At 42.4% G+C, this 256068-nt stretch overlaps 1 protein-coding gene and 1 pseudogene across 2 annotated transcripts; one reads left to right on the top strand and one right to left on the bottom strand.

Annotated features, from left to right (window-relative positions):
* Positions 1-21427: 21427 nt before the first annotated feature.
* Positions 21428-21520, bottom strand: LOC142751340 (U6 spliceosomal RNA; annotated as a pseudogene).
* A 43175-nt stretch (positions 21521-64695) lies between these two features.
* IGF1R (insulin like growth factor 1 receptor) lies at positions 64696-247779 on the top strand. Of its 2 annotated transcripts, none has more exons than XM_075858234.1 (21): positions 64696-65507; positions 90149-90700; positions 192349-192652; positions 194886-195028; positions 198039-198183; positions 204796-205010; positions 206906-207032; positions 207345-207583; positions 207995-208162; positions 209229-209436; positions 214312-214598; positions 215491-215627; positions 216055-216217; positions 217094-217199; positions 218825-218895; positions 220949-221178; positions 221927-222037; positions 231976-232135; positions 234535-234664; positions 234787-234921; positions 246530-247779. In XM_075858234.1, the coding sequence occupies exons 1-21, from the start codon at positions 65393-65395 to the stop codon at positions 246894-246896; spliced, it is 4113 nt and encodes a 1370-aa protein (XP_075714349.1). In that variant the 5' UTR covers positions 64696-65392; the 3' UTR covers positions 246897-247779. The 2 variants fall into 2 exon arrangements, with proteins under 2 accessions (XP_075714349.1, XP_075714348.1); XM_075858233.1 differs by having other exon boundaries at positions 194883-195028.
* Positions 247780-256068: the final 8289 nt, after the last annotated feature.

The following is a 256068-nucleotide window of genomic DNA, read 5'->3' as shown; positions in this document are numbered from 1 at the left end:
CACGTTTTTAACCCATATTTAACCCGTATTTACGGACCCGTGCCCGTAAATACGGGTCCGTTGTCATCCGCATTCCATCTGTATTTGCGGACCCGTGAAAAAAGGGGGGCTGGAAATGATGTCACAATCATGTCCAAACCCCTTAAAAGGGTCACATGATCGCTCAGATGCCATTTTCTCTGCTTCTCTTTATTAAAAAATTTAAATCCCCTGACGTCGCCTAGCAAAGCTCCCGTAATTACGGGTGCACACACGTAGCCATCCTTAATTACGGGAGCCCCATAAACTTCTATGGGCCTGCCCATGCCGTAATTACGGCCTGAAATAGGACATGTTCTATATTTTTCACACGGCCCGGGCACCTTCCCATACGTAAACGGGAAGGTACCTGTGGCAAATAGAATTACGGGCCGTAATTACGGGCGTTTTTACGGTCGTGTGCATGGGGCCTCAGAGGCTGAAAGCAATTATCTCTGAACTAAACAGCCTGGACTTTAGGGAGGATTTACACGAGCGTGTAACACGTTCGTGCAACGTGCGTGATTTTCACACGCGTCGCACGGACCTATGTTAGCCTATGGGGCCGTGCAGACAGTCCGTGATTTTCACGCAGCGTGTGTCCGCTGCATGAAACGCACGACATGTCCTATATTTCTGCGCTGTTCGCGCATCACGCACCCATTGAAGTCAATGGGTGCGTGAAACTCACACGCACCACACAGAAGCACTTCGTGGGACGCGCGTGATTCGCACAACAGCAGTAAAAAGTATGATAGAAAACAGAAAAGCACCACGTGCTTTTCTGTTTAGAAACATACAGAGTGTCATAATGATGGCGGCTGCGTGAAAATCACGCAGCCGCGCATCATATGGTGATGACACACGGCGTTGTTTAGTGCCTTTTGCGCGTGCAAAACGCAGCATTTTTTGCGCGAGCAAAACACACACGCTCGTGTAAATCCTCCCTTAGACTGATTCATTTATCAGTCTTTCCTTTATAAGTTTACTTCTTTTTGGATCTATTCCTGGATTTGGCACTAAAAACTGACACAAAAATGCATGTGTGATTCCCAGCTTTAGGCCGGGATCACGCATACAGTTTTGATGCAGTTCTTGGTGCAGTTTTTGGCTCTGTTTTTTTTAAGCTAAAGCCAGTGGTGGATCCAAAAGGAAGAAAAAGTTTAAAGAAAACACTGGTGCATCTCGTCTCTTGTGTCCATTCTAGTGTTTAGCTCAATAACCTGAACCAAAAACTGCCACAAGTACTGCATCAAAACTGTTTGTGTGATCCTATCCTTACGCCAGGCTCACACATATATTTTTAATGCCGTTTTTGTGACAGATTTTGGCTCAATGTTTTTAGCAAAAAAAAAAAACAAGTGGACCCAAAAGAAAAAATATATATACATCAGTCTTTACGGGATGTCTGTTCACAATCCCGATACTTCGGTAACGTTTCTATGGTACTTACGGCAGAGCAAGCGTAATCTCGCGAGATCTCGCTGTAAATGACAGGTTACAGCGATATTACACTTTGCTCTGCTGTAAGTACCACAGAAATGTTAAGTGATGAGTTCAAAATCTTTAGCTCAATATCCAATTTCAAAATTAATAATTCCAAATCAGAACTCTTGAATATAAATATCAATACGGAAAACTGGAATTCCTTATTAAAATTATCTCCCTTTAAAAACAACTCTGCCAGTATCAAATATCTGGGTATACAGATAAACCCAAATTTTTCAAAACTTTATGAACTAAACTTCAAACCATTATTGGAAAAAATAGAGAAAGACCTTAATTCTTGGAATTCGATACAAACATCGTGGTTTGGAAGATCTAATATTATTAAAATGATAATTCTGCCAAGAGTTTTATACCTCCTCCAAACACTCCCGATTAACTTGCCACAATTCTTTTTCACTACGCTCAAGAAATTAACATCTAAATTTATCTGGCAAACTAAAGGACATAGGGTAAAGCATTACCTTTAACGCGTTCCAAGAAATCGGGAGGCATAGGGCTACCAGATTTTGAGAAATATAATGATTCTGTTCATTTAAACAGAATACTTGAATGTTATGTATATCCCGGCCGGAAATTATGGTCAGACATTGAAATGGCCATGCTAGACAAAAACTTGGAAAACTACATCTGGACCACCCCATATAATAAATTCCAATACAAATCAGTTGTAAATACCATGACTAATAACACGTTAAGAATTTGGCATAAACTCAATAAAAAATACAATCTCATACCAAAGATCTGCGAGGCCACACCCTTTTCATTCCTCATACCGAATAGATGCAGATCTCTAAAACAAAGACAAACCAGAGATAAAGGCTTAGCGAAACTACCAGTTAGACATCTCATTGCAAACAATAATATCATTTCAGATCTGAAGTCGATACCTAACCTGGAAGGCCTAAATTTAACCCCACAAGAAACGGAGATCATACTGGGATCCATCAAACCTTTCCTCCCGGACATTACTGACTTAAATCAGAGGAATTTAATTAATCTTATAAAATCCCAAAACAGACCAGTCAAAGGCCAAATAGCGAAACTATATAAATTTCTTATAGCACCACAGGCGCTCCCATCATACTTATTGAAGTGGGAAAATGACTTGAACACCTCTTTCACGTCGGAACAATCTAAATTGATTCTTAAGAACTCCCACTCGGTCTCAGTTTCTACAAGAATCCAGGAACTCAATTATAAAATCATAACAAGATGGTATAAAACCCCGGACATACTAAATAAAATAGACCAGAATCATTCACCTATATGTTGGAGATGCAATAAAGAACAAGGTACAATGTTACATATATGGTTTAAATGCTGTGATATCTCCCACTTTTGGCAATCGATTGAAGCGATCTTAAACAAATATATTGGAAAAACTATCACTCTTACACCAGAACTGGTATTACTCAATCTAGATACTACTCATCAATATAGTAACTCAAATTCCACTCTACCACACCTTTTGAACGCAGCAAAAACTCTAATAGCGAGACATTGGAAAGACACAAATCCTCCTACAATTTTAGAATGGTTAAAAGAGATCAATCTCATCCAATCATATGAAAGAAATAAATGGTCTAGGAACTTACAATATGATAAATATATGAGCATCTGGAATGACTGGTCTACATTTTATGGCTCAAAAGACATAGAATCACACTTACCACAAACATAACGAATTAACACCATGTCATAAGAAACCATAGTTCACACATCGGGCCAACAAGCAGATACCTTCTAGAGATCCTGTGCAAATATAGCTCTATATATGTGTTTTTCAATTCAAATAAATATGCTAATTAGACAGTTACTGATTAGTTGTATTAGTCAGCTAGTTCCCCCAAGGGGAATATGTTGAACATGACTTGTTATTGTGTTACTATCCCACCCATCCCTGTTTTTTTTTTTCCTGTATCCCATCCCCCCCCCCCCCTAGAATACTTTAATACAAAAAAATAAAAAAATAAAGAATTTACAAAAAATGTGCTGCATAAAATCCACAGTGTTCATGCCTAGTGTGCTCCTACCCTAAGGCCGGATTTACACGAGCGTGTGCTTTTTGCGTGCGCAAAAACGTGGCGTTTTGCACATGCAAAAGGTCCATAACAGCTCCGTGTGGCAGCAGCGTATGATGCGCGGATGCTGCGTGATTTTCGCGCAACCGCCATCATTATGACACTCTGTTTGTATGCTTGTAGCACGTGGTGCTTTTCTGTTTTCATTCATAGTTTATACGGCTGCGGAAGTGCTGGGCGGGATTTTCACGCACCCATTGACTTCAATGGGTGCGTGATGCGCGAACAATGCACAAATATCGGACATGTTGTGAGTTTTACGCAGCTGACACACGCTGCATGAAAATCACTGACAGTCTGCACGGCCCCATAGACTAACATAGGTCCGTGCGAGGCGCGTGAAAATCACTGACAGTCTGCACGGCCCCATAGAGTAACATAGGTCCGTGCGAGGCGCGTGAAAATCACGCACGTTGCACGGACGTATTACACGTTCGTCTGAATAAGCCCTTACAATAAGGCCCAGTTCACAGAGTTTTTGGGCCTTAATATTGACTCGGACACTGCGTCAGAATCAGCACCAAACAACTTCCAAAACCGCCTCCCATTGATTTAATCTGAAATCAATGGGAGTAAGTCGTGGAAAAAAGAAAAAGCAGCACGTCCTTTCTTGCCGCGGTTCCGCCTCTGACCTCCCATCGAAATCAATGGGAGGCAGAAAATGCATTTTTCGCTGCGTTTTCTGTCTGCTGTCCTCAATCGCCGCGGGCAAAAAACGCGGCAAGATAGTGTGGGCAGGTCAAAATCTGCCTCAAAATTCGGTGCGCGGTTCCAGGCGGTCGCCGGTGCCCATTTGCGCGGGAGTTTGCGGGTGCGCGCGATCGGTCGCACGGGCGGCGGTGTTTGACGGCCCCCATGCTACCCAGGGCCGTATTAGGGGTACTGATGTGAGAGGCCCGGCCAAACCTAATTGAAAGGGGGGCCCGCAGCTCATGACATTCTTTTGGTGAAAAAAACGGGCCCCATTGCAGGGGCCTGTTTTTTTTCTACCAAAGGCAAGTCGCGGCAGTTTGCCGGGCCCCCCTTTCAATTAGGTTTGGCCGGGCCTCTCACATCAGTACCCCTAATACCCCCCCTTATGGCGGCCCTGGGTACCATGATATAGTGCTGGATGGAGTACCGTTAACAGGCGCTGCCACAGTAGGGGGGCCCAGAAAATTTAGCTGTAGGGGGCCCTGAAATTCCTGCTCCTCTGTACAACACCAACTTGGTCTAAAGTAAAAACACGCCCACTTGGGCATTAAGAAACTAATTAGCATAAAGCTAAAATAGCTCCTAACGTGGTAAAAATAGATTGTTTTTCTAAGTAAAAAGCACTGCTGTCACCTACATTACAGCGCCAATCTCATTATGTAAGAGATAGGGCACTTATAATGTGGTGACAGAGCCTCTTTAAACCTTTTCTTCCTTTTTGATCCACTTCTGGAAAAACAGAGCCAAAAACTGCACCAAGAACTACATCAAAACTGTATGCGTGATCCTGGCCTAAGGATGGGAATCACACATGACATTTGTTTGGTAGCTTTTTGAGCAAAGCACAAGAGTGGATCTAAAACAAAATATACAAAGGAAAAGACTGATATGACTCTCTTTTATATCCACACCTGTGTTTAGCTAAAAAAAACAAAAACTGCTACAAAAACAGCAAGCTAGCCTATCAATGTTTGATTGGCATAAACTGTATATTTCTAAAATGAAAATCACGAGGAAAATATTGCTTTTAGTCACTTTTTGCATAAACATAAAAAGATTAAAAAAAGAGCAAGAAATGTATTTTAAAAATATTATCCACTTCGCAACCTAAACAGGGTTGCTTCCCTATTGTGTGAAAAAAATAAATTTTCAATACTGTATCTCTTACTGTATCTCTACCGCACTATATTTGCCTAGCCCTGACCTAGGAATTGACACCTCCCTAAAGGTGGAAATGTAATTTGCATCTTTACAGATGCCTTAAAATATTCTACCTTAATTAAACACAACAAAAAGATCTTCCCAAAAACATTCAATGTAAACAGCAAAGTTAGTAAACAAAAGATGAAGTCCTAAAACTGCAATGGACTAATCAAGTGCAGAGCTGGGTGCATGGACCCTGTATGGCAGAACACGGTAGAAGAGTAGAAGAGGATCGGGAAGAGTAGAAGAGGACCCAAGAAGAGAGCAGAGTTTAGTGTGTGGAATGCGGTGAGACAAGATGTGTGGTGTGGAGTGCAGAGCGTGAACAGAGGAGACCGGCGTTGCAAAGAACTTCTTAGAGAAGCAGGGAATACAGCCGAGTACAGTGCAAGGACAGAGCCGGTTCCAAGCATCTGTGGAGAGATCTGGTCAGTAGCAGCGAGCATCTGGTGTGTACCGATGGCATGCTTAATTGGAATATCAGAGGGATTGATAAGCAAATTCATAAGAACCTTAAAACCGTCAGGATTAACCTGGTTTATCTACTGTTCATGACCCACCAATTTAGCAACATTTTTGAGGGACTACTCATGTAAATTTTTTTAACATTAAGCCAAGCCTCTAACCCCGCCTAATCCCTAACCAAACACACCCAGTTCCCTTTGTGCGCCCACAGGGCCGCCATCAGGAATTTCAGGGCCCCCTACAGCTAAATTTTCTGGGCCCCCCTACCGTGGCACCGCCTGTTAACAGTACTCCGTCCAGCACTATATCATGGTACCCAGGGCCGCCATGAGGGGGGGTATTATGGGTACTGATGTGAGAGGCCCGGCCAAACCTAATTGAAAGGGGGGCCCGGCAACTGCCGCGACTTGCCTTTGGTAGAAAAAAAACAGGCCCCTGCAATGGGGCCCGTTTTTTTCACCAAAAGAATGTCGTGAGCTGCGGGCCCCCCTTTCAATTAGGTTTGGCCGGGCCTCTCACATCAGTACCCATAATACCCCCCCTGATGGCGGCCCTGGGTAGCATGGGGGTCGTCATGGGGGCCGTCAAACACTGCCGCCCGTGCGACCGATCGCGCGCACCCGCAAACTCCCGCGCATGCGCACCCGCGACCGCCTGGAACCGCGCACCGAATTTTGAGGCAGATTTTGACCTGCCCACACTATCTTGCCGCGTTTTTTGCTGCGTTTTTTGCCCGCGGCGATTGAGGACAGCAGACAAAAAACGCAGGGAAAAATGCATTTTCTGCCTCCCATTGATTTCGATGGCAGGTCAGAGGCAGAACCGCGGCAAGAAAGGACGTGCTGCTTTTTCTTTTTTCCGCGACTGGCTCCCATTGATTTCAGACTAAATCAATGGGAGGCGGTTTTGGAAGTTTTTTGGTGCTGATTCTGACGCAGTGTCCGAGTCAATATCAAGGCCCAAAAACTCTGTGAACTGGGCCTTATTGTTAGGGCTTATTCAGACGAACGTGTAATACATCCGTGCAACGCGCGTGATTTTCACGTGGCTCGCACGGACCTATGTTACTCTATGGGGCCGTTCAGACGGTCAGTGATTTTCATGCAGCGTGTGTCCGTGTGTCCGCTGCGTAAAACTCACGACATGTCCGATATTTGTGCATTGTTCGCGCATCACGCACCCATTGAAGTCAATGGGTGCGTGAAAATCACGCCCAGCACTTCCGCAGCAGTATAAACTATGAATGAAAACAGAAAAGCACCACGTGCTACAAACATACAAACAGAGTGTCATAATGATGGCGGCTGCGCGAAAATCACGCAGCCGCGCATCATACGCTGCTGACACACGGAGCGGTTATGACCTTTTGCATGCACAAAACGCCACGTTTTGGCGCACACAAAAAGCACACGCTTGTGTGAATCCGGCCTTAGGGTAGGAACACACTAGGCATTAACGCTGCAGTTTTTATGCAACACGTTTTATTGTGGAAAATCCACAGCGTATCACAGTCGCAGCAGAGTGGGTGAGGTTTAAACAAATCTCATTCACACGCTGCAAAAAAAATGGACCTGCAGTGTGACTTTTTAAGCCGCAGCATGTCAATGTATTCTGTGGAATCGCTGCTCCTCTGTTGCGGAAATGCTGCGTTTCTGCCGCAAAAATCACAAATGAGAAAAAATAAAAAAGGCACTTTTTTAAATTTATACAAATTTTAGACTTTCCCCGGCCATAGTCCTGGTGACGCGATCCTCTATTCTTAGCGCAGCCCCGCCTCCTGTCATGACGTTTCATCCCATGTGACTGCTGCAGGTCACATGGTCTACAGCGTCGTCCCAGGAGGCGGGGCTACGTTCAGAAGAGAGAGATGCGTCACCTAAACTACGGCCGGGGCAATTCGAAACTTTTATTTCCCTGCACGATTCCCTGCAGGATTCCCGCAGCGGACACGCCTCACGAAACCTGCGCCACTATTTGGTGCGGTTTTGCTGGCGGAATTCCCTGCGGCTACCGGGGCGGATAAGCTGTGTAGTTTTACTCAGCATATCCGCCTAGTGTGTCCCTTATGATGTCGCTCCTGGAGCTGCTGCCGGTCTCTAAATAGGCAGTTGGTCCAGTGGAATTTGGAATTATTTTTTTTTGTGAACCAGCTTAAAAAAATACAAAACTTTTGTGTTAGGGCCTGTTCACATCACCGTTCGCTTCTGTTCCGTCTGAGGTTTCCGTCGGGTGAACCCCGCAACGGAAAGTGAAAGCTTCCGTTTCCGTCACCATTAGCGCAGTCGACTACGCTATTGATTCTGTCCGAAAACCTGCAGGAACGGTGACGAACGGAAACCATTAGCGATGTTTCCGTCACCATTGAGATCAATGGTGACTGAAACGGAAGCTGTGCTGTCACTTTCACTTTCCGTTGCGGGGTTCATCCGACAGAAACCTCAGACGGAACCCCGGAGCGGAAGCGAACAGTGATGTGAACAGGCCCTAACACAAAAGTTTTGTGTTTTTTTAAGCTGGTTCACAAAAAAAAATAATTCCAAATTCTACTGGACCAACTGCCTATTTAGAGACCGGCAGCAGCTCCAGGAGCGACATCATAAGGGACACACTAGGCGGATATGCTGAGTAAAACTACACAGCTTATCCGCCCCGGTAGCCGCAGGGAATTCCGCCAGCAAAACCGCACCAAATAGTGGCGCAGGTTTCGTGAGGCGTGTCCGCTGCGGGAATACTGCAGGGAAAAAAAAGTATAGACTTGCCCCGGCCGTAGTTTAGATGACGCATCTCTCTCTTCTGAACGTAGCCCCGCCTCCTGGGATGACGCTGTAGACCATGTGACCGCTGCAGCAGTCACATGGGATGAAACGTCATGACAGGAGGCGGGGCTGCGCTAAGAATAGAGGATCGCGTCACCAGGACTACGGCCGGGGCAAGTCTAAACTTTTTTATAAATGTAAAAAAGTACCTTTTTTTTTTCTCATGTGTGATTTTTGCGGCAGAACCGCAGCATTTCCGCAACAGAGGAGCGGCGATTCCACAGAATAAATTGACATGCTGCGGCTTAAAAAGCCAAAAGCCACACTGCAGGTCCATTTTTTTTGCAGCGTGTGAATGAGATTTGTTTAAACCTCATCCACTCGGCTGCGACTGTAATACTCTGCGGATTTTCCACAATAAAATGTGTTGCATAAAATCCGCAGTGTTCATGCCTAGTGTGTTCCTACCCTAAGGCCGGATTTACACGAGCGTGTGCTTTTTGTGTGCGCAAAAACGTGGCGTTTTGTGCATGCAAAAGGTCATAACCGCTCCGTGTGTCAGCAGCGTATGATGCGTGGCTGCGTGATTTTCGCGCAGCCGCCATCATTATGACACTGTTTGTATGTTTGTAGCACGTGGTGCTTTTCTGTTTTCATTCATAGTTTATACTGCTGTGGAAGTGCTGGGCGTGATTTTCACGCACCCATTGACTTCAATGGGTGCGTGATGCGCGAACAATGCACAAATATCGGACATGTCGTGAGTTTTACGCAGCGGACACACGGACACACGCTGCATGAAAATCACTGACCGTCTGCACGACCCCATAGAGTAACACAGGTCCGTGCGAGGCGCGTGAAAATCACGCGCGTTGCACGGATGTATTACACGTTCGTCTGAATAAGACTTAACAATAAGGCCCAGTTCACAGAGTTTTTGGGCCTTGATATTGACTCGGACACTGCGTCAGAATCAGCACCAAAAAACTTCCAAAACTGCCTCCCATTGATTTAATCTGAAATCAATGGGAGCCAGTCGCGGAAAAAAGAAAAAACAGCACGTCCTTTCTTGCCGCGGTTCCGCCTCTGACCTCCCATCGAAATCAATGGGAGGCAGAAAATGCATTTTTTGCTGCGTTTGTCTGCTGTCCTCTATCGCAGCGGGCAAAAAACGCAGCAAAAAACGCGGCAAGATAGTGTGGGCAGGTCAAAATCTGCCTCAAAATTCTTTAAGGAATTTTGAGGCAGATTTTTTCGGCCTGCAAAATACTCTGTGTGAACATACAGGGCCATACATAAACAGCACTTTGACACACTTTACTCACCGTGTCAGAAGAGCTGCTCCCACTCCAGTCCTCTTCAGGCGATGTCTTCGGTCCAGATGTCATCCTTCACCTTCACCTCCAGGCTCCAGAAAATGGCGGGAATCGTATAACTGCTGCCGCGCAACAACTAGACTCCTCCCCCTCTCCTTACGCAGCCACGCTCTGGAGAAGGAGGAGGAGGCGGAGTCGGACAAGGAGGCGGAGTTGGATGAGGAGGCGGAGTCGGACGAGGAGGACGAATCAGAGGCGGGCCAGCAGATAAGTAGACTGCGCCGCTGTCCAGTGTGGCTGTGCTGTCCGGTCCTTCCCCCTGGATCTTGTGTTGCGGGCGCACCGCCTCCCTCTCGGCGGCGCGCCTGGACGCGCGCGCTTGCGGTCGTTCGCGCGCTCGCTCGTACGCGCGCAAGCGGGCGGTGTTTCGCGGCGGTGATAAGAGGGGGGCCCGCAGCTCACGGCGGTGTTAAACGAGAGGGGGGCCCGCAGCTCACGACATTGTTTTGGTGAAAAAAACAGGCCCCATTGCAGGGGCCTGTTTTTTTCTACCAAAGGCAAGTCGCGGCAGTTGCCGGGCCCCCCTTTCAATTAAGTTTGGCCGGGCCCCCTACACTACTACCCCTAATACCCCCCTGATGGCGGCCCTGTGCGCCCATGCAGTAGTATGCTCCCATAGTGCCTTCACACTGTATAATGCCCCCATAGTGCCCTCACAAAGTATAATGCTCTCATAATGCTTCCCTACACAGTTTAATGCCCTCATAGTGCCCCTCACACAGTATAATGCCCCAATAGTGCTCCCCCACAGTATAATGCCACCATAGACACAGATACAAAGTATTATGACCCCATATTGCCTTCCGACACACGCAGTATCATAGTATCAGTGTCTCTTCACATTATCATGCCACCATAGTGCCTCCCCACACACAGTATAATGCTTCCATAGTGTCTCTCTACAGTACACCGTGTTCCAAATTATTATGCACATTGAATTTAAGTGTCATAAACATTTAATTATTAGTTTTTCAATTAAACTCATGGATAGTATTGTGTCTTAGGGCTCTTTGGATCATTGTAATCAATCTCAGACACCTGTGATAATTAGTTTGCCAGGTGTGCCAAATCAAAGGAAAACTACTTAAGAAGGACGTTCGACATTATTAAGCAGGCCACAGGTTTCAAGCAAAATGGGAAAGAAAAAGGATCTCTCTGCTGCTGAAAAGCGTGAAATAGTTCAAATCCTTGGACAAGGTATGAAAACATTGGATATTTCAAGAAAACTTAGGCGTGATCATCGTACTGTGAAAAGATTTGTGGCTGATTCAGAGCACAGACGGGTTTGTTTAGATAAAGGCATAATGAGGAAGGTTTCTGCCAGACAAATTAATAAGATTAGGAGAGCAGCTGCTAAAACAGGTATTTGAAGCCGCTGGTGCCTCTGGACTCCCGCGAACCTTAAGGTGTAGGATCCTCCAGAGGTTTGCAATTGTGCATAAAGCTATTATTCGGCCACCCCTAAACAATGCTCACAAGCAGAAACGGTTGCAGTGGGCTCAGAAATACATGAAGACTAATTTTGAAACTGTGTTGTTTACTGATGAGTGCCGTGCAACCCTGGATGGTCCAGATGGATGGAGTAGTGGATGGTTGGTGAATGGCCACCATGTCCCAACAAGGCTGCGACGTCAGCAAGGAGGTGGCGGAATCATGTTTTGGGCTGGAATCATGGGGAGAGAGCTGGTGGGCCCCTTTAGGGTCCCTGACAGGGTAAAAATGACCTCTGCAAAGTACGTAGAGTTTATGACTGACCACTTTCTTCCATGGTACAAAAAGTAGAACCGTGCCTTCCGTAGCAAAATCATCTTCATGCATGACAATGCATCATCTCATGCTGAAAAGAATACCTCTGTGTCATTGGCTGCTATGGGCATAAAAGGAGAGAAACCCATGGTGTGGCCCCCATGTTCCCCTGACCTCAACCCTATCGAGAACCTTTGGAGCATCCTCAAGCAAAATATCTATGAGGGTGGGAGGCAGTTCACATCAAAACAGAAGCTCTGGGAGGCTATTCTGACATCCTGCAAAGAGATTCAAGCAGAAACTGTCCAAATACTCTCAAATTCAATGGATGCAAGAATTGTGAAGGTGATATCAAAGAAGGGGTCCTATGTTAACATGTAACTTGGCCTGCTAAGTTTTTTTTGATTGAAAGAGCTTTTGATTTCTGTAAATATGACCTCCTGATGCTGCAAATTCAACAAATTACCATTTTAGTTCTCTTTACAACCTTTAAAATGTTTTGATCTCTGTTGTGCATAATAATTTGAAACAGTGCATTTTGAGTTTTTTACTTCTAAAAAAAAATCTGTTATCATTAGGAGATTTGTTCAATAAAATTTGCATTATACTCCAACGGTTGATGGCTTGAAGATTATACTGACTGTCATTTGCATCGACTATTTAGGAAAATCAGCGAAAAATAACATTTGCATAATAATTTGGAACGCGGTGTATAATGCCCCCAAAGTTCCCCACACACATTTTATTGCCCCACACAGAGAATGCCCCACACACAGTATAATGTGCTCATAATGCTCCACATACACACACAGTATAATGCCCCTATAGTATCTACTAATAAAAAAAGTACTTAGCCCCGCACCCACAACGAACGGAGGAGATTACTCTGCTGGGCTCCTCTGGTCTGTGCTGTGCACGCAGACAGGCGCGATGACATTACTGTAATGCACATGCTTGTGCCAAGCCGCTCATGGCAGGCATCACAGTGTGAATCGTGAAGCAGGGAGCTAACTAATCCCTGCTTCACCATTGGATTCAACTGTATCTGCGTTCTGAGGATGCAGTTAAAAGCGGGACAGGCTGCCGGTCGCCCAAGTCAGTATGACACCGCCAGGAATCCGGGATGGTTGGGAGCCATGATTGTGGGCCCTCCATGTGACACTGAATCCTGCCTCTATGAGCAATCATACTATCCCCTAGAAACAATGCTTCTATAGGAGAATACCTTCGTAATACAGAAAGCTGTGGAATATGCCACAATAAAATCTGTATAAGATTGGAGGTACACAGATGTACAGGGTGGGCCATTTATATGGATACACCTAAATAAAATGGGAATGGTTGGTGATATTAACTTCGTGTTTGTGGCACATTAGTATATGGGATGGGGGAAACTTTTCAAGCTGGGTGTTGACCATGGCGGCCATTTTGAAGTCGGCCATTTTGTATCCAACTTTCGTTTTTTCAATGGGAAGAGGGTCATGTGACACATCAAACTTATCGAGAATTTCACAAGAAAAACAATGGTGTGCTTGGTTTTAACGTTACTTTATTCTTTCATGAGTTATTTACAAGCTTCTCTTTGTTTACAGCCATTGACATGTCACAGAGGTTAACACGTGAGGAGCGGATAGAAATTGTGTTGAAGTCTGGTGAACGCAATACCCGGGTCATTGCAGCAGATTTCAATGCAAGACACCCTACGAGACCACCGATATCCCATGCTACTGTTTGCAAACTGCTTGCCAAGTTTCGTGAACCTGGTTCAGTGTTGGATTTGCCCAAATGTGGACGCATGAAAACTGTCACTAATGAAGAAACATCAGTGGCTGTCCTAGCTTCATTCAGCAAGAGCCCACAGCGTAGCACTCGCCGCATGTCACTGGAGAGTGGCATCAGTCGAACATCCCTTCGGCGGATATTAGCTACTCACAAATGGCACCCTTACAAACTCCAGCTGCTGCAGCATCTCAACGAGGATGACCCAGATCGGCGCACTGAATTTGCAGAATGGGCAAAACAAAAATTGGAACAGGACCCTCAGTTTACACAGAACATTTTGTTCAGTAATGAGGCAAACTTTTATGTGAATGGTGAAGTTAACAAACAAAACCACCGCTATTGGTCTGACACTAACCCACATTGGATAGATCCCTACAAGACTGTTGGAACACAAAAATTTATGGTATATGGGGTATATGGGGTACAAAGATAGTGGGGCCATTCTTCATCAATGGAAACCTCAAGGCCACGGGATATCTGAAATTGCTACATGATGATGTGTTTCCCTCTTTATGCACTGAAGCTGGCATGTTCCCTGAGTTTTTCCAGCAAGATGGTGCACCACCACATTATGGGTGTCAGGTCCGAGTATTCCTAGATGAACAGTTTCCTGGAAAGTGGATTGGTCGTCATGGGCCAGTTGAATGGCCCCCTAGGTCTCCCGATCTGACCCCCTTAGACTTTTATCTTTGGGGTCATCTGAAGGCAATTGTCTATGCTGTGAAGATACGAGATGTGCAGCAACTGAAACTACGGATACTGGAAGCCTGTGCTAGCATTTCTTCTGCGGTGTTGCTATCAGTGTGTGAAGAGTGGGAGAAGAGGGTTGCATTGACAATCCAACACAATGGGCAGCACTTTGAACACATTTTGTAAGTGGTCAGAAACTTGTAAATAACTCATGAAAGAATAAAGTAACGTTAAAACCAAGCACACCATTGTTTTTCTTGTGAAATTCTCGATAAGTTTGATGTGTCACATGACCCTCTTCCCATTGAAAAAACTAAAGTTGGATACAAAATGGCCGACTTCAAAATGGCCGCCATGGTCAACACCCATTTTGAAAAGTTCCCCCCTCCCATATACTAATGTGCCACAAACAGGAAGTTAATATCACCAACCATTCCCATTTTATTTAGGTGTATCCATATAAATGGCCCACCCTGTACAATATATCCTGTTAAATCACTAAATTATCTGGGAGGTAAAATCTTACATATTGTTTGTGTAATTTACATGTCTCAAACAGTTTCACACAGTTCAGCTTTAATGCAGTTTCTGAATAAAAAGATTCACCCCCATGTAGATAGCATCCCCACTTGTAGATAGCATCCCCCTTGTAGATAGCACTCCCCTGTAGACAGCGCCACTGTAACTCCCTGTATGAGCGGAATCCCCCTGGCTAGACATATATGGACAGAGCGGAATCCACTGCCGTCAGCAGCGCTCTGGCCGGGGATTCCGCTCCAGGAGTAACCCCTTGACGTCACTGTCCATATATGGATAGTGACACGAGGGGCTTCTCCATGAGCGGAATCCCCGGCCAGAGCGTGGTCTGGCCGCTGGGGATTCTGCTCCTACAGGGAGCTACAGTGGCGCTATCTACGGGGGGGGGGTGCTATCTACAGGCAGGGGGTGCTATCTACTGGGGGGGTTGGTGTTATCTACAGGGGGTCAGAGGGAGCCTCTGGCTGGGGACTCCATAGTTGAAAGCCCTAACTTCACTGTCCATATATGGACAGTGCTGTCAGGGGATTCCCCAGGCTCAGCGCTCAAAGTATTGATACAATGAAAAACGGCTCCAAAAATGGTCCAAGAAGTGACATGCACTTCTTTTTATGGGACGTTTTTTACACTCAGTTTTTCCAAACGGTCGCGTAAAAAACGTCCCATCGTAACGAAACGCTGTTTTTCCATTCAAATGGTCAGATGTTTTTCAGCCGTTTTTCAAGCCCGAAAAACGGCTGAAAATAAGCTGTGTGAACGTACTCTCAGACCTGTCATTTGCTGACTGTATATACAATGTTTATCAAAGGAGGAGCTTCACTTTAAGATAACTATTAACACTGTCTTCTGTATGAAAATCTGGAATGCCTTTCAGAGACACAATATGCAGTTCATAAATACTCCTGTCTGTGTACAGACGCCTGCAATTGGGTTAAGGCGGCTTTGTTTCCCTTCTAGAAAAGCAGGGGTTAAACAGAGGTTAAACATGTTCAAATCAATAACACGCCATTAAGTGGCTCTGCGGTGTGTGAACTGGTTTGTGTGTGCAAGAGTAAACACACCTTTCGTTTTGTCTGAATAAGGATGTTGAGCGAATCCATAAATGGTTGTGTTTGTATGACCGCACTGTCTGGGAAGGGAGATGAATGAATATAGTAATTATATCTGCAGATTACTGCTAGGGTGTGTGCATATTTAAATGTGAGGAAGGCGCCAGCGCGAGTGGCACAATGAGATGCCACCTTCGATGCATACAATTACAGCTGAAAAGCTGTATGAGTAAGAAGCAGAGTGGTTAAACTATCTGTTTGTGAGCTCTCGGATTTGGGTGGTGGCAGTGAGCGAAGGGAGTGCCCAGAATTACCTGCCAAGGGGGCGACCTCCATCCAGCCAAATCAGAGGAAAACAATTTTTGTTTGGGTGAGACTTCTGACTGGGAACCTAAGAACGTGGAGAATAAAATCCCTGAGGTGTTGGGGTGGGGGGGGGGGGGTTATAATGGAAATTATATTTGAAAAAATTAACCCTTTATCAGAATATGTTGTATTATTGAGTGTTATATGGAAGACGGACCTATTGGTTTCTCTTAACTATAACTCTCATTATTCCCCACCAGTATGAGCTATGTTGCTGCAGCTAAGACCACTAGCATGCATATAAGTCCAAGCCCCCTATCCAACTGCTTAAAGAGGCTCTGTCACCAGATTATAAATGCCCTATCTCCTACATAATCTGATCGGCGCTGTAATGTAGATAACAGTGGTTTTTATTTTGAAAAACAATAATTTTTGAGCAAGTTATGAGCAATTTTAGATTTATGCTAGTTTCTTAATGACCAACTGGGCGTGTTTTTACTTTTTACCTACTGGGCGTTGTACAGAGGAGTGTATGACGCTGACCAATCAGTGACTAATCAGCGTCATACACTTCTCATTGTTCCAGCCCATTGTTACAGTGTGATTGTGCAGTGAAAGAAGCTGGGCAGGAACAATGAGAAGTGTATGACGCTGATTGGTGATTGGTCAAATCCGCCACGTCTGAAAGTGCCCTTATGCGGTTATACATCTGCCACTTACAGAATAAATTGGCAGAATTGCCAATAAAGACTATAAGAAAGCTGCGTGAATGTAAATGCTGTAATGGCAGTTAGATTATTTTTGACCCAGCTTTCCTATAAAATGATATAACTAAAGCTAAAAAGAATATGACAGAAAAGGGCAATTTAAATAATCAGATTTAAACCAGCCCCATCCACTTTTACTGTATCCATAACTGGAATAAAACCATCTATTTTTTTATATGGTTAATTTTTGCTACTGCAACGGAAGACGTAATGATTTAGTAATGTGCAAATGACATTCATTCTACTCGTGTTATTATAACCCAGTTATTAGTACTCAATAAGGAGTCAACGAACGATAAGAGATAAGAAAAGCACACAGCACAGAGTTTACAGAGTGCTGGAACTGAACCAACCTACTTGTCAATTCAGATTCAACACCTCACACAAACACACATGCTTCTGCATTTAATGGCTTACCGTAAGTTTACAACAAAAACGATTTGGCAGTCAAACAGGGAACTTTAACCCTTAGCTCGTATTGTGTCTTCTGCTAAGAAAATGGGCCCAGAGGTATTAATGACCTGGCTTGCTTCACAAATTCAATTATTACTCCACTTCGTAAAGACCACTGCAATTTTTTGTCAAAATTTATGTAATGCTCAGTCATATGACATTGATTTAAGCACCATGCGCATAATATTGTCACATTGTGGGTATTTTAAATTTAAAGGGGTTTTCCAGCTAGTAAAAATTGATGGCCTATCCTCAGGATAGGCCATCAATAGCTGATGGGTGGGGGCCGGTACCCCGGCCGATCAGCTGTTTTGAAGGGGGTGCAGCGCTCGTGCGAGCAGTGCTTCCCCTTTATTTCTACTTACTCACTGTGAATCGTCGACACACATGTAGCAGCGATTCATAGGTATTGCAGCCTTCTTCTCCAATTCACCTCAAGGGAAGAAGGCTGCAATACCTGTGAATTGCCACTAAATGCGTTTTAAAGACATGACATTTACAGAGTATATAGAAAGTATATACATTGTATTCCGTGTGCCCCTTAGTGTTAGAATAGGCAGGCAGGAATAGTAGGTTATAAAGCGCGATCATAAATTGTTAGTTAATTAAGGCAGACATTAACTATTTAGTGTAATTTATTAAATTACACTAAATCTGGCACTTTTTTGATCAATTGTTTCATTGTAATATAAAATACGTGTTGCATATGTAGTAAAAATATATATATTTTGAAAGTGTGATTTATTGCGAAAAAAAACCCTCCTAAACAAATGGTTAAGTTATCCGAAGTAGTTCAGAAGTTATGACAGTTTAAAAGAATCTATGCCAAAACTTTAAATTTAGGCCTGGTCATTGAGGCATCAATGACCATTGGTCCTGGAAGGGTTAAGGAAGCATCGCCTCATTTGGTCTCGGACTCATGTTTTTCACTGCTCATTTTCATGTACATATTAATCCACAACTTGTATATAGGAAATCAATTTCAGAAGGGAAAATAACTTCTTACCATATTTCTTATTTGTGCATTGGGTGCCTTGAATGTTGGTAGATGTCAGGTGGGAAGCAGGTAATTTATCAAGATCTGAGCAGAGGAGCTGTAAATGTGAAGTTAAAACAGCTTTTAGGGTGGAACAACAATGAGTTCATCTTATATTTAGATATATTCTTTATATAATTTTTCGTATCTAACAATGCAAATAGCTGTAACAATTAGTTATTAACATTGAGTTATGTGCCCAAAGGCTAATATTTGACCAATGCCAATGTTGTAAACATGGGTACAACAAGCCAGTGCACTATATTTATTTCAAGGCAGTTGTCCTGGGTAAAGCGGAGTTTGTTATGTTCTTTCCATGTGAATTATTCATTATGGGGGTCCGTTCTGGTAATACATTTTTTGTTATTTAAAGAGAAATACTGGGAGAGACCAGTGCAGCCTGCAAGTGGCAGGGGAAAAACTGTCCCACTACTGCATCACACTCAATGTATAAGTTGCAGAAGGTGCAGTATGCATTTTAAGGTGCCACTAGACAGACACACCGCCACCTATACACCCCTTATATTGGATGCCATCGTGTGTAGAACACATTTCCTGAAAACCTAAATTCATGGGAAGAAATAATCCAACATATTTATTAAAATCTACTAGATGTCCGTAACAAAACAATAAGCTGAAGTTATCGCAAATCTACAAGAAAATAAGTATTACTGAAATATACATATACTGTTTTCTAGGCTGTATATGTAAAGGTGACTGATAGCAAAGCGGTGCTATCTCTATCATGTCTGTAGTAAAACCGCTTGTAAAATGTGGTGGAATTAAACATTCACTTTATAAAACACTTCTGTATATTAATCATTTCCCTTTCTGTTTATCAGGTTCTGGTAACACAAGTTTTTCAGCTCATTTTAAAGAGGCTCTGTCACCAGATTTTGCAACCCCTATCTGCTATTGCAGCAGATAGGCGCTGCAATGTAGATTACAGTAACGTTTTTATTTTTAAAAAACGAGCATTTTTGGCCAAGTTATGACCATTTTTGTAGTTATGCAAATGAGGCTTGCAAAAGTCCAAGTGGGTGTGTTTAAAAGTAAAAGTCCAAGTGGGCGTGTATTATGTGCGTACATCGGGGCGTTTTTAATACTTTTACTAGCTGGGCGCTCTTATGAGAAGTATCATCCACTTCTCTTCAGAATGCCCAGGTTCTGGCAGTGCAGACACAGCGTGTTCTCGAGAGATCACGCTGTGTCGTCACTCACAGGTCCTGCATCGTGTCGGACGAGCGAGGACACATCGGCACCAGAGGCTACAGTTGATTCTGCAGCAGCATCTGCGTTAGCAGGTAAGTCGATGTAGCTACTTACCTGCAAACGCTGATGCTGCTGCAGAATCAACTGTAGCCTCTGGTGCCGATGTGTCCTCGCTCGTCTGACACGATGCAGGACCTGTGAGTGACGTCACAGCGTGATCTCTCGAGAACACGCTGTGTCTGCACTGCCAGAAGCTGGGCGTTCTGAAGAGAAGTGGATGATACTTCTCATCAGAGCGCCCAGCTAGTAAAAGTATTAAAAACGCCCCGATGTACGCACCTAATACACGCCCACTTGGACTTTTACTTTTAAACACACCCACTTGGACTTTTGCAAGCCTCATTTGCATAACTACAAAAATGGTCATAACTTGGCCAAAAATGCTCGTTTTTTAAAAATAAAAACGTTACTGTAATCTACATTGCAGCGCCGATCTGCTGCAATAGCAGATAGGGGTTGCAAAATCTGGTGACAGAGCCTCTTTAAGTAACAGATTATTCTCTATGTAAATCTATAGAAGATGACGCTTTACAGGCACAAAATAATTTAACACCTGTGTGTAGGAAAAAGGAACATAAACTAGTTACAAGAACCGCCGAATTGACTGTATTTTCTCATTTATGGCATGGTCATGCAGATTTATTATGCATGCATATCTGATGTTAGAGGTTTTTCAAGGTGGTGATTTAATATACCTCTATTGTGATATGTACTGACATTTATTTATAGACGTACATCCGCAACGTATACTCCTTACCATGCTGCTTTTACCTAATGTAGCAAAATAATATCATATCTCACTCCATGGAAACCAACGTGGCGTTGTATATTTGGTGTTTGATATCATTTTTTTAATTTTTGTAATATATTATATATTTGTGTTTTTTTCTTTGTTGTTGCTTAAATTAATAAATAAACATATTTTTTGATACAATATACATATTCTAGTCTATATGCTCCTTTTGTTCAATTTTGGGTTATATCAGGTTTTCGCGGTGAGCCTGGACTCCAGAACCGGAATAATATAATGAAGAAAGAGAGAAAATCGAGAGCAGCAATTCCATGGCATGAATATGTAACAGCGGGTGAGTCTCCCTATCGTCATGTCGGCTACCCCTAAAGGGAAACTACGTGTCCCGTTACCAAGGTAAGGTATGTAGGTGACGAGAGGAACGTGATCCAAGGGGACCAGGTGGATATGTATCGTGCAGAAGCAGTGAGAGATTGTGCCAACAAGTTTTCTATTCTTTGAATTATAGCAATTTCCTGGAACTACTTGTCTAAAGTCGGAGGGTCTGTGAACTTCCATTTACGTGGGATAACTATTTTGGCAGCTTGAAGGAGATGCCTAATTAGGGAGCGTTTATATGTGGAGAACGGCATAGAGAACATAAATAGTTAGGGAGCGTTTATATGTGGAGAACGGTATAGAGAACATAAATAGTTAGGGAGCGTTTATATGTGGAGAACGGTATAGAGAACATAAATAGTTAGGGAGCGTTTATATGTGGAGAACGGTATAGAGAACATAAATAGTTAGGGAGCGTTTATATGTGGAGAACGGTATAGAGAACATAAATAGTAGTGTCGCCTCAGGAGAGTCAAGGATTAAGACCCCAGTGACCTCTGAGATAATTTGAATTACTGCTTTCCAAAAAGTCGGTAAGCAGGGACAACTCCACCAGATAAAAATTATGGAACGATTTACGTGTCATCCAGAGGTCATGCTAATCTTCTCTGTATCGTTCCAATTTTACTATATGTGCTGCCGAAGCGATCACCTATTGTATATTTTTTTTATATACACATGTATATCTGTATATAGACTGATTCCAAGGAAGGTTTTAATGTGTGATATCAATGTTAATCTGAAGGGTATGTTCACACGCAGTGACCATAAACGTCTGAAAATACGGAGCTGTTTTTAGGCGAAAACAGCTCCTGATTTTCAGACGTTTTTGTAGCAACTTGCGTTTTTCGTGGCGTATTTTACGGCCGTTATTGGAGCTGTTTTTTCAATGCAGTCAATGAAAAACGCCTCCAAAAACGTCTTTTTACGCGCCGTATTTTGACAGCGATGCGTAAAATTACACCTCCTGAGAACAGAACACCGTAAATCCCATTGCAAGCAATGGGCAGATGTTTGTAGACGTATTAGGGGCGTTTTTTCAGGCATAATTTGAGGTGTAAAATGCCCGAATTACGTCTGAAAACAGTGCATGTGAACATACCCTAACAGTGCGGGTATGTTCACACGGAGTGTTTTCATGGAGAAGTTCAGGGGACTTTCAGTCCCCCGTTCTCCCTATCAATGCCAGCGATCACTCATGTATCCCCTATCCTGTGGAGATCCTGTGGATAGGGGATACATGTATTTTGTAGGACACACTGTAGGTCGCATTTTTTTGGGAGGGGGGACGCTGTATGGCGTTCCCTACCGGGGGGGAATGCTGTATGGCGTTCCCTACAGGGGGGGGTGGCTGTATGGCGTTCCCTACAGGGGGGGAGCTGTATGGTGTTCCCTACAGGGGGGGCTGTATGGCGTTCCCTACAGGGGGGGAGCTGTATGGCGTTCCCTACAGGGGGGGAGCTGTATGGCGTTCCCTACAGGGGGGGAGCTGTATGGCGTTCCCTACAGGGGGGGGCTGTATGGCGTTCTCTACAGGGGGGGCTATATGGCGTTCTCTGCAGGGGGGCTGTATGGCGTTATCTACAGGGGGGCTGTATGGCGTTCTCTACAGGGGGATGTATGGCGCTATCTACAGAGGGGGGGCTGTATGGCGTTCTCTGCAGGGGGGCTGTATGGCGTTATCTACAGGGGGCTGTACGGCGTTCTCTACAGGGGGGGCTGTAAAAAAGGCACTATCTACAAGGGGCGGGGGGTTGTGTGACACCCAGGGGAGGGGGGGCCCCAGTCAAAAGTTTGCTATGGGGCCCAGTCTTTCCTAGTTACGCCCCTGCTCATGGATGGTATTGTGTCTTAGGGTATGTTCACACGCTAGCTGGCTTTTACGTCTGAAAAGACAGACTGTTTTCAGGAGAAAACAGCTGCGTCGTTTCAGACGTAAAAGCTCCTATTATGGGAGCCTATGGCTGGGTTCACACGACCTATTTTCAGACGTAAACGAGGCGTATTATGCCTTGTTTTACGTCTGAAAATAGGGCTACAATACGTCGGCAAACATCTGCCCATTCATTTGAATGGGTTTGCCGACGTACTGTGCCGACGACCTGTCATTTACGCGTCGTCGTTTGACAGCTGTCAAACGACGACGCGTAAATTGACTGCCTCGGCAAAGAAGTGCAGGACACTTCTTTGCAAAGTAATTTGAGCCGTTCTTCATTGAAGTCAATGAAGAGCAGCTCAAGATTTACGAGCGTCAAAGACATAATGCGAGGAGGAGCTTTTACGTCTGAACCGACGCAGCTGTTTTCTCCTGAAAACAGTCTGTCTTTTCAGACGTAAAAGCCTCTCATCGTGTGCACATACCCTTAGGGCTCTTTGGATCATTGTAATCAATCTCAGACACCTGTGATAATTAGTTTGCCAGGTGTGCCCAATCAAAGGAAAACTACTTAAGAAGGACGTTCCACATTATTAAGCAGGCCACAGGTTTCAAGCAATATGGGAAAGAAAAAGGATCTCTCTGCTGCCGAAAAGCGTGAAATAGTGCAATACCTTGGACAAGGTATGAAAACATTGGATATTTCAAGAAAACTTAAGCGTGATCATCGTACTGTGAAAAGATTTGTGGCTGATTCAGAGCACAGACGGGTTCGCTCAGATAAAGGCATAATGAGGAAGGTTTCTGCCAGACAAATTAATAGGATTAGGAGAGCAGCTGCTAAAATGCCATTGCAATGCAGCAAACAGGTATTTGAAGCCGCTGGTGCCTCTGGAGTCCCGCAAACCTCAAGGTGTAGGATCCTCCAGAGGTTTGCAAGTGTGCATAAAGCTATAATTCGGCCACCCCTAAACAATGCTCACAAGCAGAAACGCTTGCAGTGGGCTCAGAAATACATGAAGACTAATTTTCAAACTGTGTTGTTTACTGATGAGCGCCGTGCAACCCTGGATGGTTCAGATGGATGGAGTAGTGGATGGTTGGTGAATGGCCACCATGTCCCAACAAGGCTGCGACGTCAGCAAGGAGGTGGTGGCAGGGCCGCCATCAGGGGGGTATTAGGGGTAGTGGTGTGAGGGGCCCGGCCAAACCTAATTGAAAGGGGGGCCCGGCAACTGCCTCGACATTCTTTTGGTAGGAAAAAACGGGCCCCTGCAATGGGGCCCGTTTTTTTCACCAAAAGAATGTCGTGAGCTGCTGCTGCTGCTGCTGCGGGCCCCCTCCCCTCGTCATGGGGGGCCGTCAAACCGTCCGCCCGCGCGCGCGCACCCGATCGCGCGCACATTGAAACTCCCGCGCGTGCGCACTCGCGAGCGCGCATCCACGAACGGCCGCACTGGAGACCGCCCGCGCGCGCACCCGCGATCGACCGCGCGCGCACCCGCGAACGAAGCGCGCGCACCCGCGAACGAAGCGCGCGCAGCCGCGGACACACATGGACAAAACTTACCTGGAGCCTGGCTGGAGGTGAAGGACTGGACGTCTGGACCGAAGACCTCCCCTGGAAGACATCGCCGGAAGAGGACTGGAGTGGGAGCAGCTCTTCTGACACAGTGAGTAAATTATCTCAAAGTGCTGATCATGTATGGCCCTGTTCACACAGTATTTTGCAGGCAAAAAAAAATCTGCCTCAAAATTCCTTAAAGAATTTTGAGTCAGATTTTGACCTGCCCACACTATCTTGCCACGTTTTTTGCTGCGTTTTTTGCCTGCGGCGATTGAGGACAGCAGACAAAAAACGCAGCGAAAAATGCATTTTCTGCCTCCCATTGATTTAGATGGGAGGCCAGAGGCGGAACCGCGGCAAGAAAGGACGTGCTGCTTTTTCTTTTTTCCGCGACTGGCTCCCATTGATTTCAGATTAAATCAATGGGAGGCGGTTTTGGAAGTTTTTTGGTGCTGATTCTGACGCAGTGTCCGAGTCAATATCAAGGCCCAAAAACTCTGTGAACTGGGCCTTATTGTTAGGGCTTATTCAGACGAACGTGTAATACGTCCGTGCAACGTGTGTGATTTTCACGCGCCTCGCACGGACCTATGTTACTCTATGGGGTCGTGCAGACTGTCAGTGATTTTCACGCAGCGTGTGTCCGTGTGTCCGCTGCGTAAAACTCACGACATGTCCTATATTTGTGCGTTGTTCGCGCATCACGCACCCATTGAAGTCAATGGGTGCGTGAAAATCACGCCCAGCACTTCCGCAGCCGTATAAACTATGAATGAAATTAGAAATGCACCACGTGCTACAAACATACAAACAGAGTGTCATCATGATGGCGGCTGCGCGAAAATCACGCAGCCACGCATCATACGCTGCTGACACACGGAGCTGTTATGGACCTTTTGCATGCGCAAAACGCCACGTTTTTTGCGCGTGCAAAAAGCACACGCTCGTGTGAATCCGGCCTTAGGGTAGGAACACACTAGGCATGAACACTGAGGATTTTATGCAACACATTTTATTGTGGATAATCCGCAGCGTATCACAGTCGCAGCAGAGTGGATGAGATATGAACAAATCTCATCCACACGCTGCAAAAATAATGGACCTGCCGTGTGGCTTTTTGGCTTTTTAAGTCGCATGTCAATGTATTCTGTGGAATCGGCGCTCCTCTGTTGCGGAAATGCTGCGGTTCTGCCGCAAAAATCACACATGAGAAGAAAAAAAAGGTACTTTTTTAAATTGATAAAGTTTAGACTTGCCCCGGCCGTAGTCCTGGTGACGCGATCCTCTATTTTTAGCGCAGCTCGGCCTCCTGTCATGACGTTTCATCCCATGTGACTGATGCAGCGGTCACATGGTCTACAGCGTCATCCCAGGAGGCGGGGCTACGTTCAGAAGAGAGAGATGCGTCGCCTAGACTACGGCCGGGGCAAGTCTAAACTTTTTTTTCCCTGCAGGATTCCCGCAGCGGACACGCCTCACCAAACCTGCGCCACTATTTGGTGCGGTTTTGCTGGCAGAATTCCCTGCGGCTACCGGGGTGGATAAGCTGTGTAGTTTTACTCAGCATATCCGCCTAGTGTGTCCCTTATGATGTCGCTCCTGGAGCTGCTGCCGCTCTCTAAATAGGCAGTTAGTTCAGTAGAATTTGGAATTATTTTTTTTTGTGAACCAGCTTAAAAAAATACAAAACTTTCTGTGTTAGGGCCTGTTCACATCACTGTTCGCTTCCGCTCCGGGGTTCCGTCTGAGGTTTCTGTCGGGTGAACCCCGCAACGGAAAGTGAAAGTGATAGCATGATAGCACAGCTTCCGTTTCCATCACCATTAGCGCAGTCGACTGCGCTATTAATTCCGTCCGAAAACCAGCCGGAATGGTGACGAACCACAGCTCCGGGGTTCCGTCTGAGGTTTCTGTTGGGTGAACCCCGCAACGGAAAGTGAAAGTGACAGCACAGCTTCCGTTTCAGTCACCATTGATCTCAATGGTGACGGAAACATCGCTAATGGTTTCCGTTCGTCACCATTCCGGCTGGTTTTCGGACGGAATTAATAGCGCAGTCGACTGCGCTAATGGTGATGGAAACGGAAGCTGTGCTATCACTTTTACTTTCCGTTGCGGGTTCACCCGACAGAAACCTCAGACGGAACCCCGGAACGGAAGCGAACGGTGATGTGAACAGGCCCTAACACAAAAGTTTTGTATTTTTTTAAGCTGGTTCACAAAAAAAAATAATTCCAAATTCTACTGAACCAACTGCCTATTTAGAGACCGGCAGCAGCTCCAGGAGCGACATCATAAGGAACACACTAGGCGGATATGCTGAGTAAAACTCCACAGCTTATCCGCCCCGGCAGCCGCAGGGAATTCCGACAGCAAAACCGCACCAAATAGTGGCGCAGGTTTGGTGAGGCGTGTCCGCTGCGGGAATCCTGCAGGGAAAAAAAAGTTTAGACTTGCCCCGGCCGTAGTTTAAGTGACGCATCTCTCTCTTCTGAACGTAGCCCCGCCTCCTGGGATGACGCTGTAGACCATGTGACCGCTGCAGCAGTCACATGGGATGAAACGTCATGACAGGAGGCGGGGCTGCGCTAAGAATAGAGGATCGCGTCACCTAAACTACGGCCGGGGTAAGTCTAAACTTTTTTATAAATTTAAAAAAGTGCCTTTTTTTTTTTTTCTCATTTGTGATTTTTGCGGCAGAACCGCAGCATTTCCGCAACAGAGGAGCGGCGATTCCACAGAATACATTGACACGCTGCGACTTAAAAAGCCAAAAAGCCACACTGCAGGTCCATTATTTTTGCAGCGTGTGGATGAGATTTGTTCATATCTGACCCACTCGGCTGCGACTGTGATACGCTGCGGATTATCCACAATAAAATGTGTTGCATAAAATCCGCAGCGTTCATGCCTAGTGTGTTCCTACCCTAAGGCCGGATTTACACAAGCGTGTGCTTTTTGCGCGCGCAAAAACGTGGCGTTTTGCGCTTGCAAAAGGTCCATAACAGCTCCGTGTGTCAGCAGCGTATGATGCGCGGCTGCGTGATTTTCGCGCAGCCGCCATCATTATGACACTGTTTGTATGTTTGTAGCATGTGGTGCTTTTCTGTTTTCATTCATAGTTTATACGGCTGCGGAAGTGCTGGGCGTGATTTTCACGCACCCATTGACTTCAATGGGTGCGTGATGCTCGAACAATGCACAAATATCGGACATGTCGTGAGTTTTACGCAGCGGACTCGCGCTGCGTGAAAATCACTGACAGTCTGCACGACACCATAGAGTAACATAGGTCCGTGCGAGGCGCGTGAAAATCACTGACAGTCTGCACGGCCCCATAGAGTAACATAGGTCCGTGCGAGGCGCGTGAAAATCACGCACGTTGCACGGATGTATTACACGTTCGTCTGAATAAGCCCTAACAATAAGGCCCAGTTCACAGAGTTTTTGGGCTTTGATATTGACTCGGACACTGCGTCAGAATCAGCACCAAACAACTTCCAAAACCGCCTCCCATTGATTTAATCTGAAATCAATGGGAGCCAGTCGCGGAAAAAAGAAAAAGCAGCACGTCCTTTCTTGCCGCGGTTCCGCCTCTGACCTCCCATCGAAATCAATGGGAGGCAGAAAATGCATTTTTTGCTGCGTTTTCTGTCTGCTGTCCTCAATCGCCGCAGGCAAAAAACGCGGCAAGATAGTGTGGGCAGGTCAAAATCTGCCTCAAAATTCGGTGCGCGGTTCCAGGCGGTCGCCGGTGCGCATGCGCGGGAGTTTGCGGGTGCGCGTGATCGGTCACACGGGCGGCGGTGTTTGACGGCCCCCATGCTACCCAGGGCCGCCATCAGGGGGGGTATTAGGGGTACTGATGTGAGAGGCCCGGCCAAACCTAATTGAAAGGGGGGCCCGCAGCTCATGACATTCTTTTGGTGAAAAAAACGGGCCCCATTGCAGGGGCCTGGTTTTTTTCTACCAAAGGCAAGTCGCGGCAGTTTGCCGGGCCCCCCTTTCAATTAGATTGACTGCCTGATTAGAACGATTAAAATTGAATTTTATTAATATATTATAAAATATGGCTCATATAGCCCAATAGTGACATATATTCAGGCTCAGGCAAGGTAGTCAGGGATAGGAGGTGGTGAGACTCTCCTCTTATAGTATACAGCCCTGACAGCAACTTGCTGAGAGAAAATAATTCCAGCCCACCGGGCTCACAACAAGTGGTCAGAGAGAAGAGTTAGTCCTGTTGACGGACTAGTCTTGGACAATTCTCCGAACCACCGCTGCATTAATTAGGACAACCCTACGCGTTTCAATGTCACTGGTAGGTGTGACACATCATCAGGGATTGTTAAAGTTGATGCCGGTTAAGCACAATTTCGTGCTAACATTTATTTCTCCCGGCTCGTGCACGACTCTAATACAAATGGCCGCATTAGTGCGGCCATTTGTATTAGAGTCGTGCACGAGCCGGGAGAAATAAATGTTAGCACGAAATTGTGCTTAACCGGCATCAACTTTAACAATCCCTGATGATGTGTCACACCTACCAGTGACATTGAAACGCGTAGGGTTGTCCTAATTAATGCAGCGGTGGTTCGGAGAATTGTCCAAGACTAGTCCGTCAACAGGACTAACTCTTCTCTCTGACCACTTGTTGTGAGCCCGGTGGGCTGGAATTATTTTCTCTCAGCAAGTTGCTGTCAGGGCTGTATACTATAAGAGGAGAGTCTCACCACCTCCTATCCCTGACTACCTTGCCTGAGCCTGAATATATGTCACTATTGGGCTATATGAGCCATATTTTATAATATATTAATAAAATTCAATTTTAATCGTTCTAATCAGGCAGTCAATCTATCTATTCAGTGAACGACATTTACATTACCATTAAGTGGATTCATTACCCCTTTCAATTAGGTTTGGCCGGGCCTCTCACATCAGTACCCCTAATACCCCCCCTGATGGCGGCCCTGGGTACCATGATATAGTACTGGACGGAGTACCGTTAACAGGCGGTGCCACGGTAGGGGGGCCCAGAAAATGTAGCTGTAGGGGGCCCTGAAATTCCTGATGGCGGCCCTGGGTGGTGGAGTCATGTTTTGGGCTGGAATCATGGGGAGAGAGTTGGTAGGCCCCTTTAGGGTCCCTGACGGTGTGAAAATGACCTCTGCAAAGTACGTAGAGTTTATGACTGACCACTTTCTTCCGTGGTACAAAAAGAAGAACCGTGCCTTCCATAGCAAAATTATCTTCATGCATGACAATGCACCATCTCATACTGCAAAGAATACCTCTGTGTCATTGGCTGCTATGGGCATAAAAGGAGAGAAACTCATGGTGTGGCCCCCATGTTCTTCTGACCTCAACCCTATCGAGAACCTTTGGAGCATCCTCAAGCAAAATATCTATGAGGGTGGGAGGCAGTTCACATCAAAACAGGAGCTCTGGGAGGCTATTCTGACATCCTGCAAAAGATATTCAAGCAGAAACTGTCCAAATACTCACAAATTCAATGGATGCAAGAATTGTGATGGTGATATCAAAGAAGGGGTCCTATGTTAACATGTAACTTGGCCTGTTAAATTTTTTTTGATTGAAAGAGCTTTTGATTCCTGTAAATATGACCTCCTGATGCTGCAAATTCAACAAATTACCATTTTAGTTCTCTTTACAACCTTTAAAATGTTTTGATCTCTGTTGTGCATAATAATTTGAAGCATTTTGAGTTTTTTACTTCTAAAAAAAAATCTGTTATCATTAAGAGATTTGTTCAGTGAAATTTGCATTATACTCCAAAGGTTGATGGCTTGAAGATTATACTGACTGTCATTTGCATCGACTATTTAGGAAAATCAGCGAAAAATAATATTTGCATAATAATTTGGAACGCGGTGTAAAGACAGGATGTCATTTCACTTGCACTGTGCACTCAGCGCAATGGACGAGTTCTTAGGGTATGATCACATTCTGTGTTTTCAGCCTTTTTTCGGGGCATAAACACCTCGAAAAACGCCTGAGAAAACGGAAGCTGAAAGCCTCCGAACATCTGCCCATTGATTTCAATGGGAAAAAACGGTGTTTCATTCAGACGGGGCCTATTCTTACGTGGCTGTTTTAAAAAACGGCACGTAAAAAAAATCGCCCCGTAAAAAGAAGTGCATGTCACTTCTTAAGCTGTTATTGGAGCTGTTTTTCATTGAGTCAATAGAAAAACAGCTCCAAAAACGGCTCAAAAAACGCATCAATAAACGTTTGATGCTTTAAAAACGTCTGAAAACGTCTTGAAAACAGCTCCGTATTTTACAGTAATTTTTACTTTAGCGTGTGAACATACCCTAAGGACGCGCTCACACACCGCCCACACACACAGCTCCATTTTGTCTTCAGCATCCCTGGAGTGGAAGACGGAATTGCCCGTAGCCATTTAAAGTTCCATATAATGTACTGGGAAACTGAAAAAAAATTCTTTGTGGGCTGAAATTGGAACAAACTGAGATTCCATTGTTTTTTGGTTTTAGTTTTACGGCTTTCACCGTGGGGTAAAAATGACAACTTAACTTTATTCTGCGGCTCAATATGATTACGTGATACCAAATTCATATAGGTTTTTTTATATTTTGCTATTTTTAAAAAACAACAACTTTTTGTAAAAAAATAATTGTTTTGTTTCACTACATTCTGAGAGTCACAACTATTTTTCCATGGATTGAGCAGTGTGAGGGCTTATTTCTTGTGGGACGAGCTGTAGTTTTTATTGTTACCATTTTTTGGTACTTTTGACTTTTTGATCAATTTTATTAAATTTTTTATTTTTTTTAAAAAGCTCTCAGAAGCACGGCTTAACAGAGCAGACAGAAGGCAGTCCTGGGGGTATTCATTAGACCCCTGGGCTGACATGGCAACCATTGGCACCCCACGATCGTGTTGTGGGGGCGCAGATGAGATGTCTGAGGTCTAAGGGCCCCCCCTTTCAAGGCCTCAGATACTGCAGTCGCAATTGACCACAGCATTTGAGGTTTTTTTATTGATTTTCAAATACAATGCATATCTGTCATAAAAAAGGAAAGTGCAGTGACTCTTTAAGCCTCCCATCAGTTGAAAAAGGAAAATAAATCCAAGAACAAACAATAGTGTTTTTTGTGATGTATAATGTGCTGGACTTCTTGTGAAGGAGTGACTAATGACCTTCGCTTTGCGGTTTCCACCTGCCTATCTGTCCTTTGTGCAGCTGTGTCTTTAAAGGTCATATACAAACAGTGGAAACGGCACAAATGCCAAATACATCGTATGATTTTCTTTATGAAATTTACTGGTACTCAATGTTTTACATAAATTCCACATCCAGCATGCTGCCAACATTATTTTTTTTTTTGCTGAAAGTGAATAATCTGAATCTATATATTTACTGCAGATGAACACCTAAAAATAAATTACATACAGACATACACTACCGTTCAAAAGTTTGGGGTCACCCAGACAATTTTGTGTTTTCCATGAAAACTCACACTTATATTTATCAAATGAGTTGCAAAATGACTAGAAAATATAGTCAAGACATTGACAAGGTTAGAAATAATGATTTTTATTTGAAATAATAATTTTTCACATGATCTTTAAATCACATAGCTTCAACAAACTAGAATTGAAAAAAATGCAGGTAGTAGAACACACTATTTGCAAAAAACGCCACTTTAAATTCCATAAAAAAGGCATGTACCATTTTACGAAAAAACTTTTTTTTTAGATGCGTTTTTTGGAACAAAAAACGCCACACAAATAGAGTGTGTGAAGTCATAAGCATATCAAGTGTAAGGCTATGTTCACACATGCACGTTTGGGCTATACATCTGTAAATGCTCTCGATATATATACCATGAACGTGTCGGTGGGTATAATGGGCCCGATATTCTGCATGCAAAAAGAGTGTTCTTTTGGCATACGTTCAGGCGGTATGTGTCGGCAGACCTTTTATTAACTGTATATAAAAGATTTTAATAGAAGGGGATCCTGCTAAAAAAAACAACTATTTTACAAGAGTCAGTGGCAGACAAAATGCAATTGCATGGGCATACAGTTGGATACATTGGGGCTATACGTACACAGGTATATACACCAGGAGTAAATCATGGTATATATGCCAAATGTAAACAATAAATGAGGTCTGAACAGAGTCTTACTATGCCACATGCCGTGACGTAATACATTTAGCAACATCTCACCTTGGCATACTGCTGAAGGCGTAATAAAATATCACTAACCCAGAACTAGTTTACAGATGGACACTTTCTAGGTATAACATTAGATTTGCTGACATTACACTGAGCTGTGTATATGTTCACCTATGTAAATCACTCTCACTAAAGCTAACAATCTAATTTCCACATACCACACACCTCCCTATAAGATTTAATTTTTTTTCTATGTTCTCATATAACCAACTGCCAAAGCACCTCCATGAAGTTGTCTCTATCCTTCATATTTGCAATGAACATACACAAATCAAAATAGTTCAGGTACTGCTGGTACAGTGAAGCTGGTCATACACATTAAAGGGTGAACCTGCCAATTTTAGGAATATTGGTTGCCCTTGTAATGTGTATGAGGGCAGTTTGCCAGTAACATGCTGTCTGCCGACTGAGCAAAGAAGGATCGGGCATGTTGAATTTCAGCGTGCCCAATTCTCTGTTCCCTTGAGAGGTAAAGCTGCTGCCAAGCACCTCTGGCCGCGGCTTATTCCACTCTTCCCATTTAAATAAACTTATACTCTTGGCTGAGTCTGCATGTTTATGATGGGGTCAGTAGAGATAGCTGTTGGATGAACGAGTATATAATGTGTATGACCAGCCAGGCAGACAACAGTAAATCCAATTACACTGTTTAACTGTGCCTGCTCATACATTCCTTTTGTTACTGTGTAAGTAAACCTATGCAAATGTCAACACTGAGCATATGTTTATATAGTGTTTTCTCCTAAATACATAAGAGCTCATTCAGACAAACTATTTTCATGTCTGGCTGCTGTCCTCACTTAAAGGGGTTGTCCACCTTCTGACAACTGATGACCTATCCACCGGATAGGTCATCAGAATGTCATCGGTGCGGGTCCGACACCCGGACCCCGCACCGATAAGCCACTCTGGTGGCCTGCAGGCACTGGATGTTGTGGCACATAATGCTATGTACGGAGCCCGTAAGCAGTTGGCTCTGTACATAGCATAGCGGCCGTGCTGCAGAACTGCAGGTCTGCTCCTATTCACTTGAACAGTACTGCAGCTTGGCCGCTATTCAGTGACCGAAGCCAACCGCTTCCGGCTTGTACATCTGGTACACGGAGGCACTGGACCAGCTGATCCGTGCGGGGCTCGGGTGTCGGACCCTCGCAGATCACGTACTGATGACCTATCCGGTGGATAGGTCATCAGTTGTGAGAAGCTGGAAAACCCCTTTAACACTGACCCATTATAGTTCATGGGCCAATTCAGACAGAATTTTTTTTTCACTAGCCGTCCGTCAGTGATGAAAAAAATGCTCTATCTATGTCCGTTTTTCACGCAGGAATGGCCCATAGAAGTCAATAGGTCAGCGTGAAAAACGGACGCCACACGGATGCCAGCTGTTCATTCTATTTTTCATGGATGGATGCCTTGAGACACTTGAGAAGTGAAATCAGGAAGGAGAGCCAGAGCAGTGTGGTCCTGAATATAAGACGTGATCAGAAGTCAAAAATACAAATGACAAAAATCTCACAATGCTATAAGCGATAGAAAATGGCATTTATGCTGTTATGTGACCATCCTGGGGATGTTTTCAGTGGGTTGGGACAATTGAATAACAATTGAATAACAGATGGCACACTGATGCCATACGGTCAGAAAAATATGACAAACTGAAGGCAATCGTAGAAAAAAATTATGCAAACTGATGCAAAGTCGTCCATATTTCACGGACTGAGCCCTGAATGAAAGATCTACAAAGAACTCACTTTAAAGGGTAGTTCACGCTGCTGTTTTTTAGCTGAATTTGACCTGAAACCCGCGTCGGATTTAGCACAAAGAAATGCCCCAAATCACCCCTATTGGTTTCAATTGGAGGCAGAGGTGGGGTTTTTTCGCTGAAGGAATTTTGAGGCAGGTTTCTTCTACCTCTCAAAAAACGCTGTGTGAACTTACCATTAAAGGGTAACTAAACGTTCAACAAAGTTTTTTCCGGAAAGCCAATGTATCGGAGTACAGGCTCATAGACTTTCTATTAATGCCTGTACGCCGCTACATTGATTTCCGTAAAAAGCCGAACAGACACAAAGCGGCTGAGCGCTCACACGAGCACTTCTGCTGCTTCGTTTTAGCGATTGGGGGGGTCTCAGTGCTCGGACCCTCACCAAACAAAACTTCTGACATGTCACTATGACATGTCAGAAGTTTGTTGAACGTTCAGTTATCCTTTAAGGAATTGTCCTTTACTTATTTTCCAGACAATATCTGACCAATTTAACGGCCGTGATCGGAGATAATACTGATCCCAACCTTTTAACCACAAAGCGACCGTGGCATCTAAGAAAGAGGGGGGTAATGGAGTAATGTAAAAATACATATAATTGGTATCGCCGTGTCGGCTAAAGTCTGAACTACTACAGTTTAATATTGTTTATCCTGCACAATGAACACAGTAAAGAATCAATAATTTGATCACCTACCTCACCTCTGCAAAAAAACGTAATAAAAAGTGATAAAAAACTGAGTATAAAAAGGTACCTTTAAGAAAGAAAACCTACAGCTCTCCCCACATAAAACAAGCCCTCACACAGCTCCATCGTCTATCATCAGAAAAAAAAGCATGCTTGAGAATGGGGGCAGTCCACCGAAATGTCGCTTTTGATGAGTCTTACGTTTGTTCCCCTGCAGGAATGTCTCTCCATGTGAATTATGGACTATATTTGACAATAGGCAATACACACTGCTGAGACTATCTATTACACTAAATGGTGAATATTATATGCCATGCTATTTCTGTACTGACAAATTTTGAACTGAATTAGATAAAAAGTTTTTTACCTGCAAAAAATTGTGCATCTCGTTTATTCTATGATTGGTACCGAGGGAGGAGAGAACTCACTTGCACGTTTTATTACGGGAGTGGCGCCTACAAATCTTCCTGGTTTTGTATTACTGTTGGCTATGTCTCAGAATATGGCAACACAAAACTATTTTTTTTTAACAAATGGTTTTTATTTTGTAAGAGTGGAAAGACAAACAAAACGGTATAAATTTGGTATTGCCGTAATCATATCGACCCGCAGAAATAGTTAACATGTCGTTTTTACTGCACGGTGAATGCCAAAAAACAAAACCCAAAAAACAATTGAGGAATTGCTGTTTTTTCCATTCTACCCTTTAAAGATTTTGTTGTCAGTTTTTCAGTACATTATATGGCACAATAAATAGTGCCAATACAAACTGCAACTTGTTCCACAAAAAAGAAGCCCTCATACAGCTATGTTGACGGAAAAATAAAAATGTTATGGCTCCTGGAATGCAAAAAGAAAAAAACTAAAATGAAAAAACTAAAAATGGCTGCAGGGGGAACAGGTTAAAACTCCATTCTCTTACATTGTACTGTTGCTTGTTTTGAAGTTTTGTTTTGGATTTTTGATATCACACATTAAGGCCTCATTCACACGGCAGGGTTTCCCGGCCGGGTGCCGGCCGTTCATAAATCGGCCGGCACCCGGCTGCATTAGGAATGATAGACCCCTAATGGGGCTATTCACACGACCGATTTTTTGCCGGCCGGGAAATCCGGCCGTCAAAAAATAGGACATGCTCTATCTTTGCCCGGGCACCCGGCCGCCCGGCTCCCATAGAAGTCTATGGGGCCGGGTATTACACGGCCATCACCGGAATGTGTTCCGAGTGATGGCCGGGTTTCCCGGCGCTTGCGCTCTATCTCCTCCTCCTCACAGCGCAGAGTGCATGTGAGGAGGAGGAGTTGATGCCATTCTGACGAATGGCATCGCTGTACACTGTGTTGCAGGGCCGGGGTGTACAGCAGGTGGAGGGAGCGCTGCGCTGGCTCCCTTCCCCTGCTTGTTAAAAGCACCCTGGCTCGGCGACACCTTCGATGGCGCCGCTAGTAGCAGCAGCTACTGCTGCTGCGGCTGCTACTACTGTAGCGACGCCACTATAGCAGAGCGGGGAGGTATCTCCCCGCTCTGCTATGTGCTAGCCGCACTTTAGCTCCTTGAAGGAGCGGAATCCCCGTGTTTTCGGGGATTCCGCTCCTGGACAGAGCGCTTGATGTCTCTGTCCATATCTGGGCAGTGACATCAGGGGAAACTCCTGAAGCGGAATCCCCGAACACATGGGGATTCCCCTTCAGGAGCTGCCGCTGATGTCACTGTCCGGATCTGCCCGGCCCGGCACGGATGCATAACTTTATGCAAACCGGCCGGGCAAAATGGCCGATTTTACCGGCCGACACTCGGGCTCGGGAACGACCCGGTCGTGTGAATCCCGCCTAAAAGCTCCCTTGGAATCAGTCTATATACAGATATACATGTGTATGTAAAAAATATACTATAGATAAAGATAGATAGATAGATAGATAGATAGATATGAGATAGATATGAGATAGATAGATAGAAAGATAGAGTGGCGTAACTACCGCGGTAGCAGCCGTAGTGGCTGCTACAGGGCCCGCGGCTTGAGGGTGCCGATGCCGCTAGCCGACACGCCCCCCATATGTCCGGTGGCGCCGCTAGCTGCCGTTATGGCTGCTACATCTCTAGCGACGATACTACGGGGCCCATGCCGCTGAGCCTCTAACATTTATTGGTCAGGTGACACGGGCTCCCTCATGCCGGGGGGCGTTGCTATCACCGGAAGGGGCCGCGGTGCTAGCGACAGCCACCCCCTCTTGCAGTAATTGTACCTGCGTCTGTAACACGCAGGTACAAATACATGCATTAGCACTGAATGGCCGGGCATGTACAATGACGCTGATTGGCAGGGCAAAATGACTTGCATCGCCAATCAGCGCCTTTCAACAACGCTAGCGGCGCGATGACTTCATCGCTCCGCTTCCTGCTTGAAAGGCGTTGATTGATGGGGCAAGTCAGAAGAGAGCAGGTCTGCATTGCCACCGGATGGCGCGGGAACGGGATCATGTGAGTATGTAAAGTTTTCTGGTTTTTTTCTAATAAAACTGAGTGGCATTATCTACAGGGGGTTCTATATGTGTGGATGTGTGCCACTGGGGGGTCTATATATGGGGATGTGGGGCACTATCTACAAGGGGGGTCTATAAAATGGGGCACTATATACAGGGGGGTCTATATGTGGGGATGTGAGCCGCTATATACAGGGGGGTCTATATGTGGGGATGTGGGCCACTATATACAGGGGGGTCTATATGTGGGGATGTGGGGCACGATCTACAGGGGGGTCTATATGTGGGAATGTGGGGCACTATATACAGGGGGTATATATGTGGGGATGTGGGCCACTATATACAGGGGGGTCTATATGTGGGGCATGATCTACAGGGGGAGTATATATGTGGGGATGTGGGGCACTATCTACAGGGGGGTGTATATGTGGGGCACTATATACAAGGGGAGCTATATGTGGGACACTATATACATGGGTGGGCTATATTTAGCTGCACTATCCATAGGGGTGGGAAATATGTGGGACACTATATACAGGGGTGGGTTACCTTTGGGGCACTATCTACAGAGGGCTGTATGGGGTCACTATCTACAGGGGGCTATGGGGCACTATCTACAGGGGGCATGGTGTGTGTGTGTGTGTGTGTGTGCGTGCGTGCGTGCGTGCGTGCGTGTGTGTGTGTGTGTGTGTGTGTAACACAGTGTAGGGTACTATTATAATCAGGGGCACAGTGTATGGCGCTATTATAGTTAGTGGTGCAGTGTATGGCGCTTTATTATATTTAGAGGTGTTGAGAATTTAAACTTCGTTTATAGGTGCAGAAATGTTTTAAAAGTGAGAAGTGAAGACATCTGAGTGGAAAACTGCAGAAATGGGTCGTGGCCGGAAGAACTCCATCATAGAGGTCTGGACCGGAGGGAGAAGAAAAGAACTAGAATCTGAGACATCACCGGTGAGTCACTTAATGTAAATGTTTATTCTGCCTCTAATCAGTAATGTAGTCACTGTTTGATCGGCAGTGAAATGATGGGTGGCATGATTTTTTTTTGTGAAACAGCATCTCCCAGCATATCCTTACCATTGCTCGGGCCATGCTGGGAGCTGTAGTTTTATGCCATACAAACCTATATGGCAGGGGTTGCACTAAATTGAGCTGTATTTATTCTGGTATTGTATATATGTACTGAGCTTTGTTCTGGGGCTGTATTGAAGTACTGAGCTTTGTTCTGGGGATGTATATATGTACTGAGCTTTGTTCTGGTGCTGTATTTATCTACTGAGCTTGGTTCTAGGGATGTATATATGTACTGAGCTTTGTTCTGGTGCTGTATTTATGTACTGAGCTTGTTCTGGGCTGTATTTATGTACTGATCTTTCTTCTGGTATTGTATATACGTACTGAGCTTGGTTCTTGTGCTGTATTTATGTACTGATGTTGGTTCTGGTATTGTTTATATGTACTGAGCTTGGTTCTGGGGATGTATATATGTATGTATGAGCTTGGTGCTAGTGCTGTATTTATGTACTGAGCTTGGTTGTGGTACTGTATATATGTACTGAGCTCGGTTCTGGTGCTGTATTGATGTACTGAGCTTTGTTCTGGTGCTGTATATATGTACTGAGCTTGGTTCTGGTGCTGTATTTATATACGGAGCTCGGTTCTGGTGCTCTATATATGTTTTGAGCTTGGTTCTGGAGCCGTATATATCAGAGCTTGGTTCTGGAGATGTAATTGTATAGAATATATTTCTAATAACAAAATTGCAGGGTAGATGGAATTGTTCTCAAGTCATTGTATATTTCATGGGAACCTGTTTGATAGTTTTAACCCCTTGAACTGCCACCATGCTGTAACACATGACCTGAAATTTATGTTTTTTTCAGATGCAGCAAAATCTTTAAAATACACTTTTAAAATGGCGCACACTATGCTAATGCTAATTACTCATTAAAGGGTCATGGGGCGGTACCGCTATCCTGAAGAGTCACATAGTCCTGCCTCCAAACCCAACTTTCTATGTTTGATTGACATCACCCTGGCTGATACAACTTTCTCGGATGTGCCATTGCCTTGTGGCCCTATGCACAAGGGGGGGCTGTGTGGCACTAAACACAAGGGGGAGCGGTGTGGCACTATATACAAGGGGCTGTGTGGCACTACTAAGGGGGGGGTTGTGTGGCACTATCTACCAGGGGAGCTGTATGGCACTATTTACAAGGGGGAGGGCTGTGGCTCTATCTACAGGGGGCTGTGTGTGGCGCAATCTACAAGGGTCTGTGTGTGGCACTATCTACTAAGGGGGGCTGTGCGGCACTATCTACTAAGGGGGCTGTGTGCCACTATATACAAGGGAGGGGGGCTGTGTGGCACTATATACAGTGGGAGCTGTATAGCGCTATATACAGGGGGGGCTTTATGACGATAGCTACAGGGGGGCTGTATGGGGCCAAGTCTTTCCTAGTTACGCCCCTGGATAGATAGATAGATAGATAGATAGATAGATAGATAGATAGATAGATAGATAGATAGATAGATAGATAGATAGATAGATATTGTAAATTACGATGGCCATAGACTTTCTATTTGCATGGATAAATTGTCTGATATTGTTTGTAAGTTTTAACAATAACCAAGTGTCCCATACACAAAATGACTGTAAATATATTTTTGAACACGTGAAGATTGGATCGACTGTCAGTATGCTCTTTTCTTTTTCTTTTTTTTCAATGATTACACCGATAGAGAGATTAAGTTGGCAGACAGCCACCAATGCTTGCCCTCCTGACCTGTAAATGAATAGCCCCTCCTGGTTTCATATTTCTTGTAGAGGTGATGTGGGTGCTGTACGTGTATTTATATCAGAGTGGTATGGCATAACAGTAACATTGATAGCACATAAAAAAATCAGTCATGAAGTGCATCAGTCTACTACGCAGTTCAGTCATTCATCTGACATCTATGTGAAATGAACAGAAGAACAATCAAGGGGCAATAAATGGCAAATGGGCATCAAGGGGGCACTGAACAGAAGGACACTAAAGGGGCAAAGGACACTAAAGTGGCAAATGAGCACCAGGGTGGCACTGAATCCTCTGCCAATTTGCCATTATTGCCCTAATTAGATCCACATTAGTGTCCCCATTCAACCAACACTGCCCACTGGTGCTGTTGGAGCTGCCCTAGAGAAAAATGTTTCCTGGGTGTCCCCACCACCCTAGGAAATGCATAGGAAGATAGTCTGCGCGGTGTCTCCTTCCTGTCTTACATCCTGAATGACGTCATCATGCCTGTCTCGTCATTCATGACGCAGGAAAGGAAGAGTAAACGTTAGCCGTGGGGCGGGGCAGCCAGTATTGAGGTCTGTGCAGATAGTGAGTGGCACCTGACCCGCTGGTGCCCCGAGCAGTGGTCACAGCGCAGGGCAGGCACACCCGCTGGCGCCACCCTAACAGTGTGGCGGCTAGCGCCTTGTGCGACCGCACCGGTTGACAGTAGCTAAGGCCGGATATGAAAAGAAGTTATAACCCAGCGTGCGCTAAATCTAAATTACTAGAGAAGAGTCCGGAAATGAATTCAACCGCTTACTGCACATTCTCAGTGCTCAGATGAAACCGAGGACCGTACACCTGGAGTCCTCTCATCTCACGACTCTTCTCTGGTAATATACATACAACGCATGCATTGGATTATAACCTAAAATGCTGAAACAGACAGTTTTGAGAGGGTCATGTTTAGGATGCTAAACCCAGCAGTATAACAACATGGTGGTGGATTAGTGTGCTAAAACGCTAGTGAAAGGTTCACTGTAAGTAAAATATTACTTATCTACCTATTACTCATCTACATATGAAACAGTCAGTGATAAGGCATTGATAGAAATGATGGGACAAACCATTTGACATTGTGGCTGCAGGAGACATAACTACTAGTCACAATGACGTTATTTACCATCAAAAGTTATTCATGTGGCTCTAAACAGGGGTCTCAAGCACACGGCCCCTGAGGCTGTCATCTGCGGCCCGCGGGACACAGATACGCTAGTACAGGCTCTGCTCCGGGACTCTGTGGAATTCCCTGACATCGCTGTCCATATATGGACAGTGTTGTCAGGGTCTTCCCCAGAGCGGAGTTCCGGGCAGAGCACTAGTACAGGCTCTGCTCAAGGACTCTGTGGAATTCCCTGACATTGCTGTCCATATATGGACAGTGTTGTCAGGGTCTTCACCAGAGCCGAGTCCCGGGCAGAGCGCTTGTACAGGCTCTGCTCCGGGACTCTGTGGAATTCCCTGACATCGCTGTCTATATATGGACAATGCTGTCAGAGTCTTCCCCAGAATGGAGTCACGGGCAGAGCGCTAGTATAGGCTCTGCTCTGGGACTCTGTGGAATTCCCTGATATCTCTGTCCATATATGGACAGTGTTGTTAGGGTCTTCCCCAGAGCTGAGTCCCAAGCAGAGCGCTAGTATAGGCTCTGCTCCGGGACTCTGTGGAATCCCCTGACATCGCTGTCCGCATATGGACAGCGATGTCTAGGGCTTCCCCAGAGCTAGACAGTGATGTCAGGAGCACAGCTGGAGTCCCAGGCATAGTGCTAGAAGCGGCTCTGCTCCGGAACTCCAGCTCTGGGCAAACCCCTGACATCACTGTCCATATATGGCACTGTGGCAGCATCTACAGAGGGCACTGTGGCAGCATCTACAGAGGGCACTGTGGCATTATCTATGGGTGGGTGTGTGGCAGTATCTACAGAGGACACTGTGGCATTATCTACCGAGGGCACTGTGGCATTATCTACCGAGGGCACTGTGGCATTATCTACAGAGGGCACTGTGCACAGCATCTGAGTGGTTTTGGAGAGAGAGAGGGAGCTCCCTCTCATCCCACAGAGATCACCGAGTGTCTGTGTCTCTGATGGCAGCTGGGGGCCTAATAAAGGCCCCCAGGTCTGCCTGTAGTGAATGCCTGCTAGTGAAGGCCTCTGGCATGACCTAGCAGATGCCTGTCCGTTTTACACAGACAGGCAAAATACACTGCAATACAGAAGTATTGCAGTGTATTATAAATGTGATCGGATAATCGCATAGTAAAGTCCCTCAGTGGGACTAGTAAAAAAGTTAAAAAAAAGTTTCATAAAAAGTGAAAAAAATATGAAAAAACCACTTTTCCCCCTTACAAACTGCTCAATTATTAACAAACAAAATAAAGTAAAAAAGTGACACATATTTCATATTGCCGCGTCCGTAACGACCCCAACTATAAACTTATTACATCATTTAACCCACACGGTGAACGTCGTAAAAAATTAAATAAAAAAACAATCCAAAAATTGCTGTTTTCTTTGAATCTAGCCTTAAAAATTATTTTTATAAAAAGTGATCAAAAAGTCGCATCTACTCCAAAATGGTACCAACTACAAGTCATCCCGCAAAAAAAAAGCTCTCCTATAATTCCATCGGCGAAAAAAATAAAAACATTATGGCTCTTCAAATATGGAGGCCTGATGAAGATGCCGCTGCGGCATTGAAACGCGTAGCCTCATTATATCAATAAATTTAATTTTATTATCCATTCCTTCTTACATACTTATCATTACTCATGTATTGATTTGTCAACTGAAGTGCAGCAGCGCCCGTGGAGACTCCCTTTTCTTGCAAACCCAGCATATCATATTGACCCTGGCTTTACTGACTACTCTCCTGCTCTGCGTTTGGTACCTCGTACACTCCTGGTTTGACTCGGCTCGTTCACTACTCTTGTTGCTCACTGTCTTGCCGTGGGCAACTGCCCCATTTCCCTTCACTTCTGTGTACCCTTGTCTGTTTGTCTGTCATGCACTTATTGAGCGTAGGGACCGTCGCCCAGTTGTACGCCGTCGCCTAGGACGGGCCGTTGCAAGTAGGCAGGGACTGAGTGGCGGGTAGATTAGAGCTCACCTGTCTGTCTCCCTACCCCATCATTACATAATCACAGGCCCATATACCTTTTCTTCCCTGGTCCCTGACACAACTATGGACCCCCTTGAGACCCTGGCTCAGCAAATGCAGGGCCTCTCCCTACAGGTCCAAGCCCTGGCTCAGAGGGACAACCAGCATTATGCTACCCTGGTAGTGCCCCCCACCTCACCTCTTGAACCCCACCTCAAGTTGCCTGACCGGTTCTCAGGGGACCGGAAGACTTTTTTCTCCTTTCGGGAGAGTTGTAGGCTCTATTTCCGTCTAAGGCCCCACTCCTCAGGTTCTGAGAGCCAGCGAGTGGGTATAATTATGTCCCGGCTCCAGGACGGGCCCCAAGAATGGGCCTTCTCCTTGGCTCCTGATGCCCCTGAACTTTCCTCTGTTGATCTTTTTTTTTCTGCTCTCGGGCTCATATATGACGAGACTGACAAGACTGCCTTTGCCGAGAGTCAGCTGGTGTCCTTACGTCAGGGTAAGAGACCCGTTGAGGAGTACTGTTTTGACTTTAGGAAGTGGTGTGTAGCTTTTCGGTAGAATGACCCTGCCTTGAGGTGCCAGTTTAGATTGGGTCTGTCGAACGCCCTGAAAGACCTATTAGTTAGCTATCCCTCTTCTGACTCTCCAGATCAGGTTATGTCTTTAGCGGTACGTCTTGACCGACGTCTCAGCGAACGACGACTTGAACGTTTTTGTGCCTTCTACTCTGGCTCCCCCATGATGGCTCCCGAGGTTCTGTTGCTTCGTTCTTCCACGGAAAACTCGGATGAACTAATGCAACTCGGGGCCTCCGTGTTTCCACAACAACTTAGAGAGCTCCGCAGAAAGAATGGTCTCTGCTTCTACTTTGGGGATGACAAGCATCAAGTGAAGAACTGTCCTAGGCGTAAGAATAAGCAGCCGGACAACTTCCGCGCCTAAGTGACCATCGGGGACGTCGCTTGGGCGCACAGGTATTTCCCGTAAATATGAAACCTAATAAGATCTTGCTTCCCTTTCAGCTCTCTTTTGAGGGTAGGTCTGCCTCCGGCAGTGCCTTCGTGGATTCAGGGTCTTCTGCTAATATTATGTCTGTGGAATTTGCTATGTCTCTAGCTATGCCATTGATTGATTTGCCTAAACCTGTCCCGGTAGTGGGTATCGACTCGACTCCACTTGCTAATGGTTATTTTACGCAGCATACCCGTTTTTGAACTCGGTTGCTCCATGCATTTGGAGCAGTGCTCTGTACTAGTGATGCAGGGATTATCGTCCGATTTTGCTTTAGGCCTTCCCTGGTTGCAGATGCATAATCCCACGTTTAACTGGAATACTGGGGATCTTACCAAATGGGGTAATGAATGCATGACGTCATGTTTTTCTGTTAATTTTATTTCTCTCCCTGAGGAGGTGAACACTCTACCTGAGTTTATTCAGGACTTCACTGATGTTTTTTCTAAAAAGGCCTCCGAAGTGTTACCTCCTCATAGAGAATACGATTGCGCAATTGATTTGGTACCAGGAGCTAAGCTCCCTAAGGGTAGGATATTTAATCTCTCTTGTCCCGAACGTGAAGCCATGAGAGAGTATATCCAGGAATGCCTGGAAAGGGTTACATTCACCCCTCTACTTCTCCGGTAGGTGCTGGCTTCTTCTTCGTAGGGAAGAAGAATGGTGGTCTTAGGCTGTGCATCGATTACCGAAACTTGAATAAGGTCACTGTAAGGAACCAGTATCCCCTTCCTTTGATTCCTGATCTCTTCAATCAGGTTCAGGGGGCCCAATGGTTCTCTAAGTTTGATCTACGGGGGGCTTATAACCTTATTCGCATCAAAGAGGGGGATGAGTGGAAGACTGCGTTTAACACGCCCGAAGGTCATTTCGAATACCTCGTCATGCCCTCTGGGTTGTGTAATGCTCCCGCGGTCTTCCAGAATTTGATAAATGAGATTTTAAGAGACTACCTGGGGGTATTTCTTGTAGTGTACCTTGATGACATACTTGTGTTTTCCAAGGACTGGTCCTCCCACATTGAGCATGTCAGGAAGGTGCTCCAGGCCCTTCGGGAAAACAAACTGTTTGCTAAAACCGAAAAATGTGTGTTTGGGGTGCATGAAATACCATTTTTGGGTCAAATCCTCACTCCTCATGAAATCCGCATGGACCCTGCCAAGGTTCAGGCTGTGGCTGAATGGGTCCAACTTGCCTCCCTGAAGGCGTTACAGTGCTTCCTGGGGTTTGCTAATTATTACAGGAGATTTATTGCTAACTTCTCGGTCATCGCTAAGCCTCTTACGGATCTTACTCGCAAAGGTGTTGATCTCCTCCACTGGCCTCCGGAGGCGGTCCAGGCTTTTGAGGTCCTTAAGAAGTGCTTTATCTCGGCCCCAGTGCTGATTCAGCCTAACCAAATGGAGCCATTCATCGTGGAGGTTGACGCCTCCGAGGTGGGAGTGGGTGCTGTTTTGTCCCAGGGTACCAGGTCCCTCACCCATCTTTGTCCCTGTGCCTACTTCTCCAGGAAGTTCTCGCCCACTGAGAGTAACTATGACATTGGCAACCGCGAACTCTTAGCCATTAAATGGGAATTTGAAGAGTGGCGCCACTTCCTGGAGGGGGCTAGGCACCAGGTAACGGTCCTTACCGACCACAAGAATCTGTTTTTCCTAGAATCTGCCCGGAGGCTAAACCCGAGACAAGCTCGATGGGCGTTGTTTTTTACTAGATTCAACTCTTTGGTCACCTATAGGGCTGGTTCTAAAAATATTAAAGCTGATGCACTATCGCATTGCTTCATGGCCAGCCCTCCTTCGGAGGAAGATCCTGCTTGTGTTTTGCCCCCAGGTATAATCATTTCCTCTGTTGATTCTGACTTAGTCTCCGAAATTGTGGCTGATCAAGGTTCAGCTCCCAGGAACCTTCCTGAGAACAAGCTGTTTGTTCCCCTGCAATTCCGGCTACGGGTACTCAGGGAAAATCATGACTCTGCACTATCTGGTCATCCAGGCATCCTGGGTACCAAGCACCTCATTGCCAGAAACTATTGGTGGCCTCGGTTGCCTAAAGACGTTAAGGCCTACGTCGCCGCTTGTGAAATTTGTGCTAGGTCCAAGACTCCCAGGTCCCAACCAGCGGGCTTACTATGTTCTTTGCCCATTCCCCAGAGACCTTGGACCCATATCTCCATGGATTTCATCACCGATCTGCCTCCATCTCAAGGCAAGTCCGTGGTGTGGGTTGTAGTAGACCGCTTCAGTAAGATGTGCCACTTTGTGCCCCTCAAGAAACTACCCAATGCTAAGACGTTAGCTACCTTGTTTGTCAAACACATCCTGCGTCTCCATGGGGTTCCTGTCAATATTGTTTCTGACAGAGGGGTACAATTAGTTTAATTGTTTTGGAGAGCTTTCTGTAAAAATTTGGAGATTGATCTGTCCTTCTCCTCGGCCTTCCATCCTGAAACTAATGGCCAAACCGAGAGGACTAATCCGTCTCTAGAACAATATTTAAGGTGTTTTATCTCTGACTGTCAATATGATTGGGTCTCCTTCATTTCCCTCGCCAAATTTTCCCTTAATAACCGGGTCAGTAACTCGTCAGGGGTCTCCCCCTTTTTCTGTAATTTTGGGTTTAATCCACGGTTCTCTTCCGTTTGACCTGGTGGTTCCAACAATCCCGAGGTAGATGTCGTTCATCGGGAACTGTGCACAGTCTGGGCCCAGGTTCAGAAGAATCTAGAGGCGTCCCAGAGCATACAAAAGACTCAGGCAGATAAAAGACGTTCTGCTAACCCCTTGTTTGTGGTCGGGGATCTGGTGTGGCTGTCTTCTAAAAATTTGCGCCTTAAAGTCCCGTCCAAAAAATTTGCTCCCCGGTATATAGGGCCATACAAGGTCATTGAAGTCCTTAACCCTGTCTCCTTCCGACTGGAGTTACCCCCGTCTTTTCGAATACACTACGTGTTTCATGCCTCCCTCCTGAAACGCTGCTCCCCATCCTTGGCTCCCTCGAGGAAACCTCCTGTCCCTGTTCTCAGGGGTAGAATTCGAGGTGGCCAAGATTGTGGACAGCAGGATGGTCCAAGGCTCCCTCCAGTACCTGGTTCATTGGAGAGGATACGGGCCTGAGGAGAGGACTTGGGTACCCGCCCGGGATGTTCACGCTGGGGTATTGCTCAGGAGGTTCCATCTACGGTTCCCCAATAAGCCAGGTGTAAAGGATCTGCCAGACACAGCTTCTGTGTCGACGCCCGTGGTTACTCAGTCTGCACCTGCTCCTAAGTCTGATAGAGTGACTCGATCATCTACCACTCGGGCTGGGAGGCTGAGAAGTGGGAGAGCCAATCACAGCCTGGCCAGACGGAGCTAGCTCCCGCCCTGTCTATTTATACCATCGTTTCCTGCTTCTCCTTTGCCTGTGATTCTGCTGGTTTCCTGGCTCTGCTGCTGCTGCTTGTACTATTTGTCCTTTGCTTCATACTGACCCTGGCTTTACTGACTACTCTCTTGCTCTGCGTTTGGTACCTCGTACACTCCTGGTTTGACTCAGCTCGTTCACTACCCTTGTTGCCCACGGTGTTGCCGTGGGCATCTGCCCCTTTTCCCTTAGCTTCTTTATACCCTTGTCTGTCTGTCTGTCATGCACATAGTGAGAGTAGGGACCGTCGCCCAGTTGTATGCCGTCGCCTAGGATGGGCCGTTGCAAGTAAGCAGGGACTGAGTGACGGGTAGATTAGGGCTCACCTGTCTGTCTCCCTACACCGTCATTACACCAGGTCCACCTAGAAAGGGTCCAGTGGCCCCTCATAAAAGGGGGGGTACTGTAAAGGATATGCCAGACACAGCTTCTGTGTCGACGCCCATGGTTAATCAGTCTGCACCTGCTCCTAAGTCTGATAGAGTGACTCGATCTGCTACCACTCAGGCTGGAAGGCTGAGGAGTGGGAGAGCCTATCACAGCCTGGCCAGACGGAGCTAGCTCCCTCCCTCTGTCTATTTATACCTTCATTTCCTGCTCCTCCTTTGCCTGTGATTCTGCTTGTTTCCTGGCTCTGCTGCTGCTGCTTGTACTACTGTCCTCTGCTTCATATTGACCCTGGCTTTACTGACTACTCTCCTGCTCTGCGTTTGGTACCTCGTACACTCCTGGTTTGACTCAGCTCGTTCACTACTCTTGTTGCTCACGGGGTTGCCGTGGGAAACTGCCCCATTTCCCTTAGCTTCTGTGTACCCTTGTCTGTTTGTCTGTCGTGCACATATTGAGCGTAGGGACCGTCGCCCAGTTGTACGCCGTCGCCTAGGACGGGCCATGCAAGTAGGCAGGGACTGAGTGGCGGGTAGATCAGGGCTCACCTGTCTGTCTCCCTGCCCCGTCATTACAAAAGGTGTTTCAATTAAGAAAATTTGATTGGCAGTGTGGGTTTCACAGGTATGCATATTAAATAAAGGCACACAAAGCCTGTTTACTGACAAATATGTTCTTCTAAAGAAAGATTGGTTAGTGTGAACCATGCCTCGAGGCAAACAACTTTCAGAAGACCTAAGAAGACGTGTTATAGAGACGCATGAAGCTGGAAGAGCTACAAAAGCATTGCTAGGCGTACATTGGGCATATATTATCCACGGTTAGACAAAATGTCTAAAAATGAAGAAAATTCTGGACTCTTGTTACTCCCCCTAGGAGAGGAGATCCTGTTAAGATCACTCCAAGAGAAAAACGGGAAATCCTAAACAAAGTGAGAAAAAAAGACATTGCTATAATTGAAGAAACAATTAATTCAATGGTGTATCAAAATATTTTACAGGAGAATGTAAGGGCATCAGTCCATGATCACAAGCTGAAGAGGCGTTGGGTGATGCAAAAAGGAAATTACCCAAATCACAGAAGTAAATCAGCTAAAAAATGCTGGAAAAATAAGATTTATGTTTTGGAATAGCCAAGTCCTGACCTTAACCCTATCGAGATGCTGTGGCATGACCTGAAGAGCACTTTGCACGCAAGACATATTGATAAACTGAAACACGTTTGCCGGGATGAACGGTCCAAAATTCCTCTTCAACGTTGTGTAAATCTTATTTGAACCTACAGAAAATGTTTGGTAGTAATCAATGCAGAAATTCAGGTGAGTTCACTTACCTTTTCTTACAACTGTATGTGATTATATGTACAGGGTGATTCAAAAAGGATAGTGCGAAATTATTCATAACCGAGAGAACATAACACAAATTTATTAACATGAAAAGGCACACTATCTATCCAAGTTTTACACTACAAATGTTCAAAGTGATTTCCGGGTGTAATGTCCATGGCTGCGGGCAGTCAGCTACAATCCTCCCCTGACAGCCGCAGCCACGAGTCGGCAAGCGCTGGCCCCAGCCTCCTCCTCAGGAGATGCCAGCGCTCGCTTCCACTCACCTCAGCTGGATCCCGTAGGTTGCGCACCAGACTTTTGATTAACTTTGACCCGTGAGTATCCTGGACTATAAGAGGGGTCCAGCCCCCTGCTTCTATGCCTGAGCGTTGTTGATGTTTCCTAAGTTTCTATGTGATAGCCTCCTAGTGTGTTTCCTGTTCCTGCTTTCCATACTATCCTGGTCGAGCACTGTGCTGTGCCAAAGTCGTGTTGTGCTGTATCCACGTCTGACCTGCTTCACCTCGCCTGATGTCTACCTGCTGCCTAGTCCCAGCCGAACCTGCCTTGCTGCTGTCCGAGCTGCCACAGGTACCTATACGAACTATAGACATTTACCTGCGCCCTGTTGGCCAGCTGCCTTACCGCCAAGGCAGTACGGCCCAGTTGATCCACAGACCCTTTGTGACACCGGGTGACACGGCAGATGTCTAGGCGGTAGTCCAGTTTTGTGCAGATGCGTTCCAGCATATCCGCGGATATGGACTCCACTGTTTCAGTGATGCGTTGTTTCAGATCGTTCAGATCCCGAGGCTGAGGAGCAGATACACTGAGTCCTTGATGTAGCCCCACAGAAAGAAGTTGCAGGGTGTTAGATCTGGCGATCGTTGAGGCCAGCACAACATTGGTGAATCTTTGTTTCTGGTTCGACCGATCCAACGTTCCAGTAGAGTTTTATTCAGGTATGGGCGAACATCCAAATGGAAATGTGGAGGCGCACCATCCTGCTGATAGGGGAAGATCTGCCAAATGTAGTCTATCTGTCGCATAAGCCATTACTTTAACATGTCCAGGTAGGAGTGGCCAGTGACAGTATCCTCTGCAAAAAAGAAGGGACCATAGACTTTGCACCTGCTCATTGCACAAAACACGTTTACTTTGGATGAGTCCCTCATGTGCTTGATAAGGGCACATGGTGTTTCTGAGCCCCACATTCTAACGTTGTGGCGATTGACCTTCCCACTGAGGTGACAGGTAGAATTATCGCTGAACACCAGCCTGTCATCAAATTCATCCTCTTCCAATCAGCCCTGCAAGTCAATGCAAAAGTCACAGCGTTTCAGTTTGTCGTTTGGTTTCAGTTCCTGAAGAAGATGTAATCTGTATGGCATACAATGCAGACGTTTTCGTAAGATACGCCATACCGTGGTTTGTGGCACCTGTAGTTCCATGCCAGTCAGCCTGATCGAGTTTCTAGGACTACATTCGTACACGGTTCGAATCCTGTTCAGTCTCTTCCGAAGTCTTTGCGGGGCCCGGACTTTTCCCATCACAAACACCCAGTGCTTTCAAATTGCTTCACCCAACGCGAAATGCAGTTTCTATGCGGAGAACATTTACCAATTTTTTTCTGAAAGTTTTGATGTACTGTCACAACAGACCCCGTTCTTGCAAATTCCAACACGCAAAAAGCTTTTTCTTGCTTTGATGTCGTCATCTTATGTCACACTAAGTACATTTCAAATTTGGTGTGACCTACTAGTATCGATGCTGTGTTGAAGGCAAATGGTGGTCACACCAAATATTGATTTTATTTAGATTTCTCTTCTGTTCAATCACTTTATATTTTGTTAATTGATTAAAAAAAACTACCAACACTTCTACTTTTGAAAGCATTTTTACTTTGCAGCATTTTTCCTCAACCGCCTAAAACTTTTGCACAGTACTGTATTTATATATATATATATATATATATATATATATATATATATATATATATATATATTAACACAGTTTCAGTACAGATCTATTGTCCATTTCCCAGAGCATAGCCTTGGCAGCCAGGAAACCTTCCTTGTTTACAATTAATGACTGAAAATATTGTTCCTGTTATGTTACCTTTTAATTTCATGACAAAATAGCTTTACAATCCATAAATATGTCCATTAGGTCAAAAGAGAGCAAAGTACTAAATGTATTGATATATATACGAGATCATTCTGTGAAGACTACAAAATTACAAACATGGAACAATCTCATCATACACAAGGAACAATGTAGTAACATTAGCATACATGACATGGTTCATATTCCCTGTATTTTTAACTTGTTTCTTCCAAGCTGCTTATAAGAAACACATTTTAAAAATGATTACATTTATTAAAAAAAAATTATATATGAGGAATTTATTCTGAATTTTCTGTACAGTTACATTTCTAAGACTTACTGGGAACCTCACTGGTAAAGGGGTTGTCTCATTACAGACAACCCCTTCAACACGGAAGCCGCTTTGGTGATCAGCAGATCACCGAGGGTCTGGATTAAAAGCCCCACAGCAAACAGTTATTTTTGCCAGGGGAAGTTTCCCTCACCTGATCATTTCCCCTACAGTGTGAAAATTAAATAGATATAACACACAGATGCCCTGAGTCTCCCCGAGCAAGAGCTACTGCTTGTTAGCACCCCTCCATTCTGGCTAATAAAGAGGAGCATCCCCCTCTATGATCTCCTTATGCCCTAACAGGGCAGACACAAGGATTTTTCTGATGGGACTACCCCACTTAACATTTTCACTTAATATTATGATAAATGTAGAAGCTGGCTGGATGTATGGGGGTCTAGAAATTAGTGAATCTGTGAAAACTCGATTTGATGAGGAATTTCAATGATGGGTGACTTTCCTATTACGGAGCAAAATTACCAAATATGGAAAAATAAAGGCTGAAACAGGGATCTGAATTAAAGTATTTAACCCCCATTATTTTATATTTTCACAGATTCATTTATCTATAAATGTTGATCAGAAATTATTTTTTCCCATTGGATTAGTCAGCTAAAATCAAATACTGGGACGCAATATGGCTAGAATGTGAAATTATACAGTTCAGAATGGATGTAGCTGATATTATAATGCTAAAATTTTATATAATCATGAGAAAGAATCAAACTGAAAGCGGTAAAAAATGGCTATAAAGAATGGATATATTTGAGATTATAATATATGGGGATTAGCGTTAGAGTTAAGAAATAGAATATTAGGATTGGATTTAGAAACATCATAAAGTTCAGTCAAATAATGTGGCTCGAATATTGAATTAGAATGCTGTGTAATGTATATGACAGATGTATAACAGGTAGAGATTACACCGTTAGGATATGTTCATGCATCTCAGATTTGCCATGGGCAAATGTGACGTGGACTTTTTAAAGAATCTGCAACAGAAATCCGAGGCTGAAACTCATATTTATGCTGCTGATGTGCCAAAGGTACCGCACATGGATTATTCTTATTTTAATATAGTGCAGCTAAACCGCGGCTTTTCCGTCTTCCGCGACATGTTTATTATTCCACTCGGATTTCTTCTGCTGCATGTGAATGGAGTTACAAAAAAACAACTCACTTACATTGCATGCAGAGTGTTAGCAAATTTGGTGAGGATTTAGATGCGGAATCCGCTCGTTATAGTCTCATTATAGTTTATTAAACATGTGGAAATAGCTTTGGGCAAGGATGCAAGAATTATGTGGACGCACATAGTCGAAAGAATAAAGACAATACAATATTTAGTCCAGAAGTAGTAACAATTACTAAGCCAATACTGTATGTGGCAGGAATTAGAAATGTATTAGAAGTAGGACATGGATAAGAAATGTTTATTTAAGAGGCAGGAATGTGTAATGTTAAGTGCTTACTATTCCTAGCAATGACCATAATAATGCTCATGCCAGATATAGCTGGAATCTAGATGTTCAGACGGCATGCACTAGAAATTATTGGAATGTTAAGCAAGAATCCAGAAATAATGATAATGTTCCTGATGAATGCTAGGAATCGAGAAGGGGGCTGTTAGGATGTGATTGAAATGATCATTTGTCATACTAGAGGCTGAACGAATAAAAAAAATATTCCCACAAAATGCACTAGCAAATATGTCCTGTAATAAGCGGGTATTTTGTACAGACTGCATTCAGAAAGGATATTTAAAGTAACATAATTCTTAAGTTTTTCTTTTTAGACCATTTTAAGAGATTAGCACTATTAGAAGTAGGATTATAATTATTACAATTATAGATTAGGATTATTACTAGAATAAATATTGTAAACCCATTATGAATTAGGACTATGATTATTAAAACTAGTGTGGATTATTATGTATTAGAATTATGATTATGACCATTATGGATTGGGACGATTATTATTAAGACTATAATGGATTATGACAATTATATTTTTATGTTGACTAATATTATAAGGACTATTGTGGGTGAGGATTATTTTGTTTAATGAACATAGTATATTATATTATGGAGCGGTAGGTACAATAACTTTTGAGGCTTTGATGTTCACATGTAGGTTTTCCGTTATTCTCTTCCTTCATAGAAACAAAATAATGAGAAAAACAGAAGCGCGGATCCGTCGCATGATGGACTGCAACGGCACCTGACGGAACCCATTGAATTCAATTTCGCTAGACAAAATAGCACTGCATTCTGCGCCATTTTACCCGGCAAAAACAACACAGTCTGCGACGGACGCTCCTAACGGACCCTCTGATGTGGCCAGAGTCTAAGGCTATTATTATAACTATTTGGAATACTATTATTATTATAATTAGAAATAGTATTATTATATTTAAGAACTAATATTGGTACAGTATTACTATTATTAATATATATTAGGACTATTATTATAGGAACGTTTATGAATCAAGATTATTTAGATTACTAGGTTTGCTATGGATTGGGACCATCATTACAATGTTGTAAAGAAAGTGAGGCATCATTATTAGGAGAACTATAGACAAAGGTTATTTTTACTAATATTTTAGAGCTGTGGTGGAGGTTTTTTGAAGATTATGAATACTATTGCAAAGGGCTATTAACATAATATGTATCTGAATTATTAATATTACAGGGGATTTTATGGGCTACTATTATTAGCATTATTAAGGATAAGGACAATAATTATTACTATTAAAACTACTGCATATTAGGACTTTTCCGGCTTACAACTAATATAAGATAGTCTATTACAGATGAAGATTATTCATATTACTAGAGCTATGGATTGCGATTATTGATATTATTAGGGTTATTAAGGATTATTATTATTATTACTACTATTAAGACTATTGTATATAAGGTCTATTATAGATTACAACTAATATAAAATGCTCTATTACAGTTCAGGATTATTAATGCTACTTTTATTATTATGACTATTAAGAATGTGGACTATTATAAATAGGACTATTTATTATAGGATTCACTATGGATTAGGATTATTATTAGAACTATTAAATTGGACAAAAACTATTATTATTAACAGGACTGTTATTACTATCAGTACTTATAATTCGTTATGACTATTATTAGATCCTATAATGTAAAAAGGTGCTTAGAATAAATCCATTTACATATTATTCTGTGTTTTTTTGCACAGGTAATGATAACACTATGTAACCAGGGTACCCTGCTAGTGCTGCACAGAGCACGGATGATAGGGATAGTAGTAAACAGCAGTAGTAGGGTGGTAGTACAGAAGTTGTAGTAAAGTCATTAAGTATTACAGCAGCAGAAGTGGTATTAGTGCAGTAGTAGCAGAAATAGTAGTAATAAAGACAGTAATGAGTCCACAACAGCACTATTAGAAATAGTAGTACAAATTTGTGCAGCAGCAGAGGTAGTAGCAGCAGGACAGTAACGGCTGGTCAACATGTAACGGATTTGCTGCATATTTTCCGTCTGGAATTGCACACTGAAAATACGCAGCGGAATACCGTAGCAGCAAAGTAGGTATGATCTAACAAATGTCATCCACACACTGCTAAAAAATTCAGTCCAGAAATTCACCTGCGGTGCGTAATTCTAGTTCCGCAGCATGTCAATTATTGCTGCAGAAAGTGGACTGATTCCCTTTGTTTTTCTGATGTACTGCATAATTTACTGTGGAAATACTGCAGAATTTCTTACAGGGGGTGGAAATGACATCACAGGAAGAGGAAATATCACCATCACACAGCCGTTTAAAAAACCGCACCAAAAATCTGCACTATTTTCTGCTGTATAAAACGCATGAAATGTGGATTTTCCGAAGTGGATTGTCTGCTAGTTGATGCGGAAATGCTGCGGAAATTTTCTGCACCAAATCTCTGTGGACAAGCCATAAAACAGCTGTAGTAGTAAAGACAGTAAGCAGTAGTAGCAATAGTAACGGTATGTAGTAAAGTGGTAACAGCAGTAGTGGCTGTTGTAGAAGTATTATGTACAGTAGCGGTATTATGTACAGTAGACCATCGGCTGTAGTAGTAAGAATAGTGTGGCGGTAGTAGTGAATGAGTAGTGGCAGTATGTATAGTAGAAAAGCAGCTGTAGTAGTAGTAGTAGTAATAGGGATAGTGTAGTGGCAGTATGTATAGCAGTGCAGCTGCTGCAGTAGTAATAGGCAAATTGTAGTTGTAGTAGTACAACAGAAGCGGCAGTGTGTTTAATAGAGAAGGAGTAATAGGGATAGTGTAGTGGTAGTAGTACAGCAGTATCAACAGTATGTATAGTAGAGAAGCAATTGTAGTAGTAATAGTGTAGTAGCACAACAGTAGCAGCAGTATGCATAATAGTGTAGCTGCTGTAGTAGTAATAATAGTGTAATGGTAGTAGTACAGCACTATATATAGTAGTAAAGCTGCTAAAGTAGTAAATGGGGTAGAGGTAGTAGTACAACACTATATAAAGTAAAGGAGCAGCTGCTGAAGTAGTAGTAGTAATAGTGTAGTGGTAGTAGTAAAGCAGTACTGGCAGTATATGTAGTAGTAATGCAGCTGCTGTAGTAATAGTAATAGTGTAATAATAATTATAGTAGTATGTATAGTAGAATAGCTTCTGTAGTAGTGATACGATAGTGAAGTAGTATGTATTGGAGTAGATTGTAAAGTAGAGAAGCATTAATAATAGTAGTATACTGCAGTAGTAATATAATATAGTAGTAGTATGCATAGTAGAGCAGCAGTAGTAGTAGTAATCATAGTAGTATAGAATCTAAGTATGCATACTAGTTCAGTAGTAGTAATAGAATAGCATAGTAGTGGTAATAATTATAGTAGTATGTACAGTAGTAGTATACATAGTAGAACAGTAATAAAAGAGTAAATTAGTAATAGTATAGTGTAGTAGTATGAACAGTAAAGAAACAGTAATAGTGTAGTGTTGCAGTAGTAATAATCATAATAGTAGTACAGTATAGTAGTAGTATGCATAGTAGAACGGATGTAATATTTTTGTATATTAGTAGTAGTAATAAAATAATAATGGTATACTAGTAATATAGTAATAGTATCATAGTATAGCAGTAGCAGTAATAAATGGGTAGTTTAGTAATACTATAGTGCAATAGCAAAGTAGTAGTATGAATAGTAGAGCAGCAGTAATAGTGTGGTGTAGTATTAGAAATAATAATAGTAGTATAGTAGTAGTATGCATACTAGAGCAGTCCAAAAAGTATTTATAGTAGTAATATATAGTAGTAGGATGCATAGTAGACTAGCAGTAGTAGTATTAATATAGTAGTAGTGATAATAATAGTCTAGTGTAGTAGTATAGTAATATTCATAGTAGGGAAGCAGTAGGAATAGTATAGTCGTAGTATGCATAGTAGAGCAGTAGTAGTATAGTGTAGTTATAATATGTGTAGTAGTATAGTATTTATATGCATAGCAGATCAGCAGATCCACCCCTCCTTGCATCTTTCTAGCCACGCCTCCTGCGGAATAATTAGTGAAACGTGCGTCAAGGCGCAGTACTCTTGCAGAAACCACTGAGATATACTGACTAAGTAAGTTGCACACTAACTAACTCCTGTTCATAGCTGAAAAGCATTGACTTTTGTACTTCACCTATGTATGATGCTTTATTTTTTGATCTCCAATAATCTATACTAATAGTTCAAATACTTATAGTTCGTTTTTGGAAACAATGTTTTTCACGTTCCTATAACATACCTAGTCTCATTGACTTTTTTTAAACAGACCATTGGTATTTTTCCTCATCATTACAATATTTGATACATGCATTTTTTTCTTTTCCCTTTTCTTGGGTTTTGACATCTCTTGATATCTATTTTTGCATCAACTAGGATCAATCTGCTATGCTCGAGTTTTGTTTTATTTACTCCTACTTACTAACTGCAGTAGTGTACTTTGCTCATTGTTGACATCCTTTTTGATACATTCCTTTTACATTTATGTATATATTTGACATTTATATTGCTGTTTTAATAAATTGATATAAAATATATTTTTTACATATGTGAACAAACTTTTTGGTCTCCTTGCTTCCATTTTGGTCTTTTTTTGGTTTGATATTTATTGGGGAGTTGAAACCAACATAACATTTTAAGCAGATCAGCAGTAGTAGTAATAGTATAGTGTAGTACTATAGTAGCAGTATGCATAATAGAGAAGTAGTATTATAGTGTAGTAGTAATATGTGCAGTAGTATAGTGTATGTGTAGTATAGTACAGCATTAGTATGCATAGTAGATCAGCAGTAGTATAGTGTATGTGTAGTAGTATAGTATTAGTAGGCATAGTAGATCAGTAGTAGTTTAGTGTATGTATGGTATAGTATAGTATTAGTATGCATAGTAGATCAGCAGTGGTATAGTGTATATGTAGTACAGCATTAGTATGCATAGCAGATTAGCAGTGGTATAGTGTATGTGTAGTATAGTATTAGTATGCATAGTAGATAAGCAGTTGCACAATGTATGTGTAGTATAGTGCAGCAATTGGAAGACATAGTAGAGCAACAGTGGTATAGTGTATGTGTAGTATAGTATTAGCATGCATAATAGAGCAGCAGTGGTATAGTGTATGGGTAGTATAATACAGCATTAGTATGCATAGCAGAGCGGCAGTGGTATTGTGTATGTGTAGTATAGTATTAGTATGCATAGTGGATTATCAGTGGTATAGTGTATGTGTAGTATAGTACAACATTAGTATGCATAGTAGAGCAGCAGTGGTATAGTGTATGTGTAGTATAGTATGCATAGATTAGCAGTGGTATAGCGTATGTGTAGTATAGTATTAATATGCATAGTAGTTTAGTAGTAGTATTGTGTATTTGTAGTATAGTATTAGTATGCATAGAAGATCAGCAGTGGTATAGTGTATGTGTAGTATAGTATAGTATTACTATGCATAGTAGCTTAGCATTAGTATTGTGTATGCATAGTATAGTATTAGTATACCTAGTGTAGCAGCAATGGTATAGTGTATGTGTAGTATAGAAAAGTATTAGTATGCATAGTAGAGCAGCAGTGGTATAGTGTATGTGTAGTATAGTATTAGTATGCACAGTAGATCAGTAGTGTCACAGTGTATGTGTAGTATAGTGCAGCATTAGTATGCATAGTAGAGCAGCAGTAGTGTAGTAGTAATATGTGCAGTAGTATAGTATAGTATTAGTATGCATAGTAGATCAGCAGTAGTATAGTGTATGTGTAGTATAGTACAGCATTAGTATGCAAAGTAATTCAGCAGTGGTATAGTGTATGTGTAGTATAGTATAGTCAAGTATTAGTATGCATAGTAGATCAGCAGTAGTATAGTGTATGTGTAGTAGTATAGTATAGTATTAGTATGCATAGTAGATCAGCAGTAGTATAGTGTATGTGTAGTAGTATAGTATAGTATAGCATTAGTATGCATAGTAGATCAGTAGTAGTATAGTGTATGTGTAGTAGAGTATTAGTATGCATAGTAGATAAGCAGTGGCACAGTGTATGTGTAGTATAGTGCAGCATTAGTATGCATAGTAGAGCAGCAGTAGTGTAGTAGTAATATGTGCAGTAGTATAGTATAGTATTAGTATGCATAGTAGAGCAGCAGTGGCATAGTGTATGAGTAGTACAGTACAGCATTAGTATGCATAGTAGATCAGCAGTAGTACTGTGTATTTGTAGTATAGTACAGCATTAATATGCATAGTAGAGCAAAAGTAGTATAGTGTATGTGTAGTATAGTATAGTCTTAGTATGCATAGTAGGTCAGCAATAGTATAGTGTAATTGTAGTATAGTATAGTATTGTATTAGTATGCATAGTAGATCAGCAGTAGTGTAGTGTAGTATAGTACAGCATTAGTATGCATAGTAGAGCAGCAGTGGTATAATGTATGTGTAGTATAGTATAGTATTAGTATGCATAGTAGATTAGCATTAGTATTTTGTATGTGTAGTATAGTATGTGTAGTATAGTATTAGTATCGATAGTAGATCAGCAGTGGTATAGTGTATGTGTAGTATAGATTAGTGTTAGTATGCATAGTAAATTAGCAGTAGTATTGTGTATGTGTAGTATAGTATGAGTATGGATAGTAGATCAGCAGTAGTATAGTGTATGTGTAGTAAAGTATAATATTAGTATGCATTGTAGATCAGCAGTGGTATAGTGTATGTGTAGTTTAGTATAGTACTAGTATGCACAGTAGCTCAGCAGTAGTATAGTGTAATATAGTATAGTACAGTAGAGCATTAGTATGCATAGTAGATTAGCAGTGGTATCGTGTATGTGTAGTATAGTATTAGTACGCATAGTAGATTAACAGTGGTATAGTGTATGTGTAGTATAGTATTAGTATGCATAGTAGATTAGTAGTAGTATTAGTATGCTTAGTAGAGCAGCAGTGGTATAGTGTATGTGAACTATAGAAAAGTATTACTATGCATAGTAGATCAGCATTGGTATAGTGTATGTGTAGTATAGTATTAATAGTAGATCAGCAGTAGTATAGTGTATGTGTAGTATATTATAGTATTAGTATGCATAGTAGATCAGCAGTAGTATAGTGTATGTGTAGTATAGATTAGTGTTAGTATGCATAGTAAATTAGCAGTAGTATTGTGTATGTGTAGTATAGTATGAGTATGGATAGTAGATCAGCAGTAGTATAGTGTATGTGTAGTAAAGTATAATATTAGTATGCATTGTAGATCAGCAGTGGTATAGTGTATGTGTAGTTTAGTATAGTACTAGTATGCACAGTAGCTCAGCAGTAGTATAGTGTAATATAGTATAGTACAGTAGAGCATTAGTATGCATAGTAGATTAGCAGTGGTATCGTGTATGTGTAGTATAGTATTAGTACGCATAGTAGATTAACAGTGGTATAGTGTATGTGTAGTATAGTATTAGTATGCATAGTAGATTAGTAGTAGTATTAGTATGCTTAGTAGAGCAGCAGTGGTATAGTGTATGTGAACTATAGAAAAGTATTACTATGCATAGTAGATCAGCATTGGTATAGTGTATGTGTAGTATAGTATTAATAGTAGATCAGCAGTAGTATAGTGTATGTGTAGTATATTATAGTGTTAGTATGCATAGTAGAACAGCAGTGGTATAGTGTATGTGTAGTATAGTATTAGTATGCATAGGGGAGCAGCAGTGGTGTAGTATAGTATAGTATTAGTATGCATAGTAGATCAGCAATAGTATTTTGTAGTATAGTATAAGTATGAATAGTAGCTCAGAAGTGGTATAGTTTATGTGTAGTATAGTATTAATAATAGATAAGCAGTGGTATAGTGTATGTGTAGTATAGTATTAGTATGCATAGTAGAACAGCAGTGGTATAGTGTATGTGTAGTATAGTATTAGTATGCATAGTAGAACAGCAGTGGTATCGTGTATGTGTAGTATAGTATTAGTACGCATAGTAGATTAACAGTGGTATAGTGTATGTGTAGTATAGTATTAATAATAGATAAGCAGTGGTATAGTGTATGTGTAGTATAGTATTAGTATGCATAGTAGAACAGCAGTGGTATAGTATATGTGTAGTATGGTATAGTATTAGTATGCATAGTAAATTAGCAGTGGCATAGTGTATGTGTAGTATAGTATTAGTACGCATAGTAGATTAGCAGTGGTTTAGTGTCTGTGTAGTATATAGCGTATGTGTAGTATAGAATATTATTAGTATGCATAGTAGAGCAGCAGTGGAACAGTGTATAAGTAGTATAGTATAAGTATGCATAATAGAGCAGTAGTGTTATAGTGTATGTGTAGTATAGTACAGCATTAGTATGCATAGTAGAGCGGCAGTGGTATTGTGTATGTGTAGTGTAGTATAGTATTAGTATGCATAGTGGATTATCAGTGGTATAGTGTATGTGTAATATAGTATGCATAGATTAGCAGTTATATAGTGTATGTGTAGTATAGTATTAGTATGCATAGTAGTTTAGAAGTAGTATTGTGTATGTGTAGTATATTATTAGTATGCATAGAAGATCAGCAGTGGTATAGTGTATGTGTAGTATAGTATAGAATTACTATGCATAGTAGCTTAGCATTAGTATTGTGTATTTATAGTATAGTATTAGTATACCTAGTGTAGCAGCAGTGGTATAGTGTATGTGTAGTATAGAAAAGTATTAGTATGCATAGTAGATCAGCAGTGGTATAGCGTATGTGTAGTATAGAATATTATTAGTATACATAGTAGTGGAACAGTGTATAAGTAGTATAGTATAAGTATGCATAATAGAACAGTAGTGTTATAGTGTATGTGTAGTATAGTACAAAATAGTATGCATAGTAGATCAGAAGTGGTATAGTGTATGTGTAGTATAGTATTAGCATGCATAATAGAGCAGCAGTGGTGTAGTGTATGTGTAGTATAGTACAGCATTAGTATGCATAGTAGAGCAGCAGTGGTATAGTGTATGTGTAGTATAGTATTAGTATGCATAGAAGATCGGCAGTGGTATAGTGTATGTGTAGTATCGTATAGTATTACTATGCATAGTAGATTAGCATTAGTATTGTGTATATGTAGTATAGTATGAGTATGGATAGTAGATCAGCAGCGGTATAGTGTATGTGTAGCATAGATTATTGTAAGTATGCATAGTAGATTAGCAGTAGTATTAGTATGCATAGTGGAGCAGCAGTGGTATAGTGTATGTATAGTATAAAAAAGTATTAGTATGCATAGTAGAGCAGCAGTGGTATAGTGTATGTGTAGTATAGTATAGTATTAGTATGTACAGTAGATCAGCATTGGTATATTGTATGTGTAGTATAGTGTAGTATTAATATGCATAGTAGATCAGCAGTGGTATAGTGCATGTGTAGTATGGTATAGTATTAGTATGCATAGTAGATCAGCAGTGGTATAGTGTATGTGTAGTAGTATAGTATTAGTATGCATAGAAGATCAGTAGTGGTATGGTGTATGTGTAGTATAGTATTAGTATGCATAGTAGATCAGCAGTGGTATAGTATATGTGTAGTATAGTATGGTATTAGTATGCATAGTAGATCAGCAATAGTATTGTGTAGTATAGGATAGTATAAGTATGCATAGTAGATCAGCAGTGGTATAGTGTATGTGTAGTATAGTATAATATTTGTATGCGTAGTAGATAAGCAGTGGTATAGTGTATGTGTAGTATAGTATTAGTATGCATAGTAGATCACAGTAGTATTGTGTATGTGTAGTATAGTATTAGTATGCATAGTAGATCAGCAGTAGTATAGTGTATGTATAGTGTAGTATTAGTATGCACAGTAGATCACAGTAGTATTGTGTATGTGTAGTATAGTATTAGTATGCACAGTAGATCACAGTAGTATAGTGTATGTGTAGTGTAGTATTAGTATGCACAGTAGATCACAGTAGTATTGTGTATGTGTAGCATAGTATTAGTATGCACAGTAGATCACAGTAGTATTGTGTATGTGTAGTATAGTATTAGTATGCACAGTAGATCACAGTAGTATTGTGTATGTGTAGTATAGTATTAGTATTCATAGATCACAGTAGTATTGTGTATGTGTAGTATTGGTATGCATAGTAGATCAGCAGTAGTATAGTGTATGTGTAGTATTAGTATGCACACTAGATCACAGTAGTATAGTGCATGTGTAGTATAGTATTAGTATGCATAGTAGATCACAGTAGTATTGTGTATGTGTAGTGTATATTAGTATGCACAGATCACAGTAGTATTGTGTATGTGTATTGTAGTATTAGTATGCACAGTAGATCACAGTAGTATTGTGTATGTGTAGTATTAGTATGCATAGTAGATCACAGTAGTATTGTGTATGTGTAGTATAGTATAAGTATGCATAGTAGATCACAGTAGTATTGTGTATGTGTAGTATAGTATAAGTATGCATAGTAGATCACAGTAGTATTGTGTATGTGTAGTATAGTATTAGTATGCATAGTAGATCACAGTAGAATTGTTTATGTGTAGTATAAGTATGCATAGTAGATCAGCAGTATAGTGTATGTGTAGTATAGTATTAGTATGCATAGTAGATCACAGTAGTATTGTGTATGTGTAGTATAGTATTAGTATGCATAGTAGATCACAGTAGTATTGTGTATGTGTAGTATAAGTATGCATAGTAGATCACAGTAGTATTGTGTATGTGTAGTATAGTATTAGTATGCATAGTAGATCACAGTAGTATTGTGTATGTGTAGTATAGTATTAGTATGCATAGTAGATCACAGTAGTATTGTGTATGTGTAGTATAAGTATGCATAGTAGATCACAGTAGTATTGTGTATGTGTAGTATAGTATTAGTATGCATAGTAGATCACAGTAGTATTGTGTATGTGTAGTATAGTATTAGTATGCATAGTAGATCACAGTAGTATTGTGTATGTGTAGTATAGTATTAGTATGCATAGTAGATCACAGTAGTATTGTGTATGTGTAGTATAGCATTAGTATGCATAGTAGATCACAGTAGTATTGTGTATGTGTAGTATAAGTATGCATAGTAGATTATTAGTGGTGTTGTTGTTGTTGTTATTCCTGCTGTGTCTCCAGTCCGTGTTTTGCCGTCCGCCCGTGGCTGTGTGTGTATGTGAGTGTGCGGCGCTCAGCCTGTTGTTTACAGCATTAACGTCACATAGAGGCAGAGAGAGGGATCACACAATGAGAGCGCCGCAGCCGGACACCCGCAGCACACAGAGCCCGCTCACTGACTGACCCCGCCGCACTTAACGTTTACCGCGTCTACTCTGACCTTCAGCGGCCCGGGAGTGAGAGGCCGACGGCGGCGGCGGAGGAGGGGGGAGACTCTTCCATTCATTGGTCCCGCAGCGGCCTCCTGCGGGCTGAGCTCCGGGAGTGAGTCGGGTGACATGGAGGCTGAGGACTCGGAGCTGCTAGTGCCGTACACTGCGGGTGTCTACTGCCTGTTCCTCACGTCCCAGTGGCGGCGGCGCTGACACGGAGCCCTTGCGTTATTGTATACTACACCCGGCTGTTACTATTACTACTACTACTACATCCCGGAGAGCGGGGACACCCGCGGGCGTCTGCGTCACGTGACTGCGCCCCTTCTATCACAGGGGAGGTATCTGGGGTCATAACCTCCCCCCATCTCGGGTCACGCTGCTCAGTGTTTTCCCGGGGCTGAACCAAAGAACATACCCCACAGTCTCCCGGGGGAACCGGGCAAGGTCACGGTCCACGGACTATATACACATTATATATACATATATCGGGTCAGTGTGTGTGGGCTCCGGTCGCCATCTTTATCCCGGGCACTTTGGGGCTGCTGTGGATGTGATCGGAGTGGCGCATACTACTCTTCTGTGGAGATGAAGGCCGGATCGGGCTATGGGGCTCCGGCCTGGCTTTCGGGAGCCCCCCTGTTCCTACTGCTGCTGTTGTGCCTGTGCCCGGGCCAGTGCCTGGGGCCCCTGGGTGGGAAAGGTGAGTGTCTGGTTCGGGTGTCTGCCCCTCTCCTCCCCCCGTGGGAGACTGTCTGGTCTGTGCTGATGATGTCCTCGTCATACACGTGGAGGGAGCAGGTCTCAGCGCTGCGCTCACTGCTGGGGATGCCCCATTATATCGTATGCTTTATAATGCTCAACAGGACGGGTCAGCAACCTGTGGCTTTCCAATGTTGGCAAACTACTACGCTGAGCGTGCACTTTGGTAAAGAATGCTGGGCGTTGTAGTTTCATAGCAACAGGTTGCAGACCACCTCCCTACGCCATCTGTATTCTATCACATGTGTTTTGTGACCACCTGGGCACAGAGGTTGTGTTAGGTAAAGCTGCCCAGAGATAGTCACCGAATGATCGATCACACTGGTTCCCTACCTGACCTTCCGTGGGCAGCATGTCCTCTGTGCCATCACAGGTCGCCAGGTTACCCAACACCAGGCAATTATTATCAGGGACCAGAATAATATTCCTGAACCAATCTCCGCAATTATCCTTAAAAAAAATAATCTAAATTCTCGGTGATGGGATCTGGTTGTTTTGTGCTGTAGACGCAGTGTTTATCTATAACCATCCATTGTCACGTGGTATATGGTTCCGTCTATGGGCAGTGGTGGCTCACTGGTACATTGTGTAGGGTGGCACGCTGGTACATGGCATGAATTTTTCTGGCTAGGTTTGAGACATCAGTCCATGCAAGTCACTGGTTCATCAGACTGGTACCTGTGTTTACATGTGATTCAGCCTCCACATACATGTCCTGTAGAGATGAGGGCTCCGTGTATAACAATAATGTAGATAAGGGCTTGTTTACATGTCATATGTGACCCCTTATTTACTGTTGACAAAAAAATGACAGGAAAGGACTTTTATTTTGGTCCCTAATGTGGTGTAATATATTAGTGTTCCAGCTGTTTTCTATAATAACACATGGTAAGGTGGAACCCTGCTGTGACAACCTCATACTTCTCCATAAAGGGACACCCTAAGTCTGTCTGATCTTCATTTACTGTGCTGTAGGGTTCAATCTGTTGTTCCCTGTTATCAAGCATTTCTGACCTGGTTCTATTATCTGTTTTCTTACATATGTGAGGATGATTTATAATAATAGCAGCTCCTCTTGTAATGCTGTTGTTGAAAAAATAAAATTATATATATATGCCTTTGAGGACAGGACAGGGTTAATAGATGTTTTAGAGCACATTCACACAGCTGTATTGTCAGCGTATGGTGAGCTGGACATACCCGGGGCGATTCACCTCCAATTTGACCATCATTCTGATCGCTTCTACTATTGAGGCGCTGGTTAGTCGGACGGGCAGCTACTGCCAAATCTCCACGATGATCCTATTAGTAGCTTGTTTAGTCACAAGGTTTTTCTACTTTCCTGGCGTCTGTGGGTGGACTCTCCCCTCTAGATTGTGAGCAGCCATGCTGTATCACCTGTATGCTCAGCAGCGATCCTCATTGTGTTGAGGATCTTGGCTTTTGTATAAGGGCTCGTTTCAGTGATGCGTTGTCTACACTTATGTATATAATCTGCCAAAAATGGTTCCCAGTATGTGGAAGAGCTTTTACTTGGAAAACATTACTCAACTGGGTTGCAAACCCATCTGTTATGTAAGGTTCTTGGACCACAAATATGTCCTTGTAAACATGTCCTAAGGCTAGAGCTTTAGACTCGATTCAATGGATCAGTCACATGGGCTGTGTTCATACTTGGGCTGTGTTCTGTTTGGGTTTCCGGTGTGTTTTTGACAGCAAGTATAGCGTAGTCTGCGGAGATGATCTTGAAAAATACTGTAAACCTTCCAGGACCCCATTATAACTCGCTGGGATCAGTTAAAATTCATTGTGATCCTTCTGAAAATAGAACCTAAAGGTACCTTTACACCGACAAATATCTGTCTAATTTCTATCCAATCAGCCCAATATCAATCTAAATTGAAGTGTGTAAATGGCCAATCTAATTGAAATCTACCTAAAAACTGATCTGACTTGTCGGCCAATCTCCATGGTTGTAGTGTGTTAACAGTAGTTGAGAGATCTGAAAGACAACTCTATATAAGGAATAGGACCGTTTTATTGTAGGAAGATCATAAAAGATGAGACGAGAATTGAGTTTATTTTAACTAAATATCTGTGTGTAAACGGCCAATTCAGACCAATTTCAATATCTGTAAGATCGGTCTGATTGGGGAGAAATCTATCTGTACCAGCTGGGCAATTGCAGCGTGAGTTGGGGTCCATTCATTTCAGACCAATGAAAATCTGTATGAAATCTTACTGACTTTATTCGATGATATTTAGGGCTTCTAGTCATTATTAACATCATCCACTAATAACTGGAAGTTTGGGGCAATTAAACATTTTATAGTTGTGCTTTTTGCTCTTAAAATTGTTTGGATTATGAAAATATCTTTGTGTTTGTGACAACTCGACAATTGCTTCCAAGTTGAATTCATATTGGATCATATGATTGAAATCTACCATATAGATGTATGAGTATACAGCACTGTGTAATCCAGCTGCCTACGGAGCCGTATATACACCTCACACATGGAGTGTAAGCTTCTGAGCCAAGGACATGTTATTGATCAATCTTATGTACGTGGATGTGATGGAATATCCGCTGTACTGAGGCCATTCATAGTCGCTATATTACTACTACACTCATCAAGTGCTCTGTCAACATGGAACAGAAGTCTCCACTGTATACAATGGCTGCGCTATTATTTGTCCGGGAGGCCCATACTATATACAGTAGTTTTGGATTAACTGTGACCGAGCGCCAGCTTTCTGGTTTCAGCCTTGTGTCTGGGGATTAGACTGATCTGGTTGCTTTCCCATGTTTACTCTTCGTAGACGCTTAGAAATCCTACCTGTGTGTTTACGTACAAGTGTGTGCTTGGCAGCGGAGGAGTTAAAGGTTTATTTCTGCTGGCTGTTATTTTTAGTCGTGTAGGAAATGAGGCATCTCTGCATAGATCTCCTACAGACAGGGCTTTGTTTGTGGGGTCACATAGCCTTCGTCCGTCTCCAAAATAAAAGGAATCTCAAGTCGACCTATTACTAATAATAATCATCAAAAAACTAAACATCAAAAATGTAGTTTTTGTGTTGGGGATATTGAGTCTTGTCTTTTAATATCCCATATGTCTGCTGAAAGGATTTTGCTCTGGTGCCTCCTTGGTTTGATTTATAAAGATCCTTTGTGTTTGAGACCTGATGCTTTCCTCATAGGGGGAGTGGCGTGCGACCGGTGGTCCTGGCTAATCCTGTACTACGCACTTACTACCTCCTTGTTTACAAGCTTTAACTAGTTCTACGGAGTGGGAATGCTCAGACCGAGCGCTGTTTTTCATAACTCTATGCTGGGGGTGCTCTTTTTAAGAACTTTATCTTTACTTGATGGTGTTTTTTCATAGTTTACAGACTCAACAGGTGGAGAGTCTCCAGGAAAGTCAATATTACAACGTATACATTCGAAATATTCATTATGTATACAATTACAATTAAATGATACAACTTGGCGGGTCTTGACGTAAAAATCATTTTGGAAGCCGTACTCCAAACAAGACGGGTGTCACGTTTTTACAAAAGAACAAAAACTTTTATCGTTTCAGAATTTGGAAGAAAACGAAGTGCAGAACTTAAACAATTGATAAAATAAGCTAGTAATAACAACAAAGATAATTAAAAATGGATAAAATAAGCTAATAACTATTATTAAAAATTGATAAAATAATCTAGTAACATCGATAATTAAAAATTGATAAAATAAGCTAGTAATAATAATAATACAAGCTTGTATACAAAGATGATAATAATAAAGCAAGCTAGTATATATATTTATTTTTTATATGTGGAATTATCCAGCATTTTATTTTCTTACAAGGCTTGCTCGATTATTTTATGTTCTATATCTTCCTTCAGGTTTGGTAAGGTGCTGTTTATAATTATGTATAAGAAGTCTGCTATATAAAGCGTGCCATTGAGATGACTGTGAAAACGAGGAGTGACAGTCACATAAAATAGTTTTGTATTTTTTCTTCCTCTGGCTTTGATCACAACATATAATAAACATCTCTTTACGTCATCACTTTTAATGACTCTTCACATGTTTTAGCCTGTAAACATTTTTTAAATACTTTTTAGCTCTAATGTAGGGATGGAAAATCGCCCTTTGCTGGTAAACCTCTTTACCGTGGGATGTCTTATGACAAACTTGTTGCCTTAATATACTTGTTTTTGCCCTCATTAATAAAGAGTAAAAGTATTGTGTAAAAAAATGTTTTTGCCTTTTTTAATTACTTATTTATTTTTTAAGCATTAATTTTAGTTATTCCTATCACTTTTATGTATGTTGTTATGTTTTATCCAAGAGCTCTTGCTCCAGACTTTCATGTAAGATTTGATCTCCCTTCATGAAATGTATGCAAGATCAATTGTTGGTGGCATTTTTCTTTTCTGATAAATTGTAACTTGTGTAATTTAGGAAATTACTTTTTGTAACTGAAAACGAGAAAGTTTTGTATCTGTAGTTGACTTGGTTCATCCCAGATATAGGTGATGGTTTTTGTTCTTACGTTATACATTTTCTGTTGTCTGCAACAATATCAATAATCCCTGGTTTATTAGTTACCAAATTATAAGGGGTTGTACTCCTACAGGATATTAAGCTCTTAATTTTATATTACAGTTGTATATTTTTGGCAGTTTTAGGAAATCTAGAGACTGTAAATAATGTATAAAATGTTATGATTTAAGAAAAAATTTAGTCAACTATAAAAGGGCTATAGATAATTTAGTTTTAAAAAATCAAACAAAAACAGTTTAGCTTTTTTGTTATATCATAGAACTTTGTTTTTTATATGCTTTTATTTCGTTTAAAATTGATATATATATCTATCTATCCTATATAATAAGTGAACATCTAAGCTACGTAGAGGTCCGGAACAAAGGGTCAGCAACCGTTTTTGAAGTGCAGTTTGACAGGACTGTGAAGAAGATGCTGAGAACAGTGAAATGTTTTTAGATTCACGTAGGGCAAAAATATTGTGAAATTGGCAACGACTTGCTTGTTATCTATTTTAGCGTGACAATCCCTCTGTTCTTAATCCTTATACATAATTCCTATGTCTTATTTGGTGTTGGACACAGAAATAAGTCACTTTCTCTATCGGAAAGATGTAAACAAAGCAAACATTTGAGCTTTATAGTTAGAGAATAAAATATAAAGCTGTCTGTAAATAATAGAAAGATTATTAGATTTATAATGTAAAGAACAATCCATGTTTTTCCCTTTTTAGCACATTACTGTTTTTTTGTGCTGCTCAGTTTAGTTTTACCAGATGTAGGTGTGAAGTTATTTTTACATTTTAGAAAATTTCCATCCATAGATAGCGTGTCAAGTCTGTTATCTTTGGTCATTTACATCATTCGGCTAGGGTTGTCACTCATTATAGGTAAATCTTTGTATCTACGCATATCCACTTCATACTAGAAGCCTTTCAATAAGTCGTTTTTTGTTGTACGATACGTGATGCCTGACTACTTGGGGCATCCGTTTGGTTAGGGTCTTTTTTTAACTGCTTGATGGATTTGTTCTTGCTATTTGGTTTTGCCTGTAAACAAAAAGGACTAAATCTTTTATCTGGTCCAGATTACCATAACTACTAGTAGGGGTTGAGTAGGGGGATGTTTAAAACATAGTGAGGATTATGTACAATCCTTCCTATGCCATAAAATAGTGTATTCAATGGGCACCAGTTTTTATTTACACACTTGCAGCAATTTTAAGCTATTACCAAATTCTCCAACAGTTTTTGATTTTCTAAAAGGGATTGTAGCTCCGCAACATATGTATTTTTTTAATAAAGGAGTAGTGGTATGATCGGCTAAACATTCACAGACTTGCCCTCCGTTTATGTTGTAAGACATCTATAAAATGCTGCATAGGCAAACAACACTTTTGATACATGTCCCGGCAGATAGAGGTCATGTCTGTTTTGGTGGAAAGCACATTAAAGTTTTGTTTGGGTAAACGTGTTTAAAGGAAAACTGAATTTGACCATAAACCATTTCAACTGGCCAAAAGAAGGATGTCCACAAACTAAATATTTCCAGAGATGAATGTCATCAGATGTGCTATAAAATTGCATGTTTTTTCTTTTTTCAATGTCCTCTTGCCCATTGATCAGCCAGTTGTTGCATAAACTTCAGTGTATTTTGTATATCAGTAATTTGGCAGAAAGTAAGTGGCCAATTTATGGCTGATCTTTAGGGGAAACAAAGTTTCAGCCAAAATTGCAGATTTCATATAAAATTTCTGACCAGATTGACCAGTCATTTAAGGCTTTAGGGAGGCTTCATCTGGTTATACACATAAGATAGTTGACGGCAAAAGAAAGTTCAGCCAACAGCTATCTCCCTTGACCACCCATAAACGTATTCTCTGATAAATGCGCTTGTACAATTCAATGGCGCCTAAGCGACAATTCACTACCAAAAAGGGAGCGTGAGTCCTCTGTAGTTGATACGTTTTAATTGCTAAATGAAAGATGGCGACAAATAGCAAGCTTTCGAGACTACTTATGTGTCTTCATCAGGCAAGGTTATTTTTGCGGCACGCTTCTGCATAGGAAAGCGTAGTTGATGGTTTTTCTATACAGCAAAAACAAAACATATACTTGCGTATACCAGCCTGATAAACGCCAAAAGGACGGTCTTTTTGCCTTCATCGGGTGTATGGAGCTCCTTGGATACTTTTGGTGCAGATGTTGGGAGCGTTTCCCTGTGTATAGGCCAAACGTAGAGCTTAAACGTGATGGAAACAAAGCCTACGTCCGCTTTTGTAACCATTGAATGCCGAAGTGGGAAATGGTTCGGAAGAGTCAGGTTGGAGGTGATCATTGACCTAATAGCAGATGTTAATATATTTGCTTCAGTATATTTTTTATTTTTTTATTTTTTTTCAGCCACGGCTTAACTTTATTGTGATGAAAGTCAGAAACTTTTTTTTTTTTATCCATTAATACTAATATGAAAGTTCTAGTTCTTTTAAATTTTGTAGTTATTTAATCTATGCAATCGGCTATCAATTGTGTGTGTAATAGAAGAAGGAAAAATCTCAGTATGTTCAGTTTGAAATTTGTCAATGTACCACAGGGCTGGACATATCCAGGAGTCAGGTAGCCAATTTATCTAGGAATTTGCTGCTGGAGCCTAAAGTTGAGTTCAGACGTGGCAGAATTGTAGTACATTTTTGGTGTGCATTCACAGCAACCTCCTTGGTGCAATATATTTGCCACGTCCGTACCAACCTCATCTTTTTCGGCTCTTTTCTGTTGAGGTCTATAGAATTTCTTTTTGCCTGGCTACTACAAGTGTCATGCTGGCTCCTAAACTACAGTAAATTGATGATCCACACCATGGTCTGAGTGTAACATTTTGCTCATCTCCTTTTTTTGTTCGGAGATTGTAGTCAATCTCTTCAACCACTTCCAGTGATTCAGATTGGCCTCCTGTATGTTGTTTGCATTCTTGGCATAGGCCATTACTTGGTCAGCCGGCTTTGTGTTGTACAGTTTCTGCTCCGGTCTTGGATTTTTCTCCTTTGTGACTTGAGGGCCGTGTAATGCTTTTGCAGACTGGAGTGTTTTTATCTGCAGCACATCAGTTAGAAGGTTAACCATCTTGGTTTTTATCTGTGTTTGTAGCGCCACGTGTTTTCTCAATGAGTCCACTTAAACACAGAGACTAAGAATCCCACGTGACCCTAATGTCCTGCTCGTGCCCTTGCAGTCTAGTAGAGGAAATTGCCTGGAGTAGAGCTATATTTCTGCTATAACTTCTTCTACACAATAGTAGATTCCTCCCAGACTCTGGTCTGTGCCTCAAGCCAGCTGTGCTCTGCAATGCTCCACGCTCTCCCTCGTGGAGCGCAGACTCCTCTGCAGTATTGTGTGTAGCTTTCTTTCCTTTTTTTTTTTTTTTTTCTTATGCTGTTTTCAGAGCTGCATTTAATTATTTGAGATGTTTTTGTGGATTTTACTGTATCCTGATCTGTGATTGTACTCGTGTTTGGTTAGCAAGGAATACTTTTCATAGCATGCATGATCTTCTCAAAAATGTGCCATATTTGTATTAGACTAGGGGTGTGTTGGCTTTAAAGATATAGACTTGACACTATCCAAATTGCACATCTGAAAAAACGTTTGTATTGTTGACTGATCTTTCAGCCTATCTGATCCTCTACCCCAGCGTGTAAATACGATGTGCCTCAGTTTTTCTATAAACTGCGCAGTTGAAGTCATTTTTTTTTTGGGTTGTGCCTGGTCATAGCAGGTGCCCGGCCACTTGTGCTGCTGGGTTATGCTGCATTATTGACCTCATTTCCAGTTTACTGTTGATACTACAGCTCGGATGCTGGGAGTCTCTTAGTTTCCGGAAGGTTTGCCCTGAAACGACTTCTACAGATTTTCTAAAGATATCGGGCTCGCAATAGTTTTGCAGAATTGTCTGTAGAGGAAGTCCTGCTTCTCTCACACACGCTCTTATGAGATTGGACTGATTGTGGAGACCCTGCGTGATTTACAAGGGCCACTACTTATATCTACAGTCATCTCCTTTATTTATGTTTGTGGAAAACTCACTGTATTCTATGCATCATAATTGACCTGACAAGTAGTCATTGTTGGGAATAAGATGCTACGTGTTATTGATATCTTTGTATGGTTTAAAATAAAAAAAATGTAGTTCATAAAAGTAATGCTCACATTTGCATTTTCCTATTTTAAAGATTGTTTATGGGAACTTTTTAACCTTCATAGTTTTTTTTCGTTCTTTGTTCTATTGCCGGTCTTACTCGTGTTTTTTTTTTTTCTTATTTTCTGTCTAATCTTAATTTGCAGTGTGTTTGTTTTGTCTGGAACCCAATATTTCCTGTTGCTTATATAGAGATGACCTATTTGGCAGTGCTGTACATGGATTGCCACCATTCACCTTAATCTCTACTAACCGTGCCATCTTCTTAGCGCTGCCTTCACTCTCCTTTTATGTCAAGTGCGGTTCTCACCACGTCTCCTATGAACCAGCACAATGCTCAGGGCAATATGTGAGCATTAGAAGATAAACAATAAGAAAGGATTTCTAAATGATATTCTACATATATGGGATATTAGTCCAGGGATCGACACAATCCTAAAGACTTGGGTGGCAGTAAAACTAGTCCAAATGCCAATTTGACTGATACTATGTAGTCTGCAAATGAACTAATGTCCCACTGACCTCTAAATCTTCCTGTATGTGACTATCTGAAAAAGTGCTGTTTTCTAGACTTCTTCTTTTTCATATTTATTGCCTGTTGCTTTTATAGTGCCAACATATTCCACAGTATCGTGCAAAGCTTGTCACCAGTCACATCAGTCCCTGTCCACAATGGGGCTCACAATGTAATTTCTCACTCACACTCTCTCTCTCTCGCACGCGCGCTCTCTCTCGCTATGTCTAATAGATTATAGTGTTTCGCAGAGGAGGATCTGAAGGGCCACCAGGGACTTGACCGGCGACTGTGTATAAACAAACTATACTTCCCAAAGGCACTCCCTAAACGTGGACAGTATATTCATATCTATTCCTCTAGATACATGGTAATGGGTGAAACCTTTTTTAGGATAGTGATGGGGAGCACTAATCTGTAAGAAGTCACCTCCTATAAAGACAATGTAAAATATTCTGGTCCCCTCAGGTTGATGCCACGGAGCTTGTTGCCATACTCATGAGCTGGTACAGATATAGTATTTTTAGCCACCAGTGTGATTGAGCATGAGAAGACTGGGGTTATGGGTATGATTCTGCCAAACAAAAAGTGTTTATTTTAATATTTGTGCTGGTTTAAAAGATATTCTAGAGAGACTTTCAAGAATTGGGGGTTTTAGGAATATCGTGATAATCTGCCAAGCATATGACTTCTTGAGTTCTGCCGGCCATAAATAAGTGTCGATCACATGACATCAGGTCTTCTATTATTAGTTATTGGTTGTGCTAGATGCAGGACATACAGATCTATGGTCTGCTGCAATGTTTGATCTGCCTTACCTAAAGCACGTGTGATTAATGTTAATAAAGGAATTTTGCACATTTTGTAGGTGTTGTTTTTCATTTAGTTGTGGTTTGTGGACAGCAGTGATTCTCAACTTTATTCCAATGGGGGAACACTTGAAAAATGTGTTGACGTTTTGTCGGGGGGGATGCCTGACCTGGTTTAGAATACACTGCTCTAGTGGATGTCTGTATGTTTGGTGAAAGCATATTGCGGTGTAGCAGATTGATGCCTTTTTAATAAATCTGTATTCTCGTGTACATTTCCTATTACATATGAAGTAAATAATGCATCTACTGTATGGAAGTATTTTATTTCTATTCATAATTCTATTGTCTCAAAGCTACACTGAAGTATTTAGAGGTTTGCATGGAATACATTAGACCAGATGTTTAGATTGTGACGCTTTTTCCGATTTGCTAACATTTATTATTCTACATTGTCGGATTTGACAATGACAAAGTGCTTTTCAGCAGAAAGCCATGGAGCCAAAGGGTTATTTCCTCAGCCATCCTCTTCCTCCCCCTACTCGGAAAATAATGCAAAATCCTAGAATTCTTCGCATTCCTGAAAGGCTCTGGAAGAAAGGACTGTACTGACCCCCCTTTATGATCCACCCCCCACCCTCATTCATAGACTGCTCTCTGGATTTGTTATGGCTGTGATCTGATTGGCTACTCCACTTAAAAGCTTCCATTGAAGAAGCGGAGAGAGAGAATGGGCAGAACTTCCTGTGACTTCAGTCTGAGGTCAACCTCCGCCTATAAGCTGAGTGGGGAGACCTTCTTACTGGCAATACCAGTTCTTATTTACTCCAGTTGGACTTGACTTGCTCTATACACATTCCTGTCATATGACGAATATACACAATGAGCCTGTTTATTTTTTGTGGGTTCAATCTGTGACCCAAAATAATGCATTTTACACGCAACTTCAAACGTGTTTACTAATGTGATGTTAAAAGCTTTGCACACAATAAAATTAACACGAGCCCTTTAGTCATGGGAAAATATCTGCTGGTATGTGAGGATGGCAGTTATGCCATGGGAAAAATCCTAATGATTGTAGTAAATGATTTAACCTTTGCATTGCCCTAAATAGACATTTCTCATTCAAGTGTTGCTAAATGCAGCCATAATAGTTGCGTACTGGATACATTTTTGGACAGTAAGGCCAAATCACACGGTGCGTATTCCGTTTGGGTTTTCTGCTCGTATTTTCCTTCGGCATATCGGCAGCGTAATACAGTACTCGCAAAGTAAATGAGACTTCAAGTAATCTTATCTACATGCTGCAGAACTTTTCCGCACGTAAATTGATCTGTCTTAGGTTGGGTTCCCACTAGGGATGCACGATGCATCTAAACTTCGATACTGTGCATCACCAAACGGTTCGATACCGTTATTTCATGTATTTTGATACTAAGCTGTGCGGCCGCACAGCTTAGTATAGTAACACATGAATGTATGAGAGCGGGGCTGCGGCTGTGTAATAGTCATTGCCCCGCTCCTGAGTCCTGATAAGTGCGCGGGGTCAGGATGATGCGATGCGACCAGCGCTGCACTAATGAGCGCCAGCACTGAAGACAGAACATGGCGGGTGCGCTACAAAACACCACCATGTTCTGTCTTCGGTGCCTGCGCCGCCGCTCATTAGTGCAGCGCCAGCCGCATCACCTCATGCTGAGCGTGCGCACTTATTGTTAGGAGTCGGGCAATGGCTGTATTACACAGCTGCAGCCCCGCTCTATAACGGCAGAGATCAGAGAAACCTCTCAACTCCTCCGCTATTCCCCTGAATGCTTGGATCAAAGCGGACTGCACCATTCAGGGGAAAATGAGAAGGGGGGGATGACCCTTGGATCGCGATTGAGGGACATACCATATATGGGCAGACAGCCCAGGGTCCATTGAAGGACCCCATGGCTGTCTTGCCATATTTCCAGTTGTTTGGGCATACTTAGATATGTCCTAACAACTGCCTGTGTACTATCCGTACACAGGCTAATGTACTGGCATATAGATATATGCCAGTACATTAAAGTTTAAAAATAAAGTAAAAACAAATACATACACCTTTTTTACAATAAACATTAAAATAAGTCTAATACATAACATATACACATATTCGGTATTGGCGCGGCTGTAATAACCTGCACAACAATTTTTTGCATAATTTATGATGTGCACACTGTAAAATAACCAAAAAAAAACAACCTTTGACTTCTTGTGAGACACGAGGTGTGATGAATTTAACTTCCATGTGCCTCACATCTTATATATATTTTAGAAAGTTTATTTGAAGGCCGTTTTTTTTTTTTGTTTTTTTTCCCCCCATTGGTTTAAAAATCAATGAATAGGCTCCGCCCCCTATTGATGACATGGCAGACCATAATTAGCTACAACGTACATCATTCCTCGCTGAATTGCCTAACAGCAGCACTGCGATGTTGGCCACAGCGGGTTTACACAGAGGCAGGAAAGTTGTCCTGTCTCGTATAATTGAGGGATTAAAATGCATGGAGAAGCAAAGAGTAAGTAAAAAGTTAAGACGTATCGTTGTCTTGGTGACGCGTCCCTCTTGACATCCAGTCCGACCTCCCTGGATGACGTGGCAGTCCTTGTGACCGCTGCAGCCTGTGATTGGCTGCAGCGATGAAACGTCATCCCGGGAGGCCGGACTGGAGGAAGAGGCAGGTAAGTTAACTTTTAATACTCTCTAATTTATTATGCGGGTCGTGTTCCCATATAAAGTCCTATAGACATGTTCTATCTTTTGCGGAGCCTTTCTACGGCACGGACACCTTCCTGTAAATATACAGGAAGGTGTCCATGTGCAATAGAAGTGAATGGGTCCGTAATTACGGACGAATTCTACAGTCGTTTGCATGGGGCCTTACAACACATAATTGGGTATTTTAAATAGTGAGCTTTTACTCTATACTGTAAGTCAACCTCCCGAACAACGCCGGGTATAAAAGCTAGTTAATAGTAATTAACCCCATCATGCACCTTACACATTAACCCATTATGACTGAGAAACCTGATGGGGTTGATTACTATTAATGTGAGGCACATTCAAAATTCATCACACCTCGTGCCTCACATCAGAAAATGGAAGAACTTTTTTTTTTTTTTTTATTTTTTATTATTGTTGCCAATTTGGTATCGAAATTGCAGTACTACACGAAGTATCGGTGCCAAAGTTCAAATTCTGGTATCGTGACATCCCTAGTTCCCACAGTGCAGATTTTCTTCAGATTTTGCCTGCGTTTTGTAAGCCAAAACCAGAATTGGTTCCAGGAGAGTAGACCTATAAGGCTTTTCTCAATATATTTCTTTTGTTTAGTTTCCATTCCTGGTTTTGACTTATAAAAAACTCAAGCAAAATCTGCAGCAAATCTGCACTGTGGGAACACAAACTTATACGTATTTTAAAATATGCAGTGTTTCTATTTATCCTGCGTTTCCGCTTGTGAATTGTATCTGACAAGTTTATAGAAAAACGCATAAAAACGCACCTGAAAATGCATTAAAAAAAAAAACCCACACTGTTAGGTGCAGATTTTATCTGTGGAATTACCTGCGGTTTTGGTGCAGATTTTCTGCACCAAAGTTTTAGAATACATTTCAGAACTTTATAATTTGTTGTCCGTGGACATGGTGCTTATATTTATACTTGCACATTGTAAACTCCTTTTTGCCTCAACATATTCCCCTCTTAAAAGGAAAGAAAACCAATCATTTTGCCTGTTGCACATCCCGCTGGAAGTATATAAAAGTACTTTGTGTTTCTAATAGAACTTGTTGATCCATGCAGAATGACTGCAGTGTTGATGAAGTGTCATACTTCCCTTATTTATTGCTCCAGCATTGCTGGCGAGATCTTTGGGCAGTTCTTAGTCTCGAGATGGGCAGCTGTATCGCTGACTTACTGGCCACCGTCCATCTGATACCTGCCTGTCTATGTGCGCCCTAAGAATCACTAGCGGAGTATCATCTTACAGCCTGGTATTATAGAGGGAAGGTAGACAGGTGTTTTCTGTGTAGGAGGGCTTGTAATTTCCTGTCTTCCTCTGTAGATACAGACAGCTACTAGAAGAAAACAGCTTAAATATTATTATCACAGCTGAGGAAAGGTTTATCTGTCATAATATGCCACCCACTCCAGTTGCTCCTTTTAAAGCAGTGGATGGCGGAGCATGAGAAACGGGTTGTAAGCCTTGTTTTATCCTGCTTTTGCCTGAACTCCTAGGCGGTGTAGAAATCTGAGCTCATCCATATCCCATTCTTTGTCCCTGCTGATGATACTGTGTGTATGTGTGTGTATATATATGATTCCTATATATGATTCCTACTCTGAATGGTCCGCGGTTATAAGTGGTGTACCCCAGGGTTCTGTGTTGGGACCACTATTATTCAACTTATTTATGAATGATATAGAAGATGGGATTAATAGCACTATTTCTATTTTTGCAGATGACACCAAGCTATGTAATATAGTTCAGTCTATGGAAGATGTTCGTGAATTGCAGGCAGATTTAAACAAACTAAGTGTTTGGGCGTCCACTTGGCAGATGAAGTTTAATGTAGATAAATGTAAAGTTATGCATCTGGGTACCAACAACCTGCATGCATCATATGTCCTAGGTGGAGCTACACTGGCAGATTCACTTGTTGAGAAGGATCTGGGTGTACTTGTAAATCATAAACTCAATAACAGCATGCAGTGTCAATCAGCTGCTTCAAAGGCCAGCAAGATATTGTCATGTATTAAAGAGGCATGGACTCGCGGGACAGGGATGTAATATTACCACTTTACAAAGCATTAGTGAGGCCTCATCTAGAATATGCAGTCCAGTTCTGGGCTCCAGTTCATAGAAAGGATGCCCTGGAGTTGGAAAAAATACAAAGAGCAACGAAGCTAATAAGGGGCATGGAGAATCTAAGTTATGAGGAAAGATTGAAAGAATTAAACCTATTTAGCCTTGAGAAAAGACGACTAAGGGGGGACATGATTAACTTATATAAATATATTAATGGCACATACAAAAAACATGGTGAAATCCTGTTCCTTGTAAAACCCCCTCAAAAAACAAGGGGGCACTCCCTCCGTCTGGAGAAAAAAAGGTTCAAGCTGCAGAGGCGACAAGCCTTCTTTACAGTAAGAACGGTGAATTTATGGAATAGCCTACCGCAGGAGCTGGTCACAGCAGGGACAGTAGATGGCTTTAAAAAAGGCTTAGATAATTTCCTAGAACAAAAAAATATTAGCTCCTATGTGTAGAAATTTTTCCTTCCCTTTTCCCTTCCCTTGGTTGAACTTGATGGACATGTGTCTTTTTTCAGCCGTACTAACTATGTAACTATGTAATATATATATATATATATATATATATATATATATATATATATATATATAGTGGATCGGTCTTATTTTTCGAGTTTTACGTATATTCCAGACTCATACAGAAGTTAAATATCGGAGTAAAAGCCTTGCTACAATGTAAGGTTATTAGCGATTATCATTGTTTTCTGCACTTCATATGCCCTAGATGGCTTTTATTTTTTTTAAGTTACTTGTCTTAAAGAGGCACTCCGGGTTGATATGAATATAATGGCGGCAGAAGTGTGCGCTGTATGTGCTTATAATTTATAATGTATGACCTGCAGTAACCGACCGCATTGCTTACATAGAGCTCTTAGGGGGACACACATCTCTGCAGTGCAATGGGGGACCCTTCTGATGTCGATCAGCGTGTTCCTCTGAACCACTCTGGGCATGCTCACACCACTACTTACTGTAGCTTCTCACATCCTCAATTTACTTGTACAAAGGTATAGAAAAAAAGCTACCTACCTACACGTATTATGATATAATGTGGAGAACTCCACATTTATGAGACTTTTGTAAGGGAAGATTTTAAAGTGGCACAGTTATGCGTGGCATTTGCATAACCTACCAACATATTTATAGATCTTATCACACTAGCCACAATCCTCTATAACGGGGAGCTGTACATATTGAAGTTTATCCTTAAATGTTTTCTTATCGTTTTAAACTGTAGAAAACAACATGAAATGAAATATTTCAAATAGTAGAAAGTGTGTAAAATTGGAGCATACCTATGAGGACTAATCTGTGACATTATAGCACTTTTTATACATGACATTCCCCTCCTAAGAGTATGTTCACAAAAGACAGATTTGTTGCAGAAGTATCGGAGTCCGTCCCATATGCCGTAGTTGCTGTAACAAGTCTACCATGTGTGAACATATCCTTAGATTGTTTTAGGCAGCATGGCATGTTCATCTACACCACATAATAGGCAGGGCTTGACCTCACCCAGGAGTTAAGCAGGCAATAGACATGTTTTAGCTGTTGGCCAAATGGGCGTTTTTTTGACGGCTATTGCCATGCATATTGTTTCGTAAAGAGGAGGAAGATAGATTTCTTGTATCGCTTTTCTATAGGGAAATGGGTTTGTACAGGTTACAACCTTTTATCCCTAAAGGACTAAGGAGGACTAAGGAAGCTTTCCCCATAATGTCTTTTAGAAACTTTATCATTAAAAATGTACATGTTCATATGTGTGCCCAACAATATTGCTCCTTTCTGCTGTTTGAAAAGTCGTTTCAGAGGATCGAATGGTTATTTCCATCAGGATGATCTTTGATGCCAGCAGGGAGATTGAGGCGCGTCGTTGTTGCATAACAAAATGTACCTGTATAATAGTCACCAAATGGTGCCATCATAGCTCAGAAGTAGTTATTTTACGTTCTCACCCAGCTCTGTGCCGCACTGTTGGTTTCACTTTGTTAGGATTTCCAATGTAACGGACTACAGTTTCCACGATTCCTCTCCCCTCTGACAGTTGCCTATATTAATAGATGCCTGCATGCCTCTATATTTCAAGGTGTAAGGTAGTGCTGTCTGCTCCGAAGACCGTTCTGCTTCCCAGCATGTGAAACACAATCCCCCTAAGTCAGGGAGGTAGTGAACAGTGGAGATGAGGCATGTGATGTGTGACTTCCCATACACTACAGAGAGAGGGGATATAACCAAGTGTTCAGTGTATGGGACGTCACACAAGCAGGAGATTAACACTAGGAGCATAGTTACGTGACTAGTTTACAGAGGCATTTTAGCTACAGACAGCCCATTAGTAAGTGACTAATCTTACTGCAGTTACACCATCTGCACACAATTTTTAAGAAAAACCCATTTAACAGAAAATCTGTGTGCGTAAAAGACTGACTATACCAATTTTATTATCTGGAAGATCAGTGTGATTGGTCAGAAATCTGAGTGTGTGTGTGTGTAAATCTAGCCAACCGCTGCCAAAACATTTACAAAAGCTGTCAGCCGACAGCTGTTCCTCCGAAAACACCCCCACACATGCACGCTCAGCCGAACGTGCATGTGTTTTTGATAGGAAGAGGGGAATAAGCCGTTGCAAGACACCTTTGACAGCGGCTTATCTCCTGTCAAAATATACGATTGGGTATGTTGTAATTCAACTCCAATGCCAGATGTCTGGACCCACCCCAACATACACTTAATATAGTTGGCCGGTACCACCAGTCCTTTTACACAGGTGAATTTTCTGCCAGTAACTAGCGCCGGTCGACGATATAGCAAGTTAATTGGTGCTCGTTTAGCTCCATATTCATAGATGTGACCAAATACCTTTAAAGTTCCTTTTACACAGGCTAATATGCATACCCAACTTTGAAGTATCACAAAGAGAGACTGCGCGCCGCTGCAAATTTTTTTTCTTTTAAGCCATGCCTCTAATCCCACCCAATCCGTGCCCATACAGACCAGATTCAGCCAACACAGTATCATGCTCCCATAGTGCCTCCCACACAGTATAATGCCAAATAGCTGCCCCAAGCTGTATAATGCCCCATAGATGCCCCCATACAGTATAGTGCCCACATAGATTCTCCCATGCAGTGTATTGCCCACACAGATGCCCCATATAGTATAATCCCCACACAGATGCCCCAAGTGCCAGGGTCCTTGTAGATGGTGCCCCTAGATAGTGCTACAGTGTCGATGTTGATAGAGACCCTATATAGTGCCACATCCCCCTGTAGATGGCGGTACCCCCGTATTCCTGTAGATTGCGCCATTGAGACTCCCTCTAGGAGCGGAGTCCCCAGCCAGCGCATAGGCCGGGGATTCCGCTCCTAGAGGGAAGCCCTTATATGGACAGTGACTTCAGTGGCTACGCCTTGAGCAGAATCCCAGTTGCCGACTCTGGCCGGGGATTCCGCTCCAGGAGGAGCTCCTGACGTCCATGTCCATATATATGGACAGTGACCTCAGGGGTTTCCTCTAGGAGCGGAACCCCCGGCCAGATCATCTGCAATTGGGATTCCGCTCAATCAGAAGCCACTGACGTCACTGTCTGTATATGGACAGTGACATTGAGGGATGTCCCGAGTACAGCTCTTAAAAGCGAGCGGAGGAGCTCCCTCTGCTCCTCCGCTCTTAACTAACGCTGAAGCAGGGGGCTGATTGTTCCCCATTTCAGTATTGGGTTCCACTGTATCTGCGTCCTGAGGATGCAGATACAGTTGACAGCGGGAAATACCCCCGGCTGCCCGGGGCAGCGACCGAAATCCGGGACGATTGGGAGTTATGCAATATGGGCCTTCATAACGAGTGCCGACCAACAAAACAGTTCGTTGATCGGTGCTCGTTTGCTCTTATCTCAAGGAGCAATGATTGGTTATGTACGGAGAAGAGCGATCGCTACTATGATCTTTTTCCCTATACATTTCCATTATGTCGGCTGCACGTCTCACTGTTTACACAGGGAGTTGTGCTGCTGACCGATGATATTTAGTGCTGCATAAACTATTCAATCCGCCAATGGATGAGTATTTGCTCGTTCATTGGCTGATCGTTGCTCCTTTTACACAGGGCAATGATTGGCAACGAACTCTCATATGAACGCTCGCTTTCCTGATCATTGGCCCGAGTAAAAGGGCCTTTAGTGCCAGTAGCAAATTTCTAGGTACATTGGCTACCTGGCTCCTGGGATTTGTCTAGCACTGATAAGCTGATAAAACGATTCCTGCTAAGGTGTTTTAAGTAAAGACTGGGTGGGCCAAATAATCTTATCTTCTGCTACAGGATCATCTCTATTCCTCCTTTAAGCTTTTACTGTAATTTGCTTCTTTCTTCCAAATCTCTGATATTTCAAGAATTTGTAGCTTTTTGAAAATGTCTTTGGCCGCAGAAGTCTCTGATATACGATTCAGATTAGAGTTGAATCTATTGTACCTGAATACAAAATGTTATTGTCCTCTGCGATAAAAATCACCAGAAACCAAATTAGAGAATTTAAAGCAGCTGCATTTAGAGCGAGCGGGAGAAAAAAAAATTACCTAGGGGCACAAAAAAAAGCTAGCAGTTGTGTAATCCACACTGTCTGCCGGAGTGCGAGCAATCTGGATAAAGCTGCTTTTGTAAACCATGCAGTATAAAAGTGTGTTTTTGTAGGAAGTTGGTAGGCTGCCCCGTTGTGTGTTGTGCTAATGCATTGTATTAACACATTCCCTGCCATGATGATGAAAATAACCCTTTCATAAGCCACTTTGCAGCCACTAAGGAAATATTTTGATTTAGCAAACCAGTTCGGCTACTGCCAAGCTGATTTTTAATGGAAGTGGTCCTAAGGGTTTGTCCCTTAATTCATAATCTTTTTGAAAGCACATGTAGATTGAGTTCAGTTGTTTTAGTTGCGTTATGAAACACTTCCAAAAATATGCACCTTAGGCCAGATTCAGACGAGCGTGTGCCTTTTGCGCATGCAAAAAACTCGGCGTTTTGCGTGCGCAAAAGGCACTTGACAGCTCCGTGTGCCCTGTCCATATGGATGCGCAGCTACATGCTTTTCGCGCAGCCGCCATCTTTATGGCACTCCGTTTGGATGGTTGTAAACAGAAAAGCACGTGGTGCTTTTCTGTTTACATTCATTCTTTTACGGTTATTGCGCGAATAACGCGCGTCCCACGGAAGTGCTTCCGTGGGGCATGCGTGATTTTCATGCACCCATTCCAATTTTAACAGATACTCCTGGTCTCAGCGCTGGATCCTTTCCTATTTCGTATGTTCACACACTTAACCAAAAACATCTGACAATACGGAGCTGTTTTCAAGGGAAAACGGCTCCTGATTTTCAGACGTGTTTTTAGCTGCGTTTTTTACGGCCGTTTTTGGAGTGGTTTTCTATAGAGTCTATGAAAAACGTCCCAAGAAGTGACCTGCACTTCTTCTTTTTCGCGTCCGTTTTTTTACGTGGCCGTTTTTCATAGCGGCTGCGCAAAAAAACGGCCCATCGGAACAGAATGCCGTTTTTCCTATTGAAATCCATGGACAGATGTTTGGAGGCGTTTTTGCTTCCGATTTTCCGGGCGTTTACGGACAGAAAAACGGCCGAAAATAAGCCGTGTGAACATACCCTTAGGGTATGTGCACACACACTAATTACGTCCGTAAATGACGGACGTATTTCAGCCGCAAGTACCGGACCGAACACAGTGCAGGGAGCCGGGCTCCTAGCATCATACTTATGTACGACGCTAGGAGTCCCTGCCTCGCTGCAGGACAACTGTCCCGTACTGTAATCATGATTACAGTACGGGACAGTTGTCCTGCAGCGAGGCAGGGACTCCTAGCGTCGTACATAACTATGATGCTAGGAGCCCGGCTCCCTGCACTGTGTTCGGTCCGGTACTTGCGGCCGAAATACGTCCGTCAATTACGGACGTAATTAGTGTGTGTGCACATAGCCTTAAAGTGAAAACCAGATTATAGCTGAAATGCTTTGCAAAAATACGCATGTGGTTTTTTTAAGGTTTAGTTTTCTCTGATGCGTTTTTTGTTTTTTTACAGTAAGGCTGGGTTCACATTTGTTTTAAAAAAAACAAAAAAAAAAAAAAAACTTTCTCTGTTTTGGTTAATGGATTCTTATTAAAGAGGCTCTGTCACCAGATTCTCAAATCCCTATCTCCTATTGCATGTGATCGGCCCTGCAATGTAGATAACAGTAACGTGTTTTTTTTTTAAAAAAAACTTTCATTTTTGGCCAAGTTATGAGCTATTTTATATATATATATGCAAATGAGGTTTGAAATGGACAACGGGGCGTTTTTTTTTCGTTATGTCCAACTGGGCGGTGTGTATTGTGTTTTTAACTGGGCGTGTTTACGTGTATGACGCTGACCAATCAGTGACCAGTCAGCATCATACACTCCTCTACGTTTATTTACACAGCAGCGATGTGCAGCCACGTAAACAGAGATTAAGTGTCCTGATAATGAATACACATGAAATCCAGCCTGGACGTCATGTGTATTCAGAATCCTGACACTTCTGAATCTTTTCTGTGAGATTCCAGCAAGCCACGCCTAATCTCGCGAGATTACGGAGGTAAACGAGATTTCGTTTCACTTGCTGGAAATCTCACAGAAAAGATTCAGAAGTGTCAGGATTCTGAATACACATGACGTCCAGGCTGGATTTCATGTGTATTCATTATCAGGACACTGGATTAACGTTAATCTCTGTGTATGTGGCTGCACATCGCTGCTGTGTAAATAAATGTAGATGAGTGTATGATGCTGACGGGTCACTGATTGGTCAGCGTCATACACGTAAACACGCCCAGTTAAAAACACAATACACGCTCAGTTGGACAGAACGAAAAAAAACCGCCCAGTTGTCCATTTCAAATCTCATTTGCATATATATAAAATAGCTCATAACTTGGCCAAAAATGAACGTTTTAAAAAAACAAAAACGTTCCTGTTATCTACATTGCAGCGTCGATCACATGCAATAGGAGATAGGGATTTGAGAATCTGGTGACAGAGCCTCTTTAAGAGACATGTTTGAACTCGGCCTAAATGTCCAAAGTGACACTGCACGGTCGTATGTCAAATCACGCTCCAGACTGACTTTCAAATTTGATGTAATACAAAATTGTTAATGAATTACTTAATTGAATTACTATAACAATACTACATTACTATAATAATACTACATTACTAAATTAATACTACATTGCTATAATACTACATTACTATAATAATACTACATTGCTATAAAACTACTATATTACCATAATAATACCGTTAGGTTTAAAATTACTAGAGTTTTGCAAGTTTTTATTGACCGTGACGTCAAGGGCTTCCCTGGCACAGGACCTAAAGTAGCGCTGTGCCTGGGAGTACTTGGCGAATGGAGGAGCTCCCTCTGCTCCTCCGATCTGAACTAATGCTGAAGCAGGGAGCTGACGTTTCCTTGCTTCAGCATTGGGTTCAACTGTATCTCTGTCCTGAGGACGCAGATACAGTTGAAAACGGGACATACCCCCGGCCGCCCGGCACAGTGGGAGACAGTGACTGTCCTGCTGATTCCGGAACGATGAAAGGTATGGCCCGGGGGATATGTAGCGCTATCTACAGGGGGCTGTGTGTCCATTGCTCACCTACCACCAACGGACGACGCATTCCTCCAACAGTCTGCTCTCTCTCCTGAGGGAGCTACGGTGCACCGCGGCCCACAGATCACAGCCTCAGGGCCTCATGCAGGCCGCAAGTTTGAGACCCCTGTCATATTGGAATATCAAAGTGAGAATGTGTAATGGTATAACTAGGCAGAAATGGCATTCCAATGTTTGGGATTGTCAGATAACACCGGCGTAATAGTGGCCTTCTTGTCTCTTCCACAGAAATAGGTCTTTTTACACATATGATACAGATAATTGCCCTGTGTAAAACCACAAAAGGATCAATGGTAAAGCTTGTTAAATGGGGCATGTGGATATTATGGATGGGTCCCCCTGCAGACTCAGGCTGTCCAATCATCTAAGAGAGTATGTCTATGCTAAACCTCCACTGGTGATAACTGCTGATTATCGGAGGTTCCGGGAGCCAGTCCTGCAATAATCCGCTGATCGCTGCGATGGTTTTTACTACAGCAGGGGTTGTTTTCATGAGACAATAGTTTGACTCCTTGATTATTATCTTGTATTCATAAACCATAATCATTGTCAATTGTAAATGATCCTTTGACTTACTAATACCTTTTAGGACTGCCCTTTTCTGGGTCGTAACGTAACTTTTTCCATCGATGTAGCAGTATGTGATCGTTTTTTGCTGGCCTTATTCTTCCTTGTTCTTACACCGGATAAAATACCATTATTATTTGGGTTGTTATGCGGCGTTATGTGTTTTTTTTTTTTTTTAAGTCCTACTATGTGATCTTTTGATCACTTCTGCAATGCTTTGGTATTTGTGGGGCTGCCGATGGGAAATAAAGGGAGCTCCCTTCCCTCTGTTACACTTCTTTGATGCCGTGGTCGAAATTGACCGCAGCATCTAAGGGGTTAAAAAGACGGGATCTGAGTTCTTCGACCCCCAGCTGTTGCAGCATGGTGGCAGCTGTAATGTCCATCCGGCAGCCACTGCTGATGGTGCGGGCGCAGTTAAGGCCCTTTTACCTGGGCCAATTATCGGGCAAACAAGCGTTCAAGGAACGTTCGTTCCTGATCATTGTCCTGTGTAAACAGGGCAATGATCAGCTGATGAAAGAGCAAACTCTTGTTTATCGGCTGATTTGTTTAATTTATGCAGCCGATAATAATATCCTTATTGCCAGCACATCTCCCGGTGTAAACAGGGAGACTTGTTGCCGACATCATAGAAATGTATGGGGACGAGCGATCATAGTAACGATCGCTCGTCCCCACTCTTTACTGATCACAGCTCCATGTGAAAGGAATAAACGAGCCGTCTCATTGATCGGCGCTCGTTTACATTGTCCACGTCGGGCCGTGTAAGAGGACCCTTATGCTAGCAGTGTGATCGGCAATATAGGTATGCTTAAACTTCCACGTCAACCATCTAGTGTTTGGGGAAGGGGGTCAAAACTGCTGACAGACTCCTTTTTTAATAAGCAAAAATCAGGATTAGAGTGAAAATCAAACAGACGACACATACAGCTATCCTTATTCCAATTCAGCGACTGTACAAAAACGGCACTATTTTATCATGGCCTTAAGAGGACGGTAAATAACAAATAAGCAGATTAACAGATTATGACAAATGAAGGATTTTGGTCTGGCAGAATCTTCTCTTTTGCATATGGCCAGAATACCAATGCCTATGTTACTGGAAAGGAAAGCTGGTGCTATTGCCTAGAGCAGCCAGAGTACCGCTTCCCTCCATCACATTGCAATATTATAGTTGCTTATTCTAAAGCGTGAAATGTGAGCGCCATTACATAAATTGAAAAGACAATTTTTGGAGTACATCCATTTAGATATTAGCAACGTCTCTGCACGTCTTCACTGGGTTCTTGTCCATGACTCAGTCTTATTACTGTTGCTCAAGAAGAGTCATCTGCTTTTGTTTTTAAGCATTTGTTGCTTTGTGAAATGTTAGATGCTAATCGAAATCTATAATTTGTACGATATTGAATTGTTTTTCTTCGCTCCACAGTTTGCAGTAACAGCATGGACATTCGCAATGACGTACAGGAGCTTAAGCAGTTGGAAGACTGTGTTGTGATTGAAGGCTACCTCCAGATTCTGCTCATCTCCGCGGCCAAGGCTGAGGATTTCCGAAACATGCGGTTCCCCAAGCTTACGGTCATTACAGACTATCTTTTGCTTTTCCGTGTTTCTGGCCTAGAAAGCCTGAGTGATCTCTTTCCCAATCTGACGGTCATCCGTGGTCGCAATCTTTTCTATAACTATGCCTTGGTCATTTTTGAGATGACAGACCTGAAGGAGATTGGACTGTACAGTCTGAGGAACATTACTCGTGGTGCTATACGGATTGAAAAGAACTCTGACTTGTGTTACCTTTCTACAGTGGATTGGTCGCTGGTTCTCGAAGCTGTTTACAACAACTACATTGTCGGTAATAAGCCACCAAAGGAGTGTGGTGACATGTGCCCCGGGGTCATGGAGGATCGGCCACTTTGTACGAAGACCACCATTAACAATGACTATACGCACCGCTGCTGGTCAGCAGATCATTGCCAGAAAGGTAAGAATCAGAAACTTGATCTGTCTCTCATTTACCTGATATTTAGACTTTTTTTTTTTTTACGCCCTTCCCGATTTTTTGTATACCATTGTAGAATGCCTGGGGGCATCTGTCCAGTTTTCAGTGGTTATGAAAGCTTTTGCTTGGATGGTTGTTTGCTTTCTATGATTAAAAGGAGTAAATTCCTGTGGTTTACACTATAGCATTTATCCTATTAACCTTAACCTAGTTCAACAGTTTCAGTGTCTGAAAATATAACAAAATTGGAATTTGTTGACCCATTTTAAAACACAGGCCAAGAAAATCTGTTTGTGTACAGGTCACGGAATTTCATTTTTTTTTTTTTAACATATACATTTGAGTATATTGCATATAATGGTCAACCTTCAGTTCACAATGGGTCTTCAGAAAGTGACCGTGGTACTCGTGTATTTTTGGCTAAGATTGCCCACAGTTGTTTTCTTGATGCAATAGTTGAAAGATAATAAGCCACTAAACTGTTTAATTTTGACAGATTTTATATGGCTTTGTCTGACCTGATGTTAAATTGTTCCCTTATATACTTAAACTTGTTTATTAATATTGGTATATGTGAAGAAGAGAAAAAGGTGACACTCACCCAGTAAGTCGGGTAGAAAAAAATGATTCTTTATTGTGGGTATCACTGCGGGTGAATGTAGGACTGCACACATTTATTAATACTTGTGACGTTATTTATGGGTCTCCATACTAAAATAAGGGCATGTGGCATGATTTTCTATGGGCACGCAGCATCACCTGCTTTCTGAGCCTGCACTCCGGGACCGAATTAATGCAATTGTTATAAAATCAAGCCGTCATTTCCAATCTTATTACTATGAGAGAACCCCTATGCCCATTATTACCTCATTTAAAACTTGGTGTAGGGAAAAGAATATGAATATGAACTATATCCTGGATTAGATGTGTTGACTGTTTTGCAAAGCCTCTTTTAAGCAGGCTGAAATCCGTTTGCTGTCTCTACTTTACAAGTGTCAGGTCTTGCTGCTGTGTCCTGGGGAACACTTGACCTGGGTGTAAGGAACCCTGATTGGGAAACGCTGGAAGTTTGGCCGTGTCATGTGGTCTCCTTATACATAAGAATAACTACACTTTCATCAAACTTTTGATATGTCATAGAGACATATCAAAAGTTTGGATCGGTAGGTGTCTGGGTGCGGAGACCCCCACCGTTGCTAAAATGAAGGTGCAGAAGTGCTCAGCTGAGGGCTTTGCACCTTTGTCTGTAATCGGCGCTCCTCGTCAGCCTGAAGACGGCTCACATAGAACGTTTGTGAGCAGTCTTCAGCTTGACGGGGAGCGCAGATCACAGCCGAAGGTGCGGAGCATTTCTGTACCTTCGTTTCGGCAACGATGGGGGTTTCGGCAACCAAAACCCCACCGATCCACTTTTGATATGTCTGACGTATCAAAAGTGTGATGAAAGTGAAGTCACTCTTTTAAAGGCCTGATGAACCTCTAACAACGTTGTATCGAGTTCCAGCCTCTTATACTATAGCGTTGGCAGATTCTCTTCCTATGGGCTAGTTTTGGGCAAGTGTGTTTTACTCCCCAGCAGTAAATGGAGGCACCTGGAGTTTTACCTCCATGATGATTCGGAGATGCAGATGTGGAGCTCGCTGTTCTTTTTCTGTTGGCGCTCAGTGTTTTCACAATTCTCAACTTTTTCTTCTATATCTGCTGGAATATAGAAAAAACAGATAGAATGGCAGATCAGGCGCCTCCCAGACACGGGAAGATCTCCCCGACCTGCAGCCGGTGGCTAATTAGTGCATTTTCTCTGTTCGCTGCCAGCATTTGTTGTTGATTAAATTGTGCTGTATATTAGCAATGAATGAATTTTCTCCCTCCTCTATCTCCGCTTTTAAAACAGTGTGTTCCTCTGCCAAACGTTTCTTAGAATCAAATTATTTTTTTTTTTATTGTGGCTGCAGGGAAAGATTTAATTAGTCTCTCACAAGGGGGGGCTACATCTCCGCTCCGTATCATCCTCCCTGACCTTTACTGGTCCTATTTTCTGAAAATATACCACGATTTTGGGGCAATGGATATTGTCATGTATGCTAAAATAAAAAACCTTACTGGGCATGTTTATGGTATTTATTGTTAAGGCTTATTAACGTGGGACAATAATCGGCTGAACGAGTCCCTCATTATTGGTCTGTGTAAACTGCTCAGCGATCATCTGACTCACGCTCGTTCATTGGCTGATTTCATCTTTTATGCTGCCCTGAAAATCATTGCGGTCAGCAGCACATTTCTCGGTGTAAACAGGGAATGTGCTGCCGACAATGAACGTATTAATAATCGTTCTTCCCCATACAGTAAAGCATCGGCCCATGTAATAGGGGGGCCTGTTAATGAGCGCTGCTCGATTTGGTATACAGTCAGTCGGCGCTTGTTATGGGCTGAAATCTGCCGGTATAAGCTAAGCTTTAGTCTAAAGCCTCCTTTTTAGACCAGTGCTCACCTACTCCAGCGATGTCAGTCGGGTTTATTTACTAGTGCTGTAGCGAAGTGCACTCTTTGTACTTTCTGCAATGACCAATGAACAAGGACTTGTCCGCTCTCCTGACATGTCTGTTTTTAGTAAAGGCTTTTATTAGAACTCTGTGTTGTGATGTTCCTCTGTTGTTCCTGCTGGAAACGTATGAATACATTGATAACTGGGTGTTACCGTTATCCTTGTCAATAGTGTCCCTTTTAAACGAACACTGTCCAATCAGTGCTGACCATGTAAGAATGTGTATGGACACGCCCCATTGACAGGTGGAATGATAACACCCAGTAGTCAGTGTATTCATACATTATCAATTTATTGATAATCATATATTTAAAAAAAAATTATAATTATGCCTCAAGTTTTGTTTTCATGGGGCATACAAGGATTTTACTAAAACAGGCATGTCAGTAGAGCTGGCCGGTCCTGTTTTAATGCTTTTCTTATACTGCGGTCCAGCAATCGTTGACCTTTCCAATACACACATGTATCAATTGCTTTTGCCAGAATATTTCTGCAAATCTTTTCGAAAATATAAACAATATTTATTTGAGTCCTAAAAAAAAATGCTTAGGTACCAATCATTTGATGCCAGTTCTGTCAAAAAGTGGCATACATTTACTGTAGGCCGTGCGGGCTACTCCTTAGTTCAGATTGAGAAACCTTTATGAAATCTAACTGGAGAGCCACGGGTTGGAGATCACTGGTCAAAAATGCTGGAACTTACCGCTAGCCCATGATTTTGGCCGAGAGCATGCGGTTTTGCTGCACTGTATGGAATTTAAATGCAAGTGTAAGCTTCTCTTTTTTTTTAAGATGCTGTTGCTGCCTCCCCCCTTCCCATGCTTTGGGTGTGTGCGTAGTTTTTATGTAACCTTAGGCAGCCATAATAGATTTAACCAGACATGAATGATATATTTTGTAAATACCAGTCTGTCTCTGCCGCTTGTCATTGTCTTTATCTTGTGTACGTTTTTGTGTCCTAGAACGCATTAAACTTGGCTATGCACACAAAATATTCTGACGACCGTTTTATGATGTGTATTGGGCGGTCCGCAGTCCCCTATGTCTCCTGTATGATGGAACAAGGGCTGGACAGGTTGGATTTTAACCCGTCCGATCCTTCAATTCCCCAGGAGATAAGTGCAATCTATCATTCGTATCATTTGTACGTAGCACCAGCACGCTGAACCCTTATTCAGGACATAGTTCAAAGTAGTTGCCCATGCCCTTGTTCTTGGTGATGGCATGGATTTTATTCTGTGAGCAGGCTGAGTTTGCCCTCGCTGTTGTAAAAGTGACCGCTCTTGGGAGACCCTGCTGTTGTGGGTCAAGTGTATAAGTTTTGGGAAACTTGACTCCATTCTATGACTATAATGGGAATACACCTTATGAACCACCATATCCAATGCATCCCAGTTTTATTTACCAATTTTTTTTTTGCACGAAAGGGGTTAATGGATCACCACTCTCGACCTCCTTTTGAAGTTAGGATAATATATTATTGTGCACATGCTGCAGGTACTTGAGGGTGGTTTTATCAAAAGGACTATAAAAGGGGTTGTTCTATTTTCAGCAAATTAAAGAGAACCTTTCACCTCCCCATACATGTGCAGCTGAGTGCAGCATGTAATGGGGAGGGCTGCACAAACCATGGGGCACTTTACTTTTTTTTTTCTACCTCCCTCTGTTATTTAGATATCGGTGCCGTTGTATTTGGCGCTTGATATTTAAATAACCCCCTGAACAGTCAACGGGGCGTGTACTGGCAAGGGGGTGTGTTACTATGGCTGTGACCCTGTCCAATTAGATATGGACCGTGTTACCGAGAGAGAGAGAGAGCGCGCGCACACTCTGACTCTTCAGCTTTCAAGACCAGTCTTCTGCTGAACTGGCAAGGGGGCGTGTCACTGCTACGGACAATGCAAGAGCTGGGGAGAGGAGAGCGCTCTCATCTCTTCAGCTCTTGCGAGAGATCAGTTTTGTATTGTCTGCTGATCTGTCAAGGGGGTGTGCCTCTGCTACAAACAGTGTAAGGCATCATTTACACGAGCGTAATATACACGCGTGCTTTTCACGCGTGTCGTACGCACCTATATTAGGCTATGGCGCAGTGCAGACAGTCCGTGAATTTTGCGCAGAGCGAGTGCGTTGCGTAAAACTCACGACGTGTCCTTTCTTTGTGCGCTGTTCGCGCATCACACACCCATTGAAGTCAATGGGTGCGTGAAAACCACGCATGCCGCACGGAAGCACTTCCGTGCGAACTTCGTGACTCGCGCAACAGCTGTCAAACTCTGAATGTAAACAGAAAAGCACCACGTGCTTTTCTGTTTACAAACATCCAAACGGAGTGTCATGATGGCAGCTGCGAGAAAATCACGCAGCCGCGCATCATACACTGATGACACACCCAGCTGTTAAGTGCCTTTTGCGCACGCAATACGCCGCGTTTTTTGCGTGCGCAAAACGCACATGCTCGTATAAATCAGGCCTAAGAGCTGGGGAGCGCTTACACTGTCCGTAGCAGTGAAAAGCCCCCTTTCCAGTTCCGCAGAAGACTAATCTTGAAAGCTGAAGAATGAGAGTGTGCGTGCGCACGCACACACACTCATTCCTCGCTCTTGCTGTAACACTGTCCATATCGAATTGGACCGTGTCACAGCCATAGTAACACGCCCCGTTGACTGTTCAGGGGGTTATTTAAATATCGGGCGCCAAATATAACGGCACCGATATCTAAATAACGTAGAAAAAATAAATGTAAATTCCCCCATGGTTTGTTCAGCCCTCTCCATTACATGCTGCACGTGCATGGGGAGGTAAAAGGTTCTGATGTGTTTTCTTTTTAAATTTAAGTGTTACACAATTTACAATTTACTTTCTGTATTAATTCCTGACTGTTTTCAAGATCTCTGCTTGTTTTTATTCAGTAGGAATAATGTTTACTTCGTGGATAAAATTCTGTCCATGGTCATGTGATGGACACAGTATTAGGGTATGTGCACACGGTGAGAGGCTTTTACGTCTGAAAAGACAGACTGTTTTCAGGAGAAAACAGCTGCCTCGTTTCAGTCGTAAATGCTCCTCCTCGCATTTTGCGAGGTTTCTCTGACAGCCGTAAATTTTGAGCTGCTCTTCATTGAGTTCAATGAAGAACGGCTCAAATTACGTCTGAAAGACGTGTCCTGCACTTCTTTTGACGAGGCTGTATTTTTACGCGTCGTTGTTTGACAGCTGTCAAACGACGACGCGTAAATGACAGGTCGTCTGCACAATACGCTGGCAAACCTATTCAAATGAATGGGCAGATGTTTGCCGACGTATTGTAGCCCTCTTTTCAGACGTAAAACGAGGCATAAAACGCCACGTTTACGTCTGAAAATAGGTCGTGTGAACCCAGCCTAACAGTGTCAGAGCTGTATCTTTTAACAATCCCAGAACCTAATGATCCCAGCATCTGTGTCCATCACATGATCATGGACAGAATTTTATCCACAAAGTAAACAACGAATGGTCCTACTGGATAACAACAATCAGATCTTGAAAACCATTAAGAATGAATACATAAAATATATTAGAAAATGTTATAACTTTAAAGGCTCTGGACACCTTTTGCACTCCATTTTTTTCATTATTCATATGCATCTTAAGTAACTTTCTAAATAGCGTTCATTAAAAATGTCCTACCATTTTGCATTTTGCAGCTGTAGCGTCTGTGTAACTCTTGTTAATAACTGGCTTGTTACTCAAACCAGTCAGTCCTCAGCTGCTGACGTTATCTGCTCTAAGCCTCCCTTCTCAGTGTTAGAGATAGCAGCAGGGAGTGGTAGGTCTTTGTACTCGGCAGATCAGACTCTGGAGAGGGGGGGGGGGGGGGGGGAAAGCTTACAAGTGTTCAGGGAGGGAAGATCACACAAGCTGTACTGAGTGTAGATGGGAAGGAGAGCAGATGAGGCATCACACAGGCTTGTGTAGAGCGAGAACTTTACTGATATGAGAGCTAGTGAAGACAGCAGCATCCTGGAGCCTCAGACCTCACATCCAGCATGCATACTGGGAGGCACATGGACCATGAGAAAAGTCTGAAAATAGAGCTGGTTGAAAATGGAATATCAGGGGGTCTAAAAATGAATGAAGAAAGAGAGATCGCTGCCTGAAAGTTAGTGCAACTTTTAACTCCCGGTAAGGCCCCATGCACACAACCATATTCTCATCCATCCGTAAATACTGTCTGTAAATACGGATCCGTAGTCCGCAACTACGGTCTGTAGTGCATCCGTATATACGGATCCGCAAAAGGAAGAAAGCCACATATTATGTGCAACATCTGCAAACCTGGCGTCGCCTAGCAACGCTTCCATAATTATGGCAGTTTACGGGTGCACATCCGTAACCGTGCGTAATTAAGTAAGCTCCCATAGACTACTATGGGGGTTCCGTGCCGTAATTATGAATAAGAATAGTACATGTTCTATCATTTACGGATCATTTCTACGGAATGGACACCCATCCGTAAAAAAACTGAAAGGTGTCCGTAGCCCATAGAAATGAATGGGTCGGTGATTACGGCCCGTAATTACGGATTAAAAATACTGTCGTGTGCATTGGGGCCTCACCACTAACCTATATAAAAATATATTTTTTTCCATGTTAAATGTGTCTATAGCCTTTAAATTATACAGAGCATAACATTCATTTGCAAAAACCGGACAACCCCTTTAAAACCACTTAAGCTGCAGCACGTTCCTGGCTGCTAATGTAATTTAAAATAAAGTTATGACGGCCGCTGATGTTGAAGTGCCGTATCCTGCATCGTACGTCCACTGTCTACGATTTGCTGCAGTGCCTATTTTTAGACACGAGAGTGACACTGGTTCATGGTTAAAAAATAAAAAATAAAAAAATAATCCCTTTTACTGCAGAGTTTATTGGAGCAACGCACGGACAAGCTATAGAGGCAGGAAATAAATTCCTAAAGCAAGCAGTACATGATCGGCTCATGGGCAGACACTCCGGCTAATCTCTGTGGTGGTGAAGTCAACGCATAGGAGTTGTAGTTCTCTGCACGCCAGACTGCTGCGATTCCGTGCAGGAACGTGTTATACAGTATGGTAGAAAATGACCAGTTGTAGCCATGGTTGTGTGCGAGGAGATTCATTTTGAGCTGCATTTACGTGTTTTGTTTGTTTTTTTCCCTCTAACCCTAACCATACTATTTTTTTATTTTTTACTTTCTGCAAAAACAGGATCTATTTATAATGGATAATTATCCCAGAAGCCATGTTTTTATTTATTTACAACAGAAAACTGGCAAAAAACACATTGACAAATTAGCTCCAGTGTTGGTTTTTGAAGTGTTCTATGGCTAGTCCATTGCCAATTTGATTGTTTTCTGAGGCTTTTTTCACACTACCGTTAATATACGTTTACCTCTCTCGAAAGATTAAATGGAAAGCAACGGTTCTGTTCGAATTACTGTTTATTTCAATGGTAATTCTTTTGTTTCGTTTGATTTCCGTTTGTTTCCGTTCGCTAGGTTTCCGGTTTTTTTCAATGGAAACAAAAGTTCTGCAGACTGCACTCTTTTGCTTGCCTCAAAGAAAACAGATTTTTCAGGTTTTAGACCGCTTCTGTTTGGTTGTTGTCTTCTGTTTGTGCTTTTATAGCTATGTCTTTAGATCATTGGTGGAATGGCTTTTTAATAAAAGCACTGAAGTTAGGCTTCGACAGTGGGGGAGATTTATTATTACGGTCTTGGGCCTTATTCAGACGGGCATAATATATGTCCGTCTGCTGTCCGTTAAAAAAAAACAGACCACACGGATTTATGCAATTCAATGGGGATGTTCACATGTCCGTGGTTTTTCATGCAGCGTGTCTGTTGCATGAAGCTCGCTGCATGTCCTACTTGAGTCAGTTTTTGCAGACCACGTCGCCCAGTGAATTCAATGGGTGCGTGAAAAACACTGACGACATCTATGGGCTGTCAGTGTTTTTTACGCACCAGTTGCTAAAGAAATGAGAAAAAGATCAAACCGGAACAATGATGTTACACGGAAGCACATGGATACCACACGGACCTGAAATGCATGAAATACGCTCCAGTTATTTGTGGACATGCTCGTCTGAATAAGGCCTTAAAGATGGGCAGAAAGTGTGCCAAATTTATCACCGTCGCGCACGCTCTGATTTTCGCTAATCTTTATAGACCTGTTAAACACTTCTCTTTTATACGCTGCCTCGTGGCTGGCGTACTTTAGATCCATTCTTTTGTGCCAAAAGATGGCGCACGCCGTTTTCAAATCTGGCGCATTTTATTATTCCTCTTTACCACAACTCTTTGTCTAGACCCCTCATAAAACTGTCTAGTAAGGTGCAATAAATTTCTAAAACGCATAAAGTTGGCGCAAGCGGTGTACATCACTTTTTTGGTGCAATTTGAGCACCAATTCTGGGACCCTTTTTTTTTATTTTTAGTAAATCACCCCCCAATTAAATCCCAATGCATGAGTTATTATTGACCGTTCACTTTGAGGCACATTTAACATGCTGGTTATTGATTCCGAATCATCGAACTCAAGGGTACAGCATTGCTTTTGTTATAATGAAATCAATTAGCATTTTGCATAGGGGATATTACAATTGCTATAAAAATACTGATGCGGAACACTGCCAGAGGGGGCCACGACATATCCTGCTGTATACTGTGGGATATGTCGCAGCCGTCCATGTCCCCACGTATACCTCCGACATGGCTGCGTAACATTGTGGAAGTTACTGTGCAGAACAACCAGTGTACAGTGCAACTGTTTCTTTAAGAGGGTTACCCACCTAATAAAATAAAAAGCTCTGCATTTGTATTTCTGGAGAGCACATACCTGGGTGTGGGGTGCTGTAAAGGGGGGCACTGTGCCTGCCTGCTTTCTTTAACACCTTTTGTTTGTACGTTTTATATATGTCTTCCTTTGATGTGTGCTGCAGGAAGTTAGAAGGTTTTCTATTCATCTCCGTATCCTGAAAGGCTCAGTAATCAGCCTCTGGCCCTGTAAATTCTGTCTCTTCAGGAGAGGTGGAGGGTGTGCACTTTTTTTTTTTTTTTTTAAATGACAGGAATCGAGGCGTCCACAAGTACATGGAGTTATGAGTTACTAGGATATGGCGGGTGAGGAGGGATTCATTAAATCAACTTGTGACTTCAGAGAATGTCAATTATATTTGTCATTTATTCGTCTACTGGGCTGTCAGTCTAGCAAACTGACAGCAAAACTTGTAAAATCTGACTGGTAGCAAGGTATCTTGTAGACATCGATAGAAGACAACCCAAGGACTAAGATGTCTCATTGAATGCCTGGATACTTGGGATTTGTGGTGTTTTTCCTCGTCTTAAATGGAATGTATTTTAATCTGGTATTAATTATAAACTTTTTTTATTTTATTTTTTTATGTGATTATCCAGATAAAAAATAAATAAAGCTTTGAATATTCCAGTTTTCACACTGACAGGGCAGTCACAATGGTTTGAAGCTACCTAATTTTTGTAACTTGTCAGCTTTGCTGTGTAGATGAGAATAGCATGAGCAGAGTCATCTCATTATCATTAGCGGGGGAACAAGTTAATAACCGCTCTATTGTAATGCGGGAGAGAAAGATAAGGCAGCGCTACTGCCTTCCTGTCACTCCCTGGTCTATGGAGGAGGGGCAGTACTCCACTTCCTGGAGACACTAAAGGGGGTTTTATGCTGGCCGATTATTGGGCAGACAAGTGTTCACAGAACGCTCGTTGCCGATAATTGCCCTGTGTAAACAGGGCAACGATCAGCAGATGAGCAAGCAAACGCTCGATCCACCTGCTGGTCGTATTGTTTTAAAAAAAGTGAAATATTATCATTGTTGGCAGTACATCTCCCTGTGTAAACAGGGAGACGCGCTGCCAACATGATAATGTATGGGGACGAGCGATCTGAGTAATGACCGCTCGTCCCCATGCATAGCTCCGTGTGACCGGAGCAAACGAGCGCAGATCGGCCGGTGTAAAAGGGCCTTAATACTTTGACCGTTATCTGTTTATTGATTAATTTCATCGGCCATTAAGGACACGCATCCTGCAGTGCTGTCAATACAGGAAGGACGTATATCCAATATGGCTGCCCCCAGAAAATTAAAGAAAAAAAAAAAAAAAGACAACTTTTAAAAAAAATTTAAGATTAATTACATTTCACGTTGCCTATGGAGTTTGTATAGATAAAATAAATCTCAAGTGGTCCTGCTATATCCCCTTTGAACAGGCCATCAACAGGGATCCTAGTTGAAAAATAGGTAGGCGAAGCTTAGTGGAATGTGCAGTGCCACACACGACCCATCAAATTTGTCATAATTTACGCCAGCTTCTGACGTACATTATGGCGTACAGACAGCCAGAGATGCGTATAATTTAGTGAGGCGGGTGCCTTTTTAGTAAATTATACACATTTTGCGCAAACTTTCTTCATATTGAGACTTATGAATAAATCCCCCCCTTGGTGACCACAAATTTGAACCCAGAGATGGGCAGGGTTTCTGCTCTGCAGCTGTTGCTGAATTACTCTCCCCATGAGAAGTCGTCCTCATCCACATTCTGGGTGGTGACGCAGTGTGATGTACGGGTGCACGGGCAGCTGAAATGTATGTGTGATATGGGAGTTATTACATCTATTTTAGGCCTTGTTCACATCTGCGTTGGGGTCCCGTTCTGACGTTCCGTCTGAGCTTTCCGTCAGAACGGGACCCTGAACACAGACGGAAACCGTTTCCGTCACCATTGATTTCAGTGGTGATGGTTCCGACGACCGTGGTTTCGATTTCTCTGTTGTGCACCGGACCCGTAGTTTTGCCGGAAGCAATAGTGTAGTCGACTATTCATACAATTCTCTAACGTGAGGTAAGTGGAGCACTGATCACTGCAGACATGGGGGGTATATATATATATATATATATATATATATGTGTCTGAGAAGCAGAACTTGGATGCTTAACTGTGTGAGATGTCCAACAGTTGTTCGGGCAGTTAAATCATGGTGTTTTGTTTTTTTTCTATTCATGTTGTATCATTGAATTTGGATCCCCTGACAAAGAATGGGTTAAGCGATATGTTATTGGCCCGAAATATTTGTCAGCTGAGTCACTTGGGGGGTTTGTAAAGTTCTAAAAACCCACAGGCCCCAACCCTTAGAAAGCCAGTGGGCAGTGCTTGTCATCCCAAAGGAATGTATGTGTGAACAAAGCATTGAGATTCTTTGCCCAAACAGCTCCACACTTCAGGCAGGGTGTGATACGCTGAGCAGATGGGTTCCTCCATTCCACTAAATCTCCCCACCCATTTCATCAATTCTTTTTTTTTTTTTGGGCCGGTGAAAGGTTAAATGATGTTGCGGTGCTTTTTCCTTTTCTGCTGGGGGTATCCTTTCTCCATCTAAACCACTGCTCTCGGCTTGCCTGGCATGACCTTTTTGGAATACGTTTGTAATGTTTAAAATGAATCCATCCCCCGAATGGTCAGTAATTCCATTTGCGTGGTGTCCGCATTAGTGGAGCTTCCTGTTTACTTATAGATTTGTAGGAAATGTTATCACCAGACCGAAAGCAGCGGCAGTTTCTGGAGTTAGAGAAAACTGACTGCGTGAGCAAAACAGATCACACTGCTGGAGAAATCCTGATCGATATCCATGAATAAAGGCGGAGCTTGTGTGACTCCGGGTACATGGTAGCCATAATGGCGCTGAGTCTCTTTTCCGTTTCGTATTTGTATCGGCTACTCCTAGTTAAGGCAGGGCATATTTAGGAATCCAAGCCGTGCTGACTAGATGATGGTACTTACTGGCCTCCCTATACTTCTGTATGTATAGATGTAGTTTGGGACTACAATGGCACACGCGGTTCGTGCTGGAGGTGTTTGCCGCGTTGCATCAGATGGAATTCCAAAGCCGGCCAAAATCTGCAGCATCTGCTTGGCTCCCGTAGCACAGCAAGGATTAAAATAACTTGTAAGCCAGCGGAGAAAAACTTCCCATTTGTACAGTACATCAGAGCAGAGTCTGTGCAATGCCGACATCTCTGCCATCTAAACGGTCTCTCCGAAACATACAGCAGCAGACCAAAACAAAGGCGCGGAGCGCTCCAGTAAAGCCATGTGACTTTGTTTTTTTTCCTGTTATTTTAACTTTTTATTAAATTAGTTCCTTAAGAGTTTATACAAAGAGACGACTGTAAGGCCACACGTATAGACTTAGAAAAGACAGAATTAGCCACCTATCCTATGCCAGCAAACCGTTTACAGTCTAAAAATATCGATGGTATCACATTTTGGCGAGCTTGGAAAAATGGTTGATCGCAGCATCAATTTGTCTTAAAGGATCTTTGATTCAATTTTAAGGCAACCTAAAGTTTGACTTGTTTGTTTACAGTTTAAAAGCCAATACTAAATAAAATGGTAGAGGGCTGGATTTACAACCCCTGTTGGATGACTTTTTGTGGGGCTTTTGAAAAACGTTGCATTCACATGACCGTCCACAAAGTTTCCCATAAACTAGAACAAATTTAAAGGAGAGTAAAGTAGAATTATTTATTTGGTTAAAAAAATTCATGCATTCATCTAATGGGATTTTGGCCAAAAAAACCAAAAAAAAACGTTCTATTGTAAACTGTACTGAATATATGCCCTTGCGGTCTTTATGACGTTGTCTTGTTTTAACCCCTGCCCCCTGCTTGCATTCTGGGCCCTGATGATCAAGCCATTTTTTACGTTTTTCCATCGTCACATTCCAAGACCTATAACTTTTTTTATTTTTGCGTCGACATAACTGTATAAGGTTTTGTTTTTTGCGGGACAAGTTGTATTTTTTAATAGCACCATTTTTGGGTACATATAATTTATTCATTAACTTTTATTAACTTTTTTTGGGGGGGGGGGGGGATAGAAGAAAACCTGAAATTTCGTCACTATTTTTTTGCGTCCTAAATCTACGTCGTTTGCCGCGTGGTATAAATAACACAATAACTTTATTCAACGGGTTGTTACGATTGCAAAGATACCAAATTTGTATAGATTTTGTATGTTTTACTACTTACACAGTAAGAAAATAATTTTTTTTTCAAAATTATTTGTTTTTGTGTCTTTATATTTGAAGAGCCATAACTTTTTATTGTTCCGCCGATGCAGGTGTATGATGGCTTTTTGTTTGCGGGAAGACTTGTAGTTTTTATAGGTACTATTTTGGAGTAGATGTGACTTTTTGATCACTTTTTATCACATTTTTTTTAAAGTCAGGATTAACAGAAAACAGCAATTTTTCCATAGTTTTTTTTATTTTGTTTTTTTATGGCGTTCACCGTGCGGGTTAAATAATGTAATAGCTTTATAGTCGGGGTCGTTACGGTCGCGGCGATACCAAATATGTGTAACTTTTTTTGCTTTTATTGTGTTTTTTTTTAATAGTAAAGTAGGGAAAATGTATTTTTTTTTTTTTTGTTTTTTTTTCACATTTTCTTTTATTAACTTTATTCAACTTTTTTTAAACTTTTTTACTAGTCCCACTAGGGGACTTTAATATGCGATCATCCGATCGCTTTTATAATACACTGCAATACTTGGTATTGCAGTGTATTACTGCCTGTCCGTTTAAAACGGACAGGCATCCGCTAGGACATGCCACCGGCATGAGCTAGCAGGCATTTATTACAGGCAGACCTGGGGGCCTTTATTAGGCCCCAGGTTGCCATCGGAGACCGACACTCTGCGATTTTATCGCCGGGTGTCGGTGGGAGAGAGAGGGAGCTCCCTCCCTCACTCCAAAACCACTCCGATGCGGTGCACGCTATTGAGCACCGCATCTGAGGGGTTAAACAGTCGGGATCAATACTAATATCGATCTCACACGTTCCAGCAGGGACGCCCCCAGTCCTCAGCTACCTCTGGCAGCTGAGAGCAGGGAGATTTATCGGCTCCCTGCTGTGTTTACTTTATTCTGATGCAGCGCCGTGAAAAGGCTATTGCATCGGAATAAAGCCCATTAGTGGCCGCCGTGAAAAGGCTTATCAGCGGTCATTAAGGGGTTAAGCCATCGTTAGGCCTTGTTTACACAGTGCAGATTTTGCATGCGCTCTTTAAGCCAAAACCAGAATTGAATCGAGGACAACAGGCGTATTAGGCTGAGTTCACACTGGGTGGATAAGCTGCATAAAAGCACGCAGTGTATCCGCCTTGTGAGCCGCGGGGAATGCCGGGCAAATTAACACACCAAACTGTGGTGCAGTTTTTTGCCCATAATGTCCGCTGTGCAAAACTGCAGCATTTAGCCGGCCTGCTCAGATGGCTTATTTTATCCAATGTGACCGCCGCTGCAGCCTGTGATTTGGCTACAGCGGTCACATGGGAGGCTGGCCTGGAGGAAGAAACAAAGACTTCTGGATAAGTATAAGATTTCTTTTTCTGAGTTGCGTTGTTTGTTGCGGTATCGCTGCGATTCCACCGCTATAAAAACAACAACTGCTATGCGGAATAAAACGCAGGTCAATTTCTGAGCTTTTTTTCCGCTCCGTATTTACGCAGCGTGTGGATGAGACTTGTTCTATCTCATCCACTTTGCTTCTACTGTAATTTTCTGCAACGAATTCCGTTGCGGAAAATCCGCAGTATTTACGCAATGTGTGAACTCACCCGAAGGCCTTCCTTTTATATGTTTTACTTAAAAATACATGCAAATCTGCACTTTGTGAACAGGGCCTTGATGGGGCTTTCAGAAAACCATTTGCATTTTGCAGAAACAGATGTATGGAATGGAAATTTCTGCAACAAATCACCTGTGTGCGAACTTGCCCTAGTTAGTCATCTACGCCATATACTATAAGTGGGGTCAGGTGACCGTGGCACAGAAAAAATAAACCAATGTAATTGAGGCATTTGGGCTCTTTAAAAAGGAATTGCCCAATCTAATGTCGCACGTTGCAGCCCTTGCGGCTGCTGTTTCCCAATGGCTACCGTAGACCTTTCCATTTTGTACATGGTTGTGCTATTCATATATTTGGCAAGTAGTGATGTCCATTATTTTGGCAAGTTCCGGTTCAGGACGGTGGAATGAATAGCCGAGATTTGTAAAATTTACTATTTTTATTTATTTTCATTTTTTTATTTTTATTTTTTATTATTTTTCCGTCGTCCTATATTGTGTATTGAAATCCTCCTTTGTTCCTGTGTGCAGCGGGTGAATTTTGAGGCAGAGATCAGTGTGAGCATGTTCTAGGTACAAACAAAGCCTTCCCTTTGTACGATGCCTGTGCCTGTAGATTCATTCCTTTCACTTGTGAGTCACCCAGAGGATGTTGGTTTGTTTTGAGGTTCTAACCACAGTGTACCGGCCTCATTTTCCCTAAATTCTGACTCATTTCTGTGTCATTCTATCAGTTACATGGAGCTTTGAACTATTAACCATTTGCCTCCCTTTTTACGCTTGGGTCTTCTTATGCCTGTGCTGTTGCTTATATAACAGCAACCGGAGTACCTGGAAGAAACCCACCCAAACCTGGGCAGCACATCCAAACTCCATGCAGATGTTGCCCTTGGTTGGTTTTGAATCCAGGACCCCAGCGCTGCAAGGCAACTAATCACTGAGCCACTGTGCCAGCCCATGGGTAGGGGAGTTTTTATTTATTTATTGGGTTGGGTTTTACTTATACGGGTACATTACTGCCTGCGTATGTAGAGATTTGTTGCGGATTAGCCACCGCATATCTGCAGCAAAATCCACATGTTACGGATTTCACGCCTTCCACATTGAAAAGAGTGAAATCGGCAACATACTGATTTCTGTGCGGAAAACGTTCCGCAACATTTGGATAAGACTTTTTTTTTTTTTTTTTTTTTTTTTTAATCTTCCGCTACAAATCCAAATGGAAAAGTTGCAACAAATCCACTAAGTGTGCGGGGGATGTTAAAATTTAGGTTCACCCTTGATAAAGCTGTCGGAAAATATGACCTTATTGCTTAGGTGACTGTTCCCTGCGGTCTTGGATGATTACGTGCTGCCCTCGCATCTAGGGGAGCTTCTTTCACCTCCGACCTCAACATGGGATTATACGACTGTATGTTCTTAATGCTGGGGTAACCTAAAATGAAGCTATTCTCTAGTTGTAGAGATCTGATGTCTTCATTCTCTTCCATTGTCATACTGTGCCATGGCCTTAGAAGACCACACTGTGAATGAATGTACAGTATCTGCCATGGCCTCCGGATTACATGAAATCATATCCTGTATCTTCCCATTGTCGCTTGAGTGAATGGACGTGGGATAATTACATTTGTTCTGGGAATCCAGACCTTTCTTGATGCATCTCGGCAAGCAAGGTTAATATTATCAATTTAACAACATGAATGAGACATACAATTGAGTGAGATCCAATGCTCCTGGAAGGCTGGAGACTGCAATTTCTTCCCCTGTAATTCATTCATAAAACACTTATCTGTGTACAGCTGCGCTGTGTCTAGGAGCGGAAGCATTACCAGCTATTTCTCATTACTGCGTCCCTTACCATACAGCGAGGGGTGACCGCGCTCTGTAACCCGCTCAGAAGGAGAACATATAAAAATTCTCCTCAAATTCTTATGTTTTTAGTTAATTGTTTACGTTTTCAGGATTGTTTATCAGTGATGGCAAACTTCTGGAACAATGGGGGATTTCCAACACTAGAGTCCGCCCCTATTAACATGGTGTCATATGGCCGCCGGGGGGGGGGGGGGGGGGCTATTGCAACAGAGAATTGTAACACATTTGATTATAGAAATGAGTGACTCCTAGCGTGGACTTTTCCCCTCCTTTGAGTAGGAATCTTTTGTAGATGTGACTAAAAGGGATTTTCCAGCCACAAAATCGATGGCCTCTACTCAGGATAGGCCATTAGTAGCTGATGGGTCGGCGTCCGAGTCTCGAGACCCCCGTCCATCAGCTGTTTTGAAGGGGCCACAGCGCTAGTTCGAGCGCTGCTTCCTCTTCGTTTCTTGTTGCGGACTGTGAGTCATTGACCAGCATTTAGCAGCGATTCACAGGTATTGCAGAATTTTCTTCCATTGAAGTGAATGGGAGATGGAGGCTGCAATACCTGTGATTCGCCGCTACATGTGTGTCAACGACCCCCTGTTAGCAAGAAGAAATGAAGGGGAAGCAGCATTCGTACGAGCGCTGCAGTCCCTTCACAACAGCTGATCGATGGGGGTCCCGGGTCTCGGACGCCGACCCATCAGTTATTGATGGCCTAACCAGAGTAGAGGCCATCGTTTTATTTTTGTTTGTTTTTTTTAAAGTTGCGCAGCTCCATAATTTTTAAGATCTCGGTTTGCGGTCCGTAAATGGAAAAAATATTGTTTACACCCATGCTTACATCTTAGGGGAATGCAATTGTATAGTATGGGCAGTCCTCTCAGCAGTTGCACACATTAGGCTATGTTCACATCTGTGTCAGGGCTCCATTCCGTCTGAGCTTTGCCTCAGAACGGAGCTCTGACTGACACAAACGGAAACCAAAGGTTTCCGTTTCCATCACCAATACCTACGGTATTCATCCGGTCAAAACTACGGAACCCTTGCACAACGGAGACAAGCTAAAACCACTGGCTACGGATCCATCACCATTGAAATCAATGTTGATGGAAACAGAAACCTACAGTTTCAGTTTGTGCCCTGGCGCAGATGTGAACGAAGCCTAAGGCTATGTTCACACGGAGTATTTTGGGGGAGGAATATCTGCCTCAAAGCTCCAAACGGAATTTTGAGGCAGATATTCCTCCCCCAAAATACTCCGTGTGAATAGCAATTATCGCGCCGTTTTTCGCCCGCGGCCATTGAGCGCCGCGGGCATAAAACACGCTTTCTCCTGCCTCCCATTGAAGTCAATGGGAGGTCAGAGGCGGAAGCGCCCGAAGATAGGGCATGTCGCTTCTTTTTCCCGCGAGGCAGTTTTACTGCTCGCGGGAAAAAGACGCCGACGCCTCCCATTGAAATCAATGGGAGGCGTTCTCGGGCCGTTTCTGCCGAGTTTTGCGACGCGGTTTCCGCGTCAAAAAACTCGGCAAAAGACCCCGTGTGAACATAGCCTAACACTCCTGCCTGGATAGTTTGCTACAATGTGTCAGTGTATGTGTATGTATATATATGTGTGTATATATATATATTTACTATTTCCACCATCGTTTCCTTCTTCTGAATGTTTCTCCTCTAGAGCATGTGTAACATTCCCAATTTAAAGAAATCCCCTTTTTTTTTTTTTTTTTCATCCAACTTAGGCTAGATTCAGATGGGCGTTGTGCATCTCGGACATGAAAATCGCCCATTTTTCATGTCCGAGGTGCATCCATGCTCTGCGCTGCGGGACGCGATATCACGCATCCCCTTCACACGGTGTGCGCGCAGTCCCCTATTAGATTACTTGCCTTCGTTTTGCATTTGTGTCATTTTCCAATTATAGATACAGTGACCTTTTTACATAGTGCTTCATCAATGTTTTACTTTTGTAACTTCTTTAATGAAAATTTCTAAAGAATTAATTTTAGATATGTGGTTGCTGATTTTGGGATAGTTTCTGGAACATAAACTACACCAAGTATTAATGCATATCATGCCGATGAATGACTTTCCCCCTGATTGAAGCTTTCTCCTCTTGACTCTCAGAAATGTTGGAATGTTGTAGTTATTGCCTCGTGGACCCGATCATTATTTGACCTGCTTAAAAGTTTTATGCAAATAAAGCTTAATCATTTACTAATGAAGAAAAGTTCTGCGGATATCTCATTGAGGCCCCATGCACACGACCGAAAAAACACCCGTAATTACAGCCCGTAATTACGGGCCCATAGACTTCTATTGGCCACGGGTACCTCCCTGTATGCTTACGGGAAGGTGCCCGGGCCGTTGAAAATATAGAACATGTCCTATTTCAGGCCGTAATTACGGCACGGGCAGGCCCATAGTCTATGGGACTCCCGTAATTACGTGTGGCTACGTGTGCGCACCTGTAATTACGGGAGCGTTGCTAGTTGACGTCAGGGGATTTCAATTTTAATATAAATCTGAGCGATCATGTGACCCTTTTAAGGGGTTTGGACATGATTGTGATATCACCTCCAGCCCCCCTTTTTTTACGGGTCTGTAAATACAGGTGGAATACGGATGACAACGGACCCATATTTAAGGCCAGTATTTACGGGAGGGAAAAAATACGATCGTGTGCATGGGGCCTTACTTTGTGCTTCAGTTCTTCAGTTTTCAATATTGTGGTTTGCTGTCAATGAATAGAAACTTTTTTTTATTTACATCTGGTGGCTAATAACGGACCCTGGTTATGTCTGACTGGCACAAATACATGATTGTTCTTCTCAGCGCTCTTTCGTGTGCAACTGTATGAGCAGCACATCAGGACAGGTTTTCAGCCTCTAACACACAGGCCTCATGCACACGAATGGATTTTTTTCATCCCGTAAATACTGGCGTAAATACGGGTCCTTTGTTACACGTATTTGACCCGTTTTGCACCAGTATTTATGGACCTGTGCCCGTAAATAAGAGCCGGTTGTCGCCAGTATTCCACCCGTATTTACGGACCCGTTTTCTCTGCAAAATTGCATTGCACTAATTGACAGCCCCTTCTCTCTATCAGTGGTGGATAGAGAGAAGGGGCAGCCATTTCGGGCAGAGTTTCCGCAGTGGAACGCAGCGATTGTAAGTATAAGAAGTTGATACTTCCCCCTGCAGTTGTCTTGGTGACGCGTCCCTCTTTTGACATCCAGTCCGACCTCCCTGGATGACGCGGCAGTCCATGTGACCGCTGCAGCCTGTGATTGGCTGCAGCGGTCACACGGGATGAAACGTCATCCCGGGAGGCCGGACTGGAGGAAGAAGCAGGGAAGTTAACTTTTAATACTATTCACTCCAGCGGTAGTCACTGTCACTGTCCCGGGTGCTGAAAGAATTACTGCCGATCAGTTAACTCTTTCAGCGTCCTGGACAGTGACTATCCCCTGCCCGGCCTGAAATAGGACATGTTCCATATTTTTCAACGGCCCGGGCCGTACCCGTGGCCATTAGAATTCCATGGAGCCGTAATTACGGGCGTTTTTACGTCCGTGTGCATGAGGACACAGTGCTTGATTCGCAACTTTGAACCAAAACAGTGATTCAAGCGCAACGTGTGAATATTTCCTAAAACTGGGTCTAGTATGGCTACTCTGCCACATAAGGGAATATCCGATATTATCCCTGAACTGTGATATCGCTGTCATTATCCTTGTATGTTCATGCGGTAACATCACTGTTTACTATCCCAGGTCTGTGATATTACCCGTTCTATGACATCTTTGTGTCTATTGTTTCTTTGCTATAATCGTCACCTATGTGCGGTTTCCTCACTATCTTTACAATCTTTGCAAAGATATCCCTGTTTTATTATTTCTGTAGAGCGAGATCCATGTGTTTCTTACCCCTGGGATATGCAGGTTCTGTGACGTCATTCCTGTACAGTGACATCACAATGTGTATTTTCAAGGGTGTAAGTGTATAGGTGGTGCTGAGGGAACTGGGAATTAGTGCCTGAGGTGGCCCAACTTTTCTCTGCCACATAAGAGAATACCAGTACTATAATGTAATATGGGACCCCGGGAACTTCAGGTTACACCTCTGAATCCTTTGTGGTCATGTTCTGCCTGAATTTACAAGCCTTGCCGAAAATAACCCTGTCTCTTATACTTGGATCATGTTCATCTGTTTGCTTACACTTGTGGGTCAGTACTGGAGTCCATTTGGAGGACTCCGGCATTGGTTTAGTGGTCTTTTTCTGGAAAAGCTTGTGGGTTCATCATAGAAGTCTTCACTGGACAAGTTGAATACACTAGACTGTCTAAATGCCTGAAACTGCACAACTGGTTCCTAAAGTTGTAGAAGTCCTAGTTTTTCGTAAACTTCTTCATTGATATTTGGGAGTCAGGCAAATGTTTCACCAGATCTTCCAGCCGTGATAGCCGAGATGAGGTGGACGGTGATCATTGATGATACATAAACCATGTGACCCGCTAAGTTCCTGTTAATGTCCTTCATTATTTATAAGAAACAAGATACCAGAGTTTCTTTTATGTAAAACCATCTCTGGGAACTTGTTATTCGACAAGACGTCACATTTCAGCTTTCATTTTTTTCAGCCTGAGAACGATGTTGGAAAAGGCAGACAGGAAGGTTGAAGTGGTATCCGATGTGACAGGCTCACTGGAGTTGTGCGTGGGAGAGCGGCCCGGGTGTAGAGCAGGTTTCGCACATGTAAATCACAAAAACATTGGCAAGACACATGAAAGGGGTGGGAATTAATGGGGACTGACAGCAATTATCCCATTCTCTACCTGTTGTGACACCTCAGCCTACAGCTGCTCGGTATTTTTATTTTTGGCGACTTTTTTACTTTTGCATGTCTTTCTGGTTTTCCTTTTTATTCTTTCAACCATATCTTTGGTTAGATAACAACTTCTCTTTGACCTGCACACGTAGTTTGTCCAACTACGTTGCTATTCAAGTAATGCAATTGTATATTCTGTTAGGCTTCATGCACATGACCGTGCCCGTAAATACGACCCGTAATTACGGCCACGGCCGGCTGTTTTTACGAGCCATTCTCCCATTATAAAGTATAGGAGCACGGCCCGTAAAATGTCCTATATTTTTTTTTGGGCCGGTTTCTACGGCACGGACACCCTCCTGTAGACCTACGGGAAGGTGTCAGTCGGCCATAGAAAAGAATGGGCCCGTAATTACGGGCGATTTTATGGTCGTGTGCATGGGGCCTTAGTTGTGTGTAAACGGTAAATTAAAAGTGCATGGCTTTGTATTACAGCTATGGCAGCACTTTTAGCAAGGAAATTATCAAGCCGTTGCCGATAGCAACCTGTCAGATTCCAGCTGTCATTTTTCAGATGCCCTTTTTTAAATGAAAGCTTCTCCACTTCCCGTATTTACCATTGTGTTTTGCAGTTCGTCTATAAAGATCAGGTAGATTACAAGCGGGGCTGAGTTTTTCCCCACCTGTGTCAACATCCGTATGTGTTACATGCAGATTTTGCTTTGGCTTACCACCCTTTGCATTGTTAAGGGTCAAATCCGTGGCAATAATCAGAGGCCGTTCTTCCAGGGGTTTTCCCAAACTTGGACATTTATGGCACATTCTTAGGAAATGCTGTAAATGCCTGATAGGTACGGACCCGCACCTATATCGAGAGCAGTGGTTTCCCGACCCCCGTCCTGCTGCAGTAGCCAGACTGGGATTAGTGGAGAGAGGGTCGCGCTCTCCATTCTGGTCAGTTGGGACTTCCGGTAACCTAAACCAGCGCTGCTTAGCTGTTTCCGTAGCTCCCATTAAGCAGAATGGGGAGAGCTGCGCGCACGCGCGACCTTCTCTCCACTAGTCCCTGCCTGGATACTGCGGCACCCGGTGGAACGGGGGCCTAAACATGATGGGTGTAAATTGTGCTGCACGATTTTGATGGCAACCAGCAGTTTTACCTGCAACACTGCGCAGCCATTAACAAGCAATTTAACAAGTGCGCCAAACAGCATGCCAGCGTGGTTTGTGGCCACGTCAATGCTGTTAGTGATTGCTGGCCTTTGTAGTAATAGTTGGATTATTGCCAGTACAGTCATGGTGTACATTATGTCAACTATTGATGGAAGTTTACGTAAGAAGGAAATTGACCGAGGTGGGGGTAAAGTCGGTACTTTGATGCGTGTTTGAATTGTGCTTCATTTATCTTTTCCCTTTTATTTGCAATGTTTATGTAAGAGAAAACCTAATAGTTCAGCTTGAGTTCTTCATTTACATCCTTTTTTTGGTTGCTATAGAGACGGTCTTGGAATGCTGCTAGAGCCGTGTGGGAGCTTTTCCGAATTGATTTTGCAACACTGTACAAATATTAAAGATTCGTTGCACTACCGTGTTCTGTGCGTTCTACTTTAGACCGGAGAGAATAAGTGTGATCCAACCGCAGCCAGTTGTCGGAGGACGTTTTACCTTCCATAAAGAGCAGCCGGCATCTCCCGCCTTTTTGTCTTTTTCTGGATAACCGTATTTTTGTTTTCCACGTTGACTACGTGAGGACTTGTTTACAGGACAGTGTTTGAACGTTGTATTCCTTATTTGCCAAAAATAAGGTTGGATTCCAGAAGAAGGAAAACCTGTCCTTTTTGAGTTTTCCGTCTTTCCTCTCCGATCCAGTCGTCTTTTTGGCAACAACCTATGGAAGGAAATGATGAGCTCACATTTGTTGTTTAAACAGAGCGTGTTCACACGGTGAGGATTTGCAAAACGGCGCCTGCTTAGGTTTTGTACCATGGATTTGCAACGGATACATATGGTTTCAAATGCGGATTAGCTCCATTGGGGTTTAATCCATAGCTTTTTAGGGGATCCGCTCCAAGAAAGAACATATAAGGTGTGGAACGTTTATTAATCTGTAGCGTCAATGGGGAGCAAATAACGCCATTCACATGTATTGCCGGTGGCATTTGAGTGGATTTAAGTGCGGAATCTGCACATAATTTCATCCAGAATCCTCAATATGTGAACATAGCCTCTCTACTTTCCATCTTCAGGAATGTAGTCAAATGTTGAGCCTGGGATGCAACAGATGTACATGTCTGGTACTTAAGAAGGCCATACGCTTCCAATAGTCCACCGCTATTCCTAACAAACGTTCCAAACACACGTTTGGTTCGGCTGAGCGTGCATGTGTTTTCAAAGGAGAGAGCGGAGTAAGATCTATTCACACCTATGTTCAAGGCTCTGTTGCAGATTCTGTCATGTTTGGCAGAAAAAAAATAGCTCCGCATGCAGTACTATTATTTTTTTTTATTTAAAGTCAAAATGACTGACAGATGTTGATGGAACCCATTATTGGTCAATGCAGTCTGTCATGTCACAGATTAAATTACATGTTTCTGCAGCTATGATAGAACAGTGCAGATGTGAACAGAGCCGTAAGCCGCTGCCAGAGCCCTTGGGTTTATGGCTGGTCTGCCCTGAAAACTAAGGGATCGATTATTGAAATTCAACATTCCCTGTCGTCCCCCCGATTTTCATCTATTGGAGAGCGTTGGAAGGCCCCATACCCATTAGACAAATGTTGTCCGAATACCTAATGTGTATGGGGGCCTTTATGCCGAACGTATCTTTTGTGTTTTATCCCTCGAATCCATGTTGTCTAGTACAAATCCGCTTAGGACCTATTCAAATCAGCGGTGTCTTTCTGTTTATCTGTTTTGTTCAACCTTTCAGTTAGAGGAACAGATGAACGGAAAGCCAAACGGAAACTATCGCTTTTGTTCGCATTACCATTGATTTCAATTGTATTTTTTTTCCTTTGTTTGCCTCCGTTCCGCTAGGTTTCCTTCTTTTTTTTTACAGAAACAATAGCGTAGTTGACTATATGCTTTTGTTTCCATGAAAAAAATGAAAACCTAGCGGAACGGAAGCAAACTGACAGCAACTGAAAGAAGAAAAAAAAAGTACTTTTGAAATAGGGCTGGGCAAATTTCAAAATAATCGAAAATCTAAATTTAGTGCAATTAATAGACGTCTTATTGCGAATTTTGGTTTTATAAATTGTTTTTTTTCCAGTTTTACTGTATCTGCGTCTTCAGGACGCAGATACAGTTGAATGCAATGGAAGAGCAGCGGTCCCTGCCCTACCATTCACTATGTATCACTGGACACGAGGCCGCGCAGACCAGGGAAGCAGAGGGATCTCCTACACTCGTCATTGAAACGGGGTTAGATGAGTATGTGTATATTTTTACCCACCACTATTGGGGGCAACTGTGGGGGCATTATACGGCATAGGGGCAGTTATGGGGGGCATTCTACTGTGTGGGTAGCACTATGGGGGGCATTCTACTGTGTGGGTAGCACTATGGGGGGCATTCTACTGTGTGGGTAGCACTGTGGGGGGCATTCTACTGTGTGGGTGCCACTATGGGGGCAGTATACTGTGTGGGGGTATTGTCAGGAGATATATAATCTACAGCAGGATTGGGATAAATATTAATTCAATGACGTAACTTGAAAAAAGGGGTGTGTTCATAATAAAATAATCTTAATCGAGGTTACATGTTCAATTAAACGTGATTTTGATTTGGGTCATAATTGCCCAGCCCTACTTTGAAAACAATAGTGATTGAAACGGAAGCGATAGTTTCTGTTTGGCTTTACGCTCATCTGTTCCTCTGACGGAAAAGTTAAACGGTACAAATAAATGGAAAGACAACGCTGATGTGAATGGGCCCTTCTAGCTAGTGTCCTATAGAACAGATATTTTTTAGGGTCAGTGTGGAGTAGTCCTGGATGAGGACAGTGACTTTGCCTGCCGCAAGCTTATGTAGCAGCTGGGGAGCCTTCGGTGATACTTGGAGACCTTCACAAACAGGTTTAAAAAAGTTAATCCAGTAGCGAATCCGTGCACAACGTGTGCTTTAACCCTCGCAGTAATATGAAGGACGCTCTGTTTTGGATAAAAAGTGTAATCTGTCACAGGTGACTGTTCCTTAAGGGGCTTTTACCAAATGGACCCCTCTAACACACGCGGCTATTTGCCAGATGTTCTGTTCTCTGCAGCAGTAAAATCTACCATGAAAATATTTTTGCTTTTTAGTTTGTTTGTTTTTTATTCTGTAAAGCAAAATATGTTAGCTGGATCTCCCTTTTTTTTTTTTTATTGTCTACGTTGGCTTCTGAATTTTGGAGGTGTAATCGTGTAAACACAGGAAACATTCAGGATGTTACAAAATGTTTTAACTTTTTCCTGAACATATCATTGACACCTCAGCCGTTATCCCGTGCATCTAATGTTTTTCCATGTGCGTTAGATAGGAGTCAATGTGGTCAATTCCAAGGAGACAAGGCATTTTACATGTCGACAAAAAAAATTGCATGAAATGACTACGTTTATATCAGAGATTAGCAAAGTAGATTTATTTTTAGTGGCCGGCAATAAGAATTTTCATAGAAATCAATAGAAAATAACCCAAAAGGTTAACAGTCACTGCCAAATTTCTAGGCTCGAGGGTTAGGGCCTGTTCACACACTAATCAGTGTTTCCATTCTTCTGCTCTTTTAGAGGAGCAGAACGAAAATACCGGAAGCTCCGACTCCCTTGTATGAAGGACACCATCGGCGTCCGGCGGAACCCATTAGCTTTAATGCATTCAGTCGGTTTTCCGTCACTGTATCAGTGGCTTTACAGGAAGCAATAGCGCCACAAGCTACGCTATTGTTTCCAGGTTTTGTTTTTCCCTTTGGCTGGTTCTCTGACGCAGATGTGAACAGACGCTTTCCTGTTTCCAGACCTGGTTTTTATTTAGTAAGAAGCTCCATGTTTTCTGATCTTGCCAATATAATATATTATCTTGCAGGGTTTATAACGTTAACCTGGCATCTTCATGGTCTCCTTGATCTCTTTAACCTTATGCCTTCCTGGCATATTAAATATGCCCGCCCGGCATATTAAGTGTGCCCAAGAAAATGGGTGTCTGTGTCAATAATTTTCTTGGGCACGCTTAATATGCCGGACGGGCACATTTAATATGCCAGGCAGGCATAAGGTTAAAGAGCCTTTTGTGGTCATGGAAAGTAGATGAAAAGAGAACCTCTGGAACAGCCAGTACTGGTTGTGTTCCTGTAAAGGTTAATACACCTTTCACGGTTGGGGGCACACGCTTGAAAGTTTGAAATGGTTTGTTTGTACGAGGCTTTTTTGGAAGAGTGCTCAAATACACCTTGGTTTGGTGGTGACGCTTGCCACGTATTAATTACGTTCACCCCAGTGCAAATGTGTCACTAGTGACGAACGTTTGGGCAACTGACATAACTACTGCTGAGAGAAAACCCTGGCAGTCTGTGCCAACCGTGCCTGTATTTGTATGGTAAAGAGATACAAGTGCGTGTGTTACACACAGATTTCTACTCGAAACGCGTCATCTAGCAAACAAGAGAATTATGAATGGAGTTTAGGCGGGGCTGGGCTGGGCAGGTTCTTGTGTCGGGAGACTGTGCCAGAATCACAGCTCATTAGCGATGTACTGATGGATGGATAGGGATAGTCCTAAATAAACACCTCACATGAAACCACTGAAGAAGAAATATTGTCCTGCTTTTCCCATAGCTCATTGAATACCTTTTTTATTTTATTTTTTAATGAAGGGTTTTGGCTTGACTTGTCATGTGAGCTGGGCCCACCATGCTGCCTCAGAGCGAAGTGGCTCAACCTCTTTGATGCTAAATTTCCAACACTGCACTACTTGGACTACCCTTAATTGAACATCTTTTTTTTGTCTTGACATGGGTGATAGGCTAGTTATTTGGGATTGATCCACTTCCTTTTACACAATTATTTTTCTATAAAAGTGTCAATCCCAAATAACTATCCTGTAACTCTTGTCAAGACAAAAACAATTGTCAAATAATGGTAGTCCATGGACACTTAATAAAAATTGTCTGTTTTGTATGTGGTTAGTACATTTAATTAAATATATTATATTAGTGACCTTAATAAAAATGTATTTATAGAATTTTTTTGCCCCACAGTGGGAGTAAAAATTTTTCGGCTTGTGTTCACACGATCCTATTGTCCAATAATTGTATGAATAGTTACTCCCCCTGTGTGTTATAAGTGACCAATCCTGGCCCAAAAAAAAATTTGAAGTCCTCTTAGTAACATTTCACTTTGTGCTTTCCAAAGGGCCCTTATAGGGGTTTTCCCATGAGGGACATATCCACATGATATGTCATAAATGTCAGATAGATGCGGGTCCCACCTCTGGGACCCGCACCTATCTGTATTGTGGCTGAAGCATGTGATTTCCAGCCATGAATTATGTGAGCTGCGCTGTTTCCGTAACTACTATTTAGTTCGCTGAGCTACGCGGTTTCCTTAATTCATGGTCGGAAATCACAAGATTAAGCCACAGCGCAGTAGAACAGGTTTTAGGGGCCCCGTTCTAGAGATAGGTGCGGGTCCCAGAGGTGGGACCCGCATCTATCTGACATTTTATGACACATCCTATGGATTTGATATAAATGTCTCTGATGCGAAAACCCCTTTAACCCCTTCACGACTGCCATATGGCTATATACGTTCTAACTGCTGATGCCCCGTGCAGTTAGCTCGTGTATAGACGTCGACAGCCTGGAAAGGGTTTAATGAGTGCAGTGCTGCTTCGGTGTGAGCAGCACTGCACTCCCATGTCGACCGGGGCTTTGAGAGCCCTGGAATACACCCCCCACTGTAGATAGTGCCACCCACATCCCCCTGTAGGCAGCGCAAACCCCTCTGTAGATAGCGCCACCTAAGCTCCCTCCAGCATCGGCATGCCCGGCCAGTGCTCTGGCCGAGGATTCCCCTTCTAGAGGGAGCCCCCGCCATCTTTCCATCCCCGCTGTAGATGGTGCCACCCTTCCCCCCCCTTGCAGATAGCAAATCCCCTTGCTGTAGATAGCATCATACCCCCCACTGTAGATAGCGCCACCTGAACTGACTCTAGGAACGGAAGCCCCGGTGTCAGATCGCACTGGCCGGTGATTCAGTTTCTAGACAGAGCCTCTGACGTCACTGTCCAAATGGTGGCGCTCTCTAGGGGCGGAATCCCCAGTGTCAGATCGCTCTGTGCCGGGGAATGGAATCCCTGCCAGACACTCTGACCGGGGATTCCACTACTGGAGAAGCCCCTCGTGTCACTATCCATATATGGACAGTCAGGGGCTACTCCTGGAGCGGAATCCCCGCTCTGGCAGGGGATTCCACTTTTAGACTGCCCATATATGGACAGAGACATCAGGGGCTTCCTGTAGGAGCGGAATCTTCAGCCAGAGGGATTCCGCTTCTACAGGGTGCTACAGTGTTACTATTTACAGGAAGGGGGTGCCATTTACAGGGGGGGGGGGCTATCTGCAGCAGGGATATTACTAAATACAGGGGATGTTGCTATCTACAGGGGGTGGCACTATTTACAAGGGGTGTGGTGCTATCTACTGGGGGTGGTGCTATTTACAAGGGGTGTGGTGCGATCTACAGGGGGGTGCTATATACCGGGGGTGTGGCACTATCTACATGGGTACTGTGGCATTATATTGGCACTAACTACAGGGGACACTGGCGCTATCTACATGGGTACTGTGTGTGTGTGGCACAGTGGGCATTATCTACAGGGAAAACTGTGGCACTATTTACAGTGGGCACTATCTATGTGGGCACTGGCACTATCTACAGTGGTATTGCATCACGATCTACATGGGCACTGTGGTGTTTTCAGGGGGTTTGGACTAAAACCCGAACGAATAAAATCTATTTTTTTTATTTATTTTTTAACGTCCATGAAAAACAGATTGCAAATGCCAGTTAAACACGGTCAGACGGCCGGGAAATGGATTCAAATTTTGAAACACATTGATGCAAAATGAAAAAATGACAGTTGATTCGTTGTTGACTGCCAGGTTTTTTTCACGGTCGTGTGTATATAGCCCTCTTCACTCTCCCATCACAGCGACCCAGGGTGAGAGAGAGAGAAGAGGACTAATTGTTACAGAGCTCTACAGGGTATGTGTGTGTAGATAGATCTAAAAAAAAATCACAAAGTGATTTGACCTGGACACAGGGGCATCAATGACCCTTGGTCATGAAAGGGTTAATACTGAGAAATGTTCCTGTAACGACACATGGCAGAATTTCCCCATTGTATTTGTACTGCTCCACATGTATTTTGGTAAACCGTTGTGGTGTTCACCAGTAATGAGCGAGACCTGACCAGTGGGGCAGATCGGTCATAACTGATTTTGTTTTTAGTGCATAAGACAAAAGCATTATTGTTAATGTTGGTAAAATCATTCAGACTGTCGGTGATCAACTTTTCAGGTTATTGCCAGCTATAGTTTTATATACTACATGATCCCGAGCAGCCAAGTGCTGGGCGCTCAGAAACTGACGCTCTTCTCTTGTCCGTACTTAGGAGTCCACGGTCTCGCTGCTCGATGCCGGGTCTAGGAAATAGAGGGCAAAGCTTGTCAGATGGGAGAGAATTTCCAGAGGGTGGATGGTGCTGATGGTGCAGTGAGCGGGGGGGGTTTGCTCCGCACGGGTTTTTTTCTCCTAAAGAATGTTTCCTTTTATCTGCAACCCAAACAAAGTCCTTATTTTTCTCCTTAGCAAAATGTTCAGGACTGTCAGGATTCAGTGGATTCCACGCCTAAATCATGACCTAATCCGCTCACATTCCACTGGCAGTGCATGTGAATGGTGAAAGTGTCTGTGCAGGATGAATGCGCTGCAAATGTTAAAATCTGCCGCATGTTCATTATTGCTGTTCATTCCACGCTAAAAGCCAAGGATTATCTCCATTGGATTATTGGGGCAAACCCACGTTTTTTTTAAATATAGTTACAGGAATTTCCATGTAAGGCTTTGTTCACACTTGCACTAGGTTGTTCTGTCAGGTTTTTTTTTTTTATCGAGCTTCCCAGTATTCGCGCAATCTACAATAATTCATATCCGTTTGGATCCTTTGTAAAAGATCCATCACAGCAACATGATTCGGTTATAAATGAAAGCCGCGACGGTAGTGTGAACGGAGCCTAATATATATTCATTTAGGTTCACCAAAGATAAACCTACTGTTCATTGTACATGATTTCTTGCTATTTGTGGAAATTAAATAAGGCGTTCAAGTCAAACATATAAGCAAGCATGAAAGGAGAAGATTGAATTGGTGTAATGTAAGCGCGGATGATGGAATGACATTGTACGATGTTATAGTGACGTGTATAGGCTTGTAAATCCATATTGGACGTTTCTATCCTGCTTGTCACCTTTCTTCTCATCCTGATGACAGGCCTGTGATCAAGTCAAGCATGGCGGCGCGTCGTATTTATTTGTATTCACCTTCATAGTGGCGTTTATTTTGTGTTTATTCTTTGAATATAAAGCACTCACTACTCTGTTTAGCGCCATTTATGCTCCAACAGTTCATTTGATTCCAAGTGAAAATACCAGTCAAGGCAATTCTACGCGACTCCGTGATAAGGGCAGCGGGAATAGAATGGATTTCTGTGGAGAGCCTTTCCAAGTGAACACTTTTCACACATTTTCCCGGATACTGCGCTGACCCGACAGCCAGGAGAATATCTGTCAGATTAAGGGCCTGTTCACATCGGCGTTCGGGTTCTGTTAATCGGTTTCCGTCAGAGGAACCGATGAACGGAAACGATATATTCCATTTGCATTACCATTGATTTCAGTGGTAATGTTTCAGTTACGTAGTTTACGTTTTTTTTTCACGGAAACTATAGTACTGTCGACTGCGCTGTTGTGTCAGTGGAAATAACGGAAACATACTGAAACGGACGCATTACCATTTAAAATAAATAGCAATGCGAACTGAAGTGATAGTTTCCATTAAAGGGGTTTTCCACCTTCTGAATACCGATATCCACCGGATAGGTCATCAGTACATGATCTGTGGGGGTCCGACACCCGGACCCCGCACAGATCAGATGGTCCGATGCCTCTGTGCACTGGGCTTACATGCCGGAAGCAGTCGGCTCCGGCCACGGAATATCAAGTGAATAGGAGCAGACCTGCAGGTTTCACACTTGGATTTTATATAAACGGATCGATGCAGAATGATGTCAGATTATCCTTTTTTCAGTTTCATTCAGTCTTCAATTGAAAATTGTTAGTAGGGTCCCATGACAATAAATTGATCACAGTGTGTCCCTCTGCTGGGCCCCCAGCGGTCAGCTGTAATTTATAGGGAAATCGGGTAGTAAGCGCCACCACAGGGGAAACTAAGCATTACACATATCAATGGGGACAGGTCCTCCAGAGAGTGAGACTCTTTGTAATCCCCTTCCAATCTGGCCAGGAGATCAGGATTCTGAACAGAGGATCTCCCTCTACTAACTCAGAATTCCCCAAATCAGTATATGAAAATGGGGTTTCTAAACTAGACCAAAACTTTAAGGCTCTGTTCACACTTTTAGTTTATAATAGAAACCACAACGCATTGCCAGCTTCACCATATGATGGATACCAACACAGACCACTTGCAATGAGGTATGTCAAGTTTCGTTGCCCTGTCTGTTGTCTTGATGAGAAAAATAGTGCTACGTGTAACCCTTTTCTTCCCATGAAGTCTGATGGAACAGATAACATAGCCAGGTGAACATAGCCTCAAATAAGAGTTGTTTACTTTTTCTGGTATTTTTGGCGCCAACAATGGCGTAGTCTGCAACGCTAGTCTTGCAGTCAAAAACATCTAAAACCTGACAGATCCCATTATTAGTCAGTGAGATCGGATAAGATCACTACTGAAAAAAGACCAGTCATGCCATGTGAACAGATGCACTTAGGCGTGTTTGATTCCTATAAAAATGCATAGGAACGAACCTACTCCAAAAATTAAAACTAAAACCTATTTTTTAATTTTCTGGAAAACCTAGTAATGGTATGTAAATGATCTTTTATTGATTTGACGTCAAAGGCCAAACTTAGTGAATAGTTGTGTATCCAACTTGCCATTATGCAGTTCCTAGGAGGTGCCGCTTCAAAGAAAAGTGATGTTTTCGTAAAGGGAAGGTGTCATGAATTATTTTTTTTATTTTATTATTATATTGCTTTTAATAAAATATAAACAAAAATTTTATTTTAGTGTTAACGACACATGCAGAGATGGAATACGGCACATTCAAACCCATAGAGAATGCGATCAGGAGCCGTTCCATTCACAGAAGCGTACGCCGTCTGTGTGGGAACGGCGCATGTCCCATTTTCATGTGGACCGGAAGCCGATTCCTGCTGTAAGATGACTACTTCCGGCCGTGGCTTCCAGCCATATGTTCAACAAAGCGAAGGCGCAAGGAGTGTAGACCAGCGGCGGCAGGAGCAGATCATTTATGTTTGTGTATGTGACGTATGTATTATGTTCGTGTGATACGGTCTGCTGAGCCCTGTATCTAATCCTCCTACACTGTGCAGTCGCTCAGAAAATGGCGGCACACAGTGTAGGAGGTTTGAAGATTCAAACCCCTCCTTCTCCTGGCACTAGCCAGAAGAAAGGAGGGGTGATTGTGTGGGGACACTAGAGAGTGTGTCTACCCCAAATTTGCAGCATAAATCAATGAGGTTACTTTACCACAGTGACCATGCTGCGATTTTGGGAACTGCTCCCTCTAGTGACCAGCACATGGAAATGTTATAAATTAGAATCTAATTTATAATATTTCCTGACTTGTGAAATAATTAAAACAATGTGTAATTACTCAAATACTAATTGTTTAACTGAAAATAAATAAGTCTAGCGACACATTCCCTTTAATTCTTTTTGCTCTGTCCCTACTTTTCTGTCTGGCGCTTGTTCTTGGTACATATTAAATCCCAAAGCAAACAAGAGGGGGAAAAAGACCATTGATGTCCTACAGGTAAAAGTCGTAATGCTGGCTTGTGCATAAATGAAACACCTCACTGTAGGGGGGACGTCATGGCCCTAGCATGACCTATCCCTTTAAATATATGATCACCTCGCTTGGCTGAGACTAACAGGACAGTGTTTGTTTGTTTGTTTTGTTCGTTTTTTGGCTAGGAAAGGTACAAATGATAATCTATGTCCAGAAAAAATAAATGACAGACAGAACACCTGATTATAAGAGATCAACGCATTTTACAACCTGCCGTGTGGCATCGGGTCTTTCAGTAATACTACAAAGTGTTACACAGACAATGTTATGTGACTTACACAGTGCAAAGCTCCATTCTACAGTGTCTTCTAAGCCCCCCTACAGTATTAAGGTGATACTACAAGTTGTGTCTTGTGATAACTATAGGTCGCTTGTATCTGGCATAGTCCTATGTGACTGCAGGTTTTCATGAGTTTATTTGTTATTTCACAGTCCAAGAATATTACAGTTGTTACAGTTTGATATTAATTTCATATTAATTATACTCAGATTTCTCTTAACTTTTGTCGGTGAGCTTGAACGGAAACCTCTGGTCACATCTGTATTTCTCCACTGTAATCCCCAGATTTTATATAGAGATATATATATATATATATATTTGTATTTCTTTCTGTTCTAGAAGTCTGAAGAGTGATGACAGGTTGATGTCCTAACTGTACAATTGTCTTTTTTTTTTTTTTGCTAAACTTACAACAATGTCTCTTACGTAAGTTTTCTCTTCTGGTGATCTGTTGGCTTGAATAGTTGTGTGTCTGAAGAGATAAATATATATATATATATATCTATATATCTATATATATATATCTATCTATCTATATATATATATATATATATATATATATATATATATATATCTGTGCAAACGTTTTAGGCAGTTGTGGAAAATGCTGCAACGTAAGAATGCTTTCAAAAATACACTTTTTTTTATCAATTAATATACAAAGTGAATGAACAGAAAATAAATCAAATCAAAACTTGGTATGACCACCCTTTGCCTTTAAAACCACATCAATTCTTCTAGGTACACTTAGAGAAAGTCATGGATTTTGTAGGATTATAGTCCGGTGTATGATTAACAAATTTTACCAAACAGATAATGATCATCATTTTCATATGTAGGTTGAAACAGTCATGATCTGTAACAGAAACAGCTGTGTAGGGGGCTTAACACACTGTGGGGAACAGCCAAACTCTGCTACGAAGGTGAGGTTATGGAAGACTGTTTCATGTCACAAGTCCACCGTGGCAAGTCTGAGCACTGCATCAAGACACAAGGTATACTGCATCAGCAAGGTCTCTCCCAGGCAAAGATTTCAAAGCAGACTGGGGTTTCAAGATATGTGCTGTTCAAACTCTTTTGAAGAAGCACAATAAAATGTTGAGGACCATAGACGCAGTGGTCGGCCAAGGCAACGCCGTGCAGCAGATCGAAGACACGCCATGCTTACTTTTCTTCTAAATTGGAAGATGTCCAGCAGTGCCGTCAGCTTAGAAGTGGCAGAAACCAGTGGAACCCAGGTACACCCATCCAATGTTCAGAGAAGTCTAGCCAGAACTGGTCTTCATGGAAGATTTGCAGGCAAAATGCCATACCTTAGACGCGGAAACGAGGCAAATCTACTTAACTATGCACGAAAACACAGGTACTGGGGTGCATAAAAATGGCAGCAGGTTTTCTGGACTGACTAGTCAAAATTTGTCTGTAACAAGGCAGTCTGTTTGCCGAAGGGCTGTAGAGCGGTACAATGAGCGTCTGCAGACAAAAGTTTGTGGCTGCATTTCAGAAAATGGAATTGGGGATTTGGTCAGGATTAATGATGTCATCAATGATGAGAAATACAGGCAGATTCTTATTCATCATTCAATATCATCAGGAAGGCGTCGGATTGGCTCCAAATTTATTCTGCAGCAGGACAATGACACCAAACATACAGACAATGTCATTAAGAACTATCCTCAGCGTAAAGAAGAACAAGGAGCCCTGGAAGTGATGATATGGCCCCCACAGAGTCCTGATCTCATAATTAACGAGTCTGTCTGGGATTACATGGAGACAGAAGGATTTGAGGAAGCCTACATCCTCAGAAGATCTGTGGCTAGTTCTCAAATCTGTTTGGAACAACCTCCCTGCCGAGTTTCTTCAAAAACTGTGTGCAAGTGTACCTAGAAGAATTGATGCTGTTTTGAAGGCAAAGGGTGGTCACACCAAATATTGATTTTGATTTAGATTTATCTTCTATTTATTCTCCTTGTATTTTGTTAATTGATAAAAAAAAAAACTAGCACTTCAATTTTTGAAAGCATTCTTAGGGCCAGTTCACACTGAGTTTTTAGACATGCCCTATCTTGAGGTGTTTTCCGACTCAAAAACCCCATTAAAATCAATGGGAGACTGAAATAAATGTGTTTTTTGCCGCAGATTTTTGCCGCAATTTTGGACGCGGTTTTTTTACACACTTTTTTCGGCAAAAAACGCTCATGGTTACTCCTTCTTTGTGTTGAAGAGATAGCTAAAAAAAAAAAAAAACAACGCGTGTGGTACAAAACCACTTAGAAAAACCGGAGCTGATTTTTCAAGTAGAATTTTCTGCCTGCAAAAATCTCTGTGTGAACATATTACTTTGCAGCATTTTTCCCCAACTGCCTCAGTTTGCACGGTACTGTATATAATACACACATATTGTATACTGGTCATCACTTTCTGCAGAAGCCATCTATCATTGGTCACTTTTGTTTCAAGTTCCTTCCACCCTGCCCAGCGTTCATTAACTGAAGTGGAGTGCTCCCTCTGGTTCTTCTATACAGTAGTGTCCCAGCAGCTGTAGAACCTAAAACTACAGCTGCTGCAGACCTTCTTTATGAATTGGAGTTCTATAGCCTTTATAAATGATGTGGCGCTGCAGCCTTGAGCTTTTATACAGAACTTGTCTTTTGACTGTTAATATTCTTATACTTTACAGTAATGGGTACATTTACTATATACCTGCATATATTTTGTGTGTGTAGGCAGATGCGAGAATACATATAATTTGTTGGTAACCCGGCTGCTTAAGCTTTCCGGTAAAAGAAAAGGTCATGTGTTCAGGTCAGAAGTCTCTCCAACATACAAGATTCTCAATGCTCCATTCAGATCTGAATGACTCACAACATATTACAAGCATCGGACTATATATAGATGTCCTGAGCGATGCACACACACAGGCACTGGAGTCACCAGCAGTTGTTTGCATTGTTATCAATGAAATGTTACATTTTTGAGGAAACAGATGGGGGCGGCAGGGTATCTATCTATAGCCAACGCTGAGTGAAAATGAATTATGACCGTGAAAACTCTTTGAGATGACCGCCCAAAATTACCATTAAAACGGTGCATGGGGCCTTATCATGCACACGACCGTGCTCGTAATTATGACTCGTAATTACGAGCACGGCGGGCCACGGGCAGCCGGCCGCTTTTGCGAGCCGTGCTCCCATTATAAAGTATAGGAGCACGGCCCGTAAAATGAAAAAATAGTACATGTTCTATTTTTTTTAATGGCACGGGCATCTTCCCGTGAGAAAACGGGTAGGTACCCGTGGCTAACAGAAGTCTATGCTCCCGTTATTGCGGGTCGTAATTACGACCCGCAATAACGGGTGTTTTTACGGTCGTGTGCATGAGGCCGTATTTAGCTGCGGATTTTCCCACACGGAAGATCTGCAGCAGTTCCCTTCCCATGTGAATCCAGCGCAAGGCCCTATGCACACGACCGTAAAATCGCCCGTAATTACGGGCCCATTCATTTCTTTGGCTGACGGACACCTTCCCGTATGTCTACAGGAGGGCTGTCCGTGCCATAGAAACTGGCTGGAAAAAAATAGGACGTCCTATTTTTTTAAATTTTACGGACCGTGCTCCTATACTTTATAATGGGAGCACAGGCCGTAAAAACGGCCAGCCGCGTGTGTGTGCGCACAGACGTATGTAGTGTGTGTTTAATATTGCTGGAATAATATGACGAATGTAATGTTAATTTTGGGACCATTCGTCCAGTTCTCTGCCTTATGTAATTCATATGACCATCCCCACTACTAGATATAAGTAGATACTATTTCTTTGGGGTGTCATTAGCCAGCAAAAAAATTGGTTTTATCATCTTTTCCAGTGATAAATCTAGATCTTGCGCCTTTGTACTCCTGCTGTGTCCTCGCTGGGCTTTTTTCGGCAGCGTGGAGAGACGTGTTTTGACGGCACTTGCACATTTTTGTATTATTTTGGTATTTTTTGGTAGAGGTTGCTGAGAGGTGACGGTCTCTTCCCCTTTCTTGAGGCCCTGGTTCGTTCTTAACATGCTGCTACAGGACCCTCCGGAGATCCCAGAGAGGCATGCGGCTGAGGCACAGAGTAAGGGGGGAAATTTACCTCTGTTTGTTGGAATTTGGGGGGAGGAGTGGGCAGAGGAGTACGTGGGGGGGCGTGAAAGCTTGTTTATACTGTAGAGAGGCTGCCTAGAGGGGGCAGAGGGTAGGCTATGCTTCATGTGTGTCACACCGTCACCTTCAAGCAGAGTCCTACGTGTTTCAGTAAATATTAAGACATCACAGAAATCTTAGGCTTAGTGACCGAAAGCACTTTCCAGTAAAATATCTACCTCACAAAGCTCGATGTATGGAGATGTTTCTGTCATGAAATAGGGAGGCCATAGACTGGCGGATGTTGCACCCACATTACATGAGTATGTGAACCCCTTATATGTGGGTGAGATCTTGGATATTTAGAATGGTACTTTTGCTGTGAGAAAAATAACTTTGTGTTTATTGATAAGTAATTCAGGCTCGATTCACTCCTAAGTATGAATGTATGTCTCAGTATTCAGTCTAGAAAGGGGTTAATAAATCAGAGACCAATAATACTTGAATTTCCCACCTATGTTACAAGGCTCCAGGCTAAGAAAAACAACACACTTGAATGCTTTTGGCTAACAAAAAGTAGGAGCCAAGTTATCGTTTTTGTTTGCCGAATTAGAAATCAACCGTATTTTATGTAAAATTATAGAAAGCATTTACACTAGACTGTGAACTGACCAACTGCTACACTAAGGCCCTGTTCACACAGAATTTGTTAGGCGCTGACTTTGACGCAGAAACACCGTCGAAATCTGTGTCGAGCGCCTGAAATCCACCCCCCCATTGATTTCAATAGGGGACGCAGAGGCGTTTTTTTTTCCCACGGGAGGCTTTTAGCCGTACGCGGGGGAAAAAAAGCAGCTTGTCCTTCCTTGTAGTGGTTTCACCTCTGACCTCCCATTGAAATCAATGGGAGGTAAAGCCAGCGGCGCTTGTTTCTGAGCGTTTTTTGCCCGCAGTCCTTGCATTAGCTTCAATGGCTGCGGGCAAAAAACGCTTGGAAATTAGTGTTGTGGGTTTTTTCTGCCTCCCATTGATTTCAATGGGTGGTCAGAGGTGGAAACCGTGGCAAGCAAGAACAAAGGAAAACAGCTCTTCCTATCAATGAGGGCGATTCCGGACATCCTTTTTTGGCACAGATTCTGACATCAGAGATTTATGGAATATACCGTGGATATGGGTTTTCGTTGGGAATAATCCTTTAAGTTTACTAAATCTAACCTGTTCCGTCCGCTTCAGAATCAAAAATCCCAGAATCGAAAATTTTCGCCTATCTACATGATAGGTGATAATTGTCCGATTGCTAGGGGCCCCACCTGTGAGACACCTACCGATGGTGTGAACAGGAGTTCCTCCTCATTGCATCCCCCGTAATGAGGAGGACCCTGAGTGTAGTGGCGGTAGAGTGTTTGCCCGGCACTCCATTCAATGTCTGAGAATCACGGAAGCAGTCGAGTTCTATTTGGCGGTTTCAGTCAGTCCCATAGACTTTAAATGGAGTGACAGCAGGCATGCTCGACCGCTGCTTCATTCAATGTCGTCCTCACTGCTGTCGTGCAGTGAGGAGGAACAAGGGGTTTGGGACGCCTGTTGGTGCGATCGGTGGGGGGCTCAGCGAATAGACAATTACCACCTCTCCTGTGGATACGCCATCTTTGATTCTGAGAATACCAATTTGAGTCCTCGTGCACATGGCTGTACAACCTACCGGTATAAATCCGACAGGAAAAAAAAAATGGTGGCGTGTTCCGTCGGCTGTCGTATTCTGAAGTAACATACAGCAAAACACTTGGTCACCAATAGAGCGTCTTCAGTCCCTCACAACTAGCTGCTACTTATGGCATGGACACTGTTTACTTACAATAAGGCCTTATTCACACGAACATGTGCGTTTTGCGCACGCAAAAAAACGCTGCGTTTTTTGCGCTTTGCAGTTCAGTGTGTCATCAGTGTTTGCTGCGTGATTTTCACGCATATGCCATCCTTATGACTCGCGGTTTTGAGGTTTAGAAAATGAAATGAAGGTGGTTTTATTTTTTCCTTAATTTCTTAAACTGTTGCGCAAATCACACGCAGCACACGGAAGTGCGTCCATGTGCTGCGCGTGATTTTCACGCACCCATTGACTTCAATGGGTGCGTGATGCGCAAAAAAACGCTAAAGTATAGGACATGCTGTGAGCTTCACGCAGCGGACACGCTGCGTGAAAAACACGGACTGTCTGAACGGCCCCATTGACTTACATAGGTCCGTGCGACGTGCGTGATTTTCATGCGCGTATCACGGGCGTGAAATACGCTCGTGTAAATAAGGCCTAAAACAAACTAAAATAATTATTATTCATTTAGAATCCTTCGTAGTGCCATGTTTTTTGTGGATTCCAGGTAGATGATGATCACAATAATATTTCAGCGGATTTAAGTCTTTGGATATTACCTTTTTTTTACTTTTTTTTTTTGTAGGGAATGAGATATTGGAATATAACCCGGGAGATCCTGTGTGTGGGTGGCGGGGGATGGGTTTAATTGTGGAAGGATATCATTCAGTTGCTGGCAGCTGTTCTTTCCTTTTTTCCCTTCTTTGAGGGAAATCGCTTTCTTTTTTTTTCCTGCTCTCCTGATTCTGCAACACGGAGTCCACTCCCTGCTTCATACAATCCCAACATGGTGGCAATCATTGTGAATGTTCTGCTGAGATCTCTCTTCTCCTCCCCCGTCTGCGCAGCGCTCCAGTGTCCCCAGAAAACCGGTCTCACAATACGTGTACACCTGTGTGATTTTTTTTTTTCATCTTGTTACCATAGTTTCCATAAAAAATAAAAATAGTTCACATATTATAATAATAATCTTTCTTTATATAGCGCCAACATATTACGCAGCACTTTACAGTTTAGAGGGAACATGAAACGGACAATATCAGACATTACATAGTGACAAAGTCAATTTACAGAAGTCAGGACACTGCTCGCAAGAGCTTACAATCTATGAGGAAATAAGGGAGACACAAAGTGTAACAGTGTTTGTTCTGTACAATAGTCCAGCCATTTTTTTATACACATGGGGTTGTACACATAAGGCAGGATTCACACAAGCGTGTGTGTTTTGCGCACGCAAAATGCACTTAACATCTCCGTGTGTCATCACCATATGATGCGTGGCTGCGTGATTTTCGCGCAGCCGCCATCATTATGTCACTCTGTTTGTATGTTTGTAAACAGAAAAGCACGTGGTGATTTTCTGTTCTCATTCATACTTTTTACTGCTCTTGCGCGAATCACGCGCGTCCCACAGAAGTGTTTGTGTGCAGAGCGTGATTTTCACGCACCCATTGACTTCAATGGGTGCATGATGCGCGAAAAACGCACAAATATAGGACATGTCGTGCTTTTCACGCTGCGGACACACACTGAAAATCACAGACTGTCTGCACGGCCCCATAGACTAACATAGGTCCGTGCGAGGCGCGTGAAAATCACGCGCGTTGCACGGACGTATATCACGTTCGTCTTCATAAGCCGTAAAGCTGCATGAGCCGGTCACCAGCCAGTATCCGTGTATGACGGACATGAAGAGGAGTGTGAGGGAATCTTATTCTGATGACTAATCTAAATGGAGGGCCAAGGAAAGGAGTCAGATTAGGGAATGTTATAGGCCTGTCTAAATAGATGTGTTTTCAGGGCACGTTTAAAACTGTGGATATTGGGAATTAATCGGATTGTCTGGGGTAGCGCATTCCAGAGGACTGGTGCAGCACGAGAGAAATCCTGGAGACGGGAGTGGAAGGTTCAGATTATGGAGGATTTTAATCTAAGGTCGTTGGCAGAACGTAGAGCCCGAGTAGGGTGGTAGACAGAGATGAGGGAGGAGATGTAAGGAGGTGCAGCACTGTGGAGAGCTTTATGGGTGAGAGTAATAAGTTTGAATTTTATTCTGAAGGGGATGGGCAACCAGTGTAGTGACTGGCACAGGGTAGAGGCGTTGGTGTAGCGGTTGGTCAAAAAGATGAACTGAATCTATTCCCCTTTACCAGCTGGTGTTCAGGTACACAACATACACTTTCTTTTTTTTTTTTCTTTTTTCCAATGCATTTTGGAAATTGTAGTGTATTTAAAACACTGAGGAGGATTGCTTGGATTGGTAGAATTTTGAATGCAGCTTTGGTTGTGACTAGAGAACAGCATATATCTGTACAAGTTATTCAGCATTTCTATATGGCGTTAATGTGAATTTCACCGCCTGAGTCATGCATTGTGTTATTTTCTTCATGTCTGCGCTCTGACTAATCACTTTGTGGGTGCATGTAGCAAGTGGGCAGCAGGAAACGCTGTGCCCACAGATTTTTTTTCTTTATACTGTGCGTGGGACATTCTTGTGAACACTGTGAGGCACTCTCTGAGGGGAAACGATTGCAGCCAGATGTTGGTTTTGTGAACCGTTCCCGCTAGAAATAGAATTTGCTCGTACCCTCGGTGCCACTGATTCATGCTCAGATTCCATGTCGTGTGGGATTCCTGATGCAGAGGTTGGACATTGTGATATTTGTCACTTTCCTTACTACTGCATCTTCCTCGCTCATTTCAGCGATGTGCAGGCTATTTTAAGCGCGACGCGCTGAACACGACTCCAGGAATAGCTGTATAGGATAGTGGCGTAGTGTGGGAACCCGGTTACATAAATGCTGAGCATGTCTAAACCAACCCGCACTAACCTGCCATGTCTCGTGAATTCCTCTGCTGGGTCCTCGGGAAATGGTCTCTATGGTTACATTAAATATACACCTGGCGTCGTGTGAAGGGGTTTCTCATACAAAAGATGACCGGAAAATGTGAAGGCTGCCATGATGAAAGAAACGCTCAGGAGACTGGCGTGGAAATGCTGGTTGAGGAATCGGCTATAAATATTATTTTTGCATATTTGTTATGGAAGTTTGGTTGCGGAATCCGCACCGTAACTCCGCAACAAAGTACAGTACAATGTAAGCGATTGGGGTTTTTACAAAAAGTGTAAAAAATCTGTAGCTGATTTTATTTATGCTGTGGATTTTATAATCTGCAGCATGTTCTATCTGTTGAGGAAATGCATCAGATATATCCGCAACGAAAACTGCATGTAACACATGGTTGTTGGTTCGATAGAACAAATGTTCCATGTAAGTCTTAAAGGGAAAGTGTCGCTAGAAAAAAATGTATTTTTTTTTTAGTTAAACAATTAGTGTATAAATGATTAAACATTGTTCTAATTTTTTTAATGAGTCAGGAAATATTATAAATTTGATTCTAATTTATAATATTTCCCAGCGCTGGTCACTAGATGGAGCAATTCCCAAAATTGCAGCATTGCATGTGGTAAAGCAACCACATTGCTTTATGCTGCAAAATTTGAGAAAACTCACTCACTCTAGTGAGCTCTCAGAATCCCCCCTCCTTTATCCTGGCTAGTGCCGGGAGAAACGAGGGGATTGAACGGTCAAACCTCCTACACTGTGTGTCGCCATTTTTTGAGCTAACACACAGTGTAGTAGGTTAACATACAGTAGTGTAAACACACTAAAACACAAACATACATAGAAATAACTTACCTGCTCCTGCCGCCGCCGCTCCCTCCGGTCCGTCCGCTCCATCTGCTACCGCCGCACCAAGTGCACAAGTCCGGAATCCGCGACCGGAAGTAGTAATCTTACTGTCCGGCCGCGACTTCCGGTCCACAGGAAAATGGCGCCGGACGTCGCACAGTTCATCTTGGACTGTGTGGGAGCGGCGCATGCGCCGTTCCCACACAGACGGCGTACAGCATAGTGGATGGAACGGGCCCCGTTCGCATTCACTATGGGACTGTATGTGCCGTATTCCATGTCTGTATGTGTCGTTAATCGACACATACAGAAATGGAAAAAAAAATGGCAGCCCCCATGGACAAGAAAAAGTGAAAAAATAAAAAAAAGTAAAACGCAAACACACAAATAAAAACAAAAATGTATAATAACACACTAAAGTCAAATTGATCTAAAAAAAAATGTTTTCGTGACACTGGTCCTTTAAGCTGGCCTTACACATTAGATAAAAGTTGTTAGAATCAGTCGATGAACCACTGACTATGGGGGCCTCATGACTGCCGCAGAAAGGCTAATGGGGGAAAAGTGGGATCAGGCATGTTTGATTTCAACTCTCCCCATTGAAAAAAATGTGCATGCTCGGGGGAAAGCGCTTTCGGCAGACAGCTGTTGTATATGTATGGACAGCTTTGGTCCAGTCTCCGACCCTGAACCCTGCAGATGTCCTGAACAGAGCTTAAATCACACTGCAGTTCTATGGTGATCTATGTTTTGGGCAGTAGAACCGCACAGTTCCGATTTTGCAACCATAATGCGGATGCTAAAATCCAGCATCAGAGAGTGAAAGGACATTACAAGGCTTACGCCTCCTGCACACGACCGTGTGCGCTGTCCGAGTCCCGTCAGTGATTCGAGGAAAGATAAGATATGTTCTACCTTTCCTCGGATCGGAGACTTGGACCATTTTTCACGAACCCGATTCACCCGCTAAAGTGAAGACTATTGGGTGCCACTCGGATGCCGTCAAAATCGGCACAACTGTCGTTTGCAAGAGACATTAGTGTCAATTAGGGTGTATTCAGACATCGTGGTTGAGGTGCGATTAGACCCACATAAAAAACGCATCCAAAATCGTGTGCATTTTTACCGTAATTTGATGCATTTTTTTAATGCCGTTCTAACTGCGCCTCAACAGCAACGTCTGAATACATCCTTAGGCGCCTGACATGAAATCTTGTGGGGGCGCGGACATCTGTGTATTTACGGACACATACTTCCATACTGTGATGCTATGGACACCTTTTGGGGAGATTTTTCAAAACTAATATAAAGATAAATTTGAGTAGTTGCCCATCGCAATCATTCCGGTCGCTGCTCTCCTTTATCAAAGGCTCTTAGAAAAATGAGAGCAGTGACTAGATTGTTTGCTATTATTACCAACTATACGCTAGTTCTGACCCCCACAGTGTACATTACAGTCTATGCACGAGATATATCAAAACTGGAGCAATAGGAAAGTGGAGTAGTTACCCATGGCAACCAATTAGATTCTACCTCTAATTTTTCAGAGGCCTTTTGTAAAATGAAAGCAGCATCCTGATTAGTTGCTGTGAACAACTACTCTACTTTTCCTTTTCATGTTTTGATTCATCTCCTATATATTGGAATAAACAAGCCCAAAAACGTCCGTTCAGAGCAGACCTTGGGATCCACATTGGTTTTCACACTGTACTGAAACCAATTGGTTCTCTTCTGACTCATTGTAGTAATGCCATTCCTGTCATTATTGCAGTGTATAGGACATAGATCGCATTGGTTGGCTTTTGTGCATTACTAGCACATGATATGAATGGGGCCTAAGACGCTCCTCACACTATAAAGTATTTTGTTTTTCAAAAGGGGCAATCCAGCGTTGTGGCGGCTTTCATGGATGGCAATGAATTCTACACAGAAGGTTGGGTTGCAACAGTGGGGCAACATTATGACCAGTCCGAGTTCTTGTAGATTGTGGGGTTCTGCTAAGTTCTGGGTGCAGTGACCACCTAGCTCCTGGGATATGTCCAGTTTTTTAAGGAAATGCAAAACTCTGCACATTAGGAGTAACCAAATGAGATGGATTTGTCCTTAGTTGCCCTTCTTAAAAAGCACATGGTGCTCCGATATGAGGAGCATAGTTCTCGTAGGGTGGAGTTTCCATGTGTACATTACTTGTATAGAATAGTGTGCTTGAATAGGGCCGTGCAAACACTCTGACATACATATACAATTACCAAAACAAATATTCGGATGCTTGTCTCTGCCAGTAGAAATTCCAGTGTAGAGTATATATAAAACATCACCTTACCGCAGTCATTAACCCTTATCTCCCCTCCTCCACCCTTCTGTACGACATGGATAGACTGCAGGGTAAAGGTTCACCTTGGTTATCCCTCATCTGTATATTGTGGAAATGTGGTTTTATTCCCTGGTATATACAGTGAAGGAAATAAGTATTTGATCCCTTGCTGATTTTGTACGTTTGCCCACTGTCAAAGACATGAACAGTCTAGAATTTTTAGGCTAGGTTAATTTTACCAGTGAGAGAGAGATTATATAAAAAATAAAATCACATTGTCAAAATTATATATATTTATTTGCCTTGTGCACAGAGAAATAAGTATTTGATCCCTTTGACAAACCAGACTTAATACTTGGTGGCAAAACCCTTGTTGGCAAGCACAGCAGTCAGACGTTTTTTGTAGTTGATGATGAGGTTTGCACACATGTTAGATGGAATTTTGGCCCACTCCTCTTTGCAGATCATCTGTAAATCATTACGATTTCGAGGCTGTCGCTTGGCAACTCGGATCTTCAGCTCCCTCCATAAGTTTTTGATGGGATTAAGGTCTGGAGACTGGCTAGGCCACTCCATGACCTTAATGTTCTTCTTTTTGAGCCACTCCTTTGTTGCCTTTGTTGTATGTTTCGGGTCATTGTCGTGCTGGAAGACCCAGCCACGAGCCATTTTTAATGTCCTGGTGGAGGGAAGGAGGTTGTCACTCAGGATTTGACGGTACATGGCTCCATCCATTCTCCCATTGATGCGGTGAAGTAGTCCTGTGCCCTTAGCAGAGAAACACCCCCAAAACATAATGTTTCCACCTCCATGCTTGACAGTGGGGACGGTGTTCTTTGGGTCATAGGCAGCATTTCTCTTCCTCCAAACACGGCCAGTTGAGTTAATGCCAAAGAGCTCAATTTTAGTCTCATCTGACCACAGCACCTTCTCCCAATCACTCTCAGAATCATCCAGATGTTCATTTGTAAACTTCAGACGGGCCTGTACATGTGCCTTCTTGAGCAGGAGGACCTTGCGAGCACTGCAGGATTTTAATCCATTACGGCATAATGCGTTACCAATGGTTTTCTTGGTGACTGTGGTCCCAGCTGCCTTGAGATCATTAAGAAGTTCCCCCCGTGTAGTTTTCGGCTGAGCTCTCACCTTCCTCAGGATCAAGGATACCCCACGAGGTGAGATTTTGCATGGAGCCCCAGATCGATGTCGATTGACAGTCATTTTGTATGTCTTCCATTTTCTTACTATTGCACCAACAGTTGTCTCCTTCTCACCCAGCGTCTTACTTATGGTTTTGTAGCCCATTCCAGCCTTGTGCAGGTCTATGATTTTGTCCCTGACATCCTTAGAAAGCTCTTTGGTCTTGCCCATGTTGTAGAGGTTAGAGTCAGACTGATTAATTGAGTCTGTGGACAGGAGTCTTTTATACAGGTGACCATTTAAGACAGCTGTCTAATGCAGGCACCAAGTTGATTTGGAGCGTGTAACTGGTCTGGAGGAGGCTGAACTCTTAATGGTTGGTAGGGGATCAAATACTTATTTCTCTGTGCACAATGCAAATAAATATATATAATTTTGACTGTGATTTTCAGTTTTTTTTTTAATATAATCTATCTCTCACTGGTAAAATGTACCTAGCCTAAAAATTCTAGACTGTTCATGACTTTGACAGTGGGCAAACTTACAAAATCAGCAAGGGATCAAATACGTATTTCCTTCACTGTATCGATCACCCACATTGCTCCCTTTATGAGTAGAAGTGGTGTGGTTACTAGGGTAGATGGGAGAATCCTAGTCTCCATGGCTTCTCTCCCCCATGTGCTCCTGACAGAATGCAGATGTTGTTTACCGTGTCAGTATTCAGTGGAGAGGGGAGGAGGAGGGATTGTCATGATGGTATTAAGGAATTGTGAATAATACATTTCCCCTATGTGAAAGAACCTGGAAGTATGTCTTCTTGGATGTGCTAATTGATTGGCCGAAACTAGCCAAATGTCCGTTTTACTACATATTCTGTCTGTCGTTTGTGTATTTTATTGTATTGTTTGTATTCAGCTATGTTCACGTGGTATATGTTCAGGCTAAAAATAAAACGAGGCTGATAAGCGAAAACAGCCTCTGAAAATCGGCTCCAAAACGCCTGAATTTCAATAGTTTTTGAGGGGTATTTTCAAAGAGTTTGTTTGTTTGGTTGTTTTTTTGAAGTGTCAATAGGAAGTCAGCTTGTTAAACACTTTAAGCAATGACGTGTCAATACTTTTTACAAAGTGTATTTTTACGAGGCGTTTTTTAAGTCAAAGTAAAAATATACCTCTTATGAACTACAGTATTTATTTCTAATTAAAATCAATAAAAAGCTGTTCACAGGCGTATATCATGTGTATTTTTGAGCTTAAGGCCCTGTTCACATGATTTATATTTAAGGCGTAATTTGACGCATTTTACACGCTGAAATACGTAGCAGAAAACACTTGATTGAGCTTCCCACTGAAATCAAGGGGAAAGCGCGTTGTTAGTACGTACACTGCACTTTTTTTACATGAGCAGATTAAAAATCTGCATTGCGTAAAAAAAGCGTCTGGTCAATTCTTTGGAGCGTAAAGCACCAAATGTTCCCATAGTAAATGGGAGTCTTAATTACAAGCCCAAAAAGAGTGTACAAAAAAAATGCACGTAATTTAAAAAGTACTTTACAAAAACGCTAGTGGTTTTTTTGCGCCGTGAACATGCCCTTATTCGAGAGTTTTTACACTCTGAAATGCTGTGTTTTTTTTGTCCTAACTATTGGCCAACAAACTGCTTGTCAGCTGATGTACTGTCTGCTACCAGACATGTCCTTTTTCGGTTCATGTTGTCTATGTCAAGGTAAACTGTCATCACGTTTCCGCCTCCCAAACAGCTAGTACTTGCTATATAGGGAAGGATGATGGTTTTCTTAACATACCTATGTTGCCCAAGTCAGTCCACCCTGAACCATAAGAAAGTGCAAATTATTCCTCCAGGCGCCGTAATCACAGTAGAAAAGAGGAGTCCCGCGTTCTAAGCAAAAAAGACGTAGAATGCAGGACTCTTTCTAGATTGCCGGACTTTTCGCTGTTCATTTGCATACAGCACCTAGAGAATTAAAAGCATTTTTATTTTTTACCAGACTTTTAGAGACTGAGCTCTTAGAAAATAAATGTTCCAAGATAAAAATGTGTGTCGGGAAAACCAAGACATGTGTAAACCCTATTAAAATGAGAATTTCAGCTGTGACCAGCAGGTCAATGGGTGTGACGAGAGACATTGCTTTATGCAGGTGGCACGTACAGTAAGTGACTTCTGAGTGTGGGAGGTTTAGCTGCGTAAAGGTTGGAGTTGAAATTAATTTACATTTCACCATAAAGTAGGTGTAGACGAAAGGTCATGACCATTCTCTCACTAAGGCCTCTTTCACACCAGCATATTCGTAAAAAGTTTGCAATACGGATTCGTATTAAGGATGATATTGCATCAGTATTATATCTGCGTTGCATTAGTATTACAGATCCATATTACTGATGAGCCGTCTTCTAGGGAGATCATTGAATGATATACGACCGCTCCTATGAAAAACGGATGACGTACGAATGCGTTAGGGATCACATACAGACTAAATATGAACGCAGCGATATTTTAGGCACTCCATAGAATTAAATTGGAGTTTTCAATCCGCATCACGGATGAAAGTATTGCATGCTGTGTTTTTAAAATATGCGCAAATTTAATACGCCCATTTGGAAAGCATCATTGATTTAACCTTCTACTCCTGTAGGATCCATAGCACGGTTATGGTGGTTTAAACGCCCATATATATATAAAACCAAAAAAAGACACTCGGGTATGAAAACCAGAAACCGCATTTGCATGTGTAAAAAAAATAAATTTTTTATGGGTTTCTTAAAATAACAGCATGAATGTCGCATACATGTAGATATAAATATAAAAGAAATGTATCAAAAAGACTGTCAACAAATAGAGCAAAGTACACAGCTGCAATTGATCAGCAAAGGGAAGTATGAACTGACTATTTATACAGCACCATGGTCCTAGTTGATGCAAAGATATTAATATCCAAAAAAAGAGGAAGGGTGTATATATATATATATATATATATATATATATCTGATATTGTAAAAATGGAAAGCCAGAGCAATGGTCTGTACCGAACATATAACCGAGGAACCGAGAAACGTGCACGGAATAAACATTCCAAAAGCAAAGACGGTAAGTACTCGATAAACTAGCACCAAAGTTATGCATCAAACATCAAATTGAGCATCATACACAGGAGAAGATAAAGCAGACTGTAGCTTTCAGCTGCAGACAAAAGTCAGTTAAAGTAGAAATTAAAGAGGCTCTGTCACCAGATTTTGCAACCCCTATCTGCTATTGCAGCAGATAGGCGCTGCAATGTAGATTACAGTAACGTTTTTATTTTTAAAAAACGAGCATTTTTGGCCAAGTTATGACCATTTTTGTATTTATGCAAATGAGGCTTGCAAAAGTACAACTGGGCGTGTTGAAAAGAAAGTACAACTGGGCGTGTATTATGTGCGTACATCGGGGCGTTTTTACTAGCTGGGCGTTCTGATGAGAAGTATCATCCACTTCTCTTCAGAACGCCCAGCTTCTGGCAGTGCAGACACGCAGCGTGTTCTTCCTGCCCCAGGTCCTGCATCGTGTCGGCCACATCGGCACCAGAGGCTACAGTTGATTCTGCAGCAGCATCAGCGTTTGCAGGTAAGTAGCTACATCGACTTACCTGCAAACGCCGATGCTGCTGCAGAATCAACTGTAGCCTCTGGTGCCGATGTGTCCTCGCTCGTCTGACACGATGCAGGACCTGTGAGTGACGTCACAGCGTGATCCCTCGAGAACACGCTGTGTCTGCACTGCCAGAAGCTGGGCGTTGTGAAGAGAAGTGGATGATACTTCTCCTCAGAACGCCCAGCTAGTAAAAGTAGTAAAAACGCCCCGATGTACGCACATAATACACGCCCACTTGGACTTTTGCAAGCCTCATTTGCATAAATACAAAAATGGTCATAACTTGGCCAAAAATGCTCGTTTTTTAAAAATAAAAACATTACTGTAATCTACATTGCAGCGCCGATCTGCTGCAATAGCAGATAGGGGCTGCAAAATCTGGTGACAGAGCCTCTTTAATCAATGTGAGTCAAAGGTTTTGCGAGTGTACTGCGCCTCGACGCGCGTTTCACTCGGTATTCCTCAGGAGGCGTGGAGTACCTTTGTATACATAGTCTCTGTTATATGTTCTGTACAAACCATTACTCTGGCTTTCCATTTTTACAATATCAGATATATATCCTCTTTTTTTGGATATTAATATCTTTGCATCAACTCGGACCATCGTGCTGTATAAATAGTCACTTTATACTTCCCTTTGCTTATCAATTGCAGGTGTGTACTTTGCTCTATTGTGGAGATCATCTTTTTTTGATACATTTCTTTTATATTTATATCGACATGTATGTGACATTCATGCTGTTAAGAAATTCAAATAAAATTTATTTTTTTACACATGCGAATCCTTCCGGTTATCATGCTCCTTTCTGAGTCTTTTTTATTGTTTAATTGAATAACCGTGGCTCCTTATTACGGGCAGAAAATAACAGATGTATAAAACGCTAGTCTGAAAGAGGCCTAGCACCTTAACTTGTGAAACATGGGGATTGGTATTTCAAATAAGTTTAAAGGGGTTATCCGGGGTTTCTAGAATTGATGGCCTATCCTTAGGCGAGTCCATCAATATTAGATTGGTGGTGGTCCCCCCCCCGATCAGCTGTTTGAAGGGGTCGGTGGTCACTTGAATGGGACAGTGGTGCAATACTTTATTCATGAAGGAACTGAAGGCCGGGCTGCCATGTATGCAGATAAACCACAGCCAGCCACCAGTCCCTGCCGTAAGAGGCAGATACTGATAGTGCGGGGACAGATCCCCTCTCCTATGCTGCTCTTAGGCTATGTTCACACGGGGTATTTTGCCGAGTTTTTTGACGCGGAAACCGCGTCGCAAAACTCGGCAAAAACGGCCCGAGAACGCCTCCCATTGATTTCAATGGGAGGCGTCGGCGTCTTTTTCCCGCGAGCAGTAAAACTGTCTCGCGGGAAAAAGAAGCGACATGCCCTATCTTCGGGCGCTTCCGCCTCTGACCTCCCATTGACTTCAATGGGAGGCAGGAGAAAGCGTATTTCTCGCTGTTTTATGCCCGCGGCGCTCAATGACCACGGGCGAAAAACGGCGCAATAATCGCCGCGAAAATCGGCGTGCAGGGAGAGGAATATCTGCCTCAAAGTTCCAAACGGAATTTTGAGGCAGATATTCCTCCCCCAAAATACTCCGTGTGAACATAGCCTTAGGGTGATATCGTCTAATGACCATTCCGCTTTAAAACAACTTGTGCCCTTTCTTTTAAACACTGAAATCCTCAAGATGTGAGTGAGAGATCTTACTATTTTACATTTTCTTCATTTTCCCTTAGGCCAGGATCCCACATACAAATTTGTTGACGTTTTTGGCTCCATTTTTTTGAGTGGATCCAAAAGGAAGGAAATGTATACAGAGAATCTGCATCTCCTTTCTTTTGTGTCCACTGCTATTTTTGGCTAAAAAAAACCTGAGCCAAAAACTGCATCAAAAGTGTGAGTGATCCTTGGCCTTAAAGGAATACGGTCCCCTATCTTTCGTTTACTGCTCCTATTTTATATTTCTCTCTCCGGTGTCCTGTCAGCGCATCCTGTTTGTGTTGTATGTGTACATGACGGCAGACATACATACCTGCAGGGTGATCTTTCTATATTTAGTGGAAGTGACTCCTTGTGAAGGAAGCGAGGCCTCTGTTAATGATTAGGCAAGTGGCTCTAATGGTGTTATTGATGAAGAAAGTGCTTGTCCTGGAGTCTAGTGTCCTTGAAACACACAAGGTGATGGCGGGGAACCACTTGTGCCATGTTCTCTTCCTCTTCCCGGTATAACAAGGTTGCTATTGACACTATCTGACCTTTGACATTGGACGTTTTGCCTGTTACTGCTGATAGAAGTGTTTATCACAGAGATGTGCGGAGGCTAAATAACAATATCCCACAATCACTTGGTTAACCTTTTGGTCTGTGTTGGGTTGTGATTTAGAACATCTTTGTCCACCCGTAACATTTTTCAGCAGGTAGATCTGAATTCAGTGCAAATGCCAAATGAAACTTTTGTTGCCAACCTTGTTGCAGCGAGGTAGGGTTGTCTTGAATGGGAATAAACTTTATAAAAACCGATCTATTGCCATGGGAAAACGCCGAAAAACATACCAATAGGGAATTTAGATTGTGTTCCCCAATGGGGACAGTAAAAGAGGACCTCTGTACAGCGCTGCGTAATATGTTGGTGCTATATAAGTAACTGAAATAAATAAAGAATAATGGAACAAAAATATATGTATAAAGATTCCGATATTTTAAAGGGGTTGTCCGGTTCATAAAAAACAGGAGTGCCTCATTAAAGCACCCCCAGGAAAAATAAAAAATAAAACGTGCTTCTTTAAGGGTATGCACAGGGTAAACAGGTTTTTCAGGCATATTTTGGAGCGTAAAACGGTCGCAAATACACCCCGAAATACGCCTTTAAAATGTCTGCAAACAGCTTCCCGTTGTTTTCAATGGGTAAAAAACTGGGTAGTGCAAACGAGGCATCATTTTATGTGACGTAAATATGTCTCGTAAAAAGGGCATGTCCATTCTTGAGGCAAATTTTCACAATTTTTCCTATGGACGCTTTGCAGAAACACTTCTAACGGTATGTGCACATGTAGTGTTTTGAGCCGTTTTTCGGGAAAGCCTGCAAACATCTGCCCATTGATTTCAATGGGAAATACGGCGTACTGTTCCGACGGGGCTGGTTTTCAAAACGGTCGCATAAAAAAACGCCCGCGAAAAATAAGTTCATGTCACTTCTTCAGCCGTTTTTTGGAGCCGTTTTTCATTGCATCTATACAAAAACCGCTCCAAAAACGGCCGTGAAAAACGCGAATTGCTAAAAAAAAAGTCTGAAAATCAGGAGCTGTTTTCCCTTGAAAACATCTCCTGTATTTTCAGTTGTTTTTGATTTTGCGTGCGCACATACCTTAACGCGTTTGGCAAATCTGCCTAAAAAATGCCTGGTTTATGGGAGCTCTTTCAAGACTTTTTTTGAGGCATATTATGGGGTGTAAAATATGCCTGCGATATGCCCATGTGAACATACCCTCATAATCTCCATTTACAGCTCGTTTCCACTTAGGTTGAGTAGGAGACTCCATCATTTAGCCAGTCTGTGCAGTAGTCGGAAAACCCATGTAATTCTTAAAGAGGCTCTGTCACCAGATTCTCAAACCCCTATCTCCTATTGCATGTGATCGGCGCTGCAATGTAGAGAACAGTAACGTTTTTTTTTGTTTTTTTTGAAAACATTCATTTTTGGCCAAGTTATGAGATATTTTATATATATGCAAATGAGCTTTGAAATGGACAATTGGGCGTTTTTTTTTTGTTATGTCCAACTGGGCGTGTATTGTGTTTTTAACTGGGCGTGTTTACGTGTATGACGCTGACCAATCAGTGACCAGTCAGCATCATACACTCATCTCCATTAATTTACACAGCAGCGATGTGCCGCCGCATACACAGAGATTAACGTTAATCAAGTGTCCTGATAATGAATACACATGAAATCCAGCCTGGACGTCATGTGTATTCACAATCCTGACACTTCTGACTCTTTTTTTTCTTTGAGATTTCCAGCAAGGGAAACGAAATCTTGTTTACCTCCGTAATCTCGCGAGATTACGAGTGGCTTGCGGGAATCTCACAGAAAAGATTCAGAAGTGTCAGGATTCTGAATACACATGACGTCCAGGCTGGATTTCATGTGTATTCATTATCAGGACACTTAATCTCTGTGTATGTGGCTGCACATCACTGCTGTGTAAATGAATGGAGATGAGTGAATGACGCTGACTGGTCACTGATTGGTCAGCGTCATACACGTAAACACGCCCAGTTAAAAACACAATACACGCCCAGTTGGACATAACGAAAAAAACACGCCCAGTTGTCCATTTCAAAGCTCATTTGCATATATATAAAATAGCTCATAACTTGGCCAAAAATGAACGTTTAAAAAAAACAAAAAAAAAAAAACACGTTACTGTTCTCTACATTGCAGCGCCGATCACAGGCAATAGGAGATAGGGATTTGAGAATCTGGTGACAGAGCCTCTTTAAGGAGTTGGTGTCTGAGGTTGTCACTTAGTGTGTATTGTACTTTGCACAGTATGTTTAAATGAAGGAGGCTGTATGACGTAGGTGGTCACATGTGCCACCATCAGTAGCCACCTTATGAACGGGAGTGGAAGGCGTGCTGATCATGAGGACGGGGCTTCACTGATGTAGCAAACGGCACAGAACTTAGAAAAGCGGCAGGTGTTCATCTTAAACACACATTCGTTGACATTAGCCCTAAAGTGGCCAACCCCTTTAATTTCCGGTGGGAAATTGAACACTTTTTTTTTTTGCCTGGTTTAACGGCGAATTACAGCTGATCAGTGGGTCACCTCGTGATCATGTTATTGTGAGTAGGAGGGATGGGTTTTCTACAAAAATGAATTCTAGAAAGTAGGCTACTTATATGCAAAAGACGCCTGTTGGTAAATTCCACCAAGGAGCTAATGTGTGTGCGGCTGCCATCGTTGTTTTTCATGGCTTTAGCTTATCTGCATATTTATTAATATTTGCGTTCAGCTTTGCTAAATGGCTGATCGAGGGTGGTTCTATGGCTTTGGGTTGCATTTACACAAGAATATGGTGGATCCATTCGTTTTTAAAATTGATGTATTTTTATTCTTGTTAGCCATGGACAGTGTTCGGGTAAGGCGACACGGTGCATTGTTGCATTTGAAAACCGCATGCGGTCAACTGCATGCGTTTTGTCTCTGTAATGCTGCAGTTCTGTTGTGGTTTTTTTACACACCGTTTATGGACATAGTTGTCACCCGTGTTGAAGTTTGTTAGGTGCTGCCTGTATATAGTTCATTGCATTGCAGAACTGTTAGTAAAAACGCAAGCAGTTCAGCCACAACTTTGGCAGCGCGGTCAGTAACTGCATGCGGTCGGACATTATGAAGATGCAGTTACTGCACAAAAAACACATTGTAATATGATAGCAGCAGTCTGTCCATGACAAACACTTCACCATTGACTTCTATTGAAAATGACTTGCTGCAGTTTAAAAACGCACCGTGTGGCCTTACCCTGACACAGTAGCAGTCTCTCAACCCGTTTTCCCTTATTACACTACCAAATTACTTCTGATAAAAGGTGCATCACCCCAGGTATCTCTATCGAGACCCATGTTGGGGTAAAATAAAGAGACCATCTAGGAGAGATGCAAAGAATAATCTGGGTATTCATTTTCTGTCATTACCACACTTAGTGGCTACTCTTTTAGGGTATATTCACACACGATAGATTTGTTGCAAAAAAATCTTTGACTGTCCCATTTATCTGAATGGTTATTGCAGAAATCCATGCACATGCTGCAAAAACACCATTCAAATGTTTGGGACAGATTGTCCGTTTCAGAAATTTCTGTAACAAATCTGCTGCGTGTGAATATACCCTTGAGCTGTGTTTACACATTGTGTAGTTGTTGCAGAATTTCAGTTATGGAATTTCCACTAAAATTCTGCAATAAAGTCCAGCACAATGTAAGGCGTAAAAATCGTCCGTAATTGCGGACCGTAAATATGGTCTGCATTTACTGTCCCATTCACTTCTATTGACCACGGTCACCTTCCCGTATATTTGCGGGAAGGTGTCCAGGCCGTAGAAGTGTCCCGCAGATTATGGAGCTTGTCCGTTCTTTTGCTTTTTACGGGCCGGGCTCCCATATCTATGGAAGCACAGGCTGAAAATGCGAGTGGCTGTCCACGGCTGCGATCACGGCCGTGTGCATGGGGCCTTAGTGAATGTTGTTTTTACAAACTCCATTCACTCAAAGCATAAAAAAAATCTGCTGCGAATTGCAGACTTGCTGCAGATTTTTACATTCGCAGCATTCCCGATTTGTTACGGAAATGTTGCAGCTTTTAATTGCGGATTTAGGTGTGGATTTTAAGGCCGGTTTCACACGTGACTTTTTACTTGATGTGTGAACATAGCCTTAGACCACCTTCTCACGCAGCAAACTTTGTTTCATATTTTCTGCTTGCTGCAGAAACAACCCTATTCACATGAAATAAATTGATATTTAGTCGCAGAAATTTCTGTAACAAAATGTGCATTGGGGCTTATGGTTCGTGTTCTGCTCCCTGGTGGCTCAATTCCTGGATTCTGTGCGTTTTGTATGTACATATATAAACTTTGTGTGTGAGGATCCAGTAGATAATAGGTAGATTTTGAAAGTTAAGGGAATCATTCTGAGTAAATGTTGAAATTTGTAACTAATTTTAGGGTGTATTCACATGTGCAGGTTTTGATCAGGTTTTTTTAATGCAGTTTTTGGAGGAGAAACCAGGTGTGAATCATAAAGAGAGAAAAAGTATAGAGAGAGGATACAATTTATTTGAATCCACTCCTGGTTTTGGCAGCAAAAACTGTATAAAAAAAACAAAAAACCTGATCAAAACCTGCACATGTGGATACACTCTTAAGTGCCACCTTGACTGCAGTCGCCTGTACCCAGCACGTCCTGCATATCTTCTGCTACCTTTTCTGGTGACTCAGTGATGTTTTTCGCTGACAGAAGATGAGAATCTTTTAATCTGAGGTTAATGTGGCTCAGATTATTGTCGGGATCTGTCTCCTTGAAAATTCAGTCCAGCGGAACCATTCTCACTTTTTGTACCCTACTTGTTTCATGGGAAATCTCCCATCATGTATGAAACGAACGCATTGTTTCCTTGTCCTTGGCATTGAAACACAGGAAGAGAGGTTTCGTAAATATTTTCAGCCGGCGCACACAGTACAGCGGGCAGTTTTCATTGTGTGCCATGCACTGGCTCGCTGGAGCTTGTTTTGAATTTGTTCTAAAAATAATAGACATTGCAGAAAATGTTTAGTCTTGACTGTTAGGCCTCATGCACACGACCGTAAAAACTCCCGTTATTACGTGTCGTAATTACGACCCGTAATAACGGGCTCATAGACTTCTATTGGCGACGGGTGCCTTCCCGTTTTCTCACGGGAAGGTGCCCGTGCCGTTAAAAAAGATAGAACATGTCCTATTTCAGCCCGTAATAACGGCACGGACAGTCCATAGAAGTCTATGGAGCTGCCGTAATGACGGGTGGCTACATGTGTGCACCCGTCATTACGGCAGCGTTGCTAAGCGACGTCAGTAAATAGTCACTGTCCAGGGAGCTGAAAGAGTTAACTGATCGGCAGTAACTCTTTCAGCACCCTGGACAGTGAATTCCGATCAGAATAAAGAGCAACCTGTAAAAAATAAAAATAAAAGACGTTCATACTTACCGAGAACTTCCTGCTTCCTCCAGTCCGGTCTCCCGGCCGTTGCCTTGGTGACGCGTCCCTCTCGACATCCGGCCCGACGTCCTGGCCGTCCCTGGATGATGTTTCAGCCCATGTGACCGCTGCAGCCAATCGCAGGTCAATCACAGGCTGCAGCGGTCACATGGACTGCCGCGTCATCCAGGGATGTCGGGCTGGATGTGAAGAGAGGGACGCGTCACCAAGACAACGGCCGGGTAAGTATGAATTTCTTTAACTTTTATTACAGAAAGGGCTGTCCCTTCTCTCTATCCTGCACTGATAGAGAGAAGGGGCTGCCGATTAGTGCAGTGCTATTTTGCCGCCAAAAACGTGCCTGTAAATACGGGTGGAATACGGGTGACACCGGACCCATATTTACGGGCACGGGTCCGTAAATACTGGTGCAAAACGGGTCGAATACGTGTGACACCGGACCCGTATTTACGCCAGTATTTACGGGTGGGAAAAAATACGGTCGTGTGCATGAGGCCTTAGGCCTTTTTTACACACCGCAGATTTGATGCAGTTTTTGCATGTTTTTTTTAAATCCGAATTGGATCCAGGAAAGGAGAATTTTTAAGGCTTTTTTTTTTTTTTTTTGTATATTTCTACTGTTTGGGTTCAGTTCCTGGGTTTGGGTTAAAATATAGAAGCGATGCTGCTGTTTATCAGCAGTGTTTCTGCTGCAAAATCCACATGCGTTCTGTACAGATATTGCAGCTTCTACATTAAAAAGCTGAACATCAGAACAGAATGAACATGTTGTGGATTTGAACATCCGTAGCGTGCTCTGATTTCCGTCCAAAAAATGTTCAGCAGCATGTGGATGAGATTTGTATAAATCTTATCCACCTTGCTAGGACTGTAATCTGCTGCAGATTCTCTGCACGGAAAATCTGCAGCGTTTCTGTCCTGTGTGAATTCAGCCTTATGCACTTTTCCTTTAGGCATGCTGCAGATTTTGTTGAAGAAATTTCTACAACTGAAAATCAGTTCAATTTGGCAGAAGTGTGTGTGTGTGTGTGTGTGTAATATATATATGTGTGTGTGTGTGTGTGTGTGTGTGTGTGTGTGTGTGTGTGTGTGTGTGTGTGTGTGTGTGTGTGCGCGCGTTGTATGCAAATCTCAACCACTATATTTTATACGATTTGTTCTTTGCAAATCTCGTGGAAGTTTTGTGGGGCATTTTGTGATCTTTGCCTGGTAATGCACCCTGATAGAATTTGTCAACAGCTGGCTACTTTAGCGACCGGTTACCTATATAGGTTTTTGTGTGTGACCATGAGCGATGTTGCAGTACTAAACTACCTTTATGTATCGATAATTCCATGTATAATTGCATCCCTGTATGTGTTGTTGGGGAAATTATTGTCATACTACATATAGTATATAGATGCCAATTTAGCAGAAGGGTCATGAGCAGACATTTGTTGGGTCTTTGTCTGAACAAGCCCTGGCATGAGATGTATTCTTGGTCCTGCTGTGCATTAGCTGTTTGCAATGGGCAGTGAGTCTCTGGTGGGTGGTGTGTTTTTGATGCCTCTGCCCTGTGGATTGGTTTGGATTGGAGGCTGTGTGAGTTCTAGAGGTCCCTGTGAGGGGGAAACTGAAACATGCACACACGCCAATGAAGTCACCACGGACCAATCCGTATCATGTGATATCGGATGCTTAACCGAGTACTTGGTATAGCCAAATAATAACAGCGGGGTGGGTGGGAGTCATGGGACCTTCTAACCACCAATCACACACAAGATTCCCCAAATCCCAGCCATGGTGAGAACTACATCCCCCCCCCCCCCCCCTCATAGCATTTACTAATGTTACTCAGGCACAGGCCACACTGCCCCTCTGTATGGCTTTCATTCACTCTGTTTTAATTCTTTTCTTTACTTAATTTTTATGGTTCTTGTATTTTCTTTTATGTTCCACTTTTCTCCCTGCTTCTAAAATACACTTTTAGGGATTGTCCGCACGTAACGGATTTACTGCAGAAAATAGTGTGGCTTTTGCTGCGTTTTTTTCAAGCCTGTGTAATGGTGACATCGCCTCTGAAAAACCCAGGAATCCTGTCCACTTTCCGCAGCAGGAATTGACATGCTGCGGAACTAAAAATGTGTATTGCCAGTGAATTTCTGGACTGGTATTTTCCGCAGCGTGCAGATGACATTTGTTCTTTCACATCCACTTTGCTGCTACTGTATTCTGCTGCCTATTGTCCGTCCGGAAAGTACGCAGCAGTTCTGTTGTGGACAAGCCCTTAAAGGGGTTTTACTAAACCCCATTCTGTCGCTCTGTGTTCCGGCTGACGCGTGTGATTCCCGACCATGAAGAAAACCGCGTAACTCGCTGAGCTACGCTGTTTCCGTAAGTCTAATTGAACTGAATGGTAGTTACGGAAACCGCATAGCTCGCATGCTACGCTGTTTTCATAACTGCCATTCACTACTATGGGACTTCGGGAAACCGCATAGCTCTGCGAGTTACGCTGTTTAATTCATGGTCGGAAATCACACGAGTCAGCCGGAACACAGAGCGACAGAATGGGGTTTAGGGGGCCCCATTCTAGAGATAGATGCGGGTCCCCCCAGATGTGGGACCTGCGTCTATCTGACATCTATGGCATATCCTGTGGTGCGGTTCTTTAATCCGCAGCATGTCGGTTGTATTTGCGTAATTGCTGCTTTGTTGTGGGTTTTCTCCATTGAATTCAATAGGGAGGTAATACCCGCAACAAATAGCAGATGTTTCGATTTTTTGCGGCGGAAAAGCGGCAATTCCGCCGTAAAAATCACAAATCAAAAACCTTACACCGAATTCTGTGGTTCTTCCTCCAGGCCAGCCTCCTGAGACTAAGTTTTATCCCATGTGACCGCTGCAGCAAATCACAGGCTGCAGAGGTCACATGGGATGAAACGTCATCCCAGGAGGCCGGACATCAGAGGGACGTGTCGCCATGGCTACGGGTAAATTTGCAGGTTTTTTCCCCCCCCCGGGAATAGCTAGCAAAGTAACTTGCAAAAGATGAGCTCAGGAGCGGCATCATGCGCACATGAAGCAGTACACTGCGCATGTGCAGTGCAGCACGGTGTACGGTGCTTGGCTTAATAAGCGCAGTGCGCATACGCTCCGATGTTGCCAGACTCCTCTTGGTATGTTGACGATTACTTTATCTATTCCCGAATCGGCCGTCTTTGAGGTAGGCGCATTTGGAGCACTACAGGCATGCTGGTGATTAAGTGGCTCCAGACCTAGTGAGGGCTTTTTTAAGTTTTTAAAATTTTATTTTATATATATTTGTTTGTTGTGTGGCTTTTTATCCCATCAACACATACCAAAGACGTTTCATCATGTTTGACGCTGATGCTGCTGCAGAATCGACTGTAGCCTCTGGTGCCGATGTGGCCGTCACGATGCAGGACCTGTGAGTGACGTCACAGATCTGCACTGCCAGAAGCTGGGCGTTCTGAAGAGAAGAGGATGTTACTTCTCATCAGAGCGCCCAGCTAGTGAAAGTATTAAAAACGCCCCGATGTACGCACATAATACACGCCCACTTGGACTTGTACTTTTAAACACACCCACTTGGACTTTTGCAAGCCTCATTTGCATAACTACAAAAATGGTCATAACTTGGCCAAAAATGCTCGTTTTTTAAAAATAAAAATGTTACTGTAATCTACATTGCAGCGCCGATCTGCTGCAATAGCAGATAGGGGTTGCAAAATCTGGTGACAGAGCCTCTTTAAAAAGATCAGATTAAAAATCTTCAGCTTCTTCTCCGCAGCTAGCCAAGTTGACGCTTAAAGGGAATGTGTCGCTAGAAATGTTTCATTTTTTTGTAGTTAAACAGTTATTATATAAATGATTACACATTGTTCTAATTTTTTTAATTTTTTCACAAGTCATGAAATATTATAAATTCAATTCTAAAGCCAAATCTCTAGGGTAGTGAATAGTTCTTTAGGGCAGCTGTATTCTAGTAGGCAATATGCTGAAGAAGTGACATGCACTTTTTCGCGTCCGGTTTTAAAAACGGTCGCGTAAAAAAAAACCCCGTCGGAACAGAACGCCGTTTTTTCATTGAAATCAATGGGCAGATGTTTGAAGGCATCCTGCTTCCGATTTTTCGGCCCGAAAATAAGCAGTGTGAACATACCCTTACAGTAGCAGCAAAAAAAAATAAAAAAAAGCAGCAGAAACGTTAATAAATTCACCTTGAAATTCGCAGCATGTCAATTTATGCTGCATTTCAGTTGATTTTTCGTTTTGGGTTTTTCCCATTGAATTCAATGGGGATGCAAATATCGCAAGAGAAAGCCAAGTGTTGCAGCGATGGCACCTCAAAAATCGCAACTACGGAAAAAAAACATACTTACCCAGAAGTCTGTTTCTTCGTCCAGTCCCCTGGGATGACGTTGCTTCCCATGTGACCACTGCAGCTAATCACAGGCTGCAGCGGCCACATGGGCTGCAGCAACCTCCAGGGAAGTCGGACTGCACAGGAGGGATGCGTCGCCATAACGGCACAGGTAAGTTTGAGCGTTTTTTTTACCGCTGCTTTTCACAGTGGAAAATCCATCCGACAAAATGAAAAGTGGTGTGGTTTTTCGGACAGACTGTACTGTGGGTTCCAAGTCGGATAAGCTCCACAGTTTTTATGCAGCGTATCCGACCCTTCGGAACCCTGGCCAGGTTCCCATGGGTTAGATAAGCTGCGTAAAAACCACGCAACGTATTCAAACTGGAACCTGCAGCACGTTCCCTCAGAAAAAACGCACCACAATGTGGTGCGGTTTTTCGGCTGGAACTTCCACTGTGGTAAGCAGTGTAGAATTTAAAAAAACAAACAAAAAATAAAAACTCCCCATACTTACCTAGGCCGTTGCCCTCGGGCCTCCCCGGATGATGCTAAAGCCCATGTGACCGCTGCAGCCTGTAATTGGCTCTGCGATCACATGGGATGAAACGTCATCCCAGGAGGCCGGACTGGAGGAAGAAGCAGGGAGTTCTGGCTAAGTGTGAATTTATTTTTCTCTGAGTTTAGATTTTTGCAGCAGAATAGCTGTGAATCCGCCACAAAAATTGAAAAACTTTGCTTTCTATTATGGGTTTTGCATCCCCATTGAATCCAATGAGGAAAACCTGCAACAGGAAAAACAACGAAAACTCACCATAAATTGACATGCTGCAGATTTCGATTAACGTTTTTGCTGCATTTTTTCGTGTGGGAATGAGATTTTTAAAATCTCATCCACTTTCCTGCTACTGTAAATGCTGCGGAATTTCCGCACATAATTCCTTTGCGGAAATACCACAGCGTTAACCTAAGACCGTGTTCCCGCGTAGCGTAATGTTCCCACAGAGTGGATATGCTGTGGAAAAGCACACCACGTATCCGGCCTAGTCACTGCAGGGGTTTCTGGCCGAAAAACCGCACCATGGTGCAGTTTTTCGGCCGGAATGTCCGCTGCGGAAGACTGCACCTAAAAAAAGAAAAGTTTCATTCCTGTAGCCAAGGCGTAACGTCCCTCTGCCATCCAGCAGTTCGGCCTCCTAGGATGACGTTTCATCCCATGTAACTGCTGCCGCCTGTGATTGGCTGCAGCGGTCACATGAGATGAAACGTCATCCCAGCAGGCCAGCCTGGTTGAAGTACAGAATTTTGGGTACGTTTTTCTGAGTTGCGATTTTTGCCTCGGAGTTGCTGCTTTTCCGTCGTAATCGCAGCATTTGCTATTTGTTGCGGGTTTTACCTCCCCATTGAATTCAATAGGGAAATCCTGCATCAGAAAAGCAGCGATTACGCAAATATATTTGACATGCTGCAGATTAAATAACCGCACCGCAGGTCAATTTATGAGCGGTTTTCTCGCTTGTCGATTACACAGCGTGTTGAAATCTCATCCACTCTGCTGCTATTGTATTATGCTGCGGAATGACCCGTAGGCCTCATTCATGTAACTGTGTGCATGGCCTGTGATTGTGGCACGGACGGCCGCGGAGTGTCATCCGCGGCCCGCCTGCAAATCACGGGCCGTGCACACATTGATCTCAATGAGCCTGGGCCGCAAATGTGGCCCGTAATGCGGTTCAGGCTCCTGGCCAGTGCACGGACCTTGGAAACCATGGTCGTGTGCACGGGCCCATAGCAATGAATAGGTCTGCAATTCACCCTCAGATTTCCAGGTGAATTCCGAACGCAAAAACACGTTTGTGTGCATGAGGCTTTACTGTTTTGTAGGATTCCAGGTGTGTGGGGGCAGGTAAGGAGCGATTTGAAGGAAATTCTTCATAACCTGTCATTATATGGATTTATGAGAATTCTTCCGGAACAAACAAGGACTGAGATGAACATCCATCCCTGTCACAGAACCTAGATCTCAGTAGATGGCTTAAGGGCTTGTCCACACGTAGCGGAATTGCTACGTATTTTCAGTCCGAAATTGCGGACGGAAAATGAGCAGCAAAGTGGGTGAGATTTAGCTGAATTGCTCCCAGCATTGTGAAAAACGCAGCAAAAAACTTTCAACGGAATTGCTGTAGAAATTTTAGTCTACGTTCACACAGTGCAGATTTTTCACGCCAAAACCAGGAATGGAACCTAAATAGAAGAAATATATTAAGAAAGGCCTTATAGGTCTGCACTCCTGGATCTGATTCTAATTTTGGCTTAAAAAAATGCAAGCAAAATTTGCAGCAAATCTACACTGTGTGAATAAGGCCGAAGCCCTGCCTGCACACGCTGCAGATTTTGTTGCAGAGATTTCTGAATGGGTTTGTTTCTGCACCAATCACAAAATCTGCAACAAAATCTTTTAGACCCTACAATACATATCTTGACCCGGGTGGTGCAGATGTGTTGAAATGAGTGTGATGACCCCGAGCAGTTGAGCTCTGTCTGAGATCAGAGCGGACACATTCCCACGGAGGGCAGAGTAGTAGTCCTCGCAGATGGCTCTGTTTAACTTTGATTAAACATTAATCAGAAATCAATTTCTGTTTCACCAAGTGGCAATAGATTTGGTGTTTCCTGCCATAGCAAATAGCGGCATTTATTAATCCTAAATAAATAAGAGACTTGGCCGGGGATGGAGATTAAACAGAGAAGGTGACAGGATCATGAAACTGTAGTAACTGTGTTTAATTAGTTTAAGTGGGGTTATTAGATTAACCCGTTCATGGCTGTAGTACAACAGTCAATGGCTTAGATTTTAATGACTTGAAAGCAGTTCATGTTAAGTGTCCATTGTCCTGTTGTGGTGCGGTTAGGCTTCGTTCACATCTGCGTCAGGGTCCCGTTCTGTCGGATCTTCCCGTCAGAACGGGACCCTGACTGAAACAAACAGGAAACCTAGGTTTCCGTATGCATCACCATTGATTTCAGTGGTGACGGATCCAGTTCCAATGGTTTCCGTTTGTCTCAGTTGTGCAAGGGTTCCGTCGTTTTGACGGAATGAATACCGTAGTAGACTACGCTAAAGGGAAAAATATTCTACAACGTATTCAAAAACGTACCAAATTAAGGTAAAAATATATATGCGGTTTTTGGACCCAGTTCTTAATCGCGCCCTAACTACAATCTGGGTTGCATGTACATGACTGGCTTTCTGTTGCGGTTTTTAACAGCACTACTTTTGTAAAAACAGCGGGAACGTTTTTTTTAAGTGCATCCTTAAAGGCTATGAACCCCTTTTTAGGACTTGTTCACACGGCATGTATTTGACACATTGTACGTGCCCAAAAATGCGTCAAAAACACATGCTTTAAACTTCCCATTGATGTCAATGGGAAAGTGCATTGTAGCGCATACGACGCATTTTTTTACGCACGTATGTTTAAAAAATGCAGTGTAAAAAAAAAACGTTTTACACAAACGCTAGCGTTTTTCACATCTTTGCACATTGTTTTTTTTAGCGCCGTATTGTTCACACGCTGCTAAAAAAAAACAATGTGTGGAAAAACGCTAGCGTTTAGGCCTTAGGGCATTTTTTTATTGCTGTGTAAGGTTGGATTGTCACAGGGCGTTTTTGTGGCATTTTAGTTCCTCTGTTTAATTGCCTTGAAAAATGCATGGGTTTACTGCGATGCAGTTTTTCAGCCGCGCAGCTATTAGGGTATGTGCACACGTAGTGACCAAAAACGTCTGAAAATACGGAGCTGTTTTCAAGGGAAAACAGCCCCTGATTTTCAGACGTTTTTCGCGGCGTTTTCGCAGCGTTTTTTACGTCCGTTTTTGGAGCTGTTTTCATTGGAGTCTATGAGAAAACGGCTCCAAAAACGTCCAAAGAAGTGTCCTGCACTTAATGTATATAAGTGTCCTGCACTTCTTTTGACGAGGCTGTATTTTTACGCGTCGTCGTTTGACAGCTGTCAAACGACGACGCGTAAATGACCGGTTGTCTGCACAGTACGTCGGCAAACCCATTCAAATGAATAGGCAGATGTTTGCAGACGTATTGTAGCCCTATTTTCAGACGTAAAACGAGGCATAATACGCTTCGTTTACGTCTGAAAATAGGTCGTGTGAACCCAGCCTTACAGGCAATGCACATGGTTTCAATGTGCTTCACCTGTAATAGCCGAATGGCCGAAAAAACATCGCAAAATCACGCAAATCATGGTAAAACACATGAGGTTTTTTTGTAAAAGTGTTCAAGCATGAAGGGTATGTACACACAGAGGAATTAGCTGCAGATTTTCCACAACAGATTTCACTGCGGAAAATCCACAGCGTATTACAGTAGCGGCAGAGTCCGAGATTTGAACATCCATACGCTGCAGCAAAAAATAAAGACCAGAAAACATTTATAAATTGACTTTATTCCACAGCATCTTAACCCCTTTCAGGACCAGACTAATTTTCTGTTTATGCTTGAGTTTTTTCCTCCCCGCCTTCAAAAGGTCAGAACTTTTTCGTTGACACAGCCATATGATGGCTTAATTTTTACGAGACAAGTTGTACTTTCTAAGGCTACATTCACACGAGCGTGACAGATTTACAAGCGTAAAAAACCAGCGTAAATCTGTACTTGTGTCACGTTTTGCAAGCACTTTTTCTTTAATTTAATTGATGCGTAAAGCACGGACAGCACACGGATGTGCATCAGTGTGCTGTCCGTGGTGTTGACTTCAATGGGCGGCTAGGTGTGTGAAAACGCACCAATATAGGACATGCAGCGAGTTTCATGCAACAGACGCTCGCTGCATGAAAACACGTGTGAATAGCCCCATTGAAATCAATGGGGCCGTGTGCTGTGCGTTTTTTCAAGGTGCCGCGCATGGACGAGATTCACGCTGGTCTGAATGAGCCCTAATGGTACTATTTAATATTGTGTGTGATGTACTGGGAAGCTGTAAAAAATTCAGAATGGGGTGTAATTGGAAAAATCAGTGCATTCCTATTGAGACCTGCAATAGCAATCTTCCTATAGCAGGGCTGGGAGTGTTCACAAGGCTCCCAGCTGCTAGAAGAATACACCGGCTCCCGCAATCTCGCTGCCCGGGAGCCGGTGACCGGCCCCCGAAGTGAAAGAGGCAGTCAAAACCCACTCAGATGCCGTTAGTCACATCTGACACTGGCATTTGAGGGGTTAAATGCTTGCGATCAGAAATTTTTGTGATCGCAGGCATTGCCGGTGGCTCCCTGCTGTGTAACCAGAGAACCGGCGGCTATACAACCCGCTCTGCTTCAGAGCGGGCGCCATATTTAAATACCCTTTCCTAGTAGTAAATCGCCGGTGGAGTGACTGGAAAGGGTAAATTTATGTTGCGGATTTGCTGTACTTTTGTTGTGAGTTTTCCCCCATTTAATTCAATGGGGAGGTGAAAATCGTAACAAATGTTACATTTTTTGCGGCGATTCCGCCGAAAACAAACCTCAGGATGGCGTTCATCAAATCCAGCTGCCTGACAGCTCGTTCTCCAGTGGCTACTGTGTGTTCCTGAACGCTCAATTATGATCAAATCTACTCGACTATCAGTCCGTCCAATAGAGAATAAAAAGAGCGGCGGAGCATATGCATGACCACCGATTCAAACATGGTACTCGGGACTCCAATTCTTGTGATCGATGGAGGTCCCAAAGGTCAGACCCCCAGTAATCCAACACTTATCTTCTATCCTGTGAGAAGTTATAGTGAGGCAACCCCTTTAAAGTAGTCTAAGAGCTCATTCAGACGAGCGTGATTCTCGTCAGTGTGCTATGTGTTGAAACACATGGGGCTATTCAGACATGCGTGAGTTTTCGTGCAGCGAGTGTCAGTTGCGTGAAACTCACTGCATGTCCTATATTAGTGCGTTTTCACGCACCTAGTCGCACATTGAAGTCTATGGGTGCGTGAAAACCACAGACAGCACATGGACTCGCATCCGTGTGCTGTCCATGTTTCACGCAACAATTACATAGAAATTCAAATAGAAAAACAGTGCTTGCATGTACATTAAAAACACATGCCACACGCATAGCACACGGATATGAAATGTAGAAAAGAAAACCTTCCTTTTTTACACGTGAAAATCTGACCGCTCGTATGAATGTAGCCTAAGGGTATGTGCACACGACCATTTTTCAGGCATAATGGAGGTGTTTTACGCCTGAATAGACGGCTCCAAAACGTAGGCAAACATCTGCCCATTGCCTTCAATTGGTCTTACGATGTTCTGTGCAGACGAGCTGTCATTTGACGCGTCGCTGTCAAAATACGGCGCGTAAAATGACGGCTCGTCAAAAGAAGTACCGGACACTTCTTGGGACGTTTTTGGAGCCGCTTTCTCACTAGACTCCAATGAAAACCGCTCCAAAAACGGCCGTAAAGACGTGCGTTGCTCAAAAAAGTCTGAAAATCAGGGGCCGTTTTCCCTTGAAAACAGTTCCGTATTTTGAGGCGTTTTTGCCTCTGCGTGTGAACATACCCTTAAAGTCTTCTAGCTTCAGGATTCTATGTTCGCTTGCCCACTTTCTGTGATTTACCTTGTGGAATCCATATAGAAAATCCACAGCTAAGTACAACACATGTGAATGGAGTATTACAAAATTCCATTGAAATGCTGCGGAAAAATACACAGCAGGTTGTAGGCATGTTGCAGAATCCTATAGGTTGCAGAATTTGTTGCGTCCACATCTTGCGTTCTGCAGATTTGCAGGGTATTTCCATAGCAGAATTTTTCAGTTACATGATATACATTTGGCAGCAAAGATTATATATCAGTGGTGGTGTTTGTGTGAAACCTTGGTTTTAGTTGGTGCTGGCCAATACTTGAGGATTTTAAGGGACATGAAACATTTGTGGCAGCTTCAACTGTTGGAGATTGCGACCGTCTGATAGGTGTTTTTCTAGTTCTTCCTTCTTCTGATATGGCACATGCTACATGCGTGATGTACTTGCGCCATGATACATGATCCCCACTTCCTGTGTAATTTCTTTACACAGGTAGATGTGCTACCGACTAGCAACCATTTTTTGAGTCGCATAAAAGATGCGATCAGTTGATGAACGAGATGTGCATCGGCTGATCTTTCACCTGTTTACACAGTGATTGGGAACGAGCGTTCGTACAACCCATCATTGGCCCGTGTAAAAGGGCCTTTAACCCTTTCCCGACATTTGCCGTATGGGAACGCCATGACTTCCCGCAAATTGCCGTACCCATACGCCAAATGTTTGGCACCGGCTCAGAAGCTGAGCCGGTGCCATCATCACCGGATCTCAGCTGTATCTTACAGCTGACATCCGACTGTAACGGCGGGGACCGAAATTAGCTTCGATCCCCGCCATTAACCCCTTAAGTGCAGCGCTCAAACGCGAGTGCTGCACTTAAGGTGTTTGCAGCTCATCGGAACCCCAGCAATGAAATTGCCGGGGTTCCGGTGGCTGCAATGGCAACCGGAGGCCTAATACTGGTCTGCCTAGCACGGAAACCGGTCAAGATCTGCCCGGCGGCGGAGCCTGATCGGCTTCTGTAGCCGCCGGCAAGATGGCGCCGGCTCAGGAGCTGATCCGGCGTCATCAGCGGTGGATGTCAGCTGTATGTTACAGCTGACATCCACCTGTAACGGCAGGAACCGGAGCTAGCTCCGATCCCTGCCATTAACCCCTTCGATGCAGCAATCGAAAGCGATTGCTGCATCGTAGCGGTTACTAGCAGATCACCAGCCCTGACAGGCAATCAGGACTGGCGACTGCTGCTATGGCAACAGGAGACACAATGGCCTCCTGCTCTGCCATTACGGAAGCCGATTTGGCCCCGCCGGGAGGCGAAGCCTAATCTGCTTGCTGTCCCTGAATAACTACGTAGGTAGTGCAATGTATTAGAAAAAAATAAATCTGACAGCTGGACCTTCAAGTCCCCTAGTGGGACTTGAGAAAAAGTGTAAAAAAAAAGTGTAAAACAATAAAAGTTTGAAAAAAATAAAAGTAATAAAATAAAACACAAACTCCCTTTTACTCTTATCAAGTCCTTTATTATTGAAAAAAAATTATAAACCATACGTATTTGGTATCGCCGTGACCGTAACGACCGGAGTTATCAAAATATTATATTTATTGCACGCGGTGAACAGCGTAAAAAAAAACTTAAAAAATTATACCAGTTTGTTTTTTGGTCACTTTGCCCGACAAATATTGGAATAAAAAGTGATCAAAAAGTCGCACGTATTCCAAAAACGGTACCTATAAAAACTATAGCTCGTCTCGCAAAAAACAAACCCTCATACAGCTGTGTCGACAAAAAAATTAAGTTATGGTTCTCACAACTTGGCGACAGAAAAAATACATTATTTTTACAGAAGTAGTTTTATTGTGCAAAAAGTTGTAAAACATAAAGTCCTATAAAATAGGTATCGCCGGAATCGTACTGACCCGCAGAATAAAGTTAACATGTAATTTATAACGCGTGGTGAACGCTGTATAAAAAACCTAAATAAAACTATGCCAGAATTGCGGTTTTTTGTTTAGCTGGCCTCCCAAAAAATAGGATAAAAGGTGATCAAAAAGTCACATGTACCCCAAAATGGTACCAGTAACTACAGCTTGTCCCGCAAAAAAAGCCCTCATACCACTACGTCTATGAAAAAATAAAATTCGTTATGGCTCCAATAAGTCAGGAAATAAAAAATATGCAGTTGTGCAGCCCGGGGGGAACATTTCTTCTGTTTGAAGAGGCGATTTATCAAGGACCTAAAATTAGGGAACCAGGAAAGGGAGGGCCCAAACATATCCGCTGGAAGCGACAGTGCCCGTATTATACCAGGACAACCCTGATGTAGGGATGCACAATGCATCGAAACTTCGATACTGTTTAGATACTGTGCATCCCAAAACGGTTCGATACCGCAATTTCCTGTATTTCCTGCACAGCTCAGTATAGTAATACATGAATGTATGAGAGCGGGGCTGCAGCTGTGTGATCCAGCCACAGCCCCGCTCCTGAGTCATGATAAGTGCGCGCGCGGTCAGCATGAGTTGGTGCGGCCATCACTGCACTAATGAGCAGTGGCACTGAAGACAGAACATGGCGGGCGCTCTACAAAACACCCCCATGTTCTGTCTTCAGTGCCTGAACCGCCGCTCATTAGTGCAGCGCCGGCCGCACCTCCTCATGCTGACCGCGCGCGCACTTCCTGTCAGGAGCGGGGCAGTGGCTGTATTACACAGCCGCAGATCCGCTCTATAACGGCGGAGATCAGAGAAACCTCTCATCTCCGCCGTTATTCCCCTGAATGCTGCGATCACAGCTGACTGTAGCGTTCAGGAGAAAATGAGAAGGGGGGATGCCCCTGGATCGCCGTCACAGGGAATTCCTGTGAAGCGATCGAGAGACATACCATATATGGGCAGACAGCTCAGGGTCTATTGACGGACCCCAGGGCTGTCTTACCATATTTCTTGTTGTTAGGGCATACTTTGGTATGTCGTAACAACTGCCTGTGTGCTATCCGTCCACAGGCTGATGTACTGGCACATATCTGATCTATGTCAGTACATTAAAGTTTAAAAATAAAATAAAAACAAGGTATTGTTAAATTTTAAAAAAATACACATTCACCTTTTTTACAATAAACATTAAAATAAGTCTCAATACATAAAATATACACATTCAGTAATGGCGCGCACAACAATTTTTTTGCATCATTTATGATGTGTACGCTGTAAAAAAATTAAATAAACACTGCTTTCTATCACTTATTAATGTGAGGCGCGAGGTGCGATGAATTAACCTCCATGTTCCTCACATTAATAGTAATTAACCCCATCATGTACCTCGCACATTAACCCATTATGTCTGAGAAACATGATCGGGTTAATTACTATTAATGTGAGGCGCATTCAAAATTCATCACACGTCGCCAGAAAACAGAAGAATTTTTTTATTTATTTATTACTGTTGGCAAAGTATCGAAATTGGTATCGAAATCGCAATACTAAACGAAGTATCGGTATCGAAGTCCAAATTCTGGTATCGTGACATCCCTACCCTGATGTACTCTGCCCAGCTTACATGTACCACCACGTTATAAACGGAAACACCAGCAATACTCAAACAAAACTACTACCAAGCAAAATCCGCTCTCCAAAAGCCAAATGGCGCTCACTCCGCTCTGTACCCAAATAGCAGTTTCCTTACACATATATGGCATCGTTATACCCGGGAGAAGCGTTTTAAAAATGTTTTGGGGTGTGTGTGTCCAGCGTCATAAGCTAGGCATTACATATTTGCCACTGAAATGGCATATCTAAGGAAAAATATAAATTTTTTAATTTGCACCATCCGCAGCGCATTCATTTATGGAAAAGACCTATGGGGTGAAATGCTCACTACACCCCTTAATAAATGCCTTGAGGGGTGTAGTTTCCAAATGGGGTCACTTCTCAGGGGTTTCTTTTTATTATTTCACATCAGAGCCTCTGCAATTGTGAACCAATACTTTGTAAATCGCCAAATTAGGCCTCAATTTCGCATGGTACTCTTTCACTCCTGAGTCTAGTCGAATGTCCAGGCAAAAGATTAGGGTCACATGTAGGGTGTTTCCAAAACCGGGAAACACCGCATAATAATTAGAGGGCTGTCTTGTTATGGTGGCACAAGCTGGGCACCACATATTGGCATATCTATGGAAAAAAAATCCCGTTTTTATCTGCAACATCGAGTGCACACTAATTTCTACAAAACACCTGTGGGGTTAACATGCTCACTACACCACTAGGTAAATACATTGAGGGGTGTAGTTTCCAAAATGGGGTCACTTCTGGGGGGTTTCCACTGTTTTGGTCCCACAGGCGCCCAGAAACCAATCCAGCAAAATCTGCACTCCAAATGGTGCTCCTTCCCTTCTGAGCCCTGCCATGTGCCCAAACAGCAGTTTATGACCACATATGGGGTATTGCCGTACTCGGGAGAAATTGCATTACAAATGTTGGGTTCCTTTTTTTTTTCCTTTATTTGTTGAGAAAAGGAAAAATTTTGCGCTAAAGCTACGTCTTATTGAAGAAAAAGGATTGGTTTTTATTTTCACTGCCCAATTCTAAGAAACATCTATGGGGTCTAAATGCTTACTACACCCCTAGATGAATTCCTCAAGGGGTGTAGTTTCCTAAATGGAATCACTTTTTGGGCATTTTCATTGTTTTGTCCCCTCAGGGGCTTTGCAAATGTGACATGTCCTCTGCAAACCATTCCTGCTAAATGTGATCTCCAAAAGCCAAATAGCGCTCTTTCACTTCCAAACAGCCGTTTATGACCACATGTGGGGCATTGTTTTACTCAGGAGAAATTGCCTTACAAATTTTGCGGTGCTTTTTCTCCTTCAGTCCTTGTGGAAATTAGAAAAAATTAGCTAAACCTACATTTTCTTTGAAAAAAATTTAGATTTTTATTTTCAGCGCCTACTTCCAATAATTTCTGCAAAAAACCTGTGAGGTCAAAACGCTCACTATACCCCTAGATAATTTCCTCAATGGGTGTAGTTTCCAAAATGGGGTCACTTGTGTGGGGTTTTCATTGTTTTGTCCCCTCAGGGGCTTTGTAACTGTGACATGGCCTCCGCAAACCATTCCTGCTAAATGTGAACTCCAAAAGGCACTCAGCAACAATTTTGTGTGTTATAACTGCCTGTCTTACAAGCAGATACATTTAAGTTGAGAAAAATGCTAACTTTTAAAAATTTTAGCTAAATTTTGGTGTTTTTCACAATTAAATACTGAACATATCGAGCAAATTTTGCCAGTAACATAAAGTCCAATGTGTCACGAGAAAACCATCTCAGAATTCCTTGGATAGGTAAAAGCATTCCGACGTTATTACCACATAAAGTGAAACCTTTCAGATTTGAAAACTGAGGCTCTGTCAGGAAGGTCAAAAGTGGTAAAGAGGGAAGGGGTTAATGATACAGTTGTGCTAGGCCATTGCATGTTTGTTCACAATTGTAGTGACTGGAGGATGCAATAGATCAGCTGCTGTCAACACGTGAAATGTAGAAACTGGGGAGGAACACAATGGGCCAAATTCTATAATGTTGCCACTTGTATTAAATGCATTCGGTTATGTGGTCATGTGATCCTGTATGGAATCAGCAGAAATATTTTCTCTGAGGCAAAAAGGAGGAGAGGGAGGATTGTAGGCTGTCTTTCGTTTCTCCAGTTCATCGTGGGGATCAATGAGGAGAAGACAAGTTTTTCATTAGATTCAGCAGTCATGGCAGGGAGTACTGACAGATCCATATCTAATAGTACAGTGTTTTTTTTTTTTATAGGTGTGTATTCGCATATATTCTGTTTGTGTATTCCACTGCCCAAAATGAATCTGAGCAGACAGTCCCTTTTTAGGCTGGATTCCCACTGGTCGGATATGCAGTGTAATAACTGCGCAGACCTGGAACCCACAGCACCTTACGTCGGAAAAACCGCACCACATTATGATACGGAATTTCCGCTGAGGGAAAAAAACAAAAACATTTATTTATGCTTACCCCCTCCCTCTTCTCTGTGCACAGTCCGGCCTCCTAAGATGACGTTGCAGGCCATGTGACCAATGTAGCCTGTGATTGGCTGCAGCAGTCACATGGTATGCAGCGGCATCCCAGGAGGCCGGACTGCAGGAAGAAAGAGTTCTGGGTACGTTTTTTTTTCCTGAGTTGCGGCGGAATCCCGATTCTGCCGCGAAAGTCACAACACTTGGCTTTCCGTTGCGGATTTTGCATGTCCATTGAATTCAATGGGGAAAACCCGCAACAGAAAAGCAACGAAAACGCAGCATAAAGTGACATGCTGCGGATTTTAATTCCGCACCACAGCTCAATGTGTTAACGTTTATGCTGCGTTTTTTTCCCGCAGTGTGGGCACGAGATTTTCTAGTTCACACCTAGCGTAAATTTGAATTCTTCCTTTTGCGGTTTTCTGCAGTGGACTAAAACGCTTAATTCTAAGGTTACATGTAAGTGAATGGGATCTTTTAAAATGTATTACTTTGCGCTCCGTGAATGAGATCATTCTTGTTGACATCCAGGGGTTGAAAACCCCTAGGCTGTGTTCACATGTTGCGGCAGTGTGCGCATAGTTAAAAACAATGTAGCAAAGCCACTGCGTTTTGTGATTTCGGTTATTGTTAGTGAGGTTATCACATGTAAAAGGCGTTCATGTGTTTCAAGTGCAAAAAAACATGCGGCCAATAACCATATCGTAAAACCGAAATATTTGAAAACTGCCTTAAATCCTATTCACACGGTGCAATTAAATCACAATTATACCCCAACATAACTTGTCCTGTGCGTAGCAAAAAATGTGGATACAATTGTACTCCGCCTAGACAATGTTCTCTGAGTTAGGCCTCATGCACACGGCCGTGCCCGTAATCACGGCCCGCCGCATTTTAATGCCGTGCTCCGATACAAAGTATGGGAGCACGTCCCGTAAAAAACGAAAAGTAGGGCATGCTCCATAATTCCAGAAACGATTCTATGGCACAGACGGCCTTCCGTAGCAATACGGAAAAGTGTCCGCGGCCATTAGAACCAGGCGGGTCCTCCATTACGGAGAGTTTTCACGGTCGTGTGTATGGGGCTAAGGCCCTGTTCACATGGCGTTTTTTGCAGGCAGAATTTTCTGCCTGGAAAAATGTGGGGCTTTTTTTTTTTTTTTTTAAAGTAGTTTTGCACCACAGCCGATTTTGCTGCGCTTTTTTTTTTTTTTTTACCTCCAACACGCAAAGGAAACAACCACAAGTGTTTTTGTTGTTTTTTTGGCCACAAAATGTGTCCTAAGGCTATGTTCACACGGAGTATTTTGGGGGAGGAATATCTGCCTCAAAATTCCGTTTGGAACTTTGAGGCAGATTTTCCTCTCCCTGCACGCCGATTTTCGCCCGCGGCCATAAAACAGCGCGAAATACGCTTTCTCTGCCTCCCATTGAAGTCAATGGGAGGTCAGAGGCGGAAGCGCCCGAAGATAGGGCATGTCTTCTTTTTCCCGCGAGGCAGTTTTACTGCTCGCGGGAAAAAGACGCAGACGCCTCCCATTGAAATCAATGGGAGGCATTTTTGGGCCGTTTTTGCGATGCGGTTACTGCGTAAAAAAACTCAGCAAAATACCCCGTGTGAACTTAGCCTTAAACGGCACGGCCATTCGCAGCATTTTTTCAGTCTCCCATTGATTTCAATGGGGTTGAGGCGGAAAACGCCTCAAGATAAAGCATGTCGCGGGGAAGAAACGCCTCCACCTCCCATTGAAATCAATGGGAGGCAATTTCGGCAGTTTTTTTGACGTGAGTTCCGTGGCAAAAACCGCATTAAAAAAAACTGTGTGACCAGGGCCTTAAACATCCTGAACTCCGAACTGATACATTGTAGCAAACTACCATAGAGATTTGTGCTGTATTTAGCTCACAACAGGACTGGATATGTACAGGTTTTCTGTCTTTGGATGTTCTCATTCACTGACAGCGAATCTCATGCGATTTGCCCGAGACCGCTGTCAAGCTACAAAAAAAACTGTTGGGCAGATCTATGAAGACTGGCACTTCATATAACGATCAGTAACTGTGGGTGACCCCACTCCTGCTAAGCAATACCCCCACTTTTTTTATTTTGAAAAATTGTTGGAAAACGGCAAAAAGTTTAAGGCCTCGTGCACACTTCCGACACCGTTTTCACGGCCACTTGTGACGAATCCGTGTGCCCGCTTTAGCGGCCGTGTGCACTCCCGTGTTTCCGAGCATGGTACTGTCTAGGGTGCTGAAAGAGTTCATGGGCTGCACTGATCGGCGGTAACTCTTTCAGCACCCTGGACAGTACCATGCTCGGCGCTCGGAAAATAAAATTTTAATGTAATAAAAAAATATATAATAATTAGTGCGTATTTCTCAGACCACAGCATGACCGTTCCTTCTGCAGAAAGATGACTGAATTGCTGCGTTTTTCAGAGATGTCCCCGTCTCCCAGCAAAATACACGTCGTTTTCTGCAGAAAATGGTGCCTTTTTGCCACAGCAGAAAGTCGGCTAATTTCAACTGAATTTATGCAGCAATTCCGTTCCGTGTGGACAAGCCCTAGATGAAGGGGAATAACATCCTGCTATGGTCATGCAGCACAGGGGTCTATGGCCAACATCTGCCTGGGCCCTGTACATTCCTCTATAATTGGGCAGGTTTCCACCTACACTCTTAGCCCCTATTCACACAAGCGTCTGATTTGCGTTCATAAGTAATGGACCGTTTTTCATCCTATGAATGTCCGTGTGTCATTCATTTTTCTCCTCTGCAAGCTCTTCTTGGTTTCACTTTTTCTTTAGCACTTGATCAGTGAAAATCTTTTTGCAGGTAATACCACACTTTCACCAGCAAAACCATGCGGCCATCAACATTAATAGTGGCTGCGCAGTTATTTTTGTATAAAACTGTGCAGCCATAAACTATGCATTTTCCACCGCACGTCGTCCACTATTAGTCCGCTGCTACGTATGTCCTGAGCCTAAATATAGAATGATGGTTGTCGGTTGACACATCCAATGTATATGACATTGATAGGCACATGTTGGCGCCATATAAACTACCCTCTGATTTTGGGCATTACATGTCTGATTTTCAGGAGTGTCGTAGGTATACATGTACCACCCTAACAGTATGTGGGTATGGTGACTGGCACTATCTAATGGTGGTGTCAATAGAGAACATTAGGGCATATATTTAGTCGGTATCCATCTTCGGGTTTTGTTTTTTTACCGTCCGTGATAGTTGGTCCACATTGCACTGTACTATTCTGCGCTCCTCACGTGTGTACAGGACAAGTGCAGTGATGACTGCTCCATTTTCTCTCTCCCGCGTGCCGCTGTAGAGAACGTAGATATGGCGACCTTTTGTGCTGTGTGTGGCGAGACGTGCTCAGTCAGCAGTGAACGGGTTAAGCCCTCCTCCCGCCACAATAATAAAACGTTGTTTACTCCATTCTTCTCTGAATAACAGATCATTCACCGGGCTCCACCTCCTCCCATCTCATTGGGCGCAACCGAAATCCCGCCTTTTTTCTGCGACCAATCCTGTCTATTGGCTGCTGTTGGTGTCTATTATTATACGGGGCAGTCCCTAACGATTCCGCGTGCTGATATGATAGGAACGAATCGCAGACACAACACGTACATGTTTGTGAGACCTGTAGACGTGTGTGGTGAGGATGAGCGGCCGCTGGTCCAGATAATAAACGTGTATGAGAATGGCAGAAGTGCCCCCACCAGCGTGTATGGACTCGCCTGGTCAATCGCTCATTCCATTATAGTAATCTCTACGGTTGTTCCATGTACGGAATGTGGGTGGCGCGGCTGCTAGCTATTTTATACTTAGGCCAGCTTCACACGTTCTGAATTGTCCGGATTAAATCACAACCAGCAGTGCATGTGAATAAGTATGTTATACCCCGTTCACACGCTGCAATAGATAGCCACGTGGAATAATAAACACGCTGCTGATTTTAACCCCTTAATGTCTTCAAAGAGATCATTAACACCTTAGTCACCAGCCTATTTTAGGCCCTAATGACCAAGCTAATTTATTATAATTTTTTTCGTTTTTCTAGAGTCTCATTCAAAGAGCTATAACGTTTATTCTTCCGTCGACATAGCTGTATGAGGACTTTTTTTTTTTTTTTTTTTTTGCGGGATTAGTTGTACTTTTCAATGGCACCATTTTGGGGTAGATATAATTTTTTGATTGAACGTTTATTAACTTTTTTTTGGAGGGGGGATAGGTAAAAACCCTGAAATTCCGCCATTGTTCTATGCATATTAAATTGACGCCGTTCACTGTGCGGCGTAAAAACGTTACCTTTGTTCTATCGGTCTGTACGAGTATGACGATACCACGTATGTAGAGGTTTTTTATGTTTTACTACTTTTGCACAATAAGGCCGGATTCACACGAGCGTGTGCGTTTTGCGCACTGTGGTGGTTTTACAAACCGAAAAAAGCACGCGGTGCTTTTCTGTTTTAATTCATAGTTTTTACTACTGTAGCGCGCATCACGCGAGTCACCCGGAAGTGCTTCCGTGTGCCGAGCGCGATTTGCACGCACCCATTGACTTCAATGGGTGCGTGCAGCGCGAAACACGAGCAAATATAGGACATGTCATGAGTTTCACGCAGCGGACATACGCTGCGTGAAATTCACTGACAGTCTGAACGGCCCCATTAACATAGGTCGGTGCGGCGCGTGTGAAAATCACGCGCGTAGCACGGACGTATTATACGTGCCTGTGAATAAGGCCTAACACTTTTGAACTAAAATAATTATTTTTTTTGCATCGATGCTTTCCAATAGCCATAATTTTTTTATTTTTCCGTCAATGTAGTTGTATAAGGGCTTGTTTTTTGCGGGACGAGATGTAGTTTTGAGTATAAAAAAGTATCCGGCACACCAATTTGAAAAAAAGGTAATTTCTTTTTTGTTTTTAATGACAGGGGCAGAGTGCAACGTTTCGGTTAATACGACCTTCTTCAGGCGCTGAGCCGTGCTGGGAATACTGCATAGACGAGCGCTTGTGTTAATAGCGGCTTGTCGATGTAGTTTTGATTGGTACTGTTTTGGGCTACATGGCACTTATTGATTAACTTTTATTATGACTTTTTTTTGGGGGCAATGGAAAAAAATGGCAATTTCGCCATTGTTTTTTGGCGTTTTTTTTTGTTGGCGTTCACCTTGGGGTTTAAATTACATATTAACTTTATTGTTTGAGTCGCGGCGATACCATATATGTATACTTTTATTTCTTTTTTTACACTTGCTAAATAAAACCACTTTTTATGGGGGAAAAAAATGTTTTTTTTTGTTTTGTACTGACCTTTTTATTACTTTTTATTTCACATTCATTACTTATTTTATTAGTCCAGCTAGGGGACTTTTTACTTTGCGATCTTTAGATCGCTGCTATAATTCTTTGGTATACTTAGTATACCAAAGCATTATTGCCTGTTAGTGTAAATCTGACAGGCAATAGCCAGCATGTCCTAATAGGCATATGCCCAGGGCAGACCTGGGGGCTTTTATTAGGCCCCCGGCTGCCATGGCACCCCAATTGCATTTGCGGGCTGCCGATGGGTGACAGAGGGAGCTCCCTCCCTCTGTAAACGATTGAAATGCCGCAGTTGCTGTTGACCATTTCATTTAACAGGTTAAACGGCCGCGATCGAAGTGAACTTCGATTGTGGCCGTTGGAGCAGGAGCCCGACTTTAAGGGAATTTGTGCCACAGCCTTTTCACGACACTGTGCCAAAAGTTAGAGCGGATGTCAGGCTGTCAAATTACAGTTGGGCTCCTTCTATAACGACGGATCGAAGTTAACTTTCGATCCTGGCTGTTTAACCCCTTAGGCTGGATTCACATGAGCATGTTCAGCCGTAAAGGACGGAACGTATTTCGGCCGCAAGTCCCGGACCGAACACACTGCAGGGAGCCGGGCTCCTAGCATTATAGTTATGTACGGCGCTAGGAGTCCCTGCCTCTCCGTGGAACTACTGTCCCGTATTAAAACAGTACGGGACAGTAGTTCCACGGAGAGGCAGGGACTCCTAGCGTCGTACAGAACTATGATGCTAGGAGCCCGGCTCCCTGCAGTGTGTTCGGTATGGACCGAACATGCTTGTGTGAATCCAGCCGTAGATGCCACAGTCAATAGCGACCGCGGCATCTAAGTGGTTTCAGAGGGTGGAGGCTCCCTCTGTCACCACATCTGCACTCCTGCAATTTGATTGCAGGGTGCCGATGGTTTCCATGGCAGCCGGGGGCCTAACATCCGTGTATGCCAGAGGCCGGGTCTAATAGAATGCCTGTCAGATTTACACTGACCGTGTAAGGGTATGTGCACACACAAAATCAAAAACATCTGAAAATACAGAGATGTTTTCAAGGAAAACCGCGCCTAATTTTCAGAAGTTTTTTAAGCCACTCGAGATTTTCTTTGCCTTTTTTACGGCCGTCTTTGAAGCTGTTTTTCTATAGAGTCAATGAAAAACTGCTCCAAAAACATCCCAAGAAGTGACATGAAATTCTTCTTCGCAGGGGTCTTTTTACGTGCCGTTTTTTTAAAACGAGGCGTAAAAAAACAGCCCGTCGGAACAGAACGCCGTAGCTCCATTGACTTGCAGATCCACTTGGCAATCCGTGTGTTAGCTGCGGGTCTCTGCACGTATTTTCTAAAAAAATATACCTATCCTGATGAATATTATCTTAGGAGCCGTCATAAAATGACTGCAGCTGAGCGATCACAAGTAGTTGCCGATCACATGGGCAAATGTAACGAAGCTCTAGGCCGAGTTCACATGGGGCGGATAAACTGCGTAAAATCACGCAGCGTGTCCGCCCCGAAGGCTGCAGGGAATTCCGGACGAAAATCCTCACCAAACTGGTGCGGTTTTTCGCCCAAAATATCTGCTGCGGAAAACTGCAGCACTTAGCCGGCCTGTTAGCATGCCGGCCTCCCGGGATGACATTTCATCCCAGGAGACTGCTGCAGCCTGTGATTAGCTGCAGCGGCGGTTACATGGTATCTGATCTCATCCCACGAGGACGGCCCTCTGATGTCATCAAGGCCGGCCTCCTGGGATGACATTCCATCCCATGTGACCGCCGCTACAGCCTGTGGTTGACTGCAGCGGTCACATGGGATGAAACGTCATTCCAGGAGGCCGTCCTGGAGCAAGGAACAGACTTTTGGGTAAGTATAAGATTTTTATTTTTTTCACCCCTGAGTTGCGTTTTTTTGCGGCGGGATCACTGCAATTCCGTTGCAAAAAACGCAACAACTACTATTTGTTGCGGGTTTTACCTCCTCATTGCTTATTTTTTTGGGGGTTTTCTCCATTGAACTCAGTGTTTGCAAATACAAGTGACATGCTTCAGAATAAAATTCCGTACCGCATGATGAGCGTTTTTTCCGCTCAGTATTTACGCAGCGTGTGGATGAGATTTGTTCCATCTCATCCACTTTGCTGCTACTGTATTATACTGTGGATTTTCCTCAACGAATCCCCAGTATTTAAACAAAGTGTGAATTGACCCCTACAGCTTGTATCATCTCCAATACATATTTTGACTGACTGAATCTATTTCCAGCACTTCTGGATTTGTCGTTACAGATGCATCAATTGTTGCATCCTCATCATTGGTTGGGATGTTGAACTATGAATTTCATTTTCTCCATACATTATTCTCCCAACTGCACCATAACCATGCAGGCTGGGCTGAGCTTGCATGTTTATTTCAATGAGAGCAGAATTAGGTTTCGTTCACATCTGCGTTGGGGTCCTGTTCTGACGATCGCTTTCCGTCAGAACAGGACCCAGAACAGACACGAACGGAAACCAGAGGTTTCCGTTTCTATCACCATTGATCTCAATGGTGACTGATCCGGTGCCCATGGTTTCAGTTTGTGTCTGTTGTGCACCGGACCCGTCGTTTTGCCGGAAGCAATAGCGGACTACGAGTTCTGTCTAATGTTTATGGGAACCTTTAGACCAGGGGTCTCAAGCATGCGGCCCGGGGGCTGCATGCAGCCCCTGAGGCTGTCATCTGCGGCCCGCGGGACACAGAGCCGCTAGTGCAGGCTCTGCTCCGGGACTCTGGGGAAGCCTCTGACATCGCTGTCCATACATCGACAGTGATGTCAGGGGCTTCCCCAGAGCAGGAGTCCCAGTGATGCCAGGAGCATAGCTGGAGTCCCAGGAAGAGCCTACTAGCGCTCTGCCCGGGACTCCAGCTCTGGGGTTGCCCCTCACATCCATGTCCATATATGGACACTGATGTCAGTGGCTTCCCCAGAGTTCTGGCACAGAGCCTATACTAGTGCTCTGCTCTGGGACACCGGCTCTGGGGTTGCCCCTGATATCACATTCCGGTCCAGGAGGATCCCCTGACGTCACTATGTATGGACAGTGACGTCAGGGGCTCCATCAGCAGAGGAATTCCCAGCCAAAGAGTCGGCAACACTCTGGCTGGGGATTCCACTCCTAGAGGGAGCCCCAATGGAGCTATCTACTTGGGTGTGTGGCAGCGTCTGCGGAGGGCACTGTGGCAGCGTCTGCAGCGAGCGCTGTGGCGGCATCTGCGGCGGGCGCTGTGGCAGCGTCTGCGGCGGGCACTGTGGCGTCGTCTGCGGCGGGCACTGTGGCGTCGTCTGCGGCGGGCACTGTGGCGTCGTCTGCGGCGGGCACTGGCGGCGTCTGCGGAGGGCACTGTGGCGGCGTCTGCGGAGGTCACTGGCAGCGTCTGCGGAGGTCACTGGCAGCGTCTGCGGAGGTCACTGGCAGCGTCTGCGGAGGTCACTGGCAGCGTCTGCGGAGGTCACTGGCAGCGTCTGCGGAGGTCACTGGCAGCGTCTGCGGAGGGCACTGGCAGCGTCTGCGGAGGGCACTGGCAGCGTCTGCGGAGGGCACTGGCAGCGTCTGCGGAGGGCACTGGCAGCGTCTGCGGAAGGCACTGTGGCAGCGTCTGCGGAGGACACTGGCATTATCTAGGGGTTTGTTGCATTATCTACAGAGGGCACTGTGGCATTATCTAAAAAGGGGCTGCCCAATCCTGACGTGTGTCTCCCAAACACTGCCAACTGAGCCGCCGGACTGCATTTAGCGACTCTTAAACTGGATAACTGGATTGTTGAAATAAGCACATGGAGGAATATCTCAAATTTTAAACCTAGCGGTATTATTATAGACATATAGTGTTATAGTAGATCAAATAACTAATTGATTAACAATAATTTTGTATTGTATAAAATTTGAAAGTAATGCGGCCCGTCAACTTCCCATTTTTTCTATATGTGGCCCACCTACCCGACCGAGTTTGAGACCCCTGCTTTAGACTATGTTCGCTCTCACCGGTTTGCTACATTTTGTATAATTCCTGCAGCATACTTATACCTCACTCGCCCTTTCCATTTTATTTAGGCCCCTACACACGGCCGTAGCCGTAATCACAATCCGTGATTACGGGCACAGACGACCGCGGACTATCACTCTCATTTGCGGGCCGTTCTCTCATGATAAAGTATAGGAGCACAGTCCGTAAATTAAAAAAATAGGACATGTCCTATTTTTTGCGGGTCATTTCTACGGCCCGGACACCTTCCCATACATATACCAGAAAGTGTCCGTGGTCCATACAGATGAATTGATCGCTATTTTGATCCGTAATTACGGATCTGTAATTGCGGATCAAAATTATGGTTGTGTGTATGGGGCCTTAATGGGGGGAATGCATTCCAGAAAAACTGCAGAACCAGTCACCGTTTTCCATAGAATCAGTTTAATGGTGTATTCAGACGTAGCGTCTGAATCCGCAGAAAATAAAAAAAACGTATGCTCTGGAAAACTGCTTATATTAGTACCTGATTTTTGCTGCAGTATGTATCTCTATAGATACACCTGTATTATACACACGTCTATATTCTTCCTCTACTGTCCTGACTTGGGTTGGTGCTCCAGACGTACAGAGTGATTATATTGCTTGTGATACAGGAGAAGAAACATAAATTATTAGAGACAGGGCTAAATAAAAGATGTGGAGTGCAGAGTGGATCTGGTGTTGTGGACGCAGCTCTGGAGTATACACTGCAGATTTGGCATACTGTTCTTAGCCTTTAAAAAAAATAGAAGTGCTATGTACACCTTTAAGGCATTTAAAAAAAACATGCGATTTTTTTTTTTCTTTTTACGAGGCTTTTTTTTAAATTCAGCAGCGTAAAAATTAGCCTCATGTGAACCGCACCGTGTATTTGGGAAGCTGTTTGTAGGCGTTTTGCTACTGGTTTTCCAGGCGTATTTCAGGGCATTTATGCTCTGAAAGACAAACAACGTGTGAACATGTCCTTATAGTTTATTTAGGTATTTCACAGTGCATTATCTGTGGACGCTACAGCTGACTGTGAAGTCTACCTGATGCCGACATGTCACTCAGAATATGACAGCTGAAGTGAGTATTCCTACAGAAGAGTTAATGAAGATGAATGCTTGGTTTCCCAGGGGTTCGATCAGTAATAAGGGCCATTTAATCACTTATTTTTTTTCTCTGTATGTTTTCCCAGAGTGGAGATAGGATGGGGGATCTGTGCAGAATTGAGAACCTACAAAAGTGTGAGCTCTCATCCTGCCTCTATTACTTGGGATATGTCACTGGCAGCTGGGTTTCTGCTAAAAACACTTGATAAAAACTCAAGATACCTATCCTTGGCTCTGTATGTGAAGTGCTGTGAAATGAGAGTTATATTTAATACTGGGTGAATACTCCCCCCTATAATAATAAAATCTGGTATCCTGAACAAAAATGCCCCTTTGGATGTTCAAGATTTTTCTTATGTGATAGCCAATGACAAGTGAAAAGCAAAGCTCTCTTGACACTTTGCAAGATTACCTGAGGACCATAGAAGGGAGAGATCACGTGTACATTACACCTGTTCCTTATTGTAATGATAGGTACAAGTGTCAGGTCTGGACAAATGCCAGGAACCAATTCTTCTAAGGCCCCATGCACACGAACGTATTTTTTCCCATCCCTAAATACTGGCGTAAATACGGATCCTTTGTCACCCGTATTCCACCCGTATTTACGGACCTGTTTTCTCTGCTATATTGCACTGCACTAATCGGCAGCCACTTCCCTCTTTTAGTGCTGGATAGAGAGAGGGGGCAGCCCTTTCGGGCAGAATTTTCGCAGCGGAACGCAGCGATAAGAAGTTCATATGTACCCCGGCCTTGTCTTGGTGACGCGTCCCTCTTTTGACATCCAGTCCGACCTCCCTGGATGACGTGGCAGTCCATGCGATCGCTGCAGCCTGTGATTGGCTGCAGCGGTCACATGGGCTGAAACGTTATCCCAGGAGGCCAGACTGGAGGAAGAAGCAGGGAGTTTTGGGTAAGTATTGACTTTTTTCTGTTACAGGTTTTTGAAGTTCACATTAGACATCTATATTGTGAGCGCCGCACATGCTACTCACTGTCCAGGGTGCTGAAAGAGTTACTGCTGATCAGTGCAGCCCCTTCTCTCCATCCCGCACTGATCATTTAAATCTTTCAGCACCCTGGACAGTGACTATCCCCTGACGTCGCCCAGCAACGCTCCCGTAACAACGGGTGCACACACGTAGCCACCCGTAATTACGGGAGCCCCATAGACTTCTATGGGCCTGCCCGTGCCGTAATTGCGGCCTGAAATAGGACATGTTCTATATTTTTCAACGGCCCGGGCACCTTCCCGTATGCAAACGGGAAGGTACCCATGGCCAATAGAAGTCTATGGGCCCGTAATTAAGGGCGTTTTTACGTTAGTGTGCATGGGGCCTAAGGTTTCCACGTAGCGTAAACGCTGTAGAAATTCCGCAGCATTTACAGTAGCAACAAAGTGAATGCGATTTAGAAAATTCATGCTCACGCTGCGGAAAAAAACGCACAAAACTTAATGCGGAAAGTGTTCTGTGGTGCATTTTTTAAATTCTGCAGTAAGTCAATTTATGCTGCGTGTTCTGTGCAGAGATGCTGCGTGTTTGGCCCATAGACTTTAATGGGGAGCAGAAATTCTGCAACAGATTTATGTTGCCGTTTTTACAGCGTTTATGCAGCGGAAATGTAGTAAAACCCGCTTGAAATCTGCAGGTACACATATACCAATGTTTAACACTAAGTCCGCAGGTAAAAACGCAGCGTTTCCGCAGCAATATGAGCAAGAAAAACAAACCATTTGGTGCAAATTTCTGTGATTGATTTACCAGCATTTTTCTAGAGATTCTACAGAAATGCAGCGTATCCTGTGTGTGGGAACATACCGTAAGGCCCCATCCACATGAACGTGCTTTTGCGGCCGCAATTCCCCCGAAAATCCACGGGAGAATTGCGGCCCCATTCATTCCTATGGGCCCATGCACACGACCGTGATTTCCATGGTCTGTGCATGGCCCAGGAGCCTGGACCGCAGAAAGAACGGACATGTCTTATTACGGCCGTGTTCTGCGGTACAGGCTCATAGAAAATAATGCACGGCCCACTATTTGCGGGCGGCCCGCGGCCGGCCGACCCGAAAATCACGGTCGTGCACATGGCTACGGTCGTGTGCATGAGGCCTAAGGCTGGGATTCCATTGGGTGTTTTGATCACGTTTTTATTGCAGTTTTGTAGCGATTTTCACGTGCTTCCTAATTGCTGGGAAAAACTGCATGCGGTTTTGAGATGCGGTTTTTAGTTGTATGGTTATTACAGGTGAAGCACATGGTTTCAATTTACTTCACCTGTAATAAACGCAGCACGGTAAAACGCATGCGGATTTCACAGAAATTATGAAGCACATAAACCTGTTACAGAACTACAGTAAAGAACGTGTAAAATTCCAGCCTAAAAGTACTGCTAACTTTTTTTAAATGCATTTTTGAAACACATTTAAATCGCAATGTGAGAACACAGCCTTGAAGTCAACAAACACCAATGATCTATGCAAACATAAAATATAGTAAAGAAAGCAGCAACACAATTAAAAATTATTCAAATATTTAAAGCGTGATGCACTTGGGGTGTATTCACATGGCGCAGTTTTGCCGCATGGCTGAAAACCACACTGCAAAAATGCTGTGTATTTGCCATGAGCTGTTTTGCAGTTGGCTTAGAAACCAGAGCAAATCGTGGCAAAACCACACCGTGTGAATACACCCATAGCACAATTTTATTAATCCAATTGTGTAAGCCCACCTTCAACAACAAGACGACCTCATTAATATAGGTCTGTACACTAACATTACACCTGTACAACGTGGACACTAAAGACCAAGGTTTCTCCGGAAGGCTGCATTATTTTGTTTCGTACCTGTGATGGTAACCTTTCAACGTTAGGGCATGTTCACTCGGCTTATTTTCGGCCATTTTTCGGGCCTCCAAACAGCCAAAAAATCAGAGGGCAGAGCGCATCCAAACATCTACCCATTGATGTCAATGGGAAAACGGCATTCTGTTCCGACGGGCATTTTTTTTTCTATAGAAAAACAGCTCCAAAAACGGCCGTAAAAAAAGCGAGTTGCTAAATAAACCTCTGACAATCAGGAGCTGTTTTCCCTTGAAAACAGCTCTGTATTTTCAGAAGTTTTTGGTTAAGCGTGTGAACATACCCTTAATCTAAGGCTCCATGCACACGACCGTTCATTTGCGTCCACATACTATCCGCAATTGCAGCTCTGCAATAGTATAGGACACATTATATCCTATGGGCCAATGCACACAACCGTGGTAAATTGGACATGTCATTTTACGGGCCGGGCTCCTTAAAGTGTGTGTGTGTGTGTGTGTGTGTACATGTGTACGTGTGTGTGTGTACGTGTGTGCGTGCGCGTACGTGTACCTACCTGGATGTGTGGATGGTGCTACTGAATAGATGACGCCAGCCAAATGAATGTAGTACGTCCTTGATGGACCGGTTTAATTCTTGTATTGCTTTACTTCTTTTTACAATGCTAGTCTATGGCAGAAGTATACAACTGGATAGGCATAAGCCAGGTGCATACATTTGGCAGCACACACAAATGTGAACTGAACCTAATTGACATGACTATCCTCCTGAATTTCATCTAATTAAAATGACGAGTATTCAGTGAGCAGCTCTGGCGTGTGATGGACACGCAGGTGTATGGCTCGTTACATTACAGTTTGGCTTGGAATTCATGCTGCTGTTTTTGTTACACTTTTGCCGCAACATTTTGCGGTAATTGCAACATAAAGAAATACGCCGAAAGTCCATCGTGAAAACCCAGCCTTGTCAGATGTGTGCCTTGAAACAAGCCATGCGCCTGCTTGTCCATTACCTGACTAGGACAGATTGGTATCCACTAGAAGTAAACCATGAAGGCTCCTGTTAAATGACAGCAAGCAGAGATCTTAAAAACGATGAGGAATTGATACAGAAGGAATTTAGGAAAATTGTATATCTTTTAATCAGACAAAGAATAATCTTTATTTGCTAAAACTGTAATGTACCTTATAAATAAATAGTTCACGTACAATCTGTACACCGCCCATTGTGGATGGTGTTCATTTCTTAAAATGTTTTTTTTTTTTTTTTATATAATATTGTGCTGAGAAAAAGTGTTTTTATTTGGGGATGACCGCTTTGAAGCAATGCAAGATCACTTGGCATTTATGCTGGCAGAAACTTTGTAAACACATTTTATGGACGTGGGAATTATTTCTATCCTCTTTTCAATTTGCCTCTAATCTCCTTAGATCTTCCTCATAAACTGCTAAGAATAATAAAAAATGGCAAGATCGTATGTGACATGGAGGGCAGAGGTCCTTGGTACGTAGTGTGGTGTGATGGCATCACTGTTTCATGCATATATGGCGTGCGTGCTTCTGGTGTAGACCGTATCTGTGACGTTTCATGTCTAGAGAAATACACGTCCGGTCATGTGACTTCACTCCAGACTCCTAAACACGTATGACGCGGTGTCACGTTTTGCCCCGGAGCTGCTGTTCCCAGCCTCATCCATTGATGCCCACGTCTGCGCACACCAACAATACTCCATTCATGTATCTTGTTCCTTTACATCCCCACTGTTTGTTTTTCTGCGTGCTTTGTCCTTTATCGACCTCCCCCTTCTCCGTTTCTGCAGCACTGGAATATCTGGCTGTTTTATTCGCGAGAAAAAGACGTGTAAGGGAATTTTTGTTCTCACCTTGTGAAGTCCTTGAAACGTTTCCATGAGAACCCACTACTTTAGTAGCATTCAGTACACCACTCTCTATCCAGATGTGAAGCTTCTTGTGAGGCAGCAGATATGAAGAATTTCACGTATATTGTAGCATTGGTGCATCCATTTATGTTCATTTTACATCACTTTTTTCCATGGAAAAGTCAAACTATGATATGCTTGTTTTAATTGCCCCTCAGGTTTACGTGTACCCGTGGTGATGGCACACAGCTGCCCCTATACCTCAATTATTACTTCCAGCAAGTTTTATTTTTGTTTTTTTTGTGGGAGCACTTCTCCCTGCTTTCTCTTTAATGAACATCCTCCAACCACGAGGTATAGGTTATCCTTTTGTTTTCTAATGGCATATTTCATGTTTAAAAATCACGATGTGCCCTTTTTTTTGTTAGTTTTTTTCTTTCTTCGTGACATTTATGGTAAAATTTTATAAGAACGTAATTCACTTCTTTAAGAAATAAGCAACGCCGCACTACTGGTACGTGTAAACACACCTTAACTATTAGGGTATGTTCACACAGCAACGCTGAAAACAGCTCCTGAATTTCAGACGTTTTGAAAAGTGCACGCGTTTTTCACTGCGTCTTTTACGGACGGAATTGGAGCTGTTCTTCTTTGAAGTCAATGAAAAACAGCTCCAATTACGTCCCAAGAAGTGACAGGCACTTCTTTGAGGCGGGCGGCCATCTTTTAACAGCGGCGCGTAAAAAAAAAAGCTTGTCTGCGGAGAACACCGTAAGACCCATTGAATTCAATGGGCAGATGTTTGGAGCTGTTTTTTTCGGCCGTAATTCGAGGCGTAAAAAGCCTGAATTACGTCAGTAAATAGGGCGTGTGAACATACCCTTAGGAGATACATTTATGATCGCTGGGAGCTCCTTCACTATTACCCCTCATCGTTCACTAGAACGAGGGTCCCGACCAACCTCCCCACCCCCCTTTCCTGCTCGCTGAATGATCACAGCGAGGAGGGTTTTGAACAGTGCGGAGGTCTCTTTAATATAAATGTGTATCAGTGTGATTGGTGCAACTTTCAAAATACTTTTTATTAAAAATAATTTTTACTTTTTGAGATACAGCTGCTTTGTATCCTGTATACAGAGCAGCTGTATCTAGTGCTGAAACATGTATCCGTCAGGTCAGCGACACTGATGAGTTCAGTGTCAGCGAGTCCTGCGTGTCTCTGACTGCAGAATCGAGCGGCTATCTAACAAATCTAAGTCCATAACTTAGATGTGAATGATAACCGGCCGATCGACCCCTGACACTGAACCCATCAATCCCGCTGACCTAAATGATACAGGTTTCAGCACTAGATACAGCTGTTCTGTATACAGGATGCAAAGCAGCTGTATCTCAAAAAGTAAAAATAATTTTTAATAAAGTATTTTGAAAGTTGCACCAACCACACTGACGGTTCGGTAAACAACAAACGGAAACCATGGGCACCGGATCCGTCACCTTTGAAATTCATGATGATGGAAACGGAAACCTCTGGTGTCAATTTGTGTTTGTTCAGGGTCCTGTTCTGACGGAAACCTCCGACGGAACATCCGAACGGGACCCCAACGGAGAGGTGAACGTAGCCTTAATCGTAATGTCCTAAAACACAAGTTTTTTTTATTTCTAAATATTTAGCAAAAAATGAAAGGTCTGAAGAACTATAGGTCTATAGTCCGAATACTAGTACGAACACATTAGCAGCATTTAGGGTAAGTCCACACTTAGAAGTCTCCTTCCGTCGCGCAATTGGCTACAAATCACCGGCAAAATTGGCATGTGTTACATGTGGATTTATTTGCTGCGGATTTCACCCTATACAATCTGCAGAATTTCCACATGTTCCACAACATGCTCTGATTTCCATTTGGATTTTTCCCGCTATTTTTAGATGGGGTTTTAAAATTTCAGCGTATTTTCAATGTGGAATCTGCACTGAAAATTGTCGGTAATGCCGCTACGTCTGAACATGGCTTTACTGATCATTACAATCGCAATAACCTGCAGAAGCGCTCACCTTCATAGATGCAGCTGTTTTCTTTTATTATTGTCATTGGACAAAAGTTCTGTCTGTCAATATATGGACGGTTGGCAACCCTGACAGGCAATGATAAAGTAGAAGTGGCCGTCCATCTGTGCTGCCGACTATAGATTTAAAAAAAAAAAACATCTGATACTTGTTGACGGATTTGCAAGGCAACTGTGGCGAGATTGTCCCTCCATGTGAATTGTTGTAATGCTCATACTACGAACTGTAACGTTTCCTATCCTGGATGGCTGTAACACATGGAGCACTTTTACATGGTCTCTGTTCTTGTTCTCCTGCATTGTGCACTATGTTTTATGGATGTGTATATAAACCTCCATACAGTGGGGACCTCATTGGAATGTTTCCGCTGTAGCTTATATAAAAAAATATAGGTTTGCTGACAAACCCTCCCCCCCCCAACCACCACCACCGGTCCTTTGGGAGGCTGAGATGTTTCTCGCAGGGCTAGCAAATGAGTCCTGTGTAGATTGTTTGTGGCAGATAAGTGGGGAGACCGTGCAGTCTGGAAGAATTGCTTTAGGATGCTTTGCTCAACCTACGAGAAGTCCGTCACTTCAGCTTCCCATCACAATCCCTGACTGTGTTACAATAACGTCTCAGCAGATAGATGCGCAGCTTCTAGTTCAGCCCCCCAGTTCTGTCAACCCTCCCCTGAACGTTTTAGCCTGTCCATTTTATGTGCAAGCGGCTCATAAGAATGTAGATGTGCGTTTGTAGGCTCCATCTATTTTGGCCTGTATCCTAATTTACAGTCTATAGAGGAGATTAATCAAAACTGGTAAAAAGGAAAAGTGGAGCAGTTGTCCATAGCAATGAATGGAATTCCAGCGTTTATGTTTCAAAGACCCTTTTTAAAATGTTTGAAGCAATCTACAGCTCCACCACTTTACCTATTCTCCATTATTGATAACCCCCATATATGTTCTGTTTATTAAACCGTATCGGATAGTCCAGAAAATGCTACAATCTAACGTTAGACTGATTCGAGGTTCTGCCACCGCTGTTTACGTCTTGTCATCTCGTGGGTTAGCAGTGATCTACTCATCCACGGAAAGGTGTGGACAAAGATGAAGGTGTAAGTGGGGTAAAACTATTCCTATGACTTCTAATGATGGTTGTAGAATAAGCTCACTGTCATGGTTGCGCTGTCATTCGGTCGCTCCTGTGCAGGTTTTCTCAATTTCTCTGTGTGCTACCTCAAATGACCTTAAATGAGTTCACACGCAACTGAATTGCTGCAGATTTTCAGTGCGGATTTAAAAAGCCCATCCACATGTAGAACAAAAAAATCTGTGTGGAATTGATGGCATTCTGCGGAAATTCGGACCCGCAGCATGTCAAGTTCCACGCTTGCCAATGCATAGAGTGAAATCCGCAAGTAACAGATGTTGATTTCCACATGGATTTGCGGTGAAATCCGGGGCAGAAGGGTAAATTCACGCACAGCACATTCTGCATAAACAACCCCATTCAGATGCAAGGAACTGAATCAGTCGCAGAAATTTGCAACAAACCTGCAGCGTGTGAATATATCCTCATGAAGACTATAAAGTTAAAGGGAATGTTTTTTTTTTTTTTTTGCAGTTAAACAATTATTATTTAAGTGATTACACATTGTTTTAATTTTTTTTATTTTTTTCACAAGTCAGGAAATATTATAAATTAGATTCTAATTTATAACATTTCTATGTGCTGGCCACTAGACGGAGCAGTTCCCAAAATTGCAGCATGGTCAATGTGGTAAAGCAACCTCATTGCTTTATGCTGCAAATTTGGGTAGACACACTCTCTAGTGTCCTCACACAATCCCCCCTCCCTTATTCTGGCTAGTGCCAGGAGAAGGAGGGGGTTGAATCTTCAAACCTCCTACACTGTGTGCCGCCATTTTCTGAGCGACTGCACAGTGTAGGAGGATTACAGGGCTCTACAGACAGTATAATTCGAACATAATACACACATCACATACACGAACATAAGTTACCTGCTGCTGCCGCCTCCACTCCTATTCCTTGCACCTTCGCTTCCTTGAACATATGGACGGAAGCCGCAGCCGGAAGTCGTCATCTTACTGTCCGGCAGCGGCTTCCGGTCCACATGAAAATGGCGCTGGATTTCGTTCTGCGAAGGAGCTTTGTTTTGGTCTGTGTGGGAGCAGCGCATGCGCCGTTGCCACACAGACGGCGTACTCTGCAGTGAATGGAACAGCTCCCGTTCGCATTCTCTATGAGGATTTATGTGCCGTATTCCATCTCTGTATGTTTCGTTAATCGACACATACAGAGATGAAAAAAAAATGGCAGCCCCCATAGAGAAGTAAAAGTAAGTAGAACAAGGAGAACACAAATAAATAAAATTTATGTTAATATCATATTAAAAGCAATATGATTAAAAAAATTAATAAAAATTAATGACACCTTCCCTTTAAGCCTTGAGAACCTCTTGAGTCATTGTTTTAACAGGCGGCACACCCTTCCCCTATTATTTCTGTGCAGCTCCATTTGCCTTTATCTTACCAGGTAGAACCTTTTAAGATATATTTAAGAAATCTTTGTTGCATTTCTAGCAGGACTTTTAGAAAGCTGAAGTGGTTCAACTTGTGTATGTGATGGCATTTCAGATTAAGGCCTCATGCACACTTCCGTTGGCCGTCGTACGGTCGTTAATGACTGGTCCTTGAAGCACGGACCGCACTCTGATGGCTTCCGTGTGCAGTCCGTTGTTTCACGGACCAAATCAATGAAAAGGCCGAGACTGTTCAGTCAAAAATAGGACAGGTCCTACTCCTGTCCGTTTTTGACGGAACAGCCACACGGTTCTATTAAAACAATGGAAGTGTGCATGGCCCCATTGAAATTAATGTGTCCGGGTGCTATCCGTTAAATAAACGGATAGCACACTGAAGAAAAAAACCTGAAGTGGGCATGAGGTCTAACCCGGACAGCTTACTAAAGCACCCACGCAGTAAATATAGGACCTGCATTTCTTCATTATGTCTGCTTCTGGGAAAGGTAGGTTGACAGCCATTATGGCTGCAGTTCTAGCTTCTATATGGGTTGGTGCTCAGCATTGCTGCAGTCCTGATGACCATATTTACCTGGTTTTATATAGTGACGTGAAGCGTGATTACTACTGCATTACAAAGATTTTTGTCGCTCAGCATTCTGGAATTGCTGCTTTTGATGCCTGTGCGAGACACAATAGCAGCCATATTCATTTTCATCCAGCTTTCCCAGAAGCAGATATAACTAAATGGGCTTGAATGGCAGCCCCTTTTACAGCTTCATACAAAATACAACCATAACCGGGCAATGTGCATGAGGCCCAAGATGTGTGCTCTTTCCTTATGAGTAGCCTTTTGCCGGTGCATTTTAGGCCACTTGCAAATCATATTGGTCAAAAATATGTTTTTCTGGGTTTCCAATGAGTCCCCTGTGAAGAAGTTCACATCCTGGGAACACAGAATCATTTCAGTTCTCTGGGAGCCTTGGAGACACGTGAAATCCTGCGGCATGTGCTCCAGTTACCCTCCCTGTGCAAAGCTTCCAACCGGTGACTGCTATGAGCTTGCCCACTGTGTCAGGAGTACTGACACACGTCTAACACCAGCTAGGCGTGTAATTGCCCAAAACTTGTAACCAACACCAGTTTTCAGAATAACTGCCAAAACCGCAGGGCAGGGGGCCTCTCCCCTCTGATTTTGGCCCTCTCTCTCTCTGCACCAGACAGCTTGAGGTTTGTTCCTGTGGGACACAGACCTGCCTTGTTAGGAAATCCATCTACGCTGTTCAGGCAGCGTACAATGCCTCAAATAGCTCTGTGTACAGCAAGCAGGAGTGGAAATAGGCCATAAGCACGGTCAGGATGAGTTATAAATATAGACGATTCAGCGCCCTCAATTCCTCACTTGTTAGTCATAGAAGGGCAGTGGGACTTTTACACTTATAAGGTATATACCAAGAGGAACGGATGCGCTCTACACGATACTACATCACACAAGTGACGGATGGATGAGAAAAATCTGACGGCTTTGTTTGGTCAGGATGTGTTTGGAAGCCTCAGTTTCTGATTGACATTCCAATCATGATGATCTTTACATGAAAATATGTACGAGAGGCCATGGACGGCCAGATACTTGGCTGCACTTCAATTGTGTGCGAGATATTTCTTTTTCGGCGTATCGCTCTGCTTTTAATAGATTTTATTTTTCTGTTTGTCAAAACCAAAATCAAGCAGGTTGTTTCCATTGGAGATGAGGGGCGTCTGGCAGCCTCTTATTCCTTTCTGTTGAAATAGCATGCATGGGTGGTCTGCCAATAGCCGTCTCCGATGATTTTGTGCAGGAACGGTGTATATGGCGAGTTTAAAGGGTTTCTCCCATTGAGTAAGCCAGTTTCCATATGCCCTATTGGGGTATCTGGTTGTCATTGAGGGGAGGGGGTCTGCCCCCTTCTAGAAGCCAGAGTGGAAAGCCACGATCAGCTGTATTACAAGCACGTCTGTATGTGTTGAAAATACATGAGGACGTAATATGAATTGTTTTGTCTGTATTTGGCTGAATATTTGTGTTAGTATTGTAACCGGATTTTATTTTCCGCTTTATCGAACCACCAAAAGTGTGATTTTTTTTTTTTTTTTTGCCGGCATGATCGATTTTAAAGATCAGCAATAAACAATATTTTTGGAGGAATCCTCCAGTTCAGCAGTTGTTGTCGAAGTTCAGACTGCGCACTGATCCACGTGACGGCACACGGTGTAGATCAGAACAAAAAAGAGGAGAACTCTATTCAACGCTGATTAGTTTAAAAGGAAAGAATATTCCAACTTTATTTAAAATAATAGTGAAATCTAATACGTGGAGGGGTGGTTGCATCAATGATAAGCCTACGCAGTTCGGACCTGTCCTTACACGTGGCAAGTTATGAATGCTGCAAAGAAACACCTTGCGTTTTATATCCGGTAAGTTTACCACAAAAAATTCCTGCGTCTCACTCAGTGTCCAATCGTTGGAGATAGAGAATATCAGGATTTACCTATGTAAGGGAGCGGCTGACCTGTCCGAAACGCGTATGTTTATCATTGACGCAACCACCCCTCCATGTATTGGATTTTACTATTATTCTAAATAAAGTTGGAATATTATTTCCTTTTAAACGAATCCACGCTGGATCGAGTTCTCCTTTTTGTTCTAAACTATATTTTTATCATTAATGTTCTCCGTTATTTATTCCGTGGAATTATTGGTACAATCATTCAGCATATAGCGAATCGTGGCAATAATTGGCCGCTGTATAATTCTGTGTAAACACATGTTTAGATGGCCCGTGTTTTACAAACCCTTGTCCTGTGATCTCTGTTTCTGTACATGGACACGTCACAGCTGATAAACAATACACGAGTACAATCTTCGCACGGTGGATTGTACGTCCATTGATGTGTCCGTGTCAGACTCGTGGTGGAACAGAGCTGCTCTGTATGTGCCTGCATTGTGGACTTTTCTGTTTTATGCTCATTGAAGTCAGCCTCTTGGGCCTGGAAGAATGAATAGTCTGATTTGTTTCTCAGAAGCTGCTTGCTCTTCTCCTCGAGTATATTCAGACGAAGCGGTTATGTCACATTTTATTGCCACGACTACTGCAAGATCGCATCGAAATGCTATGTTTTTGCTAAATCGCAATGACCGCTACGTCTGAATATACCCGAATACTCCTATTGGCGTCTAAATACTTAATTTTTCAGATTATTTTTTTTGTGATGATCTAAGCAACCTAATAACTCACACTCTATTGGCTCAAACAAATATTGCTCCACTAGTGTTTGACCAAATGTTAGGATTTTTTAAAATATATTTTTATTCAGCTACATGCACACTCTACGGTGTTACTTTGTTTTTGCCTCTCCAATGGGATAAACACGGCATCCACTGCAAATTGTCCTTCAATTTCTTGAAAAGAACCCAACGCTGTTTACAGTAAAACCAAGCGAAAAATGCATCTTGGGTTTTTTTTTTCCAGTGATTTTGGTTGCACCGTCACCAGTGTGTGCACGTACAGGTAGACCGTAGGAAAAACTCAATCTCCGAAGCTGTGAGAGGATTGTGGATAGCTTTGACAGTCAGTTGCCGGTTTTTATTTTTGTGTTTTTAAGCCCACTGCCACCAATTTATTAAACATGAACAACCCCTTTAAGCTGGTCTCAGCTGGTAATAATAGTCAAATATTGAGGCTGCAAGACCTTGACTTCCGCAGTTCTACTAAATGAAGCCGATCACCATAAGATCAAAGTTCGGTTTAGTAGAACATAAATTCAGGTTTTGTGACAGTACTATGGACCTTTTATGTAGAAATCCGCAGGGATCGGGGGGTTCTTGATGACCTTGAGATTTTGTTGGTGTGCGCTAAACCTGCTGAGAGGTGATTATCCACCTGTACCCCCAATTCTATAGTTCATGCCTCTCCGATTTACATAGACAATTAGGGCCCATAGATTCCTCAGAATTGTGCGTTCCCATCTGTCCTTCATTAGGTACGATTACGTTTGCCTACAGGAAATATGGGCTTCAGCGGTCATGCAAACCATGTGTTCAACAGTAGATCGGTGTTGATCTGTAGATTTACCATTCCTGCTGCTCAGTGAGCATAGACAAAAGTTAGATAGTAATTATGCTGCTCCAATTTTACAGTTGTATAGGTATAGTTGTATAGGTATAGTTGTATAATAAAAATAAAAAATTCTCTTTTTCATGGCTTTGCTGGACGACGCATAGTCAAGAGGTCCTGTTGATCCTCGGTATGGAGGAGGGAGGATCTGGTCTATGTATGATACATAGTGTAAATCTGTAGTTGATGGTCAGATCTGCTGAAAACTGTGCCGAAAATTCTGGTGATCTAGTGTATGGGGCCTCCCATTCCTTTGTTTCTGCAGGAGATAAGTCACTGCTGGACCCCTCTTCACATTGAAATACACATGGAGGCTCGGCTGAGTGTGCGTGTTTATGGTTGATGTGGGAGAAATAGCTGTTGGGTGAACGAGCAGTCGGCCAACAGGTTTCCCATGTGTGTGATCCTTCTATACATATGAAATGTAACTGTTCATCAAGTATGTGATCCAGATAGGACTTCAGTCTCCTGCAGTTGTGTTGTAGAGAAGTTGGTGTACTGAATGACATTTACAGGATTTATTATGCCTGCTTCACATGCATGCAAAACATTTTATTTCAAACATTTTTTAAACAAGTTTTTTTACATGCGTTTTTGCAGCATTTTTTTAAAATGTTTTTTATTTTATAGAGAAGCCTACGGAGAAGAATGCAGAAAAAAAACATCATACCTAGAGTATTTTGCATTTTAAAATAAAAAATAAATATGCCACTGCCCAACCAAAATGCTATAGATGTAGACAGTCTCATATTTCTCTTTAGAATTTAAACTAACGTCTGGCTGCAACTTTTTTTGCCCCCCAAAATGTGCAAAAGCCACTGAAACGCTTCAAAACGGTGTGTGAAATACTCCCTACATCTCCTCCTTTTTCTTTAATGCTATTTGTTTCTTATTACAATTAAAACTGAGAAATATATAAAGAAATCTTCTCTGTGTGTCTGAAGAGTTCATCCATGACTGTCCTGTGTCTTGCTGTAGACAACTGGCTGCACCAGGAGCCTTTCCAGTCAGCCATATTTTTGTCCTACTGCAGGCAGGGCAAAGTCCTTCCCCCTTGACTAAGGCCTCATGCACACGACCGTAAAAACACCCGTTATTGCGGGTCGTAATTACGACCTGGAATAACGGGCTCATAGACTTCTGTTGGCCACGGGTACCTTCCCGTTTTCTCACGGGAAGGTGCCCGGGCCGTGCTACTATACTTCATAATGGGAGCACGGCTCGGAAAAACGGCCGGCTGCCCGTGGCCGGCCGTGCCCGTAATTACGAGTCGTAATTACGAGCACGGTCATGTGCATGAGGCCTAAGCCGTACAGCGTTCTCTGCAGGATTTCTACAGGACTGTTTGTTTCATAAATATGCAAATCCTTTAGACTGACAAACCGTGAAGGCAAATCTACATATCTCCTGTTTACTTTTATCATTTGTTTCTAGGTTTAGAGTTCCTTTTAAGGTGGTACGATGGGTTTCATAATGAATTAATTGATGTTTTCCTTGTATTGTTTTTACACTGACAAACATTCCTGTTGTGTTTCCTGTTAGTATTATTTGTAAGGGTGCCCACACACTTAGCGGAAAACCTGCAGCATTTCCGTCCCACGTGGAGCCAGCCTAAGCATTCACTATGGACTGGGTATAAGTTAGGGGGGGGGGGGTTGCGTATAGTGTATAAATTCCTGTTGTTAATGTGCAGTATATTGATATATGATCCAGATGGTCGATCTCGCCTAAGGAACTACAACTAATAATGTCATAGACAAAAACTTGGGAAAAAAAGTTGTCTCCCTCTCTGATATGTTTTATTGGTCTTGTCTTTGCAGTGTGCCCCAGTGAGTGCGGGAAGCTAGCTTGCTCAGACCGGAATGAATGCTGCCATCAAGAATGCCTGGGAAGCTGCACTGCTCCGAACAATGGCAGTGCTTGTGTGGCCTGCCAACATTTTTACTATGAGGGCAGATGCGTCCCTAGCTGCCCTGAGAACACCTACAGCTTTGAGGGATGGCGCTGTATTACCTTGGAAGATTGTGCCAATGTGCACACCTTGTATACTGGAGCGAACCCCTTTATCATCCACAATGGTGAATGTATAGATGAATGTCCATCTGGCTATATTATCAATGGAAGGTAACTAGGAATTCTTTGCGTTTCTTGAAACTGCCCTTTGTCTAGATCTAATGCCATTTTAAAAATGTAAAGATGAGTGACACCTCAATTGAAATGTTTTATTTTGGGGGTATGGGCTTTATAACGTTATCTTGGTTTATATCTGCTAGCTAGCTTTGCACATATGACCCTTTGCTGAAACGACAGTCCTGCTCCCCTTTTAGGGTGTATTCAAAAGGTGTGGTTGAAACACATTTGCGTAACATGTTTCACCTGTAGAAAATGCAGCAAATCGCGGTAAAGTCTACATGCAGTGGTTTTGTTTTTTTTTTTTGTTTTGTGGTTTCAATTGCAATGTCTGAATGCACCCTAAGGCCGGTTTCAGATGGGTGTGTTCAGTCCGTAAAATACGGTCCGTATGTCGGCAGTATTTATAGGACTGTACACAGTACAGGGATCCGAGCTCCTAGCATAATAGTTGTCTACGATTCTAGCAGTCACTTCTTCAGTATGGGACAGTATTCCCGCGGGGAGGCAGTGACTCCTAGCATTACACATAACTATGATGCTAGGAGCCCGGCTCTCTGTACTGGGTTCGGTCTGGGAAATACTGCCGATATACGGACCGAACACGCCCGCCTTGATCCAGCCTTACTATAATCTGGGAAGGTTCTATGTACTAAATATTGTGGGCTCCAGGCCCATATGTTTTTACTTCCACTGAAATGTTTTACAAAGCAATCTAAACAGGAGGGAAATGTTTGCTGCTCATATATTTAGAATTTTAGATCATAAAGGATTGTCTAGACTGAATACACTTGCAGAAACTTTCAGCTATTCGTGTTTTCAGACCATTCATTAACCGCAAGCGGAGATAATGGTGAGGAACTGGAAAACACAAAGTATATTAGAAAGCTGCAGAACTTTTCTTTGTACAGTGAATAAAGTTATTTACATGTCGCAAATGGGCCATCAAACCTCTCAAGAAAATATATCAAATAAATAAACTGCAGTGTTTGTACATAAATCTGATAGTTTGTAAATGAAGTGGGGAAAAAAGAAACAAATAACAAATTGACAGCACTTGCTCACATGGGCTCACCTGCTCCTTCCCTTCTCTGTAGTTCCTTGAGTCATTGCTGATTTAGTAGTAAATGGTCCAATAATTTTGCCATTGTATCTTGATTGTTAAAGGGGTTGTCCACTACCGGACAGCTGATGACCTATCCACCGGATAGGTCATCGGTATATGATCAATGGGGGTCTGACACCTGGACCCTGCACCGATAAGCTTCTCCGGTTACCTCCGGGCACTGGACGTCCATGCCGCAAGCTTATTGCTCCGTTCATGGAATAGCGGAAAAAAGTAAATAACAAACAGAAATACGAGCGGTCTCACGTTAATGGGATCTGTAAACGACCAATATACTTTAGTTAAAAAAAAACAGATCGGGGCACTTATCCATAGAAGCCTTGACAAAGAATTAAACAGCGCCTTAGGTCCCCTTCACATCTAGTTATTGCTTATGTTTAGTGTGTATGTTAGGAAAGCTTCCGCCGTACATAGGCCTCAGTCAGGGTAATGGATCCCTATCGTGAAAAAACCTATACCGCGCCGTATACATTTTTTTTAAACTTTAAAACGGATACCATTACATTCTATGGGTGATGGACATGTTAAACGGAAGCCTGATAGTGGCATCCATCAGTCATAGACTGTAATGGTATCCGTTTAACAGATGCGTCATCAACGTTCATGATCCCAGTTCATGACGTATCTGTTTAATGGATACCGTTCGTCTATGATGACAGATGCCACTGTTAAACCTAGGTTTGAAAGATGATTTAACGTGGGAGCTGAGCGCTTTCCCGGCATATACTTCAAATGTGGGCCATTTCATGTGATATGAACTAGGCCTTAGATGGGCTCTTTACTTTTAAAAAGATTGATCGGGATCAGAAAAAAATGGCTCCCCCTAGAAATAATGCCATTCTTCTCTATGTAGCCCGAAAGTTATCGTTGTTGAGCTGCAATACTAGACACTGTCCATGGACTAGAGTGGCGCTATTTGTAGTAGAAAACAGGCCTTTTGCTATTTAAATGAATCGAAAGCGTCCCATATAAATGCAGTTTAGGTTTGGATTGTTTTCTGCCAGTAAAGAGTAGGGCATTAAGTGATTTTATTTGGAGCATATAATTTTATTGTGATTAATGTTTTTGGGGGGATTTTTTGTTTTTTTTCTCCTCTAGCAGCATGTTCTGCAGTCCCTGTGATGGACTGTGTCCAAAAATCTGTTACTCTGAGGAGAAAACCATAGACTCTGTCACGTCTGCCCAGATGTTGGAAGGGTGCACTGTGCTGAAAGGAAATCTGCTGCTCAACATCCGCAAGGGCCGTGAGTATCCCAGGCTTGTGGCTGTATTTAGTACTTTGACTTATTATTTTGCGAAATTTTCTTTTCTGAAAATGGAATTTACAGGAAAAAAATACTGTTTAGGACGCTACCATATCCATTTTATGGTTCAGAAACAAATAAGCTGTGTTACTCCGAAGTATAGATTAATAAGTTGACGGTAGTATTCCTCTTGGTAGTAGGTGGTTTTATTTGCTCTTCTTTGCAGTTGTTTTTGTCCTTGGTATTCCCTTTTCACATCGGATAGTGACGTTCTTTGGGACCAGCGTACCATTGCCCTATGGAGAGCTAGGTGACTGTTTACATGTGGTTACAGGGCTCCGTCCCAGGTGGCAGCAGGAATGTGCTGGCTGCGACACACAATAACAAAGCGGTAGGATCTGACACCTGCGGAAACAGCTAGCGTCCAGTGATGACTTTGGATCCCGTCCTGCCGCCCTCCCCAGCACAGCTGCTCATGATGGCCTGTGAGCCAGCTCAGTGTCAGCAAGATAATCTCTGCATGCTGGCTATGCACATATAGCAACCCCCTCCCCTTCTGTTTCAAATGAACTTAGGACATCTTCCAGTTTCTCACCCCCGGCCTTCATTCAGCAGGCTTTAAATTACTACTCCAAGATAAGTCCGCTACATCCTAATACTAATTTACCGGGTCGCTATTTGGCCGTCTTGATTGTAAGCTCTTTGGCCAAGTTCGTACGTTTGTTGCTGTCCTAATTCAGGAAGGTTTAGTCTTCTGTACAATGCTAGTGTGTCCTATATAAACTGCTACCATAACCGAGATAGTCAGCAGATGTTTTCTATTTGTTGGACATTGCTAATAGTCTATAAAACAAAGACAGCCTTGTTCTTGCACCTTTATCGCACCTCATTTAACCAGTTACCTTTTGGCTGCATGTCAGACTCTTATTTGGCTGCGTGTATCTCGTTCACTTGCAGCGTTACTGTAGTTAGGTCTGCATAAGGGTACAGATGTAGAAATAGCAGATGTGGGATTCAGGAGGAAGCTCTGATAACTCATGCAACACGAGACTGCAACCAATAGTGCCGCTCGTGCCAAGAGAGAGGTTGCTGAAAGCTCAGGACTTGTTACTGGCACCCATGTGGAGTATTCTTGGAAAGCCCAGCGGATACATAAAGTTATGAATGGGGGGTTAAGAGCATCCCACTCCAGTGCCGTACCTATCAATTCTCTGACACTGCTCTGGCACATGATGAATCCCACACTCATTTTACTGCATGTAAGCCGGATATTCTGATTTTAAGGTATTAAAAGCTGTGCCCAGATGAACAAATGGGCTCTTAGGAGAGAGTGTTTCTTTTATGTTTTTATTACTTCCCATTCAGGGTAAACCGTACATCTAATCGGAAGTGTTCTCTGTGAATAATTTATTAAAAAGTTACTCCTTAATCACCACTATATAGTCTTGTAGTATCTGCTGGACTATATACATCATCTCTTGAGTGTATGTGCTGATGTTCCTGGTCTATTCCTTAGCACAGGCAGCTCAGTTTCTACCCCTCCATCATTTGGGTCCACCGATAAAGAGCATAGGTATCGCTTGTAAGTCCTTTTGGGTCAGCTTGTTATACGCTCTGTTTCTGGTACATCTGTGTGACAGTCAGCGTGGTCACTAGTGCAGCTTACGAAGAGGTCATCACCTAATTCTCCTGGGGTTGTGAACTGCAAGTCTGCCGAGTCCGCTAATAATACTGAAGTAGCGGATTTATCTAGAGAACTAAACAGATTAGCTTTTCAGGATCAGTCTGTGAAAGCTGCGCCACAACACCTGTGGTTCTGTAATGGCCCTTATATTGTTGGCGGTGTTCGGAGACCTCCTGACTCAGGACTGCGGCATATCAGGGGGGCAGCTGTCAATCACATTAAATGAACTACAGTCCACGCTTCATAGTGTAAACAACAGCCAGTACTGAATAAAGTCTTTTATACTATGCCATAATGTTACATAGATGAGGGGGGGGGGGCGACTGACCTGCATCATGGGTTTCAGAGACTTTAGTTTACTTCACCCCTAATTGAATGTAATGGATGCTAAGATTATTTCATTCAAATACAGAACGATAGGGTGAAAGAGCTTTCATATGAACGCTCATTCCCGATTATTGTCCTGTGTAAACTGGGCAAAGATCAGCTGATGAGCGAGCAAACTCATTCATCGGCTGATCACGTAAAAAAAATTATCGCTAGTCGGCAAACGGAGTTGTGCTGCCGACATGATGCAAATGCATGGGGACGAGCGATCGTAGTTACGGCCCCCATACTGAAAGATCATTGCTCCGTTTAAAGTGAACAATAAGCTGTATTGTCGATCGGCGCTAATTTTAAAAACACGGGCGATATCTGCCACCTAACTCTGGTATCTTTATTTCATGCAATAATTTGTGAATCATTTCTACGTATATGGCAGAGCCATGTAATAATGCTGGATTGACATATAACAGCGGTTTTATGTCTGGTGACCGTTATGCACGCTGTGCACCGGCCCGGCGTCCAGCATAGAGACACGTCAAGCGTCCCAACTGATGCATCAGATGACAAAACTGCTCCCATAGGAAAGTATGGGCACCGTTCTGGCATCCGTTTCCCACCGGCGTTTATGTACAATGCTAGGGGAAACAAAACCAGAAATATGTGACGGTCATAAGCGGTACATATTGATTGTCGTATATACATTCTAATAGTACGGTCCCGTGGAGTGGACACCAAACCACAATCCTGGATTTTATAATAAAATAATCCATACTGGATCGAAATTGAAGTTACAAGTGATGTACAGCGCTGTGGAATATGTTGGTGCTATAAAAGCTGTAGAATCCGTCCATTATTTTATACTATTGAATAATCCACGCTAAATAACATATAAAACTGTTTTGATTTGAGTGTTTCTTGCTGGTTTATAGGTTCAATCTAAATATAAAACACATGTATGTGAGTAGATAAAAATGCTTTCTGTCTGTATGTTTGATTTAGAAAATATTGCTGCGGAGCTGGAGAACTTCCTGGGGCTGATCGAGACGGTGACCGGATATGTGAAAATCCGCCACTCTCATGCATTGGTGTCGCTCTCTTTCCTGAAAAGCCTGCGTTACATCAATGGAGAGAACCAGACAGATGGGTGAGTGACGCTTTAATGCAATGAAGATTGTGTCTCCCGCCTCAACATTAGCACACTTTTTTTTTTCCATAGGGCGTTATTTACACTAGTGTGTCCCATTTGCATCCACAAAAGCCGTTTTTCATGCATAGTACTGTCCATGTGGATTCCGTGTGTTATCCGTTTTTCTCGTTCGTATTTCTCCTCTGCGAGCACTTCTTGATTTCACTTTTTTTTTCCCTCTGTATTTTTTTAGCAACTGATGTGTAAGAAACGGACAGCACACGGATGCTGCCTGCTTTTTTTTTCACCCACCTGTAGACTTTTATAGGCGAGTCTAGTCTGCGAAAAAGTTTCTCGCAACAGACGCGGGTGCCGTAAAAAAAACAGGGATGTGTAAATAGCCTCATTGAATTGCATGGTTCAGTGTGCTGCCCGCTGTTAGAATAGACAGCACATTGACGAGAAACATGCTAGTGTGAATAAGGCTTAACAGTGTTGACCCGCTAAACCTTCCTGGGCCCCGCATGGTATTTGACTCATGTCAGGAACAGGTGAATCTGCTTCGTTTTTTGAACCCTGGAATGCCGGTGTTTGGACATATTCCACTAGATTTATCATTTATATTTTCACTCTGATACACAGAAGAAACCTGTTCTCTCCCACGAAAGCTAGGCATGAGAATCAGGGGCTCCTGTGCAAGGGGCATAGATTGTAAGCTCTTGCGAGCAGGGTCCTCACTCCCCAGATTTGAATTGTAAATGAACTTTGTCACTATGTAATGTCTGATATTGTGTTTCATGTCCCCTCTAAATTGTAAAGTGCTGCGTAATATGTTGGCGCTATATAAAGAAAGATTATTATTATTTATTATTATTATGTAGTCTGTTTTTAGGCCCTGGGAAATTTGTCTTTTGAAATTTCTTTTTGAAAAGTGCTGTAAATTCCTGACATCCCTTTTTTAATCTATATATTTTTTAAAGCTTTCTACTTTTAACCTGAGGAGTTTTTAGGCTATGTTCGCACGGAGTATTTTGGGGGAGGAATATCTGCCTCAAAATTCCGTTTGGAACTTTGAGGCAGATATTCCTCTCCCTGCACGCCGATTTTCGCGGCAATTATCGCGCCGTTTTTCGCCCGCGGCCATTGAGCGCCGCGGGCATAAAACAGCGAGATATACGCTTTCTCCTGCCTCCCATTGAAGTCAATGGGAGGTCAGAGGCGGAAGCGCCCGAAGATAGGGCATGTCGCTTCTTTTTCCTGCGAGGCAGTTTTACTGCTAGCGGGAAAAAGACGCCGACGCCTCCCATTGAAATCAATGGGAGGCGTTCTCGGGCCGTTTCTGCCGAGTTTTGCGACGCGGTTTCCGCGTCAAAAAACTCGGCAAAATACCCCGTGTGAACATAGCCTTAAACTGCAGCTTATATCGGCTGATCCTAAAATGTTCCCTACTTTTTTTTTATTTTTTATAAAAAATGTGTATCAGTGTGTTTGGTGCAACTTTCTACTTTTTATTAAAAATCATTTCTACTTTTTTAGATACAGCTGCTTTGTATCCTTGTAACCCCTTCCCGCCGCAGCCATTTTTCATATTTTAATATTCGTTTTTTCCTCGCCACCTTCCAAAAGCCATAACTTTTTTTATTTTTCCGTGGATCTAGTCCTATCAGGGCTTGATTTTTGCGGGACGAGTTGTAGTTTTTCGTAGCACCATTTATTTTGCCATATAATGTACTAGGAAACTGGGAAAAAATTATTTGTGGGGTAGAAAATGAAAAAAAAAACAGCGATTCCTCCATTGTTTTTTGCGCTTGGTTTTTGCGAAATTCACTGTGCAATTAAAACAACATGTTAACTTTATTCTGTGGGTCAATACAATTACGGTGATACCAGATATATATTGTTTTTTCTATATTTTACTACTTTTACAAGTAAAAATCTAAAATTTATTTTGTGTCGCCAAATTCTGAGAGCCATAACTTATTTATTTTTCCGTCGATTAAGTGGTATGAGGGCTTATTTTTTGCGGGATAAGCGGTAGTTTTTAATGATACAATTTTGGGGTACATATGACGTTTTGATCACTTTTTATTTCATTTTTTTATGGGAGATGAGGTGCAGGTTAAATAATGATAAATTGTAATAGTTCTGACTTTTACGGATGCGGCGATACCAGTTATGTTTATTTTTTTTACTATGCTCTAGGAAAATTGGAAAAGGGTTTTTTTTTGAACTTGTATTATTTATTTTTTTTACATAAAAAAACAACTTTTATTTTTACACGTTTTTTACTTTTTTATTTTTTATTTTTTTATTAGTCCCCCTAGGGGACTTCAACCAGCGATCGTTAGATCGCTTGCACTATATACTGCGATACTAAGGTATTGCAGTATATCATGATTTTGACAGTCATCTATTAAGCCCTGCCGGAGGCAAGGCTTAACAGGAGCACAAAGATGGCGGACCTGGGGGCCTTCATTAGGCCCCCAGGCAGCCATAGCAACCATCGCCACCTCGCAATTGCATTGCGGGGGAAGCAATGAGCTGTTAGAGGGGGGTCGCCCCCTCTTTCTAACCATTTAAATGCCGCGGTCGCTATTGACCGCGGCATTTAACAAGTTAAAAGAGCGGGATTGCGCTCGAGATTGATCCCGCTCATTACTCTGGAGTGTCGGCTGTAACATACAGCCGACACCCACATCGTACATCGTATGGAGCGGGTTCACTCAGTTAGCCCGTTCCATACTTCCCCTACCCGACTTTGGCGTATGGATACGTCAAATGTCAGGAAGGGGTTAAAGATGATCAGAGTAGTGTAGCATACTGCTGTATTCTATGTAGTTTAAAAAATAAAATAAAACCAAGGAAAGGAAGACATGAGCCTGACAGACCACCTGACGGTCAGTTTGCACGTTGCGTAAATACTGTGTTTTTTCCGCAACGGCGTTGGTTGCGTAAAATCCGCAGGAAATACAGTAGCAGAAAAGTGGATGAGATAAAACAAATCTCATCCAGACACTGCGTAAATACTGAGCAGAAAAAAACACTCAAATTGACCTGCGGTGCGGAATTTTATTCCGCAGTATGTTAATTGTATTTGCGTAAACGCTTATTTGTTGCGCGGTTTTCCCCATTGAATTAAATGGGGAGGTAAATCCCGCTACAAATAGCAGTTTTTGCGTTTTTGCTTTTTCTTCGCCGCAAAAAATGCAAATCGGCAAAAAAAAATCTCATACTTGCCCAGAAGTCTGTGTTCCTCCCTCCAGCGCAGCCTCCTGGGATGACAATTTATCCCATGTGACCGCTGCAGCCAATTTACAGGCTGTAGCGGCGGTCATATGGAATGAAACGTCATCCCAGGAGTCCGGCCTTCTAGCAGTTTTCTAAGGTAACTGCAGCGAAGTGCAGTTTTCCGCAGTGGACACTCCGGGCAAAAATGTGCACCACAGTTTGATGGTTTTTTTCGCCCGGAATTCCCTGCGGCGCACAGGTTGGATACGCTTCGTGCTATTACCCAGCGTATCCGCCCCGTGTGAACTCAGCCGAAGTAAATGAGGAAAAAAATAAAAACAAATCGCTCATCTTGGGTCCTATAAAAACTGAAGCCCTGACACCAATGTGAACAGTGTCTAATAATGTGTCAAAAAATATGCCTTTATTTGCTAACCAATTGTTGAATCCTTCTGGTGTCAGTACTTATATTAACCTGAAAGATTGCAAGTGTCATTTTTCTGGCAAGCCAAAAGAGGTATCATCACAAGTCGTTAAAGGGATATTCCAGTCATAGCAAATTAATGTTAATAATTGTATAATGAAAAGTTTTAACATTTTCCAATATACTTTCTGTATCAATTCCTGATGGTTTTCAAAATCTCTGCTTGCAGTCATTTAAGCTCCATGCACACGACCATAGTTTTAATCTGTAATTACGGATAAAATTGCAGACCCATTAGTTTCTATTGGCCACAGACGCCTTTCCGTATATATCCGGATGCGTGTCCGTGCCGTAGAAACTATTAGCAAAAAATAGGACATGTCCTATTCTTGTCCGCAATTGCGGCACAGACTCGCTCATAGAAGTCAATGGGGCACTTCGGATCCGTATCTGCGGACAGTAAAAACCCTCAGGCCCCATGCACACGAACGTGCTTTTGTGGCCGCAATTCAACCGAAAATCCACTGGAGAATTGCGGCCCCATTCATTCTTATGGGACCATGCACACGACTGTGGTTTTCACGGTCCGTGCATGGCCCCGGAGCCCGGACCGCAGGAAGAACGGACATGTCTTATTACGGCCGTGTTCTGCAGTCCAGGCTCATAGAAAATAATGGACGCGGCCATGTGCACGGCCCGCAGGTAACACTCCGCTGGCAGCCAACCTGAAAATCACGGCCGTGCACATGGCTACGGTCGTGTGCATGAGGCCTTAGTCGTGTGGGAACTTTCATTGTTTACTTCCAGGAGATAAAAATGTGCCCTGGTCACGTGCTTAGGTACTTGGGTCATGACTAGTTACGTGATAGATCTGTGATACCTGTAACAAGCCACGTACCAGTGTGATTATTACGTGACCAGGAAAGATTCTTATCCCCTGGAAGTAAACAATAAAGGTACCCAATAAATTAAAGCAAGCAGAGATCTTGCAAGAAGGAATGTGAGGAATTTATACAGAACGTATATTGGGAAATTGTGAAAGTTTTTATTATACAATGAATAACCTTTATTTACTAAAATCCTAATACCTTTTACACAAGATTTTAACCTGGCACTAAGCATTTTGGTGGAATATTTGCAGGTCTTCAGGGCTAGCTATGTTTTTAGCGTTTAGGGCACGTTCACACAGGTTAAAAGTCTAGCTAATCGGAACTTGGAGCTTTCATGAAAAGCTTTCTCACACTTCACTCAGCCAAGACAAACTCTTCTTTCCCAGTTCTCCTGACTTTGACCATTTCAACTGAAAAGAGTGGAAAGAACCAGGACAAATTGCAGGCGTATGCGAACTTTATTGGAGATATAATGTATTTGTGTGTGTATGGGATACATGCGCACATTCTGTCGTTTTTCAGCTTCCCCATCATTAAATGTTAGCTCTGCTTTAGTGGTGTTTGGATCCTTAAAGGTGTTGTCTGGTTAGAAAACAAATTTTTAAATGTCCTTCTAGGGGATTCTAAATGATTAGAGAGGAGTCACTCATTCAGGGGGAGCGCGTTTACAAAGCGCTTCACTCTCTCTGTAGGGCACAGCTTGGCTGTCCATTACTTGGACAGTACATTGTTTTTAACAAGAACTGCGTAATGCTTCACTTCTTCCATGGTGCAGGGGAATTGAACACTTGCTTTGCGGCAGACATCTATGCCAGCTACGAGCTAGTGTAAATTTGCGCTACAATTTGCACTCATTTCTGTCGTAAATTATAGTAAATGTGTCGGCCCGCGGTAGGCCTGACCCCCTTCTTATAAGCTCCACCCCTTTTTTTATAAAGGCCATAAGCGACGTCATTACATAAAAAGTAAAAAATTTGCTAATTTCCCCAATTAATATTTTTTGTATTCTTGTTTTGGTCCTAGGGAGTAGCAATGGCCCTCAAAGTGGAATTCCAGCCCCCTGTTCTGGAGTTTAACTTTGTTCTGCATTCAATATACATAATAAAGCCCCACATATAAAAAAAAAATGTGCGTACTCTGCTTTTAAAGCAATGGATCACCCTTTTGTCGCTGTCCTTTTTCCACCACCTCCAGTTTCAACTAACTTTCCATAAATCAATAGTACAAGTCTAGATAAGAAACGTTGTAATATATCTTATTACAGAAAAATGGCTTTCTCTGCTTATTAGACTCCTCTTCTCCTCCCCTGCCTAATGCACTTATCACTCTGTCTCAATTCACTACTAAAATCTGTCCTCCGCTCACCTGAGATATCCGGTTACAGCTGTAGCCCATAGATGTCTATGGTGGGGAAGGAGGAGGGAGTTGCTTTCTCACCCTAGTTCTGGATTCTCAGCAACATTGCTCCTATATAATGCCCTGCATAGTTCTGCTGCATCTGTGTATGTATGTGAGAGAGATGGGGGAGCAGGATCTCCTCTTTGTATGCTGTGTATGGGAGACATCATCAGCAACAGTCTCCTCACCATCTGAACAGTGGAACCTGTAGAGGGAAAAACAATTAAAAACTGCAGATACAGTCCTTTAATGGTCAGGTATATTGTTATTCTTCATGTACACACACAAACAACTTATTCACGAAAAGTTTACACTTTAAATGCAGCATTTTCCCCCAAATATGTATAGTGCTGTGAATACAACACATACATAAACATTATACAGCACATATATTATAATGTTGAATTATATTATTGTATACAGAACTTACACAAGACTAAATGCTGTTTTTATGCAGATAGTCACATTTTTTACCTGTAGTTATACCAAGATTTTATTTGTTTCTATGAAGCGTATGCCAGCCCGAGGTCTCGTGAGCAATTTCAATAAGATACGTTGTTAAATAGATTGTATAATGCATGTAGTAAGTAATGTCCGGATACTTGAAAGTCATGTTGCCTCTAGATAAATTATTTTATACAACGTTTTCTTTGATATTTACAGGTTTACTTTTTATCCTGTATTTCCTAGGTCTTATTCCTTTTATGTTCTGGACAACAATAATCTTCAGCAGTTGTGGGACTGGTCAAAGCATAACCTAACCATCAAACAAGGCAAGATGTATTTTGCATTTAACCCCAGACTTTGTTTAAAAGAGATCTACGATATGGAAAATTCAACGGGAACCAGAGGGAGACAGACCGAGTCGGACATAAACCCCAGAAATAATGGAGATCGGGCTCCCTGTAAGTACCACTCTTCAGATAAAAGTATACTAAACCAACCGGTAAAACCAGAGCTGTACCTGGAGAATTTAATGCTGGGCCTTTCACTCTTCCCAGTTTTCTCTTGACCGTATAATAGTTCCTTCTCCGTACACATGCTTGGTTTAGTATTCTCCTGGAATTGTAACAGTCATAAATATCTAATGTCATTAGATGTATATGAAATCATGGGTGTAGCCATTGAGGGTATGTGCACACGATAGCAGGCATTTACGTCTGAAATGACAGACTGTTTTCAGGAGAAAACAGCTGCCTCGTTTCAGACGTAAATGCTCCTCCTCGCATTTTGCGAGGCTTCTCTGACAGCCGTAAATTTTGAGTTGCTCTTCATTGACTTCAATGAAGAACGGCTCAAATTACGTCTGAAAGAAGTGTCCTGCACTTCTTTTGACGAGGCTGTATTTTTACGCGTCGTCGTTTGACGGTTGTCTAACAACGACGCGTAAATGACAGTACGTCGGCAAACCCATTCAAATGAATGGGCAGATGTTTGCCGACGTATTGTAGCCTAATTTTCAGACGTAAAACAAGGCATAATACGCCTCATTTACGTCTGAAAATAGGTCGTGTGAACCCAGCCTATGTATCTTCAGTGCTGGAAAAAGCAAAAAGAAGCTCCTACACAACCCCATTATAAACTGAGCGGTGAGATAAAAAAAAAGAAATTGCCTGTAGACAGAGTTTAAACTGATTCAGTAGATTTTCCTTTCCATATAATGGTCAAGATTGCTGCTTGCAGTGAATGGAAACCCTTAATACAGACATTAAATGAAGATTAGTACAGTAGAAGTAATGCAAGGTTTAACCATTTGGGGAGGGCATATGCGGGAGTTTATCAATTTCAAAGAATGTGGTCATTGGTATTTTTTTCTTGGGATCATATTTGGTTATTGGGTTATGGTATTAGTTGGATATGAGGATGAATGTGTTATGTAAATACATACTCGTAAGTAATCTGATCATTTAAAAAGGTTTTCCAGTACTTTAAAGCGGTTATCCGGTGACGTAAAATGAATGACTTATCCTCAGGATAGACCATCAATATCTGATTTGATCGGTGGGGGTCCGCCTCTTGGCATCCCTGCCAATCAGCTTTAATGAAGAGGCTGTACTCCACAACGCCGTCACATTCATAGTGGCTGTGCACAGTATTACAGCTTCCTCCCATTCACTTGAATGCCGTAATAATGTGCACAACCTCTACAAATCTGACAGCATTGGGCAGTATGAAGCTGTGTTAGCAAAGAAGGGGAAGCAGAGCGCCACGGCCCCATCAAAGAGCTGAGTCAGACCCCCACCGATTAAGATATTGATGGCCTATTCTGACTAGGCCAGGAATTTTATGTCACCACCGGAATACCCCATTAATATTGATAGCCTATCCTTTAGTGAATGGGACAAAACCGCAGTACATGTACAGTCGCATCTGTACGTACTGCACCTTGTCTGTGAAAGCAATGAGTTTGTCTCCCACAATTAAATATTGAAGGCATAGTCTAAGGATAGACCTTTAATATTTTAAATCCCAGAAAACCCTTTTAGGGTAACGTTTACACACAACCTAAACACTGCGGAATGTTTGGAATTTGACTTGCCGCAGATTGAGAATTCGCAACGCAGGTCAATTCTGCACGTGTGTTCTGCGGTTTGTTAATCTCGCAACCACTGTGCTGCTACTGGGATACGCTGCAGAATTTCTACACTGAAAATCTGGATGGAAATTCTGCAGTGTTTACGCTGTATGTGGACGTACCCTTAAGATGGAGATCTGCATAGATAGCTATTTTTAAACGTGCTTGTCTAAATTCCACGAGTACATATTAATTTTCTACCATGTACGTCACTTATTTCCACAGGTGAGACCCACACTCTGAACTTCATCTCTAATACCACAAGTAAGAACAGGATACTATTGACATGGGAGCGTTACAGACCCCCCGATTATAGAGACCTCATCAGCTTTACTGTCTACTATAAAGAAGCGTAAGTCCTGGACCCTCCAGTGATCAAACTTTAAGTGCTAATTTACGTTTTACATTTCCCTTTTGGAGACCAAAGCTAATTTTTGGTCATGTGAAAGTAGTAAAAAATGTTAAAACTTAAAAAAAAATGCTCTGGCGTAAAAACGGCAAAAGTCCGCTATATCAAGCCCTTCTTGTAGACGTGATTGTGACACTGAAGGACCAGCAGGACTGGTATATCCTTGACCTATATGTTCATAATGATCATAATATTACAGGAAGGTAAAAATACAATGTATTACTTATCTTTGGTGTTTTGCTTTTCTAATGCCAGCCCTGTTCCTAATGTGACGGAATATGATGGTCAGGATGCATGTGGGTCCAACAGTTGGAACATGGTGGATGTGGATCTACCAGAAAGTAAGGACCAGAATCCAGGGATTCTCCTGCAGGCTTTGAAGCCCTGGACTTCCTATGCAATCTTTGTAAAAGCCCTCACTTTGACCATGTTGGAAAACCATCAGATTCATGGAGCCAAGAGCAAGATTATTTACATACGTACAGATGCTGCAGGTGAAGAGCCTTTTTTTCCTCTAATAAGATACATTACAAATATACAAAAAGGAGCCCAAATTCATTAATAAAGTATATTACAAAATATATTTATATTACACATGCTGCTAGAAAATAAAAAGTTGATCGAACATTTAGTTACGCTTTAAGAAAATATATAATTATAATATAATATATATATACTTTTTTTTAAATTCATGCTTTATTTGCATTAGTGTCAAAATTTTACTGAAACCTATAACAGAAAACGGTTAATGATATTAACCATTGGTTTGCAGCATCTAGGCTACGGCTTTCACAACAGCTGAGGAGCCACAGGTTGAAAACCACTGATTTGGACAATGCTGACAGTTAAATCTGGCTAAAATGAGGGATGTCTGTATCTACAAATGTGTATTTTCTTTTATTTAGTGCCCTCCATTCCTCTGGATGTCATCTCTGCCTCGAATTCATCTTCTCAGCTGATAGTGAGATGGAAGCCTCCCTCTCTGCCGAATGGCAATCTCTCCTATTACATTGTGCGCTGGCAGCAACAGCCCCAGGACAGTTACCTGTACCAGGACAACTACTGCTCTAAAGGTGCTTCTCATGCCTGTCTATGGTTCCATGGTGCTGGTCCGGGGGCGTATTACTGATTATATCTGTATATACATTTCTTGTAGAGATTCTATTAGTGATTACTAAATAATCTTTAAATTATATTTTTATATTTATATCTGTTTTTTTTTTGTTTAATTTTTGTGTTGCTAAAGTGACTTCTGGCAGCATTCGATAAGATTGATGAGGCTTTTTGTAGGCATTGTATAAAAAAATTCTTTCCAGGACCAAGATTTTTTTTGTAGGCAAGCATAGTACTGGCCAATCTTGGTGAAGACTCACGGACACCTTGTCTGGTAAAATGTCTTCTGTCTTCAGAATTTCTGTGCTGCTGACACAGCAGAGGTCCAATACTGAAGAATCAAGTTATCACAGGGATATCCTCTAAAATGTTTAGTATTAAGTGCCTCAGAAAGTTCACTATCTCCTCATAAATAAATTTTAAAAATATAAGCTGCATTGTGAATGATCAGCTTGACTTATGTGTTGTACTTTGCATGTCTACATCTTTGTCCGCAATGGGGCACAGTTTGTATGAGCTCAAGATACCTTCATTTAAAGGAACACTCCGGCAAAATGGATCCAATATCCCTTCTAGTACGGGGGCTGTGAATGGCACAGAGATTCAAACAACAAAAAAGAAGCGTCATGCATGGTGTTTGCACAAGGTATAACACCATTTTGCTAGGAATGTTCCTTCACAGGGTTTCTCTGGAATTAGATAGTCCTTTTTATATTCTACCTGGACAAAAATAAAAAAAAATCAGAAACGGCACTACATCTGTCCATGGATTGTGTCTGTTATTGCAGCTCATCCCCTGTAGTCTTAGAAAAATCATAGCATTGTTGCGCTCTGCTTTGAATTTTTGTTTGTCATTTTTGGGATGTAATGTGTACTCCAATCTTCCAGATTCTGACTTTTCTTAGGTATTTTTAGTTTTTGATTTTTGCTTTTTTTCTCCGTTTTTCTTCTATCGACCATTGCAGTTAGGAACAGGTTTATGTGTCTTCAAAATGTTATTGGTTTTAATATGTTTTTCCATTTCAGAGAAAGTTCCTAGTCGAAAATATGCCAATGGCACCATTGACATGGAGGAGGAAAATGAGCCAACCAAGCAAGAATCGGGAGACGGACGAGAGAAAGGAACTTGCTGCGCTTGTCCTAAAACGGAGGCTGAGAAGAAAGCCGAAAAGGATGAAGCCGAGTACAGGAAGATGTTTGAGAACTTCCTGCACAACTCCATCTTTGTGCCAAGGTAACTCTCTGTGACTTTGTCTGTGGCTTTCAGATGAAGTAAAAGGGGTTTTCCCATGATGGACATTTATGACATATCCGCAGGATATGTCATAAGTGTCAGATAGATGCGGGTCCCCCTAAACCCCGTTCTGCCGCTCTGTGTTGCGTCTGAAAACGTGAAATCCGACCATGAAAAAGGTTATATGGTCGGGAGTTACGAAACAGCGTAGCTCACTGAGCTACGCTGTTTCTCTAAGCCCCATGGAACTGAATCGTATTTACGGAAAGAGCGTTGCTCGCATGCTACGCTGCTTCCATAACTACCGTTCATTACTATGGGAGTTACGGAAACAGCATAGCTCAGCGTGCGCCGTTGTTTTCAGACCTCTTGACCATATAACCAGGAAGTGGCCGGGAGGCAGCGAGAGCAGACAAAGCTAGAACGGGGTTTAGGGGGCCCCGTTCTAGATATAGATGCGGGTCCCAGAGGAGGGACCCGCATCTATCTGACATTTATGACATATCCTGTGGATATGTCATAAATGTCTCTCATGGGAAAACCCCTTTAAACATCATCTTCCCTGTAAAACCTTATAGGGGTTCTTTTGATCACTGACAACATTTTTAATATGAGAGCTGCCGTTTCCGTAGACCCCCAGCAAGCGGCTGATTTTACCAGGGGTAGATGCTGGCGGCTGCTTACTGGCTAACACAGGGAAAATATAGTATTGCAAGCGACAACTAAAATAATTGGCCGATCCATGTAATATATGGACTGGCTGGACTTTCCAGAGCGAGAACTGCTGCTTGTTAGTGACTCTCGTTTTAGCTCATTCTCCTCTATGATGTCCATATGCATTAATCGGGTACATGGAAAAGTAATGTTTAGATGAGACAATCCCTTTAATGTCCACTATACTTCAGTGGTGTTGGCAGAAAGTGCAAATCAGAGATTTTTTTTGTTGCTGCTTCAGAACAGTCTACAGACGCACAATGTAAAAACGCACACATCTACTGCATTAATTCCAAGGTATTCCAGTTGAGCATTACAAAAAATAGAGGTTATACATTTTCATGCAAAAATAATAATAAAAGGATTCATTGTATAATAACAGATCACTTTTTCCAATACACAATTGTTCTATTTTTTTATTTTTTTTACGATTTGCAAGATATTTTCTTGCTGTCAGTGAATGGAACATTCATTGTTTACATAAAGGCTGAATATCTTGCATATTTTGTCCAGCTCACGCGGCTGTTGGGGTTTAACGGAAACCAGACTCAAATAAATGCAAATCTCAATGTAGGACACTTCCTGGGAGGTTTTTATTTTACCTGATCACCAATTAAATGACTTTGAACACTTATCCAAGAGTGACTGCAGATCACGTAGACACAAATGATTTATAACCTATACGTCACAAATGCCATATATTAAAAGAAATGAAAAAGATTTGGGCATTTTGTATCAGAAGCTTCCCTTTTAAAATGTCGACTCTATAGCGGCCCTCCCATGTAGGTTTTGTTGTAGAAGTTTAGCAATACAAAAACAGAACATTAAGAACACAATTATATATAGTACATGATGACCTAAAACTGGCTTACATATTTTTCACAAGACGAAAGAGGCGAGATACTGCACTAGGAGGAATGTGAAGCGGGATTGTATATAATCCTACCTGACATGTTCAGGCAGCCCACAGAGGAGAAAAGTTTGTCCAAAAGGGGGGGGTGCCTTTGAATAACAATGGAAGGTACTGATTTATTTTGTTCTATAAGATAAAATGCGTCCCTTTTTATAGTAACCCCAGTAGTGTTTCCCATAAACGTGCTTTGCATTCAATACATACAGCATGATGTAACCCAGTACGATGAAAATCAGATTGAATCAGAAATTCTGGGTCAACAAAATCCACTGAAGTCTTGAGTCGGCATGACATATCCAATCTGTATGATGGCTATAAACCGGGCCGTTGCCCTATATTGCATATATTACTTCTATATAAGTGTTTATGGAGAATGGGAATTATGCTGGCCATACACAGCCGGATCCAACTACTAATTCACTGTGTGGAGTAAAAGATACATGTCCACTTTGTCTATTGTTAAAATCTAGATTATTATATACAGTATACTCTGGCCTTTGCAGGGATGATATGCCGTCTGATATTGGTCCTCTGAAAGGGGTATTCCAGCTTCAGCAAATAAATGTTATGCTCTGTATAATAAGTTATGCAATTATCCAAAATATCTTGTGACATTTCCTTATGGATTTTAAGATCTCTGCTTGCTGGCATTTCATTGCCTCCAGTGGATAAAATCTGTTCTGGTCATGTGATAGACACAGAGGTGCACAGCTCTGATATGTGTACTGTAACGAATTGTGCACCTTCTGGTCTATTACATGACCAGCACAGATTTCTATACCCTGGAAGTAAACACTATAGTTTATATAGAATAACTGCAAGCAAAGATCTTGATAAGGCCTCATTCAGATGCCGTGTTCGGTCTGAGATACGGACCCTATGTCGTCCGCATCTCCCTGACCGAACATAGTTCAGGGAGCCGGGCTCTATGCATCATAGTTATCTGTGCTGCTAGGAGTCACTGCCTCCCCGCGGGAATACTGTCCTGTACGGTAATCATGGTTTCAATATGGGACAGTATTCCCGCAGAGAGGCAGTGACTCCTAGAATCGTAGATAACTATGATGCTTGGAACCCGGCTCCCTGAACTGTGTTCAGTCTAGGAAAGGTGGCCAACATACAGTCCGTATCTTACGCACCGAACACGGAGTCTGAATGAGGCCTTACTGTGAGGAATTGAAACAAAGTAGATTGGAAAATGGTATAACTTTTCATAATGAATGAAATTAATTTGCTGAAACTGGAATACCCCTTTCATCTGTAGAGGTTTCTGGACATTATTAGCTGTTAGTTTCACAACTTGGGTTGTCCGCTCTTTTGTTAAAATTAAACCCGCTGCCCCTGTGTATTTTCTAGTGCAGAGCAGATTATGGGTTTGTACATAGCATATGCAAAATATGATGTTTGAGTGAAAACAAATTTATCCTTTGTACCAAAAAAGAAGAATGCAAGGAGTCTTTAAGTCAAAATATAAAACATGTACTTTATTTTGACAAAGTCTAAAAAGTTATTATCACAAACTATTTTAAAAATGAAACCCCACAGATGACAGACAAAAAGATCGACAATACATGAGACGATTACTCCTAAGAATTCACATAACCATTATGTATCAACATATTCATTGGTGTGCAGTATCATAAAGAAAGTGCATAGTGCAACATAGTTACTTGAACCATGGATGTGTCTGTTTCTAAAGGTATGAGAAATGTTCTATTATCCACCTCGGTCTAAGGGCAAGTAGAGACCCCCCTACCACTATTCCATTTTTTGTAAAGTGCAAACAATGAACAACCTGAACAGAGGTGGATAATAGAACATTTCTCATACCTTTAGAAACAGACACATCCATGGTTCAAGTAACTATGTTGCACTATGCACTTTCTTTATGATACTGCACACCAATGAATATGTTGATACATAATGGTTATGTGAATTCTTAGGAGTAATCGTCTCATGTATTGGCGATCTTTTTGTCTGTCATCTGTGGGGTTTCATTTTTAAAATAGTTTGTGATAATAACTTTTTAGACTTTGTCAAAATAAAGTACATGTTTTATATTTTGACTTAAAGACTCCTTGCATTCTTCTTTTTTGGTACAATATTTATAAGGAGTACAGTCGTGTTACGTGGGGAAAATGATTGTCTAAATGATGTATGTACATACCCTATGGATAGGTTCTATACAAATGTATCCTTGCCTAAAGGGTTTTCACGAACATTTTAAAGGTGGGATAAACGTCTTCTAAAAGTGTTCCCTAAAGGCTTAGAACATGACGCCTTATGTTCAGATTGACCCTTAAAATACACTGTATGAATGGCAGCTGGATGCTTCGTGTCTGGAAGCCGTGAGTGAACCTTTCTAAAGAAGTTAATTCATCAGTCGACAGGGTCTGTTAATGCTAGATCAAATTTCCTGCCCAATTTCTGGGAGGGGTTCTTTGGAAATTCTATTTGAGGAGTGTGTAAAACATACACAGCAGTGTGGTGGATGTCATGAATGTATCCTGCCTTGGCTTGCCTGGGGATTTAGAAGGCAAAATTGTTATCGCAGAGGAAGTGAATGTAAGTAGACAAGTCATCCTCATTTGGCCTCTTTTGTAGGCCGTGGAAGAGCTGGCTGTGCCTCCTAGTTACATTTGACTGGGGGCTCTGTTTCTCCATGTACCTGACATACACACAAAGTGGTTGTGTCCCTAATATATCGAAAAAATCCAAACTACTTTATTAGATCAACAGCGGTTAATTTCACAATCCAGCTCTATGTGTAAACTGGAAACCATCATGGAGCCAGTCATTGCCACCCGTGGTTAGTGACAGCTCTGAACACTTAAGGTATGTTCACACGCGGCAGATTTGTTGCAGACGTTTGTGACTAGCTCATCCATAGTCCTGAATGTGTTTGTTTTTGCAGAAAGTGCCTGCAATTTTACAAGCCCTGTTCAAATCTATAGAGCAGTCACAGATATTTCTGATGTGGACACTCCTTGACTGATGTCTTCGTCTCCTATGACCTTGCTAAGTCACTTTACAGACCCCTCTGCCTCAATATTTCATACATATGCTATATACAGTATACTCTGCATTCAGTGACTGATGGTGCGTTGTTTGATCTATGTTGTTACTTTCTAATACCCAGGAACTAGCTGGAGGAATGTTCTCCACTACTGGTGATGGATGAGGGTCTCTTATTTCTCAACAGGCCACCTTCTTCATTTACTAATTTCAATGTTTGTTCAACTTGTTAGGCCCGATCGCAGACGTCGTGACGTGTTTGCCGTTGGCAATGCAACATTGGCTGGCTATAGCATAAATGGCACGACACAAGACATCTCTAATACATCAGACTCTGAACCAAAGGAGATGGAGTATCCATTCTTTGAGACAAAGGTGGACCATAAATACCAGAGAACGGTTATCTCAAACCTGATGCCATTCACTCTGTACCGTATCGATATCCACAGTTGTAACCATGAGGCAGAAAGTCTTGGTTGCAGTGCTTCCAACTTTGTGTTTGCCAGAACCATGCCTGCAGGTTAGTTCTTCGAGAACACCATCTTTCAAAATGTGAATGTTGAACACAATATATGTCTGGAAACAGATGTGAAGTGCTTTGTTTGTAATGTACTTGATTTCCATTGCTTATATAGCACCAACATATTGTACAGTGCTGTCCACATATTCTCATTACAAAACAGTCCCTGTTCCCTCTGGGGTCACAATCTCTTTTCCCTCTCATAGGCACACATAAGAACAAATTTAACTTATTAGTATGTTTTTGACTGTGGGAGGAACCCCACATAAAGACATGGAAAGCATGGAGACCCCTACCTGTCGCTAAAATAAAGCAGCAGAAGCGCTAGAGTGAGCACTGTGCCACTTGGTTTCTGATCGCTGAGCGAGTGGTGTACGGGCTCGAAGACTTTCTATTGAAGTTTTAGCGATCAGTGGGGGTCTCAGTGCTCGGATCCCCACCAATCAAAGCTTCTGACATATCACAATGAAATGTCAAGTTTTTTTTTTTTAACATTTTAGTTACCCTTTAAAGTCCAACTTTTTGCACTGTACTGATCACTACAAGTTTATTTCTGTAGTGATCTGGTTAGGCCATTTTCCCTAACATACAGATTACTTATTTTAGTTCGTTGCACACACACCTAATAATAGTGGGCGGTGGATGTGATATAACTGGTTATTTAGAATTGCTGTAAAAGTCCCTATTAATGAGGCATAGGATGCAGCTGCTACGTTTGTCAAGCCTTTTGACCTGACCTGTGATTGTGATGATCTCTACTAGGGTTGATTTATTCTATTTGAGCAATGTTTATCATCTTTTTTTTTTTTCTGCAGTAAAATATAATAGTATTAGTATAAGTAACGGCAAACATTTGGCATTAATGTGCACTCATTTTGTCTTTGTGTTTCAGTTGGTGCCGATAACATACCTGGACCCGCCATCTCGGAGGAATCAGATGATAATGCAGTCGTCCTGAAGTGGCCGGAGCCCCCCAATCCCAATGGACTAGTTCTGATGTATGAGATTGATTACAAACAGCAGGGGGAGGTAAGATCCATATCATTATAGCGGTAGACCAAGGAATGTCATTTGAGACCTCCCAGCCGGAGTTGAAGTCATTTTCTCCAGGGCTTTCGGCTACTATGCCCCGTAGCCATGTAGCATGTAATTTATGATTGATTAAGATTGTAATGGATTCTCATCCTGTGACTAGCATGACCAACCAATTGTAGATAAATCTGCTGTGCATCTTTCTTTATTGTTGTAGAAGCTGATTTATGGGATCCACTCCAGTGGGTCAAGTTAGTCTGTCTGTAGGCGTAAATAAAGAGAAAAGACAATATTCATTATGTTTGGAAATTCGACATCCAAATTATTCAGTCTTTTAAGCATTGCAAAATAATGAGCACTTCTTTTTCACACTCTTGCTGAGAAGAATGACCACAGTTAATGTTGTGTCCCTTCTTCATTGCAGTCTCTTAGTAGTGAATGTGTCTCCAGACATGACTACATTAAGATGGGTGGTGCCAAGCTTACTAGACTGAACCCAGGCAACTATACCGCCCAGGTGCGAGCCATATCGCTCTCCGGAAATGGTTCCTGGACAGAGATGGTGTCTTTCTATGTAAAGGAGAGAGGTAAGTCACATCTTTGCAGTGAATGAAAGATCTGCTTTTCATACTAACGTTTTATCCTATACATCATGTAAAGTAAAGCGGGTCACCACACTCCCTGCTGACGGTCTGTGGCTTGGTTTTCACCACTTTAACATCATCTGCCAAAAACAATATCTGCTCCACAAGCTTTAACACAACAAGCAATCATCGCTTCCCTGAAAAGCCGCAGCAATGGACACGTATCTATACCACTTGGAACACACAGCATGCTGCACTTTGGTGCGGAAATGGATCCTACAAAGAAAAGTATGATCGAAAGCTTCGCTTCTCAATTGGACACATTTTCGGCTGTGACTTAAAATATGCATGTTTGCAACTACACCATGTGAACTTGGCCCTAGGACCCTTTCACACGGGCATATCCCTGCCTCGTTACGAGCTGCTATCGACGTGTCGATCGGTGCTCGTTTGCTCCATTTAAATGGAGCAATTATCATGGCTACATGGGATGGCAATATGATTGTTTATCCCCATACAGTTGGCATCTTGTCGGCAGCACATGCCCCGTTTACGCTGGAAAATCTGCTTCCGACAAACAACCATAAAAGACCCGAGAAGCCATGTTTACACGGGTGATAATTGGGAACGAGCATTCGTATGAGTGCTTGTTCACCTGATCATCGGCCCTTTCCTTTCCTTTGGCGCTCTCCCAATGGACTTTTCAATTGGTTTTAAGTAACAAATATTTTCATTTATATTTTTAAGTGACAAGTGAATAGATCTATACACATTCTTCTCTCCAGTTTGGACTATTCTTTGGGTCATATGGAATGCAAACTATTCACCTTTGTCCTTTCCAGTCCCTCCTCTTAATGACATTTTCTCATTTTTGTGCAGTTATTGAAAATGATAATCTCTTCCATCTGGCGGTGATTCTACCCGTAACCACAGTGTTTTTGCTTGTGACCATTTCTTTCATCGCCTGCTATTTTACGAAAAAGAGGTATGACTCGTGACAATTCATTGAGTATGCGTTGTAAAATCTAAGGAAACCATAATACTGTTGCACCCAAGGATGATTTCACATTGTGCACTACACACCATTTTATATGCACATATAAAAATGCATTGGAATAAAAAAAAAAATGACACTATACCATATGATATTCTTCAATCAGAAAGTTGTCATCAGTGATCTTCACTATGGACCTCATTTATACAACTAGTGAAGACGAGGTGTTGCCCAATCAGAACACTTGTTTCATTATCAAATCTGTTCTAGAAAAAAAAAAAGCAGTGACTGGATTGATTCCTATGGGCAACACTTCCAGTTATTGTCTGCACTCGTTTTCATAGATCAGGCCCTATGATAGATTTGCTATAATAAGTTCATATTAGAGGAAAATATTTTTGGGTATGAGCTGGGTTTCCGCACACAAATTTCTGACCAACCAGACCGACCTTCCAGATGATGAAATTGGTCTGAATTGGTTGTTTATAACATTTTGTTAGGATAGAACCTGTTCTCTTCCTCATCTCTTATGATGGTCTTAAAGTAAAACTTTTCTATTACCTATAATGGAGTTGTCTTTCAGATGCTGTTTACACGCTACAATCATTGTGATTGGCAGAAGAATTTTTAGGCACAACCAATCAGTTTTCTGGCAGATGAGACAAATTTCAATCAGATCTTTTGGACACCACCATTTAGATTGATAATGGTCTGATTGAACAGAAATACGTCTGATATCTGTACGTGTAAAGAGTCTAAAAAAACAAACCATGTCAGATCAGGTCCAAGTTGCCCTGTGGATGGTCAATGTTCATAGTGAAAACCTGTATATACACTTACGGAGCCTGACACGCAAAATAATCCCATGTTTTCCTCTGCTTAATTAAACAATTGTCATTTCAATGATAAGGTTTTTGGGGGATTATTTTGCTTTCTGTGTCTTTTTTTTTGGTTATCCTGTGATTATGACTTATACTGGGGGAGGGGGTAAGGAGGAGTTTCAGCTTTATTAAAAAAGTGTTGTTTGTATATGGTTATCCTTTAAGACTGCCTTTGTTCTGTCAGAGAAGAGTATGCATGTGCCTGGACCTGTCTATATTTTGTGTGTGGTGACGCCATGTGCAATTGTTCTGTTCTTTTCTCTGTCGAGATCAAAGTGAAAAAATAAACCAATGGCAAATTAAAGGGAACCTCTCAGTGACTTTACGCTGCACTCTCTGAGGACAGCAGAAAATGATGACAGACACTCTGATTTCAGCGATCTGTCACTCATGTCTGATAGTTTAATGATTTAGGAAAACTTGCACTATAAATGTTGCAGCGTGAAATTATCAATTTATTTGCTTGTATGTATCAATGAGCCAAACTAATTTTATTTTCAGTACTTTCCTGACATAAGCAATCAGACTCGGTAATAAATAATTGCTCTAGCTTGAAATTCTGTAAAGATAACTATTTATATTCTGTACTAAATTGACTTGTGTGTATATATATATGTGTGTATGTGTATATATGTGTGTGTGTGTGTGTGTGTTAATGTATGTATGTATATATATATATATATATATATATATATACATGCAACTATGAATAAACTGTCTATTTCATCCTTGCAGGAACAGTGAACGGCTGGGAAATGGGGTGTTATATGCCTCTGTGAACCCTGAATACTTCAGTGCAGCGGAAAGTAAGTAGAATCAGACCCTATTTTAACTATGGATCGATGCCGGGAATACAGTCAGTAGTATCTGCATTAAGTCCGACATTCGGTTGCTATAGGATAATGCTTTGTGTACTGTGGGCAGTGTGTTGACATCATTTGGCACATATAGATATACATAGCCTCAGCGCTTTTGTTTTACTCCGCTGCCGGATAGGAAATTCCAAGGCTTTGTTTTATAAACGGAGCAAGTTCTAGCGTGAAACACCCTCCTCTCTTCACCTTGGAGATTAACCAACCCAAAAATATTTTGCTGTTGTAGACAGAGAGCAGTTCCTACAGAATGTGATAGTTTATGACCTAAGTGGTTCACCTAGAATACTCTAGACCTGTTGTGTACAAATGTTGTGGATACAGAATATAGTGTCACACAAGTATAATGAAAACGACACCCTTTTAGAAAATGGAAAAGTATTTTATATTCTTCTCAGTAGGCCACAATGTGTTTACTTACATAGGTGGATCATCCACGTCACATCTGAAGAAGAAGCCTAGGGACCAACAGATGTAGGGCCCAGCTGCTTTTTATTTCTTTAAAAAAACCTAACCTCTCGTCACCCTGTGAATGTTAAATTAATTGGTATTGGGGTCACTGACGTGGTTCTCTTATCTCTGCTGGTTAACCCTGTAATTCATAAAGTGGCGAGAGTGTAAGTGATGGTGTTATGCCTTTAGTTTAACTAGGAGAACTGAACATCACTTGAGCGTCTCCTTTCCTCATATCTTCAAGTTCTTCCTGTGTAATTTACACATCCACACACAGGCAAATTACAGCAAACACAGCGGTTGTCACGAAGTCCTCAATGGCAAATCTGCCTAGTTGATAACTGCTATGGCAGTGGTTATATCTGTGATAACCACCAGTTTGTCTGCGTTAAAGAGTTAGTCCCAAGACTAAACGTTATACCCTAACCACAGGATAGGTGATGACATTATAATCGATGGAGGTCCAACGGCTGGGGCCCCCACCGATATGCCATCTGAAATTGGCCTAACACCCAATGAAAGGCACTATAATAATGTGTTCTTGACAGCATATCACAGGCTCTGACATATCAGCATGTAGGAACTCACTGGAAATCAAAAGAAGCTTTAGCAAACCTGTTCTAGTGAGATGAAACGCTATAGAGACATACACATTCCTAGCGTATTGTTCTACTACGGAACGAACATGTAAACTGTTTTAGATACGCTCCTTCAATAGGGTTGGGACTGTACACATAACCGGCTGGAACAGCAGATGTACCAGGACCCTGGAGCTGTCTGAGGAAAACTTCAATTATCCACCAAATATATTCTAAAATGTTTTTATTCCTCCTTATCCGATAATTACCTTCCACCTGGGTTTTTGACATTTCTCAGCCTCAGGGATCTTTAATCTGTTGAGGAATTTACTATCCTACCTCTTTGTCATATCCCTTTAAATCTTCTGTGTTTGGAAGGGTCACATTTGGCACTTTCTATCCTTCAGCCTCTTCCAAGAAAGCAAGTTTATTATTGCCACAGCTTGCTTTGACTCCAGACGGTCTTGTATGGTGAAAACAGTACGTTTTACATTAGCAGACATGTCCCCTAATTTATTTCCTTTTACTTGTACAGGGGTTGTTAACATGCATATTAGCCCCCAACTTAATCACATGCATCCACACATGCAACTTACACTTAACATAGTCGGTTTGGGGTTTGTTGTCCAGCCTATGTATTTACTAGTCTTTAGTGATGTAATTCACAGGTATTTATGCATTTTGCAATGTGTATATATAAAAAGTTCAATATCAAATTCCATCCAGGACTTTTCATCCTTACCATCAATGATTCTCAAGCATATCAGTGAGAGCAATTTAATAAACTGTAAGTAAGTTAAAAGTGCAGAAATTATGTAGACAATGCATCTTTCATGTGGAAAACAAGAAGTGTTAATTGATATTAAAAAAAAAAAAAAAATGTATAGTAACATATCGATCATCCACTCCTGTCTCAGTGGAAGCATGATTTACTATTCCCTTGTCTTCACTCATAGTGTATGTGCCGGATGAGTGGGAGGTCCCTCGTGAGAAGATAACAATGAACCGCGAGCTGGGACAGGGATCATTTGGAATGGTGTATGAAGGGATTGCCAAAGGAGTGGTGAAAGATGAAGGCGAAACCAGAGTGGCTATAAAAACAGTGAATGAGACGGCCAGCATGCGGGAAAGGATTGAGTTCTTAAACGAGGCTTCTGTGATGAAGGAATTCAACTGTCACCATGTGGTAAGTAGATACCATCTTTTCTGCATATTGAGTTATCTGCCCAAGACCTATTTAATGGGGTTTTCCCATGAGAGACTTTTATGACATATCCACAGGATATCTTCAGAAAAAGCGTGGTGAACAGCAGCACACGTCTCCCAAGTTTCAATCAATAAGTTCTTTTATTGGTCAAACATCCAGTAAAAAATGGCAAAGTTTCGACCCGTGACAAGTGGAGGGTCTTTCTCAAGCCTAACAGGATACGTCATAAATATCAGATGCGGGTCCCACCTCTGGGTCTCATACCTATCTTTAGAACGGGGCTTCATAAACTCTGTTCTTTCTTTTGTCTGATCTCGCTGACTCCCAGCCACTTCCTGGTTATATGGCCAGAAGTTACGAAAACAGCGAAGCTCGCTGAGCTATGCGGTTTCCGTAACTCCCATAGTAGTGAATGGCAGCTACGGAAGCCGCGTAGCATGCGAGAAACAGTGTAGCTCCGCAAACTATGCTGGTTTCGCAACTCTCTACCGTGTAACCTTTTTCATGGTCGGAATTCACCTCATTCAGCCGCAACACAGAGCAGCTGAACAGGGTTTAGGGGGCCCCGTTCTGGAGATAGGTGCGGGTCCTAGAGGTGGGACCCGCATCTATCTGACAATTGACATATCCTCTGGATATGTTATTAATGTCTCTCATGGGAAAACCCCTTTAACAATGATTCCAACTAACTACTCATTCTTTTCTTTACTTGTTGTTTCTCTCTTAGGTGCGTTTGTTAGGTGTCGTTTCTCAAGGTCAACCGACCCTTGTCATCATGGAATTAATGACTCGAGGAGACCTCAAAAGCTATCTAAGATCTTTAAGACCAGACGCAGAGGTCAGTAGAAAACTATGCTATCGTACAAAAGTATCCTGCGGACATCGTCTGAGGTCTTATGATTTTCCCTGTCTGATTTCTTTCTTTTTCTCCATGGCATAATTTGTGTCTGTGTGCTGCACATCGCATCCACATAGCATTAACGAACACAGTTGTCCAAGCTTGAATACATATATGTTCATAGATATTTTACGTAATATTATGAAATTTGACCTGGGTGTGTGTCGGAGAGAGGGAAATTATTATACTTTGACCCCCTACTGTAATACTGTATATTAGATTGTAAGTTTTAGGCCACATGCACGCGTCAGAAGCTGTACAGACTGCTGTGACTCCAGATTCCGCCGTATGGTGTATATTCTCCCATAGAAGCAAATCATTCTAACAGGGAAAAAAAAATCATATTCCTCCGGATCAAATCGGAAACATACGGAGGTACAGTAGGGTCCATGAGCCTCTATGGAAGCCCTATTATGGCCTTGTGCAAGAGGCCTAAACATGAGAAACTTTATGCATGGCATTCTACTCCAAAACTTGATACTTCCAGATGAAACCACTTTCTTTTCCAGTATATTTTAACCCTGCCTGCGGAATTGTTCCTGATTGATTGAAAGCATATTCGAGGGGTCATAGGCATGTTACATCTGGAACACCGCTATTTAAAGACATTTCAGTGATGCAGGTGGAAGTAAACAGGAAAAGGGGAAGAGCAGCTGCTGATGAAGAAGGAGCACGGCTTTCTGCTGTACTTTGAGAAAGGAAATTAAATCAAGAGTAATTTAAGTTTGGAGAATCGGCTTCTGTCTTTTATCTGTTTATAAGTATAAAATCACTGTACAACAAACATCCTTTTCTTCTATGTTGCCTTGATACGTTTTTTGCTCCCCCTCATGTTGCCTCTGGTATGTATCCTCCGTTATTCAGAGCTAATGTCGAGCAGACTAACCTGTAAATGGCATCATATGCATCTTTCTCCACCTACTTTATCCAAGTGCTCTAAGGTCAGAATATATCTGAGAAAACATTGTGGATCTGTGGGTGAATTCTGTTTCCCTGGAAAAAAAGGCACTAGTTAAATACCTTATGGCTGTAGCCCGGACCCACAAATGTTTTAGAACTGCAGAAGTGTGTCTGAAGGATTTTTTTAAATGTTTTTATATATATATATATATTTTTTCCAATAAAGATATTGGAACCAATCATTGTTTGTTTACAGCAACCAGCCAGCTCCAGTTGGTAAATGGCTGGGATCATGCCGGTAGAAAGGAATCCAGTTGTTCCATTAATAAGCCATTAACTTACTGGGAATACTGCAATACGTTTTGACAGACAGGCAATCACTTTATCGGCCATAGTAAGATGTAAGTTTTATAAAATTCGGTTTATTTACATTTTTGTGCCGATGAAAAGAACAGCTGTCGAAACACTGTGCAGTATTTTTAGTATGATCATTCATATTGCTGTTATCGCATTCCTCCATTCCTTACAGTGAAGCATGAGGCCAACCCCAAATGACAATTGCCTCTGGTGCGTGGATCCAAGAAGAAATACCCCCCTGACTCTCTTCCACAGCTACATCTTAAACACAGTCTTGAACTACCATTTTTCCCTTTGACCAATTGGGATCTGAAATCTATGGCATGATTACTACAATATTAGATTCTGAAATGATTACTTACCAAAAAATATACATTAGCATTAATATCATTGGAGGACACTGCACCATGGGTATAGCCCCTTGCCAATAGTAGGCTGACACTAGGTAGGAAAAGTCTTGGCTCCGCCAAGCCGTACCCTTCCCACAGTCTAAAGCCATTTTTAGCCTAGTTGTCCGTAGAAGGCAGACATGACCTGATTCTCAGGTCTGCTGCAATTTTTCTTTTCCTTTAATTTCTTTTCTCTCCTGAGCTGCAGGTTGTTTGTCAGCCTGGTCACCAGCCTAGTTAACTCAGGCAGTTTTTTGCATCACTTTCCATCACCACCGGTCACCTAACATGTTGTGTGCATCCGCAGGTGGAGTACCAGTGACTACACTATATGTGCGAGATTACTGAGAAAGTAACCCCGCATACACCCGAAGACAACGTAGGGTGAATATGACAATCGTCCCCCCACTATAAGGTATATTTCTTAATGGGGTCCTATCTGAGTGGGTACTTTTTTATTGGGATAGTGAAGTCCCTATCTAAGGAACATACCTTGGTTAACAATGCTGCTGAGGAAGTGAACCTGCGTGCATCCAAAGACTACATAGGGTGAGTATGAAAATCCCCCCTTCCCCTCCTAGAAGGGGAATTCCTACTTGGGGTCCTATCTGAGGGGGTACACTTTATTTAGTAGGAAAGTCTCTTTCTATGGGACATACCTTAGGTAACCATGTTGCACCATATTACCCCCTGACTTTAATCTGTGCTAGACTGCAATATGTGACTGCACACACCACGCCCCCTCGTGGTCACATGAACCAAGTGGGCCTATCGGCCGCCCAGCATAGTTTCATTGGATACTTGGAGGAAGTATTTTGTGAGGAGGGGGGCTTAGGAACAGTGCAGCCTTTTCCAGGGCGCGTGCACCTGGACAGTCCTTGTTCTTCCCGCAGCATTGCTTCAGCCAGATTTCGGGTGCCGGCGCCATTTCACGGCGTTGCTATACAGGGCATCTCTTTGCTGTTGCTCCAGGAGCCACTTCTTTAGCCTCTCCAGTTTTCTGTAATGCAGATACAGCACAAGGGGTACGCTAGCCTTATGGCTGAATTATCAGGTTTTTTATTATCAGGGTCCTTTTATTTTTTTCATAGGTGCAGCCTCCCCAGGGGTTCACTCTTTCCTCTGATACTGTTGCTTGCCAGTTAGTTGTCTGTTTTTCTGTTACCCTCTCCCTTGTGACAAGTCTTCATCTGGGGAGCATCCCACCTTGCAGCCAGCACAGGTGGGCATGGATACATACTATGCCTGCGTTGAGTGATATAAAGTTTACATGCAGCCTGTGTACCTCATTCTGCCCAGTGTCTAAAATCCAACACCCCCCCCCTGAGGATGTGGCCCTCCTAGAATGGGTGAAGTCCTTTCGTAAGGCCTTTTTGGGACGTTTCCATTCTTCCAAACCATGGTTGAGTCTTTTGAAGCACTTGCTTTCCCAGATAACGGCAAAACTCAATGCCTCTTTTTCCCCTCCTTGGATAATACAATGTCTATCTCTCATGGTAGATCCCATAAGAAGCACAGAAGTGTCGTGGACAAGTCCCACTCCTCATCATGTTTCTTCCAAGGGTCCCCTATCAGCATCATCAATAGGGAAGCTGCTTCCAATCAGGATCAGTCTCTTTCGTCGAGTTTATCCTTCAATTCAAATTTAGATGCCAAACAGGACTCACAGTTGACAGCTGTCATGCAGGCGTTGATCTGTGCTGTGTGGGACACATTTCATGTAAAGGATGACCCCATCAGCCCTTCTCAGGAATAGGAGCCAAAGGCTATGCTTTTCAAACCATGGTGAAATTGTATGCAAAGAATAGAAATATCCTAACAGGCGACTTTTTCAACACTTATTACTACTCTGTTTTAATTCCAATAGGGCTTGATCTCAAAACAGTCTGTTTCTCATTCTGTGAATCCGCCTATCTCACGGGTTCCAAAAAGTACCACCATCCCACCGTTATATGCGGCATCACTTTGTGACCCTCTTTACAAGAACTTAGATTCCCAAACCAAGTCTGCATTAATGGTCGCAGGTTCTGCTTTGCACCTAGCTTTTGCATCCACTTGGGTGAGTAAGGTTTACTTGGTTTGGGGGAAACCGTTGCACTCCAGTATCCTAAATGGAGCGCCGGCAGAATATGGCTGAACTCATTTCTTAGGTGATCCACACAGCAAAGTTCTTATTTCTTGAGTCTGCTTCAATGCCCATGCATCGGCTTATTTAAATACCATTTAGCGCTCTATTTGGCCAAAATCTTGGGCAGGCGATCAGGCTTCTAATAAAGCCCTGGTTGGCCTTCCCTTTGCTGGTGGCAGACTTTTTAGAAAGCATCTGGACGAAATTAATTTTGAGGCTTCTGGCAGTAAGCGCTCCCCTCTGTCTCCGAATCGCCCAAGCCGTCCGCAGTCTTTTCCATTGTTCGAGGTTTCGGTCCTTTCCTAACTCTTGTCCCATAAGTCGTTTTCATCACGGAGACCAGACAAGAGGACTAGCTGCCTTGGCAACGATGCCCCAGAAGCCCTCCTCGTCTAAGACATTTTCGGCTTAAAGGTGTCCTCGCATTCGTATAGGCTCTCCGAGTGGGGGGGGTGACTTCTTTTCTTTTTGGAGACATGGCTCGCCCTTATAGGCAATGCCTGGGTTCGAGAGGTGGTGTCGACCGGTTACAAGATAAAGTTCTCGACCCTTCCCCCAGTAAGGTTTTTTTCTGTCGGCTCCTAGACTGTTCATTCCTTTTTTCTACAGAAAGTTATCGTTCCAGTCAGGATGTTTTCAGGGGTTCTACTCCAAAAAATTTCAGTCTGTCCAATCCAGGATTTTAAGAAGTTGAATGCTTCGTTTGTGTACGAAGGTTTCGCATAGAACCTCATGCATCGCGAATGTCGATATCATCGCTATCCCAAGGACCCACCAGCACTTCCTTCGTTTTGTGATATGTTCTCAACCTTACCAGTGTGTCGGTCTCCTCTTTGGACATGGGTCTTTGCCAAAGTCCTGGCAATTCTCATTTCAATTCTCCGTGGCATGGGGTTGCTGTCATCCCGTACCTGGACGGCCTCTTGGTTAAGGCCCCCTACAGAAAGGGCAATTTTCTCCATATCACTCCTAAACCAATTGAAAAGATTTAGGTGGATCATCAATGAGGAAAAAATTAAAGGTTGCCTTGAAATTGTCATGTGTGTTTTTGAGAGAGCGTAAATTTAGATTTTAAGCCCCAAAATGGGAGAGGGGCTGATGTGATGACAATCTATCAGCACTTTAAGGTCCCCTGCAAACAAAATGGAAATTTCCCTGCGGTCCGCAGTGTTTGTGCAAGGTTAATTGACGTGCTGCAGAGTAAGAATCCGGCATTTTAATTTTTGTACATGTTTTCTGTGCTGATTTTCCACAGTGTGTGGATGAGATTTGTTCAAATCCCTTCCTCTTTGCTACTGTGAGGTCGGATTTACACGAGAGTGTGCGTTTTGTGCGCGAAAAAGGCACTTAACAGCTCCGTGTGCCAGCAGCATATGATGCGTGGCTGCGTGGCCGCCATCATTATGACACTCTGTATGTTTGTAAACGGAAAAGCACGTGGCGCTTTTCTGTTTACATTCATACTTTTTACTGCTGTTGCGTGAATCACGCGCGTCACACGGAAGTGCTTCCGTGTGCTGCGTGTGATTTTTCACGCACCCATTGACTTCAATGGGTGCGTGATGCGCGAACAACGCACAAATATAGGACATGTCGTGCGTTTTATGCAGCGGACACACGCTGCGTGAAACTCACAGACAGTCTGCACGGCCCCATAGACTAACATAGGTCCGTGCGAGGCGCGTGAAAATCATGCGCGTTGCACGGACGTATATCACGTTCGTCTATCACGTTCGTCTAAATAAGCCCGAACACTGCAAAATTTACGTCCGGTGTAAAGTGGACCTAACTGTTCAGCCCCTAACCCACAGGCCAGAGACATGCTTTAAATAAGAGTTTGGGCATGCCCTTAAGTATCCTTGGTTCTGTAACCTGTATGTATACATGGAGAAAAAGCACTATGCACACCAAAGTGGAAATTCTTTTGCAGATAAATATTTTATTATATTTATAGCCAATGACAGTGCGACGTTTCGGTCAATACCATGACCTTCCTCAGGCACTTAGTCAATGTATGATCCTGTATGGATGGTGCATTCGTATGGCAGCTGACCGCTGTTGTTCGGCGCTACCTTAAGTATCATTGTTGGTTCTGTAACCTGTATGTATACATTTAACCCCCAGACTTTTGCTCATTTAGAAGAGGGTGATTATTTAAAACCTAATCCCACAACTCCTTCTCCACATTCCTTGGTCACCTATTCCCAGACTATAAATCATCCTTGTGCCAGGTGAGAAGGTTACAGTGCCATATTAACTCAAATAAGGCTGCCTATCTGCATTCCAGTGCCCCAGAGTGCACCTTCCAAATTCCAAGAACTGTAATTTATTTGTGACCCTGCCATCACCAGAGCTCTAAATTCCAATTCTATACGTTTGGAGAATGGCTGCTGTAAAACAGAGCTGTGTGAATGTTGGCATATTATTTTATTGCCTCCTGCTGAGGATCTGTCTGCTAGTTAGTTATATTAGGTCTCATCAGTCTGAGTGTGTTTTATTATTTACAGTAGGGATTATTAGTGCTTTTAAACACAATGGTGGTGGTAAGTAAAAGCTCTGCTCAGAATTGTACTTCTGTTAGCATGTTTGAGTCCATTGTTTTGTTTTTGGGTTTTTTAGTGAGCTCTCGTTGGTTTGCTTCTTGTGCATACAGTTGCAAGAAAAAGTGAACCCTTTTGCCAATCCTACCTGGATTTCTGCATTAATTACTAATGTGGTCTGATTGTCTATAATTGGGACTTAGATAACAAACACAATCTAACTAATCTAATAACACATGAATCGTTGTACTGTTAATGTGTTTTATATTTAGCACGTTGAGTAAACATCCACAGTTCAGAGAGAAAAATTAAGTGAATTGAATAACTTGTAGATCCCCTTTAACCCCTTAACGACCAGCCTATTTTAAACCTTAATGACCAGGCTATTTTTTAAGTTTTTCCATCGTCGCATTCCAAGAGCTATAACTTTTTTATTTTTGCGTCGACACAGCTGTAGAAGGCCTTGTTTTTTGCGGGACAAGTTGTATTTTTTAATAGCACCATTTTTAGGTACATATTATTTATTGATTAACTTTTTTCGGGTGGGGGATAGAAAAAAATCTGAAATTTCGCCACTCTTTTTTGCGTCCTAAATCTACGCCGTTTACCGTGTGGTAGAAATAACACAATAAGTTTATTCAGCAGGTTGTTACGATTGCAACGATACCAAATTTGTATAGTTTTTGTATGTTTTACTACTTTTACACAGTAAAAACGCATTTTTTTCAAAATTATTTGTTTTTGTGTCTCCATATTTGAAGAGCCGTAACGTTTTCATTTTTTCGCCGATGCGGTTGTATGAGGGCTTTTTTTTTGCGGGAAGACTTGTAGTTTTTATTGGTACCATTTTGGAGTAGATGCGACTTTTTGATCACTTTGTAATCACATTTTTTTAAAGTCAGGATTCACAGAAAACAATTTTTCAGTCGTTTTTTATTTAATTTTTTACGGCGTTCACCGTGCGGGTTAAGTAATGTAATAGCTTTATAGTCAAATATGCATAACTTTTTTACTTTATTTTGATTTTTTTAATAGTAAAGCAGTTTGTAAGGGGAAAAAGTGTTTTTTTTTCATTTTTTTTTCATTAACTTTATTAAACTTTTTTTTTTTACTAGTCCCACTAGGGGACTTCACTATGCGATCCTCCGATCGCTATTATAATCACTGCAATACTTTTGTATTGCAGTGTTTTACTACCTGTCCATTTAAAACGGACAGGCATCTGCTAGGTCATGCCTGCGGCATGATCTAGCAGGCATTCACTACAGGCAGACCTGGGGGCCTTTATTAGGCCCCCCCGCTGCCATGGGAGACACAGACACTCGGCGATCTTATCGACGGGTGTCGGTGGGATGAGAGGGAGCTCCCTCCCTCTCTCCAAAACCACTCAGATGCGGTGCTCGCTATTGAGCACCGCATCTGAGGGGTTAAATGGGTGAGATCGATACTAATATCGCTCTCACCCGGCAGAGCAGGGACGCCCCCAGCCCTCAGCTGCCTCTAGCAGCTGAGAGCAGGGAGATCTGACCGCTCCCTGCTCTGTTTACTTATTCCGATTCTGCGACGTAAAAACTATGGCATCGGAATAAGGCCCGTTAGTGACCGACGTAAAAAGACTATGGGCCGGTTACTAACTGGTTAACCTCAATCACCCCCACCAAACGTTTACTGTAATTGCACATAGGATTTTCACAAAGTTGAGGAGAAATTTTGGACCATTGCTCTCTGTAAATATGCTTCATTTAATATTTCTGGGCTGTCTTGCGTGCACAGTGCTCTTCAGGTCATGTCACAGCATCTCGATAGGGTTAAAGAGACTCTGTCACCACATTATAAGTGCCCTATCTTTTACATAAGGAGATGGGCGCTATAATGTAGGTGACAGTGATGCTTTTTATTTAAAAAAAAACGATCTATTTTTACCACTTTATTAGCGATTTTAGATTTATGCTAATGAGTTGCTTAATGCCCAAGTGGGCGTATTTTTACTTTACACCAAGTGGGCGTTGTACAGGGGAGTGTATGACGCTGACCAATCAGCCTCATGAACTCCTCTCCATTCATTTACCAATAACCAGGCTTTGTTTGCCTTTATTTAAAGGTCAAAGCACCTGTAAAACCCACACTTTCAATCTCCTCTCCTTAATTGAAACAACTCTTGCTGATTCGCCCTTGGAAGCCATTAACACAGGGGTTCACTTACTTTTCCTCCCTGTACGGTGGATGTGCTCAATAAAAGACATGAACGGTACAACTGTTTATGTGTTATTAGATTGTGTTTGTCTATAATTGTGACTTGGGTAAAAATCAGACCACATTTTATTAGTTATCAATGCAGAAATCCAGGTAATTTTAAATGGTTCTTGTTCATGATGTTCAAAAAAAAATTTTTTTTTTCATTGTCGACCCCCTTATTGAATCATAGTGTTACTTACTACAATGGAGTGTAGCACAGGCTTTCTCCAAGGACAATATGACAACCATGTAATGTTTGATTTATACTACGGTCACCAGCGGAAATGAGTGTGCTGAGCCCAATCCTGCAGGAGGGCTCCCTTTGTGGCGGGGTTCTCTTTTCTATTACATCCATATGTTCTAGTAAGTGATAGGGATTGTCTACAACAGATAACCTAAGATTACTACTATTTTTTCAACTCCTCTATAAATATACCCGCATAGACCAGCCCAAGCATACAATACATTGAATGTAATAAACAGGTGTTTTGTTTTTTCATTTGACAATCTCTTGTCGGGGCATTATCTTACGTGTTTATGTTGATATCGACCATGAATCCGTTTCCACCTCATGTCTATGGCCGGCTTGGGAACAAGAAAATCCTGACGTCCAGAATTCAAAGCAATTTTTTGTTTGTTTGTATTTGCATGTCTGTAAATGAAGGTTATGGTTGCACTTTAAGATTTAGGAGAAGTATAAATTTAATAAGCAAATCTGTTTAGCTTATCTTCCGGCATGCTGTGTTTCCACAGTGATACTTGGTGGAGGCAGACAGGAGAGAACATTATGTGCCTTGACTTTTACCTTGAAAAATATTCATGTGTGTTTATGTGCTTTCCTCCATTTTCTATGACGCTTCATGCCTTGCTGTTAGTGTCAGATGAAAAATACGTACATGCTCTATGAATGACTGGGGAATTTTGTTCCTTCGTAAACCTAGTTTAGCAATATTTGGTATAGGCCAATTTTAGTTAGCGATTTGTAAGGTTACTTAATTGGAGGAGGGAGCCAAGTATATTATATTGGCTAGGCACTGTAGTTGGCACGTTTTTTATTGGTCTTCTGGGTATCTACAAATTGGTCGTCTCCAAAAGTTGAGTCGTAGTTTTGAGCACGTGTCTGGCTCATCTCTGCTATTCTTCTGCTAATCTTTGACAGCCAATCAGATCTCATCATTCACTTCTGGACAGAACAAAATGTGTTACTAGATTTTATTATTTCCTTTATATTTGTTATTTATATTGTCCATTGTATCCAGAAAACTTATTGTTCGCATGGCAGAGATGTGTGCACATTTATACCGGACCATCCCTTGTTTTCCATTTCAGAATAACCCCGGGCAGCCTCCTCCTTCCTTGAAGAAGATGATCCAAATGGCAGGGGAGATTGCAGATGGGATGTCATATCTCAATGCAAATAAATTTGTGCACAGAGACTTAGCAGCTAGAAACTGCATGGTAGCAGAAGATTTCGCAGTCAAAATCGGAGGTAAATTTGGTTTTCTTTGCATTTTATTTAAAGAAATCTAATGTTCGACTAGGTTTGCTTGTACTGTATGTGTGCGCGTGTGTGTATGTATGTATGTATGTGTGTGTGTGTGTGTGTGTGTGTGTGTGTGTGTGTGTGTATATGTATGTATGTGTGTATATATATATATATATATATATATATATATACACACACACACACGTCCTTCTCAATGAATTATAATATCTTCAAAAAGTTAATTTATTTCAGTAATTCAATTCAAAAAGTGAAACTCCTATATTATATAGATTCATTACACACAGAGTGATCTATTTTCAGCGTTTTTTTCTTCTAATGTTGATGATTATGGTAACTGTTAATGAAAACCCAAAATGTAGTGTCTCAGAAAATTAGAATATTATATAAGCCCAATTTCAAAAATTATTTTTAATACCGAAATGTTGTCCTACTGAAAAGTATGTACAGTATATGCCCTCAATACTTTTTGCGGCTCCTTTTGCATGAATTACTGCATCAATGCGGCGTGGCATGGAGGCGATCAGCCTGTGGCACTGCTGAGGTGTTATCAATGCGGCGTGGCATGGAGGCGATCAGCCTGTGGCACTGCTGAGGTGTTATCAATGCGGCGTGGCATGGAGGCGATCAGCCTGTGGCACTGCTGAGGTGTTATGGAAGCCCAGGTTGCTTTGATAGCGGCCTTCAGCTCATCTGCATTGTTGGGTCTGGTGTCTCATCTTCCTCTTGACAATACCCCATAGATTGTCTATTGGGTTTAGGTCAGGCGAGTTTGCTGACCAATCAAGCGCAGTGACACTGTGGTTATTACACCAGGTATTGGTACTTTTGACAGTGTGGGCAGGTGCCAAGTCCTGCTGGAAAATTAAATCAGCATCTTCATAAAGCTTGTCAGCAGAGGGAAGCATGAAGTGCTCTAAAATTTCCTGGTAGACGCTGCGCTGACTCTGGACTTGATAAGACTTTGGACCACTGCGCAAGTGTTGGTCAACTGAGTTATGTTTTTAGATGAAAATAAATTTTGCATTTCATTTGGAAATCTCGGTCCCAGAGTCTGGAGGAAGAGTGGAGAGGCATCAATCCAAGTTGCTTGTGGTCCAGTGTGAAGTTTCCACAGTCAGTGATGGTTTGGGGAGCCATGTCATCTGCTGGTGTTGGTCCACTGTGTTATATCAAGTCCAGAGTCAGCGCAGCCGTCTAGCAGGACATTTTAGCGCACTTCATGCTTCCCTCTGCTGACAAGCTTTATGGAGATGCCGATTTCATTTTCCTGCAGTACTTGGCACCTGCCCACACTGGCAAAAGTGCCAATACCTGGTTTAATAACCTTTTTCAAGCATGGTGTCACATTGATAACAGTGATATAAATCGCATGTGCATCATTTACATAATGAACAATCAATATAGTGTTGTACAAATTTTAAAATCCATAAGAGTACATAATAAACTCAGGTCGTGAAATGTGTTGGCAATAGCAGTGTACATGTGATAAATACAAAACATAAAAAAACATATTCCAACATTAAATACAAACATATATGCTTGATTACTATATAATCAAACATGCAAATACATGTGTTTAAATTAGGACATTAGGGCCACTCACCAATCAGGACAGTAGTATGTAATCCATAGTGATACACTATCATGAAACCATGCTCCTGTTGACTTAGTGCACATGTCTGTAACCTTTGACCGGAAGTGAATCGTTGCTATGCAACCACATGATACACAAGTGTGTGAGTATGTGTGTATGTATATATATATATATATATATATGTATGTGTATATATATATATATATATATATATATACATACTCACACACGGGAAAGGAAAGTACTATTTGGTGAATGTTTACATCTGTGTCTGGGGAGGGGCTGCAGCTGTGTTGGTTCCAGATTCTCTATAACCTTCAAAAATATATGTACTGAAGTGTATATATTGTATTTCGTGAAATTAATTGATTGTTCCGTGTAGAAGCACAACTTCAAAAATTGGAAATGCTAGTTCCAAAGTTGGGCTTGGTTTTTCTATCCACAATCTTGCTTGCCTTGTTCTTCAAATTGATCTGGATCATGGAGATGTGCTATGATCTGGCCATCCTCTTGGTTCTGGATGGAAGCAATAGTTTTATTGTTGATCGCAGTTTTTATTTACATTGGCCAATTATTGTTCGAAACGTGGGAATTGTCACAATAATGGGCCAATGTAAACGGGCCTTAATCATGTTGGTCGTAAATGTTGACCACTAATTACTTAAATGCCCTCAGTGTTGGAACCAAATTTTAACTTCGCCTCAGTTTAAGGTTGTTCCTGCCTCAATACTTTGGGAACATAGTTTCAATTTGTTTCTTTCAATCATTATTTTGTTTTTATCTCTAGACTTTGGAATGACCCGAGACATTTATGAGACAGATTATTATCGAAAGGGAGGAAAAGGTCTTCTTCCAGTTCGCTGGATGTCCCCAGAATCCCTCAAGGATGGTGTCTTCACCACTCACTCTGATGTCTGGTAAAAAGCAATATTGAATGCATTCCTGGTAGTGTGGCTTGAAAAGAAATCGTTATAAAAGGATAAAATAAAATTGGACTTTCTTAGATTTTGTAACCTTTTGATCTTCCTCATCTCTGTAGGTCATTTGGTGTAGTGTTATGGGAGATAGCTACACTGGCCGAGCAGCCATACCACGGCATGTCTAATGAGCAGGTTCTCCGTTTCGTCATGGAAGGAGGTCTCCTGGAGAAGCCAGATAACTGCCCAGATATGCTGTATGTAACACCTCCTTTATCTTTATTTCAAGGTGTCCGTGTATAGTCAATGAGGAACAGCATCCAAAGAGCAGAAAGTGACTTTGGAATCACCTGGATTTCTGCATTGATTACATACAAAATGTGGTCTGATTGTTATCTAAGGAACAATAATAGACACACAATCTGACTAAACTTTTTTTTTTTTTAATTGTCATTTTATATTTTACGTAGGAAAATGTCATCATGTTATAATAAACCATATCACAAAAGAGAGAAAAAACCTAATCTAAAAAAAACCTTACAGAGTAACTCCATATTCCTAAGTGCAAGCCCCCAAAGCGGGCCAGATCCACAAAATTATGGCTTTCACGGCATCCAAAGAGGAGCATAAAAAGAAGGAAATGACTCGAAGTCCATACCACCTTCTATCATCCCCTCTGAGCCCAGTACCTCCATCCAAACCCACAACATTCAACACATCCATCCTGTTTAAATCAATCGGCTGCATGCTCCACCTTCTCTCTCCTATCGGGTTCCAGCCCTTGGAGTTAATTCATATGGATTTGTTCCAAGGCTTCCTCGCCTTTTCATTAGTATAAACCCATGAGTGCCGCCTCCCTACCTATATAAATCAGCGTCACCACTCTTCCGGAGAAGGGCAAGCCCCATACATGGCCATATTACTCTACTCAGCCTTCAATTGAAATCAAAAGAGCACAGCTTTAACTGAGCAAACATATTACTACATTTCGAAATCAGGATCTCTTAATATTTCCATTCTCAGAACCATGTACTCGAGGCAGGGGGCTGAAATATCTTTTCAGGGGTATAATCTATTCACACCTACCTATTTATCATTTTATTCCCTATTCTAACCCTTATCTTATCCTCGCCCGTTTTGGTTCAACTGTAAGGCCCCATGCACGCGACCGTATTTTTTCATCCGTAATTACGGACCCATTAATTTCTATTGGCCACGGACACCTTTACGTATTTTTACGGAATGAGTGTCCGAACTGAAAAATTTTGTAACCTGTCCTATTCTTGTCCGTAATTACGGCACAGACTATCCCATAGAAGCCTATGGACGCTTTCCGTAAATACGGACGGCTACGGATGTACATCCGTAGACCATCTATATTTACGAAAGCGTTGCTGTGCAACATGTTGGTGACCTCGTTTGCAGCCTCCCTCTTTTTTACGGGTCCATATATACAGATCAAATACTGGTGCACTACGGACCATATTTGCGGATACTGTTCCGTATATACAGATAAGTTACGGATGACTACGGATACGTATTTACGGACAGTATTTACAGATAGATGAAAAGACGATCGTGTTAATGGGTTCATCTTGAGCTCCCACTGTACAATCGCCAGTACAAATAGAAAAAAAAGACAAAACGTTTTTATCCTCCCCCCTGAACCACCCCAGCATCGTTCTGGGAAAAAAAAGAAAGCAAAAGGAAATTGTCAAGATATTGTCGGTCAGTCCTACCCAACAAGTACCTTTCCCACACCTCCCATCTCATTCCCTATTTTTTGTTTGCGACTGGGGGAATTACATGCCATTTTTTCATGATGGATCAATTTTCTTAAAGAGAACCCTTCACCTCCCCATACATGTGCAGCATGTAATGGGGAGGGCTGCACAAACCCTGGGGCACTTTACATTTTTTTTTCTACCTCCCTCCGTTATTTAGATATCGGTGCCGTTATATTTGGTGCCCGATATTTAAATAACCCCCTGAACTGTGAACGGGGTGTGTGCCGGCAAGGAGGCGTGTTACTATGGCTGTGACACTGCCAAATCGGATAGCAAGAGCGAGGACAGAGTGTGCGCACGCTCTCACTCTTCAGCTTTCAAGATCAGTCTTCTGCCGAACTGCCAAGGGGGTCTGTCACTGCTACGGACAGTGTAAAAGCTGGGGAGCGCTTGCACTGTCCGTAACAGTGACACGCCCCCTTGACAGTTCGGCAGACGATCAGGGGATTATTTAAATATCGGGCGCCAAGTATAATGACACAGATATCGAAATAACGGCGGGAGGTAGAAAAAAAAAAAGTAAAGTGCCCCAGGGTGTCAAATTACCCTTATTACTCCTGCACCTCCAACAGGCATCCGATTCCCCATAACCCATTTTTTTCATTCAACTGGTGGTATAATAAGCCCTACTGATAATATACATTTATTAAATTCTTTGGGGGGCAAACAAAGACATCCTAAAAACATTCACCAGGAAATTAATCCATGACCTTTTCTGAGATAACCCCCAGATCTGTTTACCACTTTAGCCTCAGTTTTTCATACTTTCTATTCCCAAGCTGGATCTTATATGCTTATAAACCTTCTCCAATCCTTTTTTGAACTTTTTGTTTGAGGTAAGGTATCTAAGGTTTGCTGCATTATGAAAATAGATCTTTTTATTGATCCCCTCTTTTTCCACCCCCGATATCAATTGCTAGTAATACAGAACATGTCTCTCTTCCACCTGACATTCTCTCACAATCGTCGGGAAAGATTTAACATGTTCATTATCCTATAACTCCGTGAGTCTTGTTAATTCTTTGACCAAAATTCCAGGTTACCATTTTTCTTCACGTCAGAGAGGCCTTTTTTAAAGTGGTATAAATATCAGGATCGCTAATGTTGAAGTACTTTTTAACTTCTCCCACACTCTGCACAGCAAAAGACCAGTCTCAGGGAAGTGTTTCTTCAGAGCCCCACTTTACAGGGTATCCAAAAACATCCCCCCCCCTCAAATGTTCCATAATCATTTTATCATGTATGTTATTATTTATCTCTAGAGCCCAACCTTGTATCCATAAAATCTGTGCTGCTATAAAGCTAATCCATATATCTGGTGTAGCCATACCGCCTTAATTTTAGTGTTTTTTAAATGTTCCAGACTTATTCTGGGTATTTTCCGGCCCACAAAAAGTCTTGATATATATATTCAAAAGAACCCAACAATTTTCTATGAATCCAAACCGGACTGTTAGATACCACATACATCAGTTGTGGCTGCAAGATAGATTTAATTAGAGCAGTTTTTCCGGCCATGGAAATATGGATTTTAGACCAGACCTTGATTTTAGGTTTAAATTTTTGTAGCAGATGTGTCACGTTTAATCTCCGATAGTTCTGGGGATCTCTAGATATCTCTATCACAAGATACTTGAAGGTCTGGGACGCTAACTAGAATAATAAAACACAAACTGTTTATTGTTACTTTCTTTTATTGAGCACATTGAGGAGACATCCACGGTTCAGGGAGAAAAAGAAAGTGACCCACTGTGTAGTTGTTTTGGTGGCATAACCCCTAAATAAAGCTTAATCATTGTATAGAAAAATGTTGCGCAACTTTTTGGTTGGCAGAAGATTCTCTCAGGGGAGATAATTTGTGGCTTAGCTTTTTACACCGGCCAGCACTCGTCTCGATCGGTGCTCGCTGCCTCGGCCGTCGTTGATCGGCGCTCGTTTGCTGCTGTCACACGGAGCTATGGATGGGGACGAGCGGTCGTTACTCTGATCGCTCGTCCCCATACATTATCATGTCAGCAGCGCGTCTCCCTGATAATATTTTACTTTTATAAAACGATACGATCAGCAGATAAACAATCGTTTGCTCGGTCATCTGCTGATCGCAGCCCTTTTTACACAGGGCAATTGTCGCCAACGAGTGTTCTATGAACGCTCGTCTGCCCGATAATCGTCCAGTGTAAAACCCCCTTTACACAGGAATGACTTGCAGTATGATCTCCTCATGGTTTTGCAACAGATAAGAGGCGGCAACATTTTAGTGCTGCAGCTGCTGTACCATAAGGCACTACATCTGCACTATAGATACAATAGTTTGCCCCCTGGTGGCTGCAACTAAACATATGACATGCTCAATAATGCTTCATGTTTGCAGAGCTGCATGAGTATTCGATATTTTTCAGACAAAATTACATAAACATAGTAGCAATTTGCACACTTCTGCTCCTCTAAGGCCCTGTTCACACAGAGAGGTTTTTGCCACGGGAAAAAAAAACGTCCAAAATTGACTCCCATTGATTTCAATGGGAGGTGGAGGCGTTTTTTTTTTTTGTTTTTTTTTACCGCAAGCAAAAAGAAGCGACATACCCTATCTTGAGGCCTTTTCTGTTTCCAAAACCCCATTGAAATCAATGGGAGACGGAAATAAACGTCTTTTTTGACTTGTTTGCGTTTTTTTATTTTTCCAGGCAGAATTTTCTGTCTGCAAAAAACTCTGTGTGAACAGAAACCACTTTAGGCTTTGGTCATAAAATTTTATGCAAAAACTATTTGAAAACTGCACTCTGTAAACACACCCCAAAGGTCTATTAGTCAGTATTGACTTTATATATTATCATCATTCTTCATCAGTCCATGGTCTGGTCTGACAAAGCGTTAAATTCATACAGCTTTTATGAGCGTGTTTTCTACTGCTATAAAGAATGTAGTATCTTTATTCATTTTAGTCTCTGAATTTAGTATGTGATGTAGACCATGCATAATTGTCTACGGGTCTACATAATGTCTCATAACTTTCATTTTAGTTTCTTTATTTAGATTACGGTAGTCTGGAAGAAAAAAATTTGTTATTATTTTTAAATGTGGTAGATATTTAGTTTGTATTTTTAAGCACTTTCTTGTACGTGGCAGTATTGGAGACGCACACTTTCTTCCTGTATTGCCTGTTTAGATAATGCAACAGGATGTATGTGCTTTATGGCATCTGAAGTAAATGAGTTACTTGACAGATAAAGGTCTGTAGAGTATTACAATCTCCAGGAAGAGATGGTATGCAGCCTCTTCCCCAAAGACTGGAGAGTGACAGGAGAGATGCATACAGAGCCTTATCTGTGTATATAGTGTCACTATCTGGCCTTATCTAGTCCTCCAGCAGTACAATAGAGCCATGTGTGCGGCGCGATCTGCGGGGGGGGGTCTGTGTGCAGCGCGATCTGCGGTGGGGGGTCTGTGTGCGGCACGATCTGCGGGGGGGGGTCTGTGTGCGGCGCGATCTGCGGGGGGGGGTCTGTGTGCGGCGCGATCTGCGGGGGGGGTTCTGTGCGGCGCGATCTGCGGGAGGGGGTCTGTGCGGCGCGATCTGCGGGGGGTCTGTGTGTGGTGCGATCTGTGGGGGGGTCTGTGGGTGGCGCGGTCTGCGGGGGAGCCTGTGGGTGGCGCGATCTGTGGGGGGGTCTGTGGGTGGCGCGGTCTGCGGGGGGGCCTGTGGGTGGCGCGATCTGTGGGGGGGGGGGGTCTGTGGGTGGCGCGGTCTGCGGGGGGGCCTGTGGGTGGCGCGGTCTGCAAGGGGGCTCTGGTGGATGATTTTTCCATTGGCCGGTAGCAGAGTTACACAACTGTAAAAAAAAATCCCCATCATGTAACTCTGCTACCTGTCAATTGAAAAGTCATCAACCATAGGGTCTCCCTCTTGACTTTCATTGTTCTCAGCCTTTTGGTTTGTCCTGCAGCTGCTGCTGTGATGAGCAAATGTTATACTCAAGTTAGGAAAAGTAACATAAAGCCGATATAACCTGAAATATAATATTGGTGATATCCATATTTTTTTTTGGTAAGTCTAGAGAACCGCAGTGAGAATATGATCTTGTTATTTGAAGAAGGATCTGGTCGTGATTTGATGTATTTATGTGGGATATTGGTCGTGGTTATGGGCGTGGCTTAAAAATTTCCCTCTTTTCCGAATTCAAAAGTTGGGAGGTATGCTCGTAGTGCATGTGATGCATCGGTAAAGTTTACTTGCTACTTAATTTTGGTGTAATATTTTTTATGTAGATAGAATAGGTTATTTACAGTATCTTCCCTGGCTTCTCTTTGATTTATTTCAGTCAGTTAAGTGTTGAAATAATTGATATCATATTCTGTGCAAACTCTAAATGAATGTTTCAGTTTCCATCCTCCCTTCTACTGACAGGGCATTTTCTTTTTGTATGAGCTCCGGTGATCGCTATCACAGTGTACGAGCTGCCTGCAAAACATGTTTGTTTTTGTGCGATTGAAAGATGAGTATCATGGGACCTTGGTGAAGAGGCCAGTTATGGGGGAAGGCCTTTATAGCTTGTCCTTTAGCGGATTCTCATAAACCCTGGCCACACATTATTCTTAGGGCCCTTTTACACTAGCAGATTTCTGACCGTAAACGAGCGGCGATCAACGGTATAGCACGTCTATCGCAGTTCAGTTACATGGAGCAATCACTGCACTTTATGGATGCGAACAAGATTGTTCATCCCCATACAGTTTGCATAATTGTCGGCAGCACATTCCCGTTTACACGGGTAGATGTGCTGCCGACAACGATGATTTTTACTCCCACATAAAAGATGCGGTCAGCCCCCAAGCGTTGGCTTATCGTCTGATCACTTGAACCCTTTTAAATGAGACGATGATCGCAAACAAGTGTTCCGTTCCCCGATTATTGGTCCATGTAAAAAGGCTTTAAGCCCTCTATACTGACAGTTCTTTTTTTATGAATAATTCGTTTATTAATCATAATTTCCTGTCATTATTAATTTGGCGGCAAATATCTATGAATATTTAGTAAGATAATTTGGTTACAACACGTCTCTTCTCCCTTACGTTGTTTGTCCGGCATAAGCAATTTACAAATGTTGGTTTGTTCTATTTGCCGTGGTGCTTTTCAGTCATAAACCAGATACATTGTGATGCGTAGGCATGTTGTAGTATAGCGCTATAAAAGCTGGGTCAGGATGCAATATAGCAGCTTATGGTTGTCCCCATTGCACAAAATTCTAACTATTCTTGGAAAAAGTGTGGTCCTTGACATGCTGCAAAGGGCCCATTTGTAAAAACTGCATATGGACCTCTTGCTCTCAAACTACAATTTTGAGGAGAGGAAGGCGCATGGAGTACCTCTCTAATGGCTCCCATTGGCATGCCAGTCTAAACCAGTAATTATGGGCATAGTTATCGCATACCATCTAATAGACGGAAGGAAGAGCTCTTATTTTTCTTGTAAGGGCAGTGGACCCTCTGGCCAACAAGGCCCCTGTTCGATTGCAAATATGGTATGGCTGCCTTTGCTGCTGACATTGCTGTAGAAGCACATACAGTGTAATAACTTTCAGCAGGATAAGGGTCCGTTCACACGTTGCGTAAATACTGCGGAGTTTCCACATGGAATTTGTTTTGTGGAAAATCCGCAGCAAATGCAGTAGCAGCGTATTGTATTTGCGTAAACGCTTATTTGTCGCGGGTTTTCCCCATTGAGTACAATGGGAGGTAAATCCCGCAACAAAAAGCAGATGCGTTTTTTGCAGCAGGTTCGCAGTGATTTCACGCAAAAAACGCAAGTCTGCAAAAAAATAAATCTTCTACTTACCCAGGAGTCTGTTTTTCTTCCTCCAGGTCAGCCTCCTGGGATGACATTTCATCCCATGTGACCGCTGCAGCCAATCACAGGCTGTAGCGGCAGTTTTCTGCAGCAGACATTGCTGGCGAAAAACTGTACCACAGTTTGCGGTTTTTGCGGCGCGCAGGGAGGATACGCTGCGTGCTTTTACGCAGCGTACCCGCCCCGTGTGACCTCAGCCTAACAGTCCTGGTGGTTGGTGTATTTACGTGTCCCTGTTCATTTCATCACCCATGTGCAAGCTTTTTCTGTGGTGCCTTTTTGTATGGTGAAAGATATCCATCCTCCAAATGGGGTTGTGGTGTGCTTGTTCGCACGTGATTCCTTTCTTTTGTGCACGAGGCAGCAGCTCCTTGAGATTCAGTAAACAAGGTATTAAATCCACACGGGAGGGGAAGAGGGGGATTAAAAAGCATTCCATTTATGGCAAGAGCTGGAAGCTTGGTCAGTTAGGAATGGCTCCGGGAGCGTCAAGTGACAGAGCTCTGTGTGCACGTCAGACGCTCAGACCTGACTCCCCAGCATGGACCCCACGTGAAGAGTACAGGAGAGGTCCTGTGTTTAGAAAAACGTACAGGAAAAGGCCACTTAATGGGAATAGACTGAATGTCGTACATCTGACTTTTATTTTAATTGCCATTCATTATAGGAATATCCTTTAAGTCCTCATGCAAACTATCTCTGCTTTTGAAGCTTAAAATGTGCTGCAGTGATCACTATTCTTATTAAATATGCGTTTTATATACTTCCGTGAATTAATCCGTTTTTCTTCTTGTCGTGTGCATTAATTCATTCATCGGTAAACTCCATATCACATCTCAGTTATTCTGCATGAGTGGGAATATAAAATTATGAATATAGTTAGTAGAGTGCAAGTTTTACTTAGGCTGGATAAACACATGCAGGTTTCGTTGTAGGGCCGGGTTCACACGCAGCTGAAATACTGCCTTTTTTTCCTCAATGGATTTAGTTGCAAAAATCGGCAGCATAATACAGTAGCGGCAGCGTGGATGAGACTTGAACAAATCTCATTCATCCACACGCTGCGTATGTGATAAGCGGGGAAAAAACGCTCAAATTGACCTGCGGTGCGTTTTTTTAAAATCTGCATCATGTCAATTGTATTTGTGTAATCGCTGCTTTTTTGTTGCAGGTTTTCCCCATTGAATTCAGGGGAAATAAAACCCGCAACAAATAGCAGATGTTGCGATTTTTGCGGTGAAAAAGCTGCGATTCCTCCGCAAAAATCGCAACTCTGGGGAAAAAAATAAATAAATCTTATAGCTACTGAGAATTCTGTGCTGCTTCATCCAAGCCGCCCTCCTGGGATGACGTTTCATCTCATGTAGCTGAGCACAGGAATGGATTAGACAGAGAAGTATATGTCGTAAACAAGAATAGAAAAAGGAACCTCCAGCTCACCTTTGTTGTATATATGATTTTGGGTAGTCATGCACGGATCCTCATGTCGGCACACGTTGAGTAGACAGAACTAGGAAAAGCAAGGTTGGATCCAGCACGGAAAATAAGATAAAATGGAAAGGATTTTCCAAGTTTAATGGGCCAGTAGTTTGGCTGGTTAAAATCAGGATCTGGATACACAGCGTGACATCCTGATAGTGTAAGGAAAAAATAGTAGTAATGGTTGAAAGCCTACGCGTTTCAGACGCTGCGAGCGTCCTTAATCATGGCTGAAGCTGACTGACTATAGTGAAAAGCTGCCATATATACTTCCGTTTACATGTGTTGGTCATTAGCCCTAATTATGTATCCATGTGTTTATTCCGTAGCAATGTCGGTAAGTTGACTCTGTTATCAAATGTGGATACATTAACAATAAGATTTAAATAGGAGGAAGTTCGGATATTAAGACTGGAAGGTCAGATGTTTATGAGTAGTATATTCATTCTGACTTAGTTCTATGTGTAACTATCATGATCGTATTTGCTGGAACTGTCATCCTGAACAATATCCGGGTTAGAAGGTCAATTGTAGCTATGCTTGCGTTCCACAGGGTATGGTAACGCTGGACCGCATCACCGGAAGTGGCATCCCTAGCGGTGAAGAGTCAAGAGGAACTTTGAAGTCCGATCGTGAGTAAAAAATATATATATGAAAATATATATGTATATTAATTGCATATATATTTTATAAACTGTGTCAGGATTAAACCTTGATTGATGATGTTACTCGATAGATACAAACTACGGGCTATCTGTTAAATCCAAAAGACGGCCTCTTGACTTTTGTGCTTATGTATTAAAAGGAAGACTTGATGGCAAAAATGAAAAATTGATCAAGCGTGTTAATTAATTAATTTATCTAGATTAAATGAAGACTTGTATATATATGTAAATGCTTGATTGGAACAGTCAGCTATACGTATGGATGATCTAATGATGAAGTAAAAGCGGAACATGTGTGTAAAAGTAAAACGGAGAACGAAAAACGAAAAACGTAAGTGACAAAATATATATGGAACTTAGGTGTGTTGACATGGTGACTTTAAAAGAATGTGACGTGTAATAAGCATATAACATACACGCGACGTACTTAAAACGATGTGGACTTTGACAGAGGTAAATTACCCACGAATGGATAAATACTCCATTGGGTTTGTCGGATTACAAATAATAGTTGAATAGGATTATTTTATAAGCACCAGTGGGTTGTTAATGTCCCAATGGGAATATATATATTATGTTCTTATTGGAGGAAAGACATGTATCCATATTCTGGCCCTATATGGATACATGTCTTTCCTCCAATAAGAACATAATATATATATTCCCATTGGGACATTAACAACCCACTGGTGCTTATAAAATAATCCTATTCAACTATTATTTGTAATCCGACAAACCCAATGGAGTATTTATCCATTCGTGGGTAATTTACCTCTGTCAAAGTCCACATCGTTTTAAGTACGTCGCGTGTATGTTATATGCTTATTACACGTCACATTCTTTTAAAGTCACCATGTCAACACACCTAAGTTCCATATATATTTTGTCACTTAAGTTTTTCGTTTTTCGTTCTCCGTTTTACTTTTACACACATGTTCCGCTTTTACTTCATCATTAGATCATCCATACGTATAGCTGACTGTTCCAATCAAGCATTTACATATATATACAAGTCTTCATTTAATCTAGATAAATTCATTAATTAACACGCTTGATCAATTTTTCATTTTTGCCATCAAGTCTTCCTTTTAATACATAAGCACAAAAGTCAAGAGGCCGTCTTTTGGATTTAACAGATAGCCCGTAGTTTGTATCTATCGAGTAACATCATCAATCAAGGTTTAATCCTGACACAGTTTATAAAATATATATGCAATTAATATACATATATATTTTCATATATATATTTTTTACTCACGATCGGACTTCAAAGTTCCTCTTGACTCTTCACCGCTAGGGATGCCACTTCCGGTGATGCGGTCCAGCGTTACCATACCCTGTGGAACGCAAGCATAGCTACAATTGACCTTCTAACCCGGATATTGTTCAGGATGACAGTTCCAGCAAATACGATCATGATAGTTACACATAGAACTAAGTCAGAATGAATATACTACTCATAAACATCTGACCTTCCAGTCTTAATATCCGAACTTCCTCCTATTTAAATCTTATTGTTAATGTATCCACATTTGATAACAGAGTCAACTTACCGACATTGCTACGGAATAAACACATGGATACATAATTAGGGCTAATGACCAACACATGTAAACGGAAGTATATATGGCAGCTTTTCACTATAGTCAGTCAGCTTCAGCCATGATTAAGGACGCTCGCAGCGTCTGAAACGCGTAGGCTTTCAACCATTACTACTATTTTTTCCTTACACTATCAGGATGTCACGCTGTGTATCCAGATCCTGATTTTAACCAGCCAAACTACTGGCCCATTAAACTTGGAAAATCCTTTCCATTTTATCTTATTTTCCGTGCTGGATCCAACCTTGCTTTTCCGAGAAGTATATGTCCTCGCCTTATACTATTCATTCTTTTTTTGGATCCACTCCTGCCTTTGGCTCAAAATGCATCAAGCACTGCAACAAAGACTGCATGTGTGATACCAGCCTTCATGTATAGAAGTGATAAATGGTCAAGCACTGTGTCCTCTCTTCAGAAGGCAGACATGGCTATAATAGTGGCTACTTCATCTCTAATCGGTGTTGTTTTTTTGTTTCTCTCTCTGCCAGGTTTGAGTTGATGCGTATGTGCTGGCAATACAACCCTAAAATGAGGCCCTCATTCCTGGAAATAATCAGCAGCATTAAAGATGAGCTCGAACCAGCATTCAGAGAAGTGTCGTTCTTTTATAGTGAGGAGAACAAACCTCCAGATACGGAGGAGCTGGACCTGGAGGCAGAGAACATGGAGAACGTTCCATTGGATCCATCATGTACTCTGCAGACATCGGAGCATCTTGTTGGACACAAGGCTGAGAACGGCCCAGGTGTAGTGGTCTTAAGGGCAAGCTTTGATGAGAGGCAACCATACGCACACATGAATGGGGGACGTAAAAACGAGAGGGCACTACCTCTCCCCCAGTCCTCCGCCTGCTGATCCAGGCTTGAGGCCTGACGACACTTGTAGAAGTATAGCCCTTCGTGTGCATCAAAGACTTAACACGCGGAAGGCTTCCTCCGTATCCGTGCAAACACTAATCCACTTTCTCTTCTGGTTGGGCTTCAGCTGCCTACCATGTTGGCACTGGTGTACTTGGAGGACATGGTACGTCAGGCCAGTGCCCCCTGTAACTGTGTGTCACGGTAAGCCTATACCTGCTCTCACACAACAAGGATGAAAGCACTTCTTTCCCCTCAAGGTTTGGGCCAGAGCAAAGCAAACAAACTACTTTTTACCTTTGGCCCATTCTAAGAGACTTATTTAGTTCAAGCATATTGCAACCCAGAAATTTATTTAATTCTGCCAGTCTTTGCCAAATAGATTCTTTTTTTTTTTTATTCTCTTCAGCATGGACAGTGCGGATGTATGACGTCCCTTTTCATATCACAAGTCCATGCACAGAGTTAGTAATTTTTTTTTTGTCTAATGGGGAACTTGCTATCTAAATTAAGTATTTTATTTTATTAGTTTTTTTGTTTTTGTTTTGCGTGTGATGAGGTGGGAAGTGGGCTAATGCTGTAAATATATACATATATGTAATGTAATACATTCTGGAGAAAACTGGCAAAATATCACAACATGTCACAAGGAAAAGCAGGCAGGGGTTTACAGTAAAGAGTAAAGTTTTGCTTTTCAGGGGATCATGGATGATACAATGAGAAAATTGGATATTTGATAGAAGGCGGTGTATCCTGGTGAACAACAACTTTTCAGGCCATCTTTATTGGAATTTTGAGATCCTGTTTGTGCTGGAAATGTTTTGGAACAGGAGGCTTTCCTGAAAACCCCAGCCATCTCCACATCTCTGAACTTTCTTTCTTGCACCATATATATTTATATATATATATATATATATATATGTGTATATATATATATATATATATATATATATGTGTATGTGTGTATATATATATATATATATATATATATAAAATATAGTTTTTTTGGGGGGGTTGGGTGGGATTTTCTTTCTTGCGATGACTTTATAGAAGGTCCTTACAGTTCAATGTGAGGTCATAGCGTCATTTACATACACATTTTGTGTCCCTTTTATAACTTTTTTATGGTTCAGATATTCATCTATGTCTGTACAGAAAAAGGCTGCTATTTTTTCTTTATCTTTTGTGTATTTAATCTATGATAAAAAAAAAAAAAAGCTTAAAAAAAAAAAATGCACCTTCAGGTCTTCTCTTCCATCTCCTCATGTTCCTATCAAGCCTCTTCTCGTTTCACAGGGAACACACATACATACATACATACATACATACATACATACATACATACATACATACATACATATATACATACACTACATACATACACTTTGCTAGAAACTTCCATTAACTGGGATGGGAGATTTCGGATTATTGCATTATTCTGCGCCACTTCAATACATGACGCCCTCACCCCCTCGCATTGGGCACCTCCGATAACTGAACTTGTAGTATTATAGTATTATCCATTTGTTTGTTTAATGCCTTTTTTGTGTGCGCATTGTTTAAGTAGATGGTTTCCTACAGGTGTTAAACTAAGTGTCTAGGGAAGCGTGGACGGGCAGAGAAAAGTGTCTTATGATACAGTGTATAACTTTTGTTCCTATGTCCCCTTATCTCCTCACACAGCGACCGTTCTGTCATAATGCAATGCGTCAAACAAACTCAGGTTTAAAAAAATGTATAATAATCATACAGTTTCATCTTTACTAAATTGTGCGTTTGTCCCTGTACTGCCAGTTGCCAGCCAGGCCTCTTTACTGGCTGGTGGCTATGGGACAGCTTTCATATTTCCTGATCTGTCTCCTGTATGTGTATTTTGTGTATATATGTGGATTATTAGATACAGCTCCATGCTTTAAGTCTCAAATTGTATTTTGGGAGCTTTTTTTTTTTTTATATAATTGAAAAACCCTTCAATCCCAAGGACAAACTGTATCTGATACACAGACCAAATTCTTCAAAACTAAATTGATTCCATTCAGCCGGTCACTGTCTTCAATGCAGTAAGCCCACCATGTGGTACCTTATTGTATCTACAGCCAAAGTAGAAAACGGGCAATGCATGTGAAATGATGGCTGCTCCGAAGTGGCTTTGTCTTACCTGTGGCATATTATCTGCTATATATCCAATGGGCTAAATATGTTTTATAGTCGTTGTTTACTATTCTGAGTTTTTGGATAATCATCACCTTTGTCACATTAACAAACCGCACTGCACTAACTAGCTGTAAAGAACCTTTTACTGATATAGTACTAGTGCACCAAAGAAGTCGCGGACTGAGCAATGAGTGAACATTATAATGTAAAATTCACTATTGTGCAGTTCTTTTTCCAGATATGTTGGAAAGGAAAAGCAAACACTTATATTTTCCGGAATATGACTACATGAAGGGCCGCCACTAGCAGTTTTTGGATACGTTTCATTATAACGACGTTAAAAGCAGTGGGATGGCTCCAAGACACTAAATGTAATTATATAATATTTCATTTGATGGGCTCATGTCTTATGCAACATAAATGAATGGAAATACAACTCCTCCTGGGTATGTATGTGTGTGTGTGTGTGTATATATATATATATATATATATATGTGTATATATATATATATATGTGTGTGTGTAGAAATATATATATTAGTGCAGTTAAGGGGTAAACTAATAAGCATATACTACAAGTATCCTTTTAAAGATCAAACAACCATATTTATTTGCATTGCCACTTGCTGCGCTGAAGACGTGACCTCAGTCCACATTTAGACCAAAATACCAATCTTTCAAGGTGCAAAAATTTGCTGTATCCATGGGAAGTAATCTGATATTCAGTCAAAGCAGGCTATCTAAGAGGTCTACTACTATTGGTGCACTTAAAGAGGCTCTGTAACCACATTATAAGTGCCCTTTCTCCTACATAATTTGATCGGTGCTGTAATGTAGTTAACAGCAGTGGTTTTTATTTTGAAAAACGATCAATTTTGAGCAAGTTATGCACAATTTTAGATTTATGCTAATTAGTTTCTTAATAGACAACTGGGCGTGTTTTTTACTTTTTTTTTTTTTAACCAACTGGACGTTGTAAAGAGAAGTGTATAACGCTGACCAATCAGCATCATACACTTCTCTCAATTCATTTTTAGCAGTACTCGCAACACAGCGTGATCTCGCGAGATCACACTGTGCAGTCACAAACTCCCATATTAACTTTACCGAAGTGTCTTGGGAGTGAATAGACATCACATCCAGCCAGGACGCGATGTCTATTCATCATTCCTGACGCTTCGGTAAAGTTTCTGTGAATGACAGCACACGTGATCTCGCGAGATCACGCCGTGCTGTGTAAGTCCCCAAGAAACATTACCGAAGTGTTGGGAGTGTGAAGAGACATCGCGTGCTGGCTGGAGGTGATGTCTATTCACTCCCAAGACACTTCGGTAAAGTTAATATGGGAGTATGTGACTGCACAGCGTGATCTCGCGACATCACGCTGTGTTGTGAGTACTGCTAAAAATGAATGGAGAGAAGTGTATGACGCTGATTGGTCAGCGTCATACACTTCTCTTTACAACGCCCAGTTGGTAAAAAATTAAACACGCCCAGTTGTCTATTAAGAAACTAATTAGCATAAATCTAAAATTGGTCATAACTTGCTCAAAATTGACAGTTTTTCAAAATAAAAAACACTTCTCTCGATTACAGCGCCGATCAGATTATGTAGGAGATAGGGCATTTATAATCTGGTGACTGAGCCTCTTTAACATAGGGTCAGCGGGTAAGCAGAGATGTGTGGCAGGTCTTGTGTCCTCTCACATGCAAGCTTGCTTTACCCAAATGTAGAGGTACTGCTGTATCCTGAGTGGACAAGATTTCTCTACTCTTTAATACTGTGTGCACCATAATAAAGCATAAAAACTGGAAGGGTTGATCTTTATTCTGACAGCTTGGCAGTAGTGTAAAGTACTAGGAGGATTTATTCTAAGCAGTTAACTAATATATGGTCTTTTCTGATACACACGCAGCAACAATTCGAACATACAGCAGAGCAGAGAAGCTGCAGGTAGTTTAGAAGTCTACAACTCTTGTTAATAGCCGGTTTGCGGTCAATGCAATTTGTATAGGCAATTGCATTATGAGCAATTCCCTAATGTATTGTGTCTAGCCAAATAACTCAGTAGAGAAGATAAGCTGTAAGAAATATGGGCGGTCTATAGCTTGCTGGTGGGATCTAAGGGCACACATGGGGAATACAGCTGTCCTTCTGTATGTTCATTTTACTACTGGAGCAGTTTGGCTAGTGACATTATATAATGCGATCACTGATAATGTAACTCCCTAATATTTTAGCCATTTCAAATTTTTTTGGAGGAAAAAATGACCGGATTAATTCCTATTGGTTGCAGCAAATTTTGTGGCCACCCATTGTGTTTAGTAAGCCCTCTGATATTTGCTTTTGGGTGGAGGAGTTTTTCACTTTTTAACTGTTCTATTACTCACAGGTTATTGTGTCTGCATCAGATAAACACGGATGTCTGTAGTAATCCTCGATCTTTTCCTGTTGAAGCATTATGATTCTGTTCTCCTCTTGTATATCGTTCTTACCCTGCAGCCCCTAAACCTAAGAAGGTATTCTATGTAGGATTTCTCTTTTGCATTTTCTAATTTATTGTTCTCATTGGTTCTGGTCACTAAAAATGCCCCAACACATTCTTATGTATTGAAATAGTGTTTCTTTTTGCTTTTTGTTTTGTAAATGACGGGACAGTTTTCAAATTTTGTTTTTTCCCCCAAACATTTATCTACCTCACTCTTTATTTTTTTAATATGTGTAAATATCTATATATAAACATATATATATAAAAATGAAAAAAATACATCTCACATTTCTCAGCAGTTGACAATAAACCATAGAACCGGTAACCTCATACACTACTCAAACCACAAAAATGCTGTTACAGAGAGGTGGGAGAGGTGATCTGCCATTCCAATTTACTGGGGTGTGTTGGGGCGCAGGCTATTAGTGCTATTGTTACATAATAGTACCACAGTATATGAAGTCTGGACTTTTATTGGGGATGCTTCGGCATAGCCAAAAGTGTTTCGTCAAAGTGGTGGTTAAAATTCACTGCTCCAGCTGTTACTGAATTGAAACGGCCACGATGCTCAGTTACTGGAGCTTCAAAGGTTTTCCACTTTTTGTAAGAAAATATGTTAGAACGTTTTCTCAATTGAATACATTGAAGCAAATGTATAGACCATAGCAGTCAAGTGACTCTATGGGGCTCACCTAATACAAGCAGTTTGTTATATACAATCGTCTGTTCACTTATTTCTCTATACAAGTGACCCTGTAACGGATCAAGGTTTCCTGCAGTTGAAGCCGCTTTGTTCTGTGCACAACCAATATTCTGCCTGTCTGTTCGCTAGAAACCATTATTATTGAAGAAAGATCAGGCGGTTGGTTTGATTTTAGGCCAGGCTCATACACGTATGGCCCAGTCATGGTTTGAACTCTGAAAACCATGAACAGATGCCAAAGAGATACCAAAGGATAACGCCGTCCTCCTTATCCCTTTGGAATCCATTTGCAGTTTTGCAACTGAACCACATGTATAAACCCAGTCTTATTTTTTTTCCCTGAAAATTTAGAATATAGATGCATTGTTATAATGGTTATTATATTAATACAGACGGGATATAGTATTGGAGTTTAATCGGACTATTTCTGCTTTTCCACGCTATTAATCCGCACCAGGAAGCGACAACCTTTGGAGCTCCAGCTTTATGGCATTTTGGTAGAACTTATGCTGCTTTTCCTAGGTAAGGCCTTACAGCTGGGAATTTTCTATGCAAGTTACTCATATCAGCTGGTAGGGACACAGCAGAAAACAAATGTTTGCATCCCAAATTTGTAGCAATACTTAGAATGTAATTGGGTAGTTTCAAAAAAAAAAAAAAAAGGGTCTGGGTCAGTGACTGTATGGGCAGTAAAGGGCATTTGCCCCGTTCTTGTTCTAGTGAAGGAGTAATGATGTATTACTGCACTGAAGTTTGATGTGGGTTGGTTTCCTTATTGTTGCATTGTTTTTTTCTGTTTTGTTTTTTTTGCATATACATTTTTTCAGAATGATCTGCGCCTCTTTGACATGGTGATGACCTCTTTGACATGGCGATTGCCTCACCCCCCTCTCTCTCTCTCTATCGCACATACAGTTTCCTCAGAGCTCAATAAACTATGAGGGTTATGTTAAAGAAAAAAAATAATTCTGTGTCATTTTATTGTTGGATGTATAGTAGAAAAAAAAATTGTACTTTCACAAAATGGCCTCGATATCAAACTTCATCTCCTAAGTAAAGGGCGTATATTGGATACTGTTTGTGTTTTTGAATTCGCTACGTGCATTCTGTTGTAACATTGGGCACTGGGTGTACACCTCAAGGTCAGTGCTTATCACGTTATTATGGCCTGTAGGGATCTTTATTAACCAATAGCCGAACAGAAAATGCTTAGAGGTGACCATCAGTGAAGGTAATAATGCATACCGCCACCTATGGAGGGACTTTACAGAACTGCTTATTCCCTAATACAATGTTAACCGCAGAATTTCCCGCTTTGGCAGCAAAAGCAATCTAAAAGTTAAGAATGGCAACCGGAGGGATTTTATATTGCCAATGGCATCCTTGCAAATTTACGATACATACGACAATCTATAGCTGGAAATGACCCAGGCCGCTGTTTTTTCAGATTGCTCCAACTTCTAATGGGAAAAGTCCTGTTGATAACCATGTGTTAGGATTTTCGAGGATCACGCGGTCAAAATGTCATTTACACTACACTGAATTTATTGGCTAAATTCCATGCTTCAAAATTGCCGCCGCTAGTGCGCATAGTTAGGCTTCAACATGTGTAAGATGCAGGCTTGATTCATTGGCGCAATCATTTAACTGTACCCCGTTGTAAGAGGATTGTTTTTTTTTCCTGAGGCTGAAACGTTACATGTCTATTAGTAGATCACTTGTAAACGGTTAAAACTGATGCGTGTTTATAGCTGGATTCACACATCGCATATTTGTTGCAGATTTTCTAGCTAAAGCCAGAAGTAGATTCAGGAAGAGGGTGAAGTAGAAGTTCTTCTATATTTCCCATTCTTTTTTTAAATCGCTTTGACTAAAAAAATCTGGAACTAAGTCTGCAACAAATACGCGATGTGTGAATCCAGCCAAATATCTACGGTAGTTCTGCTTAGAATGAGTGATTTATCATTGCAACGTTCAGTGGGATGATGAAGTCCTCTTTTTCTAGTCCATGTTATAATGCTACCAGGCCACTTGCAGGCGTATAGGTAATGGACATGCCCTGTTTTTATTTTGACAGAGCGGAGAACATAAAAAGATTTTCCAGTTACCATAGTTATTCTTCTGGCCACCATATGGCACAGTGAAATGCCATATACTAATTGTTATGGTGACATTCAAACTTACCGAAAACTCTTACTATTCATCTTCCGCTGAGTGTACTACAAGGCAATATATTTTCACTAGATATTTCTTTCCATAGAAACTTTGACTTATAGGGGTTTTCCCGCTATAGTAAGTGAGGGCATATCAGTAGAATATGCTACCATTGTCTGATGGGTGAGGGTCTGACTGCTGGGACCACCTCTGATCGCTAGAACAAAGGGGATGCAGCGCTAGGTAAAGTGCCTTTTTCTCTACACCTCACCCACTGATGATATCCCCGCGAATCACAAAGTAATGTCATATGTTAGCGATGTATCATCTCTTACTGTGGTGGGAAAACCCTTTAAATCCAGTTGCCTGCTCTAAAAAGCTAGCTATGGACTTAGGGCTTCTTCACACTTGCATATGAAAATATGGATCAAATACAGATGCACAACACAGAATTCTTTTTTACAATTTGTTTAGTTCCTGTTTCTGTATTTTTTATTCAATTTTTTTGTTCTGTATTTTGTTAGTTGTCCGTTCATCTGTATTTGTAGACATTTTTGAAAAAGAACTAACAATTTTTTTGTGTTTTTACGTAATGTTGCTGAAATACAGATGTAAAAAAAAAACCCTGTAAGCTATGCAATAAAACGGCATGCGGTTTAAAAAATTAACCTTATGGTTTCTATGGGCTAAAAACTGTACCAATACTGATCCATTGGAACATGCTGCCTATAATAAAAACAGAAATCAAACCATTTAACTATTGCCATAGTTTTTATCTATGAAAAAAACGGAAGTAAGAAGGATCTGATATATGGAAGTGTGAATGAGTCCTAATGGTCCCATTAAAATCAGTGAATCTATAGTCTTTGGGGCTGAAAGGTACATGTTTGATGGTTGCTGTCAGGGAAAGCAAAAATCTTAAAGGATAGAATTTCCCTGTACTGGTCCATCTCAAAGATCAGCTGCATCAGAGGTATCTTTACAGGACGGGTGGCAATCAAGAATATATTGTCCAGAAGGTACATGTGCCTTGTATCGGGCCACAAAAATGATAAAGGCCATTCATAGCAATGGTTTTCTTTTACTTTAGAGGCTTTGTTTGTTTCCGTTTCTGCTATTCTATCCATGCCTGCAAGATTTGTTAAGCTGACTGTGTGTCTGTAAGGGCCTGTTCACATCACCGTTCCGGGGTTCCGTCGGAGGGTTCCGTCGGGTGAACCCCGCAACGGAAAGTGAAACTGACAGCACAGCTTCCATTTCACTCACCATTGATCTCAATGGTGACGGAAACATCGCTAATGCTTTCCGTTCGTCACCATTCCGGCTGGTTTCCGGTTTTCCGACGGAATCAATAGCGTAGTCGACTCCACTATTGATTCCGTCGGAAAACCGGAAACCAGCCGGAATGGTGACGAACGGAAAGCATTAGCGATGTTTCCGTCACCATTGAGATCAATGGTGACTGAAACGGAAGCTGTGCTGTCAGTTTCACTTTCCGTTGCGGGGTTCACCCGATGGAACCCTCCGACGGAACCCCGGAACGGAAATGAACGGTGATGTGAACAGGCCCTTAGGTTTAAAACCAAGAAGCATATCCCATGCCACAAAGTAGAAGTTAACATGGTATCCATACAATGTTGTGATTATGTCTGTGCTATATTGATACACCT

This window comes from Rhinoderma darwinii, chromosome 3 (genome assembly GCF_050947455.1).
Source record: "Rhinoderma darwinii isolate aRhiDar2 chromosome 3, aRhiDar2.hap1, whole genome shotgun sequence".
In the NCBI taxonomy this organism is placed as follows: domain Eukaryota; kingdom Metazoa; phylum Chordata; class Amphibia; order Anura; family Rhinodermatidae; genus Rhinoderma; species Rhinoderma darwinii.
This window is presented reverse-complemented; position numbering and strand designations above follow the sequence as displayed.

Bases quoted from the DNA above. Each gene is read 5' to 3' on its own strand.
- IGF1R (XM_075858233.1), top strand. From the start codon at position 65,393: ATGAAGGCCGGATCGGGCTATGGGGCTCCGGCCTGGCTTTCGGGAGCC. The intron at 207,584-207,994 runs GTGAAGAGCCTT...TCTTTTATTTAG, and splicing joins CATACGTACAGATGCTGCAG to TGCCCTCCATTCCTCTGGAT. The intron at 215,628-216,054 runs GTAAGATCCATA...TCTTCATTGCAG, and splicing joins ATTACAAACAGCAGGGGGAG to TCTCTTAGTAGTGAATGTGT.